This window comes from Leuresthes tenuis, unplaced genomic scaffold (genome assembly GCF_036924035.1).
Source record: "Leuresthes tenuis unplaced genomic scaffold, fLeuTen1.0.hap1 SCAF_2, whole genome shotgun sequence".
In the NCBI taxonomy this organism is placed as follows: domain Eukaryota; kingdom Metazoa; phylum Chordata; class Actinopteri; order Atheriniformes; family Atherinopsidae; genus Leuresthes; species Leuresthes tenuis.
The window spans coordinates 8,278,429-8,545,185 of record NW_027325356.1 but is presented as its reverse complement, the minus strand read 5'-3'; the positions used below and the strand labels follow the sequence as shown (position 1 = coordinate 8,545,185).

At 40.0% G+C, this 266,757-nt stretch overlaps 5 protein-coding genes across 23 annotated transcripts; 4 read left to right on the top strand and 1 right to left on the bottom strand.

Annotated features, from left to right (window-relative positions):
• The first annotated feature begins 45,390 nt into the window (after positions 1-45,390).
• Positions 45,391-204,021, top strand: neo1a (neogenin 1a). 11 transcript variants are annotated; one of them, XM_072380082.1, is made up of 29 exons: positions 45,391-45,994; positions 100,116-100,439; positions 127,336-127,611; positions 128,704-128,854; positions 140,419-140,555; positions 151,449-151,603; positions 151,763-151,883; positions 167,329-167,497; positions 169,197-169,351; positions 171,614-171,762; positions 173,318-173,456; positions 174,553-174,602; positions 176,922-177,066; positions 180,027-180,137; positions 180,229-180,423; positions 181,723-181,818; positions 187,084-187,316; positions 191,645-191,783; positions 193,356-193,463; positions 194,397-194,591; positions 195,329-195,361; positions 195,565-195,633; positions 196,599-196,734; positions 197,423-197,667; positions 198,225-198,317; positions 198,653-198,823; positions 200,443-200,730; positions 201,013-201,149; positions 201,760-204,021. In XM_072380082.1, the coding sequence occupies exons 1-29, from the start codon at positions 45,904-45,906 to the stop codon at positions 201,910-201,912; spliced, it is 4,464 nt and encodes a 1,487-aa protein (XP_072236183.1). In that variant the 5' UTR covers positions 45,391-45,903; the 3' UTR covers positions 201,913-204,021. The 11 variants fall into 11 exon arrangements, with proteins under 11 accessions (XP_072236183.1, XP_072236187.1, XP_072236181.1 ...); XM_072380086.1 differs by having other exon boundaries at positions 167,263-167,497; positions 187,141-187,316; positions 201,826-204,021; XM_072380080.1 differs by having other exon boundaries at positions 167,263-167,497; positions 187,141-187,316.
• Positions 204,022-206,245: 2,224 nt separating this feature from the next.
• On the top strand, positions 206,246-216,894 carry snx1b (sorting nexin 1b). Of its 2 annotated transcripts, none has more exons than XM_072380075.1 (15): positions 206,246-206,445; positions 207,010-207,154; positions 208,834-208,961; positions 209,135-209,201; positions 209,357-209,400; positions 209,497-209,638; positions 209,741-209,819; positions 209,971-210,046; positions 212,905-213,018; positions 213,397-213,490; positions 213,611-213,816; positions 214,103-214,246; positions 214,611-214,691; positions 215,487-215,558; positions 215,727-216,894. In XM_072380075.1, the coding sequence occupies exons 1-15, from the start codon at positions 206,278-206,280 to the stop codon at positions 215,775-215,777; spliced, it is 1,611 nt and encodes a 536-aa protein (XP_072236176.1). In that variant the 5' UTR covers positions 206,246-206,277; the 3' UTR covers positions 215,778-216,894. The 2 variants fall into 2 exon arrangements, with proteins under 2 accessions (XP_072236176.1, XP_072236175.1); XM_072380074.1 differs by having other exon boundaries at positions 206,246-206,454.
• A 1,282-nt stretch (positions 216,895-218,176) lies between these two features.
• On the top strand, positions 218,177-246,192 carry csnk1g1 (casein kinase 1, gamma 1). Of its 8 annotated transcripts, none has more exons than XM_072380067.1 (14): positions 218,177-218,355; positions 224,187-224,598; positions 224,772-224,812; positions 225,508-225,577; positions 231,745-231,893; positions 233,886-234,120; positions 234,234-234,319; positions 234,602-234,686; positions 234,846-234,994; positions 235,087-235,194; positions 236,366-236,476; positions 239,274-239,377; positions 241,222-241,245; positions 242,030-246,192. In XM_072380067.1, exons 2-14 carry the CDS (start codon positions 224,412-224,414, stop codon positions 242,082-242,084), a joined length of 1,404 nt encoding a protein of 467 aa, XP_072236168.1. In that variant the 5' UTR covers positions 218,177-218,355; positions 224,187-224,411; the 3' UTR covers positions 242,085-246,192. The 8 variants fall into 8 exon arrangements, with proteins under 8 accessions (XP_072236168.1, XP_072236167.1, XP_072236171.1 ...); XM_072380066.1 differs by having other exon boundaries at positions 231,742-231,893; XM_072380070.1 differs by lacking the exon at positions 236,366-236,476.
• A 942-nt stretch (positions 246,193-247,134) lies between these two features.
• On the top strand, positions 247,135-250,282 carry LOC140301554 (small ribosomal subunit protein eS17-like). The gene is made up of 5 exons (XM_072380065.1): positions 247,135-247,226; positions 248,091-248,242; positions 249,392-249,497; positions 249,800-249,865; positions 250,162-250,282. Exons 1-5 carry the CDS (start codon positions 247,224-247,226, stop codon positions 250,237-250,239), a joined length of 405 nt encoding a protein of 134 aa, XP_072236166.1. The 5' UTR covers positions 247,135-247,223; the 3' UTR covers positions 250,240-250,282.
• Positions 250,283-251,384: 1,102 nt separating this feature from the next.
• Positions 251,385-263,581, bottom strand: cpeb1b (cytoplasmic polyadenylation element binding protein 1b). The gene is made up of 11 exons (XM_072380064.1): positions 263,293-263,581; positions 262,856-263,077; positions 261,392-261,621; positions 259,427-259,682; positions 259,236-259,349; positions 257,868-257,957; positions 256,539-256,675; positions 254,340-254,538; positions 254,129-254,223; positions 253,883-253,963; positions 251,385-252,825 (listed from the first exon to the last, which is right to left on the bottom strand). The coding sequence occupies exons 1-11, from the start codon at positions 263,321-263,323 to the stop codon at positions 252,715-252,717; spliced, it is 1,566 nt and encodes a 521-aa protein (XP_072236165.1). The 5' UTR covers positions 263,324-263,581; the 3' UTR covers positions 251,385-252,714.
• Positions 263,582-266,757: the final 3,176 nt, after the last annotated feature.

Below are 266,757 nucleotides of genomic sequence, written 5' to 3'. Positions count from 1 at the left end.
TAGAGCAGGTTGTGCACTAATAACGACACTGTGAGATCTATCTTTGGCCTCTCCATGTGGCAGGCACCCAGTAACAGGTGAGCACCTTGCTAGCGGGAGACTGGATGTGACTGGATAAATGAGAAAAACATTGAAAAGTGTTTTGTAAAAACACAGCTGAGACTAAAAGCTGCTTCATAAGTGCAGACTATTTACTGAGTTTGCAATGACAAAAGCTCTCGTCTTCACTTGCCTGCTGGCAGCTATAAAAACAAAACAATTGAAGCATAGCCTTAAACTGTATTAGAAACTCACTCAAATAATGTGTCAAAGTGGGGCCTGCAGTCTTCATGTGGTGACTGGCATATTTTTTCCTCTGGGCTTCCGGTGGATGCGTGTACTCACACACTCTTCAGCAGCTATCACACACACACTCACACCCTCCAATACTTCCCATATGTACCAGCTGCCTCTACACTGAGGAATATAAAACATATAGCGTTGGAGCGTCAGGACTCAGATTTATTCATAGCAGGAGACTCAATGATTCTCAGCAGATTGTGAATACTCTTCCTGACTGAGTTTAATTACTTGAAAGCATATGCTACAGTTGGAAGATAAAACAGTTTTGATTAGTAATAATTGCTTTTGTGTTAATTGAATTAGTGACTGTCCACAGTTTAAAACCTTTCCTGCTCTACAAGTGTTGATGCAGATGGATTAGTTATTCATTATGTAAATATTACACACATTTCTAAACACAAGCATCATAGTTGGTGAAGGGGAACACTTAAAAGTTTCATAAACACATTTTCATCTGTTTTACTTTAATTCTAAACAGCATTGCTGTCAGATTCATCCCTTTACAAAGTGGGAAACAAACATGATTTTGTTAGTTATATATAATATTTATATGTCAGCATTGAGCATATTTGAATGAACCCGTTTATTCAAATGCACTGGTAATCACAGAAAGCAAAATATCAAACTTTTACTGTGCATTTGAAAAAAGAGTCAGCATTGAGTAAAAGGTTAAACCACTGATTAGAATTATTTTATCTATTTAAAAACAGATTTTGTGATTATGTAGTGTTTACTTTTAGCCTTTTTTTTCCACATATGGCCAAATCTAAGAACACATCACCAGAGGTTGGATTTCCCACTTTATAACTCAGGTATGGTTTCACATTTCATAACATTCACACAAAGGTAACTCACACAGTTGACACAAAGTCCACATTTTGACACAAGCTACCTTTTGCTTCAAAAGAAAAGAGCTAAGATTGTTACTCACCTCATCCAGACCACCTCATTCCTCAGATAATTGAGGCTCTTTTCATGTGTACAACCCAGTGTAACACAATCGTTGTGTCATTGCACAGATCGTCAGAGATTGTGTGTCTCTCTAAAAACATATCTGATTTCTGATTTGGTTGGACAGCGTGTAATTATAACTCATTTTAGAGACTATAATAGCCTTTCGCATGGATTTTTGCACAGAACGAGGGCTACAGATTTTATGCCCCATCTCTCACTCTGAAATGGCTTTGTGAAGGGATTTCATGGTGGATAAAAGAACAGAAGAAATTGTTACAATTACCAAAAAGGTGAAAATATAATTCTCTTCAGCAGTTAGTTTACTTGCTCCTCCCCTACAAGAATAAATGACCTTGGTAAATCCAATGTAAAATGAATAATCTCAATATATTGGTGCATGTGTGTGTGTGTGAATGCAGACTCTATACACATCTGCTGAGTTTGAGTTTGCTGTGTCATTCAAAACGGTAATAAATCACCCCTGACCTGGGTTTAATTGCCCCCTGAGCAGTCGTTTCATTGTTTTAAATGGCATGGCAGCACAATAACTTCTTGCAGCAGGCTTTTAAGACAACCCTGTAACAAATGCTGGTGTTGGCGCTGGGACAGCTTTCTTGACTCAAACCAAACAACTAAGCACAGCATTATGCTTCCTCATGAAATCGATCACCCAGAAAGGATGTTACTTGAATTAGGCATCTTTCTCAGAGAGTGTTTCAAAGCACTAAAGTGGACCAATGTTTATTCATTGGTCTTAGCTGTTTTATCTGGGGGATAGGAATCAATAGATGAAAGCAAATGGGTCCTTTGAAAGAATACACGTAATTTTCCTAATTTTCTCATCTAGTCAAGCCAATTCAAAGGAATCAAAAAATCCTTTCAACTGTTTTTTATTTTCATATTTATCTACATTCCTCATTTACTTCATATTAGATTGCAGTGACTATGGGCTCACAACCCACCCACCCCACCACTGTAGGTTTCTACACATAAATCAGCAAAAGTCACTAAAAGACACTAGAATAGACAGCAAAAGACACTAGAATAGTATTTCTTTAAGATTAATGCCCTATACATTATATAAATCTGGTACCATTATTTCGTATATATTCTATGTTGGAGATACAATTAAGAACAACTGAATCAAAGACCCATTCCAGCAGTTATCAGTTCCCTAAAAACTTATGTGTTCCTCAAAATTGCACATTTTCACGTTTTTGTCACACACAAAAAAACCCTCTCATGGCCGCAGCTTTGATGACTCCGTTTCCTTATTCAGTAAATGGGAATCTGTGAAAATACCCATCTCCGTACCTCCACATTGGACTAAATTGGATTCAAATTCATTTGATGTAATTGGATTATAATTGGACTGGATTGGACTGTATCGTTAAAGAGCCTTGAGAGCACTCTTAGTGTGAATTGGTGCCATATTAGAAAATCAGAAATGTACTACTCATCGACCCGTAGGAACCAGTCTGAACATGGCTGCTGGCCAGGCTAGGTGTCCAAGATTCAACCTTATCGGTAGGTGACTGCTGGGTTGTTAGCTGGCGAGTTGTGCATTTCTAATTTTCAAAGAAACAGAATGTGAATACATTACCATTCTGATACTTCTCATTTTATTGGCTTCTCACAACTCATTAACTGCAAAGCCCAACCACGTTAGTAGTAAAGATGTGCTTCACAACAAATAAGTACAATAAAAATCAATAACAATAAATGTCGCTCAGCCAGTCCTGGCCACCTGGGTCTATTTTAAAGTTTAAAGTTGTTCAGACAACAGAAGAGTACATTTACACAAAATATAGAACAACTCAAAATACACAGCAGTTCAACTAATCACTATATTGTCGGCTTTGTAAAAGCATCACTTCAGCATCAGATGGTTATTTACTTTGATAATATGTTTAGTGAACCAGCAAGACTTATGGCAACAGTATTGTAACTGTCTTATATGGAAATGGCACGCTGTGAAATTCCACAATGTTTGCTAAAGCCGCTATGAAACCTGTGAGTTGTTTTAGAAGTTTGCTAAAATGTGCTCTTCTGGTGGTACTAGTCTGAGCAGCTGTTAAGCTCGAATCACCTTTCAGGAATCCTTTCTGATTGTCCAAATTCAGAGTGCGCTGACTGGTGTCTGCTGCTCATGAGACAATGACTACTCATAAGTACGTCTCACCACTTAAAAAAGTCCAAGTTCTCCAGAGAATTCGTAACATCAGTGTCAGTGCTGCAGCTTTATAATTCTATGTCTGATCTCTATGCAGCTTTCCACTCAGTCGACAGTATTGTGGATACGCTTACATTCATGTTGTATTGACAACAAAAACAATCATAAGGGAGCCTCGTCCACCGTTTCCTCAGCCCACTTTCTGCATCATGTCCCGCATCCTTTGTGATTTACTGAGAAGTTACTCAGAAAAAATTCTAGCTGTGAAAGTACTTTTCCAGCAAGCAATTTCCAGAACCTAAATATTCCTTAAAACATCATTCATCACAGAAATCACTAGAATTTAAATGGAATTTTGGATGAAAAACTGAGATGTTAAAGGAGCCAATACATTTCTGCAGTTATAGTTTGTTTCTATCATAGACAGACAGACAGACATATAGATAGATAGAGTCTAGACATTAAAGGTGTACAAATCCCGTTTTCTGACATTCCAGTGTGAAACAAGTTAAAGCAGCTGAAAAATGAACTCCGTATTGAGGTCAGATTTTTCAGTAGAAGTGCTGCAGCATCTTTCTGAAGCCAGACCCCCCGGTGTGTATTTTCTCTGCCAGCCTCCAGCAGCTAGCAGAGATGAGCTGTCTGAAAAAAAGAGGCCAATACGGCACTTCTCGTCTCATCTCCTTCTAATCCGGCAAGCCCCCCCCTCACGCAAACACACCCTCACCACTATCACCTCCCCGCCCCGCTCAGTGACACTTGGCTCTGGACAGTCCTTCCAATATATTCCACATCCTATTTCACCCCGCACTAATTGGAAACCTACGCTCTGTCTGCGTTTGTTTCTCTTGTGATTTCTTTTCTTACGTTTTCTTTGTTCTTCCTCTACCCTCTCCGCTGTCTCCTTTTTTTTTTTTCAATCATCTGAGCATGAGAGACAGACAGTAAACTAACCCCCTCGTTGTCTGTGCTGTAGAGAAATGAGAGCGTAACCTGTGAAACTGAGCACACTCCTTATATTGGTTCATCTGCATGCAAGAGGAACCGAGAGACTCCGTGCTTTATTGGAACAGATGACCTCAGGTTTATGTTTCATACATCATTATCTCAAAGACAGTTTCACTTTGCCTTTTAGCAAAAGCACAGGCCTACATGCTTCATCCCCATCTTATTTTTTTTCTTTCCTTTCTTCTTCCTCACACACACACACACACTCACAGTGGAGGAAGGACAATGTGCTATAAGGGTTTTAGTCTGGGGACTGGTGGTGGAGCACTTAGACTAACAGCAATTACCTGATGTGGAGTAGAGACCATGTGGAGAGTCCTGGGGAAATCCATCAAAATGCAGTACACCCGGTAGGCATGTAATGAACTGTACTGCATCTCACATCAGTGTCTGGAACACTGTATTAGTCATGGTCAATAAAGGACTAATCTATGCTTGTGTGTATATATTTAGGATTTGGCAGTGCAAAAAGTCATCTCAGATCTGTTGTTGTTTCTTTCTTTGTTGCAGTGTTTCATAGAAAAATGTGTTTGAATTCCCAAAAAAACACCTGTCAATTGTTTCGTTTACATCTGCAAATTTTGCACCATCATGTGAACTAATAACTGTGTAAATCAAATTGCTACACATTTTAAAATATTTCACATGAACCATACTTGCTAAAAAGAAAAGCTTTGTAATATTTTCTTTCTAGGGTTCTAGGTCTAAATTATGTCAGACCATTAATACTATTCATTGTATATGGGTTTAAAAGAAAAATATACCACCATCAAAATTACTTACTTTTCAGGGAGGGCTATGCTTGGTTAAACAAAATTTTGTTAAAGCCCTTGAAAAACTCCATATGAAATGGGTCCCATATGGTCCCATTTGTTCAACAGAAATATACTTAAACGACCTTGAAAATGTGCTTATCAGCAGTATAGGTCGACTGAACAGTGTGCATATGTATAAACACACACATATGTGTCTGTGTATATATATATATATATATATATATATTCCTAGGCCTCTGTTAAAGGCCCAGAGGACCCCCCCAAAAAGGGGGGGGGGGGTACCGCCCACAGTGTTTATATATATATATATATATATATATATATATATATATATGTTTTTTAAATGTATGTATTTATGTATCACCAGCCAAACAAAGAAAGAAAACAAAAGTCACGAACGTGACATTTCAGATAGTTATTGGGTCATATTTTGAAGAACTGTGAACTATTATAGAGTTTTAAATGAAAAAGATTGATATGCATTAGGTCGGTTAAACCCGTCCTGAGATACCATTAATACAATGCACTTCATACTAATCTTACATCATTTCCTTCTGTGCAGGAATGATCCAGGCTCATTAAAGCATTGAGATGTCTTTTAACATATTCAGTTTATTCCCATGTTTAATTTAGTCTTTTATTAAAGATGTTGTGATGTGCTAGTCTTATTCTTCATTTAATATGGCTGAACGTGCATCCATGTTAAACAAACTTTCCAAATGCTGACACTGAGGTTTTACACATTATCCTTGAAATGTAATGATTCCAAGGATTTTAGTGAGTTGAACTGTGGGTTACAGTTTGTTCCCTTTTTTAAGCCCTTGTTTATTTACTTTTTGTGAGTCTCGATAGAGAATATATATCAGCTAAGTTAGAACACAGAGCAAATTGAGCAATTTCATGTTAAAGGTTAAAAATCAAAAAATTTAGTGAAAACACTTTCTGGACTCCAAAAGGGCTACTTGCCAATTTTTGCTTTTTAAAACTGTACCATTTTAATGTTTTGCATTCCATGAAATTGTCACACATCAAAACTTCTCCCGGCTGGGACAGGGTGGGGCAGGGTGGTATGGTGGGTGCCATAACACTGTCACACTAGAGATGACAGTTTGGCCCCGTCGTAGTACTACTCCGTGTTGTCCAAGAACTTTTCACTTTTTAACTACACTGTCGGTCAAGGTTGGTTAGGGTTTGTAATTCATTCATTTTCCATACCTACTTTAAGGTCATAGAGGCCTGTAGCATATCCTAGCTGCCTCCGGGTGAGGGGCAGGGTACAGCCTTGACTGGTCATTGACCATCGCAGGGCCGACACAAAGACAAAGCAGTCAAACAACTATACACACTCACACCTATGGTCAATTTAGAAACACAAAAAAGCCAATATGCAAGGTTTTGTACTCTCAGAAAACATGAAAACTCAAGATTTGGGATGACAACCACACTGCTGTTCTATTTGTTAGTCAGGGTTAGATATTAACAAAAAAACGGTTACTTTTAGGGATAAAAAAAAAGCTCAAATATTAATCAATATATGGCTGCAGATTGAGATCATGTCATGTGAATGTTTACTATTTAAAACAACAGGCATAGTGAAATATTATCATCTCACAACTTCTGCTTCAAAAGTGGCGATTACATGTTGGTTTTTCAATTTGCTGGCGTAGCCTGGAAACAAATTAAATTAGGATATGTTGAATGAGTTTCATGTTGCGTGAATGAATATAATGATTATGAAGTGTTGAAGGAGAAATAATGGTCAACCTCAGAAGCTACAAGGTTACTTTGAGTTTAGATTGTGTTGTCTGTAAATAGCAATAGCAGTATTTGTTCCTCTTGTCTTTCAGACACCTTCATTGAGAGGCTGAGCTCACATAAACCATAAAGGAAACGCTGGCTCCTCACTTCTTCTTTGTTTACTTTTCTGTTTGACATTTTGGTTTAATTAACATCTTGTGGCTACAAACTGACAGAGAAAACACACTGCTACTTGTTGCAAGTTGTCGTGGATTTGTGGTGAACAATTTCACTCAAAGAAAAATAGAAATCATTGCTAAAAAAAAAAATGGCATCCATTTACTGTTGGAAAGAAAACATCTGATGAATGGCACTTTGTAGTGAATTTGTCTTAATGATGGATCCAGATGTAAAGTATTCTTGAAGGGGAATGAAAATGTGTGCGAGTGTGATCTGACAACAAATCAAACCCATATTTGTCCAGGATCCTAGGGTACCTGCGGAGGATCAGTAGGAGGAGGGGCCATGGGATGCTGGGTAGGGAGGTGGTGACACTTGGCTGCTGTGAGCAGGGATTCATTGGCTAATTAACACAAATATACATAAATGTACATTAATCCATCCTCAAGCCAGATAGGTAGGAGCTTACTGCGACGTAGGGGGCAGATGGTAGAGGACATGACTGGTGTCTACGGGGACAGCTGCTGGTGTCTGACCTCCTCACCGCCTCACACCTGCTACACATCATGTCCGCTACAGCACACACAGCATCTTGGATGAACCCTGCAGCATAATACCACACGCCCTGAGAATTAACAAACAACCCCGCAGTCTTACATTATCACAAACATACTGAAATTATACTTAAAGATACCTCATCTTTAGAACCATTGCTACATTTAAAGTAAAAAAAGAATTGTGGTGGCTGTAAATGCATTCTTTGCATGTCTTTTACTCGGCACCGACTGTGAATAATGATTACTGAAACCTTATAATGGCAATAATTAAAAGCCCAGAATGATTAGAAATCCTCCTGAGATGAGAAATTCAGTTAATTGATTATGCTATTCATCCAGAAAGCCTTTATCTCTGTGTGAATTCACCACTGAATTATTCAATTTTCTATGTGCTACTAGTTCTCTTTTAGAAGACTTTAGAGGAACTTCTGTTCATAGTTTCATATCTTTGAGTGCCGTAAGCTTAATCATGAAAGAGAAATTGAAATTAAAGTCATGTTTGGTCTCATAACAGATACCCCCAAATTTACTTAGTATTCCGTACAACTGAGATGGCTCAGTAGATAATGAATAAAGACAAATATCACTGTATTGGCAATGTTCCGTTCCTATAGATTTTACTGCAGATATTACTGTAGATTCACCGTCCTGAAAATATAGTCTATTGATTTGTATCCGAAGACATGGATTTTTAGGGGCTTGTTTTTGTGATACTGAACACGAAAATAACTTCATAGACTAACACAAGTCCTCATATCATCACAAAGCCACTAATGCATCGTATTTGATATGCCTTAATACCCACATTTGGAAGTCAGTGGAGCTTGAGAATGGAGTTACACAAAGAGCTTTAGTTTGAGATGTGTACTTCAGTCACGGTTTTACACATTGCAACCGACTTGGTTAAGGTTATGCTTTATGAATAGACAATAAAAACTATGGCCAATTTTCTGATGCGTGACTGACTTTTTTGTTTAACTTCTCCCACTTTTGTATTATTCATCTATTTTTTGGTGTTGGATTTTTGTGTTTGGATACGTTGAACTTTACGGTGAAGGGAATTTCAGAGAGGCCGCACTATTTGCCAGAAAGGTAAAAAAAACAAACTATCAGGGTATGAAGATGCTTCACTTTGACATCCAAAGTGACCAGTTCAAATTTGAAAATGTATTTAAAATTTTGTTTAGTCATTGATTCAGACAGAGATAGATTCAAATTAGATTACATGAAATAACAAATGCCTGAATTAGTATTGTATGAGCTCTTTAAATAATCCACCAGAATTACGAATCCATATTAATTAAAACATTACTTTTGATGTTTGAGCAACACTTACATGTGATACAGGAAGTTGTAATCAGTGCTTAATGAGCGTCTAATAAAGTGATTAATTGTCACTTAAACAGCTCCAAATCAAACAGTGTATGGTATACTGGTGAGATTGTGATGAGTTGCCAAAGAACAGACATTAATACTTCACTAATGAATCATTAGGTAATTAATAGTTCATGGCTAACTGTAAATTTATGTCATGAATCACTTCCGATTAACTCGAAATCAGCCTTTGAGCAGCACAAAACAATTAGCTCATTAGATAACTAATTACTAAGCCATTAATAAGTTTTTGTTTCCCCCTCAAGGAAAAAAGAAAATTATAGTTAGGACTGACATGAAAAAACAAGACTGTGGCACTATGAGAAACAAGGCTATGATTTAACAAGACTTAGCTTTTCGTGAATGACATGAAGGGTTGGTGAGAGTGAGGATTCCACAAGGAATGAGAGAAAACCAGGAGACTAAATGCTGTGGAGGGAGTGATTACTGAATGAGTGCAGCTGATGATAATGAACGCAGGTGACGTGAGTGAAGCTGTTGGCAGGGGAGAAACATGACAAAGAACCAAATCTAAAAACATGACAAAGAACCTGAAACAGAGCCGAGACATAAATATATTCAAATCTTGAATGTGACTCACTGGATTAATCCTCGTTTGCTTGAATAACATGCGCTTGTGCTGCTGGACTCCACAGATGAGTGCGAAACATCCACCTCTTGGCTTGCCTTTCTCAGTCTCAGTGTCTGCATAAAAGTTCAATAAGATCGAGGTCAGTTCACTGTGAAGGTACATGCTCTACAAAGTTAGCAATCCTTCGTCAACTTTGATGTTCCAGTAGTTCCTCAAAGCTTTGAAGTGTGTTTGGGCTCATTATCCTGGTGCCCTATGATCCCTCTCCACAAATGTGCAAACCAGAGGGTGCAACATGTTGCCGCTGCTCTTTGGTCAAGTTGATCTGGCGCAGCAGTCCAACTCCAGAGCAGAAAAACACACCGACACTTTACTTTGTTTCACAGTGGATTTGATTCTCTGTATTATCAGTTTCTCAGCTGTCTATAACCTTACTCTAACTCTCTGTTTCTCCAACTTTAACTCATAGATGGGACTTCTTACATCATTTGCAGTGAAAATTAACGACTTTATGTATATGCCAATCATAAATGTCTCATCTTGTTTTTCTACCTGAGAAGTCCTTAAGAGACACCTCTGAGATGACTACAAGACATTGTTTGTAGTTTGTTATGTATTTGCAAATCAGTTTACAGCTAGGCCAGTTAGCATTAACTGTAGATCCATGAGCGTTGTTAAACCCTCACCTCTCAGCATGAAAAGAGTCACTCTGTTGGAAGATTAATTAATTAATCAAATACACATTAATTTTGAACAAAAGGTAGACATTTATGTCTTTCTTTTAGTTCTCAAAAAGAACATACTTTTTTGAATAATTGTTTGGTGGCATTTTGTCTCTAATAACCAGGACAATGAGAGAGAGGAAAGGGGTCGGTAGACTTGGGGAACAACTTGCTGGGAAGATCAACACAATCAGGATTTGAACCAGTGTTCATTGCAACTGGCACTGCCAACATGGTGTGTGCTCCAAACACTGGACCACTGGGTTTTATTATACCAAAAATAAAAAAGAAGAATAGCAAATAGCCATTACAGAGAGTGATCAACCATAACGTCACAACTGCCTGATATTATGTAGGTCCTCCATATGGCACCAGATGAGCTCTGCAGTCAGGGCATGGACTAAGACCATCTGTGGGTGTCCTGGAGTATCTGCGACCGGGATGTTAGCGATTGTTCCTGTGGGCCCCTGAGGGTTGGGTGACCACATCCTTACTGAACTGTGGGACCTGTTAACGATATTGAGAGGTAGTCTATAACTGATTTAATGTCTAACTTGAAAAATTGACACACCAAATACGACTGTGCAAATTACAGATTAGCCATGAGAACTTGACAAGTATTTTCTATTTGAACACAACTTTAAAAAATTCCTCTAACAGTGCAATAGTTTCCATTGATTTTTTTTTTCCCTAAAAGTTAATTAATTTGTTCATTCATTCCATCATCTTTTATACCCGCTTCATCCAGCTCAGGGTTGTGGGAGAGATGGCGCCTATCCCAGCTGCCATCTGGCAGAAGGTGGGGTACACCCTGGACATGTGACCAGACTATCGTACAGCCAGCACTGAGGCACACAACCATGCATACTCACTCCTCCGGTCACTTTGGAATCACCAGTAAACCTAACATGTATGCTCTTCGAACTGCTGGAGGAAACTAAAGTGCTCGGGGAGAATCTCTGAAACTACATTGGATTTTATTTATTTATTTGTTTGGAATCTCTGAGTCTGGGAAAATGACTGGTGCAAGCTTCGTACCACAGTCTGCTGACATGTATAATTTGGAATGTTGCACATTGTGCTAAATGCTGCTTATTCCAGCTGCTGTTTGGCAGCCATCTCTCCATTACCCAGTGAAAGTGTTACTGTATGAGAGTGTTGTTGCCCTGTGGGGTTATGTGATTGATCTGCAAAAATGTTTAGGTAGTTTGCAAGTGTCAAAGTAACATCTATGTGAATGCCAGGCTGCAGGTTTTCTCAGTGAGTGTAACAAGATGAGTAGTGTTACTCACTTCACTTGTTGGTGGTTTTAATGTTGTGGCTGATCATTTTGAAGCAATTATTTGGGGCAGAAATGACTTCCTAGATGGTACATGTTCTTATTGAATTAGACCTAGAAAAAAAAAGCATTCATACTGCGACTCAAGTCAGTCATTTCTATTTGCCTGATAGGGCCTGGTAAACGTGACATTTGACTTGCCACTTTGACAAAAAAGGGAGGAATTTCTCAAAAGGATAAACTGTCAGCGGGTCATGGTATTTCCTGCTCTCAACAGTAAGGTGTGAGAAATTCAGTTTGCCTTGTATTGATAGAAAAAAAGCAGCACACCTTTGAAAGCTGCCTTCCATTAGTGTCCAAGAGATTGGTGTAAGCAGCAGTTGGGAAGCTAAACTAAAAGGCACAGGGCGATGACAGGTCTGGTCACAGAGAAGACAGAGGTCCAATGAGACAAAAGGTCACAGATTCATCCGAAGTGATCTGTTCTACCTTAGACATAGGGCACCCAATTAAAGGGTTTACTGAGGTAGAAAAGCCTGTAAAATGAAAGAACCTCAATGTATCACCAAATAGAGAAAAACCTGACATAAAAATGATGTGAAGTCCAAAGTCGTTTCACTGTCTGAGCTCAAATCTATTTGCCTCTGTCATCATTTTCACATGTGTGCTCACTAGCAAAGTATTTCTTTTCCACAGTTCATGAGTTATTGCTCCAGGCCTCAAAAGATGACTGTGTGAGCTTGTTTGCCGTAATGATGTCAAAAGCAGTTAACGTGTTTCCATTACATTACACAGCGCTACAGAGGAGGACAGATTTTTCCACAGCCATGCAGCAGTAAGTTGGAGTACACGTAAGTCCAAAGGAGGCAATGGAGGACAGTGAACTGTAGAGAATTCAGAGAATTAGCTTTTATAAAACGTATGACCCATTACAAATCATTTGGAATTTATTCCTTGACCTTAAAGCATCAAAATGAAGGTTGAAATTGAAATGAAAATCATGTAAAAAAATGGCATAACTTGAAGAGGCGATTGAATTCATGTGAAAGATAAGTGAGGGATGGAAAATGTCTGTGGACATATGAGACTATGTGTGCTGTCCTGTGTATTCATATGTGTTTCTCTCCATGGGTAGTTGTGTGTTTGTGTTGGGGATTGGTGTCAGCATGTGTCCTGGTACATGTATATATGTGCTGTGTGTTGTCAGGCATGTTGGTGTGTTTTTGTGCTTCCCTCACTGTCAGTTAACTCCTCCTCTTTAGCTTGAAGACTATCTAAAACTTCCCTTCATTCATTTGAATGATGAACAATTTGAACATCTAAATACATTTGGCACAGTTGAATATAAGCACCCTCCTCATGAATGAGCTGAATATTAGAGTGGTTTTCAAAGCTGAAAGTATTTGGAAGTGTCTAGGTTCCATAAAACGTAATGAAATCAGAAAAGAGGAATCTCAATTGTGCTTAATTAGCATCCCTACAATTAAGCTAATTGATAGCTTTACAAATGTAATGGTTGCAAAACCTGTGAAATATTAAAAGTGCATCATATTGCTATGATGCTGACATTAAAACGACTCTGTTGTAGTGGGGTTAGCTTAGTTTGATCATTTGTGTTGAACCTTTCTTTGGGGATTCACACAGTTTTGGCTGTTAATGTGAACATGTTAAGCTTAACCGTAGTACCAACTTATGTTCCCGTTTGAATGGGAAACAGAATAACTTATGATTCTGCCATTGGATGATTGTATAGACTTGTTCTTCAGCTGCCTGACTGAACCAGGAAGATTCTGTGATGACGAGTCCAGCGAAGTGAGGACAGTCGTGGCACTGATATGGCCTACTGTAAGACTATCCACAGATCACTGACCAGTGCTTAATGATTTTATTAGACAACAGATAAGAACTTCTACACAAACACAATTGGCTTTACCCATGCAGAAGGAAAAACATTCATCCTTCACTCAGAGGTACTTAAAACTGTAATTTTAGGATCCCAAACACCCTGATTTAAGGAGTAATTGAGTGGAAGATTTTCTGTAAGCAGAAATTACTCATTTTGATATTTGGATTTCATTGTGACAATATTTTACTTTGAAAAGAGTTCGATTTTTCATTACATTTATTTTTATATTTTCTTTCTGAAAAGTGGGCCACCGCTGGAGAAAATTGTGGTTCTTTTTGGTCTTTTCTTAACAAACAGTACCTCTTGTGTTCAGTAGACTGCAGCCATCAGCCAAAAAGAACATGGATGTATTCAAATGCAGCAAATATAAAATCCATTTGCCATCCACCGACTCCATTCACAAGCGATAGAACGATGATTCACATTTTGTTGCCCTCAATGCAAGGTTAAGTGTGATAACGTGACAAAAAATAAACGAAAAACACATTTTATTTAAACTGTAGTCTCATGTTTCTGCATTGCAAACAAGCTGTTGAGTTCAGAGTTAGGGCCGCATGAAATACTTTGATCATAAGAAAACCAAATTGCTGTGCCAAGATCATGAAATAATCATTCTACTTTCTTGTGAAAGCAAAGCTCAAAAAGAATTACGCCCACAGCATCTCCAACTTGAACAATATTATCATCAACTTCCCATTTGTAAAATCGTATTACCATCAATGCTGTTATATTTTAATGAATTCCGTGTGTCTATGTTGTATGTTTCTACTGCTGTCTCCTTGTATCTTTTATAAGGAATCTTTGCTTTGCCACAGTGTCCAACTGATTCTCCTGTAGTCTGAAGCTCCTCCAGTTAGCGTAGCCAAGTGCCCTGAGGCGAGTTTAACCCGTGAGGAAAGATGCACCTGTACAACATTAAGCTGGGATTTTTGTGCTCAAGCTCACTAAGTCTTTGTCCACTCAACAGGTATTAAACTCCAAGCAGTGAAGCACTAGTCTGGGAGCTGTGTACATCCTCTTGTGCCTGCTGCTGCCTGTAGATTATTGCCAGGGAGGGAGCAGGCTGTAAATGGTGCACGTTCATTATACATCAGCTAAACATGTTTTTCATTCAAACCCCCCTCCCTTTATAAACATTGCTTTGTTTGCATGAACTGAACAGCATATTTATGTGAACGGGACAATCCGTGATCATGAATGTTTGAGCAAAATCTTTTCACCAGATAATAATGTATGCCGTGTGTGCTGAATGGTTTTGATTATGAAACAGTCTGTTACTCACATTGCAGGGTTCTTGGTTAAACCCTGCAAACATCCTGTCATATATCAAACAACCTTCAGAATCTGCTTAGCCAGTCACCAGTATCCAAATCATTTTCTTGTTTTGTTTTTCTGGAAAATGTATCTGTGATTTACTATGGTGTCTAAATTATAGGTGATATGTTTATTGTTATATCCATGGGCTGTGATTGATTGTTTTGTAGCACTTTTTATCCCAGGGGCGTTTTTTTCAAGAGTATTTGCTATGGCTATATGAAACTGCTTGCCTTGATTCTAAAACCTTCAAGTTTACTTGTGTCTCAGTACGAATCTGTTCTGTCTCTAGAAAACTAATTACAATGGCACAAAACTTTGCACATATTTCTCCTGCATACTCTCTGTGGTTGGTGTTTTCCCTCCACACTTTTTGCTGTGCTCTTTTCATCAGAAGGAGAGGCAGTGTTTAGTAATTGGGAAGCTGGTTTATAGAAAGTGATTGATGGTGTGTGGTGGTCATGATGAAAGCAGGTCAAAGCCACAAGGGTTACATTCCTCTCCTTCATCTGTGGATCTTTATCTCTAATAACCTCTCCTCCCATATGTGTGTCCACACACATACATTCTATGTTGCTCGTCTTTCGTATTCCAAGAAATGGACCTGATATCTATCAACATGAAGTGATCTGATGGCACTAAATAGGTTTGTATACTGTGGAACAGTACCCGAATAATTAGTTAAAATTATGGAGGCATTTTTCAGTGGAGAAAGGAGAAGTCATGACTTATTAAATGAGAATTTAAAAGATAAAACCAAAGAAATGTTTCTATAGAAAACAGAGATTTATTGAAGATCACTGTGTGTTGCCAGAGAAATTCATTCAGAGACCAGCTCTGTTTTATTTATGAGTACAGCAATCTTTACAAACATATCAGTTCCCATGTGTTTGAACACAATCTCCCAAAGATTAAATGGGAACAGAGCAAAATGCCCATTCCCATGTGCTTCACATTTTTATTAACTGTCACTGTGTTCACTGACTGCAGCTCATTAGAGCCCGTAGTTGAATGAAAAGGCTTGGAGAGTCAGCCAGCCACACTACCTCCTGTGCGTCTTTCCATAGGGGCATTTCCTTTACCATAGTGAACGCTGTAATCTGAGACCAGCAGGTATGTTGATGGAGCTGACACAAGCACACATGGCTTTAACCAGTTCTTTTGCTTTAATGCAAAAGGTCAAAGTTTTTCAAGATGTTCTCATGTTGAGCTGCAAAGAATATATTAATATCCAGCAACTCCTGGTGTGTTAAAAATCTCCAAGCACACAACAGTTCTCACTCTAACTTAAAAGATATAACCAGCTTTATTAGGAATTTACAAGCAGTGAACTCACTACAGTTAAGTAATGTAACTCATTACATTATTCATTTTTAAATACATTTTTAATAATTGCTTTAAACTTGACAAAAATGCTGATCAGTCCTAAATGATGTATTTGACACACTATAAACTCCACAGGAGTACTCAACATGTATTACTGTCAAGTTTTTACAACTTCAGCTAAGACTGCTACGCCTCATTTTCAGTTAAAGGTATGTTCGTATTCAAATAATTCATTCCCATGAGAGTTGCTGTAATCTCCAATTACCTTTTTTTCCTCTCCTGGATTTGCCTTGAGTATATTAAGGTATTTTGTTTAAAACAGTGGAAACAGTGAACACAGAGTGTCCCAGGAAGTCTAATAAATGAAGTAGTGAACAGGCTAACAAACCACCAGCTTAACAGTCAAACTGATCACTATGTTTCAGACACAATCAGGTGGAATCTTCAGATTTATTTCACAAACATTGGTATTTTAATGAATTCTATGAAACCTATTAATGTTGGCTCATACCTTTTTTTTAAAGCAACACTTGAGAGGCTTGTGAACCATAAAAAACAATGTGATTATGACTTGTTTTGAAATACACTAACTCTTGTTATGCACATTCCTGAGCTTTAAAGAGACCTGGAGGAACCGCAGGCTGAGATACCGCAGTTCACAACTTTGGTTTTCAGCCTCGCAGCACACCGTTTTGTTCAACAGTAGTCTGGTGTTACATTCCACAGCTGTTGGGGGAGCCAAAGTACAAAATATTTGGCAAATTCTCTGGTGTTATTTTAGCAAGGTCTTTCACTAAAATGACTACAAGGCAGTTCAGTCTTTTTTAACTTGTAGTTTGTTGTTCTCTCACAGTAATACCATGCACATATCCTCTAAAACTGGACAGAAAAACAGCCTCTCCCATTGCTGACTATAAATCGATCCACCTGAGAAAAAAAGCATTTCCTTATGTTGAACATTATCAAGAACCGAAGACATGCATAAGTGGATCGGGCATTCTGATTTGAAAGCACAACCACTTGAATAACTGTTTGTTGCTTAAAGTGGTGGTGCAGCTGTACAAAGGGCCCATGGTAATAACAAGCACATCAGTTTCTCATGAATAGAGATTAAAGTCAAATATGTGGCCTACTGTAATGAGTCTGCTGTGACATTCACTATATAAATGTAATTACTATTGTATGCACAGCATGTTTTTATTTTGACAAGTTTGATCAAACTTAGCCAAAGTGTTTAAGAAAATATACCATCAGAATTATGGATTTTTTCAAAATCATTTTACCTTTTTTTTTCTTCTTTGCTATAACTTAATTTTGCATGTCATGCAGTTACCTACTTTTTATCAGAAGCTTTTTGGAAAACCATGTCATACCGCTAGCTTAATCAATAAAGTAATCATGAAAAGTTTTGAAGCCAGATTTTCATGTGGCAGTCAAATGTTGGAAGTTGCAGATCAGTAGTTCAAGCAGCAGTCATCACTTGCTGTCTGAACGTTTCGAACACATGATTTAAAAAGACTTGGACTAAGGATACTGATTGAACATTTAGCCTGTTTGATGTTTTCACCAAAATAGCATTTGTTAAGTGGGCTGTTAGCTGTTAGATCAGCTTTGAAGGTTAAACATACTACAACTTCCAAAAGTCTCGAACATAAATGTGAACAATACGATCAAAGCTTTTTCACACATGCATTTCTGTTATAGTTGGTGGGTGGAGAGATGAGGACAATAAGAGCAGCACAAGAAAGCTAATTTGAAGTTTATCTAAGAAACCAAAAACACGGCTTAGCCAGGAAACCACAAACTAAACTGAACACACAAAACTATGTACAAAAGCAAACCATATGGTAAAACAGGACTAACTATGAACAATCTACAGAGAATATAAGATTGTAAAGGCAAGGATCTGACAAGGACTGAGACTGACCATGGGGAATATATACTAAGGAGAACAAACGAGGAAGTGATTGCAGCTGTGGCTGATTGAGTGGAGACAGGTGTGCAGTGGAGCTGAGAACCAAAACAAGGGAACTGAGGATAACAAGGAGTAATGACCAGAACAAGATTCTAAAACAATATGAAGTAAGCTCAAACAAAATATCAACTAAGAACATAGAACAGAGTGCAAGCAAGAAAATAAAAAAGCATAGAAAAGACCAGAAAATCAAAAGACAAGAAAAAACAAATCCAAACTAAGAAAAATCCATAAACCTAACAACTGCAGCTCTCACATTTTCCAAGGGTGTTCTGGAGGGATTGCATAGGGAAAACAAATGTCCACAACATGACAGCTACTTTACACTAACTGGACAATATTGTGGATATTTTTAAACACATGTGGTATTGATAAAAGCACATAAAACACTCATTTAGGAGCCTCAAGTGCTTATGTTCAATGTTCTTTTTTCTGTTATGTTCTGTCCCCTGTATGCTCTTGATAGATACCATTTTGGAGTATTTGCAGCTGAGAAGGCAGAGAGGGCATGTGTAAACGACAGCTGCAGATGAAATGTAGTCCAAATTGTCTACACATTCTCTGGGAAATCTCAAGTGTTCATGTGAGAAATAACTTTATTCAGCTTCAGGAGACAGAAAATGTGAGAGATTAAGTTCCCTGCCAGCCAAGTTTTACTTGTAAACAGTATAGTAATATGTACATTTTGTTATGTTCTCAAGTGCTCATTGAGGTCAAACTATGCTTGTAACCTGCTTGGACCCCAATCACTAATGTTATTATAAATATGATTCATAAACTGTATTATTTCCATCAGTTACTAATAACAATTTGGACCATGTCCCATTTGGTAATATGCAAGGTTTGGTATATTAGGTGCTTTCTGTTCTCCTTTCTCCTTAATATTCACATATTCTCCATGATTTATACATAGTAACCATGAATAATTAAAGAATAATCCATCCATCCATCTATTTTCTATACCAGCTTAATCCTGCTCAGGGTGCTGGAACCTCTCTGAGCTGTCATTGGGCGAGAGGCTGGGTACACCCTGAACGTAGTCCATCACAGGTCCACATCGAGACAAACGAGACAAACAGCCATACACACTCACTATTAGGGACCATTTTCAGAGTCACCAATTAACCTTTCATTTGTCTTTTTGGGTGGTGGGAGGAAGCCAGGATACCAGGAGATAACCCACGCATACACAGGGAGAACATGCAATCTCCACACAGAAAGGCCCCCAGCCGGGATTCAAACCACGGACCATCTTGCTATGAGACGACAGAGCTAACCATCACGCCACCGTGCAGCCCCAGTTAAAGACTGATGTGACATTTAAAAAAAGTTAACAGTTAATGTTAAATTACATATATAAAGTATAATCAAGCATGCACCAGCTTGACAACATGTGCTATAGAAACGATGGTTTGTCGATATACAGCCCTCTTGATCACTGAGTCATTTGTGGTCATAAACAGCAGGTGATCTTTTACTAAACAAATGCAGAGGTAGCAGAGCATTAATATAAACAATGAAGATGTAAAGCTGAGGTAATTAGCTGATGAGTGATGAAATAGCTAATAGAATCACAGATAGGTCTTGATAGAGCATAGCACTCACTGCTGTTAAACCCTAGAGAGTCAAATGCCTGATATCTTAGATTAGTATTTAGTAGTGAAGGAAGACTTTAATCTGTAACGACCAGCCATCTGCTTACGGTCAAACTTAATAAAATAAAAAAGAAATGCCACTGTTGCCAGTAGCAGTGCGGAGTCCATCAGGGCCTTGCTCTTAGACCTCTTTATTTCTTTTAGCTTCTTGAAATGTTGCAATGGGGAAAATAGTGGACGTGTTTGGGGGCTATCCTGTTGTCCATTTGGTCTGCTCATTAATCATTTCTGCCTATCACACAGAGGCCTCTAAGAGTGCCAGCGAGTAAGTCATTAGAAACATATCTGCAGCTCGCTCTGCTCCACAGGTTGCTGTCAGTGTGGCAGCAGGCAGGCATGATGGCAGAAAAGGAGGAGACAAAGGAAATGGGATCCAAAAAAAGAATCTGCCAAAAATTATAAGGGATATTAAGCTGTTCGCGGGAATGATGGATGTATTTGTAATGTGCTCTTAATGACCAGCTTTTAATGAGCCAGTTTAGGGTTTTCCCTCTCAAACTCAAATAGACTAACCTGGATGAGCAGAGTCAGAAAAATTCCATTAAAAGCAAAGTAGATCGTCATTTTATCCTTGAGTCACAGGAGAAAGCAACAGAGACATGCATTCAAATGTGCTTTGGTGCAAAACTCTTTTATCAGTTTAAAGCAGACGCCGGCGCCACTTATTGGAACGACTCTTGTGATGTGGATGTGTCAATCGTATCAATGATTAAGAGTCAGGTAATCCATCTGACGTGGAGATTATTGGATCAGTGCAGCACAGGCTTCAGTCAGATTCCCATGAACAAAATGGCTGCGGTAATCCACATAAGATGCGGCAGTCCTTAAGGCTAAAGCAAGGACAGGGAGCGCTGCATCCTGGAAAAAGGCGGCCTGGCAGTACATCAAAGCTACATTAGAGATATTGAGAGGATGTCTGAACTGGAGCTGCTTCCCCTTTTCTCATATTGGTGTTTTTGAGGAATAATGTATTGTGTGGCTGTCAGTAAGTCATATGTGGTAATTCAATCCAGCTTTAGGCGAGTTGTCTTCAAGGTCATGGCAAATGGATGTACATAAGAAGGTACAGGTCAGCAGTACAGGTCTGGGAAAGAAAGTCCTTGTGACAAATTTATCAGAGGTACTGTGGTAACTCTTAAGTTATAATGACCCCCCAGCCATTGGTAAGGACAACATAAAGAAAAGTGCATACTGCTGTTAGTGCTTGTTCAAGCTATAAAGTAACCATGAGGGATATTGGTTAAATATTTGTTTTATTGCTTTAAATGGCTAAAATAAACACCAGCATTCATAAGTGTACAGCCATTACTTCCAGCAATGTTTGTCATGAGATCCGCAGTCAGCTCTCTCAGGTTACTCTGCTACTGTCATATGTCATGTTTTACTACTGCTGCATTTTATTATGGGCCCTGTGGCTTCTATTCAATGGGCCTCACAGTGGAATGCACCAAAAGACCCTCCCTGCTCCATGTATACGTGCACTCTCATACAGCCCTAGTTGCACGTTGTGTAATGGAGACACTTATATCAGCAGTAACGCTCTTTGGCAGCGTGGATATGCCACTATGAGTGTATTCTGTTATTGGAAAAAACAGAGCCGGGCAGGGTCAGGGCTGCTGTGTAGCACCTCATCAGTCAGCCCAACAGCCCAGAGGAGGGATTGTTTAAATTTGGCTCTGTGCCTCGTCTTGAGTTACGTCCAGATGGCTGATGAGATGTTGTGAGTTGGGTTCTTGCTTGGCCAGTTGTGGCTTCAATTTTGAAACAGCCAGTCGGTTCACATGACATCCTATAAGTTTCTCCTTACGAACAAGTAAAAGAAAAAATATTGCTGCTGACGCCCATAAATCCGCTGCATTGTTTGAGATCACTGCACAAGGTCAGAAGAATGTGTTCTGGCTTATTTCATCAAAAATGTGTTGTATCCCACTCCAGATGGCCATACAGGCCACATGAGATGTGGTTTCACCTGCAAGGCATTTGTACATCGAGCCACTAGTTATGGTCATTGAAAAGAAGCTGACATGTTATTAGTCATTTGTTTTATCACTGAACATCCACTAAATGTTTCCATTTGCGATTTTTTTTTCTATTTAATGCCCTAAAATGTTGTACTGACCAGCGCTTCATAGTTTCTCCCTAAGTTAAGGATCTCTTGTCAGGAAGACACTTTCTTTCTATCAGCTGAGTAAAGGGTACATTTGCTTATGGACGGGTTTCTAACTGGTCAGAGTGACCTAGAAGTATTGGTGACAGCCATAATTATGAAAAGAGCTGGTTGAATGATCTAAAGTAGGGATGTCCAAAGTGTTGTCCTGCAGGTTTTACGTGTCTCCCTGCTTCAACACACCTGATTCAGATGAAATGGATCTCTTCAAAAGATTGTTAAGTTCTGCACAAGCCTGCTAATGAGGCCTTGATCTGAATCAGGTGTTTTGAAGCAGGGAAACATCTAAAACCTGCAGGACAGTGGCCCTCGAGGACCAGATGTCAACATCCCTGATCCAAAGCCTAAGGAAATGAGCTTCAAAACTTCTTTTGTTTGTTCTTTAGCTTGAGAAAACACCCCACCTTCTTTATAAAAAGAAAGGAGACAGTTCCTTCTCACAAATTCCTTACAGCTGCAACATGTAAAGTGAGCCTCAATTATTTTTTTTTTACAGTTGAACTAGCTAGAATTCATGCTAATAATTATGAGCACAGGAAGGTGCTGTGGTAAAAATAATTTTCCGTCTGTCATAACCTTGGTTATGAAGTAACGCTTTATATAATTCACTATTATATTAATATGATGCATGAGATATAGCCACCATGTAACAACACGTTAGAGAACTTCTTAATGTCAGCTTGGTCAGATTGTCATTGCAGTGCTGTTTTTTTTTCCGAAATTCTGAGACGTTTTTCCTCCCATCTTTCCCTAACCACACATTCCTATCAAGGCCAAGTTAAAGCGCTTAAACCTCTTAAATGTAAGAGGTAATTATTTTAAGACTATTCAACCGTACTATGTTAGTCACTATCAGCCGATAAACCTCTATGGAATGCAAGTGGCTTAATGAAGAAATATAACGTAAATTGAAATGTCGAACTTGTCTTTTCATTGTTTGGTCATCTACCCTTAAATGACCAAGAGTTCATACTAATACACCTGTGAAAAATAGGAATGAAATCGGTAGCTTCTACTTGTTTCTGTGTGGAGCTTTTTTCTAAGGCTGCATTTTGAACACTTATTCAGTGACTTTACTTTGCTAATACAATTCAGAAAAATCTATTTCAAAATGATCATATATTTTCCAGAATACAATACTTCCCAATTTGAACATTTCATTTCTTATGCTTGCATGAGTTTCCTTAAAATGGAAGATTACATCTCGAAATTATTTGAGAAGTATTGCCTTCTGCTTGTATTTGCATTTAATCAAGCAATCTAGCTATTTATGAAACAGGTCTGTTTGTTGGCTTTGATTTATTTTGCTGTTTTTCCTGGGTCTGTGTTTTTCACATCTGTTGGAAAAATTATGGGTTAGAGGCCAGATTACCTGCAGCTGTGTTTAATTGGACGACTTCTCTCTCTCTCTCTTTGTTATGACTGGTCAGTGCCTTCTTCTGCTGCAGAGGAAGGCAGATAAAGAGCGTCACGGAGGGAAAGAGTGAGCTGTCGGCCCATGAAACACAGTTGAGAGCTGAGCACAGAGATAAGAGGGCATAAGCAGCCTCCATGATTCAGCAGGTGGGAAGTGAGTCTGGGGAACTGGTTGAGGGTGATGATGTCAATGATAAAGGTGTAGGTAAAAATGCGTGTAAGGACTCAGACCATAGAGAGGATGTGGGAGAGTTCTGTGCGAAAAGAGAAACACTGGCAGACACTAAATAAAAGACTTTGCCTGCTTTGAGTGAAATCACAGAAAACCGCAGAGGAAAGATTTTGAAAAGAAAACAGCATGAGACAAGAGGATCCAGATAAAAGCAAAAGGAAACACCAGAGCAGTCTAGACAGAGGTGCAGTGGACCCCTGGATGAGTCAGTTCAGAATGACTGATATATAAGAAGTGTACATGTTTCATGTTGGAGTGTTTTATATTCAACCATAGCTCAGATTTTTCCAGAACCTCCCTTCTAACATTCATGTCTCGTATGATTAAACTCCATGCTGTTCTGTATTGACAGCATACAATAATTTTGACTCCCACACAGCAAGCGTTTTTGTAGATGCAATCAGCTCGAGTTGTGGGGTGATGTGAAAACCCACGTCACAAACAGGAATCTACCAACACAGGCTCCTATCACACATGATATGCAGTCTAGATCAAGTTTAGTTTGGTATTATACATACCTATACAATATTGGAATTTAAGACATGTACAGGCCTCGCCCCTAACTAAAATCTATTCATTTATTTATCATTTAACATTTTATGTAACAAAAATAAATTTTTATTTGAAAAGACGATTGATATTCAAACAAGTCCTCCAATCAAAACGATCAAACAGATCGTTTGTTCATATTCAAACATATGACCCAAATGGGCATCCTGTCAACTGGTGGGAGAGACCACTGATTTGGTCTGATCATGCCCATGCCCTGCAACCATGGGATGGAAGTTTGAGTAGCACAACAACACTTTACTAAAACACTTGTCACTTCCTGATTAGGTTTAGATTTCATTATCAGGGCTAAAATACATCATTTTTACAGCACCGCCTTCATTTTGATAGATACTATTTTGCCTTGATGACATGTAAACACAACAACACACAAACTTTTGTCACATCTGGGTTGCTTTTAGATAAAAACCTGTCTTGCTTATGGTGAGAAATCATCCAATAATATCATTTGGTTTGGGATAATCACAAATATATATAATAGTTATGTAACTTTAACAGCAATCATTACTGTCTACAGAAACATGGAACATTCAAATTTTACATGACTAATCCGCAGTACACTGTAAATATTAGAAACAAAAACAGATAAACTAAACAAAGATGAAACATCAAACCTTTTGAAATCATTACTTTAGTCACAAAGTCAACCATAACATTTACAGATAGATGCGCTCTCCTCCAAATCATTCAAATTTTGCTTGAATTCATTTATCAGCTCCCTGAGATTAAGGTGGTTTTGCACATTATTCCACATGTAGCTGCAGATTTAAATGCTCTTTTTTTCCCCAATTCAGCCTGAGCTTTAGGAATAGAGAGGAGTAAGACTTGGATGTGGAGACAATAGATTATTTTCTGAAGCATGAATGTAGCAGACGTTGCAGACCAAGAACCAATTTTTCCATGAAAATGTTGCAGTGGTCGAGTGTCACAGAGGACAAAGCAGGCCATCCAACAGTCACACAAAATGTGCAATGGTGCGTAACAGTTTTTCAGGTTTGTGATAAACCCCTGCATGTAGATTACATTGGCAAACAATGATCCAGCATAAAAATGATGGTGACAATTCTGCCTTTATCCCCAAAGAAAAGACTTTGATTCTTGATTCTAAGAACAAGAAAAAAAAGGTTTCAGCTTCCAGGCCTTTTTTCACAAACTGCTGAATATGAGGCAATATATGCTATATATGCAAAATTAATATGTAAAATAGTAGAACACCGAATGTGTGTCCTTGCACTTTGATATCAGTCAATTTTTTTTCTTGCAAAGACTGCAAGCTGAACATGATGTGACTATACGGTTTTACTATTTGTATAGAAACGATGGCTGAGTAAAAGGGCAACAGTTAACACAGTATTTTAGGAGCTTTGAACTGAGTGCATTAATAAGTCTGTATAGTTATAGCTGTGATTTTGTGATACTAGTCAAACCCCATATAACGCTGTCCCATGGTCAAACATGTATCTGTAAACTATTCATCACAGGGAAATGGAGACGGATATTTAAGTGGCATCTCAGAGCTGTGTTCGTCATCACATCTGTCGTTAGTGGACAAAACCAGTTCCACTGGCCATCCCGCAGCCTTTTTCTCTTTATTCTCAGCATCTCACTGCTGTTGGAAGACACCGCTTATGCCTCTAAAACTTCAAGCTTTTAGCCTGACGCACATCTATTGTTGTTGCAGGATTAATGTTGATAGCTGGAAAGTTTCTTCAAAGCATAGATTGAAGAAGGTTCTCCGCGCTTCTATTTTTAAAAGTAATTCTTTTAATCCACTAAATAAAGCAGTGGTCTTTGAAATATGTGAATAGAAAACATCAACTTCCCTTCCCATTTCCCTACCACACCACATCTTTCATGTAAATGGAAGCAAAGAACAAAAGTCTAAAAGGCGTTATTTGTTACTAAGGAGCAAATGTATCTGAAGCTTTTATAGTAATCCATATGTTCTTTGCTCCTCCATAATGTAATCAGGCCACTGTGGAAGAATACTGTCGGTGGTAAGAAGAATAAACGCAGACAAACCAGTGTTGTCTTCTTTGGTAGATAAATTACTTTCTCCTTGATGTTGTTGCAGATATACAATGGTTGTGTTCAAGGTTAAAACTCTTTCCTCTTTAAGAGAAAAATCTATTCCAATGATATGCAGTCCTGCACAAAATATACCACCAGAGAGGTCTCTGATTGTCCCAAATTCATTCTGCATCTTAACAACTGAGTCATAAAGAAAAATCTTCAGCAACATGATAAATGAGGACTCCATTACAAGGCCCCCAAGGAACCCTGATCTTAACATAAAAATGGAATTAAATGAAGAAGCAATTTTTTGAAAGTGCACTCGGGAGAGTTAGTTTTCTTTTAAATCCATGGCTGACTTAAAGATTTTGCTTCTCACTCTTTTTCTTTTAGATAATGAATTAATTCAAAACTGCTTGTACTTGCAACAATTAAAAAAAAACAACAACAACATTACCAAACCTGTTCAATGTGAAATAGCTTTAAGGTGATCCAGACCATTTCAGATGAACTTCCTGTTCAGGCAACTCAGTTTCCTCATCTACATTTCTCTTTAATATGCACTCCTTATTTTCTGTAAAGCACTTATCTGATGATTTTTAAATTGGCTATTTCAGTTAGATAAATCACTATGGCAACAAAGACACTATTACAGAGATAGTGTGTCAGCAGGGGGTGCCATACTGTTACAGGCAGTGGACTTTTGACAGTGCTCATACTTGTCATATGTTTATGTCAGTAAATGTGAATTTCTCCTGAATAAACAATTTTTGGAGTCATACATAAAAGGGAAGGAGGTTGACTCGGACACAGATTTGCCTTCATTAAATGGATCAGGCCCTGGATTGATGGCTGCGGGGAGGCCAGAAAGGGGCCAATATTTTGGCAAATTCTTTTTTCCTTGAGCTTGACCTTTCTTTTTCCTTTCAACACTGATGATGAACGATATTCCTGAAGCTTGCTGACAAGTTCTGAATATACAGTAATGATGAGCGAATGATGAATGAGAGCTTAGTGGAACACTCATCTGTGCCAAATTATATACTTAACTGCAAAGTGCTTTATGATACCTCATGACGTTAGTTAGGAATGGGTGATTTTTGGTAACTGACGCTTATTTAACAGAGATTTGACCAGGGGAAAAATGTATGATGGCTTGCTCTACCATCTCTTAATGTTTTTGTACATGTAGCCTTTGTTTCACTTGTCACAGTGCCGTAGAGCTGTCTGTGGTTTTATGGTTTAGTAAAAATTGTGTCTTCTTGTACAGTTGACACACTGCTGCCTCTATGGCTCTATGTCCCCTCCCCATTCCACCTGGCAAAGCTGTCAGAGGCATGGCTCTGTGCCTTGGTATGCAACATGCCATCTCTCTGGCACATCCTTTGGTTGTGGGACTGGGGGATGGGACCATGCCAAACGGGGCATCTCCGATCACTGTGGTTGTCCACATTTCGGATCTTCTGATGCCCGCAGGCCAGCTTTTCCACCTGTTCAGCAGGAACCTGAGGTGCACCTCCAGTGGCCCCCCATATGTCACCAGATTCACTCACCATGACACGTGGGTATTTAATATAAGCACTATGTCATGTAACTACTGTGGCATCAACGACAGCACAAGGACAAAATGACATGTTAATATAGAGCCCTTTTGCTCCCGAAGTAAATAAATGGAAACAGTTTTTACATACGACTGAAAAACAAATACAAAACGTATAATTTATTAAAACCATATCATGGCTTAAGAATGATCTCTTTTACCATTCGTGAGATTGTTTAATCTGAATAGATATGCAGCAGAATGCCTTAAATCAACCCGAATATATTATTTACTCAGCTGGTGTTGTTAACCACACCCCACATTACAGGAAAATGAGAGGTAGAATACATATTTATCTTAAAAAACAAATGAATTCAACTGGTGGAAACCTGTTTACATGAAAACAGTTGGAGGATTTGCTTTTGAAATTATCTCCGAACATTTTCTTTCGGACAAGAAAATGTTCGGAGCATTGCAGACAAGTTCAAATCATAAATATACAAGACTGAATAGATGGTAAAAGTTTATTCATTCTCATATGCTGTTAGAACTCATATTGGTTCTCACATTTGTTTTGTTTTGTTTGTTTTTTTTTGGTTGATGAACAAGTTGAACAAATGTTCAGTTGTTTGCATACCAATGTTGTAATTCTGTCGTTTCAGATCCTCCCATCTCTACCTGCCTGGCTTTCCCTCCTATAGATTAATTAATTCCCTCAAACCCTCAGCTCTCCAGTTTATATATATGTCTCTTTGCAACATTGTCTTTATGCAGTGTGCCTCACTTTTATAAGCACTCTTCTCTTTGCCTGCCAGTTTTAATCATTTGACCTGTCTTGTACTTTGGATTTTTTTTTCTCAGTAAGGGCTCCTTATTCATACATATCCCCCCCAGTCATGCTGTTGGGTTCCTTCACCGAGAACCGTGACAGTATTTTGGCATAAATGGAGATTATTTCCGATTTCCCCTGAAGATATTAAATATTTTGCAGTTTTTTTAAATGTAGCTCTAGGAATTTTGGCACAAATGATTTGCTGCTTTCAAGCTCTCCGGGTCCCATGTTGCTTTGAAACCTCACACTGCCAAACTTGTCCTGGCAAACATATTTTAGAACTGATAAATGCTGCTAATTAGCATCAAACCTTAAATGGCTTAGCTTTGTGAGAATGGTTTGAAATTACTGATGCTTTCATATTAGGGAAATACAGCACTCAACATGCATCCTTCAGCTACTTTCACATGTCAAAATGTCTGCTGTGAAAAGGTCCAATCAGTGACATCAGCCATTGTGGTCAACTGCCACATGTGAAGGCATTCTCTGCTGTGGGACTATGCAAATTTATTCTCCTCCTCCTTTCTCTTGATGCCTGACAAGAGCTATAGATAGCTAACTTTCCCACAGATGCATGTATATGGAAATCATGGGAACATTTAGGTTTAGTTACAGACTAGTTACCCAAATTAGACACAGATGTACAGTAATTTTAACACAAATTCAGCCTCTTTGCTGCAGTAATGTAGCAGCAGGTAAGAGCTGTGTTTGGCTCTCACAATCTGCTGAATCCAACACTACTGTGTTTAAGTATATATGCAAATTCTTATTTGGATTACATCAATGGAAGGTGCTGGTATAGTCAGTCAGTAACATAAAGAGTATTCATTTACCCTGGAAATCTAGTCATATGGCTCATTTAGGTTATTTCAAAACCTACTAGTCAAAAAGAATGGCGCAACTTTACCTTCAAATGAATTAAATGGGTTTTCACTTTCTCCTCCATCCATCCTAACCTCAATAATACTGCATAATACGGTTCTGGTTCTCAGTACTTTTACACTACTAAGAGATTAAACCCCATCATACATTTTAGAAGAGTAGTCCCCAGCATATTAACATCAGACTGGCATACTCAAATATTCTTTTTGTGCCTCACATTAATGTCTGAATTGAACAAGGACTTTCTCTCTATTGGTGACTTCTGCTGATGAGTCTCCCTGAACGTCTTATCAATAATTGAACATTGCCTGAGCATGAATTAGCAAAACTGATCTTAAAAATACATACGCTCATGTAACAGCTCTCCTAAAGCTCTCCTAAAGCTTTTGGTGTGAATTTTGCTGTCTTCTTCACTGATCACACTAATCTGGAACTGAAGTTAAAGCAGTGTTCCCAGAAGACCTTAATATGACAGAGATGCGCTTTTCGAAAAAACGAGTACAACATCCAAGCTCGTATAAGCCAAGCTCACTGTCTTCGGGTTGTGAAATGGCTTAATTGGCAGGAGTGTCACAGAAAATGTCAGCACTGAAAGAAAGGCTTCTGACTAAACTCTGAAGTGTGATGCCAGTGTCAAGGGAGAGTTTCTGTAAGGTGCAGAGTTCAGAGAACAGTCTGAGTTGATCTCCTGTCATCGCAGCAGAGTAATTACTTCTATTGTGGAAAAAGAACAGAGCGTTGCTCCTTTTGCTTTTACTTAAAAATGAGCAACAAAAAACTGAAATATTCCAGAACACAGCAAATTGTACACTTACTGGATGTCTAAACCACATGTAATACAAAGCAAAAAATTAAATGGCAGAGTCAATCTTTTTGTCTCATTTGTTTAGCTGGGTTCTGATAATCTACATCTGGGACTATCTAAAGGAAATGTTTCAGAGCTACAAAAAATAAAGAAAGTTAGCAGAAGTGAACAAAAATGCTCAAATAACTAATACTGCTACACTGATGTGCTCAAGTCTTTTACATTAATTTGATTTTTTTCTCCACTATGTTAGCATTTTACTGTCATCAATCCACCTGGTTCAAAAGTTTAATGGTATTGATTACTGAAGTTTTTCAATAGATTACACAGACTCATATAAGTACACAAAGTACATACTTACACCCTTCAGGAAACAGGACAGATAACTGAGTACCTACAGCTACACAGCTTAAAGGTACAGATGCCTTTCAGGACCACAACAACTACTGTCAACTTTACAGAGAGGTGTCAACGCGCAGGGTGGCTCCTCATCTGAAAACCAACTCCGACGTGTTTTTCCCCTTACGTATCATTTAATTACTTATCTTGAGTCCAACTTTATCTTCTTGTCTGATGATGTGATTAGTACGAGGAGCTGCCTACTGTTTAGTTTAAGTTATCACCCTGAATATTATAATGTAGTACTCCTGTAACCTTCAGTTACACCAACAACTTTATATTCTCTCAACACAGCTTCAAGTGTGAATATATTTCACCTTCAAATTCACAAACTGTTCAATATCCTGGTAGCATTTGTCACACCATGCAGCACAAATGCCTCGATTTATGCAGCAGCTGGTGTTGTAGACGTGCTGTAATTGCACAGTCACACTTGGATTGGGGTGTGTTCATAGTATCACCCCAGATCTATTCATCTGCAGTCCATGTGATAATGATGCTTTAACACCACAGCACCACCTCTCCCTCAGGCCTTCTGCATGCTACTCATGGCTGTTGTTTTTATTCCCGTTCATTGTCTGCATATCGTGGTTGCCCCTTTGTGCATTTGCAGCTGATTGGAGTGAATTCTTTTGGGTCATGATCTGATTGGGCATCCACAGTGCTCTCTGCGGTAATGACCCATGCTGGGAGGTGTTGCAGGAGCAGATTTGGAGGCGCTATCCTGTTAACAAGGAGTCTGCTGAGACAAGCTGTGAGTAACGCTGCTCAGAGAGGTGTGATTTCAAGCAAGGCCCGTTTGTGCAAGACAGTTCTGCGTGTCACTGTCTTTTTGATTCTTATTGAATATAACATTGCTGTAAAACTAGAGTGCTTAAGCTGAGAACAAACTTTTTTTGGTCAGTTAGTTGAGTCTGATAGATATTTGGTTTTGAGGTGTGTTTGGTCAAAAATGTCAATATGTGAAAATATGGGAGAAGTGTGTGTTGGGATTAATGTGCATTAATCCCAGCACAGCCAATGGCATGAAAAGAGGAAGTCACATCTTAATCTTAAAATGAATAGACTTTACATAGACTATCTCTCTGTTATTGTTATCAATTCTAAGTCTCTGTATTATTTTACCATTTTAATCGTAATATATTACATACTTTTACACTATAAACTCTGTGTTCAACCTCCTGATTCACCGAGCAGCACACAAACCACGTACAGCCAGCAGTGTAATGTTCTGTGACAAATTTGACTATAATCTGAAAAGTTCACAAGGAAATTACATCGATCATGCAAAGGGAGCCATTGTCAACTGTTCAGTATGATGCTGGTAAAGCACCTAGAGTGCATGCAAATGACCACGCTTTAGTTGCATGACTGATACCCACATGGAAAAAAGGAGCATTGTTTTCTTAACAGAACAAAGGAAGAACTATCCATCACTGGTAAAAACAGCCCTGACTACCTCCGTGCTTCATAGGCTACATGCTGAGGGATTCTCCGGGGGATGTATTCTGGACATAATGAGAGAGAAACATAGGGGTAAACAAATCGACTTTTTTTTCTTGCAGGCAGGTCTAATTACAGGGAAGGAATAAATAACTATGAGAGAGGAGGCAGGCACACTGGTGTAATACATTGTAAAGAGCCACGAGGAATAAATGCGTAGTTATTTTGGCCAGTCATATAACTGTAGCATGTTTGGTTCATGTTGAGGTGCTGCAATCATACAAGGGCTTGGGTGCACTGGCATTGCTGTAACATGTAGACAGGCTGTTGTGCTTTTTCGCTTTGATTTAGTAGTAGGTGTTCTTTATACAATAAGTTATACTGTCCGTTTCATTTTTGCCTCACATAGAAATAATGCACCCAAATGCATTGTAGTTCCCTACACAATGAAAAACAAATAGAGAATAGACAAAGCAAAACTTTAATCTTTGTATCTAAATGGGATTATCATGATGATTATTATTCAGGTGAGGGTCACATGCTCGACACACAGTCACATTCAGCATGTTTTCATGACGCTAGAAAAAAAGTTAATTATTGTGTGAGTCAAAACTGGACTAACACGAGGATGTGCATTTATCCGTTCAAGTAGACTCAAACTGGCTGAAGCTCTCTATGCATGCTTCACAGTTCAGTCCCGGGTTTTGACCTCCACATAATAAAAGACGCTGGTACACAGAGGCCATATGTTGTGTAATGTACTGAGCTGTGGATGTTTCACTTTTTTGCATTTTTGTTAAACAGTTTGCCAGAAATAAACACACAGATGTTGGACAGACAGTTAAAAGATCTTGAATTTAACACCAGAAACAGAGGTTATACACAAAGAGGCTTTCAGCATAGCAACAACACAGAAAAGGGAGAGGCAAAAGGTGAAGTCCAGAACACATTCCAGAAAGTCCAGAAACCACAAGAAACCTAGATATGGAAGCAAAGTTAATACAGCTGTTCAAGCACAAAGAATTTTTAAATGAAACAGGAAGTGGCAAAGAAAACCTTAAAAAACTAAGGAATGCATATTTTAAGAGATGGTTTTTCAGGTCCAGCCTTATTTAGAAAGATCCTTTTTTTTATTGTAACTACCTAACCTCAGACCCATACCTCTGCTTCTGCTGGGATGTCAAATTTCCCAGAATGCCTTTCATTTACCTCAAAGCAAACTGCACATTAACCTACATTATTGAAGCCATGCTTAATAGTGTATCAAAAAAGTTTTCTCAGAAATTAGGAAAAATTAATAAAACAAAGAAAAATCCCAAATTCATTTTTTTCCTTTAAATCTTAAAGAAGATGTGAAACTTTTAATTGCATTTTGAACAGATGGGATGGCAGCTCTATTAAACTGCATTAAAAAACAAACGATCTGTCTCTTATAAACATAAACAACTCAGACTTTAAATGCTTTGTCTTAAGAAACTTTGCTTAGGCTCTACTGAATTAATTAATATCTCACTCTGTGTTAAGCTTGAGGTTTCATTCTACCTGTGATGGAAAGCAACTAAGTTAATTTACTAGTTAATTTACACAAACGCACAAAAAGTACAAATTTAAGTAACTTGTATTTCAGTCTGTTCTTTTCATGTCAATGGTTTCTTTTTCCCACTACATCTTTAGGGAAAATGTCGTTGACATATTAATCTACCAGCTTCTTTACATATTTCAAATTAATACTTTTGTACACAAAGCTTAGAAAGAACACATTTTGTTTTAAATGAGGTTGTTCAACAATTTACACAGCTGCAGATGAAATAATTTATAGATTAATCAATGTCATAAGAATTCTTCTGTCACATGACGCCATTAACGAAACTCAGTAAAAAACAACAATATTAGAGAAGAGACACATGGTGATGAACAGCTGCCTTCTTTTTACTAATCTTATCATCAGTTATTTTCTTCACCTGTTTTATTTTGTTCTTTTATTTCATTTTTATGTTCTTAATCCCTGTTTGTTTTATACTTCCTCTTTTATCCTGCTCCGCTTTTTCACTGCAAAGCACTTTGTGATTTTTATCTGTGATAAGTGCTCTATAAATGAAGTTGATTGAAAGTTGATTGATTCACAGATGTAAGTCATAAAACCAAGAATGATTCAAGATGCTGCAGACATTGAGGACACATTTTGGCACTTTCTCTGATCCTCACTCTGGACGGAGCATCCATGCACTTCATGACAGATGAGGTGGAAAGGAGTTGAAAAAGAACGCAGAACTGAATATCAAGTCTGTTTTGCCAGAACAGATTGCAGTATGTTGCGTCCCTGTTGGAATGCTGTGTATTCCTCCCCCATTCTTCTGCCCCTTTTCCATTAGTGCAGCACTCTCCATTTCATTTTGAGTCTTTGCAGCACTCTGTTAGCTTACTGGCCACCTCCCTGTTGAAGGTGCATGACCATCCATCATAGATAAAACAGTGCTCCACCCATGTGGCCACAGGTTGCTGCTTAGCCTGGAATCAGAAAGGATAAGCACAGAAAATAAAACAGGCCACCTGGTAAAAAAAAATAAAATAAAACACTTAAAGAAGTCTCTGCACTATTTGTCAGGTTGAATTTAATGTATTTTACTGAGCTGCGAAAGTGTGGAGCATTCAAGATTAGGTGTTACTTCTTGTTTTGTGTTTTGCAGTGATTTCCCCAACCCAGTTTAAGGAGAAGCAGTGCTTGTTGTTTGAAAGAGAGCCTCTTTAAGTGGTCGTGGCAATTTCAACAACAGCAACAGCCAACCCTATCTGGCAGGAAGAAGGCCCTTAACCACAAGAGCTGAGGTTGGGGGGGTGAGGTGGGAGGTGAGCCAGGAGGAAGGCAGCTTGCGGTCGTACATCTTGGGAAGGCTGCATGTGCTGCCCAGACAGCCTTTCAAGTGACTTCACCCCCATCTCAGTGGTGCTCATCACAAGCAATAGAAAGCCATCCATTCAAGGAAAGCAGCATAAAACAAACCGGCCCCATCTGGAAAGAAGACAAGAGAGTGTCAGCATTGGCAGGCAAAATTGATTGGGTTCTGTACTGCGCTGTAAACTGTTGATGGTTGTACACTTTGCTCGCTGTTGTCACGATTGCTGCAGCATTTTTCTAATTTCAACGTATCAACAGGGTTCTTATATCTTCTCTTAATATTTGTTCACAAAACTGAAAATTTAAAAGCCTCCACAGTTGGACTTCTTAAGCATATCTTTGAGGCATGTCTTACAGTGGCTGTAACTCAAAGCAAGGGATTGTGGCAAAATCCACACAGCATTAAGTATTCGTTTTGAAGTCTGTGTTTATGCTATTCGGTTTGTTAGCCTAGCATCTCCAAGCAGCAGGCTCCTGCTGGGATGTTAGGGAAGCATCTGCCTTTACAAGATTGAGTCTAACCGAGAAAAAAGTAAGATGGACAAGTGGAATCTTGGGACTGCATTATCTTCTGCTGTGAAATTCATTTGAAATGCCAAGCTTGACAAATTACACCTTACTTCAACCTAATATCCCACACTGTAAATGCCTCTTCTCTTTCAAGTATTGTGCTTGATTGTACACGGATGGCTTTGGAGTGCAGAAGCTGTCCATATTTGTCAAATGACCCAGAGATAGAATCATTCAAGCCTGCCTGGGAAATGGGCTCAGATATAGGATTGTGCCTGTGAACTGTTGCAGGGTGAACAGATTTAGCTAACAAAGAGCTGTTGAGCTTAATGGGTTTGATTTGAATTTCTATCTCTTTCATTAGAAGGCACTGACATTTCAAGAACACCTAAAAGCGCAATGTCTAACCTTTAAAAGGAAGACTGATGGGTCTTTTCTGAAGACAAAGCCCCAGAATATAATAGTCAAACAGTAAAAGTCTTTCACTTAGCTCTGTCTTACTTCAGAAAGAGAAGAAAAGAGTGAATGTTATTCAGTTATTACAACCAGTAAGTCTTTTTTTACATAAATGAATGGATTCATTTTTATGCTAGCTTGTTGTCAGTGGATGTCTCATAATACAATGTGTAATAGGTAGGTTTGTCCATATGTTCAAAACACAATAAAGTCCCAATTTACATTAGCAGATTTTGAAATAGCAACAATTACGCCTTGGCTGTTGTTTTCTGGAGGGCACTGTCCACAGCATATGATGAAAAGAAAGATGCATGAATAGCGAAATGTGTAAGCTCTCACCATGTACATTTGTGAGTCTAATCGTGTAGATTAATTCTAACCCGAAGCATTTACTATTAAATCCTAACACTAGCCAATAACAGGAGTAAAGTAAGGAACTGTGAGTGTGTGGGAGTTCAAAAAGTGTAATAACTGCGGAAATTATTGTGAAAGGTTAATCTTGAGCAAGCAATCTTTCACATACTAGTTCACAGATAAGCCCTGCCGTGCACTATTTACTTTCATTGCGCCAAAGAAAAAAAGGCTGACAATCAAGCAGACCTGCAGCTCCAAAAGCTGTCACACAAACATAAATAATATTCTGGGTTTTTTTCTAGAGGTTTTGAGTGGTTTAGCAGCTTCCTTGTGATCTAAATTAAAAATCTAAATCCCTATTATTTGAGTATTTCTTTTCACAGATTCACCTGCAGCTTTGGCCACAGAGATGATGGAGAGTTGCTTTGAAGACTCAAATATCAAAGTGATGATTACCAGACCTTACTAATCATAGCCCACCCATGTACTTGCACTGTTTCTCCTTGAGACTTGGGTGTGTGTATACTTTTCCTTAATTGTCTTCCTACCATATGGTGAACACATTTAAAATAGCACATTCTAACTATGTACCTGTAACATCTGATATAAAGATATGCACCCTTGCAGCATAATACTTACTTAAAAGTTGAACTACATATGGAATTGATAGTCCAGCTTGAAAGTAGAAGAAAAATGAAATGCAGAAGGTAAATTTTTGTTTCCATAATTTATGTATGGAAACCTCCTTATATTTGCAATGTTCAGCGTCCAAGACCAAATTGACATTTTGACCCCACTTCATGTATCAGCTTGATAAATATTTGGCATCCTGTTTTCCATAAGTGCTTTTTTGTTACCGTCTATCTCTTGGTATATATCCATTCTTTTTGTTTTAATGAATCATTTCCCTCTTTGGAAGAGTCCAGTTACTTAATTTCCTGGTTCCTAATTATATCTTGGGTGTCTGCTACGTAAAACGTCTGCTACAGTACATACATTTTCTAATATTTTTGACTACTGTAGCACCTCTTGTCACCTTCTGTTTGAAATGTTCTGTTTCAGCTTGTGACACTGGAAGGTTACTACATTGTGGTCTGACTGGTCAGTTTGAGGCATGTCTGAATAATCAGGTGTTATGCAAATAGAGGGGGGGGGGGGGGGACGCTGGACTCCTACCATGGTATTTGTCTAAAGTAGCGTGTTCGGTGGGACGGGATAAACATCTTTTTGAATGTTTGTAGTATGTTAACGTTAAAATGCAAAAATCCTCCATTTGATTAAATCTAATAAGTTGTTTGTTCATACCCTTGAATACAACCTGCAATCCTGTAAAGTAATGCTCCTACAAGAAGCAAGAGAAAAATACAAACTCATGAGTTTTTTCCACATCAGAATAGTAATTTTAAAGTGTTTCTTTTAAGAACCAACAAAATCATCCAAAGGAGGAAAGAGGCGGGGTCTGTTTGGCGCGATAATGTGCACCACTTTTAATCATCGGCTTAGAGGGTTAGAAAATGAACATAGTTAGAGCCAAAATGCATTCTTTTTACAACATGACTACCTTCATGGGCGCCATTTGGCTGGTTACCTTGATTAGATGTAAACGCAACAAAAAATTATAAAACTCTGTCACTTCCTGGTTAGCTTTAGTCAGTAACTTTGCTTGGTTTAAGAAATAAATTAAAATTACCCACATATAGGCTTAGAAAATTATCATTATTTTTCCAATTTGCATGCAGTTGCTCTTAGGACCACTTGAGCTCGCATATTGTATAAAATATGCGAGCTTGAAGAGATAGAAACCCTCAGAAAGAATCTGACTTATTTCAATATTCATATCCTTCCATTTAACACTGTTGATGGAAAAGACAGATGAGGACTGCACATACTATGTAGGAGATAAGTACTTTTTTGGATCTTCTGGGTTTAGGTCAAGAAAATGTTTTATTGTGTTTTGTATCCCTCCTTTTATCATTGCATTAGCTCTACTAGCTGTTTCAGTCAGTCTACGTGGTATTACACGTTATTAAAGAGTTTGCTTCACCTACGATGGAACAGACTTCAATTCAAGGATGGTACTTTGATTTTCTTTTTAAGTCTTTTTCACAGTCTGAACTAATAAGACCTCAGACTGTCATGCATTACAGGTTATCTTGTCACTGTGAGTGTAAATCTGCTTCTTTGGCATCAGCCAAGAGACATTTCGGCTGCACACTGAGAGGTAATTAGAACAATGATTATCTGCATCCAGGAGAGAAGTGAAGAAAGTGCTGACATGTGTGAGGTGAGCTGTGCCAGGCTACGAAAAGGAGCCCAGGCAGGCGCATGCATGATGGGTGTGTCTCAGCACACACCGGCAGCTTGCTGCGGAAGCAAGTTGTGTGCTATGTAGTGGCAGGTGGGACCTGTCCATGAGGCCATGTGCTGCTGCCATCCTCTGCCTGGGGTGTGGGCCATGTGCACAACAGCTGTTTGCATGGTGGGAAAACAGCCTACGCACATAAAAACAAACACATCCCAGTACATGTCAATCAAATATGTTCAAGATTGATTGATCTTTTCTTGATTCAGTTAAGATTTATTTTGCACATCAGTTGCAGATATACACCAGTTCTACACATAAACTCTCATTAACTGACCACAGCTACCACAGTGTTCATTGTAAATGTCCTCCCTACTCAGTTAATGGCTCATTGAGCAAGTGTTGTAACTTAGCATCACTACTGCTGTTCTACGTTCAGTGGTCAATGGGTGAAGTGACATTTCCTTCAGAGTGTAAATAATCCAGATGATGTGCCAAATCCTATGCTTAAGACTGTTTATCTAACCCTTCCATAAACTCAGCCTCTTGCCTCTTAATCTGGCTCTAAATTAGATCAGGATCATGGTGGGATCATGTTCAACTCAATGCCAACACCGATAATCCACACAAATCATCTCCAGAGAGGGGCAGATTTGATGATATTACTTCAGGAGCAGCCCTATTAACGACCAAGTTTAAGATTCGATCATATGGCATTTGAAAAGGAGGGAAATATAGGAGGAGATTCTGGACGTCGATTTTGCTTTAATCTGTACTGGTATGTTTTGTGTATCCCCTCAGTGTTCAGAAAACTCACACATCTCAGCATCACAATGATCTTGAACGCGGCGATGACTTATTACTGTTCATACTCAGAGTTCAAAACATTTACAAATGATAGAAATATAATGCTTAACAGCTGCCGCAAGTGCAAGTTAATCCACCATCTTTTCTGTGGAGCATAACCTAATGGCCATTTCCATCACTGCGCACCTGACATTACTTGATTCATGATGTGAATATCTTTTTAATGTTAGCGCTATGAGATTGGAATGACCTTGTTCCTAATCTGGAAGAAATATGTTCCCAGAACACAGATCAACAGGCTGTTAGAAATTAGAGTTGAGTTTGAGCCCAGCTGTGTGCCTGCACATAATATAATTGGCCTGTGGATGTGAACTTAGTTTAACAGGCACGTCTGCTGTGGAATATATTGCCTCATTATAAAGAGCAGAGCATATGTGAAGCTAAGGTGGGGTTTCTTGTACTGTGAATATATGTTTTGTCTTCTTTAGTGTCTTGCAAAAGAATAAATGTTAGCCATTATATTATAATAACAGGTTTTACAAACCCACCTACAAGCAAAAGCCATGATAATCTGTCAGACAACCCTGCTCACTGTCTTTACTGCATGCCTTAAAGGCAGCATCCCCTGAAAGCAGAGAGAGAAGATCCAGTGGAATCCTGCAATAGCTTCCAAATCTTTTTGGTAAAACACATGAAATCTTTTGTTGTAAGTCATATTACTCAACTGGAATTCTGATCTTAAACAAAACTGTGACTAAATTAATGTAATTTTCCCTTGACAGACCATGGAAATTTAGAAAAGATCACAGCAACCTTAAAAGACTATTTAATTCAGTTCCAATAAAACCTGGTCTTCTTCTCTGCATTTCATTGAGACCTGATTCCTCTTAGGCTTGCTTTGTCTACTTTTAACTCCTCAACCAAATAACTAAAAACTAGTTTATGACTGATCTCTCTGACCTCCTTTTTTTGTGTTATCCCCATCTCCCAATGAGGGTTAGGGTTGAAAACACTTTAAAAGTATTTAAGCTTTAGAAAAGTGAAAATTTTAAGAAAAAAAAAAAGTCTCAGTCCATTGTACTCAAACATGTTGCTAGCCAAACAGTTCCTCTTTCCCAGTTTCTTCATTTTAGAGATTATATATTAAAAATCAGTTTTTAATGAGAACATTGTTAATAATAGAGGTCCATGGTCTGCATTCATATAGTGCCTTCTAATCATGTGCTTCAAAAAATGTTTTACAGTGTTTCACTCAATCTGACACCAATGGTGGCAATCAAGGACACTTCAACATGTGGAGGGATTGAGCTGCCAACCCCGTGATTAGTAAACAACCTCTGGCCCCATTCAAGGATGTTCATGAAATTTAAGTCTGTGCATTCCGATGCTAAGAATGCTTTCTGACACAAACTTCACTATTAAAACTTCTAAGGCACTCTATTTCAGAAATATTCTAAGCGTTTTTATTTTCATGGCATGGTCATGTTGATTTCTAAACCTTAGATGTGTTTTAACAAGCAGGCCTTCCTCAAGGAGTGAAACAGTCTTAATGGAGTCTTAGTTCTCCTCTAGTGGAATTCCACTAATAAGGGGGAGTTAGATTGATTGTAAACAACATCCAGTCAGAGTAAAGTGGCTCATTGTCGGTGGTGATATGTACATCCTGAGAGGTCACAATGAAAATGAGACAATACTCGTCTTTAGACCTATGAGACCATCATTTGTTGGACAGTTTTGAACATCAGCTTTATGAGGTTTGAATGGGGATATTTTAGCTTGTGGGTGCTGCATTTTTCTGTGACTTGTTTCAACAGAGATAATGGACTCTGTAAAGATAGCTGATATACATCATGTAATCCAATCAGTTTTAATGAGAGTGTGGCTGTTTTCAGAAACTACTTGATGATTGTATTGCACTTAAAAACAGATTACCAACCAAAGTGGCCAAGGATTGGAGTGAGTATGACGAGCTGATAGTTGGTACCTGTGATTTCTTACCTCTTTGCAAATAAACATGCATAGCTTTCAATATTTGGATTACACATTTAGTGTAATCATTAACAGTTTTAACTGGGCGGTTTTTAAGAAGTTCTCACAGCTGAAATGAGGCCCAAACACACAAATGTAGCCTCAAGCAGTGTGTCTGACAGTGATTTGGCTTGTGTACAATAACCCTCCGAAAGTACAAATGTGACTAAGAATTTCTAAGCTTTGCAGCACAGCTTTTGTATGAATCAGATTTATTGATATCAAGTAGTGGCAAGGGATGCTAAAACATTGATTCTTAGCCAAACACAAGAAAACAAAACAAGACAAAATGCTGCAGACACCATATCTGTAATTCAATGAATAAGCTACCCTAACTGTTTTCTCTTGTTGCCTCTCTTCTGAAGAGTAATAGTTTTTTTTCTTAATTAAATAGCTTCAACAGGGTCAGGATCAACAAACAAAGCTTCTCTCATTCTGCCACTCTGCTCCAACATCAAGTCTTTAAACAATCAAATATCCTTTCAAAGAAATGAAGAAATAGAAGGAACTTAGCTAAGAGTCAAGATGGTCTGTTGTTGTTTTGAGTCCAGAGGAATAAATCTGCAGACCCATCATCAAAACAATGCAAAATATCTGTATGTGCTGTTCAGGGGGCTTTCACCTGGCATCACTTCACTTGAGCACATTGTAACCCATTCCACTGTGGGAGGTCCAGGTGTAACTTTCCCGATTTTATTCTTGGACCAACTATGTGATTCCCAAACAGCTGTTAATCAAAATCTCGGCATATCTCAGCATGGTGTGTAATGTGTCGATAAAGACTGAGGAAACTGGACGAGTGGATGTAAAACGAAGAAGCTGTCTACAGCAGTTGAACAGCATCTGAAAGTGACGTCCTTAAGAAATAAGAAAAAATCAAATCAAACTTCTGACACAGGACCTGAGAGATGCATCTGGACCTTCAGTTGATCCATCTACTGTTCACTGAAACCTCATCAGAAATGGTCTCCATGGAAGGGTGGCTGCCATTCTTAAGGAAGGGAAAGTGAAAGTGCACTGAAAATCATGATGAATCTCCAAAGCTCTTTTTTAAAGACGATTGGAGCACTATTCCTAAAGAAATACTTCCAAGAAAACTGATAAGGTGGTCATACTAAATATTGACTTGAATTCCACAAACTCTTGTTTTCCCCTTTTATTTTGTATTTCTGTGTATGTTTGCACATGTGTCAAGAAACTGTTGCACATACTTCCTGTTTTCTAGCCAAAAAATAAGGAAACAATGGGTGGCTCAAGACTTTTGCCCTATACTGTATATCCCTCAAAGGATGACTGAAACAGCAAAACAAAGTCCTCTTGACATCTTAGAGAAAGAAAGCCGAATAGTCTGATAACAATCTAAATAACCTTATAAAATCTGTTCTTGCATCACTGTAAAACAAGATCAATAAAACTTTACAGCTGGATATAAGATCGCAAGTTCTTGCAGCATACACCAAAAATGAAATCCAAGTGGAGCGTAATCTGACACACTTTTTAAGTTCAAAGACACCAGACACCTTTGTTTAGTTGATCACTGACTTCATAGTAACAAATCAGGCTTTTGACACAATCTTGATCGTGTTCACAGCATTCACTTGATAAATGATAGGGTTAAGACAGGGGGATTTAAAAGGGGAATTTGCATTGCAATATTCCTGATAAGACTGACCCCTCTCTGAACTACTTTATAGATCTTATGTTAAACATGGCAAGAATTTTAAATCTACTTCTTTGGCATCACTACTAGCTTGTTTATTAGGCCGTCCTTTCAGTGACACATGTATAAATCTCCTCTGTCACGTTTAGTCTATCAGCCCTCCACTGACTTATGGCAAATGTGACACTATTTACATTCACAACAGGAGTACCAAGTTAATTGAGCTGCGTGGAAGGGACTCCTCACATGGTTCAGCAGCTAAATAGCCATAATATTTTAAATTCAGAAAGATATCTAGTTTACTTGAGGGCTGTGACCAATTCTATTTGTAAAAGACTGGAAACTGATGTGAAATAATATGATGAAGATATAAAGAAAAACAATGATAGTTCAAGGGTGGGCCTGGAGGCACACCATACAATCAGTGAAGCACAAAGTATCATTATCGCTGAAAGTGAAAAAAACATTGTGTTTGACATTTTAAATGAGAACATGTCCAGGGCAGCAACAGCTACCAAACAAAAAGAGGCTCAGTCATGCCCAAGGGGCTCCAGGGCTCATGATTAATATGTCAGGCCAGCTGAAACCAGCGGGGGGAGCTGTTCAGTGTGTCTAAGTGAAAGGCTTTGTTTCAAGGATGATACGGCAGAGCTGAGATATCACTTGTTTCCAACAGGGACACCCTTCTGTTTTTACCTCTCCCTAAAGCCAAGTCACAAGCTGAGGGAGAATACAGCAGCTGTTGTTTCAGCTTTCATAATTCTGCTCTTTTCAACAGCAAACAAGCTGTCAGCTTTTTTTTTTTACCGACTCAAGCAGAGCCTCCATTTAAGCAATGGGTGATGCAAATGCCAGACTTTTCACCTCAATATAAAACTCTTTTAACTCATCACCTTTAAAAAACAGGATGTTTACTTCATCCTCTCCTTAATCCCCTGTCCTAAAACAAAACAACCCACCCATGACACTACTTTAGGCAAGTTGATCTGAAATTTAAGGAACTTAATCCCACTCCTGATTCCCAGCCACCATGTGACATCAGGAGTCAAGTTGCAGATGTTGGCCTCTGTGCCTGTTCAGATTGCAATGAACGTAATTATCTGGGATGTGTTATGTGAACAGTTTCAATTGGTAGGGATATATCACTGCAGCTTCCTTTTGTTCTACTATGAAAGCATCTTCATTGCAGGATTATGTTATCAGAAGGTAAAATATCACTGAAACTTGCAGCTATTGAATCCTTTAGACACAGAGGACTCTTGTGACATGAACTAAGATCTTGTTTCACCGCTTTTTATCCGGATCTCAGTCAATGTCCCCTTGAGGACCATGAAAATTCAAGTGCAGAGTATATAAACCCTTCTAAATGGGATTTACTCATATTTCTGTCCACTGAACATAGTCTGACATCAACTTTCATTGCCCAGATTTACAGCATACTAGATACACTACTAAACAATGTCAAAAAGAGGCCAATAAGTAAGGGGCGAAACAACCATGTTGGAGGTTTTATTGTCACATTTATGTTTTACATTTAATGCACTTAGGTACAGTTTTGAGTTACTACTACATCACTGTAGTTCAGACACAAATATGTTGACAACTTTGACTACAATGAAAACACAGTTTAATACAAAATATGGAGTAATCATTTAATGAACTATGATGTCATATAGGGTAAACCAGTATCGATCCCTGAGGAGCTCTTCACAAGCAACCCAGCAGATGGCTATAAAATAGTGAAATCACCTTTACAAGCTACAAAATCCCTACAAAAATGTATCATTCTGAATGATCCCATTTTGCATAATAATTACTCATTTTCTAAAAATTTCATATACATTGTGGGTTTTATGCGTCTGTACTTTTACTTTACATTTAACGCAAGGATTTTACATGTAACAGAATATTTCTACTTTGTGGTATAGGTACAATATCTGAGTACTTCATCCACCCCAGTTTATAGTGCAGTGTTTAAGATGATAACAATAAAGTGTGAACCGGGAAATGGTTTTATCATTTCCAGTTCGGTGAGTTTGAAAAAGCAAAAATGCGTAAAAGTTAAAAAAAAAATTCAGTAGTTTTTTGGGGGGCAAATTGTGTTAATCTGGTGTTGCCTTTGGTAAATGCCACACCGTATTTTAGTTTTTGCCTGAGCACGCAGACAGCCAGGATCCAAACTTCCGTGAGAATCCGCGCCCTGTTTTCCGGGGAGCCGGAGGAGATCCAGCCCTTCCAACACGCTGCTCTCTTACGTCCCGTCCGTGAGCAGTGAGCTGGCCGCGGCGGAGATTTCTCCTTCTGCTCGGATCTTATCTTTTCTCCAACAGATCTCTTTCTTGTCTTTTGTGCGCTGGGCTGATATCGGCGGCAGTGTGGTCGGCACGCCGGTGCGTAATTGTGCGCAAATCGTTTTGAGGCTGCGCCTCTGTGGCAATGGATTGATTTCAGTGTGTTTTTTTCCCCGACCTGTGCTTCGACCAAGTTGAGAAAACAATCTCTAACCTGCGGCTCTCTCCTTCCAGCTACATGTTTCATCCGGCCAGTCTTCAAAGTACCTGGATCCGGATGTTTCTGCACATTTTAGGACTTTGAACTTTTTCATCCTTTGCACATTTGCTGGAGGTGGCCAGGGGATTTTAAGGATCTATTTTTTATTTTTTTTTAAAAACACCTTCTCCGGGGTTCTTGAAGCCTGCAAATATTTATTTGTGAAAAGTGATGGCCGAGCGGGGAGCTCTGTCGCTCCTCTCTCTTCTCTGTCTCACCTTTCCCTGCACGGAGACCACCGCCGCTAAGCATGTCGACAAAGGTAAAACACCGCTCACACTTCAGCTGTCTGCTTCTTCACGCCTCGATTGAACAAACTTGCTCGCATTGGATTTACTTGTGAGGAAAGAAACACATGGAATGTCTCGAAAAACCAGACGCGGGTTTAGGCAGCTATTTCTGCTGTGCTCACGTCAGCCACTCATTCACAATTTAGGTAACTTTGAAAGTAGGCTACTTTTCATAACAGGCGCTCCGTTTAATCCCAGACCAGTCCTGCTAGAAGCAGCAAAGCAACACGCTTTCATACTCCGTCCTTTTGTCTGCACAGAAGCTGTTGAGGCAGATCTGCCGATAGGTTTCCCAGCTTGTCTTTCAAGTGATTCACAGACATGATCATATGCAACTACGTTTTGAAGCTTAAACAATCCATTTACCTGCTGAATTAAGTTCGTCCATTCGTGTGTGTGACAAGCTGTGTGGTCTTGGAGACGCACAGGCTGTCTTGAGTCGCAAAAAATATTTTAAAAAAAAAAGGCTCAACGCATAGAGTCATCTGTTCATCACTGTCAGGTAATAAGCTTGGATCATCAGTCCAGCAGACATCTCATTACCTGGGCGTCGATACACGTTTAGCTGATGGACAAACAGAACGTAATTCATTTGCTTCTGTTAATTGTTTTGAAGTGAGGGCTCTGCACTGCAGTGTGCACTTCACCGACTGCATGTCTCATTCCAACCGGTGGTGCTGTCATAAAAAAATCCACTTACATTAGACGTGATTTGTCACTAGAGGCGTTATTAAGGACGTGTTTCAGCAAACACACCAGGCCCATCATAAATACCCCCCCCCCCCCAGATAAAGGGGGGAATCATCAGTAACCGTGTCTTTTCCTGCAGTTATTGGACCCACAGCCCCACACACCATCACGCACCCTTTCTTGACAAATTCGTATCTTTATCATTTAAGCTGGAAGGCACAAGCACGGCAGCATGTGGTCTGGAAAATCTGATCATAACCGACTGTTGTGCAACATGGCCCAGTTCTTGTGATATGTGAAATAGTCACAGAAAGAAGTCTTAGTGCCTTTGAAAGAACGTTGTGTGTTTAGTCGGCTAATAAGAATGAATGTGCAAAAAGAAGACCGGCCTTGGAGGGACTGGCTTCTACTTGCTGTTGGGCTCTCTTGCGTGTGGAGCCTGATGAAAGACCCTCTCCTGAATGAAAAGCGCTCTGCAGTAGTGGAAGGGGAGATGGAGAGAGAGAAAAAAAGCCCCTCCTTGGCTTTGCTGGAGATCAGTACAAAAGAGAGATGGGGGTAGGGTGAAACAGGCTGACTGTCTGGAAAGTAATAAAACCAGGAGATTAAGGGGTCCAGGGAGTTCCTTTGGGAGCCTTGATTGATTCCAGAGAATTGGACTGGGACCCACACGCAGAGAGTTTCATGTTACTAATTGTGGGGTCCCCTGCACTGGAAATATCTGTTTATTCGAAACACATTTCTTTGAGCTTCCTGGCTGTGGTCACAACTTCTCTTTTCAAAGCTGGCAGAGTTGTGGCCTAAACTTAGAAAGTTCAGTCAGTCTTGTTTGGTTTATGGACCCAAAGTTGTACTTTTTTGTTTACTCTGACATAACCTGCAAAAGTTGAGCCAAACTGCAGCTATTTTCCTCCTCCTGCAGGTTGTAGAAGTTGTTAGGCGTTAGGAAAAAATGTCTTAATAAGTTAGGCTTTTGTAAACAAGTCCCTGTGAGAGGAGTGTAAAATTCATTTCGGCACTATCTTATCTCTGTAACCCTGCTAGAGGGGAATTGTATGCTGATTATCTCCCACAGGGCAGTGCAAATAACTTGCTGAAATGTGCAAACATTTGGCAATCCTCTCTGCTCCTACAGTTGATTCTCCAGGGTATTATCTTCACAGACCACCTCAGATGCAAATCTGCAAAGACTTTCAAAACAGTTGTTGTTTTTCTTTCTTTTTCAGATGCATTTAAGGTTTTCTCCATGGACTCTGCTGTTAAGAACATAATTTACCACCTTTGTGCTGTTGTTTGGAAAGCCCTGGTGGTCCTACATTCCAGTTTGTGAGGAAATAAGTAGGAAGGCTTAAAGATGGGTGTAATTCCATTTGCCTCGGAAGTTGGAACTCGGAGCTGGGAAAGCAGCACACATGGGTTCCAGTCGCAAACTGGAAAACCAGAAGGGTTTTCTCATTGCTGCGCTCACTGACCAGACAAGCTATTATTAGCAATAAAAGCTGATAATGATAAGGCATTTCCCTGTATTTTGCAACATTTTTACTTGTAGAGGCTGGACACTAGTATCTGTGCGAGGGATTTAATGATCGAATAGACAGTTTATCACTGCAGCTAACACCACTTTTCAGTGCAAAGTGGCCATGTTAGGTTTTTTGTGGACAGGACTGGTGAAGTGTCTGACTTCGGGGGGGTCTTTCCAGTTCAATCTTCCTGCTGGAAATTAAGAAACTTAATACATCTTCCTCCAATGACCTTTGAATCTCTACTCACAGTGTCTGAAATGTTTCAGCCATTCATGTAAATGATTTTTACAACTTCATCTTTTTCACATGCCGACATCATCTGGTGACGACTTGAAAGGGGGCATCATAGATACTTAGTAGCTTTTTCTGCTGTATAGAGTATGCTATTTACTGATCATTTATTTATGGCCTCAAATCACTCATAAAGTCCTAATGACCTCCATCCACCAAGAGATGGATAATTGCACACGCGGCCAAGTATTTGATTCCTCTGCCTCACTAATGAACCCACACCATTAGGATATGATGCTCATCTTCCACTGCTTCAGGAGCTCAGTTTGCTGTGGCTCAATGTTGTCGTGTCAGAGATGGCACGATGATGTCAGCAATATGAGGTCGTGCCTTATTTTTGTTTATTCCGGCTACATCTTCTGGTCCAGGATTTGTGGAGGCTAAAATGGAAGCAGTAAGTGAAATAATTTGTCCCTGCTGTCATAGCAGTTTATCACGTGTAATTGGCAGAGTGAAAGGGGGGATCAATACCTTCTCAATAGATGGCTTGACATCTGCTGGTGCTTCGTGTTGGTGGTTGGGGTCAGTGTAATCAACCACTTTTAGCTGACAAGGCGCCCCACTTTCTGAATTTGCTTATATATTGCTGTGGTTCAAAAAGGAGATAACAGCGTGGATTGAATTGCAGGATTTGTGAAGTGCAGTTACACCTATAACAACGTCGGCTTTGTGAAAATATGTTGCTCCTTGAATTGAATACAGTTTGATCCCATTTTCAACAAATCAGTCTCTTACACACTGGCTCAGCTGTTAGTCTGATACTCGTAAAACTAGAGTAAAAACTCATGTGTTCTAAAACATTGAATCCAGGATTTTATGTGCATTTATTGCTATTCAGCAAGCTGTTTAAAAGAGCTTCTCTGACTGACATTGGTGCTCAGTTCCCTGCGCATTCGAAGCATGGACCAGGATAGATTTTTTTGATTACTTGTGGTGGTGAAGTGGGGCTGTTTCGAGTGGAGAGAAGCCCAGCTTACATCATGTTCTAAGACTCAGAGGGGATCATGGGTAAGTCCATGAAACTGCCTCTGTCAGTGTTGCTTCCTGTGATGTGGTGGTGCAGAGGTGTGCATTGGGTCAGATTGGAAATCGGGTATGTTGTAAGAAACAAAACTATTCAAATGAACGATGAGATGTTTTTGCTTCCAGAGCAGAATAATAATTGCAACATTTTTCTTCTTGTTTCAGGGTAGCAAATACTATGTTTCATAGTCATGTGCAAAATAACCCAAACAGCCACCAGCTGCCGATACAACACAGCCTTGTTCATCTGTTCCAAGCCTGTTAACAGAAATTATCTTCATGCACATTTGCTGTGAAGCAAAGTTTCAACAAAGTTTCTACATAATTGGATGTAAAAGAAAATCATATATCACTGTATTGTAGGCATGCTTTGTGATTCTTTGTCAGAAAATAAAGATTTAGTCTCTCGTGGTAATCTGAGTCCCTGTGGAAAGCCTGGTCCCTGAACACAGGAAGAGCCCTTTAAGATGAATTCAAGTGTTGTCCGGAACCATAGCTGTGCTTTGAAAGCCAGCCCACTCCATGTTACGGCTGGTCAGAGAGCTGCTGACATCAAATGTGCTTCTCTTTAAAGCTGAATTTCTCTCAGGTTCAGAGAAACTCCTGCTGTGCCAAAAAAGATATCAGAAGCAGCACCTTTCCAGGTCTGCTGTGTGTTAACTTTATCTCTGCCTGCCCTTTCATGTCAAAACAAACAAACAAACAAACAAACCTGGCTCCGACTTTGAGTTGAGCAGCGTCTAGAGACCATAAAGCGGTCCGTTCTCCTCTAAGGGATGATTCCTGTGATGTCTGATTACCCGCGAGGCATCACATCAGCAACAGTTTTGTCTTCTACAGGAGACGGAGCTGCAACACATTCCCCTCCCTGACATCCACTTTCCCTTTACCGTTGTTCTAAAACTCGAACAAAATGCAAAAATAAGTCACTAGTGCTGTTGTGCTCTCCAGGGTTTCATGTTCTGCTGTGATTGAATGATGTTCAGGCTTAATGACCTCTGGGAGAGTCGAGCCTTCCCCGTTTGTTCGGCGCTGACGCACACAGTAGCAGTGCGAGCAGAAGCGCACGAGGAAGAGACGGGAGTTATGGGGAGATGTCAATAAGACCCCACTTTGTCATCTCCGCTCCTGTTTCATGCTCCGGAGAACTGAACTGGTCACGCTCTGCCTCTTAAGCTTCTGTGTAATCTCACAGTTACACATTCACTACCCTCAAGTTGAGTTGTGTGCGTTGTCGAGCCATTTAGTTAGTAATGTAGATGTTCAAGGTGTGTGGGAGCAGCTTTAGAATGTCTAAAGGAGGAACCAGAAGAAGAATTCTCTCCATTCGGCATCTGGGTGAAATCTTTCCACTCTCTTTTGACCACACGTTGCTGCATGCTTTACAGACTTTAGGAGTTTATATCAGATCAGAATAATTTACACCAAAATAATGATCATTCTGACAGAAATACTGTGACCTCCTTTGTGCATCAGAGCTTCTGGTAGAGCTCCACACAGGCTTACAAGCGAAGGCTGTATGAATAGCAAACTGTCTTCTTTTGGCAAGACATGTTCTGTAATATTTATGTTGAGCTGCGCTGCAGTCACAGTTGGTTATGTTTCTGAGGACAGCGTGGCATTGTCCCGTGTTTCAGCACATACAGAAAAATTACAGTGGCCAAGGTTTCCTGATTGAGTGCACGTCTTCTATAACTGCTGCAAGGCTAATACTAGTGTGTGTGTGTTGATGTTAGATTTAAGTAGCGTACTGCAAGCAAAGAAGCATGTCCCTTGGCTTTGCATTCAAGCAAAACCTTGAAGAAATGGGCTTCGCGGCCCTTCCAAAAGAATCTTTTATACAAGCTCAGCGGGACAGAGGAGACGTTTCTCACTGAAAATTCTCCTCAAACTCTGGCTGCTGGGGTTCCGCAGGGCTCCTGTTGTGACGTCTCCTGGTCGGTGGTGGCAGCTGCACAGGTTTATGACACGTGCAAGCTGTGCTTGTCGGATAAGCCTCAACTAATGAGAGCAAAGCTCTGTTATACACAAAACTGTCCTACAGCTCTGGGGGGCACATTACAGGCATGTCCTATTAAAGCAAGAACTGTTAGGCGTTTGAAAATGTTTGGATTCTTATTTTGAAATCAAAGCAGCCACTGGAGGCGGGCTTTGTCATCTAACTGCAGGGGGACAAGAGAAGATGAAACTATCTTAAATCGGGAAATTGAGCACATTAAAGCGGCGCTTTAGTTCTTCATTTCTTTACCACAAACTACATTTTTGTGAAGGTTCTGCAGGTTTTTGCATCAGTTGCTCCTCGAATCTTAAATATGATTGGAGAAATTTATATTGCCAACCTAATTCTGTGGAGTATGTGTTCTTTCCCACCAGCAGTCTCTGTTGTAAATTAAGAGTGACTAATAGCATTCTTGAAAGATGGATTAATAACCTTCATTTGCTTGCACTGTAGCTGCTGGAGGTCCAACATCCTGCAGCTCTCAGACATGAATTTATTCTCTGCTGTCCTTTTGGAGGACGTCCAGGGTGTGATGAATTAACCCGAAAGTCTTCTTAGTAGTTTATTTCAGAGTGCAGTGCAGCTGTTAAGTAACATGAGCTAGAATTAATGCAACTTTCGGTTTTATTCATGGTTGTTCAGTATGAAAAGTTCAACTTGTGCTCTCCCCAGACAAGAAGTATTTCTTATAGGTCCTCCGTCCTTCTGATACTTTCTCTGCCAGATTTGTATTTTTTCAAACCTCAAGCATCCCCATCTTCTCTGAAATTGTGCTCTGTTAACCAGTATTTGTATGTGGTGGAGATCTTCCACACACACTCAAGGTATCATTCACTCATGTACACAGCCTTCATTCAGTCAAAGGAACTTTTCATTTGTTGAAAGGGTGTGGAGGCAGGCCATCACAGAGAGGGGCCTGTGAGCCCTGCTCAGCAGAGCTGGCTGCCATCGGCTCGTAACCGGCTGTGGCTCTTGGCAGCTTTAAACAGGGTTAGATGTGTGTGTCTGTGTATCTTTTGGTGGGTATTTGTATAGACGTGTGCCACCCATATGGGGTTAAACGACTGTTTTATCTAGGAAGTTCAGAGAGTTTTTTTTGCTTGAAGTAACTCTTAAGAAAAAAACCAAATGTTTACCTGCTTGCACTTAGACCACTTTCATTCAGCTTCGAGTTTGTTCTGTGCAGCAGCCAGAAACCACGGTGGCTCTGATTTGGCTTTATGGCCTGGGAGCTTATTTTGGGGAACAAAATCAAGCAGGGAGGCATTGATAGCCACAGTCTTATTGTGGAAGACTTTATTTAGTTCAGTTAGTTTAAAATGACAGATTTTAGAGTCGTGTGGTTTGGGTCTGTGAAAGAACTTTGATTTCTCAAAAAACATTTTATAGGATTCGCTTGTATGAAAATCTGCTGTTTTACTTTGGGAAAAGTTTTTTTTTCCACAGCGTTAGCGTTGCGATAGCACAGTTATAAAAATCTGCCTCACATTTGTTGTTCTGTTTTACAAAGTAGTTTGCCTGGTTTGGAAATCCAATACAACCCACTTAACTTTTTAGCATGGTCGGCACAGTGTGTTCCAGCGTCAGCAGGAAGAAGAGGGTGTCATTTATTTTTTTTTGTCCCACACTGTACTTTTCCATGGCACTGTCTCAGCACGTAGAGCAGCAGCAGCGTCCTGGATTGTTGAGTCTCAGACATTAAGTTTAAACAATTTAGGGTTTAGAGTTAAGACCTGTAGAGGCTCTGTTGCAGTCATGTGTGTATATGTCAACAAGGTGTCCATGTTCTGCCTCGAATCCCTCTATTCAACCTCCCAGTTTTGAGTTTGATTTCACCTGCTGCTATGGTGACCTCCGAAAAAACAATTCTCCTGGTTTTAACCAATGTTTCTGCTGCTAATTCCAAGCTGAAACGACTCTTTGAAAAGTTCAGCATTGCATAGAGGCTCCTTTGTGCTGTAGGGAGCTCCCCTCTGGCACGAGGCTTTACTGTCTGCAGTGACTTTGCACCATGTTATTGGAGCCAGTTCCTCCTCAACTCTTAGCTCATCTACTTCTATCTATTTAATACTTTGCCGTGATGTAATGGAATTGGCCGTCTTTTTTGATTCTGCTTTCTTGCCCCTTCACAGTTGGATAAAAGTGTTCCTCTGCAGCAGTCCCTGCAAGATGCTGTTTGTGAATTCTCTTCTAACAAAAGATAAGCTGTAGCTTGACCTCTGAAATGTACATCGCAATTTTAAAGTTTGTTTTGCTGCCAAGGTAAGTGTGTTAAGTATATAATACGGTTTATCAAAATTTGAAGCAGAAAGTGAGCTATTGGAGCTGCTCTTTTTCCAATAGTGGTAAACGGAAGCTAAACAGGGGCAAAGGCACGCACTCAGGAGCTATTTAAAACTGAATTGTCTGTCTGGAGTTGGTTCTGATTTTTAATGAGTGGGCTACACTTCCTGCTCAGCCAGGCACCAGGTAAACAAAATGAGATGCATCTTCCTTTCATTACATATGCACATGCTTTTTCTAAGGTTGATATCGAACATTTGGAAAGATTAGAATCAGTGTATGAATTCAATAACTAAGACTGGCTGTGATCTGAAACCTGAGATTGTAAGGAGCATTACTGACACAACTTTGATAAAAATGCTAACAGTCCTACGTACAATGCAGCACAGTCACTGCTGGGCCGAGCTACACGGAACCCTAAGAGCAGCATCTGTGGCAGTCTTTTCAGCGGTCTCTGAATGCACTCATGACCTTTCTCTGTTTGTTGTACATGAGGAAGAGGAGTTTGAGTTGGTAAGAGGATAAGCAGGCAGATGCTGAGGTGAGGATTTCTTTTTTTATCCAGCTTGAAGTGTACGCATGCAGTGATGGAAAGCAGCTGCATCTCTTCCCTCTGATTCTTTAAGCAATGTCCCTTGAACCTTGACTCGACTGCCACCTCCCTGTCTCAGCTTGTGACAGGCCGCTCAGCCGCAGTACCAGCATGGCTGCGAAATGGATGGCAGCCAGTAGGGAGCACCTGCGGAGGAATAGCAGGCTAGCAGCATTCCATCACAGAGCCCTGAGACACAGATGTCATGAGACAAGAGGGAGGTGAATGGAGTGGGGGATGGGTGGGAAGGGCCAGTGGCGGAGGTTTTGGAATATTGGGGCAGTAATGGAGTGGGATAGCAAGCCAGCTGCTACCAACAGATTCTTAATGAGGTTTCCCATCAAGAACACAGGGAGATGAACATTAATGACGACAGTTAAACCTGTCTGTTCATTTATTCCCCCCCTTTCAATCATGTTGGGATGAGGTGCCTGACATGTTTGTGCACACATGAATTGTTTTTTTTTCCCCTCAAGCCACATTTTCACTTTAAAGGGGCTGAAGAGTACAACAGTCATTTTCATTATTGATTAATCCATTTTTGTCTGATCACTAGGCCGGTCACAGTTAACAATTAATCATGTAATCAAATTATTTTAGATTATCGCAATGATGGTTGCATAATCAGTTATTAGTTTATTTGAAAATTGCTTGGTGAAACGGACAAAAAAAAGTGTCATTTCCACATTGTTTTCTACTTCGTTCAGCTCGTTATCCGCCTGTCCTCTGCTGTGGACATGGCATCTCTTCCGAGTGGAATTTTTCTATAAAAAGCTTAAAAGGCAAAGAAGCATCTGTAATTTGGAAGTGAATGTTCCTTTATTCATTTAAAAATGACTGTTTTTCTTTAAAAAGGTGTTGTTAATTATTAAGTTGTAGGCTTATATTATGATAGTTTTTAGAAATGAACAGAGACAATTCAATTATTAATTGCAATTCTTGTTATGGTAATTACCTACTATCATTTTATAATTGTGACAGCCCTATTGATCAGTTTATTAATCATTTCGTCCATTTTTGGGTAATTTACCCAAAAATGTGTTAATTTTTTTTACCTACAGCATAAACCGGAGAAAAGCAACAGATCCAGATCTGGGTGCCACACTCACCCCCACGAGGCTGAAAAAAGATAGAGGCTATTGAAAGTTAATGAATAACAGCCATGTAGTTTTTTCACTCAGTAAATGGTCAAAACAATCATTTGCATATTGAAGTTATTGTTGACTTATTAGATTTTGCACAGGTATAGTGTGCATCTGTAGGAAAAGCATGGTCATCATGATCAGATTGTTAACAGATTGTGTGGATTGGGCTGTCACTCTTTGTCCTCTCACCTGCAGATTCCAGTGCTCCTACCTTTTTATTTTTTTTCTTCAAAGATTTAAAACTTGCACTGTGTTCCTCTAAGCCAACAACAAGTTGCTGTTCGTGTCGCAGTGCGCATGGCGTGAACCATCCTGCAGATCAGTAAATTTGACTTGCTCGGAGTATATTTGAGGCTAAGCCGCCATTCGCCTGTCCAGTTTGAAAACCAGCCAAGTAACTGCTGCATTGCTAATAATATCCACTGCATTGAACTATTATCCAGAGTGTGAAAAATATTTTACCAATGTGAAGTGACAGTGAGATTTCATGTAAGCTTCTCCCAGCAACTAACGCTCTTGAATTAGTAGTTTGGGAGAAAAGCTTTTTCTGCTTTCAAACTTCATTTACCTGGCGTGGTCTAAATTAGTCCTGAGTGCATAAGCATGTCAGTCAAGCTTTTTGGACACCTGCTGAACAAATTCACTCAAAGGGAACACGTACACACAAATGCACGCTCTCAGAGCAGGATCCGAAAATATGTCCTGCAGTCTGTCTGTGCGATGTGGCACAAAATACTGTAGAGAGGTGTAGCAAATCTAAATGAAAATTCACTCAAGATCATTTCATTAAGAAGGTGTGAAAGCAGCTTAATTCAAGCTGGTTTTGGCTCCCCTCACCAGGCCATGTTTGGTACGAAGCAACAGTTCATTCAGCTGGAAAATGTGAATGCTTCTTTTAAAGCAGGACACCAAGGTGTACACTTTCTTTTCTCCTCAAAAGAAGATGTCAGAAGTGTTCTCGAGTTACAAAGGATAGTGGTTTTATTAGCAGCTACCAGCCTGTGGGGTGCTTTTTGTTGCAGAGTGACAGGGGACTTAATAATGAAGCTCTCTAACCCAATCAACCCTGAATCAGTGGAGCCCTTCTTTCCCTTCATTGTCCCTCTCTCAATCCCCCCACAGTGCCACTGCATTCCCAGCCTGGCGGGGCAGTGTCTCAGGGCCAGAGCCATGTCACGCACCCTGTTTCGCCCCAAAAGACCGTGGTGGGGGGGGTCAGGGGTTCAAGTGCTCGCCATGGGTCGATGGGTGGGATGCCTGGTGACTGTGGGTTGAACCCCTGCACTGACTACATCAGGAATTAGCTTTTAATGACAAAGAAATGGGCTAACCTCACAATATCCAGCCATGTGCCTTTAGCACGCTGTTACCGATCTTTTCCGGTTTTTCCCTTTCCTTCAAGCAGACTTCAAAAGAGAGGCATAGATGGCCCCTCCTGGATCAGCATCAATACAGTAGGAAAGCAGTCGGAGAACATTCCTAGCGTGCTACACAGGGGTAGAGTGTGAATTTTATGAGCTGTGTCTCTGCTAGTCGCACACATACCTGCGATTCATGTGCTTGCTGTAGAAGCTTAACCCCTTCTCATGTGTAATGTTTGAAGTACAACTGCTGGATTTGAAGGCTTGTTGGCCACTACACATGCCAGTGCTTTTGAGGTTTTACCCAAATCCACTGCTGTTTTTTTTATTGTCATCCTGTGCTTGTGCCTCACCTAATTGACCATGTTCTTTAAATGCCCTTAAAAACATCCACTGACATTTTAAGAAATTAAGTTATATGTTGTTTTACCAAGAACTGGAGTCTCAAGATCAATAACAATTTAATTCCTATGCATTTAGTATGGAAATGGAACTTTAATGCACTAAGCGCACCTTGTCACAGGGGCTAGAAAGCAGAGGAATCTCCCATGAGAATGACCTGCATAGTAACTCTAAAACTGTCTTACACATCAGTGAATTCTTTATTTTTAGCCAGAGAGCTGCTCATCATCACAGTCTGCTCCTTTCATGGTCTCCATCTTCAGAGTAGAAGTATTGATCGTTTTCATTTTACCACAGGTCAAAGCCAGGAGTAGGTCTGAGAGCCACTCATTGGCTTAACCAACCATTTTGATTAAAGTACAATTCTTTTTGTTGGCAAATGACATAAACTTAATCTATTATTTGATTTTTGTCTTTTAATTCTGTTAGAGATTTTAAACCTAGTAAGATGTTTTTGAAATGTTAACAGTTTAGACACTTTCAAACCAAACCTTTTCCTACAACACGAACCAGACAAATAATGACCTCTTAAGCTTTCTACACACTGCTTCGATTTCATGTCCACACTGAAGTTCTCCTTCTTCTTCTTCTTTAAAATGGCACTGTGAGAGTTTTCGTTGCTTTAGTTGAATGTTTCAGTGCATTTCAGAGGTCCTTTGTTCATCGGGCTAAGACAAGTTTTTCTTTAGTGTCATGGATACGTAATTAGTTTTGACAGTAGCTAAGCAAAGATCTTGAGTTTGCTGTTTAAAAAAAAAATAAAAAATTTGAGGAAGAGCAAACAACTCTGCTTGAAATAATCAATTCACTTAACACAGACAGTGCAGTGTTAACAGTTGGTCAACTCGTTGGTAATCTTAATGAATGACCTTTGCAGTTATTGTTTTTATAAGTGTTGAATGAGTTCCATGGTTTTTTTATGGTGTTACAACACAAAAAACACAAAACAATACAGAAGACAAGGTTTTTCTAGCACAAATAGACTCGTGCTCAGCTGGTTTAGGTGTTTTGGTGTTGCTGCCTTTTATAAAGTACAACTGTTGCTGGTCTTTCTGTTTATATAAGACGAAAATGGCAAAGACTTTGTATTTGATCCCACCCCCCCCAAAATAAAATCTCTTGCTTTGCTGTGGCATTAAAAGACTCACAGAGCTCTCTTATTTTAAAACTGAATTAATATATACATCTAACTCATGAAAACAATTCTCATTGAAAGAGCCAGAAAGTCCTTCTCCCTTTCAAGATACTTAATTAAAGCACAGTATCCATGTGTTGTGGGTTTTCTGGTCAGTGTGTCCACAGTCTGCATAGATAAGATTTCCTGAGGGGAAACAATTGTGTGAAATGCAGGAAGCCATTAGAAAGCCAGGGACTCATGTCTCTCCCTGCTGAGTAAATAGCGTCTGGGCCCCCCCTCCCTCCCATTTTATCCGCTTCTGAATGAGCCCAGCACTTGTAACAATAAAGGCAGGAAATGAACTGTACTCGCACAGAAGCGTGCAGGATGCTCATTGTGTTCTTAATTGACCAAAGTAGGTTGGGTTATAAAATCCGACTTTTCTCCAGGTAAGACGAAAATAACTCAAAGGTAACATGCAGAAGGTGTGGTCAAAAAGCAGCTAATGAGGCTGTATTTATTTGCATGATTTTAGATATTTTGGTCTGTGTCTTAACTGACCCAGTTTGTGTGAAATTGGAGCCTTGCTTTTAATGCTCACAGGAAACATACAGCACACATTTGCAAGTGTATGAAAAAGAAACGTGTCACCATTTGGCACCGTCTGTTGTGTGTGGCACCCCTCACAGTCACAACTGTTTAGGATTCGCTAACCTCATCTGCCTGTAGACTCTTTTCTCTCTGGAGTGCAGACGGGACTCGGAGCCAGACAGCGTTGCTTGAGTTGTCACCTGAGAAGCCCTCCAGGGGAAAGTTGTTTTGTCCTTGAATGTAGACCATAAGCGTATTTGGGCTGATCTGCATTCAGAGGAGATTGGTATTGTAGGGGATTGAGGTTATGTGAACTACCCAATCCTACCTTTTCATTAAATGGCATTCAACTATTTTAGTCTTTGTTTCAATGGGGTTCTTAGCACAAAGAATAAATGAAGCCACTTCCAAATGACCATTGTGGCTTTATTGCTGAGGAAAGGATCACTTGTTATCTGGCCCACTTTTTATACATGCTGTAATTGATATTTGGTTTACCCCCAAGATTAAGTGAAAACTAAGTAGGTTCGCACTGAGGATTTTCCCAGATTAACTCCAAGAGTCCAATCTAAGTGGTGATGCTCCCGTATCATCCCAAGCGTCCGCCTTACCTGGGATTTACTAGCATATGAAAGGGAAATGAGATCAGAGGTGGTGATAAAATCCTGCAGCAAAGCCTCCCTCAGAGAAAATTAGATGCACACATGGCATTGTCTGTCACCAGCTGCTCATGTCCTCATTTCCCATTAATTGATTTTGGGTGTTCAGGTGATGAGAGGACATGCAGTCCTTCAGAGTGGAGCACGGTGCGTCCATCTTTTTTCTTCTGCTGGCTTTTTTTGCATCGTGTATGTTGTGCAGTTTTGCTGTGGCTTGTTTGTATTGTGGCATGTGAACACATAAGCTTCCTTTGTTGGAGCCTGAAGCGATAGTTGTCTTTTCACTGTTACCCATCCACACCGTGTCCACCCACTGCTACGTAGGGTCCCCATATCCCGGCAGATTCACAAGCAACTAATTTAAGGGCTGTTAAGTGATTTGGCATCTGTCTTTTATTGGACCCTTGCGAGCCACAACTACCACCCCCCCCCCCTCTTAGCCATCGCTACCTATGCCTGTGGCGTCAACGCTTGCTTTTGAATTTCAATTAGCCCTGAATGTGTTACTGTGTTTATTTGAGGGGGGAGGGGTGCTACTAGGTGTAGCTGGTTGTGTGTGTCAATCAAATATTCAGCATGACCAATGTGCAACTCGGTGAAGGCTAGTTGGTGTGTTCTCAGGGGGCACAAGGCTTTAAGTGCTGCCCACGGGGCGTACCCTGCCCTCCACTGTTCACACATTGAGCTCTCTCCCCTCGTCATCTTCTTCACAATGTGAACACAGGCAGAACAATCAATAACAGCCTGACTGTCGTCCTTCATCCACCCTCCTCCCCCTTCCAACTCCTCCTCTGGTCAGCCGCTCCCTTCTCTCCATTTATCAACACTGTGTTTGATGTTGGCTTCATCATTCTCTGTCAACCCCCTCAACACTGCGATGTGTGTAATTGTATTAGATTTGTCATGGTTGTGTAGTGATTTGGTCTGCCCCTGCTGGCTCTGGGCCAAAGGCCTTTATTTTGTGTACCTGCACCCCTGGCATTAGTCTAAGTATCTGTGGTATTTAATATATTTCCATATGGTTCAGTGAGTTCTCTTGGTACCCTAAGGAACATCACATCCTTTATTAAAGACTGTTTTGCTTTTTGGGAGTTCCATTGTTCCCAACATCCCTCTCTTGTTACTAGGCAATGAAGCATAAGTGATCATTAAAAATCAAGCCCCACAGCAGGCCATTTGTATGAGTGGAAGTGACTGAAGCCCTGTTGCCCTGAAATTACACAGAGGCGATGTATGTGAGAACGCAATCAGTTGGACCGGACCTTGGGAGGAATTTTCCCAACCAGCTTACCAATAAAAAGTCCCTGTCATGTCTGATTGGATCCATGTCTGAATAAAGCAGACACTTTCCCAAGTATAATGCTTTTATAATGCTTCTTCACAACCAACAGTGAATAAGATAAACAACAAAACCACTAAAAATGTCTAACTGGTGAGACTGAGATTCAGGAAGTTCTTTTCAGACTGGATGTCGCCTAAAGAGTCGGACAAATTCTTGTTGAATCCAAGAATGTATTCCCAACAGTGAGATGGAGTCGGACACAGACGATCCTCTTCTGTGTAGCGTGTGTGAGGGCAGTCCCACTCACTGGACATTGTCATGAGTTTATTTGAGGCTGAGCTCCCGAGGCACCTCCAGATTGGATTCGATTACGATTCAGATGGCTGTGATGTGATTATAAAATGATTACTGAAGCATCTTATTTTCTACACAGAACTTCTGTTTTTTGTTTAACTCACTGTGTGATGCTTGTGATAAAGAACATGATTAATTTCCTCCCAATATCTTTGATTAATAATAATAAAACAAATTGAGAAGATGTGGCCACTTCACAGAAATTGTGCATTTGGCAACATATTGTGGCACCAGGAAGATAGAATTGTTCCTGTAGCAGCGTACTTGTAGTAAATTAATACACATACCAGCATATGTTGAGTCATTGTCAGAAATTAACAGAATTCTAAGCAGCATCCTCCTGTTTTGGGCAAGAGCTCGGCCATCTTGTGCGTGCTGTAGACTGCCTTGGTGCCTCACTTGTGCTTTTCCAAGTTCCTCCTTTTGTGTTCTGTCAACATTGCCTCATCAATTAAATAGATTTTTGACATCTGTGTATTAATTCACAATCATCCATGTCTGCATTTCCCCCACCTCTGGGGTTTATGTGTGAAACTGCTAACACAGTTCAGCTGCTTTTGAAATGAGCATTTTTAGGTTCTTGATTTGTGTGAGCTGAAATATTCATTCAAATACGAGCAAGTTGAACTGTTTCATTTGTGTGATGTAAAGATCAATATAATAACTTGGAGTGTTTACACACTAATCGCTTCGATTGTTAACACTGCCAAAGAAGCTCGAGGCTTTGTTTACCTTTGTCTTGTCTAATACCTTCGTCAAATAACCTTGTTCAACTAATGCTGCCTCCGATAATTTCCTTTTGCAAGGTTCTTCAGTGAAACCTGTTGTGTGGGGATCATCCTTGGCTGATCCATGACTTGTTTTTGAGAAAGAGCGTGAGCATGTAGTGAGAGATGAGGAAAAAGATGGTGTATACAGGAGAGTAGGGACAGAGACTCAGAGAGAGAGGCCGTCTTTGTCGATTATACACGCACTACAACCTTCACGGCCACATTAGATCTCTTTCTCTGTACACCAATTTGACATTAATAATGGATAGAGCTCTCTATGCTCTTTTGCTTTCTCTTCCCCACCCCAGCTTTGGCCCTTAAGGCGTCTACCCCTTCTTCCCCGTTCCCCCCACCTCCATCCCGTCCCACACTTCCCTCTTTTCTCCCTTCCCCCCACTGCCTCAGCTGTTTGACTGCTACCCAGGAGCGATGGCAGGTGTGCATACATCATCATGGTGCTGGCCACACACCCTGCAGCACCCTAGTAGTCATCATCAGACAGACACATCCACCTGCCTGCTGAGATGTAACATTGGTGAAAAGTTGAGTGTTTGCTTTTGTAGCAGTTGACGTTATCTTGGTTTAGATTAGGACATGTGCTTGTTTTGTTCCTCCTCACTGAAACCCACAGACGATGACAAATGAATGACACATCCACTCTGTAGAGACACTGAGAATAAAATGAATTGCATATGAGCTATTGTTGACACTCATCTGCATGCACAGAGGGAACGGTTTTGTTTTATTAATATTATTTCCTGTTTGATTGTCACATCAACATAGCTACCGTTATTTAGTCCCTAAATACAAGCTTCTCAGGCTTGACAGTTCAATGGTCTCAGCTCAGATGACGCACTAAAGACGATATACGAAACATCCGTTGTTAATAGCAAATTTGGTCTGAATAGTGCCCACAACTGCACTTAAGACACACAGCTGCAAGGACTGATTCAAGATGTGCTGCGGTGTCACTTCATTAACAACTGTGAGGTTGCACCACTAAGCTGATTTTATTTATACGGTTCACTGTGAGCAAAGTTATAAGGTCACATTGATTATGAGTAGAGAGAAAAAAAAAGTCAGCTTGTTGCATTTTGTATTTCATTTGATTAGTGGAATCAGAAGGATGATGCACTGTCGCCTCACAGGAAGATGGTTCTGAGGTCTGTTTAGAATGTTCTACCTGTGCCTGCGGGGGTTTTCTCCAGGTGTTCTAGTTTCATCTAAATACATGCATATGAGGGTTAGAGGTTAATCTCTTGCACGGTGTTCAATGGGATAGGCTCTACCCTTGTCTTGTGAACTCAAGTTCACATCACAAAGACTCGCTTTCAGGTTGCAGACACACGGCCCAGATCTGAGGCATATCCATCGGTTGTCGTTGATCTGTACGAATGCTTTAGGGATGTGATTAGTGAGATTTGCCAATGAATACCCACAACTACTGCAAAGTCACTTGACGTGGACCTGAATGCCAGAAAACACTTTCCCATTTCACTCACGAGCCAGATGTTAGCAGGTGTGCTTCTTTTTTAACACTGTAAAAAGGGCTATATGAGGTTATGAATGACATAAACATGAAAATGGTGCATTAAGCGTTTGAAATACACTTAATTCCAAACTCATCATCATTATATTGAATAAAACATAAATATACACAAGAAGCTAGATGTGTATTGTAATAATATTTATGGGGTCATTCTTTTTTATTTTACATTTACAGATGTTTTTTGTTTTGTAATTCTGTGGTCGTTTTTCTTGGTAAGCAGTGTATCTCATGTTATTCAGCTACATGGCAGATCTTCTGTTTCTGGGGCAGATACTCCCTTTCAAAGACACCACACAACTCACAATGCATGAAAGTGGGCCTGGTTGGATCCCCTGTCATGGGTTGTGATGATCAAACCAGTATACAAAAAAAAGAAAGAGGAGGAAAAAGACGGGTGGGCGACTCCCAGCTGACAGATTAAGGACAGGTTTACAACACTCATAGAGGAGAAATCATATTTTCTACCCACATCAGTGGGATTATCCTCATCTTTAACCATTTATGTGTCTTATGGTGGAATTGTTAATGTAGTTTAAAAGCAGTAGAGGCTGTAGTGCTGCTGAGTGGTACAACGTCGTTCCCACTGAAGCAACAGAGAAGGGAATAAAGCTGTGGCTCTAATGTTTTTAGGTTCAGTCGGAGGTCTCGCTCTCAGATAAGCAAATGATCAGACCTCCCTGTGTCTGTATGACACACCATCAGTCAAGTGTTCTATGAACAGCTTCTCAACCACTGTTGAATAATTGCTGACCTTTTCTTAATTAAGGTTCATAGTAGTGCAGCGGGCACCAATCCTTAGTGTAAATGTGAGATTAACACATTTGTGTATGTGCCTGCTGAAGTGAGTTAACATCACCCAGAAGATGCTGGAAAGATGGAACATGGCAGTTGGAGGTTTCAGGCTAGAATAAGGCAGCATCATTGCCTGTTGGAATTTGTTTTCCCTTTCCTCATGGGAGCTTCCTCTTCTTCCAACCCGAGGCAATCTGTCTTCCTGTCATCCTATTGATCCTCTCCAATGCTCATTAATATGGGGAAAAGGCCACTCAGCCTAAGGTGTGAGCGGAACGGCTGCATTTTGATATAGAGAAGGTGTGCAACTGAAATAAGAGAGATGATTCATCAGGCCCAGAATTATTTTCTTACAGTTAGAATGCCTGCTATCTTTACTTAGAAAATGTCTGGCTCAGAGGGAGGGCTTTTATGAAAGCCTTACGCTCAGTCAGCGTGTAAATAAAACTGCCATATCTCCGAAGAGCCAGTGATGGAGGTGTGCTGGAGATCTTTGACCTTGTGCACATCGCTGACAAAACCTTTTCAAGAGGAAAGTACACAGAAACAAGGGATTTTAATCTCCTAGCATCAAGTGGGCTTGCTGAGCTGAAGCCAGTGTAGACCCACTTTAGTGAATGTCAGCTTGCTATCTGGCTGCAGACACTCTCTCTGTGCAGTTTGCTTATAAAACAGGAGTGTGTGGTAGTCTCAGATGAATTTTGATTCGGTGAAAATTAAACGTTTCAAATCCACTCAAGGTAGGGATTGTGGTTTTTGTTTTCTCTTTATTTTCCCCATCCAGTGTTGCATTTTAATTTGCACTTCATTTACATTCATATTGAATTTGTTGTCTGCCATATGCTCCCTGACGTTGTCATGGGATACAGGCCAGACTGATCATTTCCTTTCTGGAAGCAGCTGTGCACATGCAGTTGTGTGCGTTTTCAGTGATAAATAGAGGGAAACTCCCTCCTCAGGCAGACGTAAATGTTGGATAAAATCAACATGTTCAGACTGTCCACTGAGTTTCGGTTTGTCATACACAAATTGCCCACACATATATCCTTAAATATCACGCCGCACCAACATATCATCGTTAATTGCTGAGATTTTGGTCTGTCAGAAGCTACTGGCCTAAATCCCATTTGAAATGAGCAACAGGAGCTACTGCAGTGCCCCTTTGGCTCTGTTCAATCTTGACTGCAAATCTCTGCATGTGGTCACTGGTAATTAGTGGTGAGAATGCCTGTTTTTGATGAACAATGAAATGCCCTTTGTGGCTTAAGTAGACCTACCAGCCAGGCAGCACTGGCACAACCAAGAGACTCGTGTGCAGCAATTTACAGCAAAGCTTTTCTCTAACCTGGGATGGTCTCCGTTCGGCCCCTCCCCCCTCTGAACTTGTTAGTAAATCAAGACCACTGTGAGGTGCCAGAGAAACTGTCCATTAATAAGCGCTATGCCTAGTCAAGTGGCACAGGAAGCACAAGGGTCAAACCTGCCTTCCAATCATTATACCTCATCTACTTCCTAGTAAAAGGCCCCTAGACACTAAGCTACAGGTTGCCATGGAGACCCAGGACAGGGAGTGGAGTGTGGGATGGGGGTCGGGGTCTGGAAAGCGGTGCAGACAACCATTAGCAGCCCATTCCGTGGTAATTAATGATCATCCCACTGGCTCGAAATCTGGGCCTGGAGAATAAACAGACACAAGTCGTGCACTCAGAGAGCAAATGGCACAATGGAGAGAAAAGCATCTTTGATCTGGAGAGGTGAGATGTTTTTTGTCATTCCTGGAAAATGGTGACAGGACGCTTCGGCAAGCTCTGATGTTGCATAAAAGGTAGAGTGATATATGTGAAAACGATTCCTGGTCAGGGTGGATGGGAGGGTTGTGTGCGAAGAAACAAAAGCTTCCCGCTGCACTTTCATCCCTCCACACAAGTCTGTCTCCTGTTTTGCAAGGACAAAATAATTAACAGGAAGAACTCACAAAGCCCCTCCATTTTCACCCTTCTGCTCACTCTAAACCTTTGACTGGTGTCTATCTGGGTGTGCTAAAGTAATCACTTGTCTAATCGAGTTATGAGCGCTTTTCACATTCCAAATATGAAGCTCACATTATTGGGTTTGTAATCAAATCTGAGGGCTGCTTGCCCTAAGGGGATTTTCAGTCAGCCGTCAAGCCAGGCAGCCAATCAGCCAACCATAGCAGCTTTGAAGTGCCGGCAGACCAAACTTACCCCCCCTCACACCATATCCTCAAGCAGATAACTCCCCCTTTTCATGCTGTATAACCAAATGAGAACATTTTGTGGACAAATAAAATATAAACAAATGCCACACAGATGTCTAATAACACAGGGAACACACACAGGGAACAAACACCACACACACCACTCACAGAACAATTGGTGGCACACAGGCAAAGATTGTTGCACACATTGAGTGAGGGCTAGTGCTGCTCACTCTGACAGGCAGGCTGTGTGGGAGCCACAGTGAGGGCACATAATCCCCACTGACACCACACCTTTATCTCTCCCACACACACTGGACACATTGAAAAAAATACTTGTCAGTTTGATATGCAGGCAAATATGTGATTGCATCAATGTCCTGGTGTTTCTGAGGTACACGCATTTTTACCAGACGCAGAATTAAGACAGTTGACAGCAGCAATTTTGGTCTCACCATAAAAGTTATTAAGGACCTAAAATGCTGAAATGTATAGAAATGGAGAACATATATGACCTGCTTTGCATTGATAATGATCTCGATATGCACATTTTGTTCAGCATCAGAGTCAGAATGCAGTAAGATTAATAGATTTCCTGCCTAAACTTTCCAGAAGGTTAGCATTTTGTAATATACAGTATAGCTCGAAGATGCTGGATTCATTGTAGTATAGAATACCAGTTTGCTATCTGGAGAGGCTTGAACTGGGGATCGAGCTGCTAATCTTGAAGTGGAGAGATGTGCTCCTCTGACTGAACTAAAGCCAATAAAAGTGCTGTGCTAAGATTTAAGTCCTGTTTCTTGACTTTTAAAGATACAGAAACGAAATCGGCAGCTAGTTTTTCAGATTTACATTTGCAGCAGCTGATCAACTCAGGAAAGAAAGGACAGGAAGGACTGAAACTGGGACCAAGAAGAATGTGGGACGGTGGTCTTTTCCTCACCCAAAACACACTGTTTTGTTGACTAAAACTACTTAAACAGTGTTTGGGAACAAAAGTAAAGAATTATCTTACGTGGGAAAAGCAAGAGTTGGAGTCTCATTGAACAAACAATGACTTCTCCCTGGGATTGATTACAATTCTTCCAACCTCCAAATCAGTGCTTGTTTGTTGCCTGAAAGGGCTCAGATTCCATTTATACTTACTTGCAAACATATGCCCATAGCTGCCTCTATTGTAGTGTCCTCTTTTACCTCCTTTCAACCAAGGGTTGCTGCTGGGCCGGTGCTAGAGCCATTTAAAAGCTGGCTCAACTGTAGAACCTCCTAAAAACCTCCACAGAGACAAGTCATTACGTTGCTTTAAATGTCATTTAAACCCTGTAGTGTACTGAATTCTGAGGACCGTGGTGCAGAGCAACCAGTGTTTGTCTCATTTCTCCTCACACAATGTCTTGTTATTACCAGGGCTAGTTTTTAAACGCTTTAGGAAACAGCAGTCTGCGCTTGTGAATGCGCTTTGCTGTGTTGGCTGGCGTTTCCATATACTAACTGGTTATTAATGCAACTGCAAACAGAATTTTAAGATATGGTTTAAAGCAGGATCTATAAAGGGTATGCATGTACATTACTCTTCTATCTTGACAAGCTTAGAGCACTTGAATTGACAGCCCCCGAGTGGCAACATATTCAGCATGGCTGCTGTCACTGCTCCTGGGATTGGGAGCATAACAAATCAATATCATCTAAGTTAAAGGCTTTTAGTCTCAACTGGGACCTGTGTGACCTGCTGAACAATCTGTGGACCACGGAAATTAATATCAGGCCAGAAATCGGGTTTACTGACGTTTATATGTATCTCAGTTTATAACATTGGGAGAATGTTTGACTTTTGAACCTGAGGATCAAGATTTCAAAGGCAGGTTATTGGTGCAAATGAACCATTTATCAAACTGTCAATAATAAATGATGTATGAACATATTGGGAGCAAACTGTAAATGTTAAGTCACGTTCTTTTGAAATTTGACTTTTAGAATACTTGTTCCTCTAAGGTTGTCTTGGCTAATTAAAATCTTAAAGTCCCTTAAAAAAATGCAAACCAAATGAGAGTTTTTTTCCAAGCCTGGATTCCAGTTATCTCTGTGAATGACAGAAATCCATTTAGCTCTCTTCTCTTTGCTTTTTAGAATTTTGCATTAAAAATAGTTGAAAATGTCGATTGCACAACTTTTCTTCGCTATTTTAGATGTTTTCCAGCCAGTCAAACAGTCTGCAGCCATTGAGCCTGCTGTTTTTGCCAATAAGTAGCTAAAACCAGGTGTAATCAGAGAACAGTCAATATTGAAACATCAGCAGTATAATGAGAGGAACAACTAACTCATGCTCTTCCACTCCTCTACTTCAGGTCCATGCTGAAGCGTCGCTTTTCAGCATTCTGTCCTGAATTAAGAGGACTAGAGGCTACACTGGCTATGGTGGTCACATTTTTGCTGAAATGATTGATCTCCATAAACCCACATCCAGCCCCTAATGTGAAATTAGTAAATTTAATTGACACACTCTCTGATGACACCGTTTACAAGGATTGTCTTGCACATTTATTTAGGGCACATCTCTCCTCTCATGCATGTTGCGGTAGTGCTTTCAGGAGTTGTAAAAGGAGTTTAGTTTTTTGGGTTTTTTTTCAACTAAACACACATGATTTGACAATAAAACATATGAAACAAGATCCACACAGATGTGAAAAAAGCAGTCTTTTTATTCAAGTTCATAAATGGGTTGATAGGAAATTGTCATTCAGAAAAGCCTTATACACTTTCTACATCAACCAAATGAAATGTGATTAAGGTCTCATTATTTTCCACTCTCTTGCAGGCCATTGTGCCTTCATACGGTCAGTCCAGCTGGTGATACTGGCCGTGGTTGTTGTTATTCCAGACATTCCTGCTGAGGGATGCTTTCTCCTCTGTGGCATGGCAGTGAATTCTCGCATGTCTTTCACCCATCGACTCATCCCAAGGGCGCTATCAGTGCTCAGCCTCTCTCAGGCATGCATGTACACACAGTGTCCCACTCTCTTAATCCACCTCTCCCTCTGCCTCCCTTTCTCCCCTGCCTGCACCTCTTATTTATTTCTCCTGCTCTGCCTTTGCTTTACCTTTGCTGCCCTCCCTCCCCTCTCCTCTCTGACTTCCATGCTATCAAACGCAGTGGAGAGTAGTATCGCCACAGAAGAATCCCCTACATGGCAAGGCTAATGCACCCTGGCCAAACATTCACACAAACGCACTAAAACACTCATACAGTAAACGCAGAGACAGAGCAGTCTTATCAGCACCCGCTGGCGTCAGACCCTCAATTAATTTAGTCATTAACTGAATCCCATTACTCCCACTGCCATGACGTCTCACCCTCACTGGTGCAAGACACCATCAGCCCACATGTATTGTGCTCTCACACACACAGAAGCCACTTCTGTTGCTTCTCACTGTCAGCCATGTAAATCCTAATGATAGAAGCCAATCCCCCATGTGATCACGTGACCTCTCACCCCACCTTGCGAGATGCTGTGAGCCCGTTCAGGTCTGTGCAAGCTATCTGTTCTCAGACATGACAGCAATGAGAGGGGAGGAGTGATGGATGGAGAAACAGACAGGCACCAAGAAAAAGAAGCAGCAGGGTTATTAAGTGATAAGAAAGCACATACCACAGAGGTGAAAGAAATAAAGCTGGAATCCCTACACATCTTTTCTTTTTTTTTTTTTGACCTCCTCCCCATCTCCTGTGTGGCTGCGGCCTCTAGGCTTCACAGGGACCAGTGGTGAAGCTGTTTGCTAGACTCAACGGCTCATTTCCTTTTGAGGGAATCGCTTGCGGCCCATGCCTGATACTGATTTCACTCTTGCTGCTCAGCCTTGTCCGTCTCTGCAGCTTTCACCCAATCTTGCCACAATGATCTCTGTGGTGCAGAGTAACTGGACTCCATTTTGCAACCCAAGTAGTAATGTTATGACTTTCTGACTTGTGGGGAAAGTGATCTAGAGAATGAGAGGGGGCAGGAAGGGACAGGAAGGGACAGACTCCCCTTCTTAAGGAACTCAAACTTCTTGGCATTTAATTGCAAGTACTGCTAATTTTATAAGTGTTTTGGAGTAACTGATGTTCACCTCTGGCTCTCTGGTTTTTGGCGTGGTCGTAGCTTACGCCACACTTCAGATGATCCGTGTATCATATGGGAAATGGTACAATGCCAGTGTCCTGCCGGTGCATTTGGCTCTTGTACATATTCCCTAAGAACCCCAGTAAGTGAATCCAACTCAAGACATCTGCTGCACGTCTTACCCCTCGGCTTGTGTGTTTAACTAAATGCTGTGTTTTAGAGATGTGTGAAGTGAGTTGAAGTTTGTATTTGGAGAGGAAAGCCAAATGACATGCAAAAGCACAAGTGCTTTTTTTTAAAATAACTATGAGAATAAAAATTCTCCTCCAGTGAATTGTGAAAAGCTTTTAGGAAACATTTTGATCAAATATGCAGTCCTGTTGGGGATTTCTGTCCTACTGGGAATCGCACAGCAACCTGTAATGCATACTAGCTTGTACAAGATTAACATACGGAATATTTAGCCACCCTTTACCCTCATCAGTACCTCCTCATTCTTTGTGCCCTGATCAGCGACACTCCAGAACGAATGCTTTGCTTGATTGCTGTCTCTTCTTCTGCTTCTCAATCAGCTACCATTTATGCTCCGTGTACAACATATATTTATACATAAGGTATGTTTTAACACCTTCACCCCTCCTCTCCCCTTCCCGACCCCTAATTCTGTCTCTCTCCGTCCTTCCCACCCTTGCCCAGGGGGCTCCATAAATATCATTTCATCCCGTGGAGCCGCTGACACGCTGCAAAGGGCCTACGATAAATAATTCACTCCCTTGGTGCAGGGCAGGCAGACTCCCCTGCTCAGGAATTCAGCGTGAGTGTGTACATTAGAGTGGAGAGCTTGTGTTTGTGGGGGTTGATGACACACAGAGCCACACAGAGCATAGATGTACTGAATACCAACACACTATTCACTACATAAAGAACTGAAATGGTTCAATAGTGTGTATTTTCCATTAGTTCTTAATATTGATATTTCCGTACTGCTTGGTGGCCCATGGAAACCAAAATGTCTTCCCTCACTCATGCACTTTCCTCTACATATCTGGTACATTTATGCACTCTTTTGAGTTGAGGGCCGTGATAATCAAACACCCACCGGCCATCTTTCTGCTTCGCTCACAGCATGCAGAATTAAGTTGATCTGGAGGATTGTGCATGGATTATCACCTGCCCTCTTTAAGAACTGTCCCGTTGATTTATTGATGATGTTTGGGATTATTAATGCCAGTCGACTCCTCTCCTCTTTCTGAGGTGGCTTCAGATCTGGATGATGGAAAGAGGCAGACAGCAGAGGAGACGGCGAGTGTGTTTTTTTTTATTTTTTTTTTTTAGAGGTGTTGCTCGAGTAGGAAATTTACAACAGTTAGCGTGAGGGAAATTCTGGTGCAAGCGGGCAAACAATGACAGAAACTCTTTATTTTGGCTGTTGTATTTTTTGTTTTTACTTCAGGGGGATTTCAAATGGTGTTAGGGAGGATGAGTGACAGACTGAGAGGGAATGTAGGCACTGAAAATGTGTTTTCTGTCAGGGTATGTGGTTAATGCTTGTGTGTTTTCTGTCTGCATTCTGAAGCTTGTCTCTGTCCTGTGGGGGAATATTTTCTACCCAAAGCCTTTTCTTTTGTCTTCATAAGGAATTCATGTCCACATGTTCACATAGTTACTAAACTATAGTCAGTTTTACACGAGGAGTGGTGTGGAAGTTAAACTCAGTTTCGATTAGACCTCATCTTCTTTGAGTGGGCTGTTTAAAAAAAAAACAAAAAAAAACAGCCTGTCTAATGACCAGATTATCATAATAACTGTACATAATCTCAAATTCTCATTTAGTTACAGCAGCCCCTTTCTGCCCATAATTCCCCCAAAGTCGTCCACGCCTTTGTGCAAACAGCGTTTCCTTTTTCTTTTTTAAAATCTTGTGTTACTCTTGAATGACTGCGACTGCATTAACACGCACACTTCAGGGGCACGTGCACAGCGATGCTGCTGTAAATAAACATGGCAAGGGATTGAACTGACGGACACTGGAAGGCTGCAGGAAGGCAGAGGCCACTAATGTTTGTCTCATCTTCACCCTCCACCGGTTCTAATGGATACCAGGGAAGGAGAGTCTTGGATTTGATTAGCCTCAAGCTGCAGCGGCTAATTGCCCCTTCCACCAAAGCCATATTGAAATGATTTATTCATCATCAAGCTCCAAACAGTCCCTTGTAATCAGCTGCCAGCAAAAAAGATCCTCGATCCTTGCTCCCCTGCCTAACACCATTGTCTCTGTGATAGACGAGGATAATGGGCGTGATGTTTCCATTGCTAGAGGGATTTAGGTTGATGTGTACAGCTGTAATAATGGTGGACAATACACGTGTGAACATTCAGTATGTGTAGAGATGCTGCCCCTGTGCTACTGCTGTGCCTGCTTGTTGCTATTGTTGCATCTGCAGTGACAGTGGAATCATCACACCATATTATTCACAGTTTCACACCTGATTATTCCATGAACAGCTGTTACGTGTGTGTTCTCTATATTTAATTTGTATGGCAAAGGTGCATATCCTTGCCAACCCCTGGGGTTGATTTAAAGGGAAAATTAGATATAGACACCACTAGACCGCTTGAGCGCTTCTCCTTTGATCCCTAAGCTAAGCAAGTCTGTTAAAGGCTTCTGTCTGAAAATGTTCTGAAAACTTTACACCTCTTAGTTCTCAGCATCAGTCTGCTTCTCATCCTTCATCCAAAAACACATCTCTCCACCAGTGGGGCCTCAATCACTTTCAGTCTTAAATATTATTATTAGTCTCTTAGGTAGTTAAACATGCTCTTTGAAGAACACTCTTTGATTAGCTTTTGATATTTAAGCATGAACAGGCAATCACATTAATTATGGGTTACAAGTGGTACACCAGTCAGTCAAATCTCACACCGTCTGACAAAAACGCACCAGTTTTGAGTTTCTTACAAGCTAGTGGCTGTATCCTACCTCTTAACCTGGCCTGTGCCTGAACCTCTTTGGAGGCCAGTAAGTCACCTTGCTGTCACTCTGACAGAGCCGCTTCTTAGAGGATCAGTTTAACACCTAAGCAAATCGGCTTTCAACAGAGTTATATTAATATGTTATTTGCCACCGGCTAGCAGGAGGTTAAATATAGGATGCTGGTGGTGTGCTGTTTAGGTGACCCTGTTACTATTCAGAGGGAAACAAGAACCCAAGTATGTTGGCTCAGTTGACTTGCTTAGAACTGGCCTGCATGTGGGCCAGTTGTGTTGTGCACAATTACTAGCTATATGTATAGTCAAAAGGTTTGCAAAGCTTTCAGGTTCTCTCATTTTTTTGGCTCTGTCTCGACCCCCGAGGCCAGGGTGGAATGAAGTTCAGGGAGATGGGTGTGTTACTCGTGTTATCATCTGGTGCTGTTTCTCTCTGACCTTACTCAGTCCCTCTGCCATGTGGAGCTCAGCTCCTGCAGGCCAGATTAATGTTATTCCACAGGCCTTGACTTAATCCGCAAAAAGGATTGTTCTAAGCCTTGACAAGGTAATATGAGCTAAACAGATTGCACTGGTGCACAATCAGAGTTACTGTAATGTGACGCTACAAATCTGGGTGTTATTGCATTAACACATTATCCTTTAACCTTCACAGCTCTGCAGATTGTGCTACTATTTAGATGAATTCAGTTCTAGCTTTTATTCTTGAAAAATCTCTCACTATTCAGTTATAAGATTGTTAATCATTTTTATAGATAATTTGAACCATGTGTTCTATCCCATTCAGTAAATGTGCGAAGAGAATACCGAGGGTGATAAATGCTTATCAAATTGGAAGTGTTTCCCATCATCACATTACTGCCTGGAGAGGCTCCATCATCGCAGTCTTAGCTGCCAAGTTTCAGGGGATGGAGTGAAGGCCAGAGGGTGGTATTAGGAGACAGACCATCCTTTACCTTGTAGAAATTAACTGTTACAGTTGAGGCTCTTAATATAACCTATGTGTAATTCAAGTGAAATAATGTGTGACCAGACTTATGCTTCTTGGAAAATGGACAACTGGGACATTGTTCAGGCTTTGGGCTCTATGTAAGTGTGCTGTGAAGCTATATTTTTTTTCTCCTTTTTGCAGACTTAACTGCTTTCTCATTCGTGCACCTTTTGTTGCAATTGCCTCCTTTAAACACAATTATTTTTTTACTTGGTCACTGGCAACCACAACCTAAGAGATTACAGCACTGTTGCTGTTTAATTGAACAAAGAAAACGCTGGGTTACTGTTTATTCAATTTCCAGTTATGTGGTTCAGAAAGTCGTTGGCAACCGCGCTGACACCATTTGACTGGGCACCGTCATCTCAGCTGTGTTTCACTCTCTACTACATGTGCTGCAGACGGTGCTGAGAGCCACACCCACTCTGCAGGACAAAATATCTGATGGCTTTCATTCTAAATTGCCCTAAATAGCATCTTTTTCTGCATTATGTTCTCTTTAAAAGAAAAAAAAAAGATATTGGCAATTTCTTGTGCTGATATGTCTGTGATAGGCCAATATCAGCCAGCCAGTTTCTCAGTTTGGCTCCATTTTCAACTAAAGCTTCTTCCCCTGATTGACTGGCAGACTTGGGACTGAAAAAACACCTTCCAGCCTCTCAGGAAATGAGAAACTGAATGGTTTTACATAGACCATGAAATGTGCACCTAATGCCTTCAATTTATTTATGTGTGATTAGTGTCAATTTTTTTTGCACACTGCTTTTATTTTTCTTGAAACAGGCACAGAAAGACTAGGGCCAAATTGATTCTGAATGAGATGCACTAGCTGGTTAATGAATGTGGTTAATTGACTGTGGAAGGGACTGCGGTACCAGTCAGACATTTAAGAGCAGCAGCAGCAGGTTGCCTATTCCAGCCAGCTCATCTGTGATTGCGTCACTCTACTCGTATTGATTCTGGTCTTGGTGCCATGACACCATCAAAATATTGTAAGGAGAAAAGGATTATGACTGTGGTGACCATTACTGCACTATCATGGGCATTCCGATGTCTTGACACTCTTGTAAAGTGATTAGCCTTTGTTTGGAGTGTGGAAGGGTCCCATTGGACTTCACACCCCCTTCACTCCCTCAGGGACTTGAACTGACAGCTGTTTGTGATTAGGGGATACTAAGACGTTTCACCAAAAAGAGAGTGCAGACTGCGGCTCTTCCCTTTCTGTACTGTTCTGCTCTTTTTACAATCCTTTCAGGTAAGCGTGCAAAAATATTTGAAAATGATTGTGCTTTTCTCTTGACAGAAAATGAAATGTTGAGTTTCCAACCGCACAGTGACAAAGAAATCTATGATCCCCGTTCTTAAGCACATATACGCCCACTCACGCACAGACAACTCGTTCAAACAGCGTCTGAGACATCTCCCTTGGTAGTGGAAGGGCTCTCCAGGAGCTGCCGCCTCCACATAGCTTCTCTTTTGAGATCAACTACTCACTATAGATATTTTATTACTCTATGGATTGTTTGGATTTCAAACTAGCTTCTGAGCTGCACAACTCCCCTCCCTACACACTCACAAATTTTCTTTGTTTGTTTGTCAGTATCCAGTTCCGATACTCTTCCTATGTACTTTTCCATTCTATTCCTCTTTACTTGCCCAACAGTTCCTCCTCTCATTCCCGGCCTCACATTCCCCACCTTACTTGCTCCAGTTCAATAAGCAAACAAACCCACTTCCTCTTGACACTCAGCTTCGTCGCGGTGATTTGCTGTGCTTGTCAGGTTGAATATTGAGCGACATTGTGGCCCCTGTCAACAAAAGGAAGGCCCCGGAAGCCAGAGGGGCAGCACTGTTTGTGAGTTGGGTGGATTATCCCCCCCACACGCCATTCTGCCTTTTCTCATTGTCTGGCATATAACCGTCATGCAGCATGCCGTTGCCGATGCCAGGATAGCTCCCTCATGGCATTCACAAGGATCATTGTCTGCCTAGCTTTTGTAAAACTGGTTATTTTACATGGTTTTCGTACACAGACAGCCTTGTTCATGTTCAGCTATGCTTGTCTCACTGACCCCCTGGACAATGTCCAACACAATTTTCTTGATTAAACTTCAAGTCGGGAATAGAAATGGCAAGCAGGATATCCTGGAGAACGTTGCTCAAGGTGACCTTGTTGGGTATACTGTCAATTATGTAAAACATTGAACATATGCTCTGAGTTTCAGAGCTGCCATCTTTTCTCGTGCTTATTATTGCGTGATGTGTTTATGTCTGTCTTTATTTATGTATGTTTTGGAAGTCTGCTTCCGTAGTCTTTTGTGTCTTCCTGTTTTTTGATGGACGATTCTGCTTCTAAGTTGGATGTACAGGTTTCAAAGAGCATTCCAGCTGTGGAAAGACAAAGAACTCACCAAAGTAAAAGACTTTGAAATGTAAGAGTATGAAATGTAGATGATGTTTTGGCAGAGGTGAGGAAAGTCCACCAGCACTCCTATCCTCTGCCACCCTAATTGCACCCTGCTGAGCTGCAGTTGGCTAATCAGTGGCGCAGCAGGTGCCTCAACCCTCACTGACACAGGTAGACATGACTTTACACACTCCGCTACACAATTTGCTCTAAGACATGACACTTTTGGACACTGAAATTAGGCTTGCACACCATACACACTGTTTGTTATACCCTGGGTAATGAGATGCAAATAGTCATGCATGGGGAATTGAGGACCCCAGGAGAGGATGTAGGGGGAAGGGATGTGACACATGTATTTGAATGGTGGGGCATTCTTAGCCTTTAAATCCGGCACACAAACAGATTTCACGGCAGGGAGCAACACAAAGTGTCAAAGGTGTCATGCCGAAATGGTTTACCAACCCCACAGCATAGGTGGAAAAATGAGATGGCATGGTGGTAGTCAGTGCTTTCCACACCTTATAACATTAGACTCTGGTAGCTGGAACTCTGCTTCCTCCGTGGATACTGTGGATGAAGCTGGTTGTTCTAAGAACTACACAGAAGCCTTGTCAGCTTAACAGTAAAACACCGTCTGTGTTGGTTTCTGTCATGGACCGTACATAAGAAGTGGACACCTTGATGTAACCTGGTGGACTGTGAACTGCTGTTTTGAAGACTGGAGCTTGGTATTTGGCTGTCGCTTTATTGGTATTTTTAGTGCTTTATATTTTGACAAGAACCCTAAAAGAGATATACTAACATGATTGTACAGAAAATTCTATCTTTGTGACATATTCAGTCATGGAAGTGCTTTAAAAATGACCCTCAGCACAATGGCCATAGGGAGTGAATTTAATGGCACCGGTTTTGGATAGGATAGGATGATTTGGAGCCATCTGTGGCACTGCACGTAGGCTTCACTTTTTGGTCACTACATCCATCTTTTAGAAATGAAATCTATGGTTTCTCCATTTGAAAAAGTGGTTAGCTAAGCACAATAGAATTATAAATTCAGATTTTTACTTGTAGACTTTAAACGTTGGCATTTTATGTTTGGGTGGAAAGCATACACATGGAAAACCAGGTCCAGCTCAGGTGTGATTTAGTCAAAACCGGACACGCTCTTCCAGTTTTAAACAGTCCAGAATTGTTTAAAATACTTTGATATCATATTTAAAAACTTAAACTTTCTTTTATCACTTTGAAGTGGTGGTTTTCTTTAAATATTTTATTCTTATACTTTTTTCCCCCTAAAAACTCAATAGTAGATCAAACAGAAATGCACACACTAACTTCTCAGTGATAAATGCTCAGGCATTGACATGTTGAGAAACCTCCTTGTTGTATACACACTAATGTTTGAGTGCTGGTTGTCTTTGTTCACAAGTTAGCTTCATCTAATCTCCCAGACAGTTGCTTTAAATGATGCGACAGGGCCTTTGGCTCCCAGTGTCACCCATCATCTTGCAAGCATAGAAACTGGCAGCGAGCTTTGGGACTGCGGCGGCAGACGGTGCTTTCATGGGGACGGACTGTGGCATGCTGTGTCTACCATAATCCTGTCAAGGACTCCAAAATGCCCCCTATCAGCATAGTGGATACGTGCCATAATTTAGCATGTAAACCGCTGAACAGCTTGTCTGATGTACTGACTGTAGCGTCAGAAGATCTGACGAGAAGATCTAACTGCTGCTGATTTGTTGTTACAGTTCCTTTTTTAAAAATCAATTATGGTGTTTCTCAAAGCAGGAGTGCAGAATTTAAAATCCTTTCCGTCACCTTGAATTAGTACATAAGAGGAAAATATTAACTAATTATCTGAATGTACAATAAAACATCATTCAAATCACAAAGCAATTCTCCAGCGTTTGGTTAGTCCATTTATTTCCACTCTTTGCTTGTCTCTGAAATGGCTTGTATGAAATTTATGTGCTTTTTTCCCCATTAAAGCCTTCTTTCCATCTTGACCTTGATAGCTGTCAGATTTATGCACAGAAGATGTCACTGACTGCATGTAACAGAGGAGATTGTTAAACCACTCTTAGATGTCTTGGGTAATTGAAAATTCAGCTCTTCAGTGTCACTCTGTTGTGTAGTCGTGAATCATGAATACATAAAACTGCAACATATAGCTGTTTGCTATGCATTTTGCGGCCTTATTTGATGAAGAGAGGACGAATGAGGGTCCCGAGGGAGGCGGCAAACATCGCACAGGAGTTTGGACGTTTGTCTTGATCTGAACTGTGCCAGAACAAATTTCAAGTGTTTGTCTTTCTCCATTGAGAGAATCTAAGTGATATAGATATGTAATATATATTCTTTTTTTAATCTTTTGGCTTGTATGTGTACGAGTCATTTTGCTTCTAAAAGGTTTGATGTGTTTAAATTGATGTTGATAATTGAAATGTCGAGTTGTGTGGGTGAGCCTGTGAGTCAGCTCCTGAACCAATATTAACCCTCTGAATGACTCCCATGTTTGTGTTTTGCCACTCCGTTGTCACCTGTTGTTTATGCATGTGAGAAATGTCTCATCTCATTATGCATTTCTGTGGCTTTCTACATGCTCTGGCTTGCATGTTTGAGGTGAAAAGCAAAAGAGCTTTTTAGAGACTGGGGAAAAAGCGACTGAGTCTATTCTAACCACCTCCCTGAAATTTATAGCTTTTGGAGAAAGATCTGTCTGACAAGAGGCCTGTAATTAAAGTTGAGAAAAAAAAGAAGCACTACTCTTTTTTTGGAAAGACTCAAGGGAAGAAAAAGGTTTTCCATCTCCTTGTCACAATGCTATTCCCCATCACTGCTATAACTCCTAGAACTTTTAACTATCCCAAGGGACCATTGTCAGCACATATTCCCCCGCCCCCACAATGAATGTTTCTACGAAGCGAAACGTAGTTAAATGTCATCAAAGGGACTTTTTTTGTTTCCTTTTTTCTCACCATTTTCTTGCAATACCAACTGCAGCCATAAACATCCCGAGCTCTCATGTAACAACTCCTGTCATCACTATTTTGGTCACATACCATTAGACATTATAGACCAATATTGATCCCTGTTGATTGATCTGAAATTATGGACTGAATGCCTTTTATGTTTAAATTTGACAGCTAATCAATGTCTCCATCAATAACCTCTCTGTAGAAAACCCCTGCAGCTCCTGAGCTACAGCTTGCAGGTCTTTGGGTTCAGGAATAAATCAATGGTATGGTCCTTAGACGCCCATTAACTTTCTATGAATTGTTTGAGTCTGTTTATTTGTGGTGATTTATGTTTTCAGGTGTTTTACCCTCAAACTCCATGTTATTGAAACATGAATTGATGTTAAAATAGACGTAATTTAGATTCAAATAAACACAGTCATTGATCTAATAATTAAAGATAACAAATTGAATTTTGTGTTTCATAAATGAACTTGTATAACAGACGCTAATGTATGATTATGCTAAAAAATTATTCCCAGATGTTATCCTTATTAACTACATTCAAACAGTTATCTCAATTACTATGAGATGATATGTGCACACTAACACACACAAATATAATACACATGCTTAAAATGACAGAGAAAGTCTGTAGTTGTACTGTTCCTAAACGGTGTCAATTTTTCCTTTTTGTAATTGAAAATGCATTTTCGTTGTACGATGTGGAAGCTTTTTTTTTTTTTTGCATCTGTGTTTCCTCAATGAGTGTCATTTCAATCCTGCATGCACCTATAACATATCAATGCCTCTCATATGTAAAGTGAAACACCTGATACTTCACGACTCCTTTGAGGTCGGTCCAGGTAACCAGCTAGAGCACAATTTAGGAAAACGAAAGCTTTATGTATTCAAAATGTAATTATGCACACAGATGTGGGATTATTTTTTTTATTATTGTCTGTTTTACATTTGACATATTGAAATCCATTTTCTCCTTAATGGGATTCCAGTTTTTATCCTGAACCAAGCACAAATGTTCTAGTGAAGCCGAAAAGTCTTTCGTCTGAAGCCCTGATGGGTAGGAAACAGTTAAAAGCTGCTTATGGGCTGAGCGTTTAGTCTGGCATGGTGGACCTGCGCAGCCAGCCGACTGAAGCAGGACTAGCCCAGTGACTGAGTTGAGCTGGCTGCCTGCCAGGAGCGCCCCATGCTGCAGACAATACCCACCTGTGTTATGCAGAGGAGGGGGTTGGTGGAGATTGTGAGTGAAGGCGCACACAAACACACACCAGGCCAGTTATTTTGCGCTCAAACAGGCAGAGTGTGGCTCCTCCTCCCTCCTCCCCCCACACTCCGTACTCTAGCTTTCCAAACGTCTATCAACAGGCTCCAGCTCTCATTTTGGCTCATTGTGTTGGACGCTGATGTTTGAAAGCAAACTCCGAGATGAAAATCAAAACTGGGTTTTAGGATGACGAGAGCTTACCAATGGACAGAGGAGCCATTGGTTGCTTGTACATGTGTGTTCAAAGGACACCCCCTTCACCAGTGCCAGACACCCCCAGTTGGATCCCTACGACCCCTCCACAAACGTGCCGGAGGCGAGAGGGGTGAGGGGAGGGATATGAGGGAGGTCCCTTGGGGTCTTTACTCTCTGGTTACTGCAAAGAGGCTGCCACTGCCAGAGGGTTGCTATGGAAACGCTATTTGATTCCTACAACAATGCACGAGCACCGCTCCCCCCTTTTTCTCCTCCTCCTCGTCTGAGCTACACATTCACATGCACACACAGCTACTCAAACTTGCAAACAAGGCCTGTGTGATTGGGCGATTATGTTGGGGATCATGATTTTAAAAGAGCCTGACGATGCCCATGTGGATTAAATATGATTCTTGTGAAATTAAAATACCAGCTCCAAATTAATTTAAATCTTATAATTAACAATGCTGTAATAAAAACAATAAGATAAATATGGCAAAAAAATACGGAACACATTCATGCATAAACTCTGGATACTCCAGGGGCCAGATGAATAAAACTATGTGTAGTTTTATGATTGCATGTACATGAAGGCAGAAATGTGCTTTCACATTCCTTTTGCACAAAGCTGTGTGTACACAGCTTATACAATCTCAGTCATTGTCAAACTAAACTCATGTGCACAAGCCTGATGTCTGCTCCCATTTTAGCTGCAAATGCGTGTAGACACTTCCCAAAATAATGTATTTAAAAACATAATTTGCACCACATCTAAATAGATATGTGCAAAGACGACATTTTATCAAATGTAAATTTGAGACTCTTCAATAAAGTTGTGGAAAAGAAATCACTTTTAAGTGAAAAAAAGTAACGGGAGACGCTCATCTCTGTAAGTCGGGAGCAAAGGACCTTGCAAAGGTAAAATGATCGGATTACAACCGAGGGGCAAAAAAGGTATATAAGCTCCCACAAAGGCAGCGTGCGGGTCTACAGCAGAGTCAATTCATGAAATGGCTCAAGTAGAACATTCCTTGCAAGCTTGAAGCAACGCATGAGCCAATCCGGTGCCAGAAAGTTAGAGTGATCCTGAAACACTTGTTCTCTCCTTAAAGATGCATTGAAAAATTCTTGCTATTCCTTTATTAATACTAGTTTGTGCATTGGAAAAGGCACACAGGTGCTTTTTAAGTGGTCATATCATTTATGCATATGGCTCCAGGAGTTTGAGGTGCAGAAGGATTCCACTGGGTCTTCTAACCGTTACCAGAATTAAACTGAAGTCTACTGAAGGTGCTTTCTGTCACTGTGGTTCAGCTCTCTGGAACAAACTGCCTGCTAACCTCAAAACTTTTCTCTTACTTTTCCAATTCTCTTACACTTTTTTGCGTCTGCACACATATATATGTATGTATGTATGTATATATGTGTGTGTGTGTGCAGTGATTGAATGTATTATATTCCACTTACTTTCTCATGGTTTATCTATGTTAAGCATGTTCGACTTGTGTGTAATGAAGTGCTATATAAGCTCAGATGAGTATATAGCACCTTTTTTATTGTTGCAAAGTGATTTACAATTTTCCCTCTCATTTATGAATTCACACTTCCTCGCACTAGAGTGATGACAGAGCCGCCCTCGCCATTGAGAGTTGATTTAGGTTCATAGACTTTCATGGGGACAGAAGGAGGTGGGGATGAACTTCCACCTCACCCACACAACATATATTGCAACCTTTTGTATCAACAACTTTACAAAGATAGCAGTGAGGCAGTTCCAAAGCCATTGTTTGGCTAAATTAGTTATTGCATAATTTTTATGGGCAAGTAGAAGAGCACAGGGAACCATCAAATTTGCTGTAAAATTATGATACAGAAAAAAAAATCCATGTCTCCTCATGCTATAATTATGTCTGTTTTCCTACCTATGCACATAAAGCAATGGGGGTATTTTTAGCTGCTCTGTGAGTGTAAAACCAGGTGCACAACATGCACTAAGCCCTTGAACAGGAACAGTGCCATATTAGCCTACATAGGATGAAATGGAGAGCATCTCTTTGTGCCTGTTACATCAGACATTCATTCGGCTGACAGTAAAATGTTTATTGGTGGGTAGTGCAGTTTGGAGAAAGATGTAAAGATAAGTCTGTACTTTTGGAAGGTTGTGTTCATGTCTGTCTGCACGCATCTCGGAAGGAAGAACGCGGAGGAAATATGCTTTTTTTGTTTGATTATCCAAAACACCACTTGTACTCTGTGTGGTTCAGTTCTTTTTTTCTTCACTCTAATAGTATATTGTATACTTGTTTCTGTTTGTGTAGTGTTTGTTATTTTCATGCTTTGCTCATGGGGCACATGCTAGACTGGCTGTGGGATTAAAACCACAGCACCTCAGCATTCTGCAGCAGTATTCCTCATAGACACAGATACACAAACCATTTATGTACTTAAATTTAGACATTTTATCGTCTGTGTTTTGTACAGTTTGTTTTCAAACAGCTGATTAAGCAGCGTTTGTGATGTCTAAATCCCTACCAGGTGTCCAAGTTGAATGGCATGAGATGTCTACTAACTGCTGGAATCAAGTCAGTTAGATATCTGTCCCCCTGTGAGCTGATGAAACATAATTGCAAGTGGTAATTTGCTCTCAGAATACAGAACAAACAACTAATTTGAAATTTTTTTTCCCACTCTGCAAATCATCAGGAAAATCCTGAGGAGGCAACACAGAAAACACTCGAGCCATATGCCAATAGCACAGCACATGGTGTGCCCAGTGCCTAGCTCTAGGGTGCAGGCAGGAAATGCCATATTGGCCTCCTAGGACAGTGAGATCATTGGCTAGGCCCCTAGGGTTTAGACACATGGTCCCAGACTGCTTCGTTTTCTCGTCTGTTCTTTGTCCTCCCGCTGACGTGACAAGCTGTACGCCTCTGAGAACTCTTTTGAACCTTTTTAATCAGCTTTACTCATATGATTGGCTTTTCTTACCTGTGTATAAAGCCAAATACTCAAAGGTTCTCAGACATGATGATAAGGTCGCCTGTGGGTAATTTGGACATTAGAGGTAACCAGCAGCTTGCATAAAAGGTAATTTTCTTAATCAAAACTAATTGGAAGGATAGCTTTGTTGCTTGTTACTACATGCTCTGATTAAAGCCAACTACTATTACCTATATCTTGGCTATAGCTAGATGGCTCATGCTGGCCAAGCGGGGTCCCCTTAATATGATTATGACGGATTATGGCGTTGTCTGCACATCAAAGAAGCCAAGGCCAATTATCACCCTGCCTTTCAACACGACTGCCACTCCTCCACCCTCTCACAAAAAAAACGTGGACAGAAAATGACAGAAAGGAGCCCAGCCTCTCTTAACACTCCAGAAGCCCAACGCTAATAGGTGGATTCATCATTTAGTCAGGCCTTTCTTGTACAGTATTAAGATATGTTGGTGCACAGTTTCCAGTGCTTTGGCTAGTCCTGAAAATAGATTGAGCATCAGAGCTTATTATTCCAGCCCCAGAGGCAAACAGGTTCATATGACAGAGTATGTGGTGTGTTTTTAGTCTGAAACTGAAAACAAGCGCTCTGTCCTTTCTGGTCTTATCTGCTAACATTTGTCTTTTTAGAATTTCTTGTAGGTGTTTATTTTTCTGCATGTAGCTGTAACAGATTTTGTTTAAAGGGTGTTGGCAGTGAGGGCTTTGCTTCGTTTTGCTACGGCTTCCATTACCATTATCCGCTGTCAGAATGGGTCTTCCATTACCCCTTTGTGCTGTCTGTGCTCATGACAGTAAATCAAATGGATGTGGATAAAAGTAGACCCCCTTGCCCCCGCCCTCCACATCTTACAACACTTACACCCATCATACCCACACACACACACACACACACACACTCACGCACACACACACACACACTGCTTTACTAAATTACTCTCATAGTTTCACTTTTCTCTAAAGTGCCAGAGCCTGAGCACTTGAACAAAGATGCCCACTGGATTCCTACCTCTCATCAAAGGCAGAACAGGAGTCAGCCCAGTCTTGTTAGCAGTCTGGGGTAAATTAAGCCATTAAAGCCCCCTTTTCCAATGCTGACATTCACTTCTTTCTTTGTGAGCGGCATGGAGTTCTCGCCTGCCCAGAGAAGGCAAACCATAAGTCTTGTAACAACTCTGTGACATGCCCTCTATAAAATCCAAAACATAGGAATATTTTTTTTGAAAAGTCAATTTCTCTTCAGCAATTTTGTTCTTAAGATTATATAATTTGTATTGCATCTTTTATTAGAGATTGAAAGATGAGGACAAAACTTAGAAGAACTCCTGAGACCCAGATGCTAACAGTGATGAACTGAGATGCATTTGCTGACAGCTCACAGTGTCTCTTAATTTCTTCCGAACTAATCCTGTTGTTTGGTTTTTGTGTTTTCCCCAAAAGCACAAACCTGCAGCAGAGACCGGAACTGTTACCTGCCTGTGAAGACAGTTGTGCTCTATGTTGTGAGCTTATTCCGGTGGGTAAAGCGCTCCTCATATCGCTGCAACACAGCTGCTCTCACCGTGTGCCGGTCCGGCTCTCCTGCAGAGCTCCGTTTAATCACAGAACCATAGCGAGTTATAGCCTTGAAATTTCCACCCAGTTGGTTGCACACAGCATATGGATTTACACCAGCATTGTGTTTATATACAGGAAACATGTGTATATTAAATGCTCTGGGTGTACAAGTAAATCCACAGTAACTATATCGGCACAGCTGACATTACAGTGGGTGATTACCAGGTGAACCCTCCATCACAGTCCCTACAAGCCTGTAAGCAAGAGCTGAAGTGGCCTTTATGCACTGCGTACTACCGCCCTGCCGTTTGGTTAACCTGCAACCTGCAAGACTAACATGAATTTACACAAACACCCAGATGTGATGGAGCAGGCAACAGAACGTAGTGAGAAGCACTGTCATTGAGAGAGTCTATGAATATAGAAACTATATTACTTTTGTTTTCTTGGAGCTTAAAGTCATAGCAATATATCTGATAGATTTTAGAACAAAAGTAAAATGATAAATAGGAAGTATTAGCTGGAAGTTTACTGCAGTCTGGTTAGAAATTGACTTCAATGATTATTGCCACACAGTAATCCTAGTTTTCACGTTTTACTTCAGTTTATTTGTGTTGACTTTTGCGGCCTGCTCTATTGCTAACCTGCAGGGCTGAAACAAATATGTTCCAGCAGTATTTTCTAGTTAACTTCTGTCATATACTCGTGCACACCTTGACACACAGTTGACTGGTTACAGCAGTCACTTGTATATTCATACATTCATAGGTTGCTGCTGTGTGCTTCATGGACAAAAAAACACACAGTCACGCTCACACTCACATGGATCTTATTCTTGTGCTGGGGATTAGATGGGTGCAGGGCCAGAGAGAGCCCCTCTGGTGGCTGCGATTGCCTTGGAGTGGGTTGTTGGGGTGTGCATGAAACCCTCTGGGGGGAAAGACTGCACTGCACACAAATCATTACTGCTCATCAGTCGCTGACACTCAGCCACTTATTTAGTCAGCAGCTTGGCTTGGCTGGGGCATAGATATGCACACACACACACACAGACAGACACATTTAAAGAAACACACCACATTATACATCAGGTTGGTGAGGAGAAAATCATTGAGAAACACTTGTTTTGGAGCAATGCATTTTAATTTGTCAGTACTGAGTGGGTCACGGTCTCAAGCTCAATATAACCATTCATCATAGCTTCAAAGTCTATTTTCAAACAAATTGCCACAATTGATATGTGTGCAGCTTTCATTTGGCAGAAAACTGTCGAGCGAGTCTTGACATGACAAAAAGTGTTGCTTCAGCGATACGCAGGTCCCTATCTAACACCTCCCTGTGAATTATTTACAGCCACTATATCGTGTTAGCAGTGTGAAGCATATTGAACACATAATTCTCTCATCTTTTATTGATGGTCTTTTGATACCAGCTGCACTGATAATATAGGTAATAGAGCTTAATATGTAGACCAGCATGCAGATTTGACTGTCACGTTTGAGTTAATAGTGATGAGACTTCGTCTAAGCTTTATTGTTGACTCAGTTTGCTTCAGAAATGAGGACTGATGGGGGAGGAGGGGGTATCCCAGACCAGATTGCTCTGAAAGAGATTATGTCTGCTTATGATATACTGTAAACACTTGCGCACAAGCTGGTTATGCTCAGTGGTTGACTGTTTACACACCTTGGCTGACAGATAAGAGAGAATTTCAGCTGTGCTCTGATCAAATCTGCCAAAGGACAAGTTGGTGTCAAGTGCTCCCGGTCTCTGCTTCCTGTGTTTTTATTGTGAGAGGTACAGATTGAGGCAGACAACAGTGGAGGAGGTGAGGGGGGCGGCTCCCTTTTGATAGGTTCAATCTCTTGGTTTGTGGGTTTCTGTATGCATGCACAGCCACACATGCTTGTGATGAAATCACACAATAGAACCTCAGTACTGTCCGTCAGTGTGCAAGAAATGGGATTCATCTCTCTAACTCAACAAAGGGCTGAGATGCACCAGCCACTGCTCCGATGGGACGCCTTTGTGAGTTGAGCCCTGCCAAAAATGATTCTGATTATACGTTGTAATTACAGCAGACAAATGAGCCATAACTAAGGAAACAAGTATCTTTTTATCCCAGTTTTTTTCATTCAGAAGTCTTCAAAACACAAAGAAACGAATCACCTCAAACCAACATACCAGTGTTAAACTGTAAATGCTTCATAATCTGATGAGATGTGCCGTCAGATATGTTAGTTCAAGCGACATTTTTAAAGTTTTTTTTGTGGTCAGATATTCTATACCATTTTTTCTAAATATACAGCATAGACTTGGTAATTAACGTGCACCATGTTGCAAAAATGAAGCAGCATTGAGAAATGACTCCCGTTGAGACTGAGTGTCTTTGTGCTTTTTGTGGCTGCTGGGACACAAGGGCCCTTTTTCATTCAGCTCTTATCTAAGCCAGACTGATTGAGGCCACATAGTCATAATTCTCTTTGTAAACAAATGAGACGAGCTTCTTTCACTGTCTGATGTGTTCTCACAAATTCACAGTGAGACTCATTTTGCCCGCTGTTTCCTGTTGATATTCCCTTCCCTGATAGCTTGACTGCACAACAAAAAGAACACTACTCTGTCTTGTTGCCACATCACTGCCCCTCTTCCTCACCTGTAATATGATCCATATTAGCATCCACAAGAGTCTGGGAAGCTCCTGCTGTCTGCGCTGACAGGACTGAGAGCAGAGATAAGCTCACTCTGTAATGAGTATTCAGCCTCCTTTGGGCAGGAAAATGAAAGAAAGACCCTTCAGGGCTGCAGTGGGTAGCAACACAGGCCATAAGCATGTGTTATTGAGAAATGCAGTCTCCGTGACCAGGACTGTTGTGGAGAGGTGATGCCTTCTTGATGGCTAATATTGATGCTACGCCTCACTTCACATTCTGCCCCTGATGCCACAACATCCTGCAACCTCTTCTGTTGTAGTTACACCCTCAGTAACTGGAACAAACTTCATATTTAATGGTGGACAACAAAATAGAGATGGGCTGGTTACAGTGGAACAACTTTAACTTTAAGACTTTAATAATGTGTCTTAGATATTTGGTATGAGGTATGTTTAGCATTATATGTCCCATAAACACTAATATCTCACCCAGCAATGCCAAAAAAGTCGTTGTGGTGGTAGTTGTTGATCACTCTGGGATATATACTGACTTTATGTTCAATTTTTTTCTTTATATCAAAGCTCAACCTAGCAGAATTAAAAAATCCAGAGTTGTGCCTGATCAGACCTGTGGAGGTCACCAATCAGAGCAGAGTGGGTTTTTTGGGGGAGATTAGGCCTCCCAAGCTTGTGTTTTTGTGTGAATATGTGTAATATAGTACCACTGTTGTACCTGTTTCAAAAGCAACTTTTATGAATGAGACAACGGGAACAGGAGGATCAAATGTAAAGATTCACTTAGGGCACTTGCGTACCAAACTGGCGTGAAGAACCACTGATAATGAGAGGCCCCCTGCTGGGTCTCCTCCCATCACCAGCTTCTGAACAAACGAAATAGCACATGAAAACACCGCAAAAGTGCCATCCAACAGTGTCAAGGGGGCACATGCACCAAAAATACAGGAGAGACAGATGCTCACTGATGCTCCAGATGTGCCTGACGGCTGATTATCAGCTTGGTGTATAAGGTCCCTTATATTCAGGCAGCTTTGATTTCTCTACACTAAGATACATCCACTCCAATAAAGTTTGAGGTATAACCTTTGCTACAGTTACTCTAATAATTCACGTGGAGACTTTTGAAAAAGCTGCTGACCTGATTTTGGTTTGAAGGCTGGCCTGGTTTGGCAGATACAGAGACTTTTTGTAAAAATTCCCTTGAATGGGGCTGCTTGCAAGAATTGTGGGATGACATTATCTCCTGTCATTTTGCAAAGGATTGTCCGGTACATCCTGTGCTGAAAGAGATTAAAAAGAAAGTCTTGAAACAGCGATTCTTTGTGTTTATAGAACTGGATCAGCTCGTATTATGGCTGCCACTGAGATACTTCAGGTCATTTCACTTAATAAGATACCTTCCTAAGCAATGAAGACTATTCAACCACAACCTCACGCCTCAATGCCTTTGGTGATCTTGTCTTTCTCATGTATGAACTCCTTTCCCACTGCCCTGGCTTCCCCTGCCGATGGATAATACTCCCTTTGCCACTCTCAAATGTTTACGACTTACTTCTACTCTTTATTTTCTGCCACCATTACTCTACAACTAAACAAGCATCAGCTTCGTCTTTACACCAGCATACATAAGTGTTCATGTGATGTGTTTTTTAGCTAGAACATATTATTTCTGCTCATGTACATGGCCTTTACCTAACTACATATTTCTGTAGTGTTGAGGAAACATGTTTCTTCCTTTCTTCCTTGAATTTTTGCTGTTACTTTTATGTTTAGTGATGGGTTTGCTGTGGTTTATAGGTTTGCTATACATATGCCACAAAATGAGGAATTGCCATGTGCTTGTCAGCAGGCTGGAAGCAGCAAACTCCTGTTAAAAACAAAGTGTCCTCTCCAGGAAAAGAAGCCATTTTTCTTTAACTTCAAGGGAGCTGTGCTATTTTCAAGATGACCGTAATATCTATAAGACCTTCATGTCTCATGCAGCCTCCTCATTTTGTAATCTTAACAATGCCCCTGGTGCAAACAGTTAACCCCTGTAACCACACATAACTCCTCCATTATTACTGTGCTGTCTTCATATAGCATTTCCCCCTGATCCCCTGCGTCTCTACGTTGCACTGGATATGTTGTGCAGAGTTATTTTAAGGGTCTTTTTCGGAGGGGCAGCATCCGGTTTCAAGTAAAATAGTAATTGACTATCCCTCCCAGAGTTGGCTCAAAGGCTTTGATCTTTCCTGTACTCCAGTGTTAAATGGTTTCTTCTGAATTTCTGTGAACACACAGCAACTGGCTTTTCTCTTATCAGCGGCCCACTAACAGCACTTTGTAGCCACTAGCAATTCACCCTGAAAAGAAAAAAAAAGAGTAAGAAGAAGACGAGCCGTTCCTATTTTCAATAAACATACTGCTTCTGTATGCAGGTTATTAAGGTTGGAACAAACAAGAATGTTTTTCTTCATTAATACTGCTCACCATTGTCAAGTTTTTATTAGTTTTTTCTATTTAAAGGAAATCTGTTCTTTAAGTATCAATAATTGGCCAGTGTAATAGTCTGTAATTGTTCACTGGGAATTGTAAAGTGGGGACTGTGACTCAGCTCTTGTAATTAGAAAAATCTTGCATGCTGATGCTTATCTTAACAAGGGGAAAAACTGAGATACTTTTGAATGTTTTTGTGACTCAGGGTCAGTAATTGGCATCAAGCTTATCAGACAAAGATTGGCTACACTTGACCGCTCAAAGGAGCCAGAACCAAAGACTGCGATCAAGACAATTGCTGAAAGTGACCTCTAGCAGAGTTGTCTGATGTGAACTGCACTTTTATTTCTGGCTTGTCAGACCAAACTAGCTGTTAGAAGTCTGTGTGGGTTAGTTATATTGTAAACAACTGATTTTCTTTCTTTCTCTCCTGATTTAAAAAAAAAAAAAAGAAGTATTAAAGCGACAGCTGTCAAGGTCAAAATGGGCAAAGAACCAGACTTTGAAATCCAATGCTGATAAATTGCTGGGTGTTTGACTGTGCCAGGCATACAGGATTATATCGATTTTCTTTCCTCTGTGTGTATATATGTTTACGTGAGTGAGTGTGATAGCAAAAAACCAGGGGCAAGAGAATGCAATATTGTGTTTCATTAAAAAATCTATCGGATATCTCATTACAGCCTCGTGATTTTCTTTAGCATCGGGGTTAGCGGGGAAGGGGTGGAGGTGGGTGGTAAGATGAATGTGCTTTCCTGTCTTAGATGACTATCTCATCTGTAGTTGTTCATGGATAAAGAAGGAACTCTGCTCAGTATGTCAACCACTTCCTGGCCATGTTTGCCCACTGCTTGCCGGGTTTACAGACTTATCAGATAACTCCTCTTCACATGGTAGTGATGGCTAAAAATGTCTAAAATGACTGGATCTATAGCAAAGCAAATGTCTGCTTGTTTATATATATCTCACTCAAGTTAACTGATTGATGTTGATATCTAACTCTAAATCTCCCCCTAAATCCGTCACACAGGTGTGCTTTCTGACCTTGTCAGATTTTTAAATGAATCCACTCCCAATTACAGTTTTTATTTTTAGCTGAAATGAGGCTGCTTTTGGTTAAAAAAGTATTGCAAGCATTCACAGTGGTCCTGCGTGGTGATTTCTGGCCGTATTTTAAAGGTATTTCCACCCCCTCAATTTAAAGAGCATTTTTCCTAAAAACAGCAGAGACTGTTCTCTGTAGCGACGGTGAGGATTGTTACGGACTCTTTAACGGCCAGAAAAGGTTAGTCCAATTCTCAAAAATCTTGACATTAAGTGATGGTTGTAACCTTTAGTCCAGCTGCTCTGTTGGCCTCCCTTTAACCTTAGAGACATGCTGTTTCTTGCTGTTTTTCTTTGCAATTATTCACTGAGACTTTTTTAAAAAAGAAAAGGGGGGGGGGGGGGGGGGGGGCTTTCACACTGTACACTTGTATCATCTCCACACTACCTCTCACAGTTTGCATGTCTGTTGCTTTTGTCTCAGTGGGCTAATCCTTCATCTGGGACCCACGGGGAGACAGATAAGAAGGGGGAATTTTAGCCTCAATCAGTGCTGCTTAATTATCACAACCAGATGAGGTTAGAGGAGAGTTCCCTGTTTACATAGTCCCTCCTGAACGTATATCCCTCTGCACATTCTCACACTCAGCTGTTGGAAGCTTTGCCGTTCCCTCCATTCAAGTGTTATGTTTCCCTGTTTAGTGTATGCCACCTAAATATGTTACTTAATCTGTTGTAAATTCACAATTTAGCAGTGAAGTGAGAGTTTTACATCTGTAAACTTGATGATTTCATAATCAGTAGTAGTTTAATCATGCTCTGTTTTACGTGCACTGGAACTGGACTGGACTATGAATTGCAAGTATATATATTTTAGAAATGCAGGTTCCAAGCGTAAGTGGTGCAAACACTGCTGAGAAATTAATCCTACACTAATGAGAGAAAAGCATGAATCAGTCAGCTCTTTCCCTTCTGTATACACCATTTGCAGCATCAACATTCAGCAAGTTAGATGCAGAGACATAAAAAGGTGCTTATGAGCTGACTGATGAAGCTTGAATAAGAAGAACTATTATATGCAGAAGATGTAATCTTCTGTCATGATAGTATAAATACACTAAAATAATCTTTGACTAGGCTTTATAGGCCACTACAGGTTCTTTAGAGGTTTGGGTTAAATGGGTACCTCCAAATGAAGATGAAAAATGCCAAAAACTGCAGTTCCTGCAGTGGCCACTCAAGGCTAGCATCAATAGCACGTCATTCTAGATCCCACTGTTACAATGCTAAAATGTCACTGCAGAAACAAACAAGTTTACCGTAGAGCCTTCTGCAGTCGTTTTCAATTTCCACAGGTAATTCAAGCCTTGTTTAACTCGAATCAAGGCTCAAACTGGGCCTCCTGTTTGGTTTCTGACTGGTTTCTGGTGTCTGTTTTATATAACCCATGTCACCAGTGGTGTCTGTTATTTAAACACCAGCTAGAGCCTAATTTCTTTTTTGGCTCGAGCTTGAGTCTTCCACTGCAAAACAGAAAATCCAGGTCAGTGTGTGTGGCTTTTGTGAAGTAAAGCTTAGGTAGTCATTCATCACTGTTACACTATAGCTTTACAACATGATGTGATGCTGCACTGAGTGCGAAGGCAGAACATTTACACAGAACAGAAATCCCACTCTTACAGTCTCCAGATTGGATGTGTTATTTTAAAAAAAAAGAAATTGATGCATTTGAATTTAACAGTTGTATTATTCAATGAATTATTTGAAAAGGATCTATTTTTACATCTGATTACAAAGAAGCTGACATTTAGAACATTTTTTGTCAGTTCTCAGAGCAAAGCTGACGTTACTGCAGCAATCCTCTCCATATTTGACCCTGTCATGTTGTCACTGAGCCTCCAGGGTTTTGCCATGGCAGCCAGCATAGTAGATGGAATTGGATACCCTCCTCTTTTAATCCGCCAGTTGACTGGGTGCCAGCACAGGACAGGCAGGGTGCGCTAGGTGCCCCAGTCACTTTGTCCAGCCCTTTATAACTTGGCCTCAAACCCTCATTTCATCTCCTCCTGTGGGGAATGCTGAGAATACCAGAATCAGTGGGTTGTTTTTTTTTCCTGATGAGAGCTCGATCCTTCAGTTATGTCAAGTGCCAAACAGCCTCTGACTACATTTAGTCATATATAAGAAAAATAGTGACAAAAGATGCATTCCAGCATCAGTCAACATGTGTCTTCCTTTCAATTAGTCATTATGACTCTGTGACCCTAGTTTAGATTAGATTTTTATGCTCCAGGTCAGTATTTCATCTCACTGAAAACTCATATCTGTCTCAATAATGTGTATACTCTCTTTTCTTGCGACTTCTTATAACTTGGTTTCCATCTGTGTTTTTGCTATTCATTTAGAAGATCTAAATAAGAAAAGATGAAGGGAACAGCAATTAGAAAAGACCTCCGCTAATGAGACACAGTAACAACAAAAAAATGGAGGTAGCTTTTGCCCGTTTCATTATGCACATTGGAAGGAATGAAAACAATTTTGAATCATGTCTGACTTAGCAAAGATTAAAGTGGCATGACTCAACATCTGTTTTCAGTCTGACCCAATAAGCAATAAACTCATGTGACTGACTGAGCCCTCCAAGATGTGATATGATATCCCTGATGTTCCCAGAGATGAAAGTCAGTACTGAAGCAGAGCCCTCTCTCAATTTTCCTCATGTGGATGTCCACCACAGTTTTAGTTTTTTCCCCCTAAAGGTGCTTCCTGTTAGGAAAACCATCACTGGCACTGTAGCCTGCACAGCTAGCCCAAGTGCCGGAAAATTAGTTTTAACAACATGAAAATAATAAACCTTAGCTTGCAACCCCTTTCTATTAGAATCCGTGAGGAAACGTCTGCTGTCCTTTGATTAGAAGAGGACGCCTTTTTCCCCCCAAATACTTAAACACCTCCCTCCCAAGTTTGCTGCATTTGCTTTTAATGTTCTGTTGAAGACACCCAGTCTCAAGATCATTGTTATTTTCCTGAGATGGCCCATGGTGACAGATGGGCTGTAAAAAGGAGTTTGGAGAGATAGCAGGATGAAAGATTCAGCAAAAAAAATTACACACATATTAGAGTTATAAAGATAAAGGAGGTGGGGGGTGGTTGCAGGAGGGATGTGGAGACAGCCATTCCCATCAGTATCATTAAAGCAACCCTGACGCTGAGGGTGAAAGAACCAACAGTGGAGAGATGGAAATGAGGTGAGGCAGAAGCTTGGTGAACAAAGTGCTAAGGTTTATTAAAAAGTGCCTTTCTGCCGCCTCTATCTTTATCCGTGTGAAAGACATTAATTCACTTTTATGTGCTCTTAATGATTTTATTTATTTTTTTTTACTCGTTTCCATGTAAAGGTCTAGCAGCTTAGAGAGCATGTGTCACATGATAAAGCGGGAATACAGACCAAAGAGTGTGAAAACTGCATTCCTACGTAATGGAGCATAACAAGAAGATTTTATATCGCTCTTTGTCTTTTAAAAAGATAATCTTCTTGCTCTTGTAAAGCCCTATCAATCGTTTTTACCTTTCATGAAGTGTAGGATTTCCTTGTCCCTGAGTCCAAGCCACAGAAGGGCCTCTGTTGCTGAAAATGTGACTCGTTTCGAGGGCAGGCCGCTCAGCCTCAAGAGCAGCTCAATAAGGACTATAGTCAATATGGCTGCTCTCAGACAGCGGCTCAATGAGGAAGGAGGCTTCCTGCTGAGCCAGGGCTAGAATAGGACAGAACAGGGGGTCTTTGTGTGGAGGGCAGACCCTCGCCCACTACTCTGCGATTACACTCAATGTTGAGAGGCTGACTTTGTAATCTTCTCCAGAAATTGTAAAGTGTATCCAGTTTGGTGCTGAGCACAACAGAAATTGATCCTTGCCAAAGATTACATGTCAACAAAATGAGTTTACTTGCTGCTCCTTTCTTGGAAGAATTGAGGCAAACCTTTTCCCAGCTTTCCAAACCACCAAGCAAAGAGATCTGGAAGTTGTGGCCTGCAGTCTGAACACGTTCATATGTCACAATGATAGGAAGTTCTGTAATGTTGGAAAACTTGCTTTTAAAGATGGCTCAGTACGGCAGTTTGAGCAACAGTTCCAGGTCTTTCAATCAGCCTCTTTCATATCAAAACTGAGGGAGAAACTTGGAGAAAAAATGCAGGGCAGCATATGGGGCAGCACCTTAAAACTGGACTCTTAAACCTTATATGACTGCTGAGAAAAGTGGATTTGGGATGGAGGTAACAGCGCGTACTTATCAAACGGACAACCTCATTTTCTAGCGCCTTGCTCTCTACTCCCTCATTCTCGTTGGTTGCCCCGGTGTAGAGGTTCCTATTTTTCAAGCAATAACTGGGTGGCTGTGACACTGGTGGGGCTGAATAGATTAGACCTCTCGCACTGTAATTTGGTTTTTAGACTCCCCCTTCCATCTTCAACTCCATTCCTTTGTTGTTAAAAGCCTGCAGTGAGTCAGTGGTGACATACATTTCTGTATGTGTTCATTGTGACAACTTATTCAGGTGCACTCTGCATTATTCACCTTAAAGTATAGTCTGGCCCCGTCTGTTGGATTTTGTCTGCTACAGTACAGCTTGGTTATATATTTTCCTGCGCTTCAGTGTGTGGGAATACAAGCCCTGCTGAGTAGTCTTATCAGCGAGCACTACAGAATACATCAACAGAACACAGCTGGTTCTGTAGGTGCTCAGAAATATTTTTCCAGGCCTACAATTCTCAATGTTAGTCGCCAGAAGTAATCTTTTCCTTAGCACTGAGATGAAAGTTGAAGCTCATTTAACCCACCTGCTGATCTTCCTCACTCTTATATGGGAGAAATAGTTTGGGCTGGTTAGCCTTTTGATATCAACCACTGACATGTTTTTCTGACTTTTTCTTACCTTAATAAAACTGCTTTCAGTTGAAGTTAAGAAGCCTGTATTGATGTTAAGATTCTGTGATTCCCTAAGGGACTCGACAGACTGGCGAAATATGAATTTTAATATCTGCTCTCATAAATTACACTTCATTTTCTAAAAATAATCTGAGGCAGGTGGTTTAAAAAAAGATTTTCCCGTTCCTTGACTAATTTATTGTAGTTGCACTACAGAGAGGATTTTGCACACTTTTTTAAGCAGCAGTATTGTATGTTTAATGCCCAGTCTATAATGTGAGGCTTTATTATGACCGTTACTGACTGCATTGCTAAAAAGATTGGATTTACAAACGTGGTTAACAAAATTTAATGCAGAGAAAGCTCTTTTTTTGTAGCTGATGTCACTTTTCATCAAAATATTTGTTTAGCCTGTAAATCGTGAGTCCAGTCATACCTTCCTGGACTTTGGCCTCAGTTGCATCACTGTTTTGCTTTCTTGTCCGTGAGTGTGTTTGTTTATCTGCAGTTTGACAAGTATTGATGCCATCTATAGTTTTTGTGGGAAATGGTTCTCAGAGGAAATCATTTTGATGTTGTGACAAAGCAGGCAGCAATCCATTGCCCTTTCTGTCCCGGTTTATATTAGTATCTTATTGCCATGCCCTGCTCTGCTGACAGTGGCTGTTTCATCTGCAAGTTGGAGCATATGGTTTGCCATTTTGTCCACAAATGATATTGAAGCTAAATCCTTCCCTACTGTTTTTGTGATGTGAATAAAAAGCTGCAAAAGGTGCCTTTTTGCCTCTTATAGGATACTGTAGGACCTTTAAGTCCTTTCAGTTTTCTCTTCCCATTGAAAGTGACTGAAGATGGTTCTTTGACTGGAAAAGAGCCAAGCCTGGGCGGGGACGCTCTGCCCAACCCACACACCCACAGTTCCAGCAGAATAAAGCAGAAATGATTAAGCATGCCATGGTCCCTCTGGTCTGCAGGAGTGAAGAATTCCCCCCACTGTGACTCCACTCTAGTCTCGCTCCATCTGTCATGTACATCATCATAAAACACATTTGCTGGTGTTGTCACATTCAGCCCAATATGTACATGGGGCTGTTCTGAATTTATTTACTTCCTTAAATCCGCTTCTCACTTTTTTGTAATTTAAAATCACTCCCTTACTGTTCCCCGGAGTTCTGCAACCACATCTATCTGAAGGGATTGGTAAATTTGTAAATTTGATAAAGTTCACCAAATTCAGCTTTACTTGCATTCAGCCTGTAGGTTGACTTACAAATTGTAATACATCAGCTTTCTTTTTTCATCAAGGGCCGGCTAATCAGACTGGCCTTAATTCAGTCAGAAAAGCCAAAGTCCTCCTTTGTTTATTCGGACAGAACAATGGCACTTTTCCTTTTCAGTATCCTAGTCTTTCATTCTAGTCTTTTCCATCAGTTTATTAGTGTTGAGATGATTACACAACTTCGCTGGAATGCCATTTTTTTCACATTTATTCCCCAATGTGAAAGTGGAAATTTTCTGTTTAATTCAGCCACTTTCAGTTTCATTTTGCTGTAATTGTTTACGCTTTCAAGAGAACTAAGTGCACTGAGGACAAGCAGCCATGTCGCCACCGTAATGGACCATGCATCGTTTCTCTCTTTGGATCTTACATTAGGGACACAAGGTAGAGAAATTACCCCCTCATAGTTAAATGGCTGAACAATTGGCATAGCATCTCTCTTTTGCGTTCCCTATTCTCTCATTTTCTGTCTGCTTCTCTTTCCGTGCTCTTTCCCCCCCTCGAGGCATGACATTTTCTAAAAAGAGAGCGGGCATATTTTAAACCGCATTTAACACTCAGCCACTTATTTCACTCCATGAGTTGCATTATTTAAATATCTTCATAACCTCTTAATAATTTTTCTAGCTCTACCTCATCCCTGCAGAACTGATAATTGGTGTTATTTATCTAAACAATACCACTGTGTGACTCTTAGGGTGGGAGTGCTTGAATAATGGATGAGGACAAATGCAAAGCAATTGCACTTACTCTGACTTTGGCACGATCCATGTCAGTGCAGTGTTGCCATTTATGCTCGAGGAAAGGAAATGGCAGGAACGTTCCAGAGTGTTTACTCCTTCGCTGTACTCTGTATTTATAATAAAGAAAGACGTGATATTAACTTGCCAGAGAGGCTAGACTGGGTTAAATTAGTCAATTCCTCTTACCCAACTCCAGTGGGGCTTGTGGCTTCATAATAAAAAGGCTTTTGGAGGCTCTGGGATAGACCAAGGCTCCTTGGCTGAAATGATGCAATGAACAAAGTGATAGTTTGCTTTGGGAACATTTCGTTGAGTGCTTTCAGGCTCCTGCAGTCCTGCAGTGTTTTAGCATTTTTGAGTCCTAAAATACGCTGTTTGTGTCAGTGACATCTTAAATGTGATTTATGGCCACTTGGCACGTGGTAGGTCTAAAAAAGCAGTGTGGAGTTCGTTGTATTACAGCTCTCATGACTGCAACATGGTCTGAAGGGAGTTTGTACTGATCGTTATTGTAGTTGCTTACAGTTGTGTCTACTGATAGAACAGTGTGTTGAAGGTTGGCACATGACCGAATCTGAAGCATTACATTTCTACATTCTTGTGGAAAGTAGATACCTGCTAGAAGCGTATTAAACACAGAAATATCTCTGGGAACAGATAACATTACAATAGAAAGGATCAGGCGTTGGACACCGGCAAGAATTTTACTTTATGTTCATCACAGCTCATGGCTTAGTTGTTCTTTTTTAATACATCACAAACTGTGTATGCAGAGCAACCTGCTCTTTGTTCACCCTGCTTTTATCTTGCCTCTCCCTCTTCAGGTTCACCAGTACACCCCTTCAGCCCCTTCTGGTTCACAGTGGAGCCCCAGGACACTCTGGCCATTCGGGGAAACTCTGCACTACTCAACTGCTCAGCACATAGCGACGCAGCCACGCCGGCACGCATCGAATGGAAAAAAGACGGCACTTTCATGAGCCTGGTTTCCGATGAGCGGCGGCACATCCTCCCTGATGGCTCGCTGTTCTTCACACACGTCGTCCACTCTAAACACAACAAGCCAGACGAGGGCACCTACCAGTGTGTCGCTACAATTGACAACCTGGGATCCATTTCCAGCCGCACAGCACGCCTTTCTGTAGCAGGTAAGGGCTGCCAGATGTAGTATAGGAGCACAGTTGCTTCCCACATGTTTTACAGACCCATAGTACAGAGGTGTTTTGACTTGCATTGGCTGATGAAATCTCTAATGGACTAGAAGAATATATTCAGTACAAGGCTTATGGATATATGAGGTAATACGTTTTAGGTAATCCCTGCTTTAACGTTTGATAATCTAATAAACCACTAAATTTATAACAGGTGAATAAATTCAGTAAGAAGGAGAAGTGATATGTTAGATATGTGTTTAACACCATTAAAATGAAAGCCAGCTAAACACTCGTATGTTTCTGTTACAGTTGCCTATTTCTTCAGTCTACTGAATGTTTGCACCTGCACAACTATGCACACTTACATAACAACTGTCCATAAAAAGATTTCCTGGCTGCTTGTCCTTACTATATTTTTTGTCCTTCAGCAGCTCAGCCGTTTTAATCTTCCTATTTGATAAATTCCTTCACCTTGCTGGAGCCTGAGCGCTTTCCCTCATAGTATAAATGCTTGAAATAGGGTCTGCTTTTTCAATACTTGTCCTACAGTGTGACCTTGTTCAGTTTGGTAACAGCAAGTGACGTGGGATTATTAGGTGTTTTGAGTCAAGTCATGCCCTGAAATTCAATTTGGAACAGGAGGAGCCCCAAAATACGTTTACTGTGAGCCTCCTGTTCAGTCTTGCTCTGCCAGGTTTTAAGAGACCCAGGAGAGACCTCTTGTTGACAATGGGATAGCACATTGTAAGCCTCTCAGATACTGAATGCCCATGTGAAGTTACTGTATGAATATGAGTCTTTTTCTTAACAAGCTTTAGAGTTTTAAGATAATGAGGCACTATGTAGGAATTGGAGACATCGAGAGAGGGAGGGAAATCTTTTTAAGGGGTTCAGTTTTCAGGGCATTTTGTGTGTGCACAGTTCCATTCACACTACAAATACGGTAATAGTAGGTCTACACTGGTAATTATTGTACTACTGTGAAGGTCACTGCCCCTCACACAGAACAGATAAACACGTATTGCTTTTATGGTTTCTGAAAAAGGACAGTTGTGACTTTCTAGCTGGAGGAGATTCACACAGAGAAATGCAGTAGTTAGTTGCAGGTTAAGCAGGTGGATCTCGTCAGTAATTAGTCCTGAGATGTGCTAAGCACGATGGAATAATCTGAAACCATAGTTTGTTGCCTTTCCATGCCAAGCACAGTGGGTGGACATAACAGAGGATTCTTGGAGAATTTGGAGCAATTTCTTGCAAGGAGTTTCACGCCATCTGTGTGGTGTACTCATTTGGTAGTGAATCTCCTCAGATGGCGTCTCCTCAAAACATGGATCCCCTTTTTTTTCTTTTTGTTGAAATAAATGCTGTGCATTCACATTGCGTGGTCCTGTGTGGTCGATACATTTTTTACCAGACAGGTCTTTTTGGGAACGCATACAGAAATGCATGAATTGCTTTGGACAATCAAAAACTGTATGTGCATTCTTTGTGACTCACCAAACATGCTTTTTCTCAAGGAAATGTGAATTAGCAAATGTGATTTGTTAAACTTCCCTTCAAGTTTGTTCTGCATTGTTTACACCAATGCTCACAGGCGTGCAGTCTTTCCTCCTGCTTTTGATTGTACACTGCGACTCCTGATGATCGGCAGAATAATGTGACACTGATGAACATCAGTGTGCATGTCCTTATGAAATTTCGCATGATAAGCAAAATGAGGATCCACTTACAACAAAGTTTTACCACTAATGTATGTTTGAATATTGTAATCAGGATTTTAAGACCTTATAGCTCAGATTTTAAATACATAGATGTAAATACACCCTGAACATGAACCATGAAAATGGATTTTAGATGTGTTATCTTCACTTGTTTCATTGCTACCGCTGCTTTACATAATGCTAATCTCACAGGAACAGAATGGGATATATATCCTGAGTTTAGAGTATAAATAATACTTGCCCTCTCAATTGACATGTAATGCAGCAGGGACTTGTTGAGTTCCTGCTCCAAAATATGTTCTGCTATCAGACAGCCAGTGGGACCTGACTGGGTCAACCATGATGGAACGTTGGATTCAATCAATTTCTATTTGAAGAGGGAGGCAGGTGAAATCTGTCAGCTATTACAGGCGCACACACATATTTACGCTGACTTGCTGTTCAAATAGAAATTTATAGCTTTAAAGCCTTCAACCATTGTACGCATATACACATGTCGAAGCACACTTGAGGCTGTTGCATTTATGGTTCTGCTTACACACTTATGCGCTCATGCACTGATGTATCTCCAGCTTGCTGGCAGGGGGGCAATAAAAAGGTTAATTGCAGTGTAGAGAGAGCAGGCCATTAGACCACCATCAGACCCTGGAATGATGGTGAAGGCAGGGGCGGAGTGGGCGCGACCTCTGTGATGTAATGACGAAATGAGTCACGGATGGCTGGCGTGGAGGGACCATATCTGACAAATACCAGGGACTGATTGCTGGGAGACGTGCTGTTCATTCCTCAAGGAAAGTCCTCCACTTCCACGTATCGGCACCATCACTGCAGCTTCTGAGCCTCACACCTTTGCCTTGTAGATTCCTGCTTCATTTAATATTTCATTTACAAGCCCACCAAAATTACAGTAGTGTAACTGCTATAAGATATTAGTGAGTATAGGAGGTTTATTTAAAACAAATCAACATTAACTACATCACATTAATACAAGCTGAAAGAAATGGCTAAATGTAATCATGTAAAAACTTTGTTTCTTTTCACAATGAGATCATGTTTATTTAACCGATAATGAAATAGAGTAAATTTGAAAAGATATCCTTATTAAGCAGTTTGCTGCATTAACAATCAGTCATCAGCTAATTTTTGGAAAGAGTAAACTATAAGTAACATGTTTCTCTTCTGATAATAAATTAATTAAATGGCACAAAATGATGCCTTTATTCTAAAATGCATTTTAACTATTGGACCAACAAAATTGGCAGGATTTAGCATGAACAACCAAGCTACCCATGTCATGTTAATCAAAAGTTTACCCCAGTCCCTTCACATGTTGGACTTTTAAAAAATGGTTTTGTCGTTTAAAATACATATGTGTTCTTCTGTTAATTTGCAGTATCAAAGTCTACATCTGCTTTCAAATGGTGGACATTCAACCTCTTGTCTTTGCTCGTTGTTGTATTTTTAGCACTCACAGCTAACATTAACATTCTTAAGTTAACAGACATTAGCTTAGCTTGCTAATATGCTAGTTTTAATGTAAGCAAGAGCTTGTTTCCCTGGAAATATTTGTTAAACATAAATATAGAGAATTTTAAGGTAGATCACACTGTGTTGTGTGCTGCAAAGTGAGCACCATTTTGTGACATAAGACCATAGTTACCTGGTTAGAATTTGAATTGTGTGGTTAAAAATGGTCAAGTCTAGTGGAGAAGAGAAGCCATGGAGAAAGAAAAATGGTCAAAGAAGATGGACCTTCCCGTGACTGATTGAATTGACCTGCTCAATGCAAGGTCTGCTAATTAACAAGCGGGTATTGCACCAAAATCTGATCCCTGTTTTTTTATTTTTTATTAAAGTAAACAAATCATTATAATACCAAATAGATTTAGCAATGTGTTTATGACACGAAGTACAGCGTAGAGGATTTTGAGTCACTATACTGATTTACAAAAAGCTATGTTTTAGTATCGAAATCTTTTGTTTTTTTCTTTTTCTTACTTATAGTGGACAGATATTCGTAACATTTGATTATGAACTCATGTGAGCCACTGTCACAGACAGATAATCAATTTGCCGGAGCTAGCTAAAGCGCAGTTAGCTTGACAGTTTTCACAACTTTTTGCTTCTGGTTTTATTAACAAGGACATAGTTTGAATAATCTATTGCAGAAATTCATTACTAGATTATTGTGTTTTTATTTAATTAGAACAAGCCATTCATATCCAAAGAAGTCAGGGGTTGTCATCCTGGTTTTTCAGTCATTAAGACATAAAATGATGGAATTGACAGTGTTTGTCTTACTTCTCCAGTAGTGAACGACATTTCCCAGGACAGAATGTTTTTTAATACATAGTAATTTGGTTGTTACAACATTCATTATCTGAAGTCACTGTCATGTGCACATACAAACGTCTCTCTGCTTTGTGTGTCCTATCTGCTCTTGCTTTGTCATCCAGCCTGTGTGTTTTAGCCTGTGTGTGCACAGTCAGATACTGTGGAAACACAAGCAGGTTCAGATGAAAGGGAAGAGGAGCGTGGCTTAGCTGGGTGCAATCTTATGTATTCAGTTTGTGTCTCTGCAAGAGAAAGGGAGGGAGAGAGAAATTATAGGGCAGGGAATGAGGAGCGGCATGCAGCGGTGGTAGCCGGGACACAGAGCGAGACGCGAGTAATGAGAAATCCCATCCGAACTGTCTGCCGGGCTCCCACGCAGCCGTTGCCTCCTCCCACTGGCACGCTTTGAACTCAGCCCTCTTTAGAAATCGCTTGAGGTGAGCCCCACCTCACTGCTGCTGAAAAGGGAAACCCCCAAATGAGAAAATGAAGAATTCATTTTCCTTCTGTCTCTTCCAATATCTTGTAGTTTCTTTGTTTTGCTTTTTTTCATTCTGACCTTACCATTTATTATTGAGGCAGTTTAATACTCAACTATATCAGCTTTCTATCATACTTTTTCTCGTTCTCCGTGCTTCTCTATAATTTTTTTTCAGGCTTCTGTGATACATAAAGACAACAAAAGCCACCAATCACTTTGCTTTCATGTCATGCTTCACTGAGATCTAATTTTTCCCTCCCCACCGTAGCAGAAATAGAGTAGTAAACCAGGCACAACAGTCTTCATGTGTCATGTGTGTCACCTTATTTAAGCAAGCTCATCCTTTGATAGAGTTCGGCGCCCTTTGGAGGATTTAGGGGTGTCGGCAGATTCTTTAATCCCTTTTTTGATGTATTTTAATCTGTTTCTGTTGTGGGCGTTATAACCCCAGAGACATGCCGGCTTTAAACTGTGAAAGGAGATGATTGCCTTACTATTGCATGACTAGCCCTTACTGGTGGTGTTGCAGACACTTTGTTGCACATGAAGTGATTTATTAAATTGGCCTCTTTACACAATGGGAACAATCAGATGTCCGGTATGTCAGGCTTTAACTGTATAAGATGGATGTCACGCAAACACAAACAAAAGTATTCATCATAATGGGGCACATTCAATGAGACTCCTGTGATTATCGAAAAGTTGTGAGCACCGATTAACCCATCGCTGTTTTTTTTTTTCTTCCTGTGCTGACCTGTGCCTACCAGTTATTATGGTAATTGTGAAAGGATTTTCATCATGTTTTTACTCATAGCTGGAAGCAAATTTCCACAGTTCAGTGGTCACTCTAAATGAGGAAGTTTTGTGTTGTATTTCTGACAACCCCTTTTTCCATGCTGAGCGGCTATGATAGTCAGCATAACCTACCCACAAAGTAAATAGAGGTAGCTGTACTGAACGCAAACAAATCTGAATCAAGCTGAGCTTTGTAATTTAATGTGACCCATGTGTAACACATCTGCAGCTCTGATCAGGCTTTCAGTGACCCGGGAAAACTAAATGTGAATCCTACAAGAAAAAACATGCATATACAGTGTATAGTGTAATATATCCATTACAGTAAAAATGTACCATGCAAGTGTTTCAGTAACAATAATATAAAAAAAAAAATAGCAGGTACTGAACACAGATGTTGCTTAACCTCAAGAAGGCACTGATTGGTCCTTTAAAACCAACCAGTGAGGATTGCATCATTCTTTATGTGCTTTGGGTTGTGTTATCTGTGTAATAAATGTTGCTGACTTTATGACATTCAGGTCATTGTTTTTGTCAGTTTTTTTTCCTTTGCTCCCCCATGATAAAGAAGTTCTGTGACCCATGGTATTGATGATAAGTGTTGGGTTTCCTGCTTCCTGACCTCATGTATGTGCAGTCGTAGACGCTTTATTTCCCAATATCTTTGGTTGGAAAAATGTTCCTACTCCTATTGTTGGCTTAATGATTCACCCCTCGGAAGCAAGTGCAACGGGATTCCTTCATTAGTCGGTCAAAGATGATTATTACAGCAGGTCTATATGCTTTTTTTTGTGTGTGAGCTTTTTTTCTTTCTCTAGCCTTTCTTTCAGCAATTACATATTTCTGAAATGCCATGTAAACAATACACAGTGCAGGTAAATAAAACAAGATCATTAGTTGCAGTTGTGTTTGCATCCTTAACTGTTGAAGTCCAAGCTAGAATACATTGTAATGAGTTAAACTATTCTGTAGATTCTCTTCCCGCAGAATCTAAAGCAACACATGTTTATAAAGCTGTGCATTCCTTCACATCAGAGCTCTGTGAGAAAAGCAACTAAAACTAAAAGCAACTATAAAATTAAATGGGACTCTTCTTGTTACTTTTGTAAACAAAATGATACACACAGTGTATAATGTCTACAAAATAATCTGATTAAGATAATCAGACGGTCTTTGTTCATAGATGTGTTTAATTGACCAGCTGCATGTAAGTGTTGATTTTGAGGTAACCGGGTTACTGCAGGGTACAGATGCCCAACGCTTTCATAGATACAGTCCAGATAGCATCCAGCTACTGAAACATACTCGTTGTCTTACTGCTCTTTCTGTGTATCTACCAGATTAAGAGAACTACTTCTCCTGTTCAACTGCCTACTGTTGTCTGGATCATTTTTCTCACTGAATTAACTTGTTGTCCTTTCTCTTTGCTGTCTTATCTTCCTCTGCTGAGCCTCCATTTTTTTCTTTATTATCCTTTTCAACCCTCCACCTCTCTACTGAGTGCTCCAACACACGCACTGTTGTTCACGCACACTCACGCTTACACACTTCTGCACTCACATTGCAGTCCCACAGGGACGAAAGACATAAAGTAGAGACATGTAGCTAGTAAGAAAAAAACTCCCAGACAGTATGTCACCTGTGTCACAAAATTTTCTTTTTAGTGCACATATCGATCTGGAGTCCAATGACAACAAACAGGCTTAATTAAAAACAACAAAAAAAGTTTCAGCTTGATAATTGTAGATTTAGTTGTGCTTTAATGACACACTCTTCCCTTCTATTTGCAATCTTTAGTCGTGTTATTTGGGAGACAAATATAGTTAAAAAGTTTAAAAATGACTACCCTGGTCCTAAAAGTTAGGTGTTGGATGGAAAAATTGTTAAAATAACTTTGCAATGCTGTCTCGTCAGCCATGCCGTACAGTTGGCTTTGTGTGAGGGCAAACATTTTCATAAGAGTCAACTTTCTCAGAATAATTACCAGGGTGAAATAACAGGTTCCACTTCTCAGCTGAGGATAAATCACAGCATTATACACGTTAAGATGTCTGACAACAGAAACAATTTGGAGCAAATAAACTGTGATAATCATGCACAGTATGAGTAATTATGGAAAACAGGATCTGAATGAGGAAAAGCTCAATCTACTGAATCAAGACAGAGTAACTGAACTGTCTGGCACTCTTTCTGCTGAATGTCTGCTGCATAGCACGTGTATGTTGTTGTTGTCACCAGTTAAACTGTGTTGGTGTCAGTGTGGGCCCCACAAAGACCCCAAAAGGCCATCATAGATTCTCGCCCTTTCCAAATTGTTTGTGTTTTCAATTTGTATCGCTGTACATGTCGGCTGTGTACATTTCCAGGTGCACACACTCACACAAAATCAGGTTGTCATGACAAATATAGCTGACCAGGAAGCAGGCCCAGGGACAAAGTGGCTTCCATTACACAGATTTCTATCTGTATCTGCCACATGTGAGGAGAGATGGAGGTGACTGTAGCCAAAGCAGGGAGGAGAGGCTGCTGCAGCCGTGCACTTCAACCTGGATAAGCTTATTTTCAACTGAAGTTGAAAATTTGTCTTCGAAACATGAGAAATGAAATGTTAAAGAAATGGATATGTGTTTTGAATTTTAAAAAAAGAGAAAAAGATGTTTATTTAAGCAGTTAGATATAGCTGTTAAGATATGACTGGAGGGCAAAAATGTAACTACTGTGAAAATATAATGCGGAAAATCTTGGGTTTGGATGGAACTGTAGGGAGAGATCCATCCTCTTTTTTTATTTTCCTCTCTGGAGGACGGGAGAGAACTAAATGGGATGGAGGTAGATGACAGCCTTCCTTTTACGTGTATTCGCTGACTGATTAGGCCCTCTGGGTAGGTGGAGAGGCTTACAGAGACAGCCCTATCTCTACTCTCCAGACAGTTCAGTGCCTGATGTGTGTTTCTGTACATTGTCTTTGTAAGTTTCCTTAATTTTCCTCCAGCTTGTTGCTCGTCTTCTGTCCATATGTTTGTTTCTGATCGTAATATAGTGACTAAAAACATAAACGTTGATGGCTATTGAAAGTTACCAGCATTGCCACAAACTGATCGCAAGTTTTGGATTTACAAACATTTGATTTCAAGTGGTTTTAGGCTACTTAAATAAATGTGGATACGATCTGAACATACCAAAAAATGGATTTGGGTAACCCGACCTATAGCCATACATGGACATGTCATATCAGGAAAAGTGACAATGATCACATTGACACTCATCCTGTTATGATGTCCCTGCGTCATTGTTTATTTCCAAAGTGATACATTTTTTCCCCGAAATATTAATCAGAAACGTTCTTTCTTCATTCTGTAATAGCAGAGTCAAATAACATAAGACCTGCACAGATCTCTAGTTGAGGAACTAGGTTGTATGTGAGAGTGCAAATGTCTACATCAGATGAACTGGATGTTGTGAAAGTGTGGATAACATCTGCTTTAGCTCATGTGGAAACAGAGCAGGTAATAGGAGGATTCACAAGACGTGTGTTTGTGTGCTAAAAATGTTTGCTTATCTTTTTCTATTAGCCTTTTCTGCCGAATGTCCGAATACATGTTGAAATCAACTCTGAAACTGTGGCCAGCCTTAATGTCCTGCTGAAAGAAGGACGTTTTCAGAGCAGAGTTTTTCAGGTACTGAGAATGTGTCTCTCACACAATCTCTTATTGTCTAGTTTGTGTGGATGTTTTGTGAAGTTATTTTGTGAATGAGCAGCTTTGACCTGCCGGAAAGGATATCTAGGAGACGCGCAATGAAATGAATTCTGTTCTTGAACACTGTTATAAATAGAGCAAAAACCCAACTTCAGGAATGATTTTGATGTAGCTGTTTGTTACAGTGCCTCGGGTTTAAGATACAGTGATAAAATGCCTGGAGACACTTTTTTTTTCCTCCATTACATTGAAGCAGAGTTTTTAATTTGAAATCAAAATGTACTGTCCCATTGCGCTCAGACCGTTTTCAGCCTGTTTATTCACTGTGCTGGTGCAATCGCTGTGTGCTAATGAGAGTGATAATTGACTGCTGCAGTCAGCAGAAGAAGATAAACTCTTTGTGCATAATGACTTCCCCAACTCACTCGATTTGTGTGTGTGTGTGTGTTTTGGAGCCCACTGCTCCCCCTTGGACTTTAAGTCCCCAAGCAGCCGAACTTCAATTCACAACTGTACATAGTACAACTCCCAGTGTGTGTGTGTGTCTGAGAGGCAAATGCACAGCAGTGCTGATTCTTAACTGCTAAAGGCTTTGCAGACATCATCAGAGATTTCCCTTAAATGTTCCCGTTTTCAATTTGGACCTGAAGGACAGAACTGTGGTGTCTGTGAGAATTTGGCTGCTAGCATGACATGTTAATCAGCCTGAATGTTTTGTCTGTATAGATGTCTTGCAACCATCTGCTCTAAAATATCTGCTTGTACGTGATTAACATACTTGTAGAGATCTTGTGCAGTTTTGAATTTCCCCTTCACTGGTACAGCTGGATGTGGGATTTACTTGGAATGTATGTCAGTGCCTCCTCAGACTCTGACACATTTCCCAGAACTAAGGTGATGGAGTAAAATAAATAGCACATCAGAAAATATCCTGTACACTTGTCAAGTTGAATATGCAATTAATCGTCATGTTGCCTGTATGCTAACAGGGACAATATAGATAAAGCAATCCAGGGTGTCAAAAAAAGGCACCATGAATACAATCATCATACACATTTCAAGCCATTAGCCTGCAGCATAGCAAAACCTGTTTTCCTCTAGAAGGTCTCTTATCTGCACGGCCCGATTCTTGTGATTCACAGCATGGTAGAGATGACTGTGTTTGCATTAACAGGCAATAGGAATTAAATCATTAAATGAGCAGCTCTGTACAAGAATAGAAAAAAAAGGCTGGAACAGATGCCCTGAAGGACATTAGTTTCCACCTCAGCATACCCATCCAATAACCAAATGTGCTGTAGTTTTAATTCGTAATTATGGGTTGGTTTTGTGTAGGGGTGATAAGAGGTGTGTGTAATGTTTATGTAGATTAGCCTATGTGGATATGCACCGCAATATTCATACTAAAAATGGGTTGCCAAGCTAATAAAAAAAAAAAAAAAAGCCTTTTTCAAAGCTGTTAAAAGTTGCAGCAACCAATCCATCACTTTTGCAGCTTCCCTCAATCTGCATGAAAAAGAGACCAGCCTGCACTTGAGAGCATGTTGTTTGTCCTCTCCTCCCTCATTGAAATTCACAGTCCATGTCTCCCTCCTTCCACGTAGAGACACCTACAGACCATCGTACACATCCGCTTCGCTCTTTCATCTGCGAGTGCTCCTCCAAGCGAGTATGCATGAGTTAGTTTCGGGTTTTCATATTAAAACGTCCCCATCTTTCAAAGCTAAATTGGGTGTCATAAGGCTTTTGAACCCTGATAGAGGGTTGACTCATACAGATTCCCTTTTTTTTTTTTTTGATGGACCCCAATGCCTTGGGGAAATCTTTTGAAACACACCTTTATTCATCAGACACGGAGTGGGTAGTAAAAGTGTGTTCTAGTGAGCAAAGTTTTCATCCCAGATTGATACGGTCCTGCCAGCCTTGAGTTTGTCATATTCAAGGTCACTTGTCTTGTCACATACTCTTAAAAAGAATTCACAGAGAATACTTTTGGCAAAATCACTGATATAAGTTTTTACTGTGTCAGTTAATTTGTTTTGTTGTCTGGAAATCTTGCTTATTGTCCAATAGATGGTATTTTTGGAGTAAAATGATCAATTCCAGGTTAACTTAGTTTGTATTCGATAAACAACATAAAAAAACACATTGTTCTCCACATGGCTTGTGATGAAATTGCAGAAATCTGGTGCATTTCATTGCATATTCTCACTGAAAGAACTCCTCACCTTGTTCACACATGGAATGTACAGATGAAACCAAAGTGTGAAGTGCTCTGCTGGTGAGCATCTTGGTTTCTTAGGCTTTAGAGACCAACATTATATATAGATGGACTTTTTTTGCACCATCCGAGTAGCTTTCCGTAATCATTGATGGGTATTATGATGGCACCTGAGAGGTGGCACTTGCTCTGAAAGAGACATGTTCAAGGTTGGAGAAGTGACATCTTGAAAGTGTTTCCCTCTAATTTCACTTAGCTCATATGCCACTCTGTCTTTTCCAGTAGACTGGATTTCGCTTTCTTTGAAAGACAAAGGTGCTTTTTCTCAAGATTATCCCCCTTTTTTTCCACAACCCTTAATAGAATTTTTCTCTGCCTTTATTTTGTCACTTTTATCCAAAAGTAGACATTGCACATTCCTCCCTCAAAGTTTATTTGACAGGTGAACAGTAATTTTAAGGTGCTGGATGGATGGGTGGTGTGTCTGCATTCTACACAGGAACTACACAGAGATGAACATAAAAGCTGAGAATGAATGGCAAGCCATACATGCTCTTCATCGACAATAAAGACTGTTTGGGGAGCTGTTGGAGCCTGTTCAGACCTGCTGGTGAATCGACTCCGTCTTAATGTGCAGGGGCATGACATGTGTGATGCAGGCAGGAGTTGTATGAGCACGGGCGACATGTGAAAAGGAGTGTGTTATAAACAAGGGGAATGGAAAAGCAGGGAGGTGATAGCTTGTTTGAATGAGCAGTTCAGCTATGCGGAGAACATGAAGAAACTGCTTGTGTGTGTGAGGATCTGTCTTTGACTGAGCTGTCCTGAACTCTATGTGTGAGGGCCCTGGGGAGGGTGAGCAGACTTCTCCTCTCCACACCAAGCAACGCCTTCACGGGCTTGTTGATCGGTGAATGTAAGCTGCGGTGGTGTCAGATTCAGAGCTGAACGTGTGTGTGTATAAGCATGTGTGCAGACATGCGTGATTTCAGGGCTGTTTGGAGGCGCTTGACTTGCTGAGTTGAGTCTGATGAGGCTTGATTAATGATTTAGAAAAAATAAAGGCTTGTGGTGTTGAAGTAGAGGCCCCCTGCTGTTAATGTTGATGTGTGGTATTATAGAATTGCCTTTTGTACAACTAACTTCATCCTGTCGTGTCAGATTTAGATGCTGTGTTTGTCTGTGTGTATTCTATCAAGCTGTAAAATAACTTGGGCTCCAGGTCAGTGATCTGCATCACCTATATTCTTTTCACACACACACAAAGACACGCAGGTGAGATAAACACTTCACTACGACAGCGTGTACGCTTTTGATAAGTTCTATTCTACACCATGGCAACACTTACTTTTATCCCCCCTTTTCTGACACCTTTCTGCTTCTTGCACTGCGATGTTGTATTTTAATGCTCAGATATCAATTTCTTTTCCATTCACAGCTAGGAAACATAAAGCAAGCTCGGATATAGCTATTGCATCAAAGCATCTTGTCTTTGATGTTGGGGGTATATTAAATCTATGTGGTGGAAAGGATCCTCTGTTTGAAAGACAGATATAAACCCTGCAATCTATTACAGTGAAATGTAACGCAAGCGCAGGCAAACATGCATTTTCTTAGTCTGGGATTTGGATATCTAATTTCCATGTTGGACAACACAAAATGTGGCCATATAAATTCCCACATTTACACCACTTAGCTACAACATTTCAACTTTAAAACTACCTTCCTAATTATGTGTAGGTCCTGCTTGTGCCAGCACAACATCTCTGGCACATTAGGGTCCCATTAGAGCACCTTCAGGGATATTAAGACTCAACAACAACAAAAACAATGAATTATGCATAATGAACCTCCAGTGAATTATGTTAAATTGGGAGATTAGATTTTCCATTACAAGTTTAAATTGATTATTCGTAGAAATCAAGTTGTTCATTATTTAAAAAAATAAATCAGTATTTTCCACTTAATTCCGTAACTATGAACACAAGTTTTGAGCAACTTTTTACCTGATGAAGTTGCTCCAGACTGTTTTTCTACAGTAGTTTTTATTCTTTTATGTCTCGTTTATTCCAATGGCTATAGATTAATTTAAAAAAACAAAACAAGAAAACAGTTAGCCATTGAACGTCTCTTGTTTTTTAGTGACAAGTCCCTCAAGTTCAAGGAACACCTTTGAAAACACTCAAAAGTACTTTTAAGTTCCTTGCATTAGCTCATTATTAGGAACAATAAGTGTCTATCTTGTTGCACCAAAACAGCTCTGAGCTACCAAGGCATGGACAGAGACTCGAGGGATGTCCTGCCTATCTGGCACCAGGGTGATGCATTGTGGGTTGAGGCTTTGTCTATCGAGCTTGTTGCAGTGCATCCTGGGGCTGTAGTAGTGGATTTGGATCTGGGGAGTTTGCCTTGGGCTCCTTTTTCATGTCCTCGAACAGTTCTGCATCGTTTTTGCAGCAAAGCAGAGAATAATCCTGCTGATGCCATGAGGTATGTTCATAGTTTATTGCAGTTTAGAAGCAGTCCAAAAATTACTTGATACACATCAAAGCCTGTTTTCAGCATTAAATATATCATTACATTGGTATTGTCCCTGATATTTGTAAATCATCTTTTAGGGAGGGATACATGCTCTTATATTTAGATAGGTGGTATATGTCAAAGTAACATCTAGGCCCAACAGGTATCATACAGAAGACATTTCATTATTGTCATCTGTCAGTGGTTTTTAATATTATGTGATTGGTTTACACAGTTTAAGATTCATCAGGGCTGACTTTGTTCAGTACCATTTATAATAGCACCTGTTTTATCTGAAGGCAATGCGCTGCAGATGGACTGAAGTAATTACCAATGCCACACTGTCAGGCGATGCAGATGTTCTGGAGATCTGTGGCATCTTTTTCCATTAGTGTTGAGTGTCTGATTAGACTCTCTTCCTTTCTACTTCATCTAACTCACTATCCTTGATAAGATTATTTCAATACGTCTGCTTTGATTCATGCTCTGCTAAAAGATAAAAGTCATATTTCTTAATGTCATCAACAACATTAAGAAATAATCGATCAGTGGAAGTAGTGACTGGGGAGATGTGCGTGTCGTTTTTACACACTGCCCTGTCCTCATTCAAACACAAATCTCGCCCCACTGTAGCCTATTTAATATGTACAGTATGTCTTCACACAATTTGATGTCTGTGTTTACTGCAGATTGTTTCTTCTGTTTCGTACATGGCAGCTGCGTCTGCTGCAGACGTGGCTAATGAACTTGCAAAGAGTGGTGTTTTATGTTTACACAGAGAGATTCGTAGCTCTCATCGTGTCAGATCCTTCTCTGAAATAAGACTGGCTGTGCTTGGTCTGTTACTGAGGTTCAATGGAGCTTCTAAAATGATGTTTACATGAATGTAAATAAGAGGAAAAGATAACTGTATTCAGCTGTTGACAGGCACAAGCAATTGTCTCTTTTCACTGATAACATGAATTCAAAGGTTTAACTTTGGACCGACAAATATCCAACTAATAAGCTGAAGTGGGAATCTGGTGTAACTGATCATCATTAAAGGTGATTCACCTGTCATTTCCAATGTCTATTATTTTTTTCTCGTCATTTATCTTAAATGTGATCGAACTCTTAACAGCCTGTCACTCAGCTGTCCTATTTCCCTTTTCGTTTGACAGTTTCATCTCCAAACGTCTCTTTTAGGTTTTTCTCATAATTTGAATACAAAATCATTTTGATTTGGAATTAATAAAGCTGCGATTATATTGGTTAAAACAACGCCTTAACAATTTACACATTCGTGCAGTTTTCTTCCTAAACAATAGGTGTCCCTATGGAGCACATGGCACCGTGACACTGCAAGAATCGCTCTAGAATATGCATACACTCTGTTTGCACCTATGTTTCACTTTAAAGCGGTTGTTACAGCTGTATCTCCTTGTTTTGATGGGTTGTAGAGATGTCTGTAAGAGACAGACCATCTCACACACCTTTCCCCACCGCTCTTCCTGTTTTTCAAATGTGCAGCATGGCAGGTTACAAAAATCTGGAGCTGCATGACCTGCGCAAATGACAAAAATGACACCAAGTGTGTCAGCGATTGTGAGGTCAGTTTTGACGGGCACCTGATGTTTGTGATGGGAAGAAAATCACAATGCTGAAGACTTTGTCTGTGTATAAGGTGGTGAAGAGGGATTGAGAACCGCAAATTGACATTAATTTGCTACCTCATCACGCTTTTTGACGAGGTAAACGATGATGAATGCTCCTGGCCGTGTCGACTGACATCGTCACACTGACATCTGTGTCTTCAGAAACATCTGCTGCCCTCAAGCTGTCAGGCCAGACTCATCGACATGGACACATATTCGCACAAATACAGGCTGTTATTTCCTCTTGGGATAAATAGGTGTGGTAGTTCACAGAGAAAGCTTTCCATTTCATCATAGAATATCAGCAGCAATTCTGCCTGCTTCAGTTACCTTCACTTTGTAAGATAATTTCCTTTAAGTTCAGGAGTCAAGCTGATCCTTTGTGTTGCATGGATGACTGCATGAGCCGTCTAATTGTGTCTGCAGTGCATTTCATCATAAACGATATCACAAAATCCATGTTGGTGGTACCCACATTGCAACTATAGATCCAGATACCGTCTCACTGGCAGTTGCACTTATGCAGGGAATGATTTGTTTCCACCTTAGCTGTTTGGGTTATCATTTGAAGCAGACACGCACACAGTTTGAAAGCCATGTGCTAAATTACATAAAGAATAACCTACTCAGTCTAGTGTTTGCTTTTAGCTCTGATAGATTGCTGGAAAAGAAGAGAACTTTGTGGAAAAACGATCTGCTCTTTGTAGTCGATACACATCTAACAATTTTTGTGGACAAAAAGAATACTAACAGAAAAACAGCCCTGCTGAAGACCTACATTTTCTATGGCCAATTCTTGGATTTACTTGTTTACATGGCCAGCCTCCCTTCTCTGTCCCTCACTCCATCATTTCTGCTGAGGGAGATGCTTCTATTTTCCTCTAGCCCCATCCTCCATCCATCTCATTTCCCTTCTAGCTGCACTTGCAGGGTTGGAGCATTAACAGAGCAACAGTGTAGCCGATATCATCTTCAGATGTGCCAGCAACATCGCCAGATAAGGACTAGCAGCTGCATGTCCCTCTTTAGCTCCCTGAAATGTGTGTTGGGAAGATGAAGAGGAGGAGAGCGGTGATAGGAATGGGCAGAGAGAGAGTGAATGTGAGTCATAGAGTAATGCAAGGAACGAGAAACAGGCAGCACAGAGGAGTCTAAATATTTAGAGGGAGCAGCTGATGATGCTGTGGAGAGAGGTGATTGTGAAGAGGTTAGCTCTTTACCTCACATCTGTGTCCATCAACATCAGGGATGTGTTTGGTTTGTTTAGCTGGATGTCCCGTTGAGCTAATGTGGAGGGGTGTTGCAGCCTTACAAAAAACAAGCACTTAACAAAAGAAGCAATGAAAGATCAACAATAATTGCTCTTTCTTGCTCATGTGTTGGTTTTGATTTACAACTCCTTTATACTCCTATGGGTAGCTCTGCTGACCGTAGAAGAAGCTTTGTTGAGCTCTCTGCATACTGTCTTACCTCCATTTCCCTTCATCTCTGTGGTAAGGACAACAAGGAAACAAGGGAGGTTATCCAGCAATATATAGTTCTAGAGCCAGCACATTTATATGTGCTCAGGTAATGGGAGCGTCTGCACCCACGGTCTCCCCTGGCAACGACCTCTACTGAAGGTTAGCCTCAAAATGGGCTGCGATTGAGCTAAGTTCCCAACAATAAAATAAGACACCATAACACGATTAAAGATCCTAATGCAATCAGTTTTGTTTCAGCTACAACTCAATTACCTGTAATGAAAAAGGAGCTCTTCCACTAGATACTGTTAGGTGTTAAACAGTCTTTACACTGCTTCCAAAGTGCTTGTTATACAGCTTCAAAAAACCCTCCCCCACCCACCTTCTGATGTCTGCGTCTCGTCATCTCCGTCACTTTCTGAAATGGGACAGCTTCTAATGTGGTTGCTCAGAAGGCCAATAAACACTTTAGATTTCCTACATGTTTGGGCAGCATATCTGGCAGAATGTTTTTGAAGAGCTCAAACTGGCAGAGGTTAGAAGCACAAAGGAGGCAAGAGTGACAACCTTGGCAAAGGCTTAACAAACATATATCCAAGTCTTGCACCTGGAAGCGGGTGACAATTTGGGGTCCACTCAGATGGGCCCTCTTCTGCCAATTTCATTCATCTTGCCACAGCTATCATAATATTTGACAGGCTATGGGGTGTTTCTGAACAGCAGATGTTTTGATTTAAAGCATTCATTGAAATAACAAATACATTCATAAATTCTATACAATACAATGTCTTTACACATACAAAAAGAGGAGGCATATGGAGGCATAAAGCTCTATTTTATTTCTAAATAAGGTTTAAATGAAGATTAAAGGACAAAGTTAAGAAATGTGCCTGTGTCAAATTCTGCGTACTGGCATGGACAGACTGTGTTGCAAAATCTATGAAGTATGATATGGTGGGTCCCATTTTTATCATCTTTAATTTAGTATCCCTCCCTTAATTAAATTTGTCTTTAATTCTCACTCCTCATCCTTAGAGGACATATTAAATGCTCAGTTATTGACAAAGGAACTCTACAGAAGAGTTTAGTCCCACAATAGTATAAACAGTAATTCTACATTACATGATACTTATAGATGGTTCAGAAAACTGAGCAGTCATTTGTTAGCACACTTTGCTCTATACTGAACTGCTTACCTTGTGTGTTCTTCCATGAGATGGTGTTGTCTCAAACTGAGCACAGTAAGTTGTGCCAGTAATGAAAACTATGACAACAGTTAACCATGATTATCAGGCTAGTTGTAGCATTTTGCAAATATTTAACTTGACAAGCCTCTGTGAAGATGAGTATTTAAGGGACATAAACAGTTAAGAGCACTTTGGCTCATGTAACATCAATGCCTGGTGAAATGCTGTTAGCCTGCTAGCTGGCATCATGCTAGCTACAGATAAATTCAGACGCCAACTGGTCGAGGCAGATGGCCGACCTTCCTGAGTCTGGTTGTGTTAGAGGTCTCCTCCTGTTAATGAATTCTCCTCTCTACGTTTGCCCCCTGGCATGTGCATGCTTAGGCAAAGTGTAATTAATTGAAGTGAAGATCTGATGGCTTCCTTAGCTACGCTATTTCTCATGAACTGGCATTGTATTAATTCAACTATGTATTTCCCCGCGTATGAATGGGTCCTCTCCGGATACTCTGGATGACAGCTGGGATGGGCTCCATGGATTCATAGATGGATGGATCAAACTTGTTTGTTTTCTGTTTGCAGTGCCTTGATGATGAATTAGGACTATATAAATTAATTGGGTCAAATGAAATGAATACTTTTTTGGGAAAATGGTACTGGGTTTAGTTGGTTATGGACTGGATGATATGACAACTAGTATTTGAAATAAGTTTGTGTGTAATTTTTTCTCTACTGACTTTGTATAAAATGATAACTGTATGTAGTTTAATGGGTTTGGCAAAAAAGGGATTCTCGTATTTTCTCCCTGAATAGTTTCTGAAGTTACTTGCTTATTTAACGGAACTCCAGTTGCATGCGATCCTCCGTGATTTTGGGGTATATATGCATGTATAAATTAAAATGTTGAAGTTTAGATTTACAAACAAAATCCCAGTTAGGAAATTGAAACAAGCTAAACTAAGAAGGATGTCTTGGGCTTCTTGCCTGCGTTCCCATGACAACTGGCCAAGCCCTTTCATGTGTCCCTGGCCATCCATCACCATCTGTGAGCCTCTGTGTAGTCCGTCTGTCTGTTCTCACAACAGGTAATCAGAAGTTGTCACAGTGCCAACAGCCTCATCCTGTTGTGTCACTTTCCATCTCCAGAAAATTGATTGCGTTTGATTTCATTGATAGCTAATGTGCTTTTTTCTCTCCTCTCTCTTTTCTTCCAGCATATGCAAGTAGAAAAGAAACTCAGCAGACAGTCAAGCAACCAATAAAACCCCTGACTGAGGGGCCGGTTACTGACATTTGTTTAGAGCAGACCTTCTACAGTGATTGTCCTCCAAAGTGCTGTTACATTGTCTGTCAGCTTGAGTTGAGTTGTGAAAACAAAGCAGGAAATCATAGCCTCAGCTGTACTCTAAACTGCAGCTGCGCCCTGCGGCCAATCCACTGATTGTCATAAATGTTTAGAAGGGCATTCTTTGTTCAACATCTGGTCCGCACACAGTGGTTAAAGCAGTTTGAAATATCCCCCCCCTGCCTACAAACTTTCAGAGATGTTCAGCCCTATGGAGTTAGCTTTAACATACTTGAAAGTTGTGTGTGGATCGAAGCTTTGATCACACTACAGCTACTCCAAGAGGCTTCTGTTTGCATCTTTGAGTTAAAAAATTTAACTCTGTCTTTTGTTACTAGCTGTATCCTGGCACGGTGTTTCATTCTTGGACACCAGCTGTTTTCTAATGTTTTTACTTTACTTTTTCCAAACCTTGTATGAAGTCAAGATGTTTTTTCTGTCATCTCCTGCTCCCCAGAGCCCTTTATACAGCTCAGTAGTTAAAATAAGGATCCCTGTCTGACTCTCGTGGAACATAATCCAGCCATTTCTTATCCGTTCCTCTGATGTGTGTACACTTCACAAGCCTCTCTTTGTGAGAGCGCATGTATGCCTTTGTGGTTGCCATTGTTCACCATGCGTATCATATAGATCAAACTTATTGAGTCATCGTCAAGCCACAGTGTTTCCACTGGTTTGCATTTCATGTTTCCATATGCCAACAGTGTTATTTTTAGATCATTTGTAAACTGGTATCATGGTAATCCATTTACTTCAGCAGACAGCTGCTTGGATCTCATGGAAACAGAACATATTTGATGACTGAATATTTAGACTGTATTTCTTGCCCAACATCACATCATCTTGTCATGGCAATCCTTCCCATTCACTCCACCCTGTTGCTGTAAAAGATGAATGTGTTGAGGCGACACAGTCAGGCTCACGTGTGTCATTGTTCCCTCAGTTTTTCAGGCTTGACAGGCCTGAATCTTTATTAGATTTCAACACAACATTAATTAATTAATCCAGTTTTTGTTCTTGTCAATCTTGGGATCCCTCCCAGCTTCTCCTGTCTCCTGACAGCTTAAAGATTGCCGCCGCCTCTTATTGCGGAGCGTGTCGAGAACTACAGCAAACATAAGACACTGACAGAGATGCCGATTCCCAAAGTTCTCCTAGACTTTATTCAGCATTTATGCTGCAAACTTTTTTCCCCTCTCTCTGGTGTGTTTATACATGTGTGTTTAAGACTGATACCCACAGTCTTTCTTAGAAGTCAGGGACTATGTGTCTGTTATATCCTTCCGTATCCATGTCATACACTTTGTAATTAAAAATTGAGGATTTTCTCTGTAAAATGGCAAAATTTGACCCATTTTAGACCACATCTTATAATCATATTAAACCAGAGAGGGGAAAAAAAAGAAAAAGCAAACTCTTTCTTGGCAGAGAATATAAAGATCGCTTGCTACGGTTTTCATGTAACATGCTGGCAAATTTAGGAACATCACCAAAACACCACCACTTAAAGCTAGATTAAAAGTATTCTTTATTTCTTAATGATATAAATAACAATGTCAACAGAGATTTTGACGCCTACATATAAAGTGGAGGAGAGAAGGGTTGTGGTTTAGTTGTTTGTAGAGAATTCCTTTGAGTGTTTCAGACGGTTTAGTAACACCATCCAATTAAAGTTTGATAACAGATGGAGAGCAGCGGAGAATAATAAGAGTTGGTGACCTCAGTTTTTTATGCATCTTTATGTTCCATGGTGTTCTCTGTGCTTGTGTGCATACATAAAGAGCATTGATGCATTAAGAGTCTAGAAACAGGCAATGCCTTTCCAAGTGGGAGCTGTTTTCTTCTGCAGAACTCTGTGAGTCATTTAGGCCAAACGCTGCTTTTGCTTAGAAACCCAGGTAAGTTTATTTGGTCACTGAGGTATAACTTTTTAATTTTGTGGCATGTCATAAACTGTGTTTACAAGATGGGGGCTGTGGAAAGTGAAGTTATAGAGGAAGTTAAATTTAAAAAGCATCACAGTGATTATTCCCAGTAGGTTGTTATGGGTGCCGTTAGGTGGATTCATTCCTTCTGATCCTTAAGATAATTCGATAGATACGAAGCCTCAAAGATATTCTTGACCCATTACAGTTTTAGTATCGCTTTCCAGCTACACCCTCTTGGTCATATACTTTAAGGCCACTTATGTCTACAAAATTACCAAAGACGGAGACGGCCAATTGTTGAGTTCAAGCCTTCAAAGGGCGGTTCACAAACTGATGACGCCGCAGTGGCTTTGTCCATGTCATCTGAGTACGTTACACCAAAAGACATATTTCAGCTGCTGCTTGTTAACTTTTTCTGTGACAACTGGCAGTGCAGTGATATGTTTTGCAGTCCAAACGATGATATTACATGTTTAAGACATTTTGAATTGCCAGTTTAATGGACAATTCTCACACAATCAGGATGTTTTTGCTGCTGTTCAGACTGTTTTCGATCACATAATCTATCGAGGATGGCTACTAACTGGTGATTCATAGTTCATCCTGCAGCTCATAAGTCCATGAAGTACATAATATGAATGAGACTTCATTGAACTGAATTCTTCATTGATGTCCGTGTGCATGCCTTCTAAATTGCATGAGTCTTACCTAAAGTGATGAAACTTTCAAATTCAAATGAATTATCACTTGTGCTACTGCTGGACTTAAAGATCGACTGGACTGAATAATTTACAGCACAGAAATATATTTAGAGCTTCCTCTCAAAGTCAGTACATCTAGTGGAATTTTTGTGTTTTGTTTTGTTCACCCAGAATTCAGGCTCTCATTGCCCCTAATTGAATGCCTTCACACTCCTCTAATTTAGTCTCCTTCTGGGGTTGGAGCTTTCACTTGACTCAGAAAATTGGCCATTTTTTTTAATAGACTCGGCAACCACCGTTTGGCTCTGTCTGGTATTGTGAAATTCATAAATACACAAACAATAGAGCTGTGATTATATATCTCTGTGTGCCTGTGTCACGAAACAAAGAAATGTGTTGATAATAGAGGAAAAAAGGCTGTTATTGTACCATTTGGATGGCTTTTCACTACACAAACTCACTACATACACATTTGCAACAGTTTAAAGAAAGGGTTTCATTTACTTTTTGAGTTTTTCCACTTTCCGTCAGCCAGAGTTGTGTACTTCATTTTCAGGTTCTGATTCCCTACATTTCCCTGGAGAATGGGTGCAAATTTGTTGAATTCAGAGAGGGGAAAAATAAAGTGTTGTTAAGAGTCTCATTCTGGTCTACTCTTCTCCTTTGTGATTTATTTCTTCCTGAATGTTTATGGCTGCTAAATGTCAAATCCAGAGAGCGGACCTTTTGCTTTGACGTTAATGGACAGGCAAGAAAAACCAGTGTTTGGCATTAGGGATTGTGACATTATTCTTCTCATTATCTGCTGCCATAAAGATTTAGCATTTTGTATGTGTACTCTTCCTTGTGACTGAAGGTGCCAGTGTTTAGTCTCTGCTGTATCAGAAATAAATTAACAATGATTTGAACAATGGACAATGATTATAGCAAACAGGAATTTTTATTACTTTTTGACACATAATCAAGAGTTGATAGAGATTGGCTGTACATTTGACTGTTAATATTTACATAAAATGTATTGATAAATTAGTCTGTGCATGGTTTATTTCTCTCTAATTAGTCCAGTCGGGTAATCTGTATGCTAATAGAAAGTGATAAATTAGGGGTTAAAATCGGTCTCTCAAACAGTCTTATAGTACCCCGTTCAGGTGATGTATTCCAGTTAGATGTTATCTTTTCAGTATCAGTGTCTCATTGGCTTGGAAAATACGAGCTGTCTCCATAGCGTCAAATCTTTCTTCTTTTTACAGAACTGTTTTTTGTTATTATCATTTTTTTCAACCATTTTTTCCAGCAGAAAGGGAATTAATTCATGTTACCAGTGCAGATCTGGTACATTGTCAGATATGGAAACAAAGCCCCCCATGGAGACTTTCAAAACTGTAAGCCACTTCCAGGTTTTTCCTTAATTACCTAAACTGACTCTGCTATAAAAATATGTAACATGGAGCACAATTGTGTTTTTGATCCAAGGTGAAAGGCATCCTTCCTGCAGTTAGTTACTAGTTGGTTGAATCTCAAGGGAAATCCTTAAAGCCGCCTGCATATTCCATTAAGCTGCTCATTTTTATTCTGTGGCTGATTTTAATTAAGAATAGACGGAACCTAACTGTGTGATTTAAGGGTATGTCTGTCTGTCTGTGTGTGTGTGTGTGGTTGCCCGTGGTGTTTCTCTGAGGCTGGGCATACAGTCGTTATGCTGGTTGGTTGCTCTTTGCAGCACGTTTTTTTTCTCTTTCTGTTTTCTAATCTTCATCCGGTGATAGACACATTCACTCATTAGCATTCATATGATCAGAAACACTGCAGGCAGAAGCAAGCAGATGACGTAGGGTTTGGGGAATCTAACTAACCACTAATCTATATACTGGTGCCATCAGCATTGAGTTGGCCTCTTTATTTTCTATGAAAATACCCTTTGTAGGCACAAAGATGTCAGTGGAGTCACATTTAGCTCTTTTTTTCTGCGGTTTAAAATAAGCATAAGAGCGGCTCTTAGCGCTCTGTTGCAATAAAGTCTGTCCTTGCATTTTGACCAGCGAGACATTATTGGTCTTCTGGAGTCATTTGGCTTCATCACTCTGTGGTAATAAGAGTTGAGATTGGCAGTACAGCACTTCTGTTCAATAGATGGTGCTGAGCAAGGATGTGGAAAATGAAGCTCCCACCCAGTCGATTTAAATGAAGAATTGTGATTAATTGCAATCGATGATGTTGGATTCGGCAATCCTCTCTTCCCATCTTCAGTGCCCTGCCTTGACCCACGCTAAACGCGTGTATGTATAGTTTAGCACATAACACACAAGCAGGAGCATACACGTGTCCATGACAGTATAACCATCCACTTCATTATAATTAGCTGCTACAAAATGATGTAGCAAAAAGAAGCCTGTCTCTTTGGCTTCCCACATGCACTCATTCACTCTCACACACACACACACACGCACTCACACACTGAAGACTCAACAAACTGATGAGCTCAGCCTGGAGAGGTGTGATGAGGCGGGAGGAACAAAGAGTTTGTCGATTTGAAACTGGAAACACAGCAAAGTAACTGCAGACCAAGTCACAAAGTGTTCACGATGATGTGAGGGAACATCGTTCACTCCTCTCTCTATGAAGGTTCAACTCCGCTGAAGCATAATTTCTTGTAATATCTCCAGAAGACTTTTAGAGGGCTGGTCTGTGCCATTTTCAGGTACATAAAATCTTAAGCTTTTATACACAGTCTTACAAAAACCAGGTTTTTGAAATGTCATCTCTTTATAGAATGGATTTAAGCACGGTGTGAAGCGCACTACCTAAAATGAACCTGCTTTATGAATAAATGCCCATATTTCTAAATCCTATTGTTATGGCTGGGGATATACTAAGACTCCTGCATTGTTTAGTGGTCTCAGCTAAGATAATACCACTTTGCATTATATTGTGTCAAAAAAGATTAAAGAGCTTGAGAATTCCATAAATTCCATTTGATTTGTCATTTAGGGCTGAACATATTGAACAAAAATGCCATTGGCATTTATTGAGTACAGCTAAATTTGCTGATGCAGAGATTTGTGCTACCAAACTGAATGATTAAACAAATCAAAAAACAAAAGTACCTTTTATTGGTGAACATCATTCTTTCTTGTGCCAGAATATTTCCATATGACTGATATTGTTTCTTTTGGTTGTCAGATCATCTATTTCTTTGTTTTTTTGCTTACACGGAGCCTACATGTCATCCACAAGCAAGAAAGTGAATTAAATGAATTCAGTCTATCCAATAACCCTTAAGATCAAAGTAAATTATGTTATATTCAGCCGAAATTCTCAAAGATGAAAAATGACAGCGCTTCAAGTTCTGTTTGTCTCATCAATAAAAAAAAAGTTCCAGCTTGGAGAACTCGCAAAGTCCTTTACCAAAAACATTTGTTGTCACTGAATTGATATATTATGTTGCCATTTGTCACTCCGTACCATACATTCAATAAGAAGCACATTCACAGGCATAAACTATTATCTATTTTATTGATTAGTTCAATCTTTATGTAAACCGATTACTCCAACTGCACAATAACCATTTATCATGAATAAGGTTTTGATTCAACAAAGAGCTTGAGTGAATCTAATCTAAATAATTCAGATGATCCTTTTTTTTTCTTCTCTGGCATGATTATACAGCAGGTGATTGGCAGCTCTGACACAAAAATATCAGCGCTGGCATCAGCTAAGCCCATATTAGCTGAACTGTTGTGTAGAGATATACTCAGAGAAGCTGTGCACATCAGCCTGGGCTAGGCGTGAGTGTGTAGCTGTTGGAGTCTTATCTAAAAGTGTGATTTACCCCAGAGCCACACTTGGCAGGGGATCGGAAGAGATGTCTGTTGCAGAAGGGGGGAAGATGCCAAATCATCACTCAGCAAGTCCTCAGCATCACTTCTTGCATAAAAGCACAGTTACGGGAGACAAAGTTGCGTTCGCAAACAGATAAACACACTCTGACGGCAGCCTTTTACTTTCATCCTCAGATGCACACATGTTTTTATTCAGTCATTTCTCTTTCACACACGTTACCAAGGAGACAACCACAGCCAGCCCAAAAACTCAAGAGGCCCTCCATGGTAATAACACAGCTTGATATAGTTTTAATGTTAGCTGTAGTGGCCTTTTTACCTTTTAAAAACAACAACTCTTCCTTCTGCTTGCTAATAAACCCAAGAATACCATCTGCAGTTTTACGCATTGTAAGTTGTTTTTAATTGAAGCTATTGTGTGCGATTGTTTTGAAAAAGCAGCCCGTGAGTGTTGGTTTCAGATCGATGGCTTCAGACGCAGGAAATGATTATTTTGTGTTGAGATGAAAGTCAGGATACAGCAGCACAAACAGCCTGTGGATGGAGCCTTTTTTAATTAGGGCCGTGTGTCTCCTGCTCTGCGTGGCAAATTAACATCACCATCGAGGACAAGTGGTTGTGCTAAACAAGTGTGTGTGGCTGGTTGTTTGTTTGATCATTTGTGCGCAAGAGATTGGGGTAGATGGGGTCGACTTTTTGGCTTCTGAAACTCCTGATAGCAAGACATTGATTTCAGAATGCTGTATACTGTGTTTTATACCTGCTTGAGATGCAACGTCAAGGTCTGGGATCCATCTATTAATTTTTCCAATTGGCTACATGGTAACTAAAGTTGAAAGTTAAATTGAGTGAATGTTAAACAGGCTTACTGGTACAAGATTCCTTCACATTACTCTAAAAAAGAGTTTTTACAAAAGCAAATATTCTGAATAATATCGTAATTTCTCTCATCTGTTCATGACTTTTACTTTGACATTTAAATAAGTTATTGGTATTTTACATCTTTGTCTTGCTGTCTTCCAGGGATGCCCAGGTTCGCCAGCCAACCGTCGCCAGCCGCTGTGCATCTAGGCGACAGTCAGGTAATGGCATGTGAGGTCAACTCAGATCTGGTGCCCTTCGCCCGCTGGGAGAAAGATCGACAATTGCTGGAGCTGAGCAGCAGGCTGATACAGCTGCCCAGCGGAGCTCTGGTTATCAGCAATGCCTCGGAGGCTGACGCTGGCCTCTACCGCTGTCTGGTGGAAAATGTGGGCTCTTCCAAGTCCAGTGACGAGGCGCAGCTTCAGACGCTACCAGGTAATGTCAAAAATTGAAATGATATCCACTATGAATTGATATTTGAGTCCTCTTTTTAATGACAATATGTGTGGTTTTCTTGTCACAAAGGATGATATCCATTTGAAATATTTAGGATGTTTTGGACACTGTTGTGTTATATAAAAGTGAAGATTTATCCTGCTGATCCTCAGTGGTTACCTGTTACAAACATTTAATGAAAAGTCTTTAGGGTGTATTGTCCAGTGCATCATTTAATTACAGAGATATGCAATGTCTTCTCAGGGTTAATAATTACCTTCTAACATGAAGAGACCTGTCTGACTGGAGTGAAAAATAGTTGATGGCCAAAAGGAGTGGGCCAAATCCCAGTTGCTCCATCAGTGATACAACAGTAACTCAGTTGTAGCACAAAAGGAGTCTGAATTCCATTGTGTCAGGGTCTCATCATGCCCCTTTATTTACTGAGTTGTTAAGCACCAGGCTCCTGCCAGCACAGAGAAGATATTAGAGGCCGTAAATCAGACTTCAACAAGACCCCGGCGGGGTCCTCATCCTCTGTATGGCTCCTCCACGGATGTGTTGGAGAAGCAAATAGTTGGGAGTATACAGGAGAAAAACTCATAAAGCTGTCTGAGGAAATGGAAAGAAAATTAGTTTGGATGAAACCAGATGTTGAAACTACACAAGCACATTTCTGATTAGAAAGTCACAACAAATCAGACAGAGATCAGTGCAATGCGAGTATTTCCAGTGAGAGACAATAAAAGGGAGATTCATACACATTGTTTTTCATTCACTGAGCTTTTTAGAGTTAATTGATGTTAAAAAAAAGTTGCTGTAGGCTTTTGCATGTGTTTGATCACTTTGATCTGCCCCATCATTTAGTTACAGCTGGAGCAGAGCACTTTTAACCCCTGCAGATAGTGAGCTGTGTCATTAATTGTCTAACCATTCATGCTTTGGGTGTCAGAAGTTGCTGCCCACTATACATGGCTTCTTTTGATGTTTTTAAGATTGATGACTCCTGTAAAACAGTTGGTTGAACTTAACTCATCCCACCCTTAACTTCAGCTTTAACCCTGACCTTTTTTTTCTTTTCTCATACCTAAGAAATTGGAGAAGAGAGGAAGCTGGAGTTCCTGGTGCAGCCTGTTTCTGTGGTAAAGGTGATGGGTGCCAGTGTTTTGCTACCATGTGTGGTCACAGGTTATCCTACGCCACAAATCCGTTGGATGTTTGGAGACAAGCTGCTGGAAGAAAGGTATGAGCATGTTATTTTCTCCTCTGAAGAAATAAAAAGACATATTGAAGGCTTTCTCGGGGGCATCTCTTTTCTCGCACTCATGTAGAAGCTGCTGTTGCCCTTCAAACCCACTTTTCACAATCTCTTGATACAGAAACAAGCCAATAATAGCTGGCAGTTTCTGTAAAGCCATGCACCACTATGCTCAGCTTTCCCTAGTTTATACTCATCCGTAGCTTTGACAAGCAGCAGAAACTGTAATGTACTGCTTCTATGCATCATGTAGCCCTGAAAACAAAACTGATATTCCTGGCGCTTGCTCCTGAAGGTGTTAATGCTTTCCTGCCACTGTTGCCCAGAGAGCCCCACAGGGAGACCTCGATGTGCCAGCGGAGCCACTTCCTTTGGGAGACCAGTCTGCTGGGTCGCAAGCTGAGAGAAGGTTCACAAATAAAGAGCCAAGGCAGACTGTCACAGCGCCTGTGCTCCCACCTCTCCAGCTCTCATTAGCTCAGGCGATGCAGCTCAAACTCCTCAGAGAGAATTGCACTGGACGTGGGAAATTTGATTCTCACCAATTAAGAAAGCACTTTGTTTACCCAACCCCTTTGTGCCAATCCTGCAGTATAATAACGCAGCAAATTGTAGGGTCAACAGAACATAGCTAAAATAGAGCTAATTTATCTCAATCCAGCTCAGTATGGGATTTCTGCCTTAAGTGAAATTAAATGTAAGGTCACCACATTGTTAACCACAAAGCTCCAGTGTAGTGTGAGCGAGAATGTCATTAGTCCGTCGAGCCGATAGTTCGAAGCACAGCTCCACATCTCAAGTTAAATGTCTGTAATGTAGTAGAATCGTATGCGAGTGTTCTGACCTCCAAAGGGAGCTGGCTGAAATGGTACTTATTAATCTACCTTGTATTAATTAGAAAATAATATCCAGCATGAATACCCACCCCCCTTGGGTTTCAGAGTTGGTAATTAGCCAGCATACTGAGCAATCAGGGAAGGGTGATATTGAAGAGGACCCCCAATGCTCCTGCCTCCAGAGCTGAAACGGATTGTGTGGTAAATACATTTCCAAGACAGTGCTCTGATTTTCGTACGACATTGACAATTAAAAAAAATTCAGAGGAATTGTCATTTTATTCTCCTTGAGAGTCTCCTTTCTCTCTTTGGCATTAGATCAGAGAAAGAAGAGCTGCCGTCAATTTAAAATGAGTGAGCCACCGCAGTGGAAGGGAGGTAGAAAGCGGAATCTGTTAAGAGTGTCTAATTGGTCTTTGGTGCACAGCACAGATCTTGAAAGTGGGGAGACTGAAGCTGCATACATGAGATGAAAGTTGATGGAAACGTGTCGGCGACAGCGTCTTAAAGCAGGGTGACTCACTGACAGCAGCGATTGCTACATTAAGCCCCTGCGGTTGATGCTTCAACTTAGTTGGGTTTCTTGTTTTCTCTCTGAGGGCGAGTTCACAAATAAACAACAACCCACTGGTTATCTGCAGACATGAAGAAAACAGTTGACGCTACGTAAGTGCAACATTTGAGAGGCTTTACAAGATGTTGATTGTTGAAAGTCTACATTTGAAGTAGTTCTTTGCCAGACATTCCTCTCAGCATAACACCTCAGCGTTCTGGTGTTTAATGGAGTCTTTCTCCGACTTTTTGCTGTAGTTGCTCTGCTTTGTGTTGTGCAGCTGGTCCGACCATGCGAGAGATGTAGGAGTGGATTCAAGGACTCAAAGTTCAGTTTGGCTTTTGCCCGTTTTGTTTGAAAAGTACCTGGATAGTAGCCTGCATAACGGAGAAGGATTTACCATCCAATGTTGGAAATTTTCCTTTGGCTCTGATTTAGTGGAATATTCAGTTGGGGTTGATCGACAATCACGATTGCACTCCAGCTGCAAATACGTTTGACTGTGTCTGTACCGGGGCCATTTCTGGCCAGTTTGCGTCTTTGCACACCAAATGATATTTTCCTTTAAACAATACATGATTACAATATGTAATATTTGATGAAGCAGTTGTTTTTGATAACATTATATAGTTATATATTTACATTCAATGTTGGTGGTGAGGCTTTTAAAAAACAATGTTTCAGTCTGTTTGATGAATAAACAGGTTTGCAGTCAAATTCATTTAGAGTTAGAAGTTTGTTTCATTCAAACTCTATTGTTAGACTTGTATCAAAGATCTTTGTTGTGGCTGCATTCCTTTTTTAAAAAGAAGAAGGCAGAACATAGTTATGAAAGGAGATAGAAGACTAATAGTGGCATCGTTGGCAAAGTATTTTGTACTTGTTAGGGATTCTCATCTCATGAACTAACAATTTTTAATGAAAATCATCCAATCCCAAACCAATGAAAGTTCAATTTAAACAAATCCAGATTTAACATTTAAACAGGTTAAATCACAATAAGTGGGATCTTGATTCTGAAGCTTTCCTGGTTTTTCAGGCTGTATCCAATGATAGCAGCTTTGTGTCGGACTGAGATTCTGCTGCAGAGTGACTTCAGGTCTTTTATTTGTTTATATTTTAATATGACACCTTTAAGGATATAGTTAAAAACGCTGTTCTTCAACGGTCTTTTAACAATGTACCGTATGAATAATGTCTTTCATAAGCTGGATTTATGTCTCATGTCCTTGTAGACTCTCGTTATATGCTATCCATAATCTGTTCGACAGAAATTGGTCTTTTGTTTGTAACACTTTTCTGTTTTGTCAGTTTGATCATGTATTGTGCAAAGAAGGACTAGAAAAAACTGCCTCGGTTCTCCACAAACTGAACACGGACAAAAACAAGCTATTGTCGAAGCTGGTGCTCCTTATTTGTTGGCTTGGAATTTTATCCGATGGATCATTGTATTGTTTTAAACATGCAGCATCATGCAACTTCTGTATTTTGATTGAATGATTTATATTGCAGTCTCTATCACTCAAGGGTTTATTCTGCTGTGGGGTGCAGTTTATGTATTCATCACTGTCTGGATCCTTGCCTCAAATGAATTGAGGCTCTGATCAGGTCTATTGCCAAGGACACCAACCTCGCCATTTATTTAGATTAGGCCCAACACTGAGTTATTTAGTTAACATGTTTTCTCAGCAAGTACCCTGTATGTCATAGGCCTTTATATTTCTTCTATGTGCTGGTCCTGATGACACTCATGAAAAGGACAGTCATCTTTTGTTCTTGGGAGTATCACTCTATCACCTAATAGAATTCCCCAGCAGTCAATAAAATGGATGAATTATGCATGACGGCCAGCAACAGGGAATTGACAGAGCATGTAAATCAACCCTCTTCCAAAGCCTCCGAGTTGTCTGTCTTCTCGCACTCATTTAAATACGATTGTGTATATTACATTTACTTTGGCATGAAGAGAGAGGAGCTCGGTGTGCGAGATTTGTTCACAGAAGGACTGCACTGCAACCTTGCTGCGTAAGTGCAGCATATAAAACCACATCTTACCTTCCTGGCTTGGTTGTTTCCAGGTGAGACTATACACTCATATAAATGCAGAGCTGTACTTCTGTTCATGGGAAGTCTTTATTTGTGTGCGCTGTCACGGGAGACCAGAGCGACACGAAGAAAAGGAAAAATGGCTCTTTACTCAGTTGCTCAGGCATCAGTTTATTATTGTTTAACAGCAAGAATTGTTTATGATGGAGGGGTTGAATTCAAATTGTGGAAGTTCTTGTGGAAGATCTTCAACCTGATAATCCAACAAACAATTGCACGATTAGAGTACTTAGAGTAATAGTACCTGCCCCCCCTCAGATTTCTATCTGGTAGCAGCGAAAATGGGGATAGATGTTTAGTTTTTTTCAGGGTGTAGCTACAAGGAAAGCAGACGATATATTATCAGTACATACAAGTTTCTTCTGTGGAGAAAGTTTGAAAAAATATATTTGGATTTTACATTATTAAGATATTAAAAGTTTGAATAAATTCCAGTCATTTCACACCTAATGTGGAATCCCATCTTTAAATATTTTGGATATAAAGATCTGATAAATAAATATTGTTTTTCGACATAACTACAACCACAACATTTTTCAATTCAATTTAATTCAATTCAGTTGCTTTATTCAGTTGGGGGTTTATATAGCGGCAAATTAGAACAAACGGCATCTCAAGGCACTTCAAAGATACAATTCAATTCAAGCCAATCATAATCCAATCAAATCCAATTCCTACATATAGTCAATTTAAAGTAGTAGCCTTGCTAAGGAAACCAACAGAGTGCACCAAAATTGCTCTTCGATCCAGTCTTGCATCCAGAACTCCCTTTTAACAGGAAGAAACTTCTAGCAGAACCATTGTCGATCGTTACTATCTCAAACAGTGTCACATGGTAGCTTATTTTAATGAAATGAAAAAGTGAATTATTTTATCAGTGTCTACCTTTGCTTTTACACCCGTATAGTCAAAATGTATGAATATTAAAAGTAAAACTTCAATGTCTTACCCCGTGTTGTCGTGAAATTGCCAGAGCACAACAGAGGTTTTGCAGTGCCTTGGCTTTTAATGATGTGGAATTCAAACCGCTAGCACTTAAATAAACGTTAGAAGAGGCACACTGAAGAATTTAAAAGACAGCATTCCTGAGCAAGGACCACTTCCTTGTAAATTTCTATCTAAGCTAGCACTCCTTCAGATGCAATCATCCATAATTTTCTGCTGTTTTAAATGCAATCATCACGTGGCATTCAACTGTCTAACCTGCTCTGTTCTCCTTCTGCATTTTAAGCGCTGCTGCATTGTGGCCCCCCCCCCCAACACAATAAAAGCTTTTCTTTTCTTTGATTTGCTTTGCTTTCTTTTTTTATTTTTTATTCAGTTTATTTTCCCTAAACAATTTTATAACGCTCTGCACTCTGCTATTGCTCTTTGTTATTTTGTAATTGTACAGAAAATGGCCATTGCAATAAAATGTTTGTAGTGAAACTGAGCCGGGTGTGAATTACTTTTTGATTTTCTTTAACATAACTAAACTGTGGACTGGCTTTTGATACAACTGCTCTCTCTAAGTGCTGCTATGGTTGTAAATGTGGAGGCAGAACATCAGAAATGCTTAACATATCGTCAAGCAGTTTATATTGGACTGGATCCGGTTTTCTACGTGTACCAAACAAAATGTAGATTAAAAAATCCTAGATTCGATCTCTTCTGTCAATCAGTCAGAAGAAAATAGATGAATAGTCAAGTGAGCAGTTAAAATGCTTGATACATGATCCATGAAATGAAAACTTGAGCTATTTTGGTTTCCTAAAACCTGAAACCTACATTAGACATGGCATCTTTTTCTTTATTCTGAGGGCAGCTGTACCATTAAGTGACTGAATGATGTCACAGGTGTTTTTCCGTAACGTTTAGAGATAACAGACTGACTTGGTTAGACCTAGAAACATCACTTTCAACATGGCACGAGTGTAAGTTGCAGTAGTCATGTAAACTGAGAGATGCACAGCAGAAGTCGGTTAATTTGGCTTTTGCTCAGCTGACAAATTGTGTTGTTAGATGGATAAATAACATCACTGAGCAAATTTCTCTCCTCCATGGTTTTACCTGTGATGATTGGCTACAGCACCATTTTATTTTTCCCTTCACATTATCTGAGCCAAATTAACAAAGTAAAGTAGTTTAAAAGCATTTGAGGTGCATCCGAAGTGGCTCTCAGTCTGATTTTGTGCCGATATTTTTTCATTTCTCCCACTCATCGCTGTTTTGTTTAACACAATGCTCCATATTTGTGAGCTTGATATGAGTTTTATGGCAAAATGACACGGTCTTAGAAGATTTTAACTCAACAAGAACATAGTTTGTGCTTCTCGATGTGAATTTGTTCTGGCAATATGACATGCTTCTTTGAGAAAACTGTGATTCTTTGAGAATTGGAGTGATAAACCTTCCATGATTTACTGTCCAGTCTCGTGTGAATGGCAAAGATCACTGCAGCACTTTCATGTTTTCATGAAGCGGTGGACAAATTCTTAATTACAATTCTGTTGCTTTAACAGATCGATTAAGCCATTGCTGTTGTATATCTTATGTCTGGGAAAGGCTCTTATGAGAGAGGCTGGCTTGTGCAGTATACATCCAGGAAATAAAAGTCTTCACTTACACAGGGAGCCCATATTGTTTGAATTCTACTCAGGAACTCAAATTTCTTCAACATTGGTAGAATCCTAGATTGTTGCAGCGGAGGGTAAAGGAGCAGCTCTGTTGGCATGTACTGCAGAGAAAACAAGACAAGCAACAAGGGTTGTCTGGCAGTGCAGCATGGCATGTCTCTTTGTAGGATGTCTGTTCGTCTCACTGGCTTTACTCAAAGCATGTTTTCTGTCGCAACATCTATTCTTTTCTGCTTTTTGCCCATAATGTTATTTTTGTTGTCAAGTAGGAACAGATGAGATGAACACACTAGAGTTAGAGTAATTTACTTCTAAAACTGTGGCAGCTTTAGAGAAAGAAGAACTTATGGTGTGAGACTTTATACGCAGATTGGCTGTGCATTGTCTCTCACCTGCAGCACTTCACTGTGCCTCTTCACCAGACATTATGTCTGAGTGTGTCCTATTTAAAGGCTTTATAGCTGGGTGGAGTATAGCTTTGTGGGTGTGACACAACGTGGGGCACATAGGATTCATGTGGCTTTGAGGACCCGCATAATGCAACAGACCCATCTTACAAGATATTATACAAGTTGTGGACTGCGGGCTCCATTGTGCTATGCAGTAATCATTTTATTCTTGGGGACCCTTGTAAGGGGAAAAGGCAAATAAAGTCAGGTATGCAGGAGTTGTTTTTGTCTCAAAGGCCTTGCATTACGAGCCAGAGGAAAACAAAAATGTTTTCATGGCTGAGTCACTTGAGAAGCTCCCGTCTAAGCGGTTGGCACCAGGTTGTTTTTCATTAATCTTATGTACATTTCCATTTTGTTTATTCATTCATTTATTTCCACAGCTGCTCTGACTTCCTATCTCCATTTTGTTTCTCCATTTTCAATCCTCACATTTCAAATACTGAACTCTTATTTGAGCCAGTTATTTCAGCTCTTTCTCTGTAAAATGAAATCCCACAGCTTACTTTACACCTTGAGCATGTTTCAAATCCATGGAACTGGTTATTTTTTTTGGTCGAAAAAGAGAAGTTCACTTTGAACCACAAAATTTTCAATTGCAGCGCAAGCACACCCATAAAGGGAGGGAGAGGAAATCAAAATGAGATTTTATGTAAACAGGCAAAAATGATGGCAAGAAGTATCAAACAAGTAGAAGTTTAGAGATTTCCTCTCTTTCCATTCAAAACATATCCACTTTAAGTTTGTGACAGCTGAGAGTCCACCTGTTTTCCCGAGTGTGCCTCACATAGTCACCCCTTCACGTCCACTGTCAGAGCACTGATTGCTCCGTGCCGACATGCTGTTCTACCTCCATCAAACACACACACACACACTCAGTTCCTCAGTGATGTGCAGCCTCCCTTCAACACTGACCTTGCTACCAGTCTCCGTTATGGAGGGCTGAGTCACCACTCATAGCAAAATGGCCCTCTCAACAATATTTTGAGTAACAGGAGTATTTCACAAATCTTAGCTGAATATAATGCCATTATAGGACAATGTACATCATGACAAGAACAATGTGGAAGGTTTTAGCTGTAAGGCAATTAACAACATTACTACATTACTACTGGTCTGCCACTTGAATTTAATGAAGTAAATTGATGAGAGGCTCTCATTGTAAACTAAATACAGAGAGTGTTTCCCATTTCTTAAACAACCACGTTTAAAGACACATCCTGAGGTTCTGAAAAATACATTTCAGAAGGGTCGAATTGTATTGGTCTGCTCCAACAAAGCAACTAAGGAGATTGCTGAAAGCACTAAAAAAAGGTTGGAAACACGTTATTAACACTTGGAAGGATGGGGGTGAAACATAATCCTTCATAGAAGAAATGTGGTTGAAGGAACATCTCTAACGATCACGATTAGAGCTCTGTTAAAGGTTTGGTCAAATGAGAAACCGCAAGATATTTGGATTAAATAGCTGTGTAGCGTTAAAAAGACAGTTTATCCATAAAAATAAAAAAGTCCTCCATTTGTTAGGATGCATGATGATTCGATTTTTTAGCAGTGGAAAAAGGTCATGTGGTCTGATGGGTCCAGATTTACTCGGTTGTAGAGTGATGGGAGCATCAGGGTAAGAAGAGCTCGTTCCTACCGTACAAACCTGTGGAGCCAGCATTATGATCTGAGGTTGCTTCAGTTGGTCAGGTCTACATTCAGCAATGTTATGTGCTAAAATAAAAAAAGAAATGAGGTCAACTTACTGCCCATAAAGTATACTCAAATGACTGTTTTTCTATCAATTAAGTTTTGTCTTCCTTGATGGCTGGGGCATATGCCAAGATGACAACATCAGAATTAATTGGGCTCAAATTGTGAAAGAGTGGTTCAGGGTGTATAATTTTCTTACATGAATTGGCCACCAGACTTTAAGCCCATCGAGAATCTTTGGTATGTGCTAGAGAAGACTTTACCAACACTCCTACCATATTAATACAAGGCCTTTGCTAAAGATGAACGCAGCTGCGAACAGAAACGAAGGGTGTGACTTTTCATTAGCTTATCGAAATGAGTCACTAAAAATGTGGGTTTTTTTCAGGCCTAGCTGTGCTTTCACCTTCTAGTCTTTATGTTGCTTGCGTGTGAGTGCTTACACGTGCGCTTTTGCTCTTTTGAAACAAGAGAAACAGTGACGGTGGGTATGGAGTGCTAATTTAACATTTCTGTTGAAGTGAATGCAGCTTTTGCAATTTTAAAGTGGAGCCTAATTTCCAACCACCTCCTAAGAATCCTCAGCTAATGAACAAGAAATCTATCAAGTCCTGACCAGAAACCTTGTTGTCGTTTATTTAAATAACCCCAAGTGGAGACGGAGTGCAGAAGGTCTTCTGCTCCCTCCCTCATGGAAATATAGCAGTATTCCCTGTACAAGTGAGCACTTTAGCCCCTTCAGTTAGAGTTGAGGTGCTTGTGGTACACAGAATGAGAAATAAACTGACTGTTTCACATGTGTATGTTTTTCTTTCAAATACAAAAGGGAGCAGTCAAAGCCTTTTAAGGAGCACACAGCAGAGAAGGCCAAGAGTCTAAATAGTTGTCCTGGTGAGCCAAACTGCAGGAATGTCTGGCACAACAAACTCCAAAAGATTGTTTTATTCAGTAGGAACTCTACATGTAGAGCATCAAAACAAAGTGAGCCATTCTCTCTCACATGCGTAGGGGAAATAATACATTTTTTTCTTTCTTTTTTTTTAATAAATATATATACAGCAATTCTGATACTTTCTGCAGTCTGGAACAACAGAAAAGGCAGCTGTTTGCTTTATGCCATCCCGCTTTTCCCAGTTTAAGGTCTCAGGGCGTTTTCGATCAGACTTTCTGCTGAGTGCACTCTTTTTTTGCGTGTGTTTCCTTTATTGCACAGCATATTGCTGTCAAAATGTGCATGCCGTTCTGTTTGTTGTTTTCAGACTTTTGGGATCTTGGACTAACTCGTGTTTCTTGTCAGCCTAAATAGGTTGACATGGCTCTCTTGATCTGACTTCGTAAACCTGCTCCTAGCCTGGAGTATTTCAGATTTGTTGTGAATGGCTGGTTGCCGTGAGTTCATATATGAGGTGGCTTCTCTAGAATTTCTGTTATGTAAATGCTTTTTCAGCTTTATCATCGGCTGCAGTTGTGCAGTTACTGACAAAAATAATCTACATTTGTGATATGTACAGAACTGCAGCACAACTCCATCAATTCAATTGAAGTATAAAACCCCACAAAACAGTGCATCTGCTATTGTTATTGTATTTAATTATATGAAACTGAAACTGCTGAAACTATCAAATGACTGCGGCTAGTGTTGAAATCTAGCTTTCCCCCACAGTGCAACTGAAACAGTGATGTCATTTTGGTAACAGCAGGTCGAGTGCCACTCGAATGCTCCATTCCAGCACAGGCAGACAGGCAGATGGTATCGCAGACCAATGCTACCAAACTAGGATTTGTCATGAAGAGAGACGGAGCCCATGTGGAAGCCTATCCAGCCTAGTCAGCAGATTGTTTCTAAATAAATTCCCCTACAGGATTGAGTTGTCTTCCTCGGTGCACTCTTTACCTCTACATGTATCCCCACTCAGTGCAATGTCTTGTTAGCTGTGGCTCTCTTTGGAATTTTATTTTCAGCTGCCCTGCTGAGGCCACTCTTCTCACTTCCTCTGTTTCTCCCTTGCTGAACGCAGAGTTCCCTCTCTAAGCTATTGATCGCCGTTTTCTTTCCTCTCAGCCTTCCCATACTTTAGTGCTTGCTGAATCAAGCCAGAACTTGGCCACAGATTGCATCCCTTTGGGTCTATAGGGAAAATGAAAGCTGTTTAGAATTGAGGGTCACGGGTTCAGGGGGAGGTTATATAAATATATGTGTGGTTATATTTTGGGATTGAGCATAAACAGTCGAAAAATAGATATTTAAGACTGTGCAGTAATCTTGCTCTCTAATAATGATTATTCTGTTCCCAGTCTGTGAGTTCTACCTCAAACTTCTCTGTGTTGCATCAAGTAAATGTATGTTTTAATAGATTTAAACTGAATATTTAGATTGTAATTGAAAGACAGCATATTTGATTTCAAATGTTGCATAGCGTCCTAGTGAAGAGCATTTAAAACCTTTGAGAAAAGGAAACCATTCAATATGCTTAGTGCTGGAAGCATCTGCAGAAACATTATGATGCTCGAGTTTTTAATATGGACTGGAGTGCTTTGAGTATGATTCATGTTTGGGCTACTATACAGATGCATGTCCCCCAGTTGTTTAACAGCTGATGAAAGAAAATGAAAACATTTGTTTAAGCCATGAAACAACAGCAGCATTGCCAGTGTATACACTACACAGACTCGCACAGCACTGTATAGTCTTAAGGGATAGCTACACAATAAAACATGAAGACATCTGTCCTGGCACATTCATTTTTCAAAAGCACCGGATTGCAAGGCAACACAGATTACGAAATGTTACGTTTCTATTCCTACCTGACCCTTGTTACAGTATATGACAACATATTCAAATCCAGACTTTTCTGCATTTGAATTCATGACCATTGAAGTATTTTGGCTGGGTTTTTTTTTGGTCAGGGCGGTTTGGTCTGCTTTTAGCATATTTTATTCATTCAGAGAGTAGGTGTGAGGTGACAGAGCAAAGAAATGAGGACAAAATGTGGAGTCAAACTAAGGTCAGTAGGGAAGCATGAAGCTCCAGAGAATGCACCCATTACCTCAGAACGACATGAGTGAAAGGGGAATGCCTTTCATGTAAGTGGGCCTGTCACGACTTTTTACATATTTAGAAAGGTTATGAAAAATGACATTGCAGCTTAAGTTCAACTCTATCCAGACGATGCTATATGAGGATCAGCCTGAGAGCTCCTACACTGGGTGCTGACAGCCAAATAAAGGTCACTGAATTTAAAGCAAAAAAGAAAGCATACGTTAAGTCTAATTCCTTTCTTTTTGTTTTCAGTGAGGGTCGTGTGGAAGTGGCGGGAGGCGGCAGTCTTCAGATTTCCAATCTCACAGAGGATGATGCCGGCATCTACACCTGCGTGGCGGATAATTCCAACACCACCATTGAAGCGCAGGCACAGCTCACAGTACAAGGTAAATTATTGTCCTCTCACTTCTTCTGCTCTCTGTCCTATGACAAAAGGTAAAAGCTGGGATAGCCAGGTGAAGCAGTTCTCAGGGGCACAAACACAATGTCATTTAAGCCAGATGCACGGATCAAAACCGATAACTCCAATCAGGACGTAGCACAGGGTTTGAATCATCGTGCCATGCTCACAAATCAGCCAGTATGTGAACATGTTGGTGGCTTTATTGTTTGGAGTTAACGAGAGACGGTACAAGCTGAATGAGTGCACAAATTAGAAAGTAGTGAGAAGCAGTGGCAAGTGAAGGTTGCATTAGTTACTAAGGAGATGAGCTGAGTCTCTTTTGGTCTGACATAACTCTCAGACCATCCTTCCATCAGTGAAAACTGTCTCATTTCATCATGTTATATTTTGGAATGAGTTCAAAGCCCCCTGGACTTATATCCCAGACATGAAAGAAAGTTGAGAGTTTAATTTGATAGGAAATGAAACAGGCTGCATTTCTTGCATGCAAACTCTGCAGAGGTGGAGGAGCACAGCCACATAAATGCCATGTTGAGATCTGTCTCAGGCTATGAAAGAGGACATGTGCTTGGAGACACAGAGGTGATGCTGACAGTGAATATTCTACACTGTAGACAGCATGTCTAATATCTTTAGATAATTAGGGCCACACAGGAATAATAGAAGCACTTAAAGGCATATATAAAGGCTGGAATGAGAAGAAACTGGAAGACAATATAATGATGCTAACATTATAACAGTATCAGTTTACTTTATCTTATGAATAGTGTCAAAATAGATTTTATTTTTAGATCTTAAATCAATAAGCAGCATTTTTTCTCTGCTGTGATTACAATTCACTCTCCATTGCATCACAGCAATGGGGAACTCGAATAATGATATGTTAGAATCATATAATGAAATGATAATAGCCTATATGCTTTACACACGAGAAACATGCTGAATCTTGGTCAATAATCAACCAATAATCGACAGATGGTGGTTTGATATGCATCAAAAGTCCATAGATCTTCATAAGCCTATGCGAATGACAGTAACGGGTATTATAAATGACCGGCATTACATTTAATATGTTGTTATTCACTGTACAAGAAAACATCATAAGTGGTACATTGTTTTTTAAAAAACAAGCAAATTATGCAAGGTTGAAGTCAAAGACAAGAGAATTGTGATTAATATTATAGATGCAATAATAGATTCACTTTGTAAACACTTGTGAGGAGATGCAAATTCAAATCAGTCTGTTGTTTTCTTCTGAATAGGTTCATTTAGGTCCAATTTATTCTTTAATTCTGAAAGGAAACCCAGAACGGATATGATGATATGGTCATTTTGGCTAAAGTCACTTCTAAGTATTGCAGAGTATAATTTGATTAGGTAATCTATTTCAGCATCTAATACAACCCTGACTATAAGCAAAATATTCTAGATATTCACTGTTTGCTCAAAATAAATTAATTGCCTCATTTAAGAATGATTGCAGTGGATTAATGAATGAATCAAACGCAGCCTCAGTAACTGCACTGTAATTATAAAAATACACGTGTGTATTTGAATGCTTTTACGGTGTTCAGAAAGTCAGTAGGATTTGGTTTAAGATAACTTTTAATGGGAAACACCCTGAGGCTCCCTCTGAAGAGTCATTGCATTTCACACACATATACATTGTGCCATGACTCCAACCCTTTCTTCCCAAATCCCTTCATCTCGTCGTCACCCCTCAACCTTCCTTTCATCACTTCCCGTCACTTGCTGTGATTAAAGGAGACAGTAATGGAAAATCGGATCAGGTCACAGGAGGACACCTGAGTTCATTTGTTTCCACTCTTGAAGACTGTCCACCGACTTCCCTCTGAGATACTCCATGTTTTCAACTCGATTTCTACCATCCTCAACTGTCAATGTAACAAGACAGCAGAGAATTGATTAGTACTCCTGGAATGTTGTAGAGAAAGAAGCTCCCTTTATAATACAATAAAAACATTTGATTATCTCCCATGTTGTAGATTCAGAGGACTAATTGCATTTGTCTCAACCACATTCATGACAATGCCAGATTGAAGCATTGATTTGCTCCCTTAACAACAAAAGTGACACTAGAAAGGTCAACCAATCTCCTCCATAAGTAGTTACGCCTGTAAAGGACACTCAAATCAATGTGGTATGAATCTATAATAACAACAAAACCAATTTTCCATGACTGACTTCCTATAAAAAACCCCAAGGGCTTTTTTTCCCTGCTGTAACGAGAGGAAATTGTGTCTTTTACGGTGAGTGGCTCTTCATGAAAACTGGACAGTTTGGGCTTAGGAAAAGGATGCAGAAAGCCAGCTGGGGAGTTGATGTCAGTGTTGGGTTTAGCCTGGAGATAGCTTGAGGGTTTGTGATGCAGCTGGTGCCCATATGTGGAGGTGGAGATAAAAAGGCAAGCAGGCGTATATAGACAAACATGCACTCGTAGTGTTTGTTGCACATTTACCTTTATTACGTGGACTTAATGCATTCACAAGCAAATTTGTGTACTCAAGTGAACATATTTTGCAGTTATTCAGACATTTGTCACTTTTTCTGCAAATTTAACCCTCTGTGGATGTTCAAATATTTCAGATTTTTCAGCCTTGTCTCAAAAGTAGGACTTTGTGATTTTACATCTCAGCTATGATGCTTATACGCTCAAACGTTCAAACCAAAAACACCTGTTTTAGTTTTCACTCCAACCTTGTCATGTGATCCTTTGTGAAAAACATGCAGGGTTGGTAAAGACTGTATCTTGATTAAATTATGATCTTTTTAAACAAGCCGAGTTGTTTTCGTGACTAAACCTAATGAGGTCAGTTCTCTAACCTAAACCTAACCAGACTGATTGAGAAAGAAAGTAGAAAAACAGGGAAAAAATGAATGAAAATCAGTTTTCTCATTTGGAATCCTTTAGATCTGTAGTCTTCCAGACGAATGTCCACCCACTCCATCCACCACAACACTTCCAACCTCCAAACTGAGGCTTCAAATGGGAAAGTTTAACTCTGGCAAATGCGTTCTTAGTCGTCGTATATCTGCTTTCAATGTATGCTCTTTTATGGGCTGTCGCACAAAAGGGTCAAGAGCTTGTGTTTTAAAGGCAAAGACTGGTAACACTGTACATGATTCATATTGACAGCGGGCACATATCTGTGTACCTAAAGAGGATCTGCAACAGAACACCATTGTTGAAACACTTAAAAACAAAAAAATGAGGCACATCAGAGTCTGGTAACATTTTTTTTTCTTTGTTTTTTTTTTTAACAATGAACACTGTGGTTTATTTTTTATTCACATCACTGTGATGCTGTTATTGCTCATGATTAGAAAATTCAGTCCGGTCAAATTTATAAAAGAATCCACGATTAGAAGTAGTCATAACCTACACAGTGATACAATTTAACCAGGGCAGAGTTACAACCAATGGCTAATTTATGATTCAAATGACTACTTCAGACTATCAAAACAGTAAACCATCTGTTGTGCTGGCGCCAAATGAGATATCCATGGACAAACAAGAAATACTCATGACAATGATAAGTGTTAGAAGCGATAATGTCAGCAGCACTTTAAAAAAATAAGCAGGTTGTGTGCTTTATCTTCTTATTAAATACAATCGCTCTGTCAGTGAGTTATAGAGGATTAGTCCCTTTATATGTGTAGAGACGGCCATAGTCTGCTCTGCTGCTGTAGAACCGCTCCTTGACAGCAAGTTTAGAAGATCGTGAAGCTCTAAACAAGTGTTAACAGTACCATTTAGGCCACTCAAATCATATCGTGGGGCCCCATGCCGGGTGTCGACAAACTTGAATGTGTTTCTCTGATAACTGTGTGTGTGTGAGTGAGTGTGTGGGTGTTTGTGTGTGAGTGTTCTGGGCAACTGGTTTGACATCTCACCCTCTATTAGAGCTGGCAAGAGTATAAACGTGGCCAGAGGAGGTAGCAGCTTTTGATTATGGTCTTGCGTGACTTGGGCAACACCCAAACTCTGCGTGTATGTGAATTTTTGTGCACAAAAATAGTACGGAAACCTGTTTGTTACCACTTTTATAGGGCTCCAAGTTAGTGGTCCTCATCTATCATGCCCTCATGCTATCATGTCATCGTCTTAATTGTTCTTTCCATGTGTTTTGCTCACATGCAGGAAAGCCCCTGTGAAGGTTTTTCCTATGGGCTGAGTTATTGCGACAGCCAGAAGGAGTGTTTTAACTTTTTTCATGGAAATTAGCAAAAAATAGATAGAAGCAAAACAATCAGTAGGATTGGTACATTTTAGCTGACTTTTTTAATACCCAGAGGTGTAGATGGAGGACAAGCAAGCCATTGATTGTGTAGCACATCTGCATTTTTTGGGCAGCTCACTTTGTTCCAACAGATAGCAGCATCTGATAACACAGCAGCTGCACTGTTAGAAAGATTTGTATTTCTCAGCCATGTTCAAAGTATTTTTTCCAGCTACTGACAGAAATAGTTTGCTGTAAATGATGTGTGGGTGAATTACAGATTTGATCAAATTTAGTGGGCATTTTGGCACACAGTCTTCCTGCCCTCCCTCCTGTGTCACGAAGCAGTTATATTTAGGCTGAAACAAAAAGAAACTTTCCAGTCGGCTATTTACAGAGCACTAATCTAATCAAGCGAAACACCCGCTGGCACACACCTTTTCTCTTTCACGTAGGGGATGTTATCTCAGCCAGGTGTTTATGTCCGATTCCCATCTACAGCCTCGCTGCTGGCTCTGCATCTGCTGCTTATTTCAGATAAAGGCACATTTACATCACACCGGGAACATGCAATTTACGTTTACTGAGTTATAAAGAGTCCAAGTGTGTTGTTTCACCAAAGCCATTGTTAGTTTTCCCATGTCATCACATCTGCTGTGGGAAAGCTAATCCAGCTTAGTGCATCTCATCTGGTGTCCGAGAGAAGCAGTGAAACATCCTTGAAATGTTGAATTGCTAGTTTGATTTAAGGTTTGCATATTGTCTTTGGGAAAATGATACATCTGTATATTTCCTGTGTATTTACCTGTTTTTTGCAAACAAAATCGTTAACTATGAATTTAAATGTTAAATCTTTAAAGCTTTCGTGTTCAACCACACCTGCTTTTACCCCAGGACAACTGAATGTCATCCAGAAAATCTCATTTCATGTTTCAAATGTTTTATCTTTAAGCTGGATCGCATTACCAAATGAGCTTTTTTGTGAGCATTGTTGGAAATATACAGGTGCTATCTTTTTGCAACAACAAAAGTTAAGTTTGTATAAAACATGTCATCAAGCAGTTTCACAGCCAGACATTCTCTATAACTTCTGTCCTGGGAGAAGAAGTTGTGGAAGTAGTGGAAGAGCAACTGAGGCAGTCAAGACCAAGGGACGAAGCAGACTTTACTCCTTAAGAAACCTTTGGTCCTTCGGTGTTTGTTGCATGATGATGCATAGCCTCTACAAGTTTGTAACGGAGATTGCAATCTGCTTTACAGCCATTTGTTTGGGCAGCAGCATCAGAGCCAGAGACTTTAAACAGACTGATAAAGAAAGCTGGCTCTGTGCTGGCAGCTGCTCTGGAGCTTCTGGAGTTGATTATGCAAAGAGGAATGTTGCTAAAGCTGCTCGACATAACGAACAGTTCTCCAAACCTTCTACCCAACATTAACTGGTTTTCCATTGCTGTCTTTGTTTTGCATTCAGAAGATGTGAATGAAAAACTGAAGAAAACTTTGCAAAGATTTTTGTATGCACACTTCAGGTGGTTTTAGTTTGTTTTGAAGAAGACATTAGGGGCAATGGAAACCTAGACTTACCTACTGTTTCTGGCCTGAGCCAACAAACAATTAATGCATGCGACTGACGGGTGTCATTCCAGATATGATATGATATCTCTGATATACCCAGATTATTAGTTTCTGAAGAGCTCGCCTCATTTTTGGCTTGTGAATGTCAACAGGAGTTGGTGTTATGTTTTCTTCTTCAGTTTTTTTGTGGTTAGGACAACCACTTCTTCTACTGAATTTCAACCACACGTAGTGTGGCCTGTGCCGCCACCCTCTGACAACACTGTGCAGCCTAGTTTATACTTTTTAAACCAGGTTATGGAACTGTTTCACATTTATTTTTTGTAGCTATTGAAAAAGAAAAATCACCTCAGAATACAAACCCTGGGCATAGTGATCAAACACAGTGTCTTCAGTCAGAGGCTTCTTCAGCCCTGCTACATTAATGACCAGTAAAGAAGGTTGTCCCTGCCCACAGAAACAGCCTTATACAATGACTCTTTATGATTCTGTTTTCTCCTTCTTATTATTTATTCAAGTATTTAAATGTTTTTATTTTTTTAGTATTATTCTATTTTATTTCTGTTCTATAACTACAGACAGTATGTGCAAATGTGTGATCAGATTAGCTGTTTTTATTTTTCATGCTTTCAGTAGTCTCAGCTGAGTGATAATCTGTAGAGCTTTATACTAACGTGAAAACAGAGGGAATACCTCAGACTTGTGTATGCCAGCTTTGCAGGCTTTGTCTCAGCATGTCTTGGACAAACTCATGCATCTGTTTTCACTCAGTTCTTGTAATTTTAGAACCATCAAGAGTCCACAAAATCATCCAAGGACTGAAGTGTGTCTCCATGACTTTGCCTCTAGCAGTACTGCATTATCAGCTCATTGACTAGGAATGCAAACACCAACCATCTTACTTTCAGCGATACTGATGAAGCTGTTTGTTTTGGCTGGGACTTAGAGTAAAGCTGTTATCACTGTAAGAGCAGGATGGGTAATTAGTGCAGTCCGAATTCCACTAGCCCTCAGAGTAAACCCGGACTAAAAAGGAGACATTTTTTCCCTTTGTGAAGCTAACTTGAGTCTAGGCAAACCTGGTAACTGTCTCATTGATTGAATCCTTTAGCTTTACGTTATGGCTCAGTAGATGAGCTGCTTTTTTTTAATCTCATGACTCAACCCAGTAAGCAGCCGCTTTCTTAGTTTTTTTTTCTTCTGATAAGTTTATTAGCACCAATCGAGCACGGCTGGGCGTTCTCCCCTTCGGTATGTCTCTGTTCAGTTTACTCCTGGATACCAGTGAAGCTTTCAGTAAAGCAATCTGCCCAGAATCCCTTTAGGGAATCCTGTGGGGTTTTGTTTTAACAAGCTCACAGTAAGACACATACATGACCTTTTAGTGGTCCTCTCTCAGTAGTTCACTGGAGTCAGTCTGCATTAAAGCTTCTTTTACTAAGCTACAGGCTTGAGAGATAATACCAGCCCCAAAGAACTGCTGTTGCAGTTCTTTCAGTTGCTCTCCCTGCTTCATGTTTGTCTTGATGTTTTTTTGTGTATCTGCCATTCTCTTGTTTTTGTTTTTCTGTCACTGTTGGATTTCTCTGTCATTAAAGAAGGTTTGTGTTCCACAACTTGTCAGCTTGTGTAGATATTCCAGTGTAGAGTATTGCACATCTGGTGATATGTAGACAGTAGTTAAACATGTTTTTGGCTTATGCATTGTCATATGTGTGTTTATGATGGAGCATATTCCATTCTGGATATGGACAAGTTACTCCTTGCCATTTTTGTCAATTGTCTGACCCAGACAATACAAATTGGAGGCAAGAGCTGATTCATAATTTTTTCAACAAGAGATGGAAGTAAATGACCAATTAAAGGTGGTTATTATGCAAGTTGTTGCACTGACAGTTGCCCCTACACGCTGACACACATCTCCCTCTGTCGAGCTTTGAAAGCTTCCTCCAACCCTACCCCCCAAAGCTATATTGGTATATTTTGGCGTTTCTACTCATTGCTCAGTCCAATAGGTTCCAAATGTCTGAACCCCATTTAGAGAAAATGGTGCATGTCTGCTGAGATGGAGGGAGGGAGGAAGGGACAGGCTGAAGATGGAGAGATAGACAGGGAGTTATAGGAAGATTAAGAGTCAGGAAAAAACTGAGTCTGAGCGCTGGATCAGAGAGAAAGAGGGAAATAAAGAAAGCTGCAGGGTACCAACCGCCATTGAACGCGTCATCAGCAGCCCTCACAAGAGGGATTTGCACATACACTTATATATACTCAGATAGAAATACTGACATTGTGATGGAATGATGAGTGTGCACAGACTCAGACAGCATGTCTATATAAAATATTTGTCTGCATACATCAGCAGGTAGTTAAACACACAAACATATATATATAAAAAAAATCCACCAGTACATATATTTCGGGCACGAAAGGGGACAAACTCAGTTATGTATGGCACATAGCAGCAACAATAAAAAAAAACATATCCAGCTTGTTGAATACTGTCCACTCACACACACACACACACACACTCACACACACACACACACACACACACACACACACACACACACACACACACACACACACACACACACACACACACACACACACAACACAAACAAACAAACAGTGACTCACTGGTGCTTCAACACTGTGTCCCTAAAATATGAAAGTAAATCAACAATCCTCCCTGTCTCTGCTGCACACCTACTAAAGGCAAATATCCAGAGGACACCACACTGCGAAAGACATTATTCACACCTCACGCACCCCCCTGCAGGGAACAACCACTGCGCACGCTTGCATACATGCACACAAACACGTCTACACAACAAGCACACAAACACGTAGAGAGCAGGGTGATGGCTGTCTTATCAGTCACACAGTGATATAGTCTCTAGCATCACCATCCTCATTTCCATTCTCGTGTCAGTTGTCAATATTTATCACAGCAGCCCTCAGAAAAATTGAGACGCTTATTAATCATGGAAATGGAAGTGTTGGGTATTCTGATGCTTGTGTTCTTTTCAAGCTGTTCTGCTTGGGGTTGAAAACCTGGCATTTGAAAGTCACCCAAACAAAAGCAGTATATTATACAGAATACTTGTTCTATAGTACTTTTTAATTATCTTTATATATGAAATTATAATAAAGTAATTGAGATTGATAATAATAATTGTATTTTCTGTTGATTTTGTGGCATCAAAAGTTTTAGATTGGTTTTATTATCCCCTTTTGACTGCTGTCTTTTTGATTGCTAAAGTTATTCGATTTTTCTTTTTAGTTTGGCTTAAACCGAAACATGCCCTCAGTCATAATGTTGTGTCTGTCTTTGGAACTAAATCCATGATGTTAATGCAAGTGCATGTTCATCAGAATGCTGCTTGGTTGTATGGTTGTGTGTCACTGTTTGTGCCATTAGACTGTAGCAGAAAAAGAGGGCTCAAATGGTTGATAATGATGATGGAAATGTGACATTTTTCAAGCAGCTCTAGTGATTTTGTTGAATAATTGTGCTCAGTTCACATAGTTGCAGGGAGGAGATATTGCAGCAATTGAGACAGGCCTGTATTTAATGAGAGCACCGACAATGGGACACTACTTTAAAGTGAATGGTCTCTTTCGACTACACAAAGCCATCAACAGAGCAGAGCGTTCACAAAAAAATTCTAATCTACAACGTTTGGCTGATTCAGTTTTAAATTTTGACAAAAGGAAGTTTGTTGATAGATTTTTGTTTTGATAGTTGACATAATGGCGGCTCCTGTTCAAACTTATTTAACAAGATATGCGGCGGTCATAATCAGGTTTTATCAAATTTTGCTTGAAACCGAACTCGAACTGAAACTGCCTTAAAGCACAGATTGTTTTCTGACAAGTTGGGAGAAACTGAGCTGACACACATAAACAGTATATTAGGAATGTGAGGAGAAAGAGTTTTGCCTGTGTGTTGTGTGCAACTTATATCAAGTTTCAACTCTTTCCATCTTTGCTTCATGAGCTGTGAGTAGAGTATCAAAACACCAAACAGATGGACAGTGCATTTCGAGGTCAGCGAAATACAAACTTGTTTTAGAACCCAGCATCCCTGTCTCTGCTCTACTACTCCGTGTATTTTTATTGAAGTGTGTATTTAGGGGCTTGTTTATTTTGCAGCTCTGAAGTGTAAGTCTTGCAATCAACAAAAAGCAGTATGGAGGCTTATATGTTAAATGTGTTTTACAGTAAATTAGTCATTACTACATCAGTGAGATGTAGTAATGAACATTTGACCTCACAATCTGCTGCTCTACTGAAGAAAGCCCAAAATGGACCTAATGCTCCTAATACCCATCAACTCATGTGAATTGCCAAAAAATAGATGCTAAAAACTAGCTATAAGAGAGCAGAGGAGGCTGACAGCAAAGGCTGACACTCGGTGACACATGCACAAAATTTAAATTGGTCAGAGAGGTCACTGCTTATTCGAGAATGCACAGAGGCCACAAATGCACAAAAATACACACACACACACGCACAGGCACAGCCTGTTTTACCGTCTTTTCTCACAAGTACAGTCCAATTATAGAGAGAGGACAAGGCCTGAGCCCTGCGCTCCCTCTGACCTTGTTCCAGGACAGATTGATGAGGCACTGTATCACCCCAGCAGATCAAATAACTCCTTTCTGCCCCTCATTACCAGGGCCAGAAAGGAGATCTGCAAGTGTGCGTCTCAGCTATAGTAGCATGCTACCATACTGTTGTGGTAGCAAAATAGCAGTTATTTTTCACCCAGTCTTGAATAAATTAAACCAGAGGCTGTTGAACCTTTAAATCAAATACTGTAAGTGTGGCCATGTGCTAATAAAATGTGACAGTTGTGTACAGGGTGCAGGAAATAATTAGCTAATTTGTTGCTAAATGATCCTGCTTGATGTTCCGTGCACAGTTGAAAGAGGGTCACAGCATCATTTTATCCGGTGCATTTCGTGGCAGAGACCATAATAGTTGAGTGTGATATCTCTGGTTCGTTTGAAATCTGCAAAGAAAAGATGACTCTTACTATTTTTTTTTTTCCTCCACAGTTCCTCCACAGTTTGACAAGCGGCCAGTAAACATTTATGCCCATGAGTCCATGGACATCGTTTTTGAGTGTGATGTTTCAGGATCACCAGCTCCAACTGTCAAATGGGTCAAGAATGGAGATGCTGTCATCCCCAGTGACTACTTCAAAATAATCGTGAGTAAATTTGCAGCTAAAGTGCAACCTCACTACCTTATTCAGTTCAGTTGGGTTCACTTTTGTTTATATAGCGCCAAATCGCAACAAATGTCATCTCAAGGCACTTCAAGGTACTGTATGTAATGATAACTGTCTCTTTACAAACTTGTTCTGCAGAAGGAGCACAACCTGCAGGTTCTGGGTCTGGTCAAATCAGATGAGGGTTTCTATCAGTGTCTTGCAGAAAATGATGCTGGCAACATCCAGTCGAGCGCCCAGCTCATCATCTTGGATCACGGTACGCCACTCACCAAGACCAATAGTGTGCAAATGAGATTTGTTAACAAGAAAAGAAAATCAATTCCTACTTAAGAAGATGACAAAATTGATAAGATGCTTTAATGGAGAAATGATCAGTGTCACAGACCGTGCCTGATCTTTCTTTTTTCAGGCGGACACGACTGTTTGGAAAAGCAATCATTTGTTCAAAACCATTTTAACATCAGCAACGATTGTAGTGATTATTTCTTAGCTTTTAACCCTTAAAGTTTTTAAGGGCTTTTTTTTTTAGCTTTTAATCTTTGTAAAAATGTCACCTTCAATTAAAGAAATTCCCTCAAAGTACTCAGGCTTTATAGAAAAACAGAAATTCACTTTCTGCAAAAGCTTGTGAAACAGAAAAGGGAGGACTTCCTGCTCTCTATGCAGTTTGTCCTATTTGTAAAGACTCAGCAAGACTCTTGAGTCTCAGTACATCTGTGGAAATGGGAGTGAACTGTCAAATGAAACCACTGGAATTGTGTTAAATCAGAGGTGACTCGAAAGAAACAAGTATTTTTATGCCAAATGGTGCTCGGTTTGCACACCGTCCGTTCCACAACTAGTGTTACAGAAATGTAGTGTTGCTTGACCCAAGGCCATCAAATGTCCAAGGATGCAGTATCCTTAATGCTTAAGGAAAGCTGCTTGTTAAAGTCATTTAAGTGAGAGGACTTGGATAGCAGCAGCTTTCGTTTGTTATATTTCAATTGCTAGAGCTGTAGAGTACAACAAAAGCAGGACAGTGGTTTAGATTGGCCAAAACAAAATGATAGAAAATAGAGTTAATGAATAAAAAAAGGTTTTATGTCCTAGTTTTTGAAGGTTTTTTTTTGCTTAATTACTATGTATTACAATACGACTTCAACTTAAAATCACACGCAGTCAATAATCACAAGGACTCCAAGATGATGAATAGGACCCTTTTCTTAGAGAAGCGTGATCTTAATAAAACTAGATAGAAAGTAAGGGAAAAAGAAGATGAACTAAAGGTAATGTAGGTAAAGCAAACATCATTCAGGAGTTTTTGTGCATATTCGCTATCACTAAACTACTGTCGACCCAGAATGTTGTGTTCTATGGAGGACGCTGACAAAATTTAATCAAGCGTGAATTCCCCCTTACTTGAAGCAGGTGGCTAATGAATGAGCATGGCAGCATCTGACCAGTGGCACCCCCGGCTGTGTCATCCCAACTGATCGGAGGACATTAAGTCAGAAGTAATGATGACCTGCAGCTCATTGCATATTTGTTTTGACACCATTAATAAGGGTCTGGCTACTTTACATTGCCCCGAGTCTTTTTTCTTTTTTCTTCTTTGTTTGAGTTCAATATCAATGGATGAATTACTGAGCCTGCTAGCCTTGTACATAGGGTGTGCCCTAAGAGAGGCTTTGGAGGAATTAATCTCTGTTTAATCGATAAAAATCACAGAGTATTTTTTCTTTTCTTGCTTTTCTACGTGTGTACATCAGTCACGGTCACAGTAACACCAGCCCAAACACTCTTCTCCCCCACAAAGTTTCCTCGTGTTCACCTCCAATCATCATCTGAGATTCAGATGATTGATAAAGAAAAAGCATAAAGTTGCTGTGAAGTTGCTATTTGTTTCTGTGAGTTGCATAAACGCAGTCATAGCAGATTCCACACCGTGTCAAAGTGATTCCGTCTCTTAAAGGTGCAGTTTGTGACTTATAATGTGGAGACTGTGTTGGAAATCAGATGATTTGCTTTTACTATTTGACTGATGTGGTCACAGCTCTGCAACTTGAGGCTGAAATTAACTTTAGTAGAGTTGTATCTCTCCCATCAAAGTCTCTGTTGGGCTCTTTTCTTTCCTTCTGGGCCGCCAAGTACAAACGCACTCAATTCTGAAGCCATCTGTCACCTTTCTCTGGACTACCTCTCACTTGCTATTTCCTTGCTTTTCACAGCCACCTGCTCTCTTTAATAATCCACCACACTGGGCTTGGTGTTAATTGTACTCTACTCAATATATTCCCTTTTTAAAGCTACCCCCTCACAGCTGGATGTCTTTGTCCACTTCACAAACGCTCCTCCTGCTGTTTGCTGGTCTTGTGTGCTTTGCTGCAGTCAGGTGTCCTGCTCACACCTGCCAAGCTTGAATCCTTCTGAAACAGGGCCAGGAAAACAAGCGTGTCTGTTGGGCTGCCTTGCAGTCGGCAGAGATAAGCCAGGGACTTGCTGCAGGGATAAAGTTGTCTTCACCCTGCAGGGAAATCAATGGGGGTGAGCTGCGTCTAAATACCCAGTGGCTGCAAGTTGGCTAATATTCATTAGTGGCCATAATCTTTGCATCTTGACACTGCCAGCTGCAGTTTAATGTAGCTCCAATGATGAATCCCACTTGTAGGTTTTTGGAATGGAAAAAGGGTCAGCTGCCAGCTGTTAACATATGTGTAGCATTCTGGTGGTTATTTATAGTGCCCTATGCACTGTATCAGTATAATTGGCTTTAAACCCTGTAGATTAGTTTAGTGTGCATACATTTCATCAAACTTGTTTTGTGCGTGTGGAAACCTTTTAAGACCCAGGAGTTTGAATCTGAGGTCAAAAAAAGGACTTCAGATTGCAAGCTGGTCCAATTTTCCTGAACATTCCACTGAAATGTGCAACATGGGTCAAGTAGTTGCAAACAGATGTGGGTAAATAGACGCTTAAATGCCAAAAATGGAACCTAATTGTCCATTGTCATGCAATCCAAGTAACTGCCTCTTAATGTCTCTTGTAGAGCTGGAACATTTTGACTTGTCGTCTTCTTGAATTGATAGACTTTTGTGTAGCTGTTCCCTTGGAATATGTTACCATAGATAAATGCAGGAAAAGTTCTCAGCCTGGCAACAGTAAAGTAGATGCTAATAAATGCTTAACTTAAATTTGTTGGGGGTTTGTTTTTATGTCGCTTTTTTCTTTTTAATCGAACTTTACTGTTTTGCTGCATTAGATCCAGCTGACACTCACAATGGATAGATAAAGTTACTGGTCCAAGCAGGAAATGTTCTCACCAAGAGTGTGATTCAACACGTGCTGAGGTTTTATCTAATTCCCAGCAGACTGGCCCATCCTTTCCTCACTCAGCTATAAATAAATCCACTAATGGGCGTCATGATGATTCCCTGCTGTCAGGTTTTATATTTGCTGTCCACATGGAGACCTTATTGTCATAACGATGCCGAGGGAAGTTAGTCAGCTGCAGAGAATATGCTATTTCAGGGATTATCATCACATGCCCTCTACGGACAGCGTACAGCAACAATGAGGCCTTTTCCAGGCACATGATTATATGAACATGATAACCTTAGTAGGTTGCAATTACAGCTTGGAAGGGAAATGGGTCACATTTTTTGCTATTGAAGTTGTATATGCCTAGACAAAGCAGCTGTTTATGTTTGTGGACTTTCCACAGACTATACAAAGACTTGGGCTGTGAAGTTTAATAAGGTTGTGCGTTAAAATGTATACTCAAGTTTGTCTATGTGGTTGTTGTCTTCGCAGTTCATTAAGATACAAAGGAAGGCATATATTTTGTTTGTTGAACTGGAAAGCACTTCATATGACATTTACAAAAAAAATGCAGTCTATTTTAGTATTTTGTGTTTTCATTTACATAATCAAAATACAAGCCCACATATTTGCTTGAGAGCTCTGGAGCACTAGAGGCCCACTTGTGAAAAATGGCACATTCAAGCACCTAAAAAGGCTTAACATACTTTATAAAATGCAGATCGATCTGCATTTAAAGAGAAAAGTGAATGCACGCAACTGTTTTTGTGTTTTCATAAATTCAAGGTTGCACTCTCATTTGCATGTGAATACTTATTTTTGCGTCTTCCACATGTGATGCTGGCTTCAGTATAGAAGCACTCCTCTTTGTGAGTTTGACTGTCCTTCTGTCCTTCCTGTTTTCTTCTCCTTTTGCATAACTGACATGTAAACCAGGCGTCACTAGAAAATATTGTTTGACTCACACAAGCCCAGTCTTCCGTTTTTAATAGCCAAACCTAATAATGTTCTCAAACCAAGTACCGCACCAGAGCCTAAAAGATCGTCGGGATGTTCTTTGAGCTTTCACAATATTTTAGCCAAAACTGTTGCAAGTGAATCTCATAGAGGTGATTAAAGGAAGAAATTATCCCAAAAAAAACAATGTAATAACATCAGTCACTGCTTGATGCTGTGCCACATGAATTTTGCATTCTCTGTCCTGCAGGCTCATATTCCTAGCTCTGATTCAGGTGGTTTTCATGATTAAAGAAAGATGAGACACATTTCTGATGCAAATGTGTTTATTGAAGCTTTTCTTAAATTGAAAGCTTAAACAGACAAGCAGGCCTGTTTAATCCCCTCCCGTCTTTTATCTCTTTCACCTTCCATTTCTTTCTTCCCTCTTTCTACCTTCATCACTTCTCTGGTTCCCTCATCCCCTTCGTCATCGGACTGTGCCACCATTAGTCTCGGATCCATCTATTTAGACCCGTGGCAGCAAACAGAAGCGTCTTGTTCTCCACTCTGGTCAGAGGTAGCATAACCCACACTGGAGAGATGGAGATGCCTCAGCCCTGCCTGAGTGCTCACTGTGACCCCTGGTGTTCCCCTCCGTCCATCACTCTGTGTGCCTATGAGTACACCGACATGTGTGCTGTCCCCAAAGCTAGATAAAGGAGCAGGCACAGGGAGGAACTGAGTGGGATGACGGTGGCACACAAACTGTTACTTTATAAGTAAATGAAAATGAAAGTCTTTTACCCTAGGCTTAAGAACTGAATCTTTCTGTAAATGATGTATTTGTAGATTATTTGGAACTGCTGCTAACATCCAAAAGTTGTAAAACCGACGAATTTTGGTGTTAACTTTCCAGGCTCGGTTCAAAGCTAATAACTTTGAACCGAGCCTGGAGAGTTAACACCAAATGATTATGCCCAAGAGAGGCACCCCACCCAGAAAAAGAGTAGGTTTTATTTTGATGTGGATAAACAACATCAAATTCTGATGATAAACAACTCGGAGGCAACAAAAATGTAACTAATAACTGAATTTCAAACTGTGCTTTGCAAGAAGTAGTTCAAGGCTTCAACACCTACATTTAGGAAAGCTAAAAATAGAAATACATCTTAAACAAGACATAAACCTGTAAGAAAACCCAAAAAAGAAAACACATAGACTTTAAAATAAACACAACCTGCAAAGACCTTGTAGCCAGAGGCAATTCTTTCAACATCAAAAAGAAATAAGTCTCCAAACTCCTCCACCTTATGCTCATCCAAACTTTAAGAGAGATTATTTCTTCATTTTTCCAACTGGTATGGGCACCAAATTTGTAACACAAACAAACGCTCAAATATTGAAACTGTGTTGCTTTAACGCAGTGGAGTAATCATTCCCTGATGGGCTCTTTATACGCATGAGAGACATAGCCAATTGGTGTGGATATGTGCAGGCATGCTAACTAGAGATTTTTTTTGCAGAAATATATCTTGAGGGTAATGCTGTACTGTGGCTTTTTGTTCTTCGAATGCAGAACACAAAGTTTAATACAAGTACAAATGAAGAGGTAAAAGTTAAAGAGGGATGCTCTCTCTTACTGCTGTCAGTGTAGTGTGCTGCTAGCTAGTGTTGGGGAAAGAAATTATTGAATGAAATCATGATTAAGCATCAAAGAAGGAGTTTCATTTGAGTAGACAGATCATTTAAAATCTCAATTAAAAATCTCCCAAATACATTTGTAGCAGACAAGCTGCAGAAGATGGATCCTTCCACTACATCAAAGCCCCACCCTTATTCCCTGTTCAAATCAAGAAGTGAGAATAGGCTGCTAAAAGACCCCTCCCTCCTGCTAGACTCAGCACTGAATAAAAGCTCAGGCCTTCTTTGGGGAATCCAGTGTGCTCTATTATCTGCTCGCAGGGTCACAGTCAGGCCAGCAGGAGTCAACCTGCAACGTTGTGAGCCTGCAAATGTGTCAGCACGGTGCAGAGCTGCGCACCGTGTTTGGCATCGTAAGTGTTACTCCAACAGAAGGACTTTGTGTGGTAATTTTCTGGTTAGAAATGTATTGTCCTGGTGGAATATTTATGCATGTACACAAATAGATTTCTTCCAGCTGAAATGATCATGCTGAAGCTGCTCACACCTAAAAAAAAATATACCTAAAAGGATTTTAGTGGCTGACATGATAAGAATTCTGTGGCCTTTTCTATCCTTTTCTGTTGTTTTGAATTATATGAATAGATGCTTTCACTGACTTGTCCAGTTTTATCCAACCTGTATGAAGCAACAGTGTAAGATTGTACAGGGCTAAGTATCTAATGAACTTTTTCTAATCCGGTTATAGTTTCTCCACAGGAGACCCACATCACAGACTTGTAAAGACTAGTAATGTCAGATTCTCTTTGCTACGTCCTTAAGAATTACCCCTCCCATCCCTCTTTTAATTCATGACGTTTTCCACTGAGGTCAAGAAAAAAATGACCTAAGGAAAAGAGAAGAAGTCTCAGCATAAGCCTGTTGATTGGCAACTTATTTTGAGTGGCATTTCCTCTTCCTTTTTCTCTTCCCATAAATTGCTTTTCAAACAACACAAGAGCCAATAATCTTCTAGCTGCAACCTATAAAAACTTATGGTGTCAATTTTTTTATAAAGATTTGTATTATTCAGCAAGGCAGACCTGGAAGGTTTGTTCAGTGAACAGTTGCAGAGCGCTACAGAGCATCTGCTTGCAACATTTGCAGTCTAACAGGGATACTCTGGCACTTTTTTTCTTACTTTTCCCACCAAAACAAGTTCCCCTCAGACACTATATTTCACTGGCACCATGCTGCATCCCTGACTGAGTGCCAATCAGAGAGGAGATGGCCGTGGTTACTGTATGTTAGACTTGAAATGTTGATTCAACTTGATTCTTTCAAGGTTGTCGTGCCAAAAGTTTTCAGTATTGCAGTTTGAAAATATCATTATAACAGTATATGATAATGTGCATCCAAATGGTGTGATTCAGCTTAAACAGACATAAGAAGCCTGAAAGGGGAAACTAGTCTGTAGCTGCCACTGAGCATAAGCCAATAAAGTGGAACCAAAGAACTAAAATTGCCTCCAGAGAAGTAATTCTGAGTCCTGTTCACATTAGAAAATGTCAGTAAACACCAAAATGTTGCTGTTCTGCACTAGCTAAAATTTACATGCAACACGTGTAACGGCTGCTTCTATTACACACTGCAGTTACTATCATAATGAGTACCTTATCTTAACTCACAGTCTTGAGACTTATTTGCTCTTGGTGGGCTATGGTTGATTAAACAAATATGATGATGTTGTTTTATGTCAAACATGGTAGCTTTCATAAATGTTGTGATCCTAAAAAGGCCATTTTAATACAAATCTGGGGAATTTTATGGTGAATGTTAATTATATGTAAATGTGAACATATTCCACTAAATTCTGCCTAAGAGCAAAATATATTAGAATTCTAATTTGGAGATAAAACCTTAACAAGTGCACACCGTTTCCTAACTGAAACGTGTACACAAAATCCTCCATGTGCACACCAAGTTAGGGTTATTGATAAGTGAATTTATTGCCCCACTGATCAGAACCATTGTTGCCTGAATCGATTGTGTAGAACTGCAAGTAGGCGGTGATGGCAAAGTAAGAGCTTGTGCTGTTGTTCGGTCTCTCAGGTATGATATGTGCGTTTTTACGCAAGGTTGAGGCTCTTACGGCGTGGGCTGCATGGGCTTTTCTATGGGTTGCATTTACCCAACCATTGTGACAGCTTTGCCTCATTTATAAACGTCTGTCACCTAAATGTTGACCGCAAAATGTTATGGGTGCCTGTTTTATCTGGAAAGAGGAAATAAAGCATTACAATAGCCTGAGGCATCTGCGTGAATGATCTGTTTTTTGAAGGTCAGTGTTGCTATGAAATGCAGCTTTGCTCTCGAATGTGGACATTCTGTTTCTCGTCGGTCTACTTCAAACACCTCGCTGACGCCTGCCCATATTTGCAATAGAACCCAAACCACCTCCAACACACACTAATCCAGGATGCCAGTCTGATGTTTTTGGACATGGATAGCCCTCTGGGTGAAGTTGTTGGAAGGGGCAAATGGCACAAAAACATCACTTTCCCTTCACACCCTTTCCTTAGCTGCAGGCAGCTGACCCCTGTGAGGGCGCCGCCAAAGCTGGAGCTTTTGTTTTTCCTCTTATCACCCATCTCCCTTGCTTAATTGAGCCTCCCAGTTTCAATAAACTAAAAGTAGAATAGTGACTAGGATCATAGTTGGTTATGAGCACCTCGCTGCATGTGAACGTAGCAACATGAATGCTTCTCGGTGAGTCTAACCCAGGGAGGCCACTTTATTGGTGTCTGATTAACAAGACTGTTTGTTATCGAGTCTCCAAAGGGGGGTGAAGCTGCTTTCACTTCTGCAAACATCCTATTTGACCTTTTTAGACCTTTCTCAGTTGTTCAGCTCCACTCACTTTATACATGAAACGTTGATGCTGCATGTATACACACACTATCACACAAAGCTTTCTTGGAAATCAATTACTTCATTCCAGGCTTGCTCTGTTCCCCGCAGAAAGGTTGAATTGTGTTCATGTACCTCCAAGGTAATAAGATACAAAGGCTCCAGACAGAAAGCTTGATTCCAGTCCTGTGCATTGGTGGTGAAATGCTCTGGAGATGTGCAGCATCACTGGCAGTTTTGATGTGCTTGAAAGGCGAGCCCAGGAGGCCTTGCTCCCTTTTCTCAGCCAGCATGTGGAGCATGTGATGCATATGATGCAGATTTGAAATGTGGAAGGGAGAGGGTTAGTGAGTGTTTCACTGGGCATCTTCATTTGCATATATAGTCTGGGCAAGCAGATGTTGGTTTCTTGTTTGCGCATGTTTCTATAAGTGTGTGTTGCAGCATGGTATTCAAGGGAGCAAGGCAACCATACCCAAATTAACTCACCAGTGGCTCCGGGATCAAAGGGGGTACACGTGTTTGATGGTGAAGGGATGATGTATGTACACATTGAATGATTAATTATTGATGAGCCCAACCCTGTTCAGTTACAGTCCTCATTTCCAAAGTGGGGTGTTTATTTTCTCCCTGTGTTGGAATACGTAGATCTTCTGGGTTTTTCCATCTCTGTAGGCAGTCTGAGTCACCAGAGAAAGTGTTGACATTTTGCTTTATAAAGATGATGGAAAATGCGGTGTCACTACATTGTCAGCCTAACGAACCGAGGGGACTCTCCCATGTCATCATCTAAAGCTTTGTGATAAACATGCAGAGTTTTCACAGGCTGAATTTGACACCAAATCCCAATCTTTTTTTAAACAAGTAGTTTTGTGACTGTAACCCAACGGAAGTTTTGGTAAGAAATAAAGTAAAATGCAAAACAAAGTGCAAAGAAATGCTCTGGAGCAGCAGTTAAACCTGAGTCTTCCAGATGAAGCTCTTCAGGCTGAGTCCACCACCATTCCTCTGAATTCCAAATGTGGGCTTGCTTGCTGGTTAACAGGGCACATATTTGTGCACCGAGTTGCTGTGGGGTGTTCAGTTTATGACATTTTGCACATTCCCACACACTAACTTCCCCTGCTTTTTTCCCTTTTTATTTCGTGGACCCATGGGAAGGAGTGACACTTTTTTTTAGAAATGAAAACCAAATTGCAAGAGAGTAAATAGCTCAAAGTGAAAGAAATTTCATCAACCCATCCAAAACATACATCATGCACATTCCCTCTACTGCTTTATGGGTTAGGGTTAGGGTTAAAAAAAAGCAAGATAAATGTCAAATTGAACAAACTGTGCCGTTTAAGAGGAAATTGCTGGAGAGTTTCAAAGGGAATATATGGGACTAGTTGGGTTTTAGTTACCTGATAAAGAAACCATCCTGGAAACTTCCCTCCTACTAAAGCATTTAGTATCTCCATGCGGCATCCAGAAGTACCGTGGACCTCTCGGATGGGTCCCCTCATGTCACATTTTGTCTCCAGTGTTACAGGAGGCATAATTGCATCTGTTACCTACTTCAAACCTTTTCAAACAACATTTAGGGCTGAGCTCAGTTTTTGTCAGACCTACAAACTTTGTGTTGCTAAAGCTTGCAAGAATATCAGCTGAGAGTCCAGTTTTTCATTGTTCCGTACATGGCCACAGTAGATCTGACATCAAAGTTGCTTCTTTCTGTTTGGCTGACTTTAATATGTCCAATCAGGTTCCTCATCAGCTTAAGGATTGTTCCAGCAAGATACGTCAGTTACTTAAGGGTGAAGAAAAGATTAGTAGAATGTCTGTTTTAATTCATTATTTTTCTTGTCACAAACATGCACTACAAAGTAATGAGGAGGAATGCAGAGACGAGGCTGTTTCGGTGTCTGGAGAATCACTGTGACACACAAAGACTTTTTCCTCCTGTGTTATGTCAGTGAGTCAGAGCACCTTGTCAGTTTAAGCTTTTGTGAGATTCAAGTTGCTCTTTAATCTTGACTGTTTCTGATTACCACAGCAACAGGGAATGTGTGCAGTTACTGATACACTCCACCCTTCAGCAATCTGATACTTAATCTCTGTCAGCTTCCCCCTTACCAGCGATAAGGTGTCTGGATACAAAACAGAGTGCTACAAAGGTCCCATGACAAAGATAACAACTGAGTCTCTCGAATGGAATGAGCTGGGGTTTGATTATTTTACTCTTTGTTAGTGCGAGTCTCACATTTTCATAGTTGGCTTCTATTGATTGTTTCATTGCTCGTAAAGCAAGAAGATTGTTAAAAAAAAAGTGTTTATTTCCTATTGCTGTCAACGAGGTAAAGGGGAAAAAAGCTGAGGAGACGAGGGGTGGGGTGGGTGTACAGAAACAAAGCAAAACATGCCTGGTCAGAGTTTGCAGCAGTTGCTGTAAAAAGGTACCTTCTACGACGTTGTCTTATGAACTCACAGGAATAATCCAAGTGCTCTACAGTTAATTTACATTTTAATGAAAGAACATCTTTTTTTCTCTTGTCTTTGTTCTGAAGGAATCTAAAATTTCACTGTCATTACCTTCAAGCCTAGAGAAGTCCTGTTCAGTTTTACAGTCACGCGGCTTTCGCATGTTTGCATAGAATGTGACAAAGACTGACAGTTTTTCTGTGATTTATGTTGGTATTTAGGCCTATTTGAAAGTGACAGTGAGGATGCAGACAGCAAATGTAGGCGAGAAAGGGGTGTGTGTGACAAGCTGCTACTGCCTGACAGTTTTAATTGACCGTTGTCTTTGTGCAGACTTTCTGAGTACTCTGTGTATGCTATGCTTTTTGAGTATATTGCACTTTCTTGGTCTGTTCACACCCCTTTTCTCTGGCAGATAAAAGTACTGAAACAGTAATGGACCATTAGCATTGTGCTACATCTGTCTCTTAACGCTTCCATCATTACCAAACCGCATTAGACATGGAAACCAGTCCTGAGAAAATGCATTTAGCCTGGCACAGTTTGCTGAATTCCCTCTGAAAAGGTTATCTGTAGTTACAGTGCTGTGGGTGCTTCTGGCAGATATCTGCTTTCTGTAGATTTATACTCTGTTGGTAGAGGTGTGTCCTGAGCCAGAGAGGTAGACTCTCTTATCAGTGGTCTCAGAACACATGATGAAAACACCACTTGGCGTAACTTTGCAACTGCATTCAAAGAGATTAGCAACAGCGTTAGCAACAAAGATAAAAGCTATGAAGGTCTGATCAGAATATTAACACCAACAGTCTTTTTCTTTCGTCATGTATTAAGATGTATGCTCTGCTATGCATGTCTTTGTCCCAGCTGTTTTGTGTACCCAGATTTAGTATGCAGATCTAGAGTAACCTTCCTCGTTAAGTCTTAATGCCAGTAATTCATTACCTCTGGCACAGAGACTAATGACACTATTAATCAGCTATGAATAGAGCTCTGCAACGGCAGTGGGAGGCTGACACCTCCTTACTGTAACAATCCAAGGCGTGCATGTACAAGACAGATTGTCAGAGGGACATTGAAAACTGCCCAGCGTGTCAATTACCTACAACTGACAAGGTGTATGATGATGAGAACTCCTTGTAATGATGTTATTTGCCCTGCTTTTTCTGTCTCACAGTGAACATCTCACTGCAGCGTCTTTGTCTGACTTGACACTGATTTCAGGATTATTTTCACTGAAGTGAGCTGCTTCATATTGCTCTTGCTTCAAAGAGGAGAGACATCAAACCTCGAATCTCAGTGCCTTTGCTCTGACAAATATACTCTGAATTTTGGCAGTGAGTAGAGTGACCTTTTTTCTACGTATTTTTCAGAAACCATCTCTGCCCTCTAGAACCTTCCCTTCTTTTGTATCACTTCGGTTTTATCTTCTTTCCTTTTTTAGATGATTCCTCTGCAGCAAAAACAAATCCTAAAGATGAGATTGAGATGTCTTTTTGAAAATATCTGGACATACCTATTTCAAGTCTTGGCTTTCCCACAGTTTTATTCGTCTGCGTCGTCTGGCTGAACTCCAGATGCTGCAGAACTATGTGCCCCTTCAGGATAAAAATCTGTTCTCTAGGTTTATAAACCCTGTCCCTGGATTCATTTTCGGTGTACTCACAGTTCTGCTGTCAGCACCCACAGATTTGTAAACATCCAGCACATGGGCATGAAATGACGCATTTCAACTTCATACGAAGCTTAGCTTAGAATAAAGCTTTAAATCTACCTTAAATCTGGATGAGTTTGACTTGGAAGATGCTGTCACCCTTCGAAATGCTTGATTCCTTGTTCGCATAAGGGGGAAATCATGTGCTGTTGGTGTGTGTGGCGTTCAAATCTGCAAATCTGAGAGCATGGAATGGAAACTGAAAGTATAGATGGTGATCATCACAAAGAAACTAATTCGGCACAAATGGGATGCTGCCCAACTTCAGAGTTTAGTAGTTTTAAACTTTTTAAAAAGTGTCATTCATTCCCAACTTTGTGTCAGCCAAGTTTCCAGTTGTACTTATGAGCTGGACCACAGCTTGCCGTCGTCAAGGAGGGTCCTTCTGGTTATTGAGAAAAGGGACATATATCTTATGCATTTTAACCTTCCAGTGGATTTCATTAGTTTGTAACTGAAGCTATGGCACAGTTAGCATGCACGGAGGATGTCTTAATTGTAAATAGAATTATTTTCCTTATGCAAAACAATTTTTACAGACCCATAGAGTTAATAGAAACCTTGCCTCAAGCACATTTATGCAACTTGAATTTTATTTGTAGTCAACATCTACTCTGGATTTTGTCTTAATTATATCTTGTTTTCATGCTAAATGTAATATTGAATAACGAATATATTTAAATAAATTAGCTAATAATGATTCATTATTCACAGTCTCAGGGCCCTCTTGCAGAAGCTGTCCAGTTTTAGGGAACATTTTATCTTGGAAAGACTGAAGTGGTAAAGCTAACCTTTCGGTGAATTCTTACTTCCTTAAGTAGAGCTGTGTATGAAATATGTGTCTGGATCGAATTCTCACATTTTGTCTACGCAGGAAGCACTTCCTTGTCTACAAACAGGCTTCAAGCTTTTGTTTATTCTGGGAAGCTGGTTCGACTGTGTATGTATTGCTTTCTAAATGAGGATAATTATTCAGCATCTGGTAATCATCTGGTAATTTACGCTGCAGTCAGAAGGTATTAGGATGATAATGCATTTTGCATTGTTGTTGGCTCTTTTCCAGCAAACTGGATTTGAAATGAAACAGTGGCTCTGAGGCTTGAGTGCTGACTTTCAGCTCGAAGGTTGTTTGAGGTCGTCGTCATCCTCAGACATTATTGATGAAGAGTAATGGGCTGCTTGTTTTATTTCTCCCATATTTGGGCATTATCCAAATCGCAGAGATAAGGCAACCGATATTTTAGACAAATTAATGGAACATATGTATAGTTATAGTTGGATATGGAGCCAAATATTTTGTATTATTTACTTTGTGCTTGCTTTTTGTTTGTTTTTTCAAATTGGGAAACGGATGTTCTGATTCCTGCCTCGTCCATATGGATGTTAACAGCCTGAAATGACTGCCTCCGCATTATGAGCTTTGTTTTATTTCACATACAAGGTGTCTGCACACAGAGTCAGAACAACTGAAAATGTGCAGAAGGTGGCTTGCTTCACACACACAGACCACATAACCTGACTAAAACTAAAGCTCCTGCATTGATCTTCTCAGTAACTATGTACAGCAATTGTGTGTGAAATAGATTATTTCAAATTGGTTCATTCACAGAAGCCTGTGAAATCTGAGAATTTGGCAGGTAAACAAAACTTGAAAATATATTTGCAGTTTGTCCGTATGCGATGACAGACAAATATGCCAACAGCCGCTTTGCATTTCATCACTTATGCTTTACATAGATCTAAATCGGAAAACATTTATGTAAATTATTTTATAAATGCACAGTTTGACCCGTAGACAAGCCGTGCTCCTTTAATTTATTTCGGCTTTGCCCTCCAGTTAATTTCCCCAACTTTCAAACAAAATGGAAATGTCATTCAGACTGGCATTTTTTCCATATGGTTTTGTTTTGCTCACTTGCCAGGCAAATGGAAAGTAGATCTCACTGACTGACCGCAGATTGTTCTTCCAAAAACAAGGAGAGCAAAAGGAAAAAGAAAAACACCAAATGAAATCACAAACATTTCTGTGGCTAGGCTGTGGAATGCGACGGTAAAAGTGTTTAAACACCATCATCTAGAGCCTTAGTTGACAGTAAATAGACTTCAGATTCAATGTCTTGTGGGGAGGGTTTTGTTAGTCGTGACTTGTGTGACTGTCTCGCATAAAATGTGACGGTTTTCTTGTTTGCATTCAAGAGGCTACAAGGTCACTTTGTCCCTGTCAAAACAAAGTCTACCTCTGTTTGCTGCTGAATGTTGCTCCAGTTTTAAGTTAGTGGAAATGTCACATAACATGCAAACCAATCATTTTAACTCACAAATGATTGGCTTGAAAGCCGTTTATCTTAAAGTTAAATGTATGATGATGTTTTGCTCCCACTACCTTTACATTAGAGAGCTGTGTGTAGATCTGCATGTTTAGTCCCCCTTGTATTGTGCTTTTGTGAGTGCAGTAGAAGTGTTTTATTTCTGTGGTTCCTTGTCACACCAAGTCCTTTTTGTTATGTTGTTATTTTGTTTTTCTTCTTTTTTTGTTTCCTTCCTTTCTTTCGTTTCACTGTCATTTCCATTTCAACTCCTCTCCTCTCCTCAACCTGTCCATTTGGATGCAACTCTTCTCTCAACCCTCCCTCCCACCAATGCTGCTGCTGCCCCTTCCTCCCTCTTATCTCCCTGTCCTCCTCCCAACCCAAAGACGTAGCCCTACCCTCCTTCCCTCCCCCTTCACTGACTCCTAACACTACTGACCATGTAACACCAGGCTCCGGAGGTGTAGGCAGCCCAGCAGGGCCCACTCCCTCTGCCCCCCGAGATGTCGTGGCATCGCTTGTCTCCACCCGCTTCATCAAGCTGACCTGGCGCCAACCGGCTGAGCCGCATGGAGACGAGTTAACCTACTCTGTTTTTTACAGCCAGGAAGGCAACAGCAGGTTAGGCACACACTATGCTTTTGGGTAGTAATGCATGTATTACTGCCAGCATGAGCAGGGTCCTAATATGCATATTAGTCTTCAAAGACTATCCAAGCACTCTGAGAATATTTAATTAAAGCAGTTAAAGCACTTATAGCAGCAGGCATTTATTAGAAAACAAAAACTTACTCAAAGGACTACTTTCTAGCACTGCGGTATAAACAAAAACTCGAATGCTGTAATTAAATTTTTGTTAAGTGGCTTTTGTGATAAATTCTCCCCACTGTCGTGAGTTGAGGACTTACTGCATTTGACTGAGAAGATAATTTAAGAAGCAGAAAGGATTTTCCACAAGTTCTCCGTTTTATGTTTTCACTGCAAAATAGCTTGAAGGAATTTTCCGAGAAGGCCTGACACAGTAGTTTCTAACTCTATTCTACAACAAGGGATGAAAATGCAAATGTTATTGTACTTTATATGTAAAAGCAGCGATTGGATTAACACTGCACAGACAAACCAGACATTTATCAAGAAAAAAGCCAAACAAGTGAGACTACAGCTGCTCAAATGTGAAGTTCGGTTTCTTGTCTATTTTCAGTTACAGTGTATTGGTTTTCTTTCCATCTATCTCCTTCTGGATCAACAAAACAAGTTATTTAAATGTTTCAATGTGCTGTTTTCAATACATTCAATACATATAGAGAACAGCCAGTGCGTCTTAACTTGTGGTTTTCATTATTTTATAAAAAAACAAACCACCCAGCAACCAGCAATTTGAAAATTCTTAATATAAAAAAACAAATGCCCACATAAACTTTTCAGACTGTTCTTATTTCTCTGATTCGTGCCTCCTCATCACCTCTTTTGGCCGTCCTGCACCTTGACCCAGAAAATGATCTAAAAATTATCTGGAAGCATTTCTCAATTGCTATGATGCATGTGTAGGAGAGATACGACAGAAAAAAGGAGGCGCATCCTTTGTGAAAGACTTTTCATGTGGAAAGTAAATATATGCTTCGTCACCCACACTAATAATGCTGATTTGATGGAGACAGTAAAAGGCTCCAAAGCAACAACGTCTCATTTTGCCTGTGGCCTCAGCTGCTCTCTGTTTCCTTCCTCGTTCTCATCCAGTTGCATCCCATATGGGACAAAGATATGAAGAGAGAAATTTAAGATGTACGAATTCTGAAAATGAGATGAGGGGAAGAACCGGTGAGTTGAAAAGGCTCTGCCCCAAAATGTTCATCAAGAGAATAAAAACAATAAAATCTAGTTCAAAAGTTTACATAGATCACAAACATAGATGTAAATAATTGATGATTATGGTGTCATATTTGCTCTTTATCAGTCTGGGACACTGGTTTGCCTCAAACCATGTAAATGCATGCATAACCCTGCTGTTCAGGTGCCTCACTGGGTGATGCGTGCATGGATGTTCATATTTATTTTTTCTGTTTAATACTTCTATTTAATAAACTCACATATTATGTCAGCTCTTAATACATTAAAATTCAGCAGATGTCCTTCATCTTGTAATTTGGCCTTTGGTGATGTTGAGCCAAAAACCTGAACCCCAGCTTTACCCTACAATTATAACACTAAACATTATTTAAGAAGTAATTCCAACCAATCTAAATTTAACAAATGTGTGTAACACATAAATGGCATTTAAATAATTGAATATGTTTTGCTTGTTTGTGTGTGTCCACATCAGGGAGCGGATTGTAAATACCAGCCGTCCAGGGGAGATGCAAGTCACCATCCAGAACCTCATGCCAGACACCATATATCGCTTCAGGGTCGTGGCACACAACAGCAACGGGCAGGGCGAGAGCTCTGCAGCGCTCAAAGTGGCCACCCAGGCTGAAGGTAACACACACACTGTTCATTTATGTGTTCTCAGTAAACAGCACACATAAACAGCCAGCTTGTTGGAAAAGTCCTCACGCGGGCGCACTGAGGCAAACGGGACGCAGTCAAAAGATGTGCAAATAAACACTCACACTAACAAATATTCACTCTCATACAGCACACGCTCGCTTCAAACGGACACCTCATCTCCGCTCCCCATGCAGGCACACAGAGGAGGCTGTGTAGTGCTGCGTGTTGATGAAGACCACCCAACTGCAGACCAGAGAAATGCAACCTTTTCCTCCTATGAGCCACTTTTTGTTTACTCCTCAACATGTACTATAAGCCTTCTGTGTGTTTTGCTTCCAACCATACCTACCTGAGTGAGGAATGGTAAAAATTAGTATTCCAGACTTTCCCCATCCAGTCTTGACAGAGGTGCCACAGAGGCTCATTAAGATGTTTTGACTGGAGGACATATGTGAATTACTTTGGGGAAAAGAGACAAAGTGGCTTTCTTTTTCTTGTTTTGGGTGTGTAAGCCTTCCAGTGGCTGCTGCTCCAAATCCCTCAGTTTCACCTATATTTCAGAGTGCTGTGCAGGGGATTCCCCAGCACAGTGTCAGACTGTGGATATCCCTCTCCTCCTGGCTGAGCTACAGCTCCGTCACTGTCGCTTTGTAGGTCAGCTGCTGTTTTTCTACCTGTGTCCTTGGTTTGAGGGCAGACGGATCCACACACACACAAATGCACTAACTACACTCCAATCCTTTCCAGCAGGAGCTGAGCCACCCATGGGGATAGCTGTGAGGGCGGCTGTACTTGTGCAGTATATCTTTGTTGTGTGTGTGTACTTTTAGTGTGAGGACATGCTATGAGTTGGAGCTTAAACTGTTGACCTGCATCTGAGTGCCAGGCATGTGCACACAATGCTGCCCTGTATCACTTCTCCACAGAGACTGGCTTAATATGCTTGTGTGTATACACAAACACAGGCACACACACAGCATCCACGCACACTGACAAATGTGAGCTTCTTTCTTCTGACAGGAACACCTGCAGCTAAAGGTTACAAAATACCTTCAGGACAGTTATACTGTATGTTTGCCCGATGGCAAGTGCTTCAACGTCAGAATCATTGTTTTGAAGAATCACCGGATGAAATTGAATATGAATTGTTTGATTTTTTTTGTGCTCTTCAAGACAAAAAGAAATTACACATATTGTTGTCAGTTATGACTCCAAAAGAAGTGGCCCTGTCTTACTTTGTGAAAGAGTTTCAGAGATGGCTGTGGTAGCGATCCAAGATGATCTGGGACAAAATACTGGCACAGTTTGTAAAACAAATAAACCACAGTAGATATAGGTAAATTGCCCAATTTAAAAGGTGTATTTCAACCAAAAGCAACCAGAACATAATTGGCCCTTGTCTTGGAGCTTAAAGACTACTTCATCTCTGGGTCTGTTGCATTTTCATGGAGCTCTTAGGTACAGGGTAGATTAGGCAAATAAAGTAATTTGGGGTGAATTGCTTCTCTGTGACACTTTGCACGCTGCTCACGCAGCAGCTTACCAAGCAAATCATGAAGTGGGCCTCAGTTCCATTCACTTTATTTTCCACATTTCCACAAGTTGTTTGTTTACTTTTGGGGCTCAGAATGTACCCACTGTGAAACAATCAGAGATGAATGTATTACTGTTCAGGTTCACTAATTTGCCTTAAAGTCAAGTCAAGTCAAATTTATTAGTGTAGCACATTTCATGTACAAAACATTTCAAAGTGCTTTACATAAGATAAAAGCATTGCAACCGGGAGTAGAAGAAGCATTAAAAATACATAAAAGAATATAAAGAGAAATAAAGCAAATAGAATAATTAAAGTGAATTAAAATTATTAAAGCCATTGTATTACACACTTTGTCTATTTTTTTACTAATATGATGCAAGACAATGAAGTGGCTTCCTCACTGAATAGAAGTTAGAGGCAAGAAGTGTACGAATCCAAGATGGATTGTGATTTTATTTATTTTTTGTTGAAGCACATTTTCTTTTTTTTTAAATCACATTAACAAGAAAATCATCATAATGAAGCTGAACCTTCCTCTCTGCGTGTCTTGAGAAATACAGAGGGCTGAGCTACAAACGGTCAAGAATACTCAGAAGGAAATGCCAAACTAAGTGACTTTCTCCAAACATGCAAGAAAATGTTGACCATATTGTTTGTAATTTGAGAAGAAAAAAAGCCTAATCTCCTGTTTTATATATATTTAATTTTTCCAGTACAAGTGCCAGGCCCCGCTCCGAACCTGCAGGCGGTGTCGAACACACCAACCTCGGCCTCTCTCAGCTGGGACAAACCCGTCACTGGCAACGGAGAGATCCTCACCTACAAGTTGTACTACACAGACAAAAGCGCCGATAACGAACAGGTACGATATTCTCTTCACACAGCAGAAATATTCAACAAGTCATTAAACATTGAAAAGTTTTCGGATACATCTTTGCTTAGATAGGAGTCAGTAGCTCCTGAAGGAAAAAGTGTTGTTTTGTACTTTCGAGTAATCTGACTCTTATTATCCATCAGACATCTTACTTAAATCTTATCTATAGATTACATCACAAACAGCTGAACATTTCAAAAGACCTGTCGAATTTGACATAAATCAGATGAACGGCTGTTGAGATGGGCCAAACAGAGAGATTAATCTAGATGGAAGTGAAAACAAATTATCCAGAGAAATACAGTCACCAGATGAATCAAGCTTTGAGGTTAACATTTTCTGAATAGAGGCGATTGATAGATGATTCCAACTCAGCCATCACATGTTTAATATTTCTGGCTTCACGGTGTTTTCCATACCCCAACTTTGAAGAGAAACATGCAGTCTGTGTATCATTACTCACACTTTCACAATTAAAACACTGTCTGTAGTTGATACTTGATTTGTGCAGGGTCACGACAAGTACGTCTGGATCATTTGACAAGCATCCTTGCATTAATTTTTCTTTGGATTCTTAATAAATCATCAAACAAATAAGCATCTGTTGTAATAAGAGAGACACGCAAGCAGATGTGATGCACTCAGTTCTTCTCTGCAGGACTAACTCTATTCTTAGAGTGGAATATAGCTGCTTAGATACTGAGTCGAGCCCCAGAAGTAGCATTGTGCAAGCCATTGAGGCATTAAAAAGCCTTTAATATGATAATGGATGAAACGTCAGCCAGCGCACTGAGTAATGATGCCTCAGTTCCCTGGAGAAGAGACTCAGTGATGAGGTGGAGGAGGCAGTAGATGAAGAAAGGTGAGAAAAGAGGGATGGAAGAGGTGAATGAAACAGATGAAGTTGGAAAGATGCAGTGCTGAAAGGACATGAAATATTAAAGGGCAAAGGGATGTCATGTCTTGCATGCTCACGGATGATGTGGTCACAGGTGATCGTCTGAGGTCAGAGTTTGGGATTGGACTGCTGTGGAAGCAAGATTAGATTTTCTCAAAGTCTCTGCTTTTTATTAAAAAATGTCACAAGCAAAGAGCTGAATTCAAATCGACCTGAAGTAATTGGGCGTGTGGCAGCGTGCCCAATTTGTAAAGCAAAAAGTCCTCATCACAGAAAGCACGATTTGCGTCTCAGCGGAAAATGACATTTTTACAAGTGAGTTACAAACAGAAATGTTGCCGTGATTAACTGATGAAAGAATCTCATTCTGCAGCATGTTAGTATTGACGGTGTCTTATTTGTGTTCTCATCTTAAAGTCTGCATTCATCAGGGTGCTGTCAGGAGTGAAAAGTGGAGGTGATCGTTAAGGAGGAAGCATCTACTTTTCACACAAGCTTCACAACATACTTCTCATATTTACACAGAGTTGTCAGTGAGCACATTCACTGGTTTCCAGACTTTGATTGGTGCAGTCACACAACAGTTCAGGATTTTTCAAACATTTTTTTTAAAGTGACTCACAAATTACATATGTGTCATTTCAGGATGTTGACATAGACGCTCAGTCCTACACTATGACTGAGCTGAAGAAGAACACAGAGTACAGCTTCCGTGTGGTGGCCATCAACAAGCACGGTCCAGGTGTCTCCACGGAGGACATAATCGTCCGCACCTTGTCTGACGGTCAGTTAACTGATTATATTGAAATCTACCAAAGCATCCTGTAATGTGTTTTGTGTCACTGAAAACAAAAACATGTGATGCTATTCTGGGGAAGAGAGTTCATGGTAACCGAGGCAGTTACAACCTAACTTCATCTTCTGTTAGCAACTTGCTTAGAATACATGCAAAATGAGAGCTGATCTTTTTGAAACTTTGCCCTAATTTCCCTGCAGTATTACTCTGCAGTATTACTCTGCAGATTACTCTGCCGATTTATACGACAACATTGTTTACGTTACTTAAAAGTGTCAGGCAGTCGCTAGCTCTTAGAGCAGCACTTAAAACAGAAATCAGCATCAGGTAAGTAGCAATACGCTCGCTTAGTTTAATTTAGATTGAATAAACAGCATTAGAGCAACAGAAATTAGTCACATTTATTTGTTTTTTCCTTAATCCATACTAAACTGATATGCTTCTCCATCCTGACAAAGTTAATTCCTGACAAATTTCCACACACAATTTAGTTGTTCATGTTATGATCCGCTGCTCTCGTTGGGCCTGCCATTAAAGGGGTGATGAAATATTTTGTAGTTTTTTTGGTTCTTGAGAGTTCAGGATAATGATGTTTCACATTTCTTTTATGTTTTTATTATTTTGTGTATTTTTATTTCTGCTGACCTGAGCGGGTACTTGAGAAACCTGTGTTTCTTTTTCCTGATTAGATATAATTAATCAGGAATGTAATGAATTATTAAATATTAATGATATGATTTCTTAAGATTCGAGAAAAAAAGTGGAAGAACTCCCACATATTAAATGATCTTTCTTGCGTTTTAATTGTGATTTAGCTGTGGATGAAGGTGACTGATGATTTAATTGACTAAAGATTAAGATAACTAATGTCTCTTAAATGATTCATTTGCTATTCTTTTCTCGATTTGTCAACAAATCGTTGGACCTTTAGAATACACCTTAAGTATTTTCCCAGAAGCCAAAGATTATAGAGGCCTGAATAAGAGAACATTTGGTTTTTTTTTTTTCTTGAGAATAATTTTTCAGTCTGAATACACCCTAAGATTTCTGTGAATTTATTTATTTTTGTCTGTTTTCTCTACAGTTCCAAGCGCTCCTCCTCAAAACCTCACTCTGGAAGTGCAGAACTCGAAGGTAAGTGTAAGCTGAAGGAGCTTTAACACAAAATGACCTCTCAGATGCTGCACAGGCAACAATTGTTGAACAGCAAACACAAACACACCTAAAATGCGTGTTTCCGGACTGTCTGGTGTTCAACATATGTAGCTGCCTTAGCACATCCACGCCGACTCGCTCGTGTACACACAGACACAGCTGAATAGATTTGTAGCCTGCAGGTCTAAGGCTGTTTTTGCTCCATGTGATTAGCTACATCAGAGGCCTGTAGCCCCAGCTGGTTAAGAGGGTGTGTGAACCCTCATTGATCTTCTCATCGGCAGGAGACTTGCCTGTCAGAAGGTTTTATCCTGTGTCAGTCCAGCTCTGTAGTAGAATGTGGCGTAGAAGCCAATAGCTTAAACTTAAATGAACAAAGAGAGGGGTCAGCTAAAATTTTCCCTGTGGTCAGAATGATCGGGTCATTCACATCTCAACACAAGTGCTGATGTCCAGTTGCTTCATTTTGAGACATTTATTCAAAGGAGAAGGTTCAACAGTTTGCTTTTTACCCTAATTGGTTAATTTTACACAGATATCTGGATTTCTTTTGACTGAAAATGGTAAAGCTAGTAGTTAAGCTGGAACTTACAGTTATTTAATACTTTGCAACCCTGTTAACAGAAATGTCACCCTACTGGTTGACAAGTGTAACAGAATGACAGAATCAAGTAACAGAATGAATAGATTTACTTGTTTTAGATTGGATTTCTTGTTGTCTCTCATCTCTTTTAAGGCTTGTTGTTAAACTGATTATGAACAAACATAACTAATGTCTCACAAATTAGTTAACACATAGTTCTTGTGTGAAACTCTTGATTAAATAAGGCTGCTGAGGTGGCTGCTGGCCTCACAACAAGCTTGTGATTAAAACAGGAAGCGAGCCTCTACCTCTCATCATTTTAGCCTTTTGATCTTCAAACAGAGAGCTGTAGGCCCATTTATTGCATATCTAAACAAGAGTGAGGGATTAAATTTTACAAAAGATGTTTCTCACTCCTCACATTCGAGACAGCAAGTGCAAAAAAAAAAGATGGGGAAAACCTCAGGGTGCATGGATTGACTACAGAAACAGCAGCCAGCACTTTTAGCCCTTCGCTGGTCGATGCAAAGCCCAAGTGAGGGAAAAAAAACTGACAGACAATCCTATCACACTCTCCCAGCTTGAGTACAGACCGGCCACCCCTGCTGAGGGATACTCGGCTCAGATTTGTGGTGAGAAAACACTTGTGCTAATTTCAAGAGGTCGCACTCTGAAAGAGGAATCTGGAAAAAAAAAAGCTATTTAAAACACTGAAACAAACAAGCAGCATCCTTTATTTCTAAATATTAATAGAATTATTGTCTTGTTATTTGCTTTGTTGACACTGGCTTTGATTTATAGCCATTAAGTCAATAATTCCTGAACAAGTATGTAAATGCAAAGCATATATGCAATTAGCTGTTCAGTATTCCCAGCCAAATTGAAAGAGAGAAAAAAGCTAATTAACATGCATTTAATTTTCAATCGCCTCTTTAGGTCTTGTCAGGCGGCGCCTCTCATCTTTTACCTGCAAGGCAACCTGCAAATCATGTTTTTGTAATCTTTTTTCATTTCCTTTTGGCATCTGCCTTCTCACCTTCCCCAGTGATTTTCAAAGTCAATTAAACAGGTTTTCGTGATTAGGGAGAAGATGGGAGAAAAGCAACACACACAACAAGTTGGGGCATATAGTTTAATAAGAAAAATGGAAATAATGGAACACACTTAACCCAATTTTAATTTGTGCAATTCCCTTGGCTCAGCAGGGGAGGAGCTTGTGTGAGCCCTGTACATGTATTCAGGCTTTTGTGCATCAGTGTGACAGTGAGGAAGCGTTAATTAACTCTTCTCCCACACTGAGCTACCCCCCACCTATCTCTTTAAACACACACAGAAACTCGGATGCCTTTTCCTCACAACTCTGCAAGCAAAAGCCTAAAATGAATCTCTCTGCCTTAGTATCTCTGCAGCCTTAACCTGAACAGAAACACACATGAACACACCTCACTCCTTCTGTTCTTTGTGTTTATTTCCTCCTAATTCATCAATTTGCTCTCATGCTCTGAGAGATGTTTGTTCTTGTGAGGCACTCCTGTTTGCATCTCTGTCAGAAGGAGGTGGGACAGAATAGTGACCCTGCAGAGTCAAGTTAACACAAAGGCCTCTGTTGCTACCTGCTAGAACATGAGGTCACCTTTACAGCTGCAGGCACACATGTGCTAAATAAGACATTTTGTTTATTTGACTCATGTCCTGCTGAAATGTTTCCCCCGCAGAGCATCATGCTTCGGTGGCAGCCCCCACCACTTAGCGGCCAGAATGGGGAAATCATCACCTACAAGATACGGTACCGGAAAGGATCCCGGAGGAGCGAATCTGCTGTCACCACTGCAGGCACACAGCTTTACAAGCTCATTGATGGTAATGCTTTTGGAGTTAATTCTACTATAGTAGCCAGTTTCTGAGTAAATCAAAAACCTGTCTCTTCAGCCTTAGATGTTCATCGTTTAGTAAATCTAATGTCAGAACAACAAAAGACATAAGTCGTGTTTCTATGGGCCAGCAAATGGCAGTTTTGCAGACTTTCAGATGATCTTCTGGAAGTGGTTGTGAATGTACTGCATTTATTACTGTGTGTAGGTGAACAGGAACAATAGATCCAGTTCGTAACAAGCAATTAACATCCAGTTTCAACTAGTTTGAGTGTGGTAGAGACAGTAGAGACAGACCACAGTTTACACCTGCTGTTTAAAGCAGATTTTAATTGTATCTTGTCGACCCTTCAAATTTCACTTTGCTTTTCATATTTGGTTTTGTCACTGGGCAAACTTTCCCTCTCAGTGATAAACTGCCGACTTGTGTCCCGTGTGTACTCTGTGTCTCATCCAATTTGCTGGAGTTACAGATGTGATTAATGTTTGGACAGCAAACTTTGATTCCTGCAAAAAAGAAAAAGAAAAAAAAGTCAGAAAATATTTAACTTACAGCTACAAAAAAGGAGAAAATCAGTTTTAACTCTTACATGGTAATACACCACACTGCCAAAACACTAAGTCATGTGGATCTTATCTTTACATGTATCACCCACATAAGCATTGTTGCAAATTAAACACCCATCAACTCAGAAACTGCTCAGCAACAGCTGAGGAACACAAACTGCCTTCTGTGAAATTAGTCTAAAGAAGCCCGACTTCTCCTGAATTACCTTATTTGTAGTGCAGGCTTGTCTTTCTGGATTTGACAACATAAACGTAAAAATGCTTTTTTATGCATAATGTCTGCCCAGTGTCTCGCATTGTCTTAAAAAAAGAATGAGCATCTGCAAAGCAAAGCAAATTTATTTATACAGCACAGTTAAACAGCAATTAGTCTCAAAGTGCTTTAAGTAGAGTGTAAAAGGATAAAAACAAAACTTACAGTTGAAAAACAAGTGAAACAGAGAGTTGTTGGAGCTTGTTCCACATATATGGTGCATAGAAGGAAAAGCAGCCTCTCCATGTTGACTTCTAACTAATGGGAACAGAAAGCAAACCCGTTAACGAAGACCTGAGATGCTCATAATGAGGTTCATAATGTACCGGATCATCTGAGATGTACTTTAAAGCTTAATGAACCAAAAACAATGTTTTAAACCAAGCCTTTGATGGACAGGAAGCCAGTGTAGAGACCTCAGGACTTGAGTGATTTTAAGAAAGAAGGCCGTGAGAAGACAGCAGCTTAAACAGTGACCAGAAGTGAGGCAGCAATGTGAAGTATGAGAAAACTGATTATGATCATTAAATCTTGTTCAATTATTCAAGAAAACCAGAAATAAAATAAGGAGTCTGCATATGAGTACAGCACGCCTGTGGGCACTTTAAAGTTCAGGCTCATCCGTGGCCAAGCTTACTGAAGTGCTGAGCAGTCAATGGTAGCGTTGGGGACAATCTAGCAATTACACATAAGTGTTGACTGTGTCCAAGCATGAGTTCACACTCCAGTTCAGACTGTCCACTTGGATTGTAGAGGGTGTTTTTGATATGAAGTGTGAACAGGGCCAACAAACTTGTGACATCACTCTGACTCATTTGTGCCCTTGACTCAAAACTGTTTGTCTTTTTGCAGTATCACACTCTAATTCCCCAGAGGGTTTCCAGCTCTATTCAGTTTCTCCTTTTTTCATACATACATTTCAATATGATTCTTTTAATCTAATTTTAAAATAGTGGATCCAGAAAGAACATTTGTTATCTGCTCCAAGGGAACGTGAGAATTTTGTTTCCTTTTGAGGCTTAAGATAGTGTCTAAGTTAAATCTTTTATGCTATCAGTCTCCATTTTGTCCTTGCTTTCATCTTTTGAGTGCATTCTGTATGATGTGCTGTAATATTCTAAATCCTATCCTTGTGACTCGTGATGCATCTGAGTTGTTGTTTGTTGTCAGTCGAGCTGTACACCTGAGTTTCATCTAAATACTTTGAATTAAAGATGCATGCCTTACTGTAATAAGATTAACCACTGCTACATTCAGAATAGGCACAATATCAACAGATAGACACAGGGGTGGTGATTAATATTAGATGTTGTTCTCGGCAACTTTCAAGTGGCCCAGCCTCATGCTGTGCGCTGCATCAAAGAGAATATTCACTTAAAAGTTGATTTGGAGAATCAGAGGGATGTTTGTTGGTTCAGAAAGGGTTTAGAAGGAGATGTTGTTGCCTCGGAGGCACGGATGGTTAGACAGTGTTCAAAAGCCACCCCCAAGGGTGGCCCAGAAAAGTGGGTACAAAATGAAACAACTACAGGGATTAGCTTGTAGCATGCAAATGGGACGATATGACGGCAACAAAATTTTAAACAAAATGAATGCAGCAACTCATCATTTGTCAGCAGGCGCCCCCCCCCCAAATGAATACCAAAGTCGGCACCCAGCAGTGATGCAACTCGCTCTAAGGGGGACATGGCCTTAAAATATTAATGAATTTGGAGTATAATCATTTTTTATACTCTCTGTAGTCCTTTAGTATTTTAGTTGTTGTGCTACCATCCATCACAGACTCATGAAAACTTTAATCAAGGTTCAGAAATAATTCCATGGTTGCTAGTGAAAAAGAAAGTTAATTGCGTCTCAGGAACATTTACTTAATCCCTCCCTCTGCTGACGAAGAGATTTTCTCCTTATAAACTATTTAGTAAGGTATTAGTCATCTGCTTAAAACACTTTAGCTTTAAAAATATTTATTTAATCTCCAAATTGAATTCCCAGTCCACCAACTATTTCTAGGGCATCAGTCAGTTGTAGAATGAAATCAGGCCAAAGAAAAAGATAACTTTCAATGCCCATGTTCTGACTACTGCTTTAGGTTTAGTTCCAAATCTGACATTTCTGTGTTGCCCGTCCAGGTCTGGAGCCCGGAACAGAGTACTCTTTCCGAGTGTTAGCCATGACGGTCAACGGCACAGGACCAGCCACTGAGTGGACCACAACAGAAACATTTGAGAGTGACCTTGATGGTAGCATTACTTTTTTTTTTCAGTTCATGCAGCTAAAACCAGAAGCTGAGATATTACCTAACTGAAGTTTTCCCTTTATTTCCCCCCTCAGAATCACGGGTACCGGACCAGCCAAGCTCGCTGCACGTTCGTCCACTGGTCAACAGTATCGTGGTGAGCTGGACGCCACCAGAGAACCAGGACATCGTGGTGCGTGGTTACACCATCGGCTATGGCATCGGAAGTCCCCACGCTCAGACCATCAAAGTGGACTACAAACAGCGCTATTACACTATCGAGAACCTCGGTATGAACAATGCTTGCTTGTCATGTTGTTGCCTTGGGTTTTAGCTCAGATGGCTTGTGTTTTGCTGTTACTGAGATATTAATTATGTATCCATTTGTCACCGACATAATTTCATTTGAAGATGTCAACAGATCTGTCAAATACTTCTAATTGGATATTGATAAGACCTGTGGGACTTGTCTTTGCACTGCAGTGAATGTGGACTTTTAACATGATTATCTTTCCTGAAAAGATAAATGTGTCACATTAGATTTGATATGCTGAGTTTAATAACTAATGAGCAAAGACTCTGACACATAAACTCTCCAAAACAATTCACACAGACCACATAGTGGGTATCGAAGGAATTAATTAGAGCTTCACCGCTTGCCCGAGCCACTAATTACACAGATAGACCTAATGGGGGACACAATTGTTTAAGGTCCAAAATATTCAGATAAACAAAGCAGTTTTGGTGGTTTTAGCTCTTGCTGTTAAACCAAAGGAAACATGAACATTTAGCTTTGTCTCTTTAAAATCCTGTTGGCTCTTACTTTTGCTCGGGATCCTTTTCTCTTTTCCATAAACAAATTGTATTTAATACTAATTTAGTAATTTTGGAGGACAAAACATTTTCATAATGAGACTGTTAAAAGAAAATTAATTTGATTTTCTGATACAGTATTGCCTCATAGGCTTTTCTTGTGATCATCTGTTTAGGTTCCACATTCCTCCATTCCTGCAGATTTAACAGGAGCAGCCCTGATGTGATGCCTTAGCCAATGCGTGTTTTGGCCACTGGTTTAATAATCCAACCTTTTTTTTAACCGCTACAGAGTCGTTAGCTCTGAACTTAGAGAGCTGATCGCTTGCTACTTGATTCATCAGTTTTTTTGTTCTGTTGGTGATTAAAGAACTCAGATCAGCAAAAAATCCCCACATTTTCTCTGCTTCACTGACAAGTCTCAGTCTCAGTTTTATTTTCAGTAAATAGGGTTTCTTTTTTGTTCTTGCTTTCATTTTCATAACTATTTTGTTGTGCATACTGTGCATTCACACAGTTTTAGTCATGAATATACACAGTTTTACGCATTTGGCCCCAGGAATGGGTCTCAAAGTGAGTTATAAAGAATAATCTAAAGGAGTGGACAGATTGAAGCAAGGAACTGTTGCAAAAAATCTACATATGCATAATTGAAGCCTGCACAGTGAGTGGGATGATTGTATTCAAATATTGGCTCTGCTAATATTGCAATTATGAGTCAAGAGTCTCCAGAGTTTGGCTTGATTACCTCACTGCTGTCTCTCGGCCTCTCACAGACCCCAGCTCTCACTATGTGATCACACTGAAGGCCTTCAATAACGTGGGGGAGGGGATTCCTGTATATGAGAGCGCCATCACCAGACCACAGTCAGGTATGAACTACACACCTCTGCATCTACACAAAAATCTTCTCTCCTCTCACTGGAGAAAAATGTTGGATTGGTTATTTTCTCATGTACTGAAAAGTAGGAGTTCAGTTTGCAGAGTTTACAATCTTTTGCAGAGCCTCAAATGATAATTTTTTTTCCTCTTATCACATACAGTTGAAGGAATGCAACACATAATGTTATAGTCTGTGTCCCTCCAAACTGAAAGAAAGATTTGACTAACATGTATCTTTACCCTCTATCTAACCTCACATCATTATCAGAGAGATTGTGTCTTGACTCTAAATTACAGAGGAAAAAATGGGTCAGCGACCTGTCTCGCTGCTTTAATTAACTCCACTCATCATGGCCTCTAATACACTTAAGACTCCTTTTTAATCAAATGATCTCAAATTTCGCCCCTTTATTACCAATTATTATTATTGAAATACAGGAGATAGTGTTGGAAAGGAAAGTTGAATTGGCAAATATGGCCAGATATATTATTTGAGAATATGCTTCATAAAAGAGGGGCTTCATGAGGCATAAAAAGAAAAAAAGGTTTCTATTTCTGCCAAATGTTCTTACTGGGGTGAGATGAGATCATTCAGAAACATTTGCTATTACAGCTTGTCCAATGTATAGTGATGACATCACATTTGTCATAATGCATACATACTTTATAAGATATGAGTAATGGAAACAGCCTGGTGTTCATAGTGCAGGTAGTATTGATCATTTACTTCTCAGCATGCTAACTGTCATTGATTTAGCTTTATATTAGCTTTTTAAAATGATCTGCATTCAAACAATAAATGCAGCTGCATTGCAGCTACATGGGACATTACACCACCAACTTTTTCTTTTGCAGCTTGACTGCAAAGCGGCTAATGCCTGCACAATCTTTCTGCATACTCTTTGCTTGCATTCATGGTCATAAATACATGTTTAATCCATGATTTATGTTTGAAAAGGACATAATTGAAGATGCCCAGGTGTAACAAGACACTAGTGAGATGCGTTTTTTATATGTGTGACATGTTGGCTCCACATGAAACAGTTTGCAGATCGTCTGCAAGCTCTATTCTCTGAATGTGGAAGCTAAAATGAAAATCCTGATTTTCCACACATGCAAAGCAACACGTCACGCTACTATTACGAGGCTGGCCTTAGGCGAACCTCATCACCGTCACCACAAAAAAATAGATTTATTTAAAGAAAAAATTCTACAATTAACATACAAAAATATATTCTAAAACATGCAACAAAGAACTACAACAGATGGTTTTGAAATAGAGAAAATAAGACATTTTACACAGTTGTTATAATAACAAATATAAAGAAAACACGAGATATAGAAGTGCCATTTACATACTACTCTAGATTACTCGTGACATTCAATTTATTATTATTCCTTCAAATTCATACATGTTCATAGCTTAAATAAAATTTGTTTTATCGTTAGATAAATGATTGACATGAAATTATTTACAGTAAAGATGACAATTAGATGTTCACATGTATTATCAGTTTTTTATTTTTTTTAAAGAAATGAATCAATGTATTTTTCAAACTGCATAAATGACAAAAAAGTGGAAAAGTACGCCCACAGATATTCAGTTTTGATATTAATGGTTAATTTTTCAGTGCAATGCACAATGATTTCATGATGTAAAATCCTTGTGAAGAGAATTAGTGGTAAGAATTCTTTTCCCCCAGCGTAAGAACCGAGTAGTCTCGGATCAGCTCAACATCATAATTACACTCACAAGGAAGCTCCAAAACATTATTTATTGTATTCAGAGGTAAAGTTAGCAGACAGGTCTGTAGATTGTTTTTTTTATCAATAACTTTAAGAGATTTTAATTATAAATGTTTATGGGTGTGTTTTGTTTGGGTTATGGCATTTTTGTCTTGAATATCCAGCATCATTTGAGAAGTTTTGTCTTTGTCATCTCTCTGCTGTACAGTAAAGAGCTCTGTTACATTACCCAAAGAATATGAACTATTCTGATGGGCTGCCAAACAGACAGTGAATAATTTGTTAAGCCTCAGATCAAAACTCTGTTAGCAGTAGGAAGCAGAGCTCGAGTCCCAATCCAGAGTGCTTGACAAATGATCTTGGTGTGCAAAATGCTGCCAGTTAGAGTGGATGTTAGCTGAGTTCATACAGTTTATGTGACAGTGCCAGAAGACAAGTAGCCTGTGCTCCCTGGAGTGTCCCAGAATGCAGGCTGCACCCGCCTCCTCTCCCATCCAGCCTCCCGCCTCCCTGCTCAGCCTTGATCGCTGCAGTTTGTCTTCGCTGCAGCACTATTGCACCAACAAGCATGAGAGGGGCGGGATGCCTGGTGACATGAATCACGTCAACATGCTTCGAGGGGGGGTGACAGCTTAAGTATGTGTGTGCACACACCCACACACTGTCATAGTGTACACTTCTTTCTAAGAAGCTCTAACTTCTTCATATCCTCACACACACAAACACAAAAGCACATACTACGCTGCACTCACACGGACCCCCTATGGTGGCTTTGGCAACCCTTCGTCAGATCCAAATGTTTCTTTTCAAAGCAGAACCGAAGCCCACCACCATCGTTTGCTGCTGAATCCTCGGGGGCACGTTCCCTTCCTGGCAGTGTGTTCAAGTCAAAATTAAAAAGAAATCTGACCTACATAGTACTTTACTTTTGCAGAAAAAAAGAAAAACGGTGAAGAAAACTTTATGAACTTGTGCTAGCTATATACCCAATTGCTCAAATGCAGGAAATGTTTTACAAGGACAAGTCAGCCTCTTTTCTGCAGCCTCTTCTCCTTGTAAATACTGAAGAGTGAATTCTTCCAAGCTCAGTAAAGATCTGCGGCCTGCGTACCATTCCAAGACCTCAGTGCCTCTCCACAACCACATGAATGCCTGGATCTTCAGCATGCTCACACACATACACACACACTCTGACTCGGTCTTGGGAATATAATGAGGGCAGCCTCGTACAAAGAGGTGTCAAATGGAGCGAGGCGTAGAGTAGAGGACCAACAAGTGATTGAGGAGGAGTGTCGTCACGGGTGGCCGAGCAAAGCTTTTTCCCCCAATCTCAACTAAACCAAGTACAGAAACAGAAGCAGGGAAACCAGCAGCCAGAAGGAGCCCATCTTGAAGCATTTATCTTGAAGTATGTTGGCCAGGAGCTGCCTATTAGAGCCCATCTTTAACTCTGGACACACACTCACTGTGCTTTATGGGGTGGAATGGGCAGGGACCCTTCACACAAGCAAACTGGAGTGTTTGTGAAAACACAATATGCATACACTGTGGCTCTTAACTACAAAGCAACAGGTTGTCATTACTCAACATGCCTAACTCCATTTATATGGTCCCGGCACAGGAATTTATTACAAAAGTTCTGAAGTTAACTGAATACTTATGAAAATATAGAGACGATTGCATATACAGGAATGTATTTTCATGTGTGTGCGACACCAGTTGCATTCCTCAGACTACTTGCGGTTGTTTTAGCATTGTATCATTGTTTTGATGATACTTGATGCATGAGATTTTTTGCCGTCGGTTTGCGGAAAAATTGGGATTTATTTTCCTAAGATATTTGAATTAGAAAGTTCAGTTATTTGAATTAGCCAAAAGAGTACTTTATGCTTACTAATATCAAATGACACATATAAAGATAGAAGAATTTTGACACAGTACTGTGTTGTATGAGTTAATGTGATAACCTAATTAGGAAAGCCAGCTGTTTCACGCTTTCAGTTATTTATTTAATGGATGTATTCTTCATTTAATAACATTGTTGTAAACATGTCCGTCAAGATGCTGGTCTGTTTCCTACCTAAGTACACTTTCCCGTGTGGAAAAGCCAGGGAATGAACAATCGGGGATGAACTCTATTAGTTGACAACCCTTTCTGCATCACCTGCTCCACAGTCGCTAAGAATTAGGATACAAGGAATAACTGTGGAAATGAAAGTGGGAAGCACAAAACCTGTGCCTTAGACCACAAGTTTTTCACAGAGCACATTGTAATTGAACTGTAATTTAAATTTTTACAATAAAGTTATGTTCCATTTTAATACCCACAGAAGTGTTGAGGCTCTTATGATTGAGGGCTTTTGATGGGATCCCACATGCTGCCAAATGCGTCTTATTCGTTAGGATTGTAAAGACACCGTTTCTGTAAAAAACAGACAACACCTTCTCAAGTTGGTGTGAAAAGTTGGGGGGGTTGTAGTTTTCCAGATTAAAAAAAAAAATAAAAGTTTTGTTACAGCCACCTTTCCAAGTTGTGCAGCAGTCTGCACATCTCATAAAAGTGCAAATATTGAGATTGCCACATGGTGGTTTTACAAAATATCGATGGAGTCACTTTCTTAGAGCTAATTAGACATCGGATGCCAGAATTCACATAACGTCACGCAAAAGTCAACAAAAATGTGCCTGTGACCTTTCAGCACAGCTCTTCAATTATGTTTTTGAGTACCAAACGCCTTTGAGCTGAAAAACAGAAGCAGCAAATACATAGTTATCCAACAACAGTCACCACTTGTTCATGACCCTCCTCTCCTCTTCGCCTGCAGGCTTCCTACTGAAAGAGTCATTTTTCTTTGCAAAGTTTTGAAGGACATAAGGCACCTTATCTACTTTACCCTGTAAAGAAGGAAATATTCCAGAGTACTGTATTCTTGTCTGTATCCACTTTGCATTAAGTGTTATAATTTTTTTTATTCCACAATATACACATCTGTACACATGTTTCAGAATTGCCTCTGTTTGAAAAGACTGCTTCAAAATATTAACATTTATATGAAATGTTGAATACAGGGTTGTGGGTATCTGCTTCCGCTCTGATTTTCCATGTATTGTTATCTTTTCATATGAATAGATAATCTCTTCCTCTCTTCCCATAGTGCTACCTAGCTATCGATAGAGCATCTCATACTGTTCAGTAGCTTCGGTGTAGCACACAAGTCTGTACATTTGTCTTATTGTAGAGGTTAGTGTCTGTTTTTCTAATAGAATATTTTCTCTTTCTTTTCACCCTTCCCAATCCCGTCCTTGTGGCACCTACATGACCTTTTCCCTCCTGCCCTCGCCACCTTCATTCATTTTTAACGCATTAACCTGATTTTCCCCTCCGTGTCCCTCCCTGCATCCTGTTTTGACTCCACTGTCTGATCCACCACACCACGCTTCTTGTTATGTTTTAATTTTGGTCATTTTAATTTGTGTGCATGCATGCGGGTTGACTGCCTGACGCGCAGACCCCATAGACCCCGATGTTGACCTGTACGAACTCTTCCATGCTCCATACACCCCAGTACCAGACCCTACCCCCATGATGCCTCCCGTGGGTGTTCAGGCCTCCGTGCTGAGCCACGACACCATCAAGGTGACCTGGGCTGACAACTCGCTGCCTAAGAACCAAAAAATCATAGATAACCGCTTCTACACCGTGCGATGGAAGACCAACATCCCCGCCAACACTAAAGTGAAGGTAAGAGATTCTTCTCTCTCCCTGACTTTACATGTGACTCTCTTCATTTCGAGAAGATTTAAGTTTGTTGAATTTTTAATGTCCATTTAGATTGATTTTTCCAACAAAATCAGAACCATTTTTATTTCTAAACACTGCATGAGTTGAAGCTCATATTTCTGAAACTCATTTAACTTTTGCAGGTTTAAATCTTCACTTTTGAACTTGTTTACTGCTCGGTTTAATGGCTCAAAGACAGCTAAAGTATTTCCACTGCGATCAAACGTCAGTGATATTTAATACCATATAATTCCTGTATATATTAAGGGTTTTGTTGTGCAAGCCCACTGTTGCCCAAGAGTTATTGATGTGCTGAAAATGAAAGGAAATATCATATGAAGATATATAAAGTATTCCCCGCAGAAGCTTCCAATCTCAGGGGGAGCACACTGCTGATGTTTGTATCAGAGAAAAACTCAACCTTCAAAGCACTGTAATGAGAAGCAGATGCTCAGCTCTCTTTTGTTTTTATGAATGAGGTAATACTCAAAACAACATCAGATTTCCTCTCATATAGTTTCACATGGAGAGTGTGTAGGTAACAATAGTAAACACATCAATTATTTACAATATGTTCTCTCGTTAAAGTAACAGTGTGGGACAAATACTGACATGTAGCTATCAAGCTTTAGGTAGCAGCCAACTCAGACACCATCCACCACATTACAGTTTTTATGATATCGTCATACTAATGTTGGCACATGGAAAAGTGAGACTAATGTTTGACCTCCAAAGAAGAAAGCTCTCCAAACAGACTAGGCGTCTGGTCCTACTACTCCAACAGAATCAGTAGGAATATTAGAAATCTAGCTTTATTTTGTACAGAGATGGCAGAAGACTGTATCACCATAAAAACTCCTTTTAGCACCATGCGATATAAGACTGACTTGAGGTCCTTGACTGTAGTAATGCATGTTGTAAAGTGAGTTTGTAGACTCCTGCTTCTGATCCATGTATTGGTAAGGTCAGAGGTGGCGTTATTTCCTCCTTTATCAGTGTGACAGGTAGCCAGTTTCTATTTGTGCTATGTGTATTTGATCATAAGGAGAAATACTAACACGGTGTTTCAGCTCTAAACGTTTGAGAAGACAAACGTTACATGCATAGCAAGTAGCCCTGTGTGGGACTGAGTCCAGTTTGCCATTTATTGTCGGGAGGGCACTCCGCGAAGTGAAATGAGGACACCCATAAGGAAATAGTGATCATATCATGGTGAACATTATGTCTGGCATTCTATTTCGTTGGGGAGGGTTTGCAAGATTGTTTCGCAACCATCTGCAAGTAAACCGTGAAAATCCAAGACACGTTTGCAAGCACACAGAGGGAGCCTGAGTGAAAGGAGACAGGTTGAAACTGGAGCGCAGGGCATGGATGCACAACAGTGAATCTGAGTGCAGAAACACAGTTTGAAGTGTAGCAGAGCATATCTGCCCTCACACTCAAAACGTCTGCGCTTGTTTGCGTAACATTACAGTTTCTGACCGTGAAAACAAGGACTAATGGTTTCAAATCCCAAAAACAAGCTGTTGATTGAACGCAGAAATGTTCCCCCATACACAGAGGGCTTCATGGTAATGTGCATCTTTTGGTAACCAGAACCGTTGGGATCTCTTTGATGCTTCTGTGGGTTTTAGTGTGGCTGTACTTATCAGTATCATCCACCTCATTCAACAACAACCGAATATCACCGTCTCAACACAAGCATGAAGCAGAGCAATCAAATATTGTAAATAAGCCCCACTTTTCAGTTTAGCTCTTTTCTGATACTGTGATGAAAATGTTTAACATCACAACGTTATAATACTATTCTTTAAAGAAATGTTCTCCTATGAGTTTGCACATTGCTGTACCATATTAATCTCCAAATAACTGAGCACAGTGGATACGAGCGCACTTGTGTGTGCTCATGCATGTGTGCAAACCTGTGACCGAGCAGAGCTCAGATAAAGGCCTGCGTTTACTGATAAATTATTCAACAAGGACAACACAAACCGAGAACCAGAAAAGCGGATGTGGATCTGACAGTGCATTCCCCATGCAGCCAACTCAGAGGACAGACGAACGCAAACTGAAAAGTCTTGCAGACGATGCTTCCGTGCAGTTCTTTGTCAGCTGATGGTCTTTACACACAAGACATTTCAACATTTATGATTTATTTATTGTTATTCAGACTAAAACAGAAGGAAACTATGACTTGTTAGTATATTATGCAAAAAATTCATTAAGACTGAGTACATGCACAACAACATGACAATATTGTGTTCTGCTTAGCTTCCTGATGGATGCTCAAATTGGTTTGATTCACTCTGTCTTAGTAATCAAAGAGCTGTGCAGACTCATCGAATATGTTAAGAAGTCTGTTAGACAGGAACTGTGCTCCTGAAACTCCATCTTGTACATGCTGTTCTATTTATGTAACCATAGCTGGGCTACAGAAGTACATCCAACTGAGACCTCTTCACCTAAACACCTCTCTAAGATCAAGTCCTACCAGACAGATTTGTGCATTATTGAAGGGACGACTTCTTTTAAACTGGCTGCGTGTTTCTTAAGAACATAGTGTTTTCTTTTCCTGTCCTACTGCCCTCTGTTTGACAGCCCCCAACGGACAGCTGCACTTTTGTCATTGCATGCAACATCACTGGCAAATGTGACTCACAGTTCCAGACTCGCAGCAAGCTGGAGAGTCAGTCAAGTCAGATTTTTTAATTTGCTAACTCTCATCTATTGGGCTTTGACAGGCTCCAGCTTATTTATAATGAGTAGAATCTTGTAGGTTTGGAAATCTCTCTAGAGAGGATGTAGTTTGTCGTCATATCAAACAGTGCTGTGTTATGCAGAGATTCTTTTCTTCACTGATATAGATTGGATTTATAAAACAATACGGTCACATGTCAGTTTAACACTGCACCCTGCACAGGGTTGTGCTGTGCAAAACCCTCGAACCATCCCTGCGTTTCTTTATTTTTTTGCTTCCAAGCAGCCAGATTGTTTTGTAATTGTTTAAAGTTTGGAAGGAATGTCCTTTCCACTCATTTTCAATCCAGTCCTTATACGTGTCCATTTAAAGATGAATGTGTTCTTTGATTGTTAAGCCACTTGCCACTAATCGATGAATCTATAAAGTATTTCTCCGTAACTCCAAGGACGAACTGTTGTGTCTACACATAATAGACAACAAAAAAACTATCATAGTAGCATCCTGTCAAAAAGACAATTTTTTCCCATTTCTTTAGTTGCAATGAAAAATGCCAAACATAAAACACACTCCAAAGCATTATTAGCTGAAAACTAGACATATCTCAGCATGATGTGCAGTGTACCACAAACTTTGAGGTACCTGGATAAGTGGAGACAAGAAGAAGTGTCAGGTATAAAAAATGATTGACAGCAGATGAACAGGGATGACCTTATTTGGCGCTATACCAAATGACACAAGAAATGGACTGAAAATCAGTGGTAACACTTATGGAGGGATGAATCCTCCCCAGAGCCCAGACCTCAACATTATTGAAGCAGTGTGGGCTCATCCTGACAGAGAATGGAACAAAAGGCAGCCGACATGCAAAGAAGAGCTTTGGGATGTCCTTCAAGAAGCCTGGAGAACAATTCCTGAAGACTACTTAAAGAAATGAGCTGTGCTTGTCTGAGAGGGTTCAGGCGAATTCTCACTTTATATAAACTGTGTTTTTTCCTTAGATACTGTATTTATTTTTTCATGATTCAATGACTTACTGCACCGTTTCCTGTTTTCCTGGCAATAAAGAAAAGAGGAATGGCTCAGTACAGATGTTTTGAACATTCAAAGCATTGCAGGGGTCATGCATTAGGGTGCATCAGTCTTAGTGGGTACAACTCTATAGAATGACAACAGTGTGTATTCAAAATGAAAACAAATGCATATCAAAAGGTAAAAGTTTGAGGTTTGACCTTCCGTTTAGTGCATGTAGTATGTACTAAACTCCTGCAGTCTTGGTTATTTTGGTCTTTAAAGTGAATGAAAACATTTTTGGGGGAAATACTTTTAATTGATTGATAATTGATAAATCATGTTCTTGCTATAGGTTCTTGTTTTTATATATACTAAACTGAATGTCTTTTGATTTAACATTGCTCATGACACATTTAAAGAAACCACTGTGATTACTGATAAATACTGAAATGACTGAAAATAATGTTAATTAAAATGAATCAACTGTTATCATGACTGACAAAAAAAGAAACTATAAAACTTCATTGATCTGCTGTCTAATTGTTTCTTGCTTGTGTGTTTGCCTGTCTCTTCCCAGATGGCCAACGCCACCAGCCTGAGCCACATGGTGACGGGTCTGAAGCCCAACACGCTGTACGAGTTCTCCGTAATGGTGACCAAAGGCCGTCGCACCAGCACATGGAGCATGACGGCTCAGGGCACCACCTTTGAGACCAGTAGGAGCGCCACAGACATATGCACACAAATAACTGTCCATAAAGACTCACTAGAAACATAAAACCCTGAGAAACAAACAACAGCACCTGCAGGATGACAAGCCCCTGGCTGGTTGGCAGTAACATTTTACCTTTTGCAGCCCCGATAGAGGGAGGGGACTCACCTGATGAAAATCAAGCTGTGGCTGCACAGTATGTGTCTGTGTAAACCAGATATTAAGACAGGTATTTATCAGTAGATTTGCCAACAACTGAACTTGCAGGAAATTTGGTGATTGGAAATTATTGTTTTAGATCAACTGTAAAGAAAGTTGAACTAAGGACACTTTTAATCAAGATGTGCAATCAGGGAAAAAATAATGACATGATAACAACGATAATGATAATAATAATCATATAAATAATCGGAATAATAAGTATGATCCCAATACTACTATATACTACTACTAATAATAATAGTTATAACAACAGCATTTATTTAAGAAATGCTTATTTATTTTTCTTGATTTGCAGACCCAGGGCCAGCTGTCTCAGCCTCAGGAGAAATAGATCCCCAAACCAAGAACTGACTGTCATGGGTTCAAGCTAGTCCACTCATAAAAGGACTTTTGCTTGTTTTATTGTTCCTTTTCTGCCTTATTACTTTAAACATAGATGGGCTCGTGTTCCTGTTACCTTTTGCTTTAGCACTATATCTCTAGGATGAGCGTAAATGATTAGTTTTCCCTGAATCAGCTCAATGAAAAAAAGAAAAAACATTGTGTTGAAGTGTTCTTATTGTGCCACCAAACAAATTGAAATTATACAACCCCTCCTGTGTGATTGTTGAAGATTCCTCCACTTCTACACTAACTGATAGATACAAATCAAAACTTTGCAAGCTGGTAGCTGCAAGTGTCCATACTTTCTTGTTAGATGTGTTTGCTAAGCTAAAATGTGCTTTGGGATTAATTTATATAAGGTTTAAAAAAAACTATTTATTACTCTTTCAACAAGGAGTGAAACTTTTTTCCTGAACAGGACAGATTTTCATTGGCCCGGCCAGGGGTTTGTTGTACTACTGAGCAAGTGGATATTCGACAAGATCACAAACGCACACACAAAACTTGTTTTTCTATCTTTGTGGTAATTCAGCATTGACATAATGCATTCCATAAGCCCTTCCCATAACCATAACCATAACCTAATTCCAACCCGAACAATAAAACCAAGTTTAGACCCCTCAAAAATCTCTTTGAACATGTGGGGCCCACCATTTGGTCGCCACAAAAGATGATGGACCCCACAAGTGTAATGGGTTCCTCATTTCTGGACATTCTAAATATAGAAAAACAAATACACACACAAACATTCATGCCACACTGGCACATGGAAGTAATGGGCTCGCTCTACATGATCCCATAACGAACTCTTTTATCATGAAAGCTCAACTTGACACGCAAACTTAGTCTACTCTATATCCTGTAAAGCTGTCAGTTTGTCCTTCCTGCTGCTGTGCTTTGAACTGCACCGTCTCCTTTTATCTGACGTCCTCATGAACAATCAAATATCTTTTCTTCATCCCCAATCCAGTTCCCAGCTCCTCCCCAAAAGATGTGACTGTGGTGAGCAAAGAGAACAAACCTCGCACCATAATTGTCAACTGGCAGCCTCCCTCTGAAGCCAATGGAAAAATCACTGGTAAGTCTGGAACTTCCTGTCATGTGTTGCATGTTACGTAGCATCACAGCTCTCTGTTCAGTCTGTAAATTTGACCATTACAACATATTTGTAGCAACTCTCCACTAAACCCACGATTAAGATTGAGCTACAATGAGTCAATATCTATTCAAGTTGTCAAAAAGTACTTTTTCAGACTATTTGTGCGGTGCCCAAACTCTCATTTCATCCCTGCAGACTGCAGTATTCAAGTAGATACTTTGTGAGGTTTGGAAAAATTGTACTGATTTTGCACATTATTAAAGCTGCTTTCACAATGCTGGAGTCACAATGAATATGTATCATCATGAATGTTTTGAACAATGTTGCAGATTGCCTTACAATAAGATATAACATGAGTTTGATCAGTTTGATGGTACCAAGAATACAATAATGGAATGTTCTACTATACATAATGTAAAATATGTACTAATATCCCTTGGGGAAAAATGCTTTTTTCTCCTTTTTATTTTTTTAGATAAAATATGAGCCACTCACAAACCCTTACGTGAAACTTTACAGATGATCTACTGTAGATATGAAAGAAGATGACAAACCTTTAAAAAATGCTGCTGAACTAGAGATTTCTCTCAGAGAAAGAAAAGAAAAAACTATTTTAGAGCAAAAAATACTTAATTTTCATAGAAAACTTCTATTTACTGTTTACTACTAAGAGATATTGTCATGAAACTTCTCCAGCTGATTACTTATATTAAACCGATTACTTTTTTATGAGATATTTTATGTTGAAAACTCAAACTAGGCCAATATCTTATCGAATACATGCTGACCTACAAAGATCGTCTGAAAGGCAACATGTTATGAAAGCAAACCAGCCCACAATCTCAAAGCTGAAAAACTGTGGTTATACAAATACTCGCAGCTTAGATTTTGTTTTCTGACATCTCTTTGTAGGTTATATTATCTACTACAGCACAGATGTAAATGCAGAGGTCCACGACTGGGTTATTGAACCAGTAGTGGGAAACCGCCTTACTCATCAGATCCAGGAGCTGACGCTGGACACCACCTACTACTTCAAGATCCAGGCTCGAAATTCAAAAGGCATGGGGCCAATGTCTGAGGCCGTACAGTTCCGCACTCCAAAGAGTAAGTTTCCATGACGGGTTTGAAACTGGGATGCAAAGGAGGCAGCGTGCTCACTTCAGATAGATTAAACATCTCATTTGGTGTTTTAGAGCTGATTTTTTTTTTAAAGTTATGAAGTCGACTTTAGACAAGATTACCACAAAGCTTCCTTTATATGATGCACCAAAATATTACATTACCATAAGGATGGATTTCTCTAAACTATCAGTAAATCATGGCATTCGTCTGATCTGGGTTGAATTTTGCACCTTGAATTTTGCTTTTCAAGTTTCTGCCAGAAAATGTCTAAAGAGCTGAGATGTGGATGTTTCCCAAGTTTTGTTAATCGACTTTGGATGTTCTTTATGGTCTCGCGTGCAAATTTGCATTCATATTAATTCAAATATTTAGGATCAGTTTGGTTGTGGAGACACATGAAGTTAATTTTGTGTTGTTTAGATCTGAATGTTTTAATAGGGCTGGATTTTTTAAATCTTCTTTGTCATGGAATCTAACTTCTGTACCAATGCTTTGCTCTTAATATCAGCTTGGCTGTGTTATGTTCTGCAGCACACTCTGTTTAGCAGCTGTTTTGTTTTCTCTCTTTTTAAAATTTCTCTAGTTTTGCCCCTCTTCCTCCTCGCAGCTCCTATCTCTCATTTATCTCTCTGTCCCTTGTTGCCCTTCTCAGCTAACCAGTTTTTTTTTTTTTTGCTTTTTATTGTCTCTTCCTCCCTGCTCTCCTTTGGCCTGTTAAGCTGAGTCCTCTGACAAAATGGCTAATGACCAAGGTAAACTGCCTCTCCACACTTTGTCACTGCCGACTGCACCTCATGTGTCTCTCTTTCTGAGGATCTCCATCTTCTGGGCTGATGACACAGTTGCACTGCATGATCTGCCGATCGATGTGTTTGTGCTTGTAGAATTTTTCTGACTGTCATGAAGAGGCCGTTGATTGTTTTTTGTTTTTTTTTCCACTTTCCTTTTATATCAGCCTCAAATCTTCCACCAAAGCCAGGACCTTCAGGTAACCAACATCCACAGGACCCAGGGACTACACTTGGTAAGATTTTAATTATTTCTGAGTGCTCATCAAACACAAGGTCATGACTGGAACCATGTTTTCTGAAGGCATTGTATATGTAACATAACAGTGAAATCTTTCAGGCTTTTTTAGGTTTCCTCAAAATGTCATACCTGAGACTAAGGAATATTTTTTCCTTATTGCAATATAGAAATGTATGTAATTTACACAAGCCACAAGCAAATGAATTGAACGGTAAATAAGTAAATTTAACCTGCGGCATATCCCAGATTGAAATGGTTTAGTGGCACTCAGTGGGTCTACATGATGAGATTAACTCGATTATAGCTATAGTTTAGTTATGCTCCTTATCTGAGCAAGAGTAATTATCCTTGGATATATGGCGGTGAATGAATCGAATCACTGGCACAAAGCATGTCATACCCCTGTACGATAGGTGGCGCTGTACCCATTTCAACTGTCGCTAATAGAGTCACTTCCGGTTGACGTCTTCACCACCAACAACAACAACAACAAACTCAGGTATTCGAGAAAGATGGTGAACGAAGAGCAAGATAAAGCTGCGTGCCTCTACATTTCGTTTGTGATGAGCATGTTTATGGCACAAACGCGATGCACAACGGCGCAGTCTACATCGCGTTGTTTGTTTCTTTCTGACGGCGGCGACAACAACAATAATATCGTCTCCTTCGATCTTCAGGGTGACGATCGCGGGACAAAAATCTCGAGCATGCGCAGAACGCTCAACGTGCTTCTGCCGTCTACATGCACGTTTGGGGTCTTTATCCCATCGCGAGTAATCCGATCCAATTTTTTGTCAGATTAAGGTGTCTACATGAACTGAATAACTTATTAGTCTTATTGTAATTTAGCCATTAATCCGATCCGATGGCACTCATGTAACCCCACTGATTGACTCACTAGTGTCAGTAAAGATGTCTTTATAAATGTGGCTAGTCTAATCCAGTTTCTCTCCCTTTGAGGTAAACTAGGTGTCGGAAATGGTGAAAATCACATCCTGGTCATTGTCATCATCATCTCAGTGGGAGCCTTCACCATCATAGTGGTTGTCGTCGGGGCCTTCCTGTGCACACGGCGCACCACGTCCCACCAGAAAAAGTAAGACTGTTTACTTCAACCTTTCTTGTCTCCATTTTGTTTCTCATTGCTTTATGCTTGTAATAACCAGGGTTTGTTTAATCTACGTCTCGATTCCTTCCTGTGTAATAATACAGTGGTTGTGGGTTGGGTAAGCTCAAGTTGGCTTAGGCACTGTGTGCATGCTACAAAGTTTCATATTTTTGTGAAGTGTATATTTTTACAGCAGATTTTCCAAAAAAAAGCTGCTCCCGTTTCCCTTATTTCCCTTATATATTTTGTCAGACAGTTGAATGCGTCAGAAACTGTGACTGAAAATCAGTTTAAGACTGTGTCGACTCGTTGTCATATCCAGACTGTAAATCTGCTCTAATGAAATTCTGATTTTATAACCACAGTGTCATCTGACAAAAACCATTCAAGTAGGATAAAGACAGGCATCTGTGAAGTGAAATTGACTATAATTATGATGATCATCCACAGAAAAAGTCAGAAACAGGAGAGTGTCTTGAACGTTTTCTCACACAGTCCACAGCATTACAGGGTCAGACATACTTCAGTCAGTAACTATTCTCCCCCTGTATATGTATGCAGGGACAAGGATGGTGGTCCAAGTAAATGATCAAGTCAAGCTGTAACCGTAGCTTGACAGTTGTGCATATAACTGTGTTGACTGTATCCTTGTTGGCTTTTGTGTTCTCTCCTGCAGAAAGCGAGCTGCATCAAAGTCATCAAATGGCTCCCACAAATACAAAGGAAACTCCAAAGACCTAAAGCCACCCGATCTTTGGATTCACCATGAGAGGCTAGAACTTAAACCTATGGACAAGTCGCCAGAACCCAATCCTGTCATGACCGAGACGCCCATCCCCCGCTCATCCCAGGACATCACGCCCGCTGACAGCAGCTTGGAGACCAACCCCCACCTGCAGCAGAGACGCAACTCCTACCGTGGTCAGTCTTTCCCCAGAGGAACATTTAAAGTTTGATCTTTTGGAAAAGGAAGCTCACATAAATAATAGCTTTGAGCAGAAGTCTTGAGTTTGGCCAGCAGACAAAAAATGTCTGCTGATGAAGAGCTGATTTTTAATTTTTTTTTGGGAGGGAAATGGGATAATACCTGCTTGTTTGCTTTCGAGAGCTTGTCCTGTAGGAACAACGGATCATTTGAGATGGTGACTTTGTGGCACAAGTCAGCACTTGTCTCTGTGTGTGATTGTCATTCAAAACATTTCATGCTTTTCATACATGGTGCACACGGCCCATTACATGTCATGATGCTGCGAGCACACATGCTCGAACTGCAGATATGCATTCAGTGAAATTAGTTCATGATAAAAGAATGCTGAGTTTGACTTTAGAAAAGTTACATTTAGAAATGCAATCAAAACACAGTGATATGAAATACAGCAGATTTCCTGATGGATAATTTACTATAAGATGAAAAGAGAAAAAACAGTACTGTAGAGTAGTAGCTCTCTCTGATTGGCTGGTTTCCACGTACCTTTTAGGCCACGAATCAGAGGACAGCATGTCAACACTAGCAGGCCGACGAGGGATGAGGCCTAAAATGATGATGCCTTTTGACGCACAGCCACCCCAGCGTAAGTGTGTGTGTGTGTGTGTGTGTATCTACATGGTCTAATAGGTGAGCTTGTGTAATCTACACATAGTGAGTAGTCAGTCTGTAAAGTCTTCAGGAAATATTTAGAAATCAAAGCGCAAAACTCATTTCATGCTTCTCAGAAAGTGTTCATGTATATTTGCTTTGAGAATTTGTTGCTTTCTGAATTCAGACAAACAGAATAATTAAGTGTGTTTATGACAAAAAAAGTGCATGTGTGAATCTCACCAGTAAAACATCCACATTAATCATCATTATTGCAGCTGGTTAGACATCTCATCGTGTTTGTGTATCCATGTCCATCTCCATTCACAGCTGTGATTAGTGCTCACCCCATCCATTCCCTTGACAACCATCACCACTATTATCACATGGGCAGCCTGGCATCACCGACACGCAGCTACCTCTACCATCAGGGCAGTGGGCATCCACGCCCGCACGCCTGCGCCACCCCCATCTCCCATCTAGACAGGGTGGACTCTACAGGTGAGACACTGCCACCTGCTGGACAGCATGAGAAATGCAGAGGAGGACGGAGACCTGCCTTAGCTGACCATAGTCATTCACTGAGTTGCCATTTGCTTATTCATCCATGTGTGACTGCTGCCATCTTGTTACATTCATGTTTTAGCTCTCCATAATGTTAGGTAGAATTCTTCTCTGATTTTTTTCTGTTGTCAGAAAATACATCACATCAGCATTTGACAAAGTCTTCCTGCAGGAATGTGGTCAGACATGGTAATGGTTTGAATTGTTTTCCGTCTAGTTGAGCCACATTGCTGAATAGTTTACAGCTGAACTGGAAAAAAGTGTGGTGTTTCGTAATGTATTAAGTTGATAGATTGCTGTTTATGACTTCTTCATTTTTAAGAAAAACTTGTTTTCAGAGTCAGAAGAGAGGGAAAAAATAAGGACTTGAGACTAAAAAGGACTTTTTTATAACTTCAGACGTAAAACAATCTTTTAAACACCTCAGCTCGACATTTAGCTGTCATCCTGGATTTGTCTGGGACCAGAATGTGATCACATTTGGACAAAAAAAGTGGAGCTGGAGAGTCGTACTTGAAAAATGAAAAAAACATTTTAGACATGTTTTAAATGGATGTCTTTTGGAGTCATACGTTCCGGAGTGAATGTCGGTGATTTTACTTTTGAAAGCTTTTCTAGTTCACCTCTCAGACCTGGTGGCTTTGTCTGTCTGTTATATACAATCTAGGAGTGTAGCTGTAGCAGTGGGGAAAGCTACATTTGACCTTTCTAAGTCAGTTGACAGATAGGTGTTTCCTAGAAAGTGTTATATCAAGTCTTTAATGCTATTGGTGCAATTACAAATGCTTAAATATCCTGGTTTTTATCCAGTTATGTGTTGCACATGTAAACATTGTGATTTCAGAGACCTGAACAGGGTGTAATCCTCTGAACAAAAATATTGTCATAATGTAAAAACCTGGTCCTGTATTAATCTCTTCTGATAAAGATCATAGTAGGTGAAATTATGAAAAATGTAATACAATTTTCCCTTGTGTTAAGAATTCCAGATTTTCTAATGACCGTGAATACAAGGTTATGTTGCACATAACCTCTATGTTCTTAATTTAAGGATTAAATCAGGGATGTTCATGTAAAAGCACATAAACTAAATTGGGAGTGATGCTGAATTTAATTCCACTATGCTATTCGTATGGGTGAGAAAAACATAATGTAGAAGACCTGAAACTAATTGTTTTTATTCTGAAAGTGACCCACGGATTGTAATTTCAGTCAGTAGTCTGATTTGTTTGATGTTTTGAATAGATATAAAATGCTCATCACATTTTCCCAAAGTTCAAATTGATGCATTTAAATAGCTCATTTCATCCAGCCAACAGTCCAAAATTCTAGCCCCTACAATTAATATCATAAAAGATGAAAAAAACTTGCAAGTTATTGACATCTGTGAATCTGAGATAAATTACGGGTTGTCTAAGATCCGTCTGTTGATTTATTAAATCGATTTTCAACCAATCATTTTAGCTCTGAAAGAAAAAGTCAAGACAGATCCGAAAGGCCTATGAAGCTGGCTCGATGTCTGTCCTTACCTCCCCCCTTTCCCTCCTCCTCTCCAGAGTCGGTGAGAAACACCCCCAGTTCTGAGCCCCTCCCTCCAGCCACCGCCTCCTCCCAGGCCTCCTGCCCTTCTGAGATCCTGGCCGACCCTGAGGGCAGCTACCATGGATCCACCACCACAGAGGAGGAGGCCAGCTACTCCAGCAACCTTCCCCCACACCGCTCAGCCCACCCGCACGCCCACGCCCACCCACTCAAGAGCTTTGCTGTACCTGTAATCCCAGCCTCCAGCCATCCATCATACGAGTCACCCGCCCTGCCCAGCACTCCCCTGCTCACTCAGACCGGTAAGCACTCACATCAAACACACTCAGCAGAGCTGAGCTTTTATCACTACCTAAGAGCAGCTGTTCACCTCTGATTTATTAGAAGCAACTTTTCCTCCAAGTTGTCCTTAATTGAATCCACATTTGCATAATGTGGAAATAATCAACAATTTACCAGAGTACAGTAATATGGAGCACAAACTGTATTTTGTCACGCAGAATTGAATTTTATCTGCTCTCATGGATGTTTTCATCACAAGGCCATCACTGACTGTAGAAGTTTTGTGACTTTTTATCACCCAGGGCCTCCAACTCACCCTCACGTTGTGAAAACAGCCTCCATTGGAACACTAGGAAGGACACGAACACCGATGGTAGTCACTGTGCCCAACGCCCCCGATGTCCCAGAGACCAGCAAGATGCTGGAGGATGTAGACAGCGTGAGTATAGCACCTCACACGGGCAGCCAGTAGCTATGCAGTGTGTCTTCTTTTCAGGCCTGATGATGGTAAAAATTTCATATTTATTCAGTCATGTCTTTGAATTTTATCAGCCACACATCGCACTTCCAAATCCATGTCAGGTTTTCTTTGGGCACTGGATTGTAGAGTTTTTGTTAGCTGGACTTGTTGTAACCACATTTTCTGTTTGTTCTTTCTCTCTTTTTATTCTTTTCAACTTCAATCTCACCATTTTTTCGTGGTATTGTCGGCTGCCTTTTGATCACTTGTTGACTTTTAACAACTCATCTTAACAAACCCATAACTGGAATGATTTAATTTTTGTGATCTGATTTTTTTTTTTCTTTTTTCCCAAAAATTGATTGGCTGTTGCCTGCCTGTTGGTTTTCCATGTTTTGCTTTTGTCTGCTGCCTCTTCATGTTTTTGTCATTTATGGTGCTTCAGTCTCATTGACCTATCCCCCAGCTCAACTCACCCCACCCATGCAACTTCCCAGTCCTCTGTGAAAGATCCCTGACTGACCCTTTCCTCCTTTCCTCTCCTCCTTTCTTCTCCTCTCCTCTCCTCTTTTCCTTCCCTCCTCCTCAGGTGCTTGCCTCCCTCCCCCCCTGCCCCTCCCCCGCCCCTCGCAGTAACCCTGTTCCTCTCCCCCAGAGCTACGAGCCCGACGAGCTTACAGAGGAGATGGCCCACCTCGAGGGCCTTATGAAGGACCTGAACGCCATCACCACAGCGCCATGAGCATGCACTCACTGCAGCGTGCACACACAGACACACTTTCGCTGGCACTCACTCACATATACACAACCCATTCTCATATCAAACAAACACACCCAAACCTAAACCTTCTGGAGCCAGAAGCTGGTGGACACAAAATGGCTTCTTGTGCCCACGGAAACTCTTTCGTCCCCCCGCAGAGAGAAAAAAAAAAAAAAGAACCTCCAGACTGAAACTTAGGAACTTCTTTCGGCTCCCCTTGCTCAGTCTCAGGAAGGAGATTGCCATCAGAGGGAAGAGAAGTGAGACGCTTCATCTTTATATGAAGAACCATTCTCAGAGACAATGAACTTTTTAAATGTTGGTCGCTTTCAACCGGAAGATTGTGAATTTTTTTCCTCAGCAAAAATCTGTACGGTAGGCCTTTGTGCTGAACGCTCGCTCAAGATGGTTGATTCAATGTCATGTCAAAAGGAGAAAGTCCAAAAATATGCCTGTTTTGATGTTGGTGCTCACGCAGCACAGTCTACACACAGTGTTTGTTTGATTAGTGTTTTCTTTGTGCATTTTGTATATCTATTGGGCCGTTTCAGTGAAGTGAACAATGGATATCAGCCCCCCCCCCCTTTGCAAGCCTACATTCTTTTTTTGTTTTGCTTTGCTTTTGCCCCATTGTGTCATATATTGTGCCATGACTTTTTATTATTTTCTATGTTATTGTATTATTTTTTTTACACTCATATCCTTAAGAACATGTACATATGTTTTGTTTTTTTTTTCCTTAAGCTGCCTCATTCTTTTGATGTTTCCCATTGTTTCATTATTATTATTTGGGATGAAAGTGGGATTACAAATGAGCCCCGAAGCTCAGTTTTCATATCAACAGGGGAGAGAAACCTGATGTGTTTCTACATTACATTCTTCTCTGGCATTTTGTCGCCCACTTTGTACATTAAATTGCTTTTCAGTCTTTCCGTTTGTCGTGGGAGCTCCATTTTAAAAGCCTTACCAACATGTTTGTATGTTGGACCGTGGAGAAGATTCGGCCACACGCTGCTTCTGTTGCAGCTTTTGCATCGTTCTGCGGGACTTGACAGTATTTCTTCACAGGTCAGGGGTACCTCGGACTCAGGATGCTGGCCCCCATCCCACCCCTCTGAAAGGTTCAAATCAATCAGCTCCAACTCGCAAATTATCTTTTATAAGAGAGGATCGATTGTATGTGTGTGTTTCCAAAAAAAAAATTTGGTTTCAGCCATCTGTTATGTTGAACCACGTGGGCGTTTTCCTGCAGCAGTGTTTGCTGTTTGGTTCTTTTCCTTTCTGCTGACGCCACACCATGGTTCTTTTACAAATCTTATAAGATGCAAAGATGTTGGCCTTTTGAAGGGGACTCCCAGATTTTTTTACATGGTAGATTTTGTATGAAGAAAAAAAAAAACAGAAGCTTGATCTGTACACACATCTGCTGTAAAAAGGAAAAAAAAGTTCATCTAAGAAACTAGTTTTTCATTACCCTCTTACCCAAAGAAATTTGTCATTTGCAATCATAGTAATTTGCTCTACTTTTGTGAATACCATGTTTCTCATAAATGTACATCGTCATGAATGTCAGTATAACTGTAAGAGATTTTAAACTATGGAGACAAACAAGGAACAAGTTTCGGGGCGAAGAAGAGTAAAAACAAAGGTGGGAGAAAAAGGACCGGACTCCATTTGGGAAATGATCTATTGAGTTGTAAACAGTTGAACCTGTATTGCACTTTTTCACAATTTTTGGAAAGTACATTTCTTACATATCTTGTGTTTTAAATATCAAAAGCTGTTTGTGTAACGTAGTGTCCTAGGTAAGCAGCAGGCAGCTGGTCTTGTTTTTTATGTTTATTATTTTTTTTGCTTCAGAGATGATATGAATCGAGCAGCCGAGTTGTTTCACTCAGCAGCTCACGATGAGGAATTCTGTTGTTTTGCTTGTTCATGTACAGAGCTTTCTTTGCTTTCTGTAGAAGAAAAAGAATCTGTGGCTTTTTAAAAAATCTCGAAGAAAATGTTTGAAAAAAAAAATGTTTTTTTTATTGGTGCTCCTATACATTGTGTATACAAACTATTATGAATACTAACAAAGTAAATGTTTCTGCTCGTCTTCTTTTCATCAAACACAAGGAAGTTGACCAACAGATATTATTATGCTATTTATCAATCAGCAAAGTGCAAAGACAGACTGCTCATTTACCCCACACCAGAGTACAAGTGGGAAAGTTGAGAAGAGCAGAAATAGTTGATCAGTACTCTTAAGGTGATGTTTGAACAAACCAAACAATTCTAATATCATCATTTTTACTTCCCTCTTCAAATAATTAATTGAATAACTGAGAAATAAAATTTTTGTCAGTAAGTCCTTTTTATTTTTTAAGGTCCCGTGTAAAGTACAACCATTAAAGTTTCATTTTAGAGCTTTTTCAGCCTCTGTATTTCAAAATTTTAAAATTAAAAGCCTCTTTAGTACACAGGCGCTGCATTTTGGAAAAGGTTTTGTTAGCTTAAGTTCTGGAATTTCATGTCTTCTCACTTGGCTCTTAGTTGGCAACAATCTCCAGGCCTGATGCAGCTGGGAAGTAATAAACTGCAACACATTTGAATAAAACACGACATACATTTTAATACAGTAACTCAGTGTTGCTGTGCAGTTTCATGTCAGACTCCACATCTCGAGGTGGAAAATCATGTGGTTATGAGAAAGCTTCCCCTCATTACACTATGACATGAAATATGAAGAGTTTTAGCCAAAGGTTTAACAGTTTTGCATACATTCTGACATCATGACAGCAGATCAGTCTTTTTTTTACATTCCTGTATATGAAGGGAACTTTGAATCCTTGTATACATGGCCCTTTTCACCAACTCCGCATTAAGGCAGAAGAAGAAATTATCAATTTTCCAGATAAATTGTGAACATGAACAGAGTACGAGAGGCTTCCCTTTCAGGTAAGTCTGTCTGTAAAGGTAAAGTCAGTTACTGGAAGACTATTTCTTCCTTGTCAGTTAGATAAGACATTCTGTCATTTGTTTCAGGATTATATCTGTGTTTTAAAGCTGTGGCTATACTGATGTAAAAACCCATTTTTTACTTTTAGTGGGCATACTGTTTAGATTTGACTTGATTTCCGCAGAGCAGCAGCGTTATAGAGACAATATTCAACACTATGGTAACAAATAAGTTCTCTCTGTTTTGTTGAATTTTATATAATTTTTCACATGTTTTGATATAATCTGAGATAACACGAAGACAACAAAGATGATGCAACCAATAAACATTGGAAAAAAACAGCTTATCAACTGGGCTTAAATGTATAGCAAACTAAAGGAACTGCATAATTTGGAAAGAATATATTTAGATAAAGAAATTTAAGTTGGTGTATAAAAAACTCAAAACTGCCAACGTAAATTTGTAATTCTCAGAATTAAATTCTTTTTCACTATCTGAATATGAGCTTGGCATAACCACAAAAAACATTTACCAAACAAAGATGATACAAAATGAAAGCTTCCTATACATACATAAAGCAGAAAACATTGTAGCTGAGCGACAAAAAGTGAATAGTGATGTATACATGATTAAATGTAGTTTTTCTGATCATCTAAAACTAGATAAAGTTTTATTTTATTTTTTAATTCATACACAGTGAACTTATTTGTATTACCAGAATAGAGGTGTACTGCATTGCAGCGACACATCCTCTAGAATGAATTACAGAATCATGTTTGTTAAAAGTTACTGTAGTTACCAGTGTGTTGAGAGTATTTGGTTAAAAACTACCTAGTCTTAAACCAAAACTGCAACTAGGTGTGAAAGTTGATGTGTCCACAATTAGGAAAAAGGTTTTCTCAAATATGACCTGTATGAGAGGAAAAAAGTCTTTGTTGTGAAAAATGACCACTGGAGCAAAAACCACAGCTTTCCAAAGAATACATAAGACGAGGCCTTGTGGAATAAGGGGGGGGGGCTGTCACATGAGGGGTCATATTCTTTCCACACAAGAAATAGTCTAAAATAAAATATCGTAAATGAAAACTGTATCTGTAAACATTATCCACTCCATGATAATAAGATGTTTGCTGGTCCAAATGCTTTAAAATAAGCTTTATTTTTCAGGATTGTATTTTTATTAAAACTAGACTGATGCACTCAACGTGTTCATTTTTTCCTGAAAAACATTTTTAGCCACTTAGAAAATATTTTAAAGCAAAGACCAGTGTCTGATGTGGTTTTTTTTATGATTATTATTTTTGTATTTTTTTCATTCATACATACATACACACTAGCACGATGTAATGAAGAAATGGCTGTAATGTAATGTGATGTGATGACCAGCAGGGGTCACTGCAGCCATGCGCCTTAATCCCATCACTTCCGGCGGGACGTCAGTGGCTCCCACAATACAGAATATGGCGGCTAGCTCGGATCGGAACCCCCCTTCTTTCCCTGCAACAGAAGAGCCGGAACCCGAGCTGTCAGACATGGCAGATGGGGACAGCGACGAGGGAGAGGACATCTTCGTTAATAAGGTATGTTTCCAGCTTTGTCACGCCTGATTTGTAGGAACTTATCTGCATTCTGTGAGCGACTCATAGCCTGAAAGTTAGCCTCTTTATCTGATCAGACCTGCATTCATGACTCCCTTAAAAGCTGAGAACCTCTGATCAACAAACAAGAAATGTCGGGTTTGCCATTAAAGCAACGGAACTAGTTTAGAGGCTTGCCTGGAGTTAGTTTCAATGCCCGTTTTGAGCAGTTTTGACCTGTAATTAGTTTTTTTTTTTTTCGGGGGGGGGGGGGGGGGGGGGGCGCATTGTTTTGAGCGTTTTGGCCTGTCATTTTCTTGAAATGTTCATTTTGAGTCTGTCTTGTTTTGCTGTCCAGTTGTTTGTATCGTGCTTATAATTTTCCCTCGAGCAAGGTTCTCCTTGATTGCTGTCCAACTTACAGTACGTGATTCCACTTAGCCACCATCTTATTTCCGTTTATCTGTGTCAGTTATGTGGTCCGCTGAGTCCAGTCCCCACCCCCCTCCTCCTCCTCTTTGGTGTTTGTGTGGCTCATTAAAAAACTCCTGTCTCCAGAGTAATCCGGTGTCTGTTAGTCGAGGAGTTTCACAGCCGGAGCGACTTGATGAAGAGCCTGCAGATCTGTTCAGTGAAGAGGCGGCCAGTACAACTGCCAAGTCCAACGGAGTTCACTCCGACGATGACAACGACCTGTTTGCAGGTGTGGACACATTTTCTGTCAGCTCAAAACAAAAAGCTATTATATTGCTGCGCTAGTTGGTCTAGGGAAAAAAATCTAAATCAAACGTGTTGTGAGATTGTTTGTTTAAATCTAGGCTCGTGCTAGATCTCTGAATTTTAGGGTTTTCTATAAAAGTACATAACAAAATAATTGTTTTCTTCTCACTTCTTAGATTAAGATAAATCCAACCTCAGATGAACAACATCGCATGACATATTACACTTTGCCATTATCTCATTATTCATTTAACAAAAACAAATTTAAGCTCAATAAGCAATGTGTGAAAAAGTAAGTACACCCCATACTGCTTCTATAGTAATTAAGAGGGTAAGTAGCAGAGGTTAGCACAGGTGCTGCTAATCTGATGTACTTGATTAGATGATGATTCGCAAGTTTGAACACCTCTATAATTGCTTAAGTTTTGGCAGTTAGTGTGTATTAACACAATGTCAAGGAGGAAAGACGACAGAAAGCTCAACGGACAACGGTTCCTGCTTATCAATCTTGGAATTTTTCAATATCATTTTCTAGTCAATTTGGAGTCCATCATTCAGCAGTGAGAAATATTATTTACGCATCCCAGGATGTTCACCCCAAGGACAGATTGTGCAGTGCTCACATGTTTAAGTTCATGACAGTACAGTTAGAAAAAGATAGGGCAAGTCTGGCTTTTTTTGGAGGAGTTGCAGAAGAAAGCCTCTCTAAAAAGAACATGTCAGCGCAGCTTGGGTTACATCTGAACATCGACAAGACTCCTGGACAATATTCTTTGGAAAAACAAGACCAAAATGGAGATGTTTGGTCATAATGCACAGTACATCAACACAAACACCTCATGGCAACTGTCAAGCACAGTGGTGGAGAGTTGGGATGTTTTGAGCTTGTTTTGGACTCACAGGACCTGGACACCTTGCTGTCATTGAGTCCACCATGAACTCATCTGTATACCAAAGTATTCTAGAGTAAAATGTCAGGCTGTTTGTCTGACAGCTGAACTGGGCCATGCAACAGAAAAATGATCCCAAACGCAGCAGCAGATCTATAACAGAATGTCTGAAACCGAAAAGAATCAAGGTGTTGCAATGGTCAAAGGTCAAAGCCCAGACCACCACCTGGTTGAGCTGTGCATAAACTAATACCTGCAAACTTTAATGAGCTGAAGCAACATTGTAAGGAAGAAAGGACGAAAATTTCTCCACAGAGGCTGATAACGTCATACGGAAAACGATTACTTCCACTTAACTGCTGCCAGAAGTGGTTCTGCAGGCTGTTCAGATATGGGGTGCACTTAGTTTTTCACACGCTGCTTCTGTGAAACACATGACAAATGAAACAGACCTACTGACTTGGTCTCTGACTTACCATGATAGCTGTAATTATGTGTTTACCAAGAATTTTAGCTGCTGTGATTTCAGAATAGGCAGCAGGGTTCTTTAACGAATGAATGATTTAAAATATTAATTTAAGAATGATTAATAAACTCAATGATTTCAAGAGAAGAACATAATCTAAAGAAGAACATTATTGTGACCCATTTTGGGCAATTACAGCTTTGTGAAATGATTTTGTGCAATGATTCATCTGCAGTAAGTTGAGTGTTAAAGTCTCAAAGTATTCAACAATGCTAACACTGTAATGGTGTTCTTTTCTTTCCTCAGAGGCTCAGTCAGATTTAAGCACAGACGAGTCTGGCAGCTCTGCTTGGAAGGAGTTCTCACCTGGCCCTCGGCCCATCTCCTCTTTCCCTCGGAGCCCTGTGGCTCTTCAGCCCACCTCCTTGGAGCAGGTACAGGCCACACCTGAGCCAGGGCTTTCCAGGAAGCTGGAAACAGTCACGGGATGCATGGTTTTATATGGCCAACACTGTAATTGCCAATTAATGCGTCAGCTGCTGCCAAATGTTCAAGCTGAGTTGTGTTCAGATCTTGAATTGTATTAATACTGTCTTGTTTATTCCAGTTGGAGGAGGAAGAGTCCAACGATAGCTTTGATGTGGATGTTGCTGTCACCAACCCTGAGAAAATCGGTCAGTTCAGTTAAACTCTTACTTTGTATTCTCTGTATATTTATAGAGATGTCTTGATTTACCTTGTAGAGTTATAGCTCATTTTAGCAACCAAAATTCTTTAAAATGAATCTAAATCATTCTCAACGTATCCTGGATTTTTCTGTCCATTTTAGGAGATGGCATGAATGCATATGTGGCCTACAAAGTATCAACCCGGGTTTGTATTTAAATTTGCGTTGTTTTTTACATTTTTATTATTACACGACTCTGGTTCTCTATATTTCTAATGCCCATTTCCTGTGATTTGTACCAGACTTCCTTGCCCACGTTCAAGAGTAAGACCTTCTCTGTAAGGAGGCGTTTCAGTGACTTTCTGGGTCTTTATGAAAAGCTGTCAGTGAAGCACTCGCTCCACGGCTGTATCCTTCCACCACCACCTGAGAAAAGTGTCGTAGGTGAGCAGCTGTGTCCATATTATTTTGATTTTGCTTTTTCTTGCCTTTTTGTGTATTTCTGTCTGTGTATATTTACTTGATGACTGTCCTTTGAACCAACAGGAATGACCAAGGTGAAGGTGGGAATGGACGACCCATCATCTGTGGAGTTTGTAGAAAGAAGAAGAGCAGCTCTAGAGAGGTGAAGATTCATACAGTGATCGCTTATTAGCCACATTTAGGCCATTTAGGCCAAGTGCAAATACATGTATGTTCCTTCCTTGGTTTAGTTTTTGGGGTGCATGGTTTTTTAAATGTTACACGCTTGATCAGGTAAACTTTTCTTTCTGTAGGTATCTTCAGCGAGTAGTATCCCACCCCCTTTTACTGCAAGATCCTGACGTCCGTGAATTTTTGGAGAGAGACGATGTGAGTATTTTAAGTTTAGAAAACATGTTTATTTTGATTTAATTTGGTATTTACAGGAGACATTATGCCCTTTATTCCAGAAGTTGACTAATGAAATGTCTGTGCCATGCATTTGTCAAAAACACACTGGGACACTAGCGCATCTGCATTCAGAGCAGTGCATTTTAATGTGTGGAGTGAGCCACCCGACACACTCTCTGCCCCTCTCTTCTGCAGTGTCTACCTCTTCTAAGACTGGTATCACTCAGTAACCTGAGTGCTTACACCGGCACACACCAAACTGATAACTTCACTGGTAATTTTTTTCTCAAATACTTACATTTCCCTCAGCTGCAGTTTGGCCATGGACAGTTAATGTTCATGTTAATGCACCATCTCTTCACCAGTCATGCTTTGAACTTGCCACAGAATGTGACAGCCAGCTGGTAGCTTTGTACTCGAATAAAAACAATCACGTGATAGTTAGCTCATGTTAGCTCATCCCTCATTTTTACATGGTAATAATAAGAACTTTTACATATATAGGCAACAATGAACTGATGTTTTATCCAGTCAGGGTTGTGCAAGGTCACATATCACCAAAATTAGTTTAAGTTCGGTTAACATGGATCAAAACTGAACAAGTGCATGTTCACAGTTCATCATTTGAAATTTTGAACAAAGCTATCAATCCCAAAATGAACTTGTTCACTCTCATTTCTCACTTTTTTGTGGTCCCCTGACTTATCCTCCTTATATGGTGCATGGTGCTATGGAGTACTGGAAGGTGGACCCCCACTGCCATCAGATCAGATACCACATTTATCTATTTTATTTCTAACCATCAAGATACTCAAAATCAGATTACTATTAAAACAAAAAACAACACAAAAACATATTTCAGTGCATAACCTACTTTATTTGATCAATTTTACACAGATGAAATCATGTTAGTGACAAATTCTTCAGTCTCATTATTAATATCACACAAACATCAACAGCAGGTAAAAAACCTTTTAAAAAAAACAACTGTCAGCAGCAAAATGTAAAAGATGATAACAGATCAGCAGCTGTGTGACAAAATCTGGTGCAGAAGCACCACCTCAGATAGAACTTGGGGTTGGTGCATGACACACAACAGAGTTGGTGAGCACACAGCTGTTTGTGTAAAGACAAAATTAAAGTTCAGCCTTCCCAAAGTTCAATGTTCCCAGCACAGCAAATATATTCCAAACTGAACTGTAAATGAAAGAAACGCATAACAATTCATTTTGCACCACATCTCTGTGAGTGACAGGTGACTACGAGCGTAAAACATTACTAACACTGTCCAGCCAATGATATGATGCGGTTCACATGTATTTACTTTATTTACACGTATTTATGCAGCCAATCAGCGTCATTAAGAGCTATGTTAACAGCCCTCTAGGCTCTAGTATGTGCCACTGTTTTGCAGGTTAGCGTATAGCTAACAGTGCAGCGAAGTTAAGACGGGTAAACACTGATAGTGCTAAGCCCTTATTATGGTGAAACGAACAGGCAGTGGCACACCCACTTACCAAGCCAAAGTTAAAACACTGTGCTTGAGGAATACTGCAAGAGAGAATCCAGTGAGAACAGAGATCCAGTGGCACTGCTACAAAAAGCTGAGCGATTGAAAGTTCAAGGCTACTCTCACTGCTCTGGGAGGTGTTTTGGGCGAGCTGGCACAACTTGGCCTTACTTTTAAAATTACTGCTTTAATTTGATTATTTTAATAAGCCATGAAACTTATTATGATGTCAGGTTTTGGACAGGTGTGACAGTGGCGTGGCCACAGTGTGACGTAGCTCACAGTGGTCCAAGGAGTTCCTCAGGGAGTTTGGGTATATGTAAATTAGAGGGGACATTGATTACAATTGCTCCCCAAATAATTTTTTACCTCCTTGACATTCAGCTGGCAGACGTCATTTGTTTTTAAAACTTTTTTTTATTGCCCTCTTCTGAACCTCTTAATCTTTTGTTTTGGTACCCCACTTTTTTGACAGTTTCTGCCTTGATGTCTGCCATTAGAATCTTGCTGCGTAGTTCTGCATGTATGTAACTGCACATCTATAATTGTCCTAATGTTAGTTGTATATACAGTATTTATACACACAACTGGTGCAGAAATCATACCAAGGTCTTTGGCTTCTGCTGGAGTGTGCACCTGTGGGGTGTGTGCAGGCACGATGCAGCACGACACGTTCACTATCAACAAGAACATTGATCAATGCCGTGCGCGAACGCTGCGTTCACTTCACATTCATCAGATAAAAACTGTTTTGTTCAGTTCAAAGTTCATAGAAAATATGAAGACGGCTCAAGAACACGCTCATTTTAATGTTTTCTTGCACAACATTGCCAGTGAAGGGTGGGAAATTTGGAATTTCCATTTTCTGGAATTTAAGGAATTAAAAGTCTGATTTTCTAGTTGAGATATAAAACATTTAGCAAAGTCCTGGTAAAGCATTATGAGATCATTTCTTTCTTAAGTGAATTATATGACTGCTGATGAGAATTTGCTATTAATAGAAAAGCAAAAGGTAATAAAGAAATATTTTTTAAAAAGAGTTCAAATGCGTCACGATTTGAACCTGATGTTTGGAGGCAGTAAAGATAAGGAGGAGAGATTTTTCTGCTTGGAGCTGGGCGTGTCTCACTGAATGAGATACTGTCACACCAAAGGTGTTCCAAAGTGCCAAGGTTGTGTGTGACTGTTTCTTTTTATCCCTTCAATATTATGTCCCCTTTAAGAAGTGAAATAAAACTCCTGCATTTTATGTATGTAACCCTTTGTAATTATTTATTACCAAGGCTATTCACATGCCACCTTCTGTGCTGTATGTGTTTGTTTTCAGTTGCCCAGAGCAGTGAACACCCAGGCGCTGAGTGGAGCGGGGTTTCTCAAAATGATCAACAAGGCTTCAGATGCTGTCAACAAGATGACCATCAAGATGAATGAGTCTGACACTGTAAGAGGACTCTGGAGGAAGTGTTTGCAGTGCTCAAACTGTTGCACATGTGGTCTGCATCTGGAAAATAATTTTCACATTTCTGTCATAGAATTAGAAAAATCCATTGTGGGATAAACCGTTTTTGAAAAAAAAAAAAAAAAACACGAGCAGCAATGCGGTCTATGTCCAAATATAGGATTAAGAAGAGTAAAGTGGACACGATAACTCATGTAAAGTTTTATTAAACTGCACAGTTATAATTACATTTATCATAACCAAATCACAAAAATAGACGGGGCCACCATTCTAAGTACGATGGGGTTGTTTGGCTTTTGTGTTTTTCTTTCTTTCTTTTTTTGTGTTATGATTACATATTCTCTTATTTGTGTGTCTCAGTGGTTTGAGGACAAGCTACAGGAAGTGGAGACTGAGGAGCAGCATCTGAGGAAGCTTCACGCTGTGGTCGACTCCCTCGTCAATCACAGGAAGGGTGAGTTACATGTCCCTTTCCTGACTTGTGTCTGAAAATGTTTCCTCTGGGTAAAAAAAAAAAAATTTTTACGTTGAAACAAGTAGTCTGATGGAGTTTTCTGTTTCCTCTCAACACCAGAGCTGTGTGGGAACACGGCCACGTTTGCCAAAAGTATGGCCATGCTGGGAAACTCCGAGGACAACACAGCCCTGTCACGGGCCCTGTCCCAGCTGGCAGAGGTGGAGGACAAGATGGAGCAGCTGCATCAGGAGCAGGCCGCTAGTGACTTCTTCATCTTTGCTTTGCTGCTTGGTGACTACATCCGCCTGCTGGGTGCAGTGCGGGTAAGCTGACAGCTATTCAGTAGAAGAAAGCAAAGAGGAAGAGCAGGTTAAGATGCCAGGAATAGAAAAGTTTAAGTAGTTCCTCATACCGAGGCTAAAGCATAGCCAAAACATCACTTGAATATTTTAAGTCGCCTTTGTTTAAAAATAGGAACAACACTAAGTGTTTAAGGCTTTGTAAGTGTTTGGAGTTTTAAATTATGAACAGGGAAAATACTCATGCCCTTAACTGGTTTCCTGCTGCCTGTTCTTTGTGTTGTTACTAATTTGAAATGGGCGTCCACAGGGGTGTTTTGACCAGCGCATGCGTGCATGGCAACGATGGCAGGAGGCTCAGAGCACACTCCAGAAGAAGAGAGAGGCCGAGGCCAAGCTGCTGTGGGCTAACAAACCTGAAAAACTGCAGCAGGCGAAAGAAGAGATCACTGAGGTAACAGACGCAGGGACCACAGAGTTACTGCAGCTCAGTAACTTTTAACTTCATTTAATTTATGCTTAGTCTGAGCTAAAAGATTAATTCAGTGTAATGGTGCCAAAAACTCAAATGGCTACTATTTTAGTCATCACCATTTGTGTATTATTTTCACTGGTTTTATTTTTCAGTTCGTTACAATCCTTTCCATTTCAATGCACTCCTGTGTAAAAAGTATTATCGGACAGATGATGTCGACCTTCAGCACCAGCAGCTGATGTGTATTAACGTGCTATTTTAAAGAAAATGAAGAGCATTCCTTTTGTCAATGTAACATGTTGGAGAATATGAAGAATTCTGACATGTTTGTGTTTTTGCTCAGTGGGAGGCGAGGGTTACTCAGTATGAGAGAGACTTTGACAGGATCGGGATGACTGTGCGCAAAGAGGTTCTAAGATTTGAGGTATGTTGAATGAGGTTTCCTGCTCTGTCGTCTCATTACATCAATAAAGACGTTCAATGTTTTTTTCTACATTTAAAAGAATGCTGCATTCTCATAATGTTGCATGTATTTTTCACCTTGTCTACACGTGCATCTTTTCTTACACTTACATTACAAAGAATAACTTTATTATGAGAGTGTAGTCATTGTAACAGACATTACAAAACATCTTGAAATGGTCTCATGGGCTGTCGCTTATCCTGTGCTGTATGTGGGACTTTTCTTTTGGAGAATGAGATGGAGTTTCTGAGCATGAAGTGTATTATGGACAGGTTTAGTGTTAAGAGGAGACATCTTTTCAGCCATGCTAGCTGTATTGTTCAGGGATTTGTAATTTAGCAGCTTCTGGATGGGTTGACTTGGAATTTTCAGTGATGTTAATATTCCTCTGTAGACTCGAGTGATTTCCCCTAACTTCTCCTGTAACACCATAATGAGATTAGAATGAGTGGCTTTCATGGGAAATATCTCTACAGCTTACACCACATGGCTATGTTTTAAAATTCTCTTCTATTCATCCTATGCAATTGTACTTTTGAATACATTTTGTAATGACTGTGATTAAGACCACAAGTTGAAACCGTATGGTCTGACAATGAAGGTCTTAACGCTACAGCTCTTGCCAGTTTTGACCTCTTCAGAATTACACCCTTCTCCATGCAACGTGGCAGAGGGGATGTTCTGCAGAAGAAAATTCCTACAGCTGTTGTCTGATTGCTGCAGAGCTTGAAACATGACTACACTTTGTCTTTACAGAAAGAAAAAGCCAAGGACTTCAAGAGCCAAGTAATGAAATATTTGGAGGCAATGCTGCAGTCTCAGCAACGGGTAATCTTTGAATTATACCAAGTATTATTCTCAACATGTACAAAAGTTCCATTAAATACTGACTTGTTATTAGTTGTCACATGTTATGTGTATTTATTGATATGTTAAAAGCTCTTGAGTGTCTTATTCTCACTATTTTCCTTTTCTCTTGGCCTGATTTTATTCCAGTTTATAAAGTTTTGGGAAGCATTCCTGCCTGAGGCAAAGGCGATAGCTTAATAAAGCAGGAGATTTTCTTTTTTAAAGACCCCAACTGCCTTTTTTGAACACTTTACCTCTTTACCAGCAGCCGGGAGGACAATTTTGCAGCAAACAAGAAACTTCCATCCATTTTTTTTGTCTTGTCTTTTTAATTAGAGTGTATTCTCGTTATCTTGTACAGGAATTTGATATAAGCTACCACATTTACACAACATGTCTTTAGCATAATTCCTTGTTTATGTTGTTGATCTAAAGATTATAACGAAGCAAAGTTCCAGCTGAGATTAACCTGTGAAACTTACTGTCTTGTCAGTGGGTTATATATTTGTATCTTGCTAAAAACCAGTATATTTTAGTGTTAACATTGAGGTACTGCCATATGTAACTTTGTTTATAGTTTACATTGGATGATAGGCATATGCAAACCATTCCACTCTAACAGATGTTGTTGATGGATGCGTGTCGGATCATTTTTTGATGCACTAAAATGAGATGAAAACCAATTAACAAGCTGCGTTTTACTAAAACACTAAAACTGAGGGGATTTTTACAGACGTGTTGTTTTGTTACCGTGCTTTTTGGATATTAAAAATCATTACAACGCAGACTTAACAAGGTCACAAGTTGAAGAGAGTAGTTACAAAAGGAGAATTGTAAGATGTAAGCAAGTTAAAAATGCAATCTTTGTATTGGTATTTTCTACAACTAGAGCCACATTTATTGTATTAATGAGTTTGTTTCACAACAGTTTGAAGTAAACTACTATTATGTCTATTATGTACTACTAACTATTATGTCAGATACTAAGACCTGAGGGAGCTATTTCAGAACTACTGCAGAGATTGTTTACAACCCAAGTAAATGAGTCTTGACATTTATGACATGTAATTCAATGGCTTGAATTTAACCATTAACCACTTTTTTGATAAATTGTTTTAACATTGAAACAAAGGAACAGACATTCGAGTGATATAGTCTGTTAAAATCAAATCAGCATTTCTTAAAGTGTAGTTATTCTGTCATGTCATATTATGTAAGAATGTGCTTTATTTTTATAACCAATTTGCTTTAGCAGACACATGTTCCTGTAAGTGTTACACAGGCTGATGTACAAAATAAAAGATGATTGATTTAAGTTTTCTGCTTTCATGCCTTTATGATTGTTGCACCACGAAAGGAAGCTATGGCTCAGTTTTAAAGTAACTGATGGGTTTTATTTAAAAGGTTTTGGCAAGTATATAAACAAGTTTAATCCCCCCCCTGTTTGAATTAATCCCTGAACTGAAGTCATTGAAATATTCGGGAAAAAAAACACAAACATGAAATATAAACAATTCCATACGGTTATGGAATGCCGGAACAGCTATGACGATGTTGGGATTATTTAACTATGGGATCCAAGGTAAAGAAAGAAATTTGAGGGTCATTAACTTATTTTGAATCATGGTTTTGGCTTGTGTTTTAGGGCTCAGGAGATAAAAGACGTGTTATCAGGACATTTTATTCTGAAAAACTGAAACTTGGACTTTCTAAACAAGAAAAAACACCCAGTTTTAAATAAACATTTCAAAAGGGTTTAAGCTCCTGTCACTTGAGCCAACAACCAAAAAAAGGAATGTTCTTATTTGGAAAGTGACTTAAACCTGCCTGATATCAGAGAGAATCGCCAGTTTTCAACACTCCTTTTTCAGTTTTGCAAAGTCAGGTAGATGCAGTGAACACACTCAAAGGTCTGGGCTCAAGCAGGAGGCATTTTGTTTACAAAAAATGTTAACAGATTGATTTTGTGATGATCAACAGATCACTACATGGACAAGTCGCGTCAGCAGACAGAAGCTCTGCAGGCTCATGCTTGAGTCTGACCATTGTCAGAGTCTTCAATGTTTGAATAATATGATTTATTCTAATACATTTGCCATCGGGCCTTTGTAGTTTAAATTGCTAGTAACTTGTATTATTATTATTATTATTATAATATATATTATTAATATACCATGACTTTGGAATTTGTGAAGCTTATAATTGAACCCTTGCATTTTGTTGACCTCACTGTCTTTTTGAGGCATGTGCAGTACCAAATAAACTTGTAAAAACTGTTGTAAGTAATGCTGTTTTTCAGACAAATATATGCTGTTTTTCAGATAAATATATACTGTATTCAAGCAGTTGTGTAAAAGCTATGATTTTTGCTCACAGCTGTTTTTGAGCTGGACCACAAATAAACTTTGGTTTGACGCTCATAAATCAGGATCTTAAGACACAGACTTGCACATGTGTGGTTTTACGATGCAGGAGAAATTAAGCCCAACATGATTATGCACAGTGGTTTGATTATTAATTAGCCATTATCAATGACCTGGAAGTGTGAGTCTTGAAGCGGGCGGTGCCGTTTTTCTACATCCGGTGTGTTCGAACCTTTCACGAGCAGCGGAGGCAGATGAAGAATGAAGCGAGCCGCTAACGGTTGTTAGCGTGAAACACCAGTAACAAGGAGAGCGTAGAAAAGCTTACATGAAACCTCAGGCACAGTTACTGTGCTTCTGACCTGAGGAATACACAAGCTTTGCCCCAATCCTCTGGATTCACCACGCTGAAGGTGAGCTTGTTGTTTTTGTTTTTGATGAGCTAGCAAAGCAACATTTAGTGGAAGGTTTTTGACTGTGAGCTAATATTCTTGTTGCTAACGAAGCTAATTTCCTTGTTGCGCTCGGTCCAGCTGTCATCCAGCCAGCGGTTGGTGTTCGGTGTTAATATGAAGCAAAGAGCGGGATTGGTTTTCTGTTTTTTAAAAAAAAAATTAAAAAAACCTCAATTGTATACGTTAAACAAGGGGAAAATCTATGTCGTAGGTTTTCACTGAATATATTTTAAGACAGACCAGTCACTGTGGCTAAGTAATGTTTTGCTAACGTTAGCCGTTAACTGTTTAGTCAGGTTTGATGTTGGAAAACTGATAATTTGACTTTTTAAATGTCTAAATCGTTTACTGATCGATTTGACCACCATTTATGATAGACTACTGAGGTAGGCTTTGTACATGAAACGTTGGCACACAGCTGCCAACTCGCCTCCTTGTTTTGATTCAACTGTAGGCCTGCTTACAAAGGATCGATCATCTTTATTTCAGTCCCAGTTGCTCCTTTTAAAAAACTTCTCCTAGATTGAAACATATGCCCATTCTTATACAGATTTTTAGGTGACAGTTAGTGATTCGCGGACAGGATGGCGGGTTTGGAATAAGATATTAGTTTTCGCATTTGACCAAGGCCCCCTTTCAGCCTCATCGTGGGCAGAATTGAATCAAAACACACATGGAAGTGGTGCACTTTTGATAATGCAAGGTGCAAATGTTTCAAGTAAAACTGGACCACCCAGTGATGTTGCAACATGTTCTGTTTCCGTTTTTGGTGACCAAACTTGCAGATAAGATATTGTCTCAAAGTGCATTTCCTTGATCAGCTGCACAGATTGTTGTTACAGATCAGCATGACACATGATCTGTTACTCACTTTCCAACAAAATGAGTTACCAAATTTTCCATTTGATAAGAAAAAAGCTGGGCTATTTTAAAAGCAAACTTAAACTCAAGTACACTGTTTACAGGTCTCAGCTTGGGTAACTCCAGGACTTCGGGACAGTTAGTTTGCGGTGTTGAAAATATATATTTAGATTTTAGAAACATCTTTAAGCTTTGTAGTTTATCCTGAGCACCTTTTTTTTATGTTCAAGTGAGATATAAGTTGTCCCTGAAAAGTTAGCTACATATTTATGGTCATGCAGTATTTATAAGTTCTGGGGAACAAACCCAGATAATTGTCATGGATGCTGGTGCACACAAAGACCACGTGTTTCTCATTGTAGAAAATCTATGTAAATAAACCTAGAGAGAAAATTGTGTAAATAATCTAACTTCCAACCACTTATAGTTCATAAGAGGAGAGGCAGGTGGTAGCTGGCACAGCCACAGTAGGAGTCTGCACTGTCGGCAGACCCTCCCCCCCACAGTCTGATCTTTCCACTGAAGGTTAATCACTGCACTCAGAGCCTTTATGCCTTTTGTAAAAACAAAAAAAGATTTCATTTCAATATATGCAAATTACCCAGAAGCACCACATTTTCACAAGAAACTGAAAGAGAAATTTGTAGATTGATGAAGGTTTTTGGAAGGGTTTCGGTGCCATCTTACTGTCACTGAAGGTTGAAAAGTGGTAATTAGCTTCAGATTTTAAAACCAGTCATTAACTAATTACACCACTTTGCAAAAACTCTTTAAAATACGTTGTTTTTTTTTAATCAAAAGTATCATAGAAATTGTGGCTGTGATTTTACTACGTGTTCGTTTTTATACTCTCCACAACACTGTAAAGTGATGCTGTGATAAAAGCTTGTTTACATATTCATACAACCATAAAATTCCCTGTTTTGTGATTCCCAGGGTTTGGTACATATTTTTAGAGAGATTGTTGGTTTCAATGTCGGACATGTGAGATCAACTTTTAACACCTGCAATCACAGCAACTACTTTTTGTTTTAATGCAGAATGAGCTTCGTCCAAAGCTATAAAGCCGTTGGATATTGTGACGTTAGAGAGGAGCCTTCTTCCATGGACATAAAGACACAATTGTTTAGACTGTGTGTCGGGTGTATTGGAATCGGTGGAATTTATTTTCCTTTGCACTTGCATGCTTGGCATTGAATTGAATTACCTTATCGTTTAATCTGTATGACCTCTGCAAATTGTTGGAAGAAGAATGAGTAAGAATCTTTACAAGACCATTAGTCATGTTTAGTGATTTTTACAGAGCAAGCTTGTGTCAAACGAACTCTGCTATGCCAATGAGCACCGCATCAGCCATTAGGCTGTGGCATCATCGATCTATACCCTCATCAAACAGGCAGCCACATGTATGACTTATCTACTCAACACAAACCCATCGTCACAAATCACAATCAAATATCTATTGACATTCATAAAACAGAACATGAACACAGTAACCGCATCTGAACTCGAGCTTTGTGTTTCTCTTAACACATTACATCAGGTCAATATCTTTAGTTTTTTCAGATTTAGGATCGAGAGCAAGTTTTCCTTTAACTTGGTTTTAATTTTCTAATTCCTTTTTGGGATGTAAGTCTGAAAACATCATTTCCTGTTATACCTTCGGTGTTGTCTAAAATAACTTATTACTTTAAATAAATGTTCACATTTAATCAAACTCGACCGTGGAAAATATGCTCTACTTGCAGAACAAATGTTAGGAAGCTTGTCCCAGCCAGTATGTACCGAGGTATCTGTTTGCTGTATGTGTTGTATAAAGAATGTGAACACATCAGCAAAGAAAAAGTTCAATAACAAATGTCTTGAGCTGAGAAAATCCTTGTATATCCTCTTAGAAATGAATTTCCTTTTATAGCATGCCAAAAGGTGTGTGTACTGAAACACTTCCTCATTTATCACTAGACATGGCACCTATACAGGGATAAGGGCTGGGGATTCCCTGCCTCACCTCACCTCAAAACTTAAGACGCTTTTTGTGTAGACGGCAGAACTTCACAGCAGTGTCTTCTCCACACTAACAGTCCAGTCCATTGCTTGATTTTGGTCTTCACTTGGCTCATTAGTAGGATCAAAAATGAATGAAAACTCAGTTATTGTAAACATGTCTTTGTAAATGCACATGAGATGAGAAAGAAGAAAAGCATTGACTCAGTTCCAGCTGAGACTAAACATTTTCCAAATCTAATAACTATTGTTATTTTATTGGGTGGCAGGACCTTTGGTAAGACTTTGGTAATTTACTTACTACTAACTACCAGAAAACAAATTTAAAAAGTACTTGGATCTCATGTACTCGGATAAAACCTTGACATCAGGTGTTGTTTATCTATCGCTTTATCTTCTTACATCTTTGCAGTTAATGGCTGCAGATCTTTTTTTACTTTCAAGTTTTGAAAGCAAACCACTTTAATGTTTTCTTCTCCATGCTAATCCTCTTGTTGGGCATGTCTGAACATGTTTAAAATGGAGTGGCTCTGTTGGTGTAATACTGCAGGTGAAAGAGGGATAGTGTAGAAAACAAGCAGCAGACTTTAATGTCAGGAAAATTTCAAACATATTAGCTTTTACTTAATAAAACACTGAACTCTTTTTGTCTCTAAGAACATTTTTATTTTGTCTTAAGAATTTGATTAAAGCAGAGAGATTGTGTCTGTTGGATCCTTAACAAAACATTCATGTTTAAAGCAAAAGAGAGGAAAAAGAAAAGTTTGCAGACATATTTAATCAATTTTAGTTTAATGTTCAATGTCAATACTCAAGCACGGTTAACCTGAATGTTGCTGTAACAAGTCGGAATAAACTAAAATTCCACTGCTATTAGATAAGTATAATTTTTTGTAATCAAATAATTTTGATAATTAACTCAGAATGGACAAGATAGAAGCAATTAATGTCTGGGTTGTGGACTGCAATGTATGTGATATAATCAGTGAAAATAGGGGGTGTAAATGGTTTGAAAAGAGCTTGACTGTCAAGTTTGTGTGTGTGTGTGTGGATGTCAAACTCTTCTTCACTCAGGAGCAAATCTAAACACTCATGCACCCTGAATTAGAAGTGATCACCACTGGTCTCTGCTACAAACCTGATTTTATAGTTGTGCTGTTCAGCTCCTGGTTTTATGTAATGGCAACAGTGCACAGTTGCCCTTGGGAGCAAACTAGCTGTCTTTGATGTTTAGATCTGTGCGGGCAATACTGAGCATGAGTCATCCAGAAACCCACACATGATACTTTGAGAAGCAGCCTTTCCATGCTCAGGAATTACAGCATTGTGATGAAAGCTATACTGGTTGTTTTTGTTTTGTTTTGAACCATAAACACGTCTGTTGATGGAAATATTAGCAGAATTTAAATCCACGTTATCAACGGTTGACATCCATCTTCTTTCAGTAAACAAACTTACTTAAGATAACAGGTAGAACAGGATATCCCAAAAGATTTACAACTGATTTAACATAATAGGTCATAGTGATTGCATAACAACACAACAAACGTCCTTTGTGGTCAGTAATCAGAGGGAGACAAGTTAAGAAATCAGTTAAGCTTCAGTGTATTTGTAAGCAGATGTGGCTTTATATAATTGTTCACACAATATTTTCTGATGGCAATGTCCGCTGGGCTAAAGCTGTGTGTGGTGAGTTCCTTTCATGATCACAAACCAAGACTTAAGCCTTGTGTTGATGTTCAAACTGGTTGCTGTGTTTTCAGTGACCACTGAGACTTGATTGCCATCTGCAACGATTGTACTCTGAGCCACCCCTGTCCCTCTTTAGCACTCTGCAGTAGTTTTAAAGGTTGTGAATGACGAATGGCCGTCATAAATGAGTAAAGTTTTCTCTTTTGATAAAGTTAGACATAGTAAAGTGTGACGTAAACATGTCATTTATAACTGTAATGACGCTTGAAGGCCAAGCATGGAGGTTTACTTTAATTGGTTCTTCAAATTAAACCAGTTGTCGTAGTCCTATTGGACTGCTGACCCTCAAAGAAACTCTGCTGATATATGCAACTCTATTTCTTTGTATTTATTTGAACCTAAACAATAGTGAAAAATTAAAGAAAGTACTTCATCATTATGAGCTATTATAGTTCCAATGTCCGCTTCATTTGACTTTTTGCATTTACTTTTTTTAGTCCGTAATCAATATTTTTAGATAAAGCGTTCGTGTATTAACGTAACTTCTTTATTCTTGCATTTTCTGTTATGAGAGTCAGGAGTAGGACTGCAACTAACAACTATTTTGATAGTTGACTAGTCATCGATTATTGAAACGATTAATAACGACTAATCGGTTAATTACTAATTAAAACAATTCAAAACTGAAAAAGAATGCATTCAAGCCATATTTTATCTTGACTTTTAACAGTAACTTAAAATGCTAAGAAGAGTGCGGCTGTAATGCACCAACAGTCAAATCAATACCAAAAAGTGAACAAGTGAAAAAGAATACTGCATGAATGTAACTGGACTGTGAAGTTGAATAATACAATTTTAATGTTGCACTTTATTGTTAAAATCCAAGACAACTCCGCCTATTTATAGCTAGCAGGCTACGCACGAAAAATGACGTTCAGCTCGACAGCGTGAAAAAGACGTGTGATGACGTAACTGACAATTATCGACAATTAAATATGTCAGCGACTAATTATGTTATCGATTTTTGTCGAGTAATCGTTGCATCCTTAGTCAGGAGGCTGTTGTAATGCATTTTAATCATCAACTTAGATCAGCCCACAGTTTTTACCTGTTCCTTAACCTAATATATTTAATAGGAATATTATTCTAACATGGGAGGCGCTTATATGTCCCATGTGCTGTTGTTTTTCTAGAGATTTAATGTCTTCTATCTCATGTTCTGTTTGTTACAGGTCTTCACCTTCATTCTGTGACAAATGTTGAGGCCTAACAGCTGTTAGAGGTTACCGGGTGAGGTCGAGCAGGAGTGTCTGTTAACTGCTCCAGATTCTGGCCCATGAGAGTGACTGTGTCATTCAGGTGTTGCCAGTGACTAGGGCTGTGGCTGTGGTGGGCCCGGCCCAGGAGGCCTTCGTATACATCACTGCAGGCCCCCGTTGACCTGTGCTGCACACGCCATGGATCAACAAAGAGACAAATATGGCGAGCGGCCGGCAAGGAGCACCAAAGTTTCTCAGGGAAGCCGCAGCGGACACTCATCCCGACCATCTGGCTCCTCGAGCTCCTCTGGGGTTCTCATGGTGGGGCCAAATTTTCGAGTGGGAAAGAAGATTGGCTGTGGAAACTTTGGTGAATTGAAACTTGGTAAGATGAGTTTTAAATTGGTGGAAATTTATACTGCAGAGTTTTTGGGAAATTAAATAAATTAGCAGATAAAAAAATGAATCACTTATAGAGTTGCTCATGCCAGTCTTAAGTGGTGTCAAATTTCCAAAAAGCTATCTAATGTGTGCCCATACTTTCTTATCTCACTTCAGGTAAAAATCTCTACACAAACGAGTATGTAGCTATTAAACTGGTAAGTGCTCACTTTTTTTTTCCTTTGCTTTACTATTCACCTCTGCAGTTGATTTTTATAGCAATTATTAAAGTTTTACTCGTCATTTTTACAGCATTCCGTTGTGATATAAAATTGATCCAGGTTTAAATCAGGATCAGTGATATTTATGTAGAAAATAACATTGCTGTATAAGAAAGAGCTTGTTTTTGTTTTTATATTCATTGATTGAATGAAAAATAAGCAATACTGACAAACCAAAATGGTTAATCAGTATGTAATGAAGCAGAAAAGACAGATGCATAGTGCTGGTCAAATCAATCAGGTGTCTAATTTGCACTCGTTTAGATAGTTCAGGCATCTATTGCACGTGACTGTTCTGAGTTTGGAGAGAATTGTTAATGACGTGTAGATGCTTAGAAAGGCATGTCCTCCCTTTGTTGATGGACTGGTTATGATTCCTGGCAGATGCTCTTATTATTGCTGACATGAGTTTGCATCAGCAAATAGTTTTCTACTAATACTTGCTTGTATTGTGTGCTGGCACCTGAACTTGAAAAATATTTAATTTGAGCAAAACTGTCAGTCACTAAAGATATCATTTATACTGGAAAGCCCTCTAATTATTTATAGCAACAAGTGTTTATCCTATTTAACAAGGCAGTAAATGATTAGTTTTTTGTTTCTTCACTGGTTTGGTTGTGTTCACTGTGCAGGAACCAGTAAAGTCGAGGGCACCACAGCTACATTTGGAGTACCGGTTCTACAAAACTCTGGGAACAACAGGTGAGATCACAGGTTTTTTATTCATCATTTTTTTTCCACTCTTTGTGGTGTTTATATGTGACTTCATGATAACGAGTTGGCTATTTTGGAAGATCAGCCCAAAGATTGCATCATTTCCACAACAAGTGATTACTCAACTAAGGTTACATGCTGATATTAAGCTGGATCAGCAGCTTATTTTAATCTCCAGAATGTGGTTTAGAGGAGCACATGAATGTCTACGTGCATATGGAGGGTGTTGAACGGTAACCTCTCTGGAAATGGACTTAGTGGGGGTTTAATATCGAGAGTTGAAGTTAAGGCCATTAATAACCCACAAAGCATATGCGGTTGATCTTATTTTCTGGTTGACTGAAAAGTACAGCTGTCCTTTCAGAGTTTGTAAAGTCAAATTGTCAAGCAAATGTACCCAGACTTGACGTGAGTTTCTTGGTTGGCCCTCCCCTCCCCCTGTGATTTTTACTGCAGACTACATGACATATGATTTAAAGTCTCTCCGGATGATACTTTCTTAATTTGCGTAGTACAACAGATACTCAAAGGGCACTTGGCCTACTTATTTTGAATGCCACTGCCTGGGCCTTTCATCCACTGTATAGTAGAAGACTACTTACAAAGAGGAGCACTCTGATCATAACGTGTACATCAGCGAGCATTACTAATGATACACAATGATATCAGAAATAAGAAAACAAAATTTTGAGCTGTGCATACACTTATCCGTCCTCAATAGATTCATTATTTGTCTAACAACAAGTTGTGATTTAGTTCATGTTAAGCTGTATTTTAAAGTTTGTCCCACTGGCATATTGTCGTTATGTATTGTTGAAGTCGTGTATATCTCAGCTGGGTTTTTGGTTTTAAACCCTGAGCAGTTCTTATATATGTAAAGATTGCTACTGCTTCAGTTGTCGTTGGGAACATTTCCTTCAAGGTGTGTGCATGAGTGAGCCTTGGCCGGTCCAAAACAGTGCAGGTTTGGACTGACAATACCATTATTTATCGCTAATGACAGGATGGAAAATGCTTAAATGATCCACACTTATCAAGTGCCTTTTTAATCTAGTTCATTCTAGGTTCTACACAATGCTTTACAATGTGAATCTTATTCACCCATTCACATAAACACTTACACTGTGCTTCTCATTATGCGTGTGCTCCATATACAGCGTGCAGGGCTTAACTTTACAATCCCACACCGTTGAACATATCAGTGGCCAATGTGACGTTCAGTGCGTTGCCCAAGAACACAGGGAGATGTTGGGTATTGAACCGCTGACCCTCAGATTGGGGGATGACCTCTCTGCTCTATACTTAAAGCTGTGTTACATGTGCCAAATCCATGGAAACATGGCGTAGGGGTCCACGTCGGCGTAGGGGTCCACATGACGCAGAAGCATAAACTAGGCTTTTGACAGAGCAGCATGCTTTGTCCCTGTGTTGCTTATGCTTATTAGCATTAGGAAGCTATTTAGTTGAGGTTTGTGCTTAGCTTGAGTAAAACAAAGCTTTCTTTATCCCTGACAGTAGTGTAGCCATTTGTGTTTTTTTTAGGTTTCTTGATGCAGTAAACATGGATCTTGTATTTGGTTGAAAGTTTTTAGCAGGCAGTTTGTACCCCAAAATAACTGATCTTGTTTTTCCATTTCCTCCTTTTATTTCTACAGTTATGACCTGTAATTTTTAGTCTAAGGTATTTAAGATAAAAGCCAAATTAAGTAATTGTTGCTTCTTTCTCATTTGTTAATTCTGTTCCACGTTATGTCAGAAAAGATAATTAGAGTCTACTGATGCATCCCTGCTGCAGCAGCCACTGAGAAAACTAGTTCAAGGATTAAGTGACCACAAGTGAAAATTACATTAAAAGCGCATTTTACCAGGCTTGGTGTTTGAGGAAATAGATGAGTGGGATTGTTAAAAACATTGGAATAATAGAAAAATCTCTAAATACTTATCTGTTCCTGTCATTGGGAAATAGTTTTATTAAAGATTGATGCCTATTTATAATTTGCATCTAAACTGGAGCTGTGGGTGTTCTGGTTGGTCATTTATTACCTAATGGCATCTTCACGGTGGTGTCACAGTGTTAGGCTTATGGATGACCTCAGTCACAGTTTAGCATTGAAAATGAGAGCTGTTTTATTGTGGTATATGATCCTTGATGAGTTTTTTGGAGCTCTACATGTACATACGATAACCCAACTGGGAGTATAATGGCTATTGTTTTGCAAAGGCAAGGACTGGAAAAGGCCAACTGTGCGGAAACTCATTAAATATTTACAGAGCGGTTCTGCCTCTCTTAGTACTAACCTACCTCTGTCCTCTCCTCCAGATGGGATTACGTGACCTCATTTTTTCTTGGCTGTGTGCTGGGCCACATTACTCTCAGCCAATGTGATTGTCAGTCTTTGTTTGACAGGGTCTTCATGAATTCCTTTTGTAGGACTCGCTGCTCAATCAGGTGTTGTTTTCTGATGCAGAACCAACTGTCACTGGATATTAATGAGGGTGATTCCATTAGGCATCAAGTATTTGCTTTCAGATCTGATTTTAGAATACACATAGCATTGCAATGCTGATTTTGCTTCTCAAGATTATAAGATTGCGATTATTTTGTTAAAGAAAAGGAGGTTTTGAAGAGAAAAGCTATTTGTTTTATGCTGGGTGGACACTGTTGAACTGTTAAACGTATTATCTGGCAGGTCTCATCATGAAATACTTCATCATAACCATTACATCTGCAAGGAGTAAACATTTCTCAGTACGCAGTTTGGTTTGAGTGAAAAAAAAGCAGGGCGTAAATGAACCTGAGAAAAGTGTTTTAGTGGAATTAGAAATGGATAAAGGCCTACTGTATATTCAAGCTATCAGTTAAAGAAAAGGATTTTCAGTATTTAAACAGCCACATCAATTTTCTGTACTCGTCTTTCAGTAAAACATTTCCATTAGAAGAGTTACAATTGTTGATTTCTTGCTACAAAATGGAACAAACTTATTAGGCTCAGTTTTTTTTTTTTTTTTTTTTTGTATTTTTTTTTGTTTTTTATGTAACACCAATTCACAGCTAAAGTCACCTCCAGGAACATCAAGGATATTGTCTGGTTCAATCAAGTTATAGCCCAACTCAGTCCTAATATAATCCAATTCAATCTAATTCATTAAGATCAAAATGAATCAAATTCATACCATAAAAATGCCTCAGATTGCATCGAATCTTCTCTTCCATTCGGTCCCCGTCTCGAGCCTGCATGATAATTTTATACATTTATTTTCTTCTTCTGTTAGATTTTCAGTCTTGATTTCTATGAGGTTTCCAACATTTACTCCTCTTTAGTAGTTAAGAAACTAAGAGTGCTAATTACTGTTACAAAATGGCACAGTTGTCAAATTAATGATTCAACAAATGAGGAGATTTGCAGTCATCAGTGCAAGTTTAGGAGAAAGAAGCCATGACTAGTGGCAAGCCAGGAAATTCATCTGTCCAAAGTGCAATGTAGCCAACTTGATATTGATTCAAGGCTAGAGCTGAGAAACCAATGATAGGCTGGATGTGTCATGCAGTTACTCAAACTTGATGTCTAACAGTAACTGGCTATTTTCCACAATAGCTTTAAAATCTTCTGAGGAGCCACTGCAGATCCAGCATGAATACCCTGCCGCTCTTTATTATACCTCCATAGTCTGTATATAGAACATGTATAATGGTCACAAGGATGAAGAAGAAAACCTTCTGGGAGGTAAACAGGGCGTTTTTGAGCAGTGTACAGACACGGTTGAAAAGGAGGATGAGAAATGGCAAGGAAGTGTGCCAAAAAAATCTGGAAAATAGTGTCAGGGCTGTGTGGTCAGGGATGAAAAACAACTCGGGCTTAAAGGGGAAGGAGGATCACAAAGATGGAAGTCAAATAAAAGGCAAATTGGGTCTTTCAGTCAGGCCAGTAATATTCGTTCATCATCTGTCTTGTTCCCCTTTTTGTCATTGAATCGCAGCCAACCACTCAGATTTCAGCAATGCATATTTTTATCAGCTGACAGACATTAAACAGTATACACGAGCTCTTTTGTATACATGAATGTTTTTTTATCTCTAAGGTCTGTGCTGGATTCCTGCAACATAAACCAAACACTTAAGTCCAAAAGCTCATTTATCAATTTGCAGCCGTTTTAATGTTTTGCATCTGTGAAATACTGGTTGTTCCCTCACTGATGCATATTTATCTGTTGGGACATTTTGTTGAAACAGTTCTTCACTCAGGCATTGCTCTCATTAAGTTTAAGAAAACTGGATTGAGGTCAAAAGTGGTACCTACGAAAATGGTCGCTTCCATCAAAGTTGAAGTCTTCCTGTAGTGTGTGAGTATACTTTGCTGTACAGAGTCTGTTACCATGCCTATTTTGCTGCAGACAATGGTGGTCTTCTGCTCGTTGATACTGAACAAACTTGTTTAAATTGAATGTTTCATTTGTGGATTTACAGCAGATCTCCAATCTGACACATTTAAAGCCTCCCACAGGCACCTGGAGTTGCAAGGAACTCATTCCTGTGGTACAATTAGCAACCCACAGAACTATGTGATGTGTTCAGAAACACAGGATGGAGCACAGCATGACTCTTACATTCACATATGCTACCAGACAGCATTCATGACACTTTACATGCTGTATTGTTCTTCCCATTATCCAGCTGGCAAGTCGATGTCTGCCACACATTCAGTAAAAAAACATATATATATATATATATATATTTTTAAGTGTGTTGTGCTGGCAGTGCGTCCAGCCTTTTTTCCACTGTGTGTTCTATAAAGGCTATTTGTCACTGTTGTGTTTGCAGATCATTAGTCCTCCCTGTGAGTGACTAAAACATTTAATTAAGGCTTGTCTAAACCTTTTATATTAGAGGATAAAGTCATCTACCTGGAAGTGTCCAACAATAACAGTATGCAATGATTTAATATATTATACAAACATATGCTTTACATGCATAAACATTTTGGCATATTCATTTATACAATCTTAAAGTTTTTATCTTAATATCAAACTCTGTGGATACTGTGTTGTGAAGTCCAGCTATTGGGTCAGGTTCATGAAAATCAATGGCACCACTAATTTTTCTCTTTAATTTCCCATGACTGAGCGCAGCCAAAGTAGTTTGAGAAAGCAGGGACTATATGATTGAGACTTTCTTTGAACTTTCTTGAGAGGGACTTTTTAATAAGACTCTGACTGATGGTAAAAAAGAGGAAAGCATTGAGTCATGCTTCCTTAACGGCAGTTAACAGCCTGACCTGATTTCCTGTTCTTTGAAACTAAAGTTCAGGATATGGTCAGGATGATGGTGGTATTTCAGATGCTTCTATTTACAAATGGTTTGAAAAGCATTGGAGTGCACACACATTATACTTTAAATAATCTGTAATGTACTTCTTTCTGTAGATTTTACTAAGATAATAACATAAACTGCCTCACATTATGATTTTGGGAACTTTTCTAAAGCTTTAACTGTAACGAGGAGCTTTGCTCTTAGAACACCAGAATTACACCAGAAACACCAACGGAGGAGAATATGGGGGCCAGTCTTACTATTACAGTTGCTTTAGACTGACCTGTCTATTGTAAACTGTACTCAGATAAGGAGTAAGATAAGGGCCAAAGTGACAGATGGATAGGATTGTGGAGCAATTAGAGTGAGTGGAGCCGAGAGGTTATGATCCAGTTGGGAGGTTGTTATGTGAGGCAATGAAAAGATTAGTTTTCAGAGATGCAGTCGCATTTGTCGGCACTGCTGTGTTTTACTTTAGGGTTAATGTTCACCTTGAAGCTTTCTTTGATCTCTGTCCTCTGTAACCTTGTGGTGTTCCTCTTCCTTCTAACAGATTAAGGCTTCTTATTTCACTGTTGACCTAAATTATCATTTGTCAAGTGAGACAGGAATAGTAAACACCTTTGCCAACATAACTCTGAGAATTATCTTGAGTTTACACAACAGAAACACTGACGACATACAGTATTTTATTATAAGCTTTGTATTATTTGCTGTGCTGCTTGTACTCGTGTTTAAACTACCAACAGGGTTCTTTGGATATATTGGCTGCAAAGCCGTGATACGTATGAAGCTTGCAGGAATTTTTGTCTCAAGTCTGGTCTGTATCTGTTTTGTATTTCAGCAGAGGGCGTGCCCCAGGTGTTTTACTTTGGGCCCTGTGGGAAATACAATGCCATGGTTCTGGAGCTGCTGGGCCCAAGTCTGGAGGACCTTTTTGACCTTTGTGACAGGACCTTTTCACTGAAGACTGTCCTAATGATAGCAATTCAGCTGGTAAGTTTAGAGTATACTGTGTTGTTTTAAAATAGCCTCTATTGACTGGTAGAGACTGATTAAATGGTAAATGGACTGTATTTATTTACCACTCTTCTAGTCTTGCTGACAGCTCAATGTGCTTTCACATGACATGTCCCGCTCACCCATTCCCACAGTGCCTTTTCTCTATCACACACATTCACACACTGATAGAAGTGTTAGATGCAATGTGTTGCCCAAGGACGGTTGGGGTCCGGGGAAGCCGGGGAATCAAACCACTGACCTTCTGATTGGCAGATGACCACTTTTCTTCTGTTGCAGCCGCCCCAGTAAATGTTGAGTTTAAAATCTGTGCAACAAACGTCAGCTTTAGCTTCATTGTACCCAAAGAAAACCAGATAAAACAAAAAAATATGAGCACATAGAAGGAATTACACTGAAAATGAATGAATCTCTACTCAGGACACCTATCAAATAGTTAAGAACCTCATAATCCTGTAAGGCTCACACAGGAACAGACCAAACAACCACATTATCTCTTGGCCAAAATTTCATTCATTCCGATAAACTATTTTGCCTTGCTGTCATGAGTCAAGTGTGCAGTTATTGAAGCTGACTAATCATAATATTTTTCTGTGCTTTTGAAAGGATTCTTTCCTCTAAAGCTCGAAAAAGGTTTTACAATGAAACAGATGGACAAACTTTGTCAACAAATTGTAAAATAGTCGAATGTCCTGTTTTCTTGCTAGAACTTTTTGATACACCTCACTTATCAGCTGGACTTTGCTCTTTTGATTCCTGAAAGAACCGTGAAATGTTGTTGAAAGCTTTAGAAGAAAAGAAAACGTAAGAGTAAATATTTATTTCCATACATTATTTTGTCAAGCTTTCTAGATCTGAACACAGATATGAGCATTCACTATTAACATCCAAGATGGAGGACAGACCGTTTCCTTTCACAGCAGAAACGGAAGTAGTGGATAAAACATCAAATCCAACCAAAGAAATCTGTTCCTGTCTCAAAACGTGGTTGGTTTCTTTCCGTGGGCTAAATCGGCAAACCAAGCTTTATTTGAGGATTTAAAGTAGCTTTCCATATGTCCCAGAGAACCCATCGCAATATAATGCGGATTGAATAAACTGCCCATACAGTGGTATTACATTAAATCATGTACTGTTGGGCTGTGTCCACCCAAAATCTGCCTGCATTTTCAATGCCATAGATCAGAAGTAGTTCTAGTGCAGTCTCCTGTTATCGACCAGTCATTTGGCAAACAATCAGTTTATGCATGCGTTTGGTCAGAGTGAGGTGGGTTGGATAAACCAGCATTCTAGACTCCTTAGACAGCTCAACATGTGTAGCATTTGATTTAGTTGGCATAGAATCTGCAGTGCTCCTGTGATCGAGATGGCCTCTGAATTTTTAAAAACCTACTGGTGTTACTGAACAGTGGCTTGTTAAAGACAGCATCTCAGCCATTTTCTTCTCATCTTTTAGTTATGTCTTTATTGATTCTCCTGAAGTTTTGACAGATGAACGGACTTTTCTGTAAACACTATGAGCTTGTCCCCCTGCTGCAGCTAAACTAAAGGACCTATGAGCGCTGTGTGAACTTTTAACATGTATCGTAAGCAAATAGTTGTTTTGATGCCAATCACTCATTTGTTGTGGTAGGTTTTAGGAGGATGGTTCTGAACCTGTTCTCGTCCATGTGTGATAGTGATGGTGTGGCTGAAGGTCCATAATTAACAGTGCAGTGTTTCCATAGCACATTTTTCTGTTCTTCATACCAATGAAGTGATTGAACGTAGTCAAAAAAAATGCTGTAGTGGCCCTTTGATGAATAGTAGTGAAATAACTATTGGAAGAAATGCTGCACTTCACTTATCATACAATAGAAATAGTTTTTTAGTCATTTTGACATCTTTATCCCCGCTTTGCAGATTGTGCGGCCTTTCCTATTTAAATGTCATGTCTTCACTGACTCTTTTACTCCTCCTCCTCACCAGATATCTCGAATGGAGTATGTGCACTCTAAAAATCTCATCTATAGAGATGTCAAACCCGAAAACTTTCTTATTGGGCGGCAAGGGAATAAAAAGGAACACATCATCCACATCATTGACTTTGGCCTGGCCAAAGAGTACATTGACCCCGAGACCAAAAAACACATTCCGTACCGGGAACACAAGAGCTTGACTGGTACTGCCAGATACATGTCCATCAATACACACTTAGGAAAAGGTAAGACTCATGTCTAAGCTTCATTTTTTTTAGTGTGTCTTTTTATAAATAGAATTTTGGACCTTTTATTCTCTGACGTTTTCAGTGAAATGTTCTGAAATCTGTTGATATAGAGCAAAGCCGGCGAGATGACCTGGAGGCCTTAGGCCATATGTTTATGTATTTCCTCCGTGGGAGTCTACCTTGGCAAGGACTAAAGGTATGCCAAGTACATGGACATTTTCCAAAGTCTCTTACAAAGTCAGTTTTAATGTTTCAACTCTTGTGTACGAAGTAGATGAAAATGAAATGCAGTGATAGTGATATGAAAATAGTTTCACCTTTGTATTTAGTTAAAATGGTACAATGACAACATGCCAAGTGTTGAAACTGGGACAAAATGGCTCCTTTTTAAAAAATATTTTATCTAAATTTAGTGTCAGCAGCTCATTTTTATATAAAAAAAAGTGTGCATAAAGACATGCGCTGGGTTCTCTTGCAGGCTGATACACTGAAGGAAAGATACCAGAAGATTGGAGATACAAAACGAAACACTCCTATTGAGGTCCTTTGTGAGAACTTCCCAGGTATATTTATGATGGCTGATGTTTTGTTAATGTAGATATTTGCTGTGATTCTGTTTTATTGTTATCCAAGTAAATGTTAGCTCTAATTAGAAATCGTTAGAATTATACTCATGCGATCCACATGTGAGGCTACAGCTTGTTTTGTTTTCTTTAATTCAGAGGAAATGGCTACCTATTTACGGTATGTGAGACGGTTGGACTTCTTTGAAAAGCCTGACTATGAATATTTAAGGACCCTGTTCACTGAACTGTTTGAGAGAAAAGGATACACCTTTGACTACACCTACGACTGGGTTGGCAGGCAGATAGTAAGTGGCACCTTGTGAAATTGATTTATTTCTTCTTTTTTTTTTTTTGTTTATTTTGTCAGTAATTTGTAACTACATATTTTTTCTCTCAGCCTACACCTGTGGGATCTGTCCACATAGATTCAGGTGCATCTGCTGTCACAAGAGAGAGCCATCCTCACAGGGACCGACCCTCGCAGCACCCACCTGTTAGAAATCAGGTACGGCATGGTTTTGTTTCAGCAGCACGGAGGTGTGTGCTTTCTGCCAGGCTTCTGATCTGATGAGAACCAGGTAGCTGGACAAAACAGCCTGAAACTCACTCAAATTTTCCCAAGCAAAGCTTATCTATGTTCACAGATACAAATCCTATGACAACCATGATCTCTGATGACACTTATTGGTCAGTCCATTCAGACCTAAGGTGCCCTTTTAAGAAAAAAACAAACTTCTAAACCTTAAGAATTATCTGAAAGCAGCCTCCTAAAACCTGTCAGAATTATCACAGTCCACTAAAACGTCAATTTCTCAGCCTCTAAAAACATTCAAGAGGATTAACCTTTGGTTTTGATTGTAAACTATTGACCTTGTGTTCGTGAATTTAAAAAGATAATCATTTTATATCTTAGTAAGGATGACGGAAATGATTGAAAGGTAAAAGGACACCAATGCTGCTCGAGGTCTGAACGGGATTCAATTCATGCACATGTTGCATCCAGTCATAGTTTAGAGAGAGGAAAATTAAAATACAAATTATTTGTGACCTGTAGGTGATTTTTATGAATTCATAACACTTAATCTTTAAACCATTAATCCAGTTTAGTCCCAATGATATTTACATCCTTTTGGACTTTAACTGTGCAGTTCAGGCTGACTGACTGCAGTCCACAAAGATCTCTCTTATCATTCACATACATATTATTTGTTTTTCAGTGAGTTCTCTGCTGACCTGTGTTTACTTGTGAAAGCACATCTGTTTTTTATTGCTTTTGTTAGTTGCTGGTACAAAGAATACAAATATATAAATATATATATATTTTCTTTGTATATAGCCTATATATCATTTAATGAAAACAATAGATATTTTAAGCTGTGTACCGTGTTCTAAAGTTTTACCTTAAAGAGCTTGTGTCCAATTGGCTTCAGGCTCGTTAGTTTCTGACTCCGTTCTCTGGCTGAAGCCTTGCTTTGATTTTTAATTCACACTTTTGTTTTATTAATTTGATTTCTTCTCCATTTCTCATGCTGCCTTGCATGGTACCTTGCCACGCACACCCAAATGTCCATCTTTCCTAACACAATTATTCCATCACACTCACCTCCTCCCTGTCCCATTGCACCCCCAATCTCACTTCCCCTCACATCACCGATGCAACCCCGACTCCTGAGCAGACAGCAGTCTCAGATCGACGAGGAGCATGGGAGGTGCAGCCCACACGACAAGCAAACTCCTCCTATCTGACCTCCCACCTGGCAGCGGACAGGCACGGGGGCTCAGTGCAGGTACACACCCCTCACCTGATCAGCCAACAGCCCCCCCACCCAAGCTCCATGGAATCATATCTGTCTCATAGATCTTATCCAAGATAAATAAAATTCTAAACGTGTTATTGCCTCTCTATAACACGTTTTTTTTTGTTGTTTTTTTTTTTTTAGGCAAAATTTTGTTTTGGTCAACTTCAATTTTAAGTTAATTGACCTACTTTGATCCATTAAAAAGAGTATTTCAAAGTACAGTGAAATACTCAAGTTATCAAAATATTAGGTGTATTTTGGCAATTCTCCAGGACACACGATTGTCATGTAGTTTCTGCATGAGATTACAACTCATAATCAGCTACAAATAACAATTCCCGTAAAGTTGGCTTTTTTAAAAAAAATGTACGCATCCCCAATAGTTCACACTTGATGTTCAAAAGCAAATATCAATATTTTATTTCGGCTTAGTGTTTATTTTGTTCTTTACCCTTTTGCGTGAGACAGATCTACAACCATTTATCTCTCCAACCCCCTTACCTTTGCTGAGAAATGTTATTTTGCTGCTTCACCATGTGCATGTCATCTGGTGCCACCCACCCCAGATGTTGAAGTTTGATTTTTAGCTTTAGAAACAGCAGCCCTGGTTGTGGCATTTTGATCTCTGGTCCTACAACTCCTCATGATGCTTGGACACTCCTTGCAAGATCAAGACGCCTTTTGCATGGCAGGATGAAGCCAGCTTAGTGCATGCTCTCTGAGTTGCTAAAGGGTTGTTTTACCAAAGATCCTCCTGGTATAATTTCAGCTCCATGCCATCACCAACGATTGTCCCTGACTTTGGTTAGGTTTGCTTGCTTAGGTGTTAGGTGTATGTGATGGGAGTTGCATAATGTTTTGGAAGTGGTAAAGAAAGGAAATTTCCACAGAATTTTAAATTGTCACATTGTTGAACACAAATTCTGGTGCTTATAGATTACTTTCTACCACGTTCTCATGCAGTCACAGTAACCAACAGCTTATACTCTTCCATAGCAAAGTGCTTGGACATCGGTGCAAAGCGGAGAGGATTGTGGTTTTTTAAGTTCCTCCCAAGGCAACTTGAGTTTTCTACGTGAATGGTTGTAAGTTAGAAGCACAAGACTGAGATTTAAAATAAATAATAAAAAAAGGTCTCCACATGTACAGTCATGGGACAAGGTAAGAACACCCAGTTGTTTGCTTTTTGCTCAATCTGGACGAGTAAACATTTGATCCTCAGTGCCAGCAGTAAAAGGGCACTCCAGATAATTGACACTTTCATAAATTGCTTAGTCGCATAGAAAAGTACAGTCCCTTCATATTCATAAAATGAATGAGCCAGTGATTGCAATCCACTTGTGGATTGGTGGGTGCAACCTATTGTTATTTAAACCTCTGCTGGATTTGAGGAGTATGATTTTATGTCAACGTTTTAAGGGGTTTAAGGCATCAAGAAAGAAGGTTGTGGATGTCTCTGAATCTTGTAAAGGATTTTAGAAGTTCTCCAAATTATCTTGAGTATGTTAAAAATCCATTCACAAGTTTAATTCATTACAAGCAAGTGCCAGTTTATCTTTTACAGGACTAGCTTCCCCAGCGAATGCAGCTGAAAAGCAGACCATTCGAAGCTAAACTAGGTCTCTCAGATCCTAAGAATGACATTGTTAGGGTTTCCATGTTACTCTGCAGCTGTTGGTGTCAAAGTGCATTCGTCTACATGGAGAAAGAGATTGCACAAATGTGACCCACTTGGGACACTTCAGGACAGCAAGACATCAGGCAAACATCCCGCAGCTTAAGGGATGCTGTAATCGAGCATTACACCATCACACTGTGCGCATATAGGAAACACAAGATTATTTCTACAAAGGGAGGCAGTACTGGCCACTGAAGCCTGCTGAACATTTTTACATCTGTTCATACGAATTAAATTGATTATTTAAAAAACAATTTGTGGACATTCTCAGATGCAGCACCTTTGATCCACGGGCACTACAAGATCAAATGTTTCCTTGTTCAAATGTGTCCAAAAGATGGAATAAACCGACTACTTCCATGGGATGAACTTATCTTTTTTCCCATGACTGTAAAAAAGCAACAATTTAAAAACAACGGTTTACATACATTTTATGATCCTATCTTTGTCATTTGAACATGTTTTAGATGTTGCATTTATTAGTCATTCTAATTTTCAATTGGCTGGTTTAGTTGTTTGATGCTTTAATTAGATGCGGTAATTCCGGTGGGTATATAGCTTAAAAGCTTAAATACCGCCCTGTGAATAGGCTAACAAAAAGTCTTTATCCACCTATTCCTGAAATAATTGAAGGTCACTTCTTTGATGTCATATTTCTGTCTTTAGTGGGGCTCCAACAAAGCTCTTGATTCAGAGAGAGCGAATCTTGTTTATAGAGAGAAAGTTTGACAGAATGGTTGCTGTTCCACTGATATGTTATTCATTGGCTCCCATCCATCCTGAAGGGTTATTTAATATAAACATTTTAGCAGTGCATCTTCATAATTTGCTTTAAAGCGTCAGAATCTGAATAAAATTAGAATTTATTTTGTTTTGTTTTCCCAATTTTGAACGTATTCTAAACTTGATCCAACATTTACTGTACAGTATTTGCTTTGCACGTCATATTGGTGTAAAAGTTATTTCTGTTGAGACTCCAGAGGGGAAAATATAAAAGTGAAGGTACCTGGTAAAGTATTATTTACGGTCACAGCTGTGTGAAACTGTTGTTTAGATTAATACAAACATCAGTAGTTTGACCTGAAGTAACACCAGTCTGTGCTACAGGTGGTCAGTTCAACCAACGGGGAGCTGAATCCAGACGATCCACTGGCTCATTCCAACGCTCCCATAACGGCTCAGGCTGAGGTTGAAGTGGTTGATGAGGCCAAGTATGTCATTCACCCACTACGCCTCTCTTGTGTGTCCATCTGTCGCTTCCTCTTTCCCACTTCTCTACTTCTGTCGCTGTCTCTTTCCCTGTCTCTTGCAACCTTTTGCTGTGGTGCGGAGCTGTGACAGCCCAAACCCCCCCAGCTGTCATCGTGCCCCTCGTACCTCTCTGAATGTGTGGGCTTTGATCCCAATTGCTGCCTGTCTGTCTGTGTGATGTTCAGTTACTTTTTTATCTTTGTTTCTTTAAAGAATGAAAAGTGATGCAGATTGAATAATCCAGTTTCACATTCCCAGCACCATCAACAACTAACATCTGCTACACGGGCAGCCACTGAGGATGCTGCTTTATTTATGACTTATGAGTCATAACCCACTGTTTAATCCACCTGATCATGCCTAAAACTGTACCCATAATGATCAGGGAAAGGCAGAATCTCACTGACATGTGAATGGAATGATATTGGATACAAAGATCAGTTGTTTCTGGGGTTTGAAATAAAGATACAGTAGAGCTGATTTATGTTTGGTTGAGGTGGCTCTTTTTTTTTTTTTTTTCATTTTAAATAGCAGGTTTTTCCATAGTTTCCAGCACAGTAACAGTCATGTTGATCATTCTGTTCCAAGACTTGGCTTTGACTGGGGGAGGTTACCATCCTGGTTGGAAACTTGGTTTCCTTCATAACTTTTCCTAATAAGTTTCCCACAGTCTGTTCCCTTTTAAATCATTGTCTTTTATTTCTGCCCAGATGGCAAGTCTTCCCGCTCCAATCACACAATAGTTTGGTGAATTGGCAGTAATAATATGGAAATCAAGCATTTAATACATTTCACTTTCATCTTTCGAGGTAATATCAGCCATAGCCACATCTAGTTAATATAGCTTGTATGGATAGCTTTTAAGAATTTTATTTATTCATGGAGTGACACTAAGAAGCGCATAAATAATCTTGTGTGTGTGTGCATGGTCAGCTTTAAATGCTGGTTTCCATTTAGGGCTGCTTCATATAAAATGCTTAAATACACTTATGCATCATGCAGCTTATTTATGTCAGAACCTAAGCACACACTACTTTTAAATTTTTGATTTTTGATTTTGCCTCAGCAGTTTAATGTAACATAGGCTGAAGTATCATTAAAAGTCTCTAAAAGGTTGTTTCTGAACATAAAGTTTCTGCAAAACAGTTTATTCAAGGAAGAAATATAATTATACTTTTAACCAGCAGCAAAGTTGGATAAAAAGTTGACACTTTTTTTTTTTAACGTAGATTTCAGATCTTTACTTCAGCTCAACAACTGAAACAAAAATCTATCTTTCCACAAAAATACCTAAAGTTACAGCACCTGCTGCTACACTGACTTCCTGTTTGTGGAGTGTTGCTGCGGTTTCCTCACTGTACTAAACATCACTGAGGTTGAGATTGGTTTAGACTTTAACTGGTGCAGTCAGATCTGCTGGGTAAGTAGTATGAAACTAGTCTTCCTTTGCTATGACCCTCGAGCTTAGTTACAAAGTCTGACATCAACCAATAGTTGACAAAGCAGCTACAAAAACGAGATAAATGCAGTAGCAAAGCTACTTTTCAGAGGGTGATCAATGCACATTCTAACAGCAAATGAAACTTACATTTGAAGCCGTAAACATCATCTTCTTTCTTGATCTATAACCTTCTTGGCAGTCTTTCTTGCATTTAATCTCTCAAGCTTGCCCTCTCTGTGTCCTGTTGGTTGTGTTTGTGTGCGGGTTTGTGTAGCATGTGCCCAGTCCCACCATCTTAGTCTTACTGTATTAATCTTTCTCTCTTTTCTCTTGACACTCTTTCCTCTCTCTCTTCTTCTGTAGCTGCGTGAAAATGCTCAACCTGTGGTGAGTCCCTCTCTGCTTGTCCACATCAGACTCATGGGACAGGGAGTGGACCAGCCTAGGCTGGGCCCAGTGGAGTTATTTACTAAATTTAACTAGACTCACTGGTATATAGTGCTATAAATCCCAGAGAGAGCTGTATTCATTATCAAAGTCTCTGTCCTTTTCTACTTTTTATTTGTTTGTTTTAGTGCACCCTCATAATTGAATTAATATGCTGTGAACTATGCTGCCTAACGTATATGAAACTGAGCTGATGTCGCATCAGGGCAGAAATATTAAACTGGAAGGACTCTGACAAGTTACCTGCAGTGTCTTCTTTTAAGGCGCCTGTAATATTTGTAAGCAAAGTGACATGACTCCTTTTAAGATTCAAATTCTTTTTGATTAGTATCTTTATATTTGGTATAGGAGGACCCAGTCACTGTCCTATGTTGTGATCTTTTTTTTCTTGTCTTTGTATGTTTTTCTTTGTATCGTTCAGGCTCCCGTGTCCTGTGCTTTTTGTGTGCACTTGCCCCCTGTTTTGCTTTTGAGATGTTTTGTCGTCAGAGTCGCTGCAGCAGCAACTTGTAGTTGTGACCCTCTGCCACATGTCTGTAAAAATGGTGGGAGTTTAATAAGCATGCAAACACATGTTGGATGGCAGTGGATCCATCATGTTCTCGATGCCAAATTCATACTGTTACAATCCCCAAAACTAAATCTATCCTAATTTGAAAGATTAAAGCTGTCTCAATACACTCCCTCATGCACATGATGACTAAATGTCTGTCTCTGTCCGCAGGTGCTGCTGTTTCTTCAAGCGAAAACGGAAGAAGAACACTCCAAGGCACAAATGATGACCCAGCACCAAACTGAAACGTTCCAAATGTCCGGCTCAGTTGATTGTGACTTCGGAAATCAAGAAGGTCCCATTCAGAATACTAGAGGGAGTCGACTGAAAGATCTTGATTGAAATATTCTCTGCTGTTCTCTGACCATAAAAAATGGTTTGTCGAGATGTACAAGACGCTTGTGTCTTTTGATGGGAGTCCTTTTAAATTTATTTTCTTATGTTTTACTATAACTCTGCTGAGTTATATGGGGGTGTTTGCAGGTCAGTTGACCAAACACGGAACCATTTTGATGGAATCTTGCAGAGGATTATCCTTTTTTTTTTTTTTTTTTTTTTTTTCCCCCCCCTCCCAAAGACACCCAGCATTCGTATTTTTGTCTTGTTTGCCATATTTTTGCTCCACTCTCTGTTCTGTGGTATTTTTCCAAAAAAAGGACAAAGATCCTCCTGTGGAATCGTGCCACTTCAAGCCTGTTATGTACCGTTTGTTTTGTTCTTGGTTCAAGAAATGATTTTATTTCACCTCCATAGAGTCCCAGGTCGTCTCACTTTGGCCCTCGTTAGTTTGCCGACTCATTCTGACACGGAGCTCTTTTTTTGGTCATTCCCGATGCAGGACTGAATGTAAACCTGAACACACGAGGAGCCAAGAGTGTAACTGCCTATTTTCACACACAGGCACAAAGAGCAGCAGTCTGCCATTTGGCCCCTGCACTTTCTTTCCTCCAAAGAGGTCAACTCTGGCACTGGGATCTGGGCTTTGAAGAACAGACAACCAGAGACTTCTCCTGCACTGTGTTCTCTGAGGAGGATTTCTGCTCACGTTGCTTTGTTAAAGCACTCCCCACGATTGCCGTCAAAATACACTACAGTCTCTTTTAACTCTCGTGGCGTTTTGCTCCTGTTGTCTTTGTGATGATGAGCGGCAACCTGATATTTGTAGATTGGGCTGAAAAAAAATGCTATTTATGCTATTTATCTCTGTTGCCACTAGTTTTCCTACTTCTTTAACATACACACTGAATGTATGGACAGAAAAGTAAATGACTTTGGAGCATTTACAATTATCTATCATGTGCATGGGAAGGAAACTGCAGTTAAGGTGTTAAAACCAATGTTTGAAAAAAGGAAAACGAAACCAAAACTGACTTGGTTTATGGATTAGGAGGGTCTTAAATGTCTTTGATCTTGATAATGGACTCGTCAACAACAGTCGACATTGGGGGATGTTGCTTTGGAGGGATTTAGAAAAAAAAAAAAAAAAGAATCTGGCGTGATATGCTTTGAAGAATCACAGCCACTAAAACACTTCTGTCCAATGCCTTAATCACCGATCAACCAACCGACTGACTGGCCAATGCTTCAACAAGTTAGCAGCATGGTTGTGAGACTCGCTGTGTAATTTCTGGGGTCGCCGTTTCGTAATGTCCAAAGTCGAGGCTGTTCCCAGCTGTCAAAGCAGTTAAAAGGCTTCCCGTGTTAACACACTGAAGGTGTATCCCCAAGAAAGCAACGCCAAATAGAAGATTTGGTGTAATAAGGTGTTAGAAAAATAAATCCCTGCCCCTACATGTGAAGACCCCAGAGCTGCAACGCGATGTTTGATGTTGGGACGACTGCTGAACCCCGGTCCCTGTCCTCCGCGCTGAGACAGAAAGCTGCCGTTGGTGCGAGCGAGGCATGGAGGACTGCCTTGAAACAATGTCCTCAACATGTCACCTTGCCTATCCTCCTAACAGAAAGTGTATTACAGTACGTCTTTTTTGTTTTCCTTCTTTGTATTTTTTGTTAATGCTAATGTGAATTTGTTGAATGCAATTTTTATTTTGTCCATTCCAAATAGCCATGGTTTTACAGGGAAAGGGAGGGGAAACAAAAAAGCTTGAGACCATGAATGCACTACATTTGTTGACCTCCAGCTTTCCCTGACAAGACCCTGCCTTCTTAATACTGTACTTTAAATGTGCTTATTACTTTAACTGTAGCTGCCTCGTGTCCTCGGCCTTCCCTATAGGGTGCAGGGAATAGCTTTGATTTGTTTTTTTGTTGGTTTATCTCCTCGCGCTCATCTTTTGTGCCATGACACCCCCCCCCCTCTGCACACACACCTGCTAGTCCAAGATGAATCAACTCTCAGTGGAGTGTCCAGATTTGGGTTCTTTTCTTTCTTTTTGGACCTGCTCCATGATCTGTAGAATGTTGTAGATGTTGCAAATTATCTCAATGAGTCAGTATGTAAACCTGCTTGTTGTATGTATTTACACTGTATAGCCTTTTTTGGTTTTTACCCCCCCCCACACTCATCAGTTGCGCCGGGATCTAAGTTATTGTGTTATTGAAAGTACTTGAATATGAAAATCTACGGGACCTTTTTTGTTTTTGCTTTTGTTTTTTTTGGTTCATAGTAATTCCACACATAGGATTTGACGGGAATGGTGGGAGAAAACAGGCTATTTGAATGACAGGTATTCATTTCTCTGAGCTGTCTTAGTGCCTCTTGGTGTTTGGGGCAGGTGGAGTTCGTCCCCTGTTGAGTCTTTTTCGCTAGCTGGTGTAAATGACAGAATGAAGGTTGGGTCAGTGATTCCATCCAGACGAAGTGTGGTTAGATGCTGGTCACTTGCTTGTCTCTGCTAAACGTTCATCCCATTGGTTGACAAAAGTCTTCGCTTCTTACCAAACTTGTGACTTCGGCTGCCTGTGATTCTCTCCACGACACGTCGGCGGCAGCTGGACTGTTTCGCTCCAGCTACCTGAGAAAAGTTTTCTGTGTGAACAGATGGGTATCAAGACAATATAGCCTTCAATGCTCCCCCTAAATTCCCCGAGTGCCATTTCTGAGACTACTACTTGCCCATGCCTTTTAACTGTGCCAGGAAATATGAAGATGAATGTTTTTCCTTTTCTTTTCATTCCACCTTGCGTCTTTGACCAGTCTGCTATCATGTTGGAAAACTGCAGAGCGTCGTGGCTCAGCGCCCTACCAGTTAAAAGTATTTTATGAGTCGTTTCTTACTTTGGTCAAAAAATTGAGGAGAAAAAGCTCTTTATTGTCCCAGTTCATTATTTCAGAGTTGAACTTTCAACTGATCATCTTGGCGCCATCGGCTTCTTCCTTAAACTGTGGGTTGTCTCGCTCCGTAGCTCACAGTTGAACAGGTAGATAGAGGTATAATACTCGGATGTATTTACTTTATACTCGGTCGGCCTCATACAGAGTATTATAGAAGTAGTCTGTATCATCCGTATCCGCACGGCTTATCTGGAGACGTCGAGCAGTCTCTCTTCATCCAGTTTTCTCACCTGCAGGGCGCATATTCTGTTGCGTCAGCGAGACGTTACGACTTCCAGTCCTCGTGTAAGATAAATACATTTTTTATGATATCTTTTTTTTATGCAGCTCATCCCATTTCAGCTTCGGTTATTGCTCGCCGTGTTGGTTTCGGTCAGAGTTGTGCTCGTTCCTGTGCGTCACAGCTGTGTAAATCAAAGGACGGCTCCAGTCTCTTTGGGTTCTCTGGCACTTTCTCCTTGTTGCTGTACTGTAGTGTTGGATTTACTGTATATTTTCCTTTGAGGGAGAGGTGTAGGATGACATTTACTGCAATATGTTGATGATTATTTGAACTGTAAATTGTACAGAGTTCACAATTGTAGTCTTTGTTGGGAATTCATATAAAAGATGTATTCTTTGATTTTTCTTTTCTTTTTTTTCTCAGACTGTGGAAAATCAGACTGTACAGCTCTAAGAGTTTATCCTCCCCTCATTGTTTTTTTTAGAGCTATGATTAAGAGAAATCTTAAAACTGTAAATAAATATTATTGTGTTGAAATATGAATGTCACTTCAGAAATGTATTTGAATGAGTTATTCAAGGGCTTCAAGAACGAAGGACCCACTTTTCTTCTTTTTATGGTTTTATATTTTTAATTTGCAGAAAGATAAAGGTCCTTTTTATCTGAAATGACTTTTCTTTTCTTTTTTTTGTTTTGGTCAGATTACAGCGTCTCACTCATGAACCTTATAAAAATCACTTTTTATTCCCTCCACGCCTAAAGGGAAACTCCAGTTTGCACCCTTTTTTATGTAAAATAAAAGATCTCTCCACCTTGTGTCAATGTGTTGAGATGGTTTTGTTATGTGTTGGATCCTTTCATACCTTCAGATTAAATGAAATGGGTAGATTTAATTCAGTTTGGTGCCTGTTTGACACTTTCAGTGTCAGAAACTTGGATGTTTCCCTACTTTAACACACCTGATTCAGATAGAATGGATCTCTTCAAAAGATTAAGTTCCGCAAAAGCCTGCTAATGGTACTTTGATTTGAAGCAGAGGTCTTATCTATAACATGTAAAACCTGCTGGACAGCGGCCCTCAGGGACCACCTGTGGACATTCATGGCCTAACTAGTAGAAAAACAGTTCTCCTTCTGTAAAGTTATCCCATCTTCACAGAGAAACTGGATCTCATTCAGAGTTATTTACCATTCTAACCAAATCCCTCCATCCCAGGTTACCTATTTTGACTGACCAGGCATATCTAGGAAGTCTGCTGGTGGGTTAAAGGACTCATATTTGAAAATAATAGAAGCTTCTTTGTCTTTGCTTTGCTGTTTGTGTGCTTATGTGTCTCGGCCTGCAGACGGGTGTCTTGAGGTCATGGCTTGGACTCCAAACAGCTGTGAGTTCTTGCATAGACGGTGTGCATACCTGCTTATATCTATTGAATCGACATGGCACAGGTAGACTCAGAAAAGTTGTAGAAGTATACTAAAGACTATTGATTGTACTAGCAATCACCGGAATCAGTTGTTAAGAGTTATCGCAAAGCAACAAGTCAACTAAACACTTTGATACTGTAACACACTCAGTCTTCCACAATGTAATCAAATATAATCTATGCTGAAATGGGAATTAAAGAGGGAAGTTCCGGGATTCCACTGTACTTAAACATGAGGTTTTTCCTTTGCTCTTTTTGTTTTGGTTCTCTCGTGATTAAAACGTCCTTTCGTGAATTAAAGCATGTTTCTGCTGCTGTTCTCTCCTCCCACCGCCAGGCGGCGCTGTCACGCCCCCACCAGGCTGTAAATAATAAACATCCGGTCTGATGCTACGCCGCCTCTCTTCCACCGGTCCGAGTCAAGATGGTGGGTACACACAAACCATTTCACTTCAGTATCGCTCACAATCCTTCTCAATCTTCACCGTTTGTTCACCTTTTGACCGTTTACAAGCACAATTCTCCTCACAAACGACTTAAGAATTCCCTAACGCTGGATTTTGATACCTTTACGTGATGTTAAATACACGTAAACGGTGTCCGTGTTAAACTACCCGGGCAGGTAACCTTAAAATGACCAGAAACAAACTGGGAAAATGCCACTAAATTTTCAGAAAGTAATCCGAGAATATGACCGAGTTACAGCGGAGGACAGTGTCTTTAAAGTGGAATGTTGATTTCCTTTTAACCGTCGTTACGAGGTAAAGTTCAAAATTCAGGACATAGTCACAGGCTTCTCTGTATTCTGATCATTAATAAGATATATTGAAATCGCGCTAGACATTGATTTGAAAACGAACGTAAAGGCTTAGAAAATAAGGGCACAATTTGTTAATATTCTGCGAATAAACTGACCTTAAATTGCGTCTTTGCATTAACTCTGGCTTTGACTCCGTAGAGAGTAAAGGCTGCAGATACATGCAGCCCAAATTTCATATAGTGTTGACAGGTTGTACAAGCATTTGTTTCTAATGTTAGCTCATGTGGTATCAGCACATAGTTGAAGCCTTTCCAATGCACCACCTTTGAGTCTGTATAGAACTGCTCGGAGCTTTAGTGATGAATTCACACACTTGTATTTAATTTGAGAATCTAAACTCTTAATTTGAAACATTTTAGAGTTGAAATCCCTTTTTCTGATTTCCGTCTGTCCCTCCAATTTGCAGGTGCTGTGTTTCATTGCTATATTTCTCAGTTTCATGAAACTTTACGAGTCTGTGCTTCCCTTCAGGGGCGGGTCAGGACCAAGACAGTCAAGAAGGCCGCCAGGGTCATCATCGAGAAATACTACACACGTCTTGGCAATGACTTCCACACCAACAAGAGGGTGTGTGAGGAGATCGCCATCATTCCCAGCAAGCCTCTGCGCAACAAAATTGCAGGGTGAGTGTCCACTTGTGCAAACCTGTTGGGTTTTGCTTTTATGTCACTGATTTGGTCAGTATAAAGGATTGTTTGAGGTCCGTTTCTCCTGGTGGGCTGCACAGTGGCGTGGTGGTTAGTCCCCTCTTTCTGGTTCAAATCTCACACGTAGGTTCAGGGTACGCAGACTTCCTCTCTCACTGAAATCAGCCTCTGCGCACTCGGTTTGTTACTAGTTTTAAACCTTTTGCTTGTTACCTGCTGTCATTCGAGGGTCTTCCACGTCCACCTGCTGACTCAATCATTGTCATGTTCTTATTTATATTATTATTGGTTTGTTTCCTTCACTCCTTTTGAAGTTTGTGCCTTAAAAGAAAGAAAAGGAGACGTTGTTGTCATTTTTTCCGAGGCTTATGCCTGCTCAATGAAGAGATCTCACTTATAAATTCAAAGCTTTAACTCGTCAACACATCGATGCAACAAGTGAACCTTCTGGTTTTAAAGCGGTGAAGATGCCATGTTGTGGATGACGGACAATGTTTTTGAAATAAATGTATCGGGAAGAATCAACCTAAATGTTAGAATCAAGGCATTTCCACACCTCTGCTTCCATTGTAGAGGATGTAGCGGTGTGTCATTTGATGGTGACACCTCTTGATGAGCATATGAGCCAAGTACAGGTGCTGAGGGCTCACACGAGTTTTTGTTCAAATCGCTGCCATGTGCAGTATGACGGAGGATCCATATCCGTCTCTGTGGTATTCTGCTGTATCTCTGACACGTTTCCAGGCGTTATTCGTGTGTCAGCTGTCAGAAATAAGCGCAGGAACTGTGCTCTAGCTTGGATTCTCAGAGACGATGTGAAAGTGAAAACTTCCGTGCTTGATATTAGAGCGCAGAGAAACTGCATCAGGAGTCATCAGACAGCATGTTTCCTCAGGCCTGACCACTGCAGCTTCTTTTTCTAAACTCAACATTTTTGCTGAAGAAACTTAACTGTTGGCCTCTTCTTGTGAAAATGTCAATCATAAATTAGTCATTCGTAAGCTGCAGCCATTTGAAAGGTTTTAATTTTACTACGCTGCATTAAACAAAGCTAAAAAAAACTTTTTAATATGTTCTGGTGTAAATGACATTCGCGTTAACCTTGACTTCCTGTTGGTCTTTCAGGTATGTGACACACCTGATGAAGCGTATCCAGCGCGGTCCTGTCAGAGGAATCTCCATCAAGCTGCAGGAGGAGGAGAGGGAGAGGAGGGACAACTACGTCCCTGAGGTCTGTTCGCACTCTTATCTCCAAAGGATACTTCAGGTTTAGTTGAAGTGAGGTTGAGTGAAGTGCTTCGTAGTAGGCAGAGCATTCTGTGTTTGGAGAAGCAGGGAGCCAACAGCTACTGAGAGCAGGTACAAAAGAGAGAACCTTTTTTTTGCCTTCTAAAACAACTGGAGCCTCAAATTTCATCGTGGTTAAGTGGATGCTACAGAGTTTGATTTGGTGAAAGTGACAGAGCAAGACTTAAACCGCTCTCCAGACGCTGCCATGGCGATTGTGGTCATTTGTCCTTTATCATCCTGTAGATTTCTGCTCTGGACCAGGAGCTCATCGAGGTGGATCCAGACACAAAGGAAATGCTCAAGATGCTGGTGAGCACTCATTTCAAACTTTGAAAGTTGCACTTAGCAGAATAAATGCTTTGAATAAATGACCTTTGACTTACTCAACATTAGCTAAATAAGCACATAGCATGTTGACACTGCAGACGTTTTAGAGGTTCCTGAAACAGCATCAAAATATTTTACTAGTTTTCTGACTATAAAATTCTGCCAGCAGTCATCTCAACAGGATTTATTAAAGCAGCTTTTCAGAATTCCACAGATCTGACTTCCATTGGCTGCCTGTGTATTCCTGCAAATCAAAATACTTTTTCTTCTGTGTGTAGGATTTTGGTGGCCTCTCCAACCTTCAAGTCACACAGCCAACAATCGGAATGAACTTCAAAACACCCCGAGGACTGTAGAAACATTTGTAATACCCTCCAAATAAATGATTATTTAAAACTGTCCCTTTTGTTTTTCTACCACGTTTCCTAAAAGACTGCTGAACAGCAGAACAGTTGTTGAAGGAGAGAATGTGTAGGAGCTCAAGTTAATTTCTGTCCAAGTCTAGAGCTCCAGTTAGCACCAGTGTGGTGAAAAACTTTTTCCTTCAAACATGTTAATGACGCCACAGCTCTAATTTAGACATGTACATCTGAAATGATACAAAATGAAATGGCAACTAAACTCACATTAGCTGCACTTTCTCCAAAAACTGTAGGATGCTGTGGAAAGTTAGCGATAGTTTGGAAATCACCAACATGGTACCAAAAATAGTTTAAATGTTTCTAAAGACCTCATTAGTACATGTAAACTGCAAAATTAAGTTAAAACTACCATTTGTTTATTCATGCATCACTGGTAAAAATTCATTTAAGAGATGACCGTGATTTTAAATAGAATTAATAGATTTCAGAAATATTGACCGTTTGGAACTTTGACGAAAGAAAAGAAAAAGTGAAACACTTTCTTGAACAAGCATCTTCCCACAGAAGTTGTGTGTAGACCTGCAGTCCAGAACTAAAGTGGCCTTTCATACAGGCCATCCACAGAAAATGTTAAATCTTAGAATAAGGAAGCAGCACAGCAGTAAACATGGCTGTCTGCTTATGAAATGCAAAGGCAGCATGCAGCTTTGAAAAAAGAATAATATTTACCATCTTTTTCAGTAATGGTTCATTTAAGGATGCAAGCCCTCTTAATTTTCACACACAACTTTGATTTGCACGATGCATTAAAATGAGTAAATACCCAGACAATGTTTACATGAAAAGTCAGCGTTTGAGACCCATTTAACACCCAGTTTTGAACAAGTGCTACTCCACGATGAGTTCCACTGATCTAATTATTCTAAACTCACTGCTGCAGCTAAAAATGGCCAGCCTACATACACCGATTAATAACTGGCACAAACAGCACAAAGTAGGATATTCTCTTAAAACATTTACCAATCTCTGAAATTCGTGCGTCAGTCTCCTGATAAAAGCTGGACTTTAGGGAGAGCAGAAATTCAGAACTTAAAAATGCAGTTCCATTCATTAAGAGCCCACACATGAATTAATGCTTAAACACCTTTATTGTGCCCAATCTGAACATACTCCACAACTGTTAAGTAGCAGCAAACTTGGCAGACCACAATGAGGTAGACTTTCAAAACTCTAAAAAGCAGCTGGGCTGAAGGACAACAAGCTCAGCATGACAAACCTAATGGATAAAGTAAAGACAAGTTGTCTTTGGCACAGCTTATTATGCATTTATCTCCAAGTGGTACAGGAAGGCAAAAATGGGATAAGAAAGCAGGAGATCATTTACTGGGGTCTACTCAAGCTCTGGATAGATAATTTATCATTAGCTAAGTGGAAGTTCTTACATTCAACGGGAAACAAGCAGCTGTTCTAACATAGGCGTGTCCCCCTGCTGATGTACAAAAGTGATTAAAAACCACTGCCACCTCTCCACACGTGCAAATTAAAAAGTGCAAAATCAAACTATGTACAATCAAATGATTCACTCTAGTTTCAACAGCGTCCATCAGTTGCTTGAAATGTGATGGACCACCAGTTGAGACACTTCCAGTAGTATCGATACACATTTAATATAACTGGACCAACAAAGCAAGTTAAAGTAGTACATCCAACATTTTGTGCCCATTCAGTTGAAATTTGGGAGGGCAAATTAAAAAAGAAAAAAAAAGCCACTGAAAAAAAAAAATGTATGAGAAAAGGAAAACAAAATAAAAGGGGGTTTTCCCATAAACAGCCACCTGGTAGAATTCTGTTCAAAATTTTCATGTCATGACTTAAAACCGTTTGTGTACAAATTAGTAAAAAACTGCGTAAAAATGTCTGAAATGCGACTGGTTAAATGAAGCCCAACATTCAACTCCCAAAAGTAAGAAACGCCAGTTGGCTTGCACAGGAAAAACAGATGCCAACCGGGGTACGGGGAGGGAAGAGGGGAAAAAAAATAAAAATTTAAAGGCACTGTATGGCAATTGCCAATGAATGGCAATGAGATTTGCGTGATTGCTCTTCACTATGCAACACATGTAAACGAAAAACAAAAACAAAAAGAGAAATGGCATTTTCATCCACTTCTTAACCTTAGGCTGACTCCCATCATTCTGTCTGGCCACAAGTCTGGGAAATGCATAAGTGTGAAGGGCCCCTCGTCTATCCCAACAAGGTCACTGTGCATAGTGCCACTGTGAACAACAGCAAAAATGTAGCAAGTGCAAAAGTGAACGTTTTCTACAGTGATATCCCAGTGCCTGGTGGAGTACCATGGTGTCCTCGTACTGAGGGACGTCTGGCACACGTGCTCTCCTTGGCGGGCAGCCTCGCCCCTTTCAGAGGGGCTCTTCCTCTGGCCCTTCAGAGTTTCCTGATCCATCTGCACTAGCTGGAGTCCCTGTTCTTCTGGTTGCGCATGAGGGGCCGGTGGTTGCTCAAGATGTCCATCGAGTGCTGCCAATGCCAGCAAGAGCGGCAGTAGTACTTGAAGCAGGCCTGACATCAGAGCAGAAAAATCAGCTGACAAGCGACACCATTACTGTATTACACTGCATTATTAGTCATTTGTAAAACAAAAGCTTTCATCCATCATTAAAGTTCATTAGATTTTCTGCGTGTTTTTGCAGATGCGAGTGGTTTGACTGCTCTGATTCACCACTTCACATAATTCTGCAGCTTCAGCTGGTGAAGCTCCTCACTCTTGACATCTGATTATTTCAGTTCAGTTATATAGTGCCCAAACACCACATCATCCATATGATGGAACCAGCATTAGCCTGTTTTTGAAAAAGTGAGGACCACAGAAACATGCTGCTGAACTGTTCCATTTAAACTGAGCTTTGTGCAACTATGTGTTGGATAAACCAAATGGAAAAAGAAAAGCAAAAAAAAAAAAAAACAGAACATTTGCATTCCAGCAGAACACTTCATCACTTCGGACACAGGGAACAGACCACATGTACAAAAACAGAAAGCGTCATAATTTTATTTTCCTACAAACTGCAACTTTGTTTTAGTAGTTAAACCAGTTGTTTCCATCAGGTATAACATACTTCAGCTTAAAAAAAAAAACAGCAACACCAAATAATTTGCTACCCAAAACATTTTCAATTAATTCAGAGCGAGACAAACTTTCTTTTCTAGGTAAAACCCAATTGCAAGTGCACCCAGTGTCCAAACAGTGTGGTTCAAGTCTGTCACAGTTTAAATCAGTCAAATCTGTAAATTAAAAACTAAAATCCAACCTTCATTTTGTCAACTGCATGCCAGAATAAAGTGTCCACATGTCCAATATCCACTAGGGAATACTTTAAAGGGCCAACTTTAATGTTCATTGTGTTGATATTGTAGGTTGGATGCTTTCAGTAAAACTTAAAACCAGTGAGTTGTCACTTAATACCAATTTAAGTGTAAACACTGATGGACCTCACTTCATCCCTCACAGGATGAAGTATGCAAGTGGTAGATTCAAAATTTTTTATGGCCATAAGATATAAGAAACTTTACCACTCCCAGGAAGAATCGATTTGGAGAAATAGACATTTGCACTGACCTGGTCTCTGCAGAAGAAAGGTCCAGGTTGGCGAAGGCAAACTTGACACATCGAGTCCTCCAGGTACGGGTCGATCTGAACCTGAAGGACATGCCATGGAACTTCATTTAAAAGCCATTTTTCCCCACAGAAGGCAACTGATGTAAACTAAGGTGTTTGTGCTGCATGTGGAACAGGAAAGAGATTTTTCTTGCACAGCATCCTCCGTTTTAATGAAAGACTTAGCTTTTACATGCATCATCTCACCTTCTTTGTAAACTTGGGTGTTTTTATCTCCACAAACGCTGCACACACAGCCTTCAGATAACTGCGCTGATTGTTGAAAGTGACACGTCCAGAGCCTGTCCACAGAAAGAGCAGAGTAAAAGAAAAGAAATGTAAAAAGAAAAGATAAATCCTGACAGACCAAAAAGATCCAGTAGTGACCAATAAGAACATTTCTCACAGCATGCCTCACCTATGGGATACTTGTGCTTGTCCGTGTCGATGCCAGCATACATGACGCCTCCAAACAGATCATTCATGATGCTGGCCAGCGCCTCAGCATTCAACATGCCATGCAGAGCACCAACAAACACCGTCTTACTGGGGTCCAGACGCTGGGCAGGGCAGCGTACATAGTTGCTGTCAGAGATCACCCAGGGTATCACCTGCACCTGTAACAGGAAAGATGGGGTTCCTCCAACTTATTTTCTTTCCCATGAAAACCTCAACTGTGACAGCGCAAGAGGCCCAAATCCTCCTTTTGGTTCCAACCCCGTTTTGCTAATCCGCTGTTCTTGGGGTGGGGTGAGTAGTGATAAGGTAAATTGTATTTTGCATCCACTATGAGAAACACTTTAAAACAGCAGTCACTGAGTTTACAGATGCAACATAACATTTAGTTGGACTCTGACCAAGTGTTGTGCTTTTGGTTGTATGTGCATGTAAACTTTTTTGGGGAAACAGGAGGATGTTACAGTACGACTGAACATGAGCGGTCACTCTTGTGGGGCTGCTCTGGTCACACTAATGCAATTTATCTTCCGTTGTCCAACATGTTGCAATGTTAATGCCGTTTGCTTTGAGAGGGACAAGAAATATGCTAACAAAGATGTGAAGTTTGCAAGAAAGTGAAGATGTAAGAGAAAGACATTCACACTGCTTTGCAGGGAAGGCAGAGCATCAGATCATCTGTATAAATGCAGATTAAGGTCTCATTTATGCTCCATGTTAAATATGCAGACATACGGATGGAGCCGTCCATCCTCTGTTCATTTTGTGCATATTTTTGTTGATGCGTACCCAAATGAAGTGGCACCCCTATAAATTGTGGGGGCAGTGTTGCTCAGTATAACTGCGACAGCGACAGGAAAAAAAAAATAAAAATACAAGAACAGAAATGGCAGAACTTTTAAAAAGAGGCTGACCACCACCATCTACTGCGCTGCCTTTCTGTGAAGGTGCATCATGATCTCCACCGTCACCATGTTTGTCATCATCTGAAACTCGCGTTGGAACTCAGATGTGAAGTCTGCCTTCTGGATGCATTGCCCCACAACCATGCCAAAATAAAGAATGCATGAGAGTAAATGGGTGGTGACACTTAATGTTTGAAACAGGTGTCTGTTTACATAAAGCGAGTGCAAATGAGCCTCATGTCTGTGGCTCACCCAGTCTTCTGTGATCCAATTAACTTCTGCTGCTAAAAGTTAATATTCTCAAATTCAGAAGACCGTACAAGAATGGACCCACAATTGTTTCGGATGCATTTCAAATCAACTTTAAACAGATAAAACCTGAAATGTGTAAATGTGTTTAGAAGCACAAGCTCAAAAAACTAAAGGGACACCTAGGAAAATTTCAGGTGTATGCAAACTTAACGTTTAAGCTAGGCCCTTCCTCTGCTCAAAGAGTGAGGCAGTAAAAAACACTTTCACTGATCCTTCAGTTATGTCCTAAAGCATGAATGTCACCACCGCACACGTCTGAGAAGCTGCTGCAGTCACATTTTATGACAAAGCCCTCATTCTGCTGACTGATCCATCTACCAAAACCTGGGGAGGGGAGACAACTTCCAACTGATCACACTTCACCGTCCTCACACCTTATCGTATGCTTCTATCGGCTGTATCTTTGCACTCTGCCAAACGCTGCAGCCCCAACAAAAACAGGAGAATCCTGCACAGTCATTACTTAGACAAAGTCATCAAGAAATGGCAGCACCAAATGTGAACAACTGGATTAATTTAACTTATGATAATTGATAACCAGTTTTAGCTCTGGTGTGCATAATACGGAACTTTGATGGTGCAACAATACAATTTGTCACTTTCAAGTATTACAATGTATTCAGATATACTGTTAAGATCAGTAAGCACTCGTGCGGTGGACAGCACAGAAACATTAAAAGTTGATACAGTACTGCTTATGTGTGTCATGTTTGTTCTACTGAATTTCATGGTGCATGTACAGACTAGTTTACAATCATAACTTTGTTAAAACTTTGGAACCATATGGGTTGTGAGATCATCTTCACGGTACAGCAATCTAAATTTAGAAAGCATGTATTGTGACATTGGGTGCTGGATTAGACACATTGTTTAATACAGAATAAACTGGCAGCTCTTCATGTGATGTAGTGCATATCTGTCAAGACATTTTTGCTTCTACTCACATCCTTGCATCGCATTCTGCGGCTGGACATCTTGAAGTAGTACTCCCTGTTGTCCTCTGGGTGAAATGGGTCCTGGGAGCAGGCATGGAGCAAAGCCCGCACAGACTTCTCATTCTCAAACACCAGGTAAACGTAACCTACAAACATACAGCAAAGCATTTAGGATACAGCACAAGAGGCACTTTGATCAACTTAGGCCTACCCACCTCCAACATTTTTAAATATCTAAAGCAAAAATGTACTTAGATTTGTCTGATCCAAAGACCTAAAAGTTTGATGTGAGGATTTAAGATTAAGAGGAAGTTGGTCTTACAGTTAAGGAACCTTGTGTGCCAAATTTTGTTTAAATAACAGGAAAATAATGAAATATCCTTATTCACAGCCCAAGAAAAACAGTCACTGCCCATTTGATGAAGTGAAACTTGTACATGGCAAATGTTCTGAAGCAACATCTGTTATAATTATACCAGCACAATGTGTAAATGAGGGCACTTTTACAATGTTTTTTTTTTAAAAAAAAAAATCATCTGCTGAATCACTTATAAGCATATTTAAAAAGAGTTGTTAACATAAGTGCTGTACAGTTCAAATATGGATAAAGCATTAAAGCCAAACAGTAAAGAAATGCCGCTTCCTGAGGTCAGACCCAGACAGAAAATGACAAATGGCAAAGAAAAAAAAGACTAGAAGTTTATTTCTTTGTATTTGTTTGGCCTCATCTGTGATAAACTGAAGTAATGATGAACTTTGTCATTCTTACACAAACTGAAATACATTACGGTTGTTCCATACATCACTATTGCCCATTTATCATGATTGTGTTCTTTCATATTGACAAACGTTGCAGTTAATCCAGTAATTGCATTTATGAATTGATCATGATTGCATAATTGTGATATTTTCATAATGACAGCCGTATACACAGATCTCAAACAACATGCCTGCAGCTGAATATGTAGTGATTGAATCATCTAGCAGATTAAAGACATTTTGAGTAAAGGAACAAACAGGGGTTTAAATCTCCAGCCTTTAGGAAGGTTTTCCAACTGCACTTGCAGAAAAACTAAATCTCTGAAAGTCAGCTACACCTGTAATAAACTCTTAAAAACTGGCATTCGGGACAGGTTTAATGATGTGACATTATTTGCCTCCTACTGACACCATGTTTAATGCTCCACATATGCCCAGAATCACCATCTTAAGTGACTGTCCAAGACCAAGAATTAACTCACCAGCAAACCACGTGCTAATCACAGAGCCACCCTTAAAACCGTGACGGAAGAAAAGGAGATTAGCCTACCAGCTCGTCATTACCTTTGGCCACATTACCTTTGGGAGGGCAGCGAGGGTGTTTTCCATCCTTACCTGGCCACTCCACAGTCAGAGGGCCATAGCCACTGAAGGTGTTGATCAGACCAGCTGGAAATTTAAAAAAGGGAACAGAGCATACTTTGTGAATTAAGTGGAACAGAGTTCAAATAAGTATGACAAAGTTTGAAAACAATATGTAAACAAGGATTTGAGTCTGTTTTTTGATTGATGGGTAATTGGATCACAGAGTACCCCTCGGTTCCTGTTCCATTTTATGGCCACAATGACACAGTAAGGCAATAAGCACATAGGCAATTTGCATAACAACACATGTAAACAGCTCACATTTCAACCTACATGAGAACTGACAAATTCAGATTTCACTTAAACAAAAAAGAATGTTTTAACTAAAAACATTTGCATTTAGATGAAAGGTCCAAACTCAAAGGAGGTGAAGTTTGGCTAAATATCAGTTATTATGAATGGGGCCTTAATCTTTTTACTCCATCTAATCCTTCAAGTGAACTTAATATTTCTCATAGCAGTGCTTTAACATAGTTTATACATTTGTTAACCCCAGAAGTAGAGAGCAGTGTGGAGCCGTAGTTTTTGGGAGGTTTTACTCAGCGTTAATATATTAAGCAAGATTGATACAGAGCCTTTAAAAAAAAAAAAAAAAAAAAAAAAAGAGTTTAAACAGTTTAAAAACAGTTGATAGCCCAAGTACAGCTTTTTCTTTATACAAGATAATCTATAAATGAGGTCTGAGATGTGTGGAAGGAGAAAGGCAAATCTGGGAGTTTGGCATTTGGTCATGTTGTCATAGGCAACAGTTTCATTTCCTGGCAATTGCATTTAATCTAATGAGGCATTGCCGCCAACTTTTTACTGAAAGATAAAGACCAAGAATGTTAATTCTTGATAAAACTGAACACAGATTGCTACAAACAAAACTTGTTAGCTGAGGATAACATGATGCTGTGAATGATCTGTCTTGTATGAGTCTTTGAACTTAAAGGAAATAATGACTGAAGAAGCTCAAGTTTGAGTTAAAAATCTTGCAACTCAGTTTTATCCCAATTGTGGCAAATATTTGCTCATATACTGAGACCAGATGCAAACGTTACCAATGGTCCTTTATTTCAAGTGATTTTTTTTAAATTTCCTGAAAAGCTACACGTTTCTTCTTATTATATGAAGAGGTACCATGCTTTTGACAGGCAAGCAGCTTTTACATCCCACTGCAACATTTAGCTGAAACCAAAATTTGTAATCACAGATTTGGTCATGTCCTTATATGGGCTTTAAACTTATTCCACTATAAAATGAAGGCAAATGGCAGTAAAATTCATCCAGAGAAAGGTGTGCCACTGAAAAAGCAGTTACCTTCTGTGATGTCCCAGGGCACGCCACCAAGAAAAACCTTGCAGGAGTACAGAGGATCCTTGTTGTTTCTGGGAGGCAGCTGGCCACTCCAAGTGAATGTGGCCTCATTCACAGCTGATGAGTGCATAAGAAGGGATTGCTAGGGTTTTCTCCAATACATTTTGTGGCAATTGTGAGGACAACTAATTTACCTGCAGCCTGTCTATGCAAGCGGGCCTCCCTCTCAATGCTGAATGTATCATCCGGCTGGTCAAGCATGTCTGAACCTGGCCATGGACAGCCAGAGCGCCAGCGGCGGGAAATGGATGAAGAGGCGGGGCTGGCACTGGGTGGTGGGGTCAGAGGAGAGCTAGTGTCCTGGGGGTCCAGGCGGGAGCCCAGCCGCAGCAGATCCTTCTGCATGTTTGATGCCAAGTAGGGCAGGGGAGGGGAAATCCGCAAAGTTGACTGGAGGAGAAGACATGTACGAACAATCAGTTAATGGAGACTGAGCCTTTACAACATGTGAAAAATCAAAATCTTAAAAAGTGAAAAAAAGGAAGATTGGCAATCAGAAAGTGGCCCTAAACTGTATGGAAATAAATCATTAATTTAGAACTTTAAGGATTGTGTGCAATAAAGAGATGTTTAGGATAAAGGAAAAAACCCCACTGCTGCTTAAATAACTGTCCACTGGAATGTGGTACAAGGTGGAAAAAGGAGCTAAGACATTTCTGGAGGCATGACCCCAAAGACCAATTTTGTAAGTTTGAAACTCCATTTTATACCCCGACTGTAATTAATACATTTGACCATGCAAGTTGTCCTGTGGGAGAATTTGAACCATTAAAATAAAATTCAGTATCCACTCAATTAGCACAATCATGTTTAGGACCTTTTAGTTGACAGTTAAATAATTCAGATCAAATGTTATTGTTACATTTCTAATAAGCCTCCTAACAACTTTTAAAGAATATCAGCTTAGTGGAAACAAAAGGAGCATAAAAATGCAAGAGTGTTCACTTTTAGACTTTCTAAACAGTTACATGTCAGATGAGCCCTGTCTGCAGACTGAGGACCAGTGAGAGTCAGGTTCTGAGAAGATGCCATGTTTTATAGAGCCAAATTAAGTTTCATTTTCAATTCGACAATGAAACCTATAAACAAATACAGTCAGTCAACTGTAACATATATAGCTATATATAGCATTGAGGTGGAAAAAGATATTTTACTATAACTACAAATATTTTAAAAAGTGCAATAGGACAGAGGTGCAGTTGGCCTTTTCCTCATGACAATATAACCAGGTTATATCTAGCAAAATTCAGTGTGCAGTGAGTCTCAGATAACTGATGTCAAAAATACTTTGTAATAGAATAAGTCCTTTTTCCACTGAATGCAAATAAGTTGTTTATTCAATATGCCCATAAACATCTGAATAGATATTGTGGGAAACAGCACTTTCAGTGGACTTTAATGATTACTGCAGAAGTCTCAAATTGCTGCCAAAGATGTTTTCTGAAGGAGCTCATCCAATGAGGACGTCTCCTGTGAGCAATCGATGCAATTCTCAATGCGTTTTGTCAGCAAATTTTGCCAACATGTCAAACAGAGCCCCGCTTGAGCATACAAGCACAAGGGTACTGGACAGAAACAGTCTTCTTTTGAAGCAGTGACTAGTGGCCATATAAGCTCTACAAACAGTTTAGAACGTGGTTCATCAGAAATCAGGAGGTAAAGGTACTATGAAATAATCTATTAAACTTACCATACCAAAATAAAATCCCTGCTGCTCAACTGCAACTGGGTAGATGAATAGGCAGTCTTTTTTGCCCCCGCCCAAACAGTTTTATACAAGAGTCAAGTTTGCCGACATCAAACTGCCATTTGAGAAACTAAACACTTCTGACCAGGTTTAAAACTTGTGCAGTATCAAAGGAAGTCTTGAAAAGGCAAATATCTGCCTTAGTCAAACGCTCAGTATGTTCTTCACCAGTGCATCTGTGTAACTGAAGCACATATATAGACCAAAACCATTTGGCAATTTTAATAGCGACCATTCTCTGGTTGTGCAGTCAACATCCATATTTAGCTGGTAAAATTTTAAACAATATGTTGTTTGTGACCTTCCCCACCCAACAGAAAGCAATGTTAAGAGTAAAGGTCATGCGTCTTACCAGCATGTCACAGAGGTGATCTGAGCCAGAGCTGAAGCCGCTGGTCTCTGAGTCTTCAGGACTGCTAGAGCGAGAGTCCAGAAAGGAGCTGGAGTCCAGCCGGTTTGCCATGCGGGCCATGCCTGGAAACTTCTCGAGGAAGTCAGCAGTCACGCTCATGGACTCGTGTGGCAAGTAGCCCTGGGGTTTCCCCAGGATACTACTGAAGGGATTGTTCAGTATACCTAGCACTGGAGAACAAGACAATAACATTTACACTGATCATTTTGCAAGGTGAGCAAGCTACAGAAAAATGTGTGCCAAGTCCACAGAACTGGACTGATTTGTCAGCAAGCAAGTCAAGTTACAAATTCAAGTTTCTTCAAGTTGCATGTCTTAGTTAAAGGACTATTTTGCAACTGCATAAGCTAAGCAAAATAAAAATAGTTTGTGCTGAATTTACAGTCCCACATTGATTTAGTGAACTGAAAGGCTGCAACGCAAACTGAAGTTGAGCTTGTAGAGGACAACACTCAGTGGCCCGCTGGCTGCCAACAACCAAAAACGCTTCAGTCGATTATGAGCAGGCTGGGGCATTTCCACTTTTACATTTAATATTTGGGACTTGACTGCTAATAATAAAAAAAGAAAATTAAAAAAACACTTGCCACAGATGCTACATACCAACTCATCTGTCAATTGAGTGATTCTAGCAATTCCTTAAGCCTTAACCAGTCTTGCTTCCCCTTGATAACCAAGTGAGTCAGCTGGCTCAGAAGCAGGCATGTAATGTGCTGGTAACAGTGAACATTAGGCTCTGAGAGGATTATTCAGCTGTAGGCTGCATTCAAAGCTCTGTCCCATTTTGTTGCAGGCCCAGCTTTGAAATGAAGTGTCGCTGGGATGGTTTGGACATGTAAAAAAATAAATAAACTACGGCGCTATAAATGGTGTCCAAAAATTAGCCATGCCAATAATCAGTGTACCTCCCTGAAGACGAACACTGATCTCATGTTGGACCGTTTCTATAGTTTTCTAACAAGACCTACATATCTGAACATCCACACATAGCAACAGGTGATCTTAAGATCTAAACTGTGGCAACACAATTGGGGTTTTTGGAAAGGAAAGTAGCTTAACTGGCTTGTTTTAGCCTGATGGCTTCTAGAGATGCAAAGCAAAACTGCCACATCATCCTCCCTAGCGTCACTACAGCCTGTTCCCATACAGACAGATGGCTGCTAAACAGCCATCACAAATTTCAATGTTAATGAGGGGATAACACATTAAGAAAAAGCCTTAAAGGTTTTGTAATCTTGGTCATGTACAAAAAAACCCAAAAAAAACTGGGTCATGGGAACAAACTCGTTCTGTAGGAAAGCTACCACCAACACCAACCAGTAACTCACAGCCACAGAAGACTAAGCCATAAGTTCTGCTGTGAATCTTTATCAAATCCAGGTACACAAATGGTTCAGTACTTACTGGAGGGTGAGCTGGTCTGAACCTGGGAAGGAGGGGTATGTGTGTCCGTCTCCTGGCTGCTCCATGGTCTGTCCCAGCCGGACAGACGGAGAGACTGAAGGCCAAGGCCCAGGTCTGTGACATCTGTCGGGCCCCTGGATGAAGGCATCTCCTGGGAGCTGGGTATGCCCCCATAGCCGGGGAAAAGCATCCTCCTGCTGCCCACCGCAGCCAGCTCTGACTCTTTAGGACCAAAGATTCAGTTCAGAGATTTGGCAGGAGAAAAGGGATAGAAGCGTTAGCAAGCCAGAAACAAGCAGTTGTGGCAGTCAGCGTCACAAAGAAAAGAGCAGGGTGAGGTCTGCCAACACATTTTCTGTTAAGAGAAAACACATTTAACAAGCATAACTTCCCTCAGCACCACATCTCCCCCTACCCTGGCTGACGGCAGAGCTAACCTGCTGCCTCTGTGCCCGGTGCAACTGCCATGCATCTCCGTCCGCATCACTGACCCACCTAGCAGCATGTGACATGGCTGCTGATGCACTCGCACACCCCTGCTAATGACATCAGCTCTCCCCCACCTCCCTGCCTCCTTGCCTAACAACTGTATAATGAAAAATTCCTGTCGGAGCTATTGGCTTGTTGATAGAAGTACTCCCCTCTCTGGTAGGCACAGCACGTCTCCGAGTCAGTGGGACGACAGCTGCCACTGCTGCTGTTACTGCTGGTGCCTCCTCTGTCTAGCCTCTTTTCCCGAGCGAGCTGACAGGAAGGAGGGGGAACCGAGGGGAGGCAGCATGGGAGTGAATGACTCAGCAGACTTCAGCTTAAAAGTACTTCAGACTCAAGGATTTTCAGGGTATTTTTTTAAACAATCAGTGGTTTGTGAAATTGATTTCCCCCCCCCCCATCTAAACAGAGCAAGTGAAATGGCATGCAGAGCCTCTCTGTAGCAGAAGCAGCTGACTGATCAGATGTTGAGGACAGAACAGACTTGCACTGCCAGCTCCTCCCTTCCCTCTCCACGCCTGGAAAGCTTCCAGTTACACCCCTGATTCAGCAACACCACGCTGCATTGGATAGGGCAGAGGCCACTGTGGAAGTTTGCGTCAAGATCAAATGTACTTTTACCTCACTTGAAAGTTATGAAGCATTCGTGCTGCAATGCTGCCATGTTAAACAATGCAGTATCAAGTGCAGACATGCCCCGAGCAAATCATCAATTCAGAGATAGGATGCAGGCACTATGCCGAGCCACTTTCTTGGCAAATCTTGTTCCAGAGGTAAAAAAAGAACACTTTGAATTGCTGCAATGCTGCAGACCAGCATGAATCAGCTGTTGGCAACCAGATGATAATGACAAGGTGAAGGAGGTTTAACAGATGAAAGTTAAGAGGCTGCATTAGAGGTTTATTTTCTTAACCTTAAGTTGAACATTTGTTTGTACATCAAGTTCAGGGTCTTCATGTGGTTTATCAGTCTTAATGTACAGACACAACAACTCTGTGTTCCACATCAGTGGAGCTAGCAAAGGGGACACAGAGGTCTTATCCTGTGTTTTTGTGAGAGTTTGAAGTTTATAGGGAAACTGAAGAAATTTACCTTGAAATACAACCAAACCTAAGACTGATAAGTACTTTTAAAGAAAGAGACCCAATTACAGCACGTATTACGTCAGGCTTGAAAGCGTAATTTAATACAGTTTAGGGTTTTAGGATTACATTTAGAGCTGCCACAAAGCGGAACACTCAAACTCGCAGTTTCAAATCCAAGGACGCTCGAGAGAGTTTAATAATATTTGAACTTTTGAGTATTTTGTGAGAAATTGAGAATAAACACCCTTAATTTTTTTTTCCACTTAAATGAATGTAATGACCTTTGGGGCCGCCACAGACAAATGCAAAGACCTACATTTGCAACGGTCTTCTTGACAGAGTGATTTTAACTTTTAATAGAGGCGACAACGAGAGGTCAAACATGAATATCCTCCTCCTTTTGCAGCCATTGTGAACAATAAGAGAGACTTTACCACACAGCAGGTCTGTCTTTTGCTTGGTGTTGTTCGGTGTGGTGCACACACCGGTGAAATCCAGAGCGTTGCCCAACATGGTGTTCATCCTGCGGAAGATGTCTGCGTTGCTGCAGGTGGACAGGGCTGGAGACTCGGAGTCCGGGCTCTCCGGCCTGCGGGCATCGTTTCTCTGCAGGGGGAGTAAAAATTAACCTCGAAAAAAATTATAAATGTTGTAAACTGAAAGCAGGGTTTTCGACATTTTGTGGCCAGTTGTTTCAGTTGAGAATTTGAACAAAAAGGATGGGTCGCTAGTCGTTTCATGACACACTAAAAGGTTAAGTGATAACCTCAAACTTGGCCCACAACTAATTTAACTTAATTTTCTCGACTCACCAAGGAAAACGCCATGATGTGGATAGACAGCCTATGAGAAATGTCACAGTAACGGCCGCTAGCTGAAATAAAAGGTCATATTTATGAAGTCGCTAGCAGCTAATTAGTCTTAATATGGTAAACGTGTGCAGGGCAAATGACTGTGCCTCGAGGGCCCCAGTCTGTTCACGTGCTCCACATCAAAGAAGCACGCCGCAGAAAGGATAAATCGCATGATATTGTAGATTTAAATTTGAATTTGGAAAAGAGCAAACTGCTCAGTTATCCTATTGTAGCTTCGCATTTTTGTTTGTATTTTTAAAATTTGTTTTCTGATAGCTCAAAATCAGTTTTTACCCCTTTTAGAGGTTAATAAAGATTGAAAAACAAACATAACCCTAATATTTCCCTCTCAGTGCATCCTGGACAAAAAAACAAAACACAATATTCAAAAGAAAAGTGTCACTATATGACAGTAAAATTATTGTAACTTCAGTGCCTGAAAATCAGAGTTGTCACACACTATTAATCCAAAAGTTGATGAAAGGAATTTGAATGTAGGTAGTGTGTTCTGTGACATAGAAGTATGCTGTTATTCCATGGAACTGTACCAACTAGGACTGATTTCCTGAATCATTCTTTATGACAGCAGAATGAGTCTGTTGGAGAATGGGCTCCATTGTCTCTGACTCATGGAGCGGGTGGGATGGATTGTTCATGATGGAGAGCAGTTTGTTCACTGACCTCCTGGTCTTTGACTCAGATGTTTCTAGGTTCTGTGCAATTATTTTTTATTTATTTTTGGCCTTAGAGATGATTTTATTTAGCCTGCTGGCATCTAAGGTAATAATGCTGCACCCCCGGCAGAGAACAGCACCTTGGGACTCACCATCACAGACTGGTAAAAGATCTCCACCATCTTACTGCACACATTGAAGGATCTGAGCTTGCTCAGAACATAGTCTTCTTGGTCTTGGTGACAGTTAGGAGCAGATGATTCTTGCAAAACTACCCCACTAAGCCGTTCACCAGTTCACCACACCGAGTCATCAGAGGTAAATCTGACATGCAGAGAACTAACACGATTATCTATTCTTTCATGTCAGTACTTCACATCTCAAACTGAGAATCACTGCTTATCAGATTGAACTTCAAGACTAACTCTTCACACCCCACAAATATCCTGACATGTTACAACCTTCTAATATGGAGAGAATGAATTAAAGAATTTATAAGGACTATAAACTCTTTTTAAAAAATGTCCTTTAATTAAATTCAATTAATTTCAATTCAGTTTTATTTATATAGCGCCAAATTACAACAAATGTAATATCAAGGCACTTAAATAATATAGTCCAATTCAAGCCAATTGGAGTTCAATTCATTGTAATCAATGAATAATTACACTTGTTTTGTGTCTTATTCCAGTACAATATTCGAGCCATTATTTCAAGAGATCTTGATTTATTTCAGTTTTCCTGATAAACCTGATATAGTTTCCCTTTGAGGATTGATAAAGCATTGTTGAATTTAA

Bases quoted from the DNA above. Each gene is read 5' to 3' on its own strand.
- LOC140301554 (XM_072380065.1), top strand. The intron at 248,243-249,391 runs GTGAGTGTCCAC...TTGGTCTTTCAG, and splicing joins CTGCGCAACAAAATTGCAGG to GTATGTGACACACCTGATGA. The intron at 249,866-250,161 runs GTGAGCACTCAT...TTCTGTGTGTAG, and splicing joins AGGAAATGCTCAAGATGCTG to GATTTTGGTGGCCTCTCCAA.
- csnk1g1 (XM_072380066.1), top strand. From the start codon at position 224,412: ATGGATCAACAAAGAGACAAATATGGCGAGCGGCCGGCAAGGAGCACC. The intron at 234,121-234,233 runs GTAAGACTCATG...CTGTTGATATAG, and splicing joins CAATACACACTTAGGAAAAG to AGCAAAGCCGGCGAGATGAC. The intron at 234,320-234,601 runs GTATGCCAAGTA...GTTCTCTTGCAG, and splicing joins TACCTTGGCAAGGACTAAAG to GCTGATACACTGAAGGAAAG.
- snx1b (XM_072380074.1), top strand. From the start codon at position 206,278: ATGCGCCTTAATCCCATCACTTCCGGCGGGACGTCAGTGGCTCCCACA. The intron at 206,455-207,009 runs GTATGTTTCCAG...TCCTGTCTCCAG, and splicing joins AGGACATCTTCGTTAATAAG to AGTAATCCGGTGTCTGTTAG. The intron at 213,817-214,102 runs GTAAGCTGACAG...GGGCGTCCACAG, and splicing joins GCCTGCTGGGTGCAGTGCGG to GGGTGTTTTGACCAGCGCAT.
- neo1a (XM_072380076.1), top strand. From the start codon at position 45,904: ATGGCCGAGCGGGGAGCTCTGTCGCTCCTCTCTCTTCTCTGTCTCACC. The intron at 151,604-151,762 runs GTGAGTAAATTT...CTTGTTCTGCAG, and splicing joins GTGACTACTTCAAAATAATC to AAGGAGCACAACCTGCAGGT. The intron at 151,884-167,262 runs GTACGCCACTCA...CCCAACCCAAAG, and splicing joins GCTCATCATCTTGGATCACG to ACGTAGCCCTACCCTCCTTC.
- cpeb1b (XM_072380064.1), bottom strand. From the start codon at position 263,323: ATGGCAGTTGCACCGGGCACAGAGGCAGCAG. The intron at 261,622-262,855 runs GTAAGTACTGAA...CTTGTTCTCCAG, and splicing joins TCAGACCAGCTCACCCTCCA to TGCTAGGTATACTGAACAAT. The intron at 252,826-253,882 runs GTCAGTGCAAAT...CTCTGATGTCAG, and splicing joins CTTTCTTCTGCAGAGACCAG to GCCTGCTTCAAGTACTACTG.